This window comes from Plecotus auritus (assembly GCF_963455305.1).
Source record: "Plecotus auritus genome assembly, chromosome: 3".
NCBI lineage: Eukaryota > Metazoa > Chordata > Mammalia > Chiroptera > Vespertilionidae > Plecotus > Plecotus auritus.
Genome location: NC_137772.1, coordinates 204,281,316 through 204,532,181, shown reverse-complemented (window position 1 = coordinate 204,532,181; position 250,866 = coordinate 204,281,316). Strand labels below are relative to the sequence as shown.

Sequence of the window (250,866 nt, the reverse complement as noted above, 5' to 3'; positions counted from 1 at the left end):
AAATCTCTTCTCTCTTTTACTCCCTCCTTCCATTTCCCCATAGCACCTTTTATGGCATTCCTCATGTCTTTTGCATAAATAGTTGGTAAGGGAAATGACAATTTAAGCAATACTGGACTGGCCCAAAATAGATATTTTACTGCAAGTCAGTGAGCCTGAAAGTCCTCTCTTACATATGCCTATCTTAAGTGTTGAAGCAGTTTCAGAATTCAGTAGTCCTCTGTGGAAATGACAATGGATTCAATTAACAGGTTTTTGACTTCAGGGATATCACTGGATTGCAGATGAAGAGCCAGTCCTGGAAGAATAACTGAAAATACTTTCCTGTATTAAAAAAGTGAAAAGATGAAAGGAGAGGTAGCCAGACCTCAAAAACAAACTTGGACCTACTGTGCCTAACAAAGATCTCAGTTGCCTTCATCATCAACTATGCAAACAAATTTTGTTACTGATTTTTAAATATGCTGCTCCTTACCAATCTTTAATCATATAAACGATTTCATCTATTTGTTCATCCAACTATTTGTTTTTTTAAATAAGTATTTTATAGCCTAGTAGGTGTAGGTATCATGTAAAATCATGGAGATAGAATGGGCATTGATACATTTACATAGGCCAAAGATGATGGTATTTTGAACTAGGGTATTCATAAGGAGCTTGAAAAGAGGTTGACAGATGTATATCATATTTAAAAGGTAAAATTATAGTATACAATGAATATGTGAATGTGACTGATAAAGAAGAATGTGCTTTTCAACTTTCCTGGCTGGTCACTGAGTGAATTGTGTTGCCTTTAACTGATTGAGTAAAACAGGAAACAGGGTGGAACAGAAGGACAGGGTGGCAACTGAAGGTTGGAAAGATAAAGAGTCTAGTTTTAGAAAGTACTTGTGGGATATTCAAGTATTAATATTCACAGGGGTTTTATTTTCATCTAGAGTTTAGAGCAGTGTGGTCTAATAGAAATACTAGTAAATGTGAGCCTCCTATGTAACTACTTTTTCTAATAGCCACATTAAACAAACAAAAAGAGCACAGAGGTTGAGCATTGACCTATGAACCAGGAGGTCACGGTTTGATTCCCAGTCAGGTCACATGCCTGGGTTGTGGGCTCCGTCCCCCGTAGAGGGTGTGCAGGAGGCAGTCAGTCAATGATTCTCTCTCACTGACGTTTCTATTTCTTTCTCCTTCTTTCTTCCTCTCTGAAATCATTAAAAATATATTAAAAAACACACACCAGAAAGATGTCTTCTTTCAAAAAATGTCTAATTAGGTCCTTTGCCCATTTTTTGATTGGGTTGTTTATCTTCCTTTTGTTAAGTTATATGAGTTCCCTATAAATTTGGAGATTAAACCCTTACCAGAGATAACATTGGCAAAAATGTTCTCCCATGCAGGGATTTCTTGTTGTTTTGTTGATGGTTTCTTTCGCTGAGCAGAAGCTTTTTATTTTGATGTAGTCCCATTTGTTTATTTTCTCCGTAGTTTCCATTACCCTAGGAGCTGTATCGGTAAAGATATTGCTACAACGAATGTCTGCTCTTTTGCTGCCCATAGCTTCTTCTAGGATTTTTATGGTTTCCCGTCTTATGTTTAAGTCCTTTAGCCATTTTGAGTTTATTTTTGTGTATGGTATAAGTTGGTGATCTAGTTTCATTTTTTTGCATGCATCTGACCAATTTTCCCAACACCATTTATTGAAGAGACTATCCTGACTCCATTGTATGCTCTTGCCTCCTTTGTCAAATATTAATTGAGCATAATAGCTTGGGTCAATCTCTGGGTTCTCTGTTCTGTTCCATTGGTCTATATGTCTGCTCTTGTGCCAGTACCAGGCAGTTTTGAGAACAGTGGCTTTGTAGTATAGCTTGATATCTGCTATTGAGATCCCTCCAACTTTGTTCTTCTTTCTTAAGATTGCTGCAGCTATTCGGGGTCATTTTTTATTCCAGATGAATTTTTAGACGGTTTGTTCTAGGTCTTTGAAGTATGCCGTTGGTATTTTAATGGGGATTTCATTGAATCTATAGATTACTTTGGGTAGTATGGACATTTTAATGATGTTGATTCTACCAATCCATGAACACAGTATATTCTTTCATTTGTTTATGTCTTCCTCTATCTCTTTTTTTAGTGTCCTATAATTTTCTGAGTACAGGTCCTTTACCTTCTTGGTTAAATTTATTCCTAGGTATCTTTTTTTAAAATTTTTATTTTTTTCTTTATTGATTAAGGTATTACATATATGTCCTTATTGCCCTATTGCCCTTCCCCCCCCCCCCCCCCCCAATCATGCCCTCACCCCCTGATGTCTGTGTCCATTGGTTAGGCTTATATGCATGCATACAAGTCCTTTGGTTGATCTCTTCCCTTTACCCCCATACTACCCTACCTTCCCTCTGAGGTTTGGCGGTCTGATCGATGCTTCTCTGTCTCTGGATCTGTTTTTGTTAATCAGTTTATGTTGTTCATTAGATTCCACAAATGAGTGAGATCATGTGATATTTATCTTTCTCTGACAGACTTATTTAGCTTACCATAATGCTCTCCAGGTCCATCCATGCTGTTGCAAATGGTAGTATTTCTAGGTATCTTAATTTTTTTGTTGCAATGGTAAATGGGATTGTTTTTTAAGTTTCTCTTTCTGTGAGAATATAATGAACAACATAAATAGAACCAGAGTCATAGAGGCATTGAACAGATTGTCAAATCTATGAGGGAAGGCAACCAAAGAACTTGTATGCATGCATATGAGCATAACCAATGGACAAAGACGAGGGGGTGGTATGAGGGCATGTGCTGGGGGTTGGGAGCGGCCAGGGAGAGGTCAATGGGAGAAAAAGGAGACTTATGTAATACTTTAAGCAATAAAGAATTAAAAACACACACACACCAAAAAGACACAGATTAATTTTAATATTGTTTTACTTAGCTCAATATATCCAAAATATTATTTCAACATTTAATCATTATAAAAATGAATGAGATACTTTTCATATTTTTTGTACTAAGTCTTTGAAATCTGGTGTGGAGTCTATACTTACAACACATATCAATTTAGACTAGCCACATTTCAAGTGCCTAATCACCCAGGTAGCTACTGGTTATCATATTTGACACAGCAGGCTTAGAACAATGTTTCTCAAATTATAGGTCACCATTATAGTGGGTTATGTTATCATAATCACTGAATCATGACCAAGATTTTAAAAGATGAACTAGAATATAATAAAAGCGAAAATACAGTTTATCAAAAAGAATAAGTGAAAATATTGATTTGGGAAATATCTGTTTCACATAATTTTAGCAGAAACTGCTGGTTGCGCCCTACTACTCCTTCTCCAATTCTATTAATAATGGAACGTCTGAGTTTTAGCTGGCCACAACTGTCTTCATTGTTGTTCATTATATTCTCACAACTGTCTTTTATTTCTCTCTGGAAGTGGGCATGGCTAAGTTCTGGTGATTGGAGTCTGAGTGGAAGTGATGTATGCAACTTTCAGTTCATGACTTAAAAAAGGAAGGGTTATTCATAGCAGCACAATTTACAATACCTAAGATCAAGAAACAGCCCAAGTGACCATCAGTAGATGAGTGGATAAAAAAGCTGTGATACATTTACACCATGGAATACTATGTAGCAGTAAAAAAGAAGGGACCCTTATCTTTTGAGACAGCATGGATGGCCCTGGAGATTATTATGCTAAGCGAAATAAGCCAGAGCAAGACAAGTATCAGATGATCTCACTCATGTGGATGGAATCTAATGAACAAAATAAAGTCATGAACAAAATAGATCAAAAGACATAAACCATAGAACAGACTGATGAATCTCAGAGGGAAGTTGGGGGTGGGTGGGTAGATAGAAAGAGATTAACCAAATAATTTATATGCATATATACATAACCCGTGGACACAGACAATAGGGAGGTGAAGGCCTGGGGTGGGGGGTGGGGGGGGAGGGTGGGCTAGAAGGGGTCAATGAGGAAAAAGGAATACATTTATATAACTTTCAACAATAAAGGTAAATAATAAAAAAGGAAAGGTTAGATTTGGTGCTACTTCTTTCTTCTTTCCCACTGGGTGTAATGCAGACAGGATGATTGTAGTCAGAACTTCCACCGTAGGCCATAAGATGTGAGCCACATGACAAAAATGACAGAATAACAAGTAAGATACTCTTTCAGTCCCTGAATCATCTAGACTGGATTTTCACTTAAAAAAAAAAGGAGTTCTTTTATCTAAGCCATTGCATTTTGAGATCTCTTTGTTAAAGCAGCAGAACTTGTATTTTAACTAATATATTTTCTCTTTCTTTATCACTATTTCTATCTCAATTATCTCTATCCTTTGTAACTATGAGTATCCTAGATCACAATATAAAACATTTACATTGTGAAAATATGATTACAGTGTTATATTTATATTGTGAACTAATGAAAATGTACAAAAATTGCCGAAACTGGTTTGGCTCAGTGGATAGAGCGTCGGCCTGTGGACTGAAGGGTCCCAGGTTCGATTCCGGTCAAGGGCATGTACCTTGGTTGCGGGCACATCCCCAGTGGGTGGTGTGCAGGAGGCAGCTGATCGATGTTTCTCTCTCATTGATGTTTCTAGCTCTCTATCCCTCTCCCTTCCTCTCTGTAAAATATCAATAAAATATATTAAAAAAAAAGAAAATGTACAAAAATTATCGTAGGTTAAAATTAAAGCAATCTGAACACTACCAGTTTACAAGATTTAGCTTACTTATGTAGATTAAAGATTTATCAGCTCATTGGGAGAGCCGATGCCATTGAAACAGAGGATAATACCCAGGTAGGATATGTTGATGAAAAAAGAAAGAGCACAGGGCAGAGCCCAAGGAATACCACTGTCTAGGCGATGGGCAAGGGCACACAAATGGAACAAGAAGGGCCCTAGCTGGTTAGGCTCAGTGGATAGAGCGTCGGCCTGTGGACTGAAGGGTCCCAGGTTCAATTCTGGTCAAGGGCACATGCCTGGGTTGCGGGCTTGATCCCCAGTGGGGGACATGCAGGAGGCAGCCGATCGGTGATTCTCTCTCATCATTGATGTTTCTATCTCTCCCTCTCCCGTCCTCTCTGAAATCAATAAAGATATATTAAAAAAAGTGTCTATCATTCAAAAATAATGAAACAAGAAGGGAAAGAGAGAAAGGGAGAAGTAACTAGAATATCCCAAAGAAGGGACAATATTAAGAAAAAAATAGTCAAGAGAAGATTTTTACTGGTCAGAGTAATTGGGGCTTTAGACAAGACATTAAAATAAAAAAAAAGCATTTTAAAAGTTTGCATGATTTTATAATGTGTTAATTCAAAATATAACAGAATTTAATTTGTTTTTAACAAACTAGAAATAATTAAACACTTATTTGTAAGATTATTTACTTAAAGTAAGAGGGGGACAATGATAGCATTCATTTGGTGCCTTGTGACAAATTACAAAGATGATCTGTAAAGATGGTCTTGCTAAATCCTTAAATCTATTGCTAAATCTATTCATCTCAAATGCCACGGTGAAGTAAAATAATAGGTTGTGATTATTTTTCTGTTGCTGGATTTAGGAACAAGGAGAATATCAGAACCCAGCTATTTCAGTGTCTGGGTAAGGCAGAAGCTTGATTGCAGGTTGTGGAGTGAAAGGAACATAAGGCATTTGTCTGAAGGAGAAGAGAATAATAGGGATGTGAGCATGAGGGGGTTTTCTTTAAGAGGAGAGAGATTTGAGCAAGTTTAAATGAAATGTTGCTTCTATAAATGCTGACTGGGAGAAACAGATAAAAGGGCACAGGTTGAACATCGTACTGTGAGAGAGGACTCTGAGGATGCGGGAGGTGGCTGTATTAAAAAAGCGGATGGGGGCATTATACACAGGAGAAGCGGCACCACTTCAATATAATCATTGATACAGAGGAAATTTTATCTAAAGTGCTCCATTCAGCTCTCTCTTTCTCTCTCTCTGGAACATGCCCTCACCTTTCCTGCTTTTTCTTCCATGAGGCACAGTTTTATTTGCCTTTCTTCTTCTAAGCTACGAGGGCCCTTCTTTTGAACTCCATAACTTGTTTTCTGAACCCACGCAGCCCAGCTGGCTCACTTCTTCCACAGCTCATTTCTCCCATCTCTGTGACTTTCTAAACAAACTTTTGCTTGTAAAGTTAAAGAAAAAAGTGCCGTGTTCACTAAGATGAAACTTTATCTTCTTGGGAAGAGGGAAAACAAGCTTGACTGGATCAGTTTTCAGGACACCTAAGTCCTATTTCTGACTCAGCCTGGATAATAGCTCTGAGCCTGTTTCCTTGTAAAAAGATATGGGAGTAATAATACCTGTGCCATCTGTCACCTTCATGGGGTAGTTTTACACAAGAAGCTATCCATATGTAACAGTTTTAAACCTGTAAATCTTATTGTATCAGTGAAAGTTAATATTTATATTTTGAGTCTTAATGACTGAGGAAGAGGTCTGTTTCATAACTGCTCTGGGCTTTGGTATAAAATGGCATCCAAATAAAGAAAGTTAGATTTCTTAAGTAATAAGTTCTTGACAGGAAAAAGAGAGCACAACTTGGACAAGTTCTATAAAACTTTGAAGTATTTAGCAAAAAATTCATTAGAAAGCTGAGATAAAGGAGTAAAAGAGAAAAGAAAAAGAAAGACAGTTCATGGAAAATAAAGTAAGGGAATGAGAACCATGCCATTAAGAACAAAGGAGGATTTTGTGGGAATTGAGGAAAATTGGATCAGAATGTATATGGGCCTTAATAAAAATAGGAAAAAAATTTTCCTTGTACTGATGTAGTGCTTGGCAGAAATTGAATACATCTTCTCTAATGGTACGAATTGTTACACTGAATTCTCTTTGCCTGAGAAAAGAGAACGTTTAGACTAGTGTAGTTCCTAGTAATAATGATAATGAGGGACATTTCAGCTGGTTACATATATTTTATTTTTTATTATTTATTTATTTACTGATTTTAGAGAGAGGGGAAGAGATTGAGAGAGAAAGAGAGAGAGAAATATTGATTGCCTATATTATCTTTGCTGGTTATAAGATTTCATTAGGCAGGTAGCTTTTTTATGTTACCAGCTAGTTATAAGTTCCCTCCCTCCCTCCCTTCCCTCCCTCCATCCCTCCCATTCTCTCTCTCTCTCTCCCTTTCTTTCTCTCTCCCTTTCTTCCTTCCTTCCTTCCTTCCTTCCTTCTCTTATTTCATTTAAAGATGGTTGCAAGAAGCATGACTATTTAGTTGCTAAAAACTACATAGTCTGACACATTGTAGGCATTTAATAAATATTAATATTTATTAAATACAATAATATTAAAATCATTGTTAAATTGATGCAAATATATATTATTGTTGAAAGCTATTGCCTATTCATCACCATTGGTTGTTGATAAATTCATTAATTTATTCAGTAAACATTATAAATTCCATTGGTGACAATGTAAGCACAAATATATGGTCAATAGTATTTGAGAAGAGATGTACAAAAGAAAGTATTTTTAATTTTTTTCAAATATTTCTCTAAAAATAATACACATTTATCATAAAATACAAAGGCATAAAGACAATAGAAAACAAAACATGTTTCTACTCTATTTCCAGTTCATAAAAATTATTGTACATATTAATATATTTTAATTGGATAAACCACAAAGCAAAATGTATAGTATAATAAAATCACACTTTAAAAAAAATCCATCTTAAAATCTCAAGGGACCTTGAAGAGCCAAAACAATTTGGAAAAAAAAGAAGTTGAAGGATCACACTTCCTGTTTTCAAAACATTACAAAGCTATAGTAATCAGTGTGTTACTGGCATAAAAACAGATAAATAAATCAATGAAAAAGAATAGGAAGCCCAGGAACCAACCTTCATGTATATGATCAAATGATATTTTACAACAGTACCAAGACCACTCAATGAGGAAAAGACAGTCTCTTCAACAAGCGGTGTGGGGAAAGTGGATATCCACATGCAAAATAATCGCTATCTTACACCATATACAAAAGTTAACTCAATATGGACTGAAAAAAATAATAAATGTAAGACCTAAACCTATAAAAGACCATAAGAAAACATAGGGGAAAACTTAATGACATTGGATGTAGCAGTGATTTATTGGCTGTGACACCAAAAGCACAGGCAACAAAAACAAAATAGATAATTGGGCCTGCATCAAACTTAAAAACTTTTGTACGTCAAAGGACACAATCAACAGAGTGAAAGACAACCTATGGAATAGGACAATTTGCAAATCATTTATCTGATAAGGAGTTAATATATATAATATATAAAGAACTCCTACAACTCAACAAAAATTAAGTAACTAGAATTTTTTATGAACAAAGAACATGAGTAGATATTTCTCCCAAGATGATATATGAATGACCAATAAGCATGTTAAAAGACATTCAACAGCACTAGTCATCAGAGAAATGCAAATCAAAACCACAATGAGACACCATCTCACACCTGTCAGAATGGCTATCAATGATAAATCAACAAACAAGTGTTGACAGGAATGTGGAAGAAAGGGAACCCTAATACTCTGTAGGTGGGAATGTAAATTAGTACAACCACTATGGAAAACAGTGTGGAGTTTTCTCAAAAAATTAAAAATGAAATTACCTATGACCCAGTGATTCCACTTCTGGGTATATAATCAAAGAAATCCAAAATACTATTTCAAAACAATATATGCCACCCATGTTTATTGCAGCATTATTTAAACAGCCAAGATATGGAAGTGACCCAAGTGACCATCAATACATAAATAGTAAATACACACAATGGAATACTATTCAGCCATAAAAAAGAAGGAAATCTTATCTTTTGCAACAGCATGAATGAACCTGGAGGGCATTATGCTAAGTTAAATAAGTCAGACAGAGAAAGACATATACCACATGATTTCATTTACATATGGAATATAAAGAACAAAATAAACAAAATAAAAATAGACTCATAGATATAGAACACAAACTTGTGGTTGCCAGAGGAGAGTGGGGTTAAGGGACTGGGTTAAAAAGTGAAGGTATTAAGAAGTACAAATTGGTAGTTACAGAATAGTCAGAGATGTATACTACAGCATAGGGGACATAGTCAATAATATTGTAATAACTATGTGTGGAGCCAGGTGAGTACTTAAAATATTGGGGTGGGGGGGATACTCTCTAAAGTACATGATTATCTAACTGCTATGCTGTATACCTAAAACATTGAATATAAACTGTAATTGAAAGATAAAGTAATAAACTGGAAATAAATAGCAGAAGAGGACACACACAAAACACACACACACACACACACGCAATGAGATATCACCTCATGCACATTAGAATGGCTACTATAAAAAACTGGAAAAATTGGATCTCTGTACTATCAGTGGGATTGTTAAAAAAAGCAAACACTATGAAAAGCAATATGGCTATTCTTCAAAAAAGTAAAACTAAAACTACCACATGATCCTTACTTCTGGATATATATATATATATATCATATTAGAGATACATTTTCACATCAGCATAAGTATCTATATTAAGAGAGATGTATTTTTTCAGTAATCCTATCTAATAAAAGAGTAATATGCAAATTAACTATCACTCCAACACACAAGATGGCTGCCCCCATGTGGTTAAAGATAGCTGCCCCCATGTGGACACAAGATGGCCACCACAGATGGCCAGCAGGAGAGGGCAGTTGGGAGGGATCAGGCCTGCAAGGGAGGGCAGTTTGGGGTGATCAAACCTGCAGGGGAGGGCAGTTAGGGGTGACCAGGCCGGCAGAGGAGGGAAGTTGGAGGCAACTGGGCCTGCAGGGAAGGGCAGTTGGGAGGGACCGGGCCTGCAGGGGAGGGCAGTTAGGGGTGACCAGACCTGCAGGGGAGGGCAGTTAGGGGTGACCAGACCTGCAGGGGAGGGCAGTTAGGGGCAAACAGGCTGGCAGGAGAGCAGTTAGGCATCAATCAGTCTGGCAGGGGAATGGTTAGGGGGTGATCAGGCTGGCAGGCAGAAGGGGTTAGGGACAATCAGGAAGGCAGGCGAGCAGTTGGGAGCCAGCAGTCCTGGATTGTGAGAGGGATGTCCGACTGCCCATTTAGGCCCGATGGGATCAGGCCTAAACAGGCAGTCGGACATCCCTCAAGGGGTCCTAGATTGGAGAGGGTGCAGGCTGGGCTGAGGGACACCCCTCCCCTCCTGTGCATGAATTTCATGCACTGGGCCTCTAGTTATCTTATATATGTATTACAATTAATCAATGCTATTTCAATATTCAAATAGTGTGTTTGTTATTCTAGTTATTGCATCAATGCACATCCTTATCTTTGGTGAGTATTTTGTACTGTACATTATTAGAAGCAGAAATACTGGATCAAAAGGTTACTATTAAGATGAAAGTTTCACAAGGGAAAATATTTTGTTCACTGCTGCATTCCCAGTGCCTAGAATAGTACCTGATGTGTATTAGGTGCTTAATAAATACTTATTTAATGTTGAAAGAAAAATATATACAAATTTTCTAAATTTCCAAAATATAATTAAGGAGATATTAGCGGAGTAGACTATGGCAGATGCTGATCCTGGCTTAACTATCTACACAGCATTCATCTCCCTATTCATCTTTAAGGCATGGGTGGCTATTTGACCTAGTCTGGCCAGTGACATATAAATTGAAAACTTCTGGAAAACTTTTGCTTTCTTAATAAAAAGAGGAAGTTTGAGTGGACACACCACTGAATGTCCTTCTTCATTGTTCCTGCATGGGAAATGGATGTAATGCTTGAAGTTTTAATGGTCAACTTGAGATGACGAAATAACAAGCGGGAGGAAACATCTGCATGCTAAGCAAGTCCAAAAGATAGAAAGGGCCTTAGTCTCTGCCAGCATTATTGGGCAATAGCATCAACCTTGGAATGTCAACTTAAGCATGCCTTCCTTATTTGTTTAAGTAAATGTTAGCTGCTTTTCTGTTATTTATTGCCAGAAGGATTCTTAGCTGATACACAGACATCTGCAAAATATATTCTAAAGAGATAGCTGGGAGTGACCAAAGACATGGGGTTGTGAAACAACCTGGGGTGTTGCGTGATCTGCAAGCACAGAAGGAGTTCGGCTTGGCGGGGGCTTAGGGATAAGACTAGAAGAGAAAGATTTAGAACCTGGTGTGCTACAAGAAAGAATTTGGATTTTATTCTTTAGGCAATTATAGAGACAATGAGGTAAGTTAGGCATGGGAGAAACATGATCACTCTGGTAGGACTATGGCACAATATTGGAAAAGGGCAGTGTAGGAGGCAAGGAGACCATTCAGGAACCCATTTCAATGATCAGGTGAGAGAAATGAAGGCCTAAAGAAAGGCTGCAACAGTGGGGACAGGGAGAAAAATGTGGATTTGCAGTATAATGGGCATGACTTAATTACTTTAATATCAGTGGGCATATAAAAGAGAAGTTATATTACTGCATGTTATCACATCTAAGACACCATTGTTATAAAGGACACCATTATCTAATATGCCATTTAAAAGAAAACCCTCATCTAATTAAATTATGATACATTACTGATGGTCAAACACATCCTGATTAAAAAGATGTGAAAAGAGGTGTATCTTAGAAGCATTGAAAGCTGGTAATAACTAATCTTTCTAGGTACTGTATGTTTCGATTATTTTACTTAATATTTTAAAAAATTTATGAAATAGTTATGTACTTTTCCATTTTAGAGATGATAAATAGAGGATAACTCTAGGTTCCTCATTAGGGCAAATGCATGTATGACCTTGCTAATAACAGATGTAGAAAAGGTAGGAGGTAGTATTAGATATGTTGAATTTGAGCCCTCTGGAGGTAACCAGTGAAGCTCTTCTGTAGGGAGTTGGATATAAAGTTCACAAGTTAAGGGAAAAAAGAGATTGATTAACTGAGTATTTCATTTATTTAGTCAATATTTAATGGCCTGCTATGAATCAGGCTCTGCATTGGGTACTAGAGATAGTGTGACAAGCAAGCAGTCAAATGGAGAAGATGGGTATTATTTAGTCAGTCCACATCTATTTTAATGAATACTTTGTACTAGACAGTATTTTGTGGTTAACAAAAAACATGTATCTCTGCCATTGGGGAGTTCATATTCATTTGCATCAAAACTAAAGAATATGGCTGGTGAAAACATGTGAGCATGCTGACAGATTTAAGTTCATGACTGCGAACTTTGGTACAAACACAGTGTCTCCTTGCAGTACTACTGTATTGCTCAAGTAACTTCATTCTCCTGCTCTCCCACTTTTTATTATCTCTTCAATATTCCAAGTGACTTCCTTCGTGTATTCTTTCAGTCAATGACATTGCTTATTTCACTGTGAGAATTGAAGAAATCAGAAGTCAAAGTTCTGATCATCTTCCCCCAATACAAAAACTACCAGCTCCTTTGCATCAGTACCTGAGTACTCTATCTTCTCTTGAGTTATTCTGGATGGGCTGTCTGTGCATCTAAATCCAAACCATGACTTCAGTTTTGTACAGGACCTTATTCGTTTTTTGCACACTCAAAAACTTCACTACTAAAATTACTTACCTCATTCTACTGCACCATGAAATTTTTCCTGTTAATATCATTATTCTCATATAAATATATATTCCATCTGTGAAAAAAGCAAAATCCTTATCTATACATTTTCCTCAACCTACCACCTAATATTTTTGCTCCCTTTGTCACAATATTTGTCCAAACTTACTGCTATCACTTCTTATTTTTTTTAATTCCTTTATAAACCTACTCCCACAAGGCTTTATCTTCATCATTGGACCTAAACAGTTCTCTTTAAAAATATATTTTTTTGAATTTATTTCAGAGAGGAAGGGAGAAGAGAAAGAGATAGAAACATGCCTCCTGCATGCCTCCTGCATGCCTCCCACTGGGGTTTGAGCCCGCAACCAGGGCATGTGCCCTTGACCAGAATCGAACCCGGGACCCTTCAGTCAGAAAGCTGACTCTCTATTCACTGAGCCAAACCAACTAGGACTCTCTTTTTATTCTGTCTTTCAGAATTAACTGACATATTTGCTCACTCTATTCTTGAAATCCTTCTTGAAGGAATTTCTTCACTTTGGTTTCAAATACACCACACTTCTTTGATTTTCTGTCAATTATTTTCAGAATCTTTTGCTGACTATCTTCCTGACACTTAAACATTGCTGTGTCTCAAAGTTCAGTCCTCTGACTTCATCTCTTCTCAAGTCATACTCTCTCCTTACCCTGCTTTTTATTTTTAATAGCACATTTCATTATGTACATGACTATATAACATTATAAATAAGTCTGCACAATTATATGACAGAATATAGCATGTAATTATATATTATGTATATTTGCAATATATACAGTATATATACATATTAATGCCTAGAATAGCACCCAGTTGTTCATAGTAGGTGCTCAACAAATAAGTTGAAAGAACAAATGATTAAAATTGACGTATAAAAGAATACTGTGTGTTGACAAATAAGTGCTGATTTCTACCTTTAGTTTTTCAAAATGATTCCAATGTCCACAGAGTTGTCTTTCCCAGCACTGTGCTATTTGCAAAACTGATAAGCATTCCTTTTGTGTGTTTAGTCACTTGACAGAACATGTAGAACTGAAAAAGACTAAATATTAAGGATTTGACGTGTTCTGTTCTATTAGAGAACATTTTCCAAGTTAAACATATTTATTAAACTTCTAGGTATAATAATTTGATTGTAAATTAAGCAATGAACTCACTAACAAATATGTGGCTCACATTTCTCTAATTATTTTTCATGAAGATATCATGATTTCTTTAAATTCCTTGCTAATATCATGTTATAAAATGGCTACCTCTTCATCTATATTACCAGTAATTCATTTAATTGATTCTTTTCCTTTCCTTCCACTTACCCATTTACAACATTTATGCACTGAGCCTGCACTGAGTTCTAGATGAATAACTCTTCCGCCAAATACATGAGGTTCTTTCTTTGTAAACTGATGACGATGTAAAATCTTGATATACACAGAGCATTAACATTTGGGGCCGGGACATGACTTGAATAAACATTGCAGTCAGGGTGGCCCTGGTGGAGCGATTTCCCACAGCAAAGCACAACACCAATTACAATAATATCAATAGTGTTTTTGAGTACAGAGAAACAAGGAACTCAACATTCTTTTTAAAAACTGAATATAGCATCGACATTCAAACCTTGCAAAGGTAACACAAAGCAACTAATTTCACTTGTAAATACTGATAAAATCTTAAATGAAAAGTTAGTAAACATAATCCAGCAGCACATTAAAGAATTACCAATTTTAGCCCTAGCCAGTTTTGCTCAGTGGATAGAGTGTCGGCCTGTGGACGGAAGTGTCCCGGGTTCTATTCCCATCAAGGGCACGTAACTTGGTTGCAGGCTCCTCCCCAGTCAGGACCTGGTCGGTGCTTGTGTAATGGGCAACCAATCGATGTGTTTCTCTCACATCGATATTTCTCTGTCTTTCCCTCTCTCTCCCACTCTCTCTAAAAATCAATGGAAAAATATCCTCAGTTGAAGATAAAAAAATAAAAAATAAGAAAATTAAGAATTACCGATTTTACACCATGACTGAATTAATTTCATTTTCATAGATGTAGGAAGGTACTTGACAAAATTAAACATCTATTCTTCATAAAAATACCCAGTAAAAGAGTAACAAAGAGTAAGCAATAGTTTCATAACTATGTGTTTTACATGTACATACTAGTATATTCTTACCCTATAAGCTAGTGCCATGCTTAATAAGAAAGCATTATTTACAGTAAATCAGAAATAGGACAAGAAGGCTATCTTCACTACTCTTCAAGTTTGTTCTACAGGCTTTAGCCAATACAAATAAAATAAAATACAGATAGTAAGTATAAAGGGAAAAGGTAAAATGATCATTTGAAAATGAGATAATTTTATACCTTGAAAATATAAGAGAATCAACCAAGAAATCACTTTGTAAAATAGGAGAGTTTAGTAAGACAGCTCACTAAATATTTGCCAATATAAACAAAATCTACCTATCAAAACCCTAATTACCCACACACAATTACACAAATCATTTGACACAGCAATTACATAGTTAGGAATTCAGTCTATGGCCATATTAACACTCTTGTGAAAACATTATGTTCCAGGTCATTCATTTCAGTTGTTTGTGGTAGGATAGCCTGGAAACACTCAAATTTACAAAAACAGGGAGCTGGGTTAATAAATTATGGGGCATCCACACAATGTAATGCTATGAAGCTGTGGAAAAAAAAAAAAGAATATATATGCACTGATGTGGAAGCATGTCTAAGGTATACTATGTGAAAATAAAAAGTATGTTTATGTTACCTTTTATGTTAAGGTGAAAATAAGAATTAATAATAATATTTGTTGTGGAATCAACAAAGAAAGTTTAGAAAATTATATAAAACACTATTGGGGGGGGTGGTCAGCAAAAAGTGGGCAAATTAGAAACAAAAGTGAGAAGATGACTTTCATTGTGGATCTTCCTTTTTTAATTTATTTTTTTATTTTTTAAAAGGTATTTTTATTGATTTCAGAGAGGAAGGGAGAGAGAGATAGAAACATCAACGATGAGAGAGAATCATTGATCAGCTGCCTCCTGCATGCCCCCCACCGGAGATGAGCCCCCCGCAACCCTGGCATGTGTCCTTGCTGGAAGCAAACCTGGGACTCTTCGGTCTGTGGGCCAACGGCTCTATCCACTGAGCCAAACCAGCCAGGGCTCATTGTGTATTTTTCAATGTTCTGGTATTTGAGCCGTGTGACTGCTACCCATAAAAAATATAAATTAAAAATTTCAAGGAAAACACACTGACTTGTAAAGTTGGGTGAAAACAAGCTGACTTGTAAAGTTGGGTGAGTCCTGAAAATTTTTATTCACACTATCTGGAAAACATCATTAAATGCACAAAAACATGAATAAATCCACAACCAAAACACAAAATTGTGCAGATCTACAATGCCACTGTGTGTAAACAATAAACTCATTTCACAATCACTTGCACAATTACTTTGTATGAGGGGCTCTGTAATTCATGAAGATAAAGAGCCCAGAGAAAACGTAATCTATTGATCGACAGGTGAGTAACTAATGACATCACTGTGCTTCCAGCGCCTTGAAAGACTCAAACGTAGTGTTGAGAAGGGGTTACGGGACACCTGCATCTGACAGGGAGGAAGTTCCTGCGATGATACCCATGGCTTTGAATGTACCAGTAGAAGGAAGAGAAGTTATTCAGATGACAGAGTTGGAAGAGGAGAACACATAGATATGTGGAAAGGCATGGTCTCATTGATGCACTGTACATAGTCAAAAACAGATGTGAAGAGCAGAAAAGGAGGAGGTGGGAACAGACAGGGAGGCAGCGGCCAGAATGTAAGGATCTGGGGGCTAAGCGAAAAGCCTTTACTAAAGATTCTGAAATAGAGAAGTGACATGGCCAATTCTGTGCTTCATGTTGGTGACAATGTGGAAGACAGAGTAAGCACGTATACAGAAAAGGAAGTGATATTTGCATCCATCTTTCCAAATGCCCTGATGAGAATGAATCTTAGTTTCTATTAGAGCTTTCCTCACACTGGGGTTTGTAAAGCAAAATATTTTGGAAGATTGCTTTAGTCTTTGAAACTGATTACTCCTGATACGACCATGCCACTCTCCAACCCGTGACGTCTGGTTTGCCTGGCTGCTTCTATGCTGTACCAGTATTTGGACACAGGAATATTTGCCTTCACTGGGAGCTCTTTGACCCAGAGTCTGGGAGCTCTCTGACCCAGTACCTGGCTTACCTAACTATTTAACTCCGAGGTCCTGTCTTTTCCCCTGGGTGCAAGGATGGAGGGGACCCCAGGTGCCACTATCCTGGGTTCCACAAACCTCCGCACACCTCCTGGTTTGGGATTCTCCCTGCCAACTAGGCTTCTACACTCACTTTCCTGCGAAGGATTTCTTTTCATTCTTCTTCAGGAGAACCTAGAGTAATTTGCTCAAGGAGCCAGGCTTTCACAAAGTTATTTTTAAACAACTTCTGCTCCTAACCTTGAAAATTCTTAAGGCAAAATAACACAAGGGCCTGGCTACGCTTTTGAAAGAGGAAAGGAAAAATACCAGAGGATCAGAATCAGCATGGATCACATTCTTTCCAAATCCTTTCCATCAGTAAAAACAAAACACCAGTTAATGTTTCAGTCTACTATCCTTCCATGTTAGTCAAGGAAGAAAGCTTGGAAAACAAATCTGTCACTTATTTGGGGAAAAGAAAAGGGAGCATGTTTAGGTTTAGTTAAAATATAGTTAAGCAACTTTTCTTTTTCTTTTTTGAAAGAAAGAGAGAGAAAAAGATAAACGGAGGTGGAAGCTTGTTATCATTTTGGGAATTCTCATTCTCACATACATAGCTTCATAACCTCACATTGTTGATTAAAAACAGGCAGAAAATTCTGGCACTAGGCTCCCAGGTCATAATTTTCTGATGCAATAGTGGATAAAGTCACCCCCCTCCCTAATTTCTTCTTTGATAGTCATTACCTCACCCTGCGTGTATTCCTTCTGCTTGGGCAAGTAAAATTATGGTCCTAGAAATCCGGAATTTTAATCCCAGGATTCTCTAAAGAGCACTAGCATTAAGAGACAACTGTTTTTCTGGAAGCAGTGAGATACTGATAAAATGTTAATCTCTGTTTCCTGTTGTTCCAATTTCTTATGTGAAAAATGGACCAGCAACACTTAATCTCACGAGATAGGGATCAAAATGCATAGTGAGAAGTATGCATTATTTGAGGGAAGAAGCTAGTACACAGTTTATTCTTTTCTCGTTGGAAAACATGAAGGTGAAATTAAAAAGTGGCTTGGAGAGGGAGAGCATTTCTTAGACTTCTGGCTGACCTAGCCTCCTGTCCCTCCTCTTGTTTTTCCACTTAATGCCTATGATTGAGCAACCTCTTGTTTCTTACCAAATTCTTTCTCACATTCTAATTCGATTGCTTTTGGATCATATTTAATGATTTTATTCCAAGTTGTTGTTTTTTTAATGGGAAACACTGTGTCGTTTGATTCTGGTCTACAAGAAAGCGAAGGAGAGAGGTTTCTCATACTGCCGGCCTCAGGGAGCAGGGGATGTGTCATCCCCATCTGTGCTTGCTCACCCTTTTCACCCTGCCTGTGTTCATGCCATGATTAGATTGTATTCCATTAATTAAACACAAAAGTTATATGTCTCAGGTATATAATATGAGTGGTGTACTCATTCAGATATTACAAAACAACTGGAACTGCTTTATCTCTATTTATAAAGGATTCTTCCCTCTTTTTAAGAGTCCCTGGGTCCCACTACTCTAAGCCATTAAAACTCACAAATAGGCTTGATAGCTCAATTAATGGCTGTCCTCAAAGCTTCTGCAATCAAATCTGGCCATTTCGCCAGCATTAAGTATATAAATAAGCATACGCTCTATTGTTTCAGCCTCTTCTTTATCCTGATAAAATTCATTTTATCACTAAAAATTTTTCAGATTGCCTTCTATGTTTTGTTTCATCAATTGACACAATATAAAGACTCATAGTTGGGTAAAAACAGTAACTTATACAATACTAGAGGCCTGATGCATGAAATCTGTGCAAGGAACTTGGCCCCTGCAGCCCCGTGCCCCACCCACTGGTTGTTCCGGAAGGTCATTCCAGAAGGTCGTTTTGGAAGATCGTTCCGCCATCTGGTCTAATTAGCATATTAGCTCTTTATTATATAGGATATCTCTTATGTTTTCTTCTGGCTCCTTTAAAGTTTTTAAAGTTCAATTTTGGTGTACACCCAAATCTATGCCATTTTTTAATGTTTATTGATTTTAAAGAGAGACGAAGGGAGAGGGATAGAGGGATAGAAATATGGATGAGAGAGAAACATTCATCAGCTGCCTCCTGCATGCCCCCTATTGGGGATCAAGCCCACAACCTAGGCATGTGCCCTGACTGGGAATCAAATCAGTGACCTCCTGGTTCATGGGTCAACGCTCAACCACTGAGCCACACCAGCCAGGCCCAAATCCATGCTTTTGTGGCAATCATACATTCTGCATGATTCTATTTGTATGAAGCTTATAGATGGGAAAAATAATTTATGGCTATAAAAGTCAGAATATATTCATTACCCTGGGTGTTGAGATGAGTTTTGACTGAGAGTGGACATGTGAGAGTCTTTCTGGGATTCTGAAAATGTTTTCTAAGGTTTAATCATAAATGAAAGTTTATCAAGCTGGGCCCTCCATATTTGTGCACCGTATGGTATATAAGTTATGTCTTAATAAAATCAAAGTCCATAATAAACATTTTCATAAATAACTAGCTGTTTATATAATAAAGAAACCACATATACATTTTCAACAAGAATACAATGAATTGCCCTAACCGGTTTGGCTCAGTGGATAGAGCGTCAGCCTGTGGACTGAAGGGTCCCAGGTTCAATTCTGGTCAAGGGCATGTACCTGGGTTGCGAGCACATCCCCAGTAGGGGGCGTGCAGGAGGCAGCTAATCGATGTCTCTCTCATCAATGTTTCTAACTCTCTATCCCTCTCTCTTCCTCTCTGTAAAAAATCAATAAAATATATATATATATTTTAAAAAGAATACAATAAACTGCCTAGAAAGGAGTACAAGAAATGTGTATATTCTATATGAGAAAAGAACTTTAAAATAGCACTGAAGCACACACAAGAAGACTTGAAAAAATAAAAATCCTAATATATTAAAACCCAGGGTCATAACATCCAAAATGACTGAAGGCTCTACCCAGCACTGACTGCCGAGGGGGCTGCAGATCAGGCCCGAAGAGAGGCCCAGGAGAGAGAAGCAGGGTCTGATCCATAGCCTCCATGGCAGCTGTTGATCAGCCCTTGCCTCTCTTTCTCTTGGGGCTTGGCCAGCTGTCGCACCTCTCTTTCTCTCAGGCCTCCGCTGGGGCTGCTGATCAGCCCCACCTCTCTGATCAGGCCCATTGATAGGTCCTCAGATGCTGACTGGAATAGAATCCAATGAATCAGAACCAAATCTGGGTGAACTGTGATTAGCGAATGGCTGCCTAGGAGGCAGAGCTTTTGATGCTGACTGGCATAGAAACTGACCAATCAGAACCTAATCTGGGTGAACTGCAAAGGCAGAACCTAAGGTGGGGGGAGAGGAGGAGTTTTAAGGGCAACAGCTATTTGGTGTAAGGTGTAAGAAAGCGGTTTAATTTTTTAATGACTGGTTTGGCAGTATAGTGCATATGGCTGGCTGTCAGTCCAGATATAGGGATTATGTATTTTTGTCTGCCAAGAGCATCTCCTCCTGATGAAAAATGCTCCCACCCCCATTTAAGCAATCATATCCTATATAATCTATCTATACCACTAAAAGGGTAATACGCTAATTAGACCAGGTTGACTGGCCATCATCTGGACATCTGACTTCCTTCTGGACTAAGCCATGGTGATAGGGGCCAAGGCAGAGGCCATTAGTGGCGATCAGGCTGGCAGGGGAGGGCAGTTGGGGTGAGATCAGGCTGGCAGGGGAGGGCAGTTGGGGTTGAGATCAGGCCAGCAGGGGAGGGCAGTTAGGGGTGATCAGGCAGGCAGAGGCAGTTGGGGGTGAGATCAGGCTGGCAGGGGAGAGCAATTGGGGGCAAGATCAGGTCGGCAGGGGAGGGCAGTTAGGGGCGATCAGGCAGGCAGGCAGGTGAGTAGTTAGGAGCCAGCGGTCCCAGATTGCGTTCAGACATCCCCCAAGGGGTCCCTGATTGGAGTGGGTGCAGGCTGGGCTCAGGGAACCCCCACCCGTGCATGAATTTCATGCACTGGGCCACTAGTTAAAAATAAAACACAAAACACACCCTGTTCTTGGATAGGGAGGTCATCCTTAAAAAGCTGACAATTCTCCCTATGTTAATGAACACATTTGATGAGATTCCAATAAGATATTCAACTTTTGTGTTAAATAGAGAAGCTGATTTAGGTAGAAAATTAAATAAGGACATAGTTGAAAAACTCAGAAAAATATATGCAGTAAGTGGGAACTAGTTCTATAAGATAGCAAAACACACCATAAAGTCTTGATTATTGAAAGTGTAGTCCTGGCACATAAATACACAGAGAGACCAAAAAACAGACTAGAAATTACAGAAATGCCCACCAAAACATGTGTGAATATAGTATATGCTGCAGGGGGTGATAAATGTGTCCTTTCAAATTAGTGTGCCAAAGATAAACTGCTTAATGAAAGCTTCGGGGACAACTGGATAGATTTATATCTATACTTCACCTCTGTGTGGTATTGTATTATTTTTTCTTAATTATTTACTGTCGTTCCTGTAAGAGAGCTATATATTTCTTTACATTGCTATGTTTACTTCCTTGTGGGAAGAGTCACCCTGCCCCCATTCCACAATTGAAGTCAGGTTTGGTCCCATGACTTGCTTTAGCCAATAGAATTATAAATGGACATGATATACACCTTATCTGAGCTGAAGGTTACAGCCCTGGGCAAACTACGGCCCGCGGGCCGGATCCGGCTGTTCTATCCAGTTCTCTTGCTCTCCCCTCTGCTCCTTTACTTTGAATTTATATTAGTTCACACAAACACTCCATCCATGCTTTTGTTCCGGCCCTCCAGTCCAGTTTAAGAACCCACTGTGGCCCTCGAGTCAAAAAGTTTGCCCACCCCTGGTTTAGGAGCTATTGCTTGATTCAGCTATAACCTTTCTCTCCTTTCATTAGGATAGTTTATCATCAATGATACTTTAAGGTACAGTCTGTTATTATCCCCATTTCTTTGTGAAAAAGCTTAAGCAGAAAGTCTAAGTAGCTGCCCTAGTCATTCAGCTGGTGAGGTAAGGATGGAGTCAGGATTTGAATCTAGACAGTCTGTTCCAGTGTCTAGACTTTAACCTCTGCACAGTACTGCCTATCTCCAACACATTCTTTAACTTTAATTATTTTAGTCTCTTGTGAAGTCCATTTTTGTTGTCTTAGCTTAGTGACAAAGACAAATATTTCTTGTTTCCTCTCAAGAAATACTTATCCCTTCCTAGTTACTCATCAATACTTTTCTCCTCAGCTTCCTAGATGAGTGAATGATTTTTTTTCCTAAGGTTTCTCAGAACATAAATTATTTTCAGTTATTATCCAGTTGATTTTATATGTTAAATTCACAGTTGTAATATGAGCAGATATATTTCAAATCTGTACTCTTCACATTATTTAAAACAATATAACTCATTATGTAAACATGTTTGATGAATAAATGATGGAACAAATAACTTGATTAGAAATATATATTTATTCAACAAGCCTTTTTGATGTCTGTTTTACAGAGATAACCCGATTCCTTCTAAATACAAGTACAGGACAGGGAATCCAGCAAAAGATGTAGTCTAAATATGGTCCTCAAACATTTTCTTGCTCTGCATCTAGGTGAGAAAAGAAACATAAAAGAGTTGTAGGGTTTCTTCAGGAATATTCCTTCAGTTGAGTCTGAGCAGTGAGTGTGAGCTAAAGTTGGGGTCAGCAAACTTTCTCTGTGAAATGCTAGATGCTAAATATTTTGGGCTTTGCAAGCCAAATGGTTTACGTCATAACTACTTAACTCATAATAGCAGCCATAGAAAATAGATATGAGTGTGGATCAGTTCCAATAAAACTTCATTTATAAAAATGTGTTGGGTTAGATTAGGCAGGAGAATCATAATAGTTGGCCCTTGAAATGAAGGAAACCAATTAGCTGTGATGTGAAATGTTGTCTATTGTTCCTGGCTATCCTACAAAAAAACATAAATAAAACTTATTGACTTTTCTAATAATGGAATGAATATCTTAAACTGGAGAGCCCACCTACAGGGTAAGTACTCTTCTCCAGTATTCTCTTTGTGTGAGAATGTGCCACATAAATTGTCTCAGATCTAGGAAAAGACTTGTAAAGAATTTTAAATTTAGAACATTTAGGGAGCAAAGTTAATGGAGTATGATGTTGATCATGGCATGTGATTTCTTACCTGTGCTGCAGGGGGCAGTGTACTCAGCAATAGCGGACTCATCTAAAAAATATTAGATGAAAGGAGAAACAAAAAACATCTATGAACAAGAGGCCATATTGAGTCTATTTACTTTACTTTTGGTGAAAAGTATATCATATCAGGATTGTTAAAGCTCCATTCAAATAGACCAGAGTTGAACAGGATAGCTAACATATTTATACTGCCCCCAACCCCAGCTCTGGAGTGGAGGAGGGGGATTGAAGCCTGTTTAGATAGTAGCTATTCAAATTTTAAAGTCTTAGGAAGATGACCATTGTTGTTCTCTCTTTTTCTTGTAGCTCTTTCTTCCATGAACTCTCTGCTTCTACTCACTTTGTCCAGCTTGCTTCCTGAAACCCTTTTCTAAGATTATTGCTCTAGCCTAAAATGCTTCCTATTTCTGTTTACTTTATTGTTATTACTATTTTTTAGAGAAAGTGGAAGAGAGAGAGAAAGACAGAGAGAAATATAGATGTGAGGGAAACACATCAACAATTGGTTGCTTCTTGAATGCGCCCTGAAGGGGAAGAGCTGGCAACCACGGTACGTGTGTGCCCTTGGTGGGAACCGAACCCGGGACCCTTCAGTCCACAGGCCAATTTTCTACCCACTGAGCAAAACCGGCTAGGGCTCTACTTCTATTTACTTTAGAAGATGTACTCATACATTAGGATCCAACTCAAATCTGTTTTTTCCTGTTTGTCCATCTTAAGTACTAGTCATCTGTGCTGTTTTCACTTCCCCAATTTCTTATCTCTTAGCTTGGTAACACTCATTTATCATTAACTGTCTTTTCTGGTTACATTGTCTTTCATGTGTACTATGTTCTTTATGTCTCTAAACTATTTGAGAGCAGTCACCAAATATTATCTTTCTTTGTAAATTCTTAAGTTTCTGACTCAAGAAATATTAATTGATAAATTTGTTTGTAGGTGGTTTCTGCAGTATATAGCTTGGAGGAAAGGAACAAATAGATATAATATTGATTGAATGGTCTAAAACCAGGATCAATTGTCATCTATTTCTTGGTTTTGGGTTGAGACTATTTAATTGTCTCAGTTTTCTTTCACTTACGTGTCTCATAGTAATCATAGACTTTAACAATTGCTGGCTTTAGGTCTCTTACTGGGATGTCTTGCAGAACCATGAAAGAAAAGCTTAGTGTCTGAGCTGTCACCTAAAAGGAGAAGTGGGAGTAATAAAGAGGTTAGAAATCCTCTTCTCTCTTCTTTGAGTAAAATATATTCTTTATTGTTCTCTGACTCTTCTTCACCTGGGTCTTTTAGGTAAGCAAACGTTTGTGGATGTCAAGATGGGTTTAGAAGGCAACTTTGGGAACTCTTTACAATGAATAAAATCCCCCAGATATTCTCCTAAGCAACAGAGACAACCCATATGCTCTTGTAGTCCTCTGCAAGAAATTAACTGAGTCTATGTGAATGTGTTTTAAGATGCAGAGACTTGTACCACCTGTAATTATAATACAAAACTATTTTTTGTGTGGTTAGATAAAACATTCCCTTTGCTTTGCAGTTGACTTTGAAGATACTCATGAGATCTACATTTTATTATATATAGTGATATATTTATTAGAATATTAACACTATTATTAATCAACCACAGTGGTATATTTATTCTTTTTGGTAGGTTTTTAAAATAACATGCATGATAAACATTTATTCTGTTGATTTTTTTACTGGAAATCATAGAAATACTCACATTCCAATTGTAACATAATTAAAAAGAGAGCAGACATTCCACGGATTTAAAAGGAAATTTTCCTTTTATTCTCTTTAGAATAGAATAAGTTTCTGGAAGGGTGCTACTAATTATTGCTTTTCTCATATTACTTATCTTTTATTGATGAGACCCACTTAGAAAGTCAACCGATGTATATAGTCTCAGCTCAAATGCCAGAGCTCTCACCTGTTCCACATAAATGATGACATGGTTATTGCTCACTTCTGTCCTGCTCACGTGGCTAGATCTTTCAAGCTGAAGAAAATTAGAGAACTCAAAAAGTTAGACAATAGATATGAGAACACTGAGACCTAGAGCAGACTGTAGAAAGGGACAAATGTTTATTCTTTAAATAATGTGAAGGCTAGAATGCCTATGACTCATCTTCATGATTAAATAGTCAAGGTGCATTAGCTACACAAAAGCTGGATGAGGGGAAGGAATTACATTTGTAAATAGGCTTCAACGTTATCATGTCTTTACTGAAAAAAATCACTTGGATTTCTATCAAGAGAAGGAAGCCAGCTATTTTCAGGTCAGGATTTTCATTATCCTTCAATATTCAAGTAACATATTAGACTCTGGCATCTTTGCCGATTCAAGCTCACATTAATTTTATCATTGCTGAATTTTGTGTGTGCATATTAGTCAATTTGGTAGTTAGTCATAGTCTGTTTTTCTTGCTTGTCATTTTATTGTTTCATGCCCATGTGCTCTCAGTTCCTAACTGGACCATGAGTGGCCTAAGGATAAGATCTCCCCTTGTAGTCCTCTGGCATCACATAGGTCTCTTAGCTTAGAGCCAAATAAATAGTTACTGAATTTAATTTCATGAGTTTGGGGAAAAACATTTTTTGCGGCAGGATGATATGGATAGGGCTTTGATATTGGTATGGTCTCATTTAAAGATACATACCATCCTTTTGTATGGGATCTACTAGGCTTAAAATACACCTACCATTTTTACTGTTGGTTTTAAGGGAATAAAACCAGATACCATTTTCACATCAACAATCACCATATTGGAGACAGGGCGGCTCCCTCTGTAACTGCAGTGTCAGAGGAAAAAGGAGTTAGAATTTATTATGTGAAAGAAAGCCAGATTTCCTCCTTCAGGACCCACGAGAAGCCTGTCCATCTTCATGAAGTTTCCCCTAAGATTATGACCTACAGAAATCTGTGTTTCTGGACATGTGCGATATCAATGTTCAGAACCCTGTATATACATCAGATTTACAGCTTACTAAAATCATAGATGTTCAAGGCTCAGTCCCACACTATCAAAACAGAATCTTTGGGAATGGAGCTTGGTAATCTGCTTTTTTAACACATCTACAGGTTTTGGACATTCTACCGATACTACTCATTTGTTATTTAGTATATCTTACTTTAATATTTTCTAGCATGTTTCCAAAGAGCGGCTCCAAAATGTAAGGACAGATAGATTCTAATGCTTTATACTTCGATTAAATTTATGTTTAATAATTGGGTTGGTTGTCTGAAATATCATTTGTTTTATAATATTAATGTTGTTAGTATTAGATACAAAGCAGTGTAATTTGGGCTATGTTTTCTTAGGACTCCAGCAGAGTTTTTGATGGCTTATGATAAGGCAACATCTATATTTTATATGTAATAAACACTTTGTATTTAATATTAGCATTTATTACTTATTCATTTTATTAGAAAAAATAAGAATATAATTATTCAGAAGAGGTAAGAAAGATTTACTTCAACTTAAAGTAAAAATATTTGAAAAAAATAATTTATTTTTTGCAATGAGTTAAATAAAAATGTGTGTAAAAGATAACTAGGAATTGATTAGAACATTAAAAAATTCACACTTTTTTATTAAACATATTTACGACTTTGCTTTCAAATGCTTTTAAAGCATTATTAAAACTTTAAGACAAAACATTTACTAGAGAAAAAGATAATTTCATAATGATAGAAGACTAACTTCATTAGTATATATATTAATTTTAAATTTCATTTATCTACTAGCATAGCTTCCAAATATATTGATTATTGATGGTTCCAAGTAGCTTTTAGACTCAGGATTAGATGACTCAGTCAGAAGGTCTTACCTGACATCCACTGAGATCTGGAAGCTGGTATGGGCTTTGGGTCCATCACAAGTTTGGGGCAGAGTTTGTACCTCCAAAGCAAATGGGGAATCCTCCTTTTCTGGAAGGATATTATATTTCATGGATGTCTGTGGAACACCAAGGACACCGTCAGTTTTTCTTTTCCTGGGAAGCCTCACTTTTTCATCATTTAACTTCTCCAGATTTGCCCTTTCCTTGTCCAGGAAGCAAAGAGCAGAGCTTCCTTTTCAGTAGGAGAGTTTCAAGTTGACTTTTCCCAATATAATTCTAGAGTCTCACCTGAAGATACACACATCTTTGCCCAGTCACTGTTATGGTGTATTCCCCAGGCAGCTCTGGCAATGAGACCTGCTGCAGTAACAGGAGGTTGTTGCTATCCACTTGGAATTTTGTGGAAAAGGTTTGTGAATCACGAATGGTCACTTGTGCAGTTTTCTGAGTCCTGGTGAAAGTAGCTGCTCCATATTTAGACAGGGCATGGAGAGCTATCACTGTGTCCTGGAAGAGATGAGGGGAGAAACCACACCCAAAGAGTAAGTTTTTGATGGCTAGGATTTTCCTCAAAAGTCTGTGTTAGCTACCACAAGGGGGTGATGGCTTTCCTCCCCTAAAGTATACACCTGCTAATTGCTTTTTCTTTTTCTCTGCCTTTAAGGCATAATCAAAGTCATGTTACAGTTTCTCCAAATGAAATAAAAGGCTATTAATGCAAATTAGATTCACAATTTAATTTCACTTGTGTTGGTATTGTCCTAAGGGACTATTTCTATGTCTAGAAGTTGTGCCTTGCTCTTTCTCATCAATACTTCTCTTTTTTAATATCTTTCAAAGAATAGGTTTAAACTTAAAAAGTTGAGACAAATAAGTGACTGTCATTTACTAGACAGTAATTTAGTCCTGATAGAAGCATGACAAATTTGCTGAGAATAAAAAGTGTGGTATAAGACAAGTTGCACTTTCCCAAGTTTCTTTTCCTCTTTATATACTCTTCCCCCCAAGTCACTGCCTTATTGAATTTTATTTTTTAATCTTTATTATTGAAAGTATTACATATGTCCCCCTTTTCCCCCATTGAAGGCTTGTACCCGCCCCCTGCCCCCTGTCCCCCACCCCAGGCCTTCACTATCCGATTATCTGTGTCCATGAGTTATATATATAGTTATATATATATATATACATATATAACTAGAGGACCAATGCATGAAATTCTTGCAAGGGCCTTGGCCCTGGCCTCCTGCCTGCTACCACTACTGTGGCTGGGGCTTCTGCCACCTCTGCCTCGGCCACCACACTCTGCGTCTTTGTCTGGAAGGAAGGACGTCTGGAAGGACATCTGGTCTAATTAGCATATTATGTTTTTATTATTATGATATCCCTAAAAAACAAAAGTTTCATTATGTACATCCAAAATACTGAAAAATGTGTAAGAGGGGAAATCCAGATTATCTGGATGGTTAACACAGTCATTTTTGCACTCAATAATACATTTCCAAAAATGTGGTATGAAAAAAATAATTTAAGAACTTTAGCTTAAAAACAATCAATTTTAAGGGTGGGGGGTGGTGTAAGAAGACAGGTCTCAGGGAAGTTAGAAAGGAGTGGAGAGTCTGTGTTCCTTGGAGTGGTTAAATAGGACTTCTCATTCATTCTATGAAGATCAAAATGAGCTCTATGTGGTCACTTTTCTTTTAATCACACAATGTTCTGGTTCATCTTAGAGAATATCTTGCAGGATTAACACTGATTCTCAACCAGGGTTGATTTTGCCTTGTCTTAACTGTGAGTAGAATGCTACTGGCATCTAGTGGGGGAGAGACCAGGAGGCTGTTAAACATCTGTCAATGGCCAGGACAGCCCCTCACAATAATAATTATCTGGAACAAAATGTCAACAGTTTTGCTATTCAGAAACCCTATTCTATAGTGTGGCTATCAACCGATGTGTGCTAATGATATAATGTAGCTTTAGAGAGGAATGGTGCTTATGGTTAAGTAGCCAAATTGATGGGATAATGCAGGGCTTAGTGAAAATTGTTTGGGGGAATGACTTGGGTCCTTTTCCTTATTTCCCCACTGTTTTTAAATATCTCTTAATAATTCTTCCAAGATTTAATGATCCACCTTCTCTTTTCTTTGTAACTGTTCTGTTTTCACATTGGCCAACTGTCAAGTGAACCTGGAGGAGAAGACTATTTGGGAACCACAAACCTGGGTGGAGGAGAAGCCCCCATAGGAATTCTGTTGCTTTATGATCCACTTCACAATGTACGATGCAGAAGTCAGGTCCTCTAAGCTTGGGGCAGGCTGGGCAGTGAGGTGAGCCAGGAGCACATAGGATGTCATCTCCACCTCAGCAGAGGGAGCCTGGGGTTGGTAAAAATACCCTTCTGGTGCCCTGGTCTTTTGAGGTCGTTCCCAGTGGACGGTGTTGTCTTAAGGGTGAGAAAAAGAGAGAATTATAACTATTGGTAGACAATAAGTGAACATATATTCATATCATATGGAGTTGAAAATAATATAGAGATGAAGTAAGGACCTCTCTGTCATTTCCATGAGGAACTCAAGTTTAGTCCTCTGGGCCAAGACTGAGAATGTTGTTGGAGGAAGAAGCATAGTGCACACTTGTTAATCTCTTAAATGTTTTTTTTTTTTTTAATTGAAAGAGAAATGAGACAGAGAGAGTTTTCTTGCTGTTTGTGATATTTCCTGGGAATTGGAGTATGAATTGGATATAAAGCCTACATTTTACACTCCTCCAAAGAGAACATACAGATGGCCAATAAACATATGAAAAGATGCTCAACATCACTAAGCATCAGAGAAATGCAAATTAAAACCACAATGAGATATCAACTCATACCTGTTAGAATGGCTGTCATCAATAAATCAGTAAAGAAATATTGGCAAGGATGTGGAGAAAAGGGAACATTCATGCATTTTTGATGGGAAAGAAGATGGATGCAGCTACTTTAAAAAACAGTATGGAGAGTATGTACCCAAAGAAACCCAAAACTCTAATTCAAAACAATATATGCACTCCTATGTTCATTGCAGTGTTATTTACAGTAGCCACTATATGAAAGCAATCCAAATGCCCATCAATAAACAAGAGGATAAAAAAGCTGTGGTATACATTTGTACATAATGGAATATTACTCAGCCACAAAAAAGAATGCAATTTTACCATTTGTGGCAACATGGATGGACCTAGACAGTATTATGCTAAGTGAAATAGTCAGAGAAAGACAAATATTGTATGATTTTACTTATATGTGGAATCTAAAGAACGAAGTAAATGAACAAACAAAATTGAAACAGACTCATAGATACAGAGAACTGACTGATGTTTGCCAGATGAGAGGGAAGTTGGGTGGGGGGAGATGCTGAAAAAAGTGAAGGGATTAAGAACTACAAATTATTAATCACAAAATTGTCTTGGGGAAGTACAGTACAGCATAACGAATATAATCAATATTGTAATAACTATGTACGGTACCAGATGAATGCTTGAAATATCAAGGGGACCACTTTGTAAAGTATATGATTCTTTGACTACTATGCAGTACACCTAAACTAATATAAAATAATATTGAATATAAACTGTAATTGAAAAAAATGAAATCTACCGACTGAGCTCAGAAGACTTTTGTAATAATCTGGCAAAAAGAGATAAAAACACTTTGAAAATGTTATTGTACTTTCTTTAGTATGGCTTTTTGTTGTACCTTCTTTTCATCCAAGTATGTAGGTACTTATCCTATAAAATATATATTTGTTTAATATATTGCTTTCAGCAGGTAGGGATAAAATTTCATAATTTACCTGCAGCATTATGTATGGTATAACATATGCAATCCCAGAGAATATATTTTTATAAAAGGTGTTTTGACCTCACAACTTGGCTAAAGAATTACAGACAAAGCTTGTGGCTTTCAGCAGGAATATATTTTGCCTTATAGAATTTGTGTAAGTGGAAGGGGAACTTTTTTTTAACCATTTGCTCTCACCTTCTTTCACAGCTTCCTCATCCAGAGAGTTCAGTATTTCTCCCCTCCTATTTTGGTTTCCCGCTAGGGCAAAAGCATAGGCCAACAATGCCTTGGTGTAGCTATGGCTTCCACGGGGCCCCTCCTTTGCTGTATTCCAGGCAGATTCCAGGCAGGGTAGGGCCATTTGAACAACAGAGTTCTGTGAAGACAAAGAAGTGCTCATGTCAAACTAGGGTAAGTAGAGGATAGAACAAGTTCTGAGTTGGATATTGCTTGACACATGTCATTCATGGTATTCAGCCAGCCAAGTAGACAGCCAATATCCACTATATTTAAACTGAGAAACACTTTAAATTTCTTAACTTTATATTTCTCAAAAAATAAGGCCAGAGAACATGTGTTTTTAGGATTAGTTTTGGTACATAGTCCAAGGGCATTATTGGGCAAGTATAAATTGCCTTTAATGGAATTGACAAAAGAGCTCATCTAGCTGAGAAATGCCTCATCATTGAGCAAAATGAAAGCTGGACTTGGCTTTTAGTACAGTGGTGTTCCAGACATCAGGACTGTAGTTCGCATAGTAGGAAGTGGGACCGAGGTGAGTCTTACAGTGACTGGAAGACCACTCTCCAGAAGAGCAATAGTGATGTAGACAGAGAGGGTCACTTCGTCTTCTACTCCTCCCTGTAAATGAGAGAGAGAGAGAGAGAGAGAGAGAGAGAGAGAGAGAGAGAGAGAGAGAGAGAGAGAGAGAGAGAATATTTTGATTAATTGTACTTCTAAATTTTAGTATGTTTTCTGGTCTTTAATGCAAATGGTCTTCAGTAACTTCTCTATCAAGCAAAGTAACACCCTCATGCAAAGTGCCATTTCTTTTTTTCTTCTTTTTTTATAATTTTCAGGTTTATAACTCCTTCCTTGATGCCCTTTCACATTACTTAGGACTTCATCTTTGCAATTTTCCTGTGCCTTCTTTCTCCTATCACTCTTGGAACAATGTTAATATTGATGTATCATGAGGTTCAGCATAAGTACTCACAGTACTTCACCTTAATGGCATTGTTGAGCAGTGACCCAGAATTTATGAAGCAGCCATTCTCCTTCTGCCTCTGGGAGAGCCAGACCAGGGCTTGGGTAATATGTGCTTCATCAATGAAGATGTAGCTTTTAGCCTGGGCAAAGGTCTGCAGTACAAAGGCTGTGAGCCTGAAGGGTGAAGAAGAGCGGGGTTCTAAGACCATTTATTTTCATGCAGCACCTTAATGCTCTGTTTTGCACGCATAGACTCCCACTCTCCCCAATTCACCCCCACGAGAATCAAAGAGCTATTACTGAGAGTTTGGAAACTTTTTCTGTTAACCTGTTAGCTTCTTTCTATATATATATATATATATATATATATATATATATATATATATATATATTTTTTTTTTTTTTTTTTTTCTGACATGTTGTTAGATGCATTACCAAGGATTCTTGCTTCCAAAAGCATCACATTAGAGATTTAGGTTTCCCCTAGTTTTCTTGGGGTGGTTAAGATATTTGCTCTCACATTCTGGACTTTCTGTATTTATTTATTTCCATTGATTTATTACTTTATCTTCTGCAACTAATATTCTATTGGGTTGTCTTCTCTTACTGTTCTGTTTTAGTAAATATTTTTCTCTACATCATCCTGCCTCTGCACTACTTTTCAGGTCATTGACTTCCTCTTGTTTTCTTGTACGGTAATATTTAATTCAGATAGATAGATAGATAGATGATTAGATGAATGGATGATAGATGGACAGATGAATAGATGAATTGATGGATAGGTGGATAAATGAAGAGATGGATAAATAAAAAAATAAATGGATAAATAGATAGATGATAGATAGATAGATAGATAGATAGATAGATACAGAGGATCATCTAATAGAAGGTGGTAAAGTATGCACTGTGAGTAATTGCTGCCATTTTTCTAGCCTGTTTCTAGCATCTCAGCACTGTTCAACAATTTATGAGGGCAAATGAGAAGTTTATAATGGTTCCTTAGCAACATGAGAAAGAGAGGCTTGGTGTGTTGATATACAAATAATCAACTTCAAATGTTCTCAGTTTTGCCATTTATTAGTTATTTATACTAGAGATATTTATTCATCCATAATGAACATCATTTCCTCTGTAAAATGAAGCTAATAGCTCCCATTTCACAGGATTATTGTAAGAATTAAATAGGCGAATAGACAGAGTGGGGCAAAATGAGGTTTACAGTAGTGAGTATGCAAAACATAGTTTATTCTTATATTATTTATTAACTAGAGGCCCGGTGCATGAAATTTGTGCATGGAGGGGCGGGGGTTCCCCCAGCCCAGCCTGCACCCACTCCAATTGGGGACCCCTTGGGGGATGTCCGACCGCAGGTTTAGGCCCGATCCCTGTGGATCAGACACCCCTCTCACAATCTGGGACTACTGGCTCTTAACCACTCACCTGCCTGCCTGCCTGATTGCCCCTAACCCTTCTACCTGCCTGCCTGATTGCCCCTAACCTCTCTGTCTGCCTGCCTGATTGCCCCTAAATGCCTGACTGATTGCCCCTAACTGCCTCTGCCTTCCTGATCATCCCTAACTGCCCTCCCTTACCGGCCTGATCAAGCCCCCAACTGCTCTCCCCTGCCAGCCTGATTGAGCCCCCAACTGCCTCTGCCTGCCTGATCACCCCTAACTGCCCTCCCCTGCCATCCTGATCTCACCCCTAACTACCTTCCCCTGCCAGCCTGATTGCCCCTAACTGCCTCTGCCTGCTTGATTGCCCCTAACTGCCCTCCCCTGCCGGTCTGATCTCGCCCTCAACTGCCCTCCCCTGCTGGCCTGATCTCACCCCTAAATGCTCTCCCCTGCTGGCCTGATCACCCCTAACTGCCCTTCCCTGCCGGCCAACTTGGTTCTGATTAGTCAGTTTCTATGCCAGTCAGTTTCAAAAGCTCCGCCTCCTAGGCAGTCATTGGCTCCTCACAGTTGACCCAGATTTGGTTCCAATTGGTCAGTTTCAATGCCAGTCAGTGTCAAAAGCTCCACCTCCTAAGCAGCCATTGGCCCCTTACATTCACCCAGATTTGGTTCTGATTGGTCAGTTTCTATGCCAGTCAGTGTCTCTGGGCCTCTCAATGGGGCCTGATCAGAAAAGCAGGGCTAATCAGCAGCTCTGGTGGATGCCTGGAGAGGAATGGAGGCACTGCTGTTGGCCAGGCCGGGAGAGAAAGAGAGGCAAGTTCTGATCAATGGCTGCCACAGAGGCTACGGATCAGACCCTGCCTCTCTCTCTGCAGGCCTCTCTTTGGGCCTGATCTGCGGTCCCCTAGGCAGTCAGTGCTGGGTTGGGACACCGGCAGTGGCCCCAGTCAGTGCTGGGTCACCACGGCAACCCAGCACTGACTTCCGGTCTGGTCGAACCTTCGGTTGTAATGGTTGTTATGACCCTGGCTCTTTATTATATAGATTACTGTTTTATTTTCCATATGAACAACTGTAAACTACTTTTTGTCCCACCCTGTATGGACATGCTTTGAACTCATAGTTGAAAGTCAAAATGATTTTCTTTTCTTACCAAGTGTTGCCCTCGTTCCTGCCATACTGATCCCCAAAGGTGCTATAGGAACCGTCTTGATGTTTGTAGTTCAGCTGCCTCTGGTAACCTGGAATAAAAGATTCAACTAACTCAAGAAGTATTATAGAAAGGCAAGATATCTCTAGGTGCAGGCTGATGGTATCCAGACTCCCCTGACGTTTGATGGCCTCATGTATAGGATCTGTCATAGTTTTATGGCTATCATCCATATGTCAAAATGCAACATTGTATCAGATGGTGGGAAACTTTTCATTTCTACAAAAATCACCATATTATCTTGATCACTGTGATATAATGTCAGTGTAGTGGGGAAAATGCTCATTACTAGTAGAGTAACACAGTAAATTTTTCTTTGTCTCACTTACCACTGACAAGATAGGCAATGGCCTTAGACTTGATCTCTGAAGTCAACTGCTGGGTTTCATTCAGATAGTTCAAGACATAGATGTTAGGAGCAAAAAGGACCATGTTTTGTTCTCCACAGCCATAGGGCATCTGCAGGAGATTCTGTGTATTTTGCATAGCAGAACCTAGTATGTCACCTGGGGAATGTGAGATTAAATGTCAGAGTTATTTAAGTTCATATGTAGCCAACATTATTAAAGACAAATGATTTTCATATTGAAAGTCAGGTACTTTATCATTTGGACAAGGGAACATTTATATTTAGAAAAAGTGAGCCTTCCAGGATCCTATATAAATAGACACTATGAATAAGTTGATATTTAGAACACAAATCCTATCTAATAAAAGAGTAATATGCAAATTGACTGTCACTCCAACACACAAGATGGCTGCCCCCATGTGGATACATGATGGCCACCACAAGATGGCCAGCAGGGGAGGGCAGTTGGGAGGGACCAGTCCTGCAAGGGAGAACAGTTGGGGGCGATCAAGCCTGCAGGGGAGGGCAGTTAGGGGTGACCAGGCCTGCAGGGGAGGACAGTTAGGGGCAATCAGGCTGGCAGGGGAGTAGTTAGGCATTAATCAGGCTGGCAAGGGAGTGGTTAGGGGGTGATCAGGCTGGCAGGCAGAAGCAGTTAGGGGCAATCAGGAAGGCAGGCAGGCGAGCAGTTGGGAGCCAGCCGTCCTGGATTGTGAGAGGGATGTGGTAGGATCAGGCTTAAACAGGCAGTTGGACATCCCTCGAGGGGTCCCAGATTGGAGAGGGTGCAGGCTGGGCTGAGGGACAACCCCCCCCCCCCCCCCCCCGTGCTCAAATTTCATGCACCAGGCCTCTAGTATACAGATAAAGTGTATGGTGGCAGTTCTTTTGTCACAAGTTCTCTAGATGCACGATAACTCACCCAAAACTGAGAAAGATGCTCTGGCAGATTCTTTGACCACATTTGGTGGGAGCTTCAGGGATAATTGCTCAGATATTTCAGTACCTTTGGAAACAAACGATCTATATGAAAGGATGGCATCTGTTATAGTAGTATAATCTAGTGCTTAGTAGTGTGGTTTTAGAGCCATACTGCCTCCATGATACTGGCCCTGTCCCTTACTAGCTATGGTTCTTGAACAAATTACTTATCTCTTCCTAGTTTAACTTGCTTATGTGATGACTCAGTGAAACAATACATATAAAACGTGTGAATTAGAACAGCCTTGGTAACATCTTAAATCTCAATGCATGTGAACCATTATTATTATTGTTATCACATTTAGCAATAGCATTATTATGTCTCCTTGAGGAACCCTGTGTCCAAGGAATAAGAATCTTGACTTATGATGAGATTACCTTTAATACTCCAGCTTTTCTTGGCACTACACAACTTCCTGAGTCCCTTTCCCCTCTCGTTTTACCATCTTTTGTGTTGCTGTGTGCACAGTAGCTCTCTTAAAGAAGGCTAGGAGCTGATGAGGATCTAGAGTTTTCTGAATTAATTGTATAATTCTCTGATTTTGTTGGTCTCTAATGTTATGCCTTAAATTGGTCCTTCTTAAATGTTAAGAACAGTGTTTTATATACTATGAACATAGATCTAGTACTAATGTGCCAGTATAATTTACAAGCCACAACTGTTTTTTTAATGATATGGTAAAATCCTGATGCAAAGTGAAGTTCTTTTTTTCCTATGGAAAATAAGTTTTTAGTAAGATGAGCAGAAAGTGCCATATGCTTTATTATTAACTATTTCAGAGAATATTAAATGTGATTCAAACTTGTCATGACTCTGCTTTCTTTCTACATAGTTCTGTGGCACTCTAAGCTTTTGCATCCTGCCTCATTAATGAGCAGCCACTGGCTATGGAGACAAAGGCTGAAAGTGAATAAAGCAAGCCCTAGTAGTAGTCTTGCCTGTACCCACAAGCCGCATTAACCTGCTCTCTTGGGCTCAGAGTTCCTATTTGTAAAGTATGTATAAAAATACTTAGTATTATGCCAAATTGAATGGAACATTCTGAAAATTATGGGAGATAATATGTAAGAATATGCATTGTAACTTGAAATATATACCCTCTTGTGGCATTGTTCTCACAATGATTATGAAGATGGACTCTTACCTGAAGTACAGGCCATAGAATTGAAAGTCTTTTCTTGCTCAATACCTTCAGGCTTGGGTGAAAAGGAAAAAAAAAAAAAAAGGAAAAAAAAGGATAAGCATTGAGGTGACTAAAGGACAACCATAGATTGTTTACTTTGAAGGGTGGTGTTTACACTAAATGATGTTTAACATCCTACTTATTATCAAATTAGTGTAAATGTGTAAAACATTGAACAACAAGGGATATTGGCTGAGGAGAAAAGGAGGGATACTAAGGGCAGAGAGTCAAATGTAATATGTGAGAGAAATATATGAATCTTATAGGAGAGGTAGAGATCAGAAAAGGAAAAGGCTCCTAATAATGTTTTAAAAAAAAGCTATAAGCAATAAGTTAACAAGTTTATACAGCAAAAGTTCTCATAATATATTAGGGGCCTTGTGCACAAAATTCATGCACAGGGTGTGGGTGTGTGTCCCTCAGCCCAGCCTGCACCGTCTCCAATCTGGGACCCCTTGAGGGATGTCTGACTGCCCATTTAGGCCTGATCCCATGGTGGGATCAGGCTTAAACGGGCAGTCGGACATCCCTCTCACAATCCAGGACTGCTGGCTCCCAACTGCTTACCTGCCTGCCTGCCTGATTGCCCCTAACCACTTCTGCCTGCCAGCCTGATCAATGCCTAACTGCTCCCCTGCCAGCCCAATTGCCCCTAACTGCCCTCCCCTGCAGGTCCGGTCACCCCTAACTGCCCTCCCTTGCCAGCCTGGTTGCCCCTAACTGTCCTCCCCTGCAGGCCTGAGTCCCCCCAACTTCCCTCCCCTGCAGGCCTGATTGCCCCCACTGCCCTCCCCTGCAGGCCTGGGTCCCCCTCAACTGCCCTCCCCTGCTGGCCTGGTCTCTCCCAACTGCCCTCCCTTTCAGGCCTGGTCCCTCCCAATTGCCCAACCCTGCTGGCCATCTTGTGTCCACATGGGGGCGGCCATCTTGTGTGTTGGAGTGATGGTCAATTTGCATATTACCTCTTTATTATATAGGATGCTTTTAGGATAGGAAATTCCATTAGTCTTATGAGATTAATTCTGTATGATATTAATTATCCTTTGTTATCTCAAGAATCTCCATACTGTTTTTTATTGTTAGAGGCTCAGAAAAATATGTCAAAGTAATACAGACTAACTTACTTCCACCAATAGAGTTTTGATGACCGTGTCTTTTCTCCCAATCTCAGGGACCTCAGCAACCTTATTTCCACAAAGCTCTAGGGACTGCACTGCCTGGGCACTCACCGAGAAGTTCATATTCCCTAAAACAAAGAATGTAGGAAAAATGAGTATCCATCTTGACAGTAGTCCAAGCCATCCCTAATTGCTGAAAATGACTCTGTGCTCTGCAATCATCTCAAAAGGCTGCAAGAGGAAAGAAAGGTGAAAACAAAACAAAACAAAAAGCCCAAGGCTAATGTACACTGAGAAACCAATGCCCAAGTATAGTGATTGTGAGGCTCAGGTGTTGTGGAAATAGCAGTAGGGTACCATTGTGGATAGCAAAAAAAAAAAAAAAAAAAAAAAAAGAAGAAGAAAAAAGAGAATATGATGTAAGCAGTATTCAGGGATCCATTGTTGATTGGCAAACATTTGGGGCGGGGGAATGTCACTCACCCAGAGTTTTAGGAGTTATTGCCCAAGATAAGGTTTGCCGCTCATTTACACAGATGCAGTAGGATTCTTTCCCCTTTTCATTTTGGGCAGCCAGGAAGGCTGTAGAGGCTTGCAGTTGCACGCTGACCTATCACCCACAATTGGGGCATAGAGATAAATATTATCAGAATATGGAGAGACACTGAGTCACGGAATTGGGGCCACATGTGAGGTGCTGCACTCAATTGGGATTTGGAAAAAGACTATGACTTTCACATGTGCTTCGAGAAGCATGAAAATGGCAATGACACAAATCAAGACTGGTTATTAGGAGGAACTAGCATTTAGATTATACACTGAGTGGCCAGATTATTATGATCTCTGAACACATAATAATCTGGCCACTCAGTTTGTGTAGATATATATACATTAGAGGCTTGGTGCATGAATTCGTGCATGGGTGGGGTCCGGCCACCCTGGCCAGGGGTAGGGGACATGGGTGGTTGGCTGGCCTGCATGCTGGTCTAACTCCTGGTCGAGGGGACAATTTGCATTTTAGTCTTTTATTATAGAGGATATACACTGAATGGCCAGATTATTATGCATTCAGAGATCATAATAATCTGGCCACTCAGTGTATATCTGACATATGCAGATATTGCCTCTGGGAGCAGTACCTGTTGGTTCCTACCTGATGGTTCTTAATTCCTGTGTAGATTTTCTTCCTTCCTCCCCCTCTCCACTTCCTCTAACATATATTACATCTCTATTCTATATATGACATAGCAAATTTTGAAGGAGAGGATTCTGACCTAGAGGATATGGTGTTATAAAGGGGATAATCTCTACACTAAACTATGACATAATTTACAAGGAGATAAGCACTACAAGAAAAGTTAAAAGTACATATTGTGGGAGTTCAGAGATGAAGACTTGAAGAACAACACCAACAAAATTAAGAAAACCAAATTTTGTACCAGCACCAAGAATTTTCCCACCAAAGAGCCTATCTTGTGTCAGGATTTGGCAAGATTCAGGAAATAAAAAATAAAAAAAAGGATATATGGATTGGAGATCTGTGGTTTTAGTACCTGTAGCTAATATATCATTGTGTTATCTTTCCGATCATGTCTCATCTTGCTTAGCACTATTTATTTGCAGTGCTAGCAAATAATTCCAAGAATTATCCATAGTCTTGGAAGCAAGTCAGGAGCTGAATGACCAAAGTTCTATCTACCCTTTCAATTCACCCTCATTTTTCTTACCCGGATGCAATCGGGAAGGTAGTTTAGGACAGTAGCCTTGAGTGTGAAGGCCTCTCCGCGGATCACGGAGTAGGGCATTGTGAGTTCCACAAAGAAGGGCTGGAAGGCTCGGAGAGTGGTGGGAAGAGAGAAACCAAGTCCAGTGTCATTGGACAGGCAGAAGGCCCCTGCCTTCCACTCAGTGATGGTATCAGGGACTGTTACTCCTACTTCAGCCAAGCCTGATGAGCTGGTGAGGATGGCAATAGGAAGAACAGAGAGTAAGCAGGTGAAATGTCTTTTTTCAAGTGAGAATCAATATGTGTAAAGGGACTGTCAAGAATGAAATCCATTAAAGGGTTCATGTGCGAGTGCACATGTGGACACTAGATTATATACTGGGGACTGAGGTGGGAAAACAAAAGGGACTAAATGGTGTCTCTTTCCCTTATCTGCCTATGGCCACATCACACATGCATGTATTTTAAATAGAACTATGTGAATATGATTCAGTTTGGTCCATAAGCTGTCCTCACTATGGTTCAATCCCATAAAGCATATTTAAGATTCATGATTCAACAAATAAACCATCACACTTATGTAGCCTGATTTCTTTATGTCCAATCTTGTTTATGCAAGACTCCTTGGATGGAATTAGGCAGTATAGAAGTTGAATATTTTTAGCTTCCATGTCTATTTTCTGGAAGTCTTCGGAATAATCATTTTAGACTTGTTGCGCTGAGAGACAATTATAGTAGGAAGCCAATACAAGAAAAGTGTTTTTCTTAGGTCTTGCATAAAAGGGTAAGAGGTTAAGACAATTATTTAGAACTTTTCAAAAAGGTTATCTTCAAATTGAAAATGCTGGAGGAGTCACATTGCTTCACCCAGGACAAAAAGAGGAGAGAGATGTTACTTACTCCACCACGGCCAGCTCCCAGATCCAGGTCTCAGGGAAATAACTCCGCACCATTTCAGAGACTGGCTCTGGACTTGGCATATTATTTTCAGGTATTGCAGCAGGTGCACCAAGTTGAGGAATATACGAACTCCCTACAGCTCTTAAACCTAATAAAATAAGATAAAATAATAATCTAATTAAGGAAAAAGCATTCCTTTATTTCATGGTGCATGTGTAAGGCATAGGAGAGCAAATTTTCCATTTTCCTGCTCTGATTGTCTCCTGAGAGTTGTAGAACTTTGGCGATAACTTGTTGAGTCCACATTCTTTGAGCAGAAAGGAATGTTTTTTATAGGTAGAAATTCCATGTATGTGAATTGAGGCTGGAAGTACAAGATCAGTTGCAGATGATTTTATGGTTTGTAGGGGAAATGGCAGGTTTTCAAGGTCTGAGAGTACTGTTTCCTCCATAGAAAAACTGAGCAGAAAAGGTAAAACTCTCTTTAGATAACACGAGTGGTGGCTATATTGGAAATTGTTTGAATTACCACTGGAGTGAATAGAATTTAAGAATATCAATAAGGATATCTGTGTACTATATTGAAGCTTGTAAATTTATTGCTCTTTTGATAACAAGGCTATATTATTAGATTTTATTCTATTTATTTTATGGAAAGAAGAAATGAAGAATTCAAGATGCCAAAAGAGAGAAATTTCCATTTGGAATAGCTCTATGGTCGAGACAAAGAGAATATTACAAAAGGGAAAGGGTAGATAAGTTCTCACCTTAGAGCCTTTGAGAGGCAAAATAGTGTAATAGTTAAAAAACGTAAGTCTGCAGTCAAAGTACCTGATTCAATTCCCATTCCCCCATTTACTTATTGGCTGAGCTACTTAACTTTTCTGGGTTTAGTTTTTCCATTTCAAAAATGATGATAACCACAAAAAAGAAATGGTAATACGTGAGGTGATGGAGTGTTAGCTAATGCATCAGTGGTAATCGTTTCACAAAAACATATCAAATCAGCACATTGTACACCTTAAACTTACGCAATGTTATATGTTATTGATATCTCAATAAAGCCAGAAAAACAAAAAAGGAGAAAATGGTGATAAAAATACATCCCTACCTTAAAAGATTGCTATAAGAATTAAGGAAATCTATCTATCTATCATCTATCTTTATTCTATCTATCTATCTATCTATCTATCTATCTATCTATCTATCTATCATCATCTGTCTATTATCTAATCTATCTACCTTTCACCTCTCTCTTGAAACATAATAAGCACTCCATAGGTGTTTTACTGGAGTTGCTTTTTATGAATGCAACACTCTTCTAAATAGGCATTTAATTGGCTCTCTTTCTTTAAATCTTTGCTAAAATTTTACTCTCTTGGTAAGACATTCATTGGTCACCCTATTCTCTATTTAATTTCCCCCTTAGAATTTATCACCTTCTAATAAACTATGTAATTTACTTGCTTATTTTGTTTATACTCCCTTTATGCCCATTAAAATGTAACTTTTATACAATTGAAGATTTCTCTTCTCAGTATTTGTTATATATCCACAAAGTAGGTTAGTAAGTATTCAATCAAAATTTACTGAACACATGAATAATAATTTTCATATTTATAACTTAGTTCTTACCATTTCAGGCACTAATCATTTCTATCATTGCCCAACATGACTTTACTACCCTGTTTGGATTAACCTTCTGCCTCATTCTCTCTCTCTCTCTGAGGCTCTAGAGACAGTATTAAAGTTATTTTCTCCATATTTACCGTTTCCTGACATCAAACACGGAAGTTGCTCGGTGACATCCCAAACAGTCATGGGAATGAATGGATTTATGTTCTTCAAATTATTTTCAATAACTTTCACAAAATATTCCAGTTTTCTAGCTCTTCCATTGCTTCACATACCTGAGTAATTTATATCTACTTATTTCAATCTTCTTTGTGTATTCATCATATTTTAGAAGTTTTTTGTTTGTTTTGTTTTGTTAATCCTCACCTGAGGATATTTTTTTCTATTGATTTTTAGAGAGAGTGGAAGGGAGGGGAAAGACAGAGAGAAACATCGATTGGTTGCCTCCTCGCACATGCCCTGACCAGGGCTGGGGGCCAAACCTGTGCCCTTGACTAGAAATGGAACCTGGAACCCTTCAGTCCACAGGCCGATGCTCTATCCATTGAAGCAAACTGGCTAGGGCTAGAAGTTATTTTTTTCTGTTATATCATATGCCTGAAGTTCTTTTCTTATCAACTTCCAGAAAATTTCCTTCTGCCTCAAACTTTTATGGTTTAAGCTCAAACTTCTTTCTGTGTAATTTTCATGTTTATTTTCTTTTTCCTTAATCTCCCTCATTTATAAAGCATCTTAGTTACCTGACAAAATATTTCCCATCGCTAAGAAACTGTTTGGAATTGGTGCTATTTTTGAAGGTTATATTTGGAGGAAAACATGGTCCTTTCAAAGTGAGCTGACAGCCTTGTTTTCTTTATGATAGGGCCGGTTTATAGATAGATATTAATATCACATGGTTCAATGTGATAGGCTCAATGTCAAGGAACACAGAAAACAAATGTTAAACAGTCAATATTCTTAATTTGTTTTGGTACATAATATTTATTTTATTGGGATTTTGAAATGCCCTAGCGTGCCTTTAGTCACATTACTTCAATTTATATAATGAAGGATTTGAGGCTTAGAGAAAAGGCGTTACAGGTCCACTTCACGAATGGTACCTCAGATTCATAATCCCAAACTCAAAAGATGTTAATCTTTATTAGCAGACTAGTGGTCCAGTGCACGAAATTCGTGCATAGGGCGGGTGGTGGTGGTGGTGTCCCTCAGCCCGGCCTGTATTCTCTCCAATCTGGGACCTCTTGAAGGATATCCTACTGCCGGTTTATAGGGATTGGGCCTAAACCGGCAGTCGGACATCCCTCTTGCAATCCGGGACTGCTGGCTCCTAACCACTCACCTGCCTGCCTGCCTGCCTGCCTGCCTGATTGCCCCTAACCACTCTGCCTGCTGGCCTGCTCACCCCACAACTGCCCTCCGCCACCAGCCTGCTCACCCCCAAATGCCCCCCCTCGCCAGCCTGATCACCCCCAACTGCCCCCCCTGCTGGCCTGCTCACCCCCACTTTCCCTCCCCACTGGCCTGCTTGCCCCCAACTGCCCCCCTGCTGGCCTGCTCACTCCAAACTCCCCCCCCCCTGCTGTCCTGATCACCTCCAACTGACCCCCACTAATGGCCTGCTCACCCCCGACTGGCCCCCCTGCTGGTCTGCTTACCCCCAACGGCCCTGCCCCCTTCAACCTGATCACCCACAACTGCCCTCCCCTCTTAGCCTCTAACTGCTTCTACCTCAGCCCCGCCACCATGGCTTTGTCCAGAAGAATGTCCGGAAGGTCTCCTGGAAGGTCTCTCAGTCTAATTAGCATATTACCCTTTTATTAGTATAGATAGACATCAAGGGATATTTTGGAGAAAGGGATAGCCAGAATACCTTGAGAGAGGGATGAAAAAGGGTTAGATAATAGGCTACAAGTGTACCTGGGGATTGGACAGATGTTTTAAGGGGAAATTGAAGGTCCTAGAAAAGGGCTGCTTTATTTGATGTTTTATTCTGGTGTTTTCTGGCCCTGGATTATGAGATATTTCTGCAATGTTTACACTGTTGTTTTTTTCACCAGTGAGGCCTTTCTCTTCCTTTCTAGTCTTTCATATATAGCATATCTATGAATGTATTTTCAGATTCTATAATTAGAATTATTCTCTTTTCCCATTATAAATTTTGTCTTTCCTCTCTTATATACATTAGAATCTTGAATTTCATATGATTCTGCACCCTAAAGTATCTGACTCATCTAAACAAACAAACACTCCAGGCAGTTCAGGCCATGTCATTTACCAGCTAAATGATCTCAGCAAGAAGCATCTTATCAGAATCTTTGTTTCTCTATGTATAAATGAAATAGGGCTACATTATGTATCTCATTTTACCTTTTTCTTTTTTTACAAAGTAATATTGCTGGATGTGACACGAAAATAAAAGCAACTTTTTTTTTTTTTTTTTTTTTACCTCCATATGGTCTGGGCATTCCTTGAGGTCCAGCTAGTACAGGTGTGTGAATCATTGAACATGACCTCTGTTTTTGGATTTTAGAGTTGGTGAGCACCTTTAATCCCATACCCTGTAAAAATGATTAGACTGCATGAAATACTTTTTCCTTAGAATTAACTTATTAATTCCAATGCCCTTAACGTTATATTAATTCCATGGACATACACATACTCAAGAAATATAGAATGGTAAAATTACAGTACTTTATGATTTTTTAGAACTGTATAATTGAGCATCTTTTTCTAATAACTAAATATAACTAAAAATATCTCAATGAAATGTCAGGTTAAACAATTTCTTCAAATATATATATATATATATATATATATATATATATATATATATATATATATAAAGTTTTACTAACATTCAAACTTTCATAAGCTAGTACCTTAGTAAGTAGTAAGGAATTTACCTTTAAGAAGTTATACATATCTTCTTCATCATGAGTTACTGAGGGAATATAGAAGACTCTTCCACTAACATTAGGACTATAAAGACAGTTTGCTTGTTCTTCCTCCTCCTGGTCCAAATTTTCAGGGAAATAAGTGAGGTCCTTTACAGGTAGCAGATTATATACCTGTAACAGTGGAGAAATTGAAGACAGAACTCTTACTTGCTCTTGTTTTGAAATATACAGTAAACTGAGAAAAGTATGATAATTATCCCTTTCCTAAATATCTTCATGTTGTTGGTACCTTAGAGAGGTTAAAAATTTTGTGTTTTGAACAGTTTTTTTTTTTTTTAAGAATTTTACTTTATTTTCCCCATCACCATTTATCTCCATCTGTACCCTCTTCCACCTCCTTAACAGTGTTTTTTGTTCTAAAAATGTAAAATCTACTTAGGAAAATAGTTCCATGGAATAATAGAATCTTAAATTACCAAGGATTAATAAAAACTTTACTGTAAAGTTTAGAAATAAAACTAGACCAAATATGGGAAGGAGATCTAACTTGCTTCTGTGTTGGATGAATAGTCAATGCTCTGAGAAATTTAGGTAAGAATTATTGCCATCTATAAACTTCTATTTCTATTGAGCTTTGTTCTTGGATAGAACCACACAGGTACATCAATGACTACATATCATCTATAGGCAATAGAACACTGTCTACACAATTGTAAACACAGGTCACTTTTAGGAACAAGAAGGATGACAAAAAAAAGAGAACCCAGAACCTACAGGATGGAACTAAGAGGCCTGGATATTTATTCCTGGTCTAGAGTAAGACTGAGTCATACCCAATAACTTCCAACATTTGCTTGGCTGGATCTCAGAATTGCTATGAACCAGTAACTCCTGTGTGCCTCCTGCTCACCCCCGCTTTTAAAAAACAGGTATGCCCTTTGACAGATGATTGATGACAGTGTCCTTTGAAAGAAGATGTGGTACATATATACCAGTGGTCGGCAAACTGCGGCTCGTGAGCCACATGCGGCTCACGGGTCGCAGTTTGCCGCTCTGTTGACTAATGAGTTTGCTGACCACTGGGATAGGGGCTTAATCACAAGGAACAACAACAGCCTGTAATTATTGGAATCGAGAGTCTAGGTCAGTGGTCGGCAAAGTCATTAGTCAACAGAGTGGCAAACCGCAGCTCGTGAGTCGCATGTGGCTCGTGAGCTGCAGTTTGCCGACCACTGATATATATCATGGAATTCTACTTAGCCGTAAAAAACATGGAATGTTGCTATTTGTGACAACATGGATAGAGCTTGAGAGTATTATACTAAATGAAATAAATCAGGTGAAAAAGAACAAGAACTGTATGATTTCACTCATATATATATATATAATAAAAGCCTACTATGCAAATCGAATGAACAGTAGGAGGACCAGTGGAACGACCAGTCACTATGATGCACACTGACCACCAGGGGGCAGACGCTCAATGCAGGATCTGCCCCCAGTTTGCAGGCCCTAGGCCAGCCAAGGCGGGTGCCAGTGGGGGCCCCCTGATTGCCTCACCAGTCACCCACAGATTGGCCTTGATCACTGACCAGGCCTAGGGACCCTACCTGTGCACGAATTTTATGCACCAGGCCTCTAGTCTTAGATATAAAACAAATAGCAACAAATGAGCAAACAAAACAAACATACAAACAAACAGAAAAATCCAAGACTCATAGATACAGATAACAGAATCATGGTTACCAGAGGGAGGGAGGGTGGGAGGAGGAGGAAGAGGGTAAAGGGGTCAATCACAAGGTGACAAAAGGAGACTAGACTTTGGGTAGTGAGCACAAAATAGAGTATACAGATGCCACAGTATGAAGTTGTACACCTGAAATTTATATAACGTTATTAGCTAATGTTACCCCAATATATTTAATTTAAAAAGCAGGAAAAGAAAAAAAAAACACCTCAGGAGTGTCCATATGCCACTTTTCACCATTGTATGTTGGGTGTGGGGGGTAAATAACTTTGTACACTTTAGTTAAAGGTCGTTATAGCTAGAAAAACTGTACTTGAGGAACTATATCTAAGGAGTATCATATGCACCTAGAACGAAGTTAAATGATGTGGTTCAGTCTTTAAGCTGTTGCTATTTTGGAATGAGAATTTTAGGGAGAAAAGTGAGTATATTTTACATGTGGGAAGATCATGAATCACAGGGAGTCTGAGCGTAGACTGTGAAGAGAGCCTCCCAAATTGCCCCCCATAATCTCTGCCTTCTGATATTCATGCTTTTGTGTGATTTGATTCCTCCCATAACGAGTAGGGCTGACATCTATAACTAATAAGGTTTTGTGGAAATGATGGTTTATGAGTTCCAGGGCTAGATCATAAAAGATATTGCAGCTTTAGCTTCTCTCTTTTGAGTCACTTGTTTGAGGGAAATCAAGCTATGAGGACATTCAGGCAGTCCTATGGAGAAGTTTGTGTGGTGAGGAACTAAAGCTTCCTGACAATTGGAGGAGAAACACATCTTGGTAGTCGATTTTCCAACCTCAATCAAGTCTTCAGATAACTAAAGCCCTTCCAATATGCTGACTGCAATCTTATGAGCTCACAAGCTAGGGCCACTGAGTTAAGTCACTCTGGATTCCTAATCCATAGAAAGTGATAACAAATGTTTTAAGCCACTAAGTTTTGGGGACAATTGTTATGCATTAGGAGATAACTAACATATTAATCTTTGTTCTTGAGTAGAAGAGCCAAGTAAGCACACAAATGAGCATGTACTCTCTATATGAGCATGTATTCTCTATATGGGCATGTACTCTCTATATGGGCATGTACTCTCTATATGGGCATGTACTCTCTATATGAGCATGTACTCCCTATATGAGCATGTACTCCCTATATGAGCATGTACTCTCTATATGGGCATGTACTCCCGATATGGGCATGTACTCTCTATATGGGCATGTACTCTCTATAGGAGCATGTACTCTCTATATGGGCATGTACTCTCTATATGGGCATGTACTCTCTATATGGGCATGTACTCCCTATATGGGCATGTACTCTCTATATGGGCATGTACTCTCTATATGGGCATGTACTCTCTATAGGAGCATGTACTCTCTATATGGGCATGTACTCTCTATATGGGCATGTACTCTCTATATGAGCTCAACCAATGTTTTCCTGGCCGTTTTCAAAGCAAGTGAGCTTAAAGATTGTTATAACTTCAAGAACCCAAACCTTCCATTTTGTTCATAATTCTTTCCTACCTCCATAACACTCAAAGCTTTGTTATGCAACTGGAACGATTATTAAATTTACATGACTAACCCTAGCCAGTTTGGCTTAGTGGATAGAGCATCGGCCTGTGGACTGAAGGGTCCCAGTTTGATTCTGGTCAAGGGCCCATGCCCGGGTTGTGGGCTTGATCCCCAGTAGGCGGTGTGCAGGAGGCAGCCAATCAATGATTCTCTCTCATCATTGATGTTTCTATCTCTCTCTCCCTCTCCCTTCCGCTCTGAAATCAATAAAAATACTTTACAAAGTTATATGATTCAACAGAATAGGGTAGACATAAAATATTGAGGAGCAGAAGAAATTCCTTCAATACAAACTGGAAAAAAAAAGAGCTTAGAATAGATTACTGTAAATAGGGAATGTAAAAAAACAAGGCATGTCTCCAGAAAAAGTACCCAAAGAGAAAATTCCCTTGTTCAAGTTAACTCCTTAATGCCCTCTTCTAACTCAAATAGAGAAATATAGTCATTGTCTTCTGTGTAATAATTATTATGCTATGAGAAGATTTTTAAAAAATTTATTTATTTATTTATTTATTTATTTATTTATTTATTTATTTATTTTTGAGGAGATGTTTTGACCTATTAATGAAATACTAATTAAGGTTGAGAAGAATTTTGGTTATACTTTCCATTCTGAAGAATGTTAATTTTGTCGATTAAAAACAGGATCATGATCCTTGACATAGCTATCTCACAGTTTTAAAATTTTATACACACAACTGAAGTTTGAGAAGTAGAAACTAGAATAAAACCCCAAAGAAACTGCAATATTACTGATTTATCTTCCAACATTGATACTTAACAATACTTTCCAAACAGCAAGTTAATTGATCCTTTTAAATATTGGTGCCTGAGGCAATGAAAACTATAAAATTTGCCAGTGATAATTTTTTTACAATGATAAATCCAATAACATATCATTTAATTGAGTTATACTGAAAAATTCAAAATATGAGTAATGTAGTTCTATATATAGGTTAGAAAAGTAGTCTCTGAATTTTCCTTTTTTTGCTCATAGATTTCTCTTAAAAAACTCTATGTTTGAAAATATTTCCTCCTAATGCCAATTATTAACCAGTATTTCACCTTTTATTTTTCTGAGCCATGTAAACCTTTTATTATAGTCTCTCTCAAGTCACTGCTCTATAAGGATAAGGACTGTGATATGTTTACTGGTATTTCCCTAGCTCCTACAACAGACCCAGTACACCGTGTGCTGCTGCTGCTGCTGCTGACGATAACAGCAATAAATCAGCATGACACTCCAAATATTACCACCATGAAATATATGATTCTAGAAAAAAGGAGAGGCTTAAAATTTTAGTCTGTGAATCATCATTCCTGACAAAGGTGTGATAGGTCATGTTCTTTTTTTTAAATTGAAAATAATTTGTGAATCATTTATTACCACTTTTACAGTCCCCAAGTACTCTAGAGACATACATTGTTAGATCCATCAAAAGTTTCATGACATGTTTGTATTAATTTTATAAAATTAATTACTCCACTGAGCAAAAATGATTTAATTTGTTTTATTTTTGGCCCACAATGATTTTACTTAAATAACTTATTAATGTATTTTCTTTTTTTAGCGTGACCTATATAAGTATTACATCTTAACAAAACTTAGCTTTCAGTAAGGTTATTGTAAAGCATGAGTTAATGGGTTTAGGTTTGATTCCTTAGAGGAATGGGTGTTATGTCAAGGAGGAGGTTGCAGTTTGCAGGCAGTTTCAGAACGACGTCTCAGCTATGTCACTTCTGGGTAAGCTGGCACAAGTCCCTCAACTGTTACAAACCTAAGTGCTTTTTAAAAAAGTTCTTTTTAAAAAGTACATATTTTTATTGATTTCAGAGAGGAAGAGGGAGGGAGAGAGAAATAGAAACGTCAATGAGAGAGAATCATTGATTGGCAGCTTCCTGCAGCCTCCTACTGGGGACTGAGCCTGCAACCTGGGCATGTCCCCTTGACAGGAATTGAACCCGGATCCTTCAGTCTGTGGGCCAATGCTCTATCCACTGAGCAACACAGTCAAGGGCTACAAACCTTAGTTTTTACATCATAAAATAGGGCTGTTACTCTCTGGGATGCTGGAAAGAGTAAATGAGGAAATGTGTGAGAGAGCTTGAGAAACTATAAAATACTAGACAAATGGCAAATATTTTTATTATATTCTTGCGTTTTACTCTCAACAGGGCCTTCTCCTTGCTCTGAGTGCCTCATGCAGCCCTTTCTAACCCCTGAGGCTGAGGGGACTCACCGAGGACGGGGAGAGCTCGGCCTCAGGCCTCAGGAGGTGCACACTTCGGTCCACTGCACGGAGGGCACAGAGCGACTGAGGGGAAGCTGTGACTCGCAGGTGGGCGTGCGAGGCTGGAAGACTTAGTTCTGGGCTGAAGCTCAAATCCACCTGCGAGACATGAAGGAACAGTCATCCCGCACTTCTGTTTGTGTCATCCTGCAGAGACCACATTTCTGGGTCATCCTGACATTCAGCTTTAATGACCATGCTCGGAAGCATCACTCAGGAAGGAACCCCTTTTCTCATCCTGCCTTTGCTGTTGAAAGGCTGTGTTGCCCTAAGGAGACAATGGAGGGTCGTTAGGAATAGATGCCTTGCTTGAATGTTAGAGGCACATCATTACCTCTGATTCATAATAAAGTTTTTCTATTTGTTCTTCAAGTTTTTGAAGCTTTTGAGTCACAACATCTGATATACCTCACACAATTGAATCAGTGGAATGGGGCACCATGGATACAAAGTTAAGTGATGTTTTATGTGGAAGCAATTTTGTGGATTGGAAAATTATTGTGCTGGCTGGCTGGAAACTTTTGGACAACTCATTTTACTTTTCTGGATTCATTCCCCCGCCCCGGCCCCGCCCCGAGGTAAAATAGGCAGTACCGATGATACCATTTATTTGTGCTCTTGTGATTTTTTGCTAAAGACACTCACCTTGTTGGCCAGACAGTTTTCAATCTCAAAACTCTGCGAATCTCCAATAACTTCTCCATTTGGGAAAATGGTAAAGAGGAACAATCGTGCAGTGGGAGCAATGTCTGACTTCACAGGGAAGGCTAAGGAAAAGCTCCCCTTCACTGGGGCACGGAGGGAATGAGACAAAATGGTCACAGGTCAGGACGCTGTTACTAGGCCTAACTTAGACCTGTGCCTACGCATTCAATGGCTTAACCTCTTTAGTGCCATTCTAGTGAAGGGGTAAAAATCAAGAGGCTAATGTCTCCCTTCACAACTTCCATTGTAGAATAAGTTCAAGTTCCTTACATCCACGCTTATCTTTACCTGATTTTATACCTTAGTTATGCCTAAACGAACTTAAATCTGAATAGCTCAAAAGTATTCTGCTGATACATACATATTTAATTAAAGCCTGATGGACTCATTTAAAAATTAAGAATAAGACATTTATTTTGTGACGAATAGCAACCATTTCTTTTAGATTTCAGACAAGAGATGATTTTCCATTTAAAGATAGAGCTGTAATTTGTAAGATAAAATCATAGAGTTTAAAATTTTTTCAAATATATGCCTTTTTTTTTTGTTGTGACGAGAAGACAACAACATTTACCATTTTAACCATTTTTTAAGAATGCTTTAGTGGTGCTAAGTATATTCACATTGCTATGAAACAGATCTCCAGGTCTTTTTCATCTTGCAAATCGGAAACTCTATACCTATTTAACAACTCCCCTATTTCCCCTTTCCCGACTTCTTGGGGACCAGAAAGGCAGTACTATGGCATTCACGTTTTTGTATCATGGGGGAGATCAAGTTTCAGCTTATAATTCTAAAAAGAGCAAGCTTCCCTCTAAAATGAGGGAAATGTCAACCCTTATATTTGTTGTGTTGAGCTAACCATACAAGGTAAGAATAGATTGAAATATTATATAAAATGGAAAGAGAAGTTATGGTACACTTTTTTTTTTTTTTTTGGCAGAGGAAGTTTTGGAGGGAAAATAACCTCTTAGTAATGTTTTGACAGAGGAAGCTTTGGAAGGAAAATAACCTCTTAGTAATGTTTTGGCAGAGAAAGAAAGCTTTGGGAGGAAAGTGACCTATTAGTAATGAAAATTGTGAAGGCTTTGTTATTAAAAACCTGAATTCTGAATTTCAAACAGATTTTGAAATAGTTCCGAAATTAATCATTTGTATCCTGATATTAAAACACTATACAAAATAGCATATAAAAAAGAATTATATAAGTAAGCTAAACTTCAAAAGGTTGAGTTAGACAATTTTGAAACAAGTTGTTTTTTTAATCTAACACAGTGAAGAGTTTTCAGTAACTCTTTAGTGGAGAACAAATTGGCAATTAATAATGTAATGATGATGTGTGATTAAAACACTTTTATTCTAAATAATTGTGATTTAATTACTTATATAGAGAAATTCCTTTCAATCATTGCCTCAGTTACTTTCAATACATTTTTTTGTGATGTGTTCATTAAGTAAATAATTAATGGAGTCTTCTTTATATTACTAGTCAGAGATTATTTCTTTTATGAGTTACGCACAAATTAAAATATCAGAGAAAATCAGATAAGTAGTGTTTTTAGATACACCTATTTCTATAAGTGTTACATACTGCATTATTAAAAGAAAGTAGAAAAACAGGCAACAAGATGGATTGAAGGGGAACCTTGCAAGCAATAGGGTCCAGATCACTGTATTGATCTCTACTTAAATATTGCGGAAAATGATATTCAAAACTGCAGCATTCTTTAATGTTTGTTTCAAACAATTATTGAAAGTGCTGATTAATAGCTTATTTTAGATTAAATCTTCTTGAATATTGTTTTGATATTAAAAACAGCCTGGTAGGGAAAGAAACCATAAAAGTAAAGAAAAATCATAGACTTGGAACAAATCCTAAGCACTGTTAAGTTTAGCACTGGGGTTGTGTGGAGTTTTGTGAAATACTTGCCTTTGTTTAGATTAATTACAAGAATGTTCATGGGGCCCTAACCTGTTTGGCTCAGTGGATAGAGTGCCAGCCTGTGGTCTGAAGGGTCCCAGGCTCAATTCTGGTCAAGGGCATGTACCTTGGTTGTGGGCACATCCCCAGTAGGTGTGTGCAGGAGGCAGCTGATGGATGTTTCTCTCTCATCGATGTGTCTAACTCTCTATCCCTCTCCCTTCCTCTCTGTAAAAAAAAAAAAAAAAAAAAAAAAAAATCTATAAAATATATTTAAAAAAAAGAATATTCATGGGTTCTCTTTTCAGTGATTTAAACCTTGATATAGGTTTAATTAGAATAGAAAATAATACTGGTTTCCTTTCTCCTAACTTATTCGTGAAGTACACTCAAGTTCATGTGTGAAGTACTCAATTTCACGCCCCCAGCACAATATGCATCCTTATAAAGAGCATAGCTCAGAGACTGCACAAAAATTACCCCCCCGCCATGATACTTAACTCTCTTCTTTTTGCAATACTAAGATTAAAGATGATCAACGTACATTTGTTGTTAGGGTTAAAAATTGAAGGAAGCTTAGATTTTAAAAAGCTTTTATTTTAATGTCAGACAGAAAAGACTAACGTGGAAAAAAAAAAGTGTGCCGTAGCAGAGTGCCTCACACATAGCAGGTAAGCAAATTTATCTGTTGACTGTTGTTGAATCAAAAAATGCCAAAGAGTTATAAGGAGGATCTTTACTTTCTTTTTTTTTTCCCCCAATTTATTTTTTAATCCTCACCCGAGGATATTTTTCCATTGGTTTTTAGAGAGAGGGAAAGACAGAGAGAAACATCTATGTGAGAGAAACACATCGATTGGTTGCTTCCGGCACGCATCCCAACCAGAGCCTGGGCTGGGAGGGAGCCTGCAACTGAGGTACGTGCCCTTGACTGGAAACGAACCCGGGACACTTTGGTCTGCAGGCGGACACTCTATCCATGGAGCCAAACCCGCTAGGGCTTTTGTCCCCTTCTTAGTGTAAAGGGATAATGGGAATGATTTCCCCATTTGTGAACTGTCACAGAGTAAGGGTGGACGTGTTGGCAAGGAAATGGGGAGACTGATTGGAAGATACTCACTGTCTCCTGGCTCTACAGGCAGAGCACGTGTTCCTGATCTGACGATACCTCCCTTAGCCATGATCTGAAATTAAAAATCAGCAGAGAAAAGAACTTCTCTTGAGCCTGACACTGTTTTCAACACCTTATTCTCCACATAACCTATTTAAAAAAATATTGATTCCAGAGAGGAAGGGAGAGGGAGAGAGAGATAGAAACATCAATGATGAGAGAGCATCATTAATCAGCTGCCTCCTGCATATCCCCCACTGGGGATTGAGCCTGCAACCCCAGCATGTGCCCTGACTGGGAATTGAACCATGACCTCCTGGTCCATAGGTTGATGCTCAACCATGAACCACACCAGCTGGGCCACATAACCGACTTTGGATTGTTGAGTCTCTGCTACAGAGAATCAACCTCCTGAAAATCAAGAATCAAAGGAATCTGGATAAGAAAGCATGATAGTAGTGCACAAATACTTTTTACATTCCTGGCCCCATTCACCACTTCTGTCTACTGATAAACTCCAAATATATCTGTGGCTTTATTCTTACCAGGTAATAGAAAATGAGCTCCTTCAGTTCCCCAGTGGCCGGCACCTTGAGTATATAGTGTGCCCTGATAGTCTGTGTTTGGCCACAGGGCAGGGTACCAACCACAGGCTCCAGGTCAATGAAACTTCCACTTAAGGAGAAAACATGTCTTGCAACGTGCTGAGCAGCCTGGTGTTCTTCTTGTAGCCATGCAAAGCTAAAACACATGTCAACTTTCTCATGGTAGGCCTGATAAAACAGGAGCACAAAGAATCAATATCGTCTTGAAGTTCTTCACTTTAGCCTCCCACCAAAATGAAGTTACAATTTTGTGTCTTCTACTCTAAAATATATTTTGCATTTCTCTTGTTTTTGTTGACCGCCAACTAAACATATTGTCAATCTCTTAATTTGCACAGATTCAAAGAAAATACTCTACAGATTTATCTCCTTTGCCCTGATTCTGCCAACTCATTACTCATTTGACTCTTCTGCAGCTCCGATCCAGAGGAACCATAATGGTCCAGTTAAAATGCTAAAAATCTTTAATAGGAGTCTTTTTTAAAGTTGGTTTAATTAAAATCACATTATATATATTAACAAAATCTCTTATTACCCAGGGGTCTCAAAATAAATAATCCTCAGCAAATTAGCATCTATGCCTCTTATGATTATTGAGAGGGAGAGAGAGATCAATTTGTTGTTTCACTTTTTTAATGCATTCATTGACTGATTCTTGTATGTGCCCTGACTGGAGATCGAACCCACAACCTTGGTGTATCAGAATGATGCTCTAACCAACTGAGCTACCCAGCCAGGGCCTTATAGATTTTTTTTTTTATCCTCTTCATTAGGCAATATATAAATATGTGTGTGTATGTGTCTATCTAAGTAGACATGGGAAAACAACATAAAACAAATTACATGAATCCCCCATTGAAGAATTGATATTGTTCAGCAAAAAAATCCAGTAAGATATTTAGATAATACATAAAAATTTAAGAACAATTTTAAAATTTTTATTTTATTGTTGACAGTATTACAGATATCTCCCATCCCCCCTTCTCCTATCCCCTCCTTAAAAATAATTCTCAGGGACTTCTACAATATCTTTTCTAATGTCTTTATTATTTCCAATGAAATTTTTATATACCCAAGTTTATCCCCAAGTTGCACAGCTTCTTATTTCTCTCTCTTAAATACAGCCTGTGTCCTTCTTCACTTCTGAATAAATGACTGTTTTACTAAGGTTCTCTTTGTTCTCAGGTTTCTTTTTCTTTCATACTTACTCTAAGAAAAAGGATGTTAGCCGATATATTGGTAGTATCGATTGAAAACTGTGCAAGACCCTGCTCATTGGTAGTTGCATTGAAAAGATAATTGGCTTCCATTGCGGAGATGGAAACAAGTTTATTGGGAATGGGCACATTTTTTCCATCTACCAGGAGCACCTAAAGAAGAAAAGTAATTGTTAAGTTATGTGGGGAATACTGAGAGAAGGTAGAACTCATGGGAACAGACTGCTTTGCTCCCATGACTTAAAAACAAAACCCAAAGAGTAAGAAACAACTCTTTCATATTGATTACAAAACGGTTTCTTTCCATTTGGATCCTCATGTCTTTCTATCTCCTTGTTATAATTTGGATCCTCACTTAATTTTCATTTTTTTGAAACAAAGCTGCACAAGAATGTGTGGGGTTTTTTTTTTTAGAAAAATCCAGTAAGTATAAAACTGCTAAAATTAATTGTAAATATAAATAAAATCAATATTATTTATTTATTGTATTATCTTAAAGTATATACCCAAAATATGAAAATAATACAATAATAATAGTCATAAACTGCACACTATTATAATTCCAATATTTAAAGTTAAAATAACTTATTCACTTATTTTAAACAGAACAAGAAATATAAAGAAAGATATTGACAGCCATAAATTGAGAGTCATTTGTGAGAAACTCTCTTAAAATTCTAATGCTGGCTGGATAATGGCAAAAATATATTTATCCTATCTAATAAAAGAGTAATATGCAAATTGACCGTACCTCCGCTACACCCATAAGCCACGCCCACCAGCCAATCAGGAGCGAATATGCAAATAAACCCAACCAAGATGGCTGCGGCCACAGAGAGCAAGAGGGAGGCTTGAGTTTCCCTGGCAATGGAGGAAGCCAAGCTTTCCGCCTGCCCTTGCCAAGCCCAGGCCTCCACTCCAGGCTACAAAGTTTCAATGATAGAAGATAAATAAATCCAAACAGAAATGGCAGCAGCCACACAGCTGGAGAGAGTAGGAGGCTAGGGTTGCCCCTGGTGATGGAGGAAGCCAAGCTTTTGCAGCCCTGGCCTGCTTTGGCCTCCGCTTAAGGTTATAAAGTTTCAATTATAGAAGATAAATAAATCCCAACAGAAATGGCTGTGGCCACGGAGCAAGCAGAAGGCTTGGCTCCGCTCAAGGCTACAAAGTTTCAATTGTAGAAGATAAATAAATCCCAGATACCAGGTCCTCTGCTTAGGTCGTCAGGGGGCGTGGCTGGCCTGCAAACCACCACAGACCCCTCGCCCAGGCCACCGCATGCCCCAAGGGAACCCCTACCCTGATCCGGGACACCCTTCAGGACAAACCAGCTGGCCCCCACCCATGCACCAGGACTCTTATCTTATCTAATAAAAGAATAATATGCAGATTGACCATCACTCCAACACACAAGATGGCTGCCCCCATGTGGTCAAAGATCCTGCCCCCATGTGGACACAAGATGGCCACCACAAGAGGGCAGTTGGGAGGGACCAGGCCTGCAGGGGAGGGCAGTTAGGGGTGACCAGGCCTGCAGGAGAGGGCAGTTAGGGGTAACCAGGCCAGCAGAGGAGGGAAATTGGGGGTGACCGGGCCTGCAGTGAAGGGCAGCTGGGGAGGACCCAGGCCTGCAGGGGAGAGCAGTTGGGGGGTACCAGGCCTGCAGGGGAGGGCAGTTAGGGGTGACCAGGCCTGCAGGGGAGGGCAGTTAGGGGCAAACAGGCTGGCAGGGGAGCAGTTAGGCATCAATCAGGCTGGCAGGGGAGTGGTTAGGGGGTGATCAGGCTGGCAAGCAGAAGCAGTTAGGGGCAATCAGGCGAGCAGTTGGGAGCCAGCAGTCCTGGATTGTGAGAGGGATGTCCGACTGCCCGTTTAGGACCGATCCCACCAGGACCGATCCCACCAGGATCGGTCCTAAATGGGCAGTCGGACATCCCTTGAGGGGTCCCAGATTGGAGAGGGTGCAGGCTGGGCTGAGGGACACCCCCCGCCCTGTGCATGAATTTTGTGCACCAGGACTCTAGTTTATTATAAAATGGGTGGGATAAGGGGCTTGACATAATAACTAACTTATATTACATTAAACATCTTTTTTAGTTACATGTTCAAAAAAGAAACAGTACCTCTTATTCTCTTTATACCGTAGTGTATGTTTATGTATTTTATCAGTGATATTACAAAGGAAAGTATCTACTTTGGTTTTGTTTGATGACTTGGTCATATTAATTATTTGCTAATACTAACTAGGTTTGGACTACATCAGTATGTCCTTGACCTAGGAACAACTGGACACTTCATTTACCTCTAAATTACAATACACTCTACCTGACCAAAGAAGGGTATTCCTCGTCGAAAGTGTGAATCCACTTTCACAAACTTGAGGCTGGTTGCAACTTTTGTGATTATACTGGTCCCACTTCCAGTGAACTCTAGGTCTGAAAAATATGTAGAAAAAAGTAAGTATTCTTGGAAGTTACTTTGATTCGAAAATTTATTTCCACCCTAGCTGGTTTGGCTCAGTGGATAGAACGTCGACCTGTGAACTGAAAGATCTTGGGTTCGATTCCAATCAACAGCACATGCTCAGGTTGCGGATTCGACCCCCAGTAGGGGGCATGCAGGAGGCAGCCGATCAATGATTCTCTTTCATCATTGATGTTTCTATCTCTCTCTCCCTCTCCCTTCCTCTCTGAAATCAATAAAAATGTATTAAAAAATTCATTTCCTACATTTAGTTATGACTTTTATTTTGTTACGGGAAACAAATCAATATTTATTGCTTTATCTCCCAAATTAAGTTAATACTCAAACCTGTTCCATCTTCTCTGATCTTGGCTTCCACTTTAAGTTCCATTTCATAACCCGCATTTTTAAGTTGGAACAAGTTTGTGTTTACTTGTTGGGTGATGCAGCCATTGCTGTTGAGCTGAGAATACAAAAATTGCTAAATGTGACGCAGATTCAGACTGATAGTCACTAAATCTACTATTTTCTTTCTTGTATCAAGAATTTTTTGGGTTAAACATGTTAATTAACCTTTAGGAATTTAATATTCATATTTGATTTGTAATCTCTATGATTGGTCATCAAAATGAGAATTTTGTGGACTATTAATAGAAATTTCATCTTTGGTGGTGAATATTTGAGGATCAGCTTTTTCTGATGCCCTTTAGTAAAATGGGGTAGCTCAATGTGTATCAACAATGATAGTACACAGAGAGAACACTGTATACTAACCTGGTGACTGAATTCCTCACAGAACTCTTGCTTTGGACAATTAAAAGAATGAAATAATGTTCGGCACATGCGCACAGTTGCAAGTCCTGGCACAGGTTTCCCATAGGTGTATCTGTCACATAAGAAATAAATCAGGAACTGAAGAAAGGTATCTACATTTTCACTACCAGCCCAGCACAGAAATACTTAGTTATTTCTCTATATTTTAAATACAAGTGGAATAATTGATAAGTTTTTTTGGGGGGTCATTAGTTTTGCTTTTCTATTTGCAAATGCCTGCAATAAAACTTCAAGTAAAAAAATATAATCAGAGCAACCACTATGAAAAACAGTATGAAAATTCCTCAAAAAATTATAAATGGAGAGAGATTATTTCAGTGTTTAAAAATTTGTTTCTTTACTGCACCAAAAGGATCTATGCAAAACATTCAAAATATTTTCTTAAAACTGGCCAAAGGAGAGAGTAAATTAATTAATCAATGTACCATGAAGGAGCAATAGGCAAATGCAACAAGTGGGACATTTACAGGCCAATTGACCTGTTGTTTCCATAAGCTAACACCATGGGACAAAAGGAGGGTCTAGATATTTAAAAGTTTGAGCTATTTATAGATCTCCTATGGCTTCTTTAAAAATATTAGGAAAAAAACTGTGGGGGGAGGAATCAATGAAACAAAATTGGCAAAATTTTATAGTGTTTATAATAGGTGACAGGTACAAGCAGTTATATTTTACTATTCTGCCAACTTTTATATTCAATCAAAAATTTTCATGGTATTGCACTAAAAAAATTAAGATACCTAGGAATAAACTTAATTAAGGACATAAAAGACCTGTATTTGGGAAACTACATGACATTGAAAAAAGAGATAGAGGAAGACATAAACAAATGAAAGAATATACCGTGTTCATGGATTGGTAGAATCAACATCATTAAAATGTCCACACTACCCAAAGCAATCTACAGATTCAATGCAATCCCCATTAAAATACCACTGGCATATTTCAAAGACATAGAACAAACTCTCCAAAAATTTATCTGGAATGAAAAAAGACCCCTAATAGCCACAGCAATCCTGAGAAAGAACAAAGTTGGAGGGATCACAATACCAGATATAGAGCTATATTACCAAGCCACGGTTCTCAAAACTGCTTGGTACTGGCACAAGAACAGACATATAGACCAATGGAACAGAACAGAGAACCCAGAGATTGACCCACGTCATTATGCTCAATTAATATTTGACAAAGGAGGCAAGAACATACAATGGAGTCAAAACAGTCTCTTTAACAAATGGTGCTGGGAAATTTGGTCAGATACATGCAAAAAAAAAAAAAAATGAAACTAGATCACCCACTTACACCATACACAAAAACAAACTCAAAATGGCTAAACAACTTGAATATAAGACCGGAAATCATAAAAATTCTACAAGATTCCATAGGCAGCAAAATTGCAGACATATGTCATATCAATATCTTTACAGATACAGCTCCTAGAGCAATGGAAGCCAAAGAGAAAATAAACAAATAGGACTACATCAAAATAAAAAGCTTCTGCACAGCAAAAGAAACCATCAACAAAACAACAAGAAAGCCCACTGTATGGGAGAACATATTTGCCAATGATATTGCCGATAAGGGTTTTATCTCCAAAATTTACAGAGAACTCATACAACTTAACAAAAGGAAGATAAACGATCCAATCAAAAACTGGGCAAAGGATCTAAATAGACACTTTTTGAGAGAGGACATACAGAAGGCCCAGAAACATATGAAAACGTGCTCAAAGTCACTAATCATCTGAGAGATGCAAATCAAAACAACAATGAGATACCATCTCACACACCTGTCAGAATGGCTATCATCAACAAATCAACAAATGACAAGTGCTGGTAAGGATGTGGAGAAAAAGGAACCCTCGTGCACTGCTGGTGAAAATGCAGCCTGGTGCAGCCACTGTGGAAGACAGTATGGAGTTTCTAGAAAAAGTTAAAAATGGAACTCCCATTTGACCCAGTAACCCTACTTCTAGGACTATATTCCAAGAAACCAAAAACACCAATCATAAAGGATATATGCACCCCTATGTTCATAGCAGCACAATTTACAATAGCTAAGATTTGGAAACAGCCTAAGAGTGCCCATCAGCAGATGAGTGGATTAAAAAACAGTGGTACATCTACACAATGGAATACTATGTCACTATAAAAAAGAAGGAACTTTTACTATTTGCAACAGCATGGATGGAACTGGAGAGCATTATGCTAAGTGAAATAAGCCAGTCGGAGAAAGATAAATATCACATTATCTCACTCATATGTGGGATATAATGATCAACATAATTTGATGAACAAGAATAGATTCAGAGACAAATGGTAGGGAAGGGGGTGTTAGAGAGCAACCAAAGGACTTGTATGCATGCATATTAGCATAACAATTGGTCACAGACACTGGGGCAATGGGGGTTTGCCAGGGGTGGGAATGGCTGGGGGGGAGGAGGTCAATTGGGGGAAAAAGGAGACATATGTAAAACTTTAGACAATAAAAGAAAAATTAAAAAAAAATTCATGGTAGAGAGTTGGTTAAAAAAAAAAAAAAGGTACACATGAGTCATAATAACCAAAAGCAATGTATAAAGACATTTTCAGGAAATTCTGAGATATTTTTAGGAAAATCAAGGATACTCGAGTGTAAACTCAAAATTAGTACGGAATAATTACTTTTTATTTTATTAAGTGTGACAATGGCATCATGATTGTATAGAAAAATGTCACTAATTTTTAGAGGTCTATACTGTTGTAGCTGGGTGAAAATGTCATGATTTTTGTAATTTATCCTGAAATGTTAGAGAAAAAAAAAGCAGCAAACATGGAAATCTGTTACTTATTAAATCATGATTGTGTCTACATTCTTTGGTGCATTTGAAAAATTTCTACACTCGTTGGTGCATTTGAAATATTTAATAATAAAAATAAAGAGAGGTCACTGAGATAAATTTTTAAGAGTGCCAAGGAAAATTAATTTATAATTGTGTACTAGCTAAATAATCACTCAAAACTGAGGCAAAATATGAAATTTCAGACAAAAACCATTTAACTCACATTCCACATACTGATATGTTTACTTTTTCATCCAGGATACTGATTATCTTTGGGACTTGAACTTTGACCTCAAACTTGGGAACCACTGTTGATAGAGATAAATACAAAGAGGGAAGCTGGTAAATAATTAGTGGAAATACAAATATTTTCATGTGTGTAATTTTTCCCACAAAAATAACCTGAAAAGTTACATTCATTTTTACATCTGTCAACTTCAAGACGATTAGGTTTAGTAATTCATGCAAAAATCTGACTTTGTGACCACAACAGATCTCAGTGATGTTCACAAATGATGATGGTTCCACTGAAATAAGAATTTTGATACTTGACAAAGTGTAACTTGCTACTGTAAATCACCAAGCTCTTATAAACAAGAATAATGTTCATAATTCACAGAATAATGATGGCCTTAGAAAAAGATATAGCTGATTCTACTCCAAGTTTAACATACCTATGGGAAAATCAAAGGATCTAACTGAGTTCACACTGTGAACCAGAAAGTTATGATCCCTTCATTTTTCATAATCCATACCAAATTCCTCCACGGTGAAGGGGTGCTGTATATTTCCGCCTGATTCCTTCTCTACCACCACCTTGTAGGAGCCCTGAATCGGCTCTGATGAGAGGGGAAAGGCTAACTGTTTGAGGCCACTCTCTAACGTGACATTCTGCCATTGTCCAATTCGATTCCTTTTTGGGTTCTAGAAGTAAGAAAGGAGCATGGGAATAATTATTTAGTCATGATAGCCCTTGACAAAACACATGACTTTCAGGGCAGCAATTGGCATTACCTTCAGGAAAGGCAAACAAAGAAGAAAAATGAACCACAATAAACCTGACATCTGAGAATAGGAAAATTTAGATCTGAAAGTTTTTTTTTGTTTGTTTTTTTAACAGCAGTTCATCTGTCTGGAATAGTATCAGAATTTCCTCTTCCTTAAATGCACTGACTTCCTTGTAAGATATTCTTTCTGATGCTTACCTCAAGGTATACCAGTGGAATCTATATGAAAAAATGAAAGAAGAGATGTGATTAGAATTTCACCAAGGCTATGATTTCAGATTTATGGTTAAACAGCTTACTAAGGAAAAATAATATTTGTAGTAAGATATATCAAAATTTAACTAGAAACATAAAAGAAGTGGAATTGCTTAGGGAAATCAGTAAATAGTTCTAAGAAAAGCATAATAACATATTTCTACAAAAATCATCATGTCATTTCTTTGAAAAATATTATTGTTGAATAATACTTGTTAATACTTATTAAGTTATTGATATTATTTACCAATATTATTTAGGCACTAAAATCCTCCTAGTGAAGACTATGACTATACTATTACTTACATAAATTAAAAATGGATGTTAATAAAGTTATATGTCATTATGATTTAGACTTAACAGGAAGAAAATGCCCAGAATTATTTGGTTAAAATAAACCAAGAATATTTCTTCTAATTTCAAGATTATCTAATATCTACCTTTTAAAAATAGCCTTGTTTCTTTGCCTTCATATTGAAAGCTAGTTGAAGGAAGGGACACACAATGAACATAAATGAAGATTTTATATATAATGGATAGTATACGATATATGTATAAAAATTATAAAATATGTTATCATATATAATAAAATTATATATTTTACTAGTGACCTGGTACACGGATTTGTGCACATTGAAAGGAAATTAATTAGAAGGTGGCCGGCGGGGTGGGACTGGGCGAGACGGGCTGGACATGCCCTGGAGCCAACCTTCCATGGTCCCTCACCAGCCAGCTGCACCTGGGGTGGTGTCATGGCTCGAAAGGTGTCTGTGGAGTGAGTGGGGTCCCTCCAGCAGGTGGGGTCCCTTGACCTGGCCTGCAGGGATTGGGCCAAAACCAGCTCTCCGACATCCCCCAAGGGGTCTTGGAGTGCAAGAGGGCACTCTGCAAAGTTGCTGTTGTAAAGGGTGTGGAACGCAAACGCTAGTGTACAGTAAACCAGATTCGAGCTGACAGTGCCCCAGCAACAACATAACCCATGGCCGAAGGTGGAATTGGGCTCCCTTCTCTCTGGTTTTGAGGTGCATCACCCAAGAACCACCACTGCCAAGTCACTGCAGCTTGCAGCTCCTGTGTTGAGCATCTGCCCCCTGATGGTCAGTGCATGTCATAGCAACCGGTCGGATGGAGGGAAGGACAGTTAAGATATTAGCCATATATATATATATATATTATATATACATATATCTAGAAGAAGTGAAACTCTTTGGTGCTTTAATTAATCATGCACTCCTTCAACGTATGGGCATGGATAATACATAACTTTTTATTGTACCTGTTCATTATACTTAATGTAGTGTTTTGAGAGCAATGAATGTAGCTGACTATTTCCAGACTGATTTATTATTGTTATAGGAGAAAGAGCTTCCTCATTTCTTATTCCTCAATTATGCCTTGTATAAGACTCTAGATTTGTAGTAAAGCTGGAATCTAGGTTCCCAAAGGAATAGCTTTCATTTCACTTTTCCTGGATCTTCCCACCCCACCTTGGATGAGTGCTCTCATCCCACCACCCACCACCCACCCAAACTAGAGGTATTGAGATACTTACCAGTTCATTTAGGGGGTGAAAATTTTCATCCACTGAGACAATGCGGAATTGTACTGAAAAAGAAATTCTATGGTAAGTCTCAGACATGATAAAGCAGGTAATTTAGATAATAACACAGGAGACTAAGAGATCAAGATAATGGTGACTATGGCGGGAAACCTGCTGAAGAGGTGGAATTTCCCTACATACCTGTCTGTCCTGGTTTATACATGGGTTTGTCTGTCTGGACAAAGACCAGGCTTTGCTCATTCTTTACCAGCACTTTGCTCCTCTTCCTGAAGTCTTGTGTTGGTCCCTTTATGTGGACAGTGAAGAAAGCCACCTCTGAAGAGGATGAGATTTTTGGGAGCTAAAGAACAAAGATACCACTGAGGAACAGCACAGTCTTCTCCCTTTGAATCCTTCAACCATTACTATTTTCTGTCTCTCATTCAGCTTCACAAAGGGCTTGGTAAGTATGAATATTTCTCCAGGTATAAGAGTGAAGATACTAATATAAGATATAGGGGAGCGATATCAGTAAGAACAGCCATCAGTGGAACCCAAATTCCCATATAGCTCATCTGGAACTCTATTAGTTAAATTGTACTCTTTGTAACAGAGTATATGTTTTCTGAAGGAATGGAGAGAAGCATCTCTGAAAGAGTATGGGAGACTATAGGAGCTAAGTATCCCAAGCTGAGCATCCTCCCAGAGGTACTGGGTATTTGCTTGGAGTACTTTGAAGCATTTACACATTCCAGGGACAAAGACAAGTAACATCCCACCATGAGAGAAAAATTCTGCATGCTGTCCTGTTATGAGGTATTTGTACAATCTGTTTCTAGGCATTGTCTAACTCTGGCCTGAAAGAGATGGTTATATAACAAAGCTAAAAGAACCTCCAAATCATACAATTTCTGTGGCTAATCCATTTATTTTTTACTAGAGGCCTGGTGCACGATATTCATGCACAGGGGGTGTCCCTCAGCCCGGCCTGCACCCTTTCCAATCTGGGATCCCTCTCACAATCCAGGACCACTGGCTCCTAACCACCCACCTGCCTGCCTGCCTAATGCCCCCAAATGCCCTCCTCTGTCAGCCTGGTTGCCCCCAATGGCCCTCCCCTGCCAGCCTGGTTGCCCCCAACTGCCCTCTCCTGCTGGCCTGATCATCCCTAATCCCCTGCCAGCCTTATCTGGCCCCTAACTGTCTCTGCCTCGGCCCCCACCACCATGGCTTTGTCTGGAAGGAAGTTAGACGTCCGGAAGATGGCTGGTTGACCCGGTCTAATGAGCATATTACCCTTTTATTAGTATAGATTTTTTTAGGAAGTACATTGAACTTTGGCAAGTAGAAAAATATTTCTCCCTTACTCTGGTGAAAAAATTCTTGCTTTTTTCCTCAATAGCTAAAAACTCATTGCCTTGATTCTTTCTGAAATCCTCACTAACATTCTAAAGTCATTCTTTGGGATTGAACCCTAGTTCTCCATTACCATGGAGATATAATGTATCAAACAGGGATGGGCAGCTAGTACTCACAGTGAAGGAGACACAGCGGAATAAGTCCTTCTCTGCCACGAGGTCAGTGAAGAGTCTCCTGTTCTCCCTGGGAGACTCCAAGGAAGCACTTACAGTCACTGTCTCATTCAGGTGGCTCAGAAGGAGGCAGCCTTTCTCAGGGGTCCCAGTGTGGAGCAGGGAGGGGACCAGCACCATATACTGTCTGGGAGGGGAAGAAGGCTAAATCAAAGAAAAATCAGAGGATAGCAAGTATTTTCAACCATCATTTTTTTCCATAACAATATGTACTTATTGCTACAATCAGTTCTATACAGTCTTCTCCATCTTATTAGCATAAGAATGATACCTTTTACTCACCAGTAGTGCCTCAGAAGTTGACTGTGAAGATATTTCAATTTTATAGACATTCTTTGTTTTAATATGCCTTAATATATAAATTCTTGAATATATACTCATAAAAGTACACATATATAATAAATTTGGGTGATTACTCACTTTATAAAACAGTTTCCGTTAAAATTTGTCCAAGTAAACATCACTTGTGCATGAACACTATGACTGGATTTACACAGATTCAACTGAAAGAACTTCAGGGAACATATATCTATTACATAAAATAATACATAAAAATGTGAATCCTCAAAATTTTAAGGATTCCATGCTTGTAGGTTTAAGTCATTTATTTATAGAGTACCATTACAATTAAGAAAAACAGAATGATTTTTATATTGTTTTATTGCCCTTTCCCTTCTACCACCAACATGATCACTTATCCTTAAAAAAATACCAGGGGCATTTGACATAGGAAACACAATTTTATTACGTTACAAAGTCAATAGGTGGGAGACTAGGAATAGATAATACAGGAGGATTAGTTGTTGAATCTGGAAGTCAAGGGAAGTCTCCACGTGGTCTGCTCTGGAGGAGCAGTCTTTCTGTATATGTTTTAAGTTTTTTCTTGGCAAAATTATGTGCCACAAATCTTTAGAGCCACTCTTAAATCATTAAAACCTCAAATTATTTGTTGCATAAGTGCTAATGTTTTGTTCTAAAGCAAAGAGGCTCAAAGCAGTTAAATAAACTACCCAGGGTCATTCAGATGGTACCTCTCATCTAATCCCTTTCTTGCATTTGGATGTCTCTGATCTACTGAACATTTGCTCTTTTAAAGATGTAATAGCCTTAAAAAAAAAAAAAAAGATGTTATAGCCTTCCACCAGGCTTATTGCATCAGTCGCAGTAAAAACAACCATATGGGAACAGGCAGTGGCAGTGCCCATTTGTACACATCTTTCTCCTATTCTAAATTGTGTCTCGAGCTCTTTCCATCCAACTCAAGAAGAACAAATTAGGGGCAAACGTCTAGGCCAAGCATGTCAAACACAAAGGCTAACACGGGCCAAATAAACAAGGTTTAAGTTTAGGTAGGCCACAAAATAACAAAAGCTTCAATTTTCATAAAAACGCAGGTTTATTTCATTAGAGACATGCTGAATACAAAGGGCTGAAATAAATGAGTAATTGTTAACATAAAATAATAGAACATTTTAATAAAAATTAATATTTTTTCTTGAACATAAACTTACCAGACACTGAATAACTGCACAAATTAATAAGCATAATGCAAATAAACCTATTTTTCTTGTTCTCTGAAAGTGAAATATTTCCTGTTGCACACACCAAACAAGTTAGTACAAGACTAATGACGTGGCCATCGGCTGCTAAAATATTTGCTGCTAGTGTTAGTGGAGAGAAATGGTGTGCCTGCACATAAGGTGCATAAGGGAAATGAATGCAACACGATTATAGTAATCAGTCATTAGCGAACGTTGCAGTTTGTTATTAAAAATTATGTATAACAGGATACTGTAAAATTAAGTTATGAAATTTTTATTAAAATGTTTCTTACATACCGTTATATTGGCTGGTCCACAAAAATATTCATTGTGGGCTGCATGTGGCCTGAGGGCCATGAGTTTGACATGCTTATTCTAGGCTGATCAGATTGAAATATTTCTCTGAAAATTTTATTATTTACCCCAAACTTCTAGTCAAATTTATTATTTGTTAGTAACTCCAGACTATGGTTAGGAAACAGAAGATAAATTTTATCTGAGTGACCCATATATTGGTCTATTGCTTATCTCCTTCCTCTCCCCAGATTGAATTGTAATATTATTCTCTGGACTCTGCTTACAGAAAAGACTTGAAGACTAAAGTCATGCCTACTTTAATCCATCATTTCCAAAGGCTTTACTTTCTCTCTATATTTTAAAAACACTTTATTGAGGTTTGATTGACACACAAAAAGCTGAACATATTTAGTATATACTATTTCATTAGTATGTAGTTAAGTATATAACTGTGAAGTCATCAGCACAATCTTTGCTATAAACATATACATCATTTCCAAAAGTTTCCCTCCTCTTCAATTATTATTATCATTATTGTTATTATTATTGTAAGGGAACACAACATAAGATCTACCCTCTTAGCAATTTTTAGTATGCAGTACAGTATTAATTATAGGCTCTATAAAAATTATCATTTTTTTACCCCATCCACTTTTTCTACCTAGTTTTTTGATATTAATAGGAAAGACATCATCAGGCTGTTATAATTTTATTCCATATACTACTTTTATTCTTAGCCAAATTGAGATTACAATTTAAAAAATTAGTTCCATGCATATTTGATATTTCAAGCAACTATTTCACAAAGGTTTGGTTAGCATTCCTTCGACAAATATTGAAATTGGGACCCATCAAGGTTGAGTAATTTCTCTGAGATTTCACTTGTACTGAGCAAATAAAACGTTGTAATGTATTACTTAATCATGAATGTTTGCATTTTAAATATTTGCCTTGGTAGGGGTGATTAAATTTTGCACATATTAAACTGGTGACCTCTTTTTTTAGTCCCCCCCACCATACCCTCTTCCACCTCTACCTCCCTGCCCCCACTATCACCACACTGTTGTCCATGTCCATTTGTTCTTTTAAATTTCTCTTTTTCATTTTCCTCTGTAACCTCTATCTCTCTAGGCAATAGCTCTTATTTATCACATCTAGGGCTAATGATGGAGGGTTAAGGTGAAGTTTGCTGTATACTGAGGAGAAAATACTTCTTCTGTTATGACAACTAGGCCATGAGGCTTGTTCTTTGTTAAATGCTGGGAAAGATGTAAAGTAATGGTTTTCAATGGGCAGAATAGTTCTCTGTTGCGTGGGACTGAAAACACAGATTGCTTAACATTTCAACCCCAATAAATGCCACTTGCTTCTTCTATTCAGCCTGTACTCAGAAAACTGAACAGCCCTCGCATATTTCCAAAAGCTCTGTGAGTGGAATGCAATAATGCAATGCAAGACAGTACGATCCACAGTTGTAAATCACCCCTACTGGTTACTGGGAAATTGTGCGTTGAAGAAGCCCGAACAAGGTAGGAACTTGAGTTTGTCAGATTCTGATTTTTTGCTTCTATACATTGGCCTGCAGAGGACCAACTGTGTTAAGTGGATAAAAGTAACACTCAGGGCAGAAGATCCCTTCATCTCTCTCCCCATTTAGTGCTCTGGAGGCTTCTCTGTATCAATCTGGGATGTAGCTACATCAGAGTTATCTATAGTACAGTGTGGGAGGCAAGGGAAGGTTAGAAGCTGAACTTTCCAGGACCCTTCAGTTGCCTATATGTCGTATTGGATCCAAGGATTTCATAGCTCTCTAGAAGGAACGTAAAGGCAGCTGGTGGAGGCCATTGAGGCCAGAGGTCTCAAATGGGTTACTGGCAAAGGTGATCCTGCAGCACAGGCTGTGTTGGAACAACAGACAAAGAACAGGAGGCAGAATGACGTCAAAAGTTGGGAGTTCTATGTGATAAGAAAGAGCTAAGTGAATCAGAGTCAGCTAGAGAGAATTTCTGGGACTTCTTGATAAAGGGACCAAACTGAGAGAAACCAGATGGCCAAAGACTCAAATGAATGTTAGCAGGTAAGGATAATCCAGATTGATATTGGCCAAGAAGACAAAGAACTCAGAGACCAAGGGCCCTGACCCTTCTTCTCCACCAGTAAGTAATAGCGATCACATTCTTCTGGACACTGCCTTGGAGAGGACCTGAGAAGTGGAAGAGAAGTCTTACAGTTTTTGGACTTCACCAACTTTATAACTGAAGAGAGTTAAAATTACTTTGCATTGATTATTTACTGAGGGTTCTTGATGAAGAATCAATAAATTATTGAAAAATAAAGGAACTATATTTTCTCTATGCATGTGATCTACAATGTGAGCTAAATTGCAACCCACTATACACATTAAATATTTGTATAGTTAATGCTTTCTATCCAAAAGAATGAGTCTGTGAAGGTATACTCTCAGGTTTCAGTTTATAATGAAAACATGCCTCCTAGTGATGACATTGTGTAGATGACTATTATTTTAAGAGTACAGAATAAACAAAAGGAAAAATATATTGACCATTTATGATTACTCTCTTATGATTAGAGGATATTTCAAGGAATGGAAAGGTAGCATTTAATAGGAAAGACAAAGCAAAGATATAAAGGAGAGACTAAAACAGCCGTGGGCAAACTACGGCCCGCAGGCCGGATCTGGCTGTTCTATCCGGTTCTCTTGCTCTCCCCTCCGCTCCTTTACTTTGAATTTATATTAGTTCACACAAACACTCCATCCATGCTTTTGTTCCGGCCCTCCGGTCCAGTTTAAGAACCCATTGTGGCCCTCGAGTCAAAAAGTTTGCCCACCCCTGGACTAAAAGAACAGACTTGAGGAAAAGACTTTGAGTGAGACTTACGGTTCTGCAGAGTTTGAGGCATTGGTAGAAAACAGGACAAGGAGAAGTAGTGTGAAACCTGAATGAGGAAGTCTGTCTTTCCCCATGATGAGGGAAAAATCTCAGGGATGTATTGTGCCTAACTCCCTGCCTTCAGCCTGGTCAAATTTACCAGGCTTTATATGGCTGCTATTTTGCAAGGCCCACTCCGAAGATTCCAAATAGATCTCAGAGTTGGACACAGATTCCCTAAAAGGGTGGTTGCTCTCAGTGATTGCCTCATTACTCTCAAGGCTGATTATTTGTTTTCCAAGGGAAAAAAGAGAGTAGTTTTTTTTTTTTTTTTTTTTTTTTTTTTTTTTTTTTAAATGCCTGGTTCTTTTTTTTTTCTTTTCATAGTGAAAAATAGAACAGTGAAAGAAAAAATCAGTATGGTGCTAGAATAGGTCTGCAGGAAGTGTTTTTTATTTATAACATCTATATATATAAAAAGCCAGGAACCATAACCACCATAACGACCATAACAACCGGTTGCTATGATGCCCACTGTGGCCAGTGAACTGGCCCAATTAGGGGGTGGGGCTGTCTGGCCAACCTTGAGGCCCCTTCCCCTGCCTGCCTGCCTGCCTGCCTGCCTGCCCCTGATTGGACTCTCCCCTGATCAAGAGCAGGTCTACAGCCAAACGCCCCCTCCCTTCCCCTGGGCCAGCCCTGTGCCCGATCAGCCTGCCCCACCACGATAAACCCGCAGCCCCCCCCCCCAGCTGCCCCATCCCTGATTGCACCTCCCCCACCTCAATAGGAGGCGAAGCTGGGTGGCCAACCTCCTGCAGCCCCTCCCCACAGCTAGCTATTCCCCTGATGGGCCCCCACCACCCTGATCAGCCTGCAGCCCCTCCCCTTGGCTGGCCCAGCCCTTGATCGTCCCCCCAACCCCAATAGGGGGCAGGGCCAGCCCGCCAATCTCCCTCCTGCAGCCTCTCTCCCCACCTGGCCTCACCCCAGATCGGCTCCCTCATCCCATCAGGGGCAGGACTGGCCGGCCAACCACCCATGACCCCTCCTCCAGGCCCCTGGCCCCCGATCGGCACCCCCTACCCCATTCAGGGGTGGGGCCGGCCAGCCCACCACCCACAGCCCCTCCCTATGGCCAGCTCCACCCCCAATAAGCCTCCCCAACCCCAATTAAGGGCGGGGCCCGCCAGCCAATTGCCCAAGGCCCCTTCCCCCAGCTGGCCTGGCCCCAATCAGGCCTGATTGGGGTGGGCAGGCCAGCCAACCTCCCACCATCTCCTCCTTCCAACAGGCCCAGCCCCAATCTGCCCTGATTGGGGCAGGGCCGGCCGGAACCCACCTGTGCACAAATTCGTGCACTGGGCCTCTAGTTGAATCTGAAAAACATACACCACACAATACAACTTTTTCCATAGCTGGCAATTTTTTATTTAAATGTAATTAATACTACATAAAAGTCACCATTTTAAAGTGTACAGCTAGGTTATTTTTAGTATTTTCACCGTGTTATATAACCACCATCACTATCTAATTATTTGTGTCTGGTTTCTTTCACTTAGCATTATATCTTGAAGGTCCACCTATGTTGTTGCATGTATCAGTATTTCTTTATACAGGTGACAATTATTTCATAGTAGGAATGTACCATATTTTGTTTATTCATCAATTGATAACACATTTGGGTTGTTTTCACTTTTTGCTATAATGAATAATTCTGCTATGAACAGTTGCATAAAATTTTTTGTGTGAATACATTTTCAATTTTCTTGGGTACAGAAAAAGGAGTGGAATTGCTGGGTCACATGGGAACTCTTTTTTAAAATATATATTTATTATTGATTTCAGAGAGGAAGGGAAAGGGAGGCAGAAACATCAATGATGAGAAAGAATCATTAATTAACCCACATTGGGGATTGAGCCTGCAACCTGGGCATGTGCCCTGATTGGGAATCGAACCATGACCTCCTGGTTCATAGGTCAATGCTCAACCATTGATCCATGCCAGCCAGACTCACATGGGAACTCTTGTATAAAATTTTGAGGACCTGCTAAACGGTTTTCCCCAGGAGCTGCAGATTTTTTACATTGCCACCTGTAATATTGAGGGCTTCTATTTTTTTTCCACATTTTTGCCAACACTTGCCATTCTCTGTTATTTTGTTTGTTTTATTATGTTAATTTTAGTAGGTATGAAGTGGTGTCTCATTGTGGTTTTGAGTTTGCATTTCCTTCATTAATGATGTTGAGCATATTTTTATGAGCTTATTAGCCATTCTTATATCTTCTTTAGAGAGATTTCTGTTCAATTCCTTCACCATATTTTAATCCAGTTGTTTGTTTTCTTATTGTTGAGTTGTAAGAACTTTTCATATGTTCTGGGTACTAGATATGTATTAGATATATGGTTTGCAAATATTCCCTCCTCATGTGGCTTGTTTTTCTCTATTGATAGTATTCTTTGATGCACCAACTTTTTAAATTTTGATAAAGTAAAAGTTTTACCAATGGACCCTCAATTTTATTTTATTTATTTATTTATTTATTTTTAATTACAATTTTATTTTATTTATTTTTTTTTTGCTTTTTTTTGCAGATTTTTTGTAAATAAATCTTTATTCAGATTATTACAATTATTTCTCCTTTTTCCCCCCATAGCTCCCCTCCACCCATTTCCCACCCCACCTTCTGCCCTTACCTCCCCCCCACTGTCCTCATCCATAGGTGTATGATTTTTGTCCATTCTCTTCATGAACCCCCCATACCCCTTTCCCCCTGAGAATTATCAGTCCACTCCCTTTCTATGCCCCTGATTCTATTATATTCACCAGATTATTCTGTTCCTCAGGTTTTTAATTCACTTGATTTTTAGGTTCGCTTATTGATAGATATGTATTTGTTGTTCATAATTTTTCTCTTTACTTTTTTCTTCTTCCTCTTCTTTAAGAATACCTTTCAGCATTTCATATAATACTGGTTTGGTGGTGATGAACTCCTTCAGCTTTTTCTTATCTGTGAAGCTCTTTATCTGCCCTTCAATTCTGAATGATAGCTTTGCTGGGTAGAGTAATCTTGGTTGTAGGTTCTTGCTATTCATCACATTGAAAATTTCTTGCCACTCCCGTCTGGCCTGCATAGTTTCTGTTGAGAAGTCAGCTGACAGTCGTATGGGTGCTCCCTTGTAGGTAATTAACTGTTTTTCTCTTGCTGCTTTTAATATTGTCTCTTTGTCTTTTGCTCTTGGCATTTTAATTATGATGTGTCTTGGTGTGGTCCTCTTTGGATTCCTTTTGTTTGGGGTTCTGTGGGCTTCCTGGACTTGTAAGTCTATTTCTTTCACCAGGTGGGGGAAGTTTTCGGTCATTATTTCTTCAAATAGGTTTTCAGTATCTTTCTCTCTCTCTTCTTCTGGCACCACCATAATTCTGATGTTGGTACGCTTGAAGTTGTCCCAGAGTCTTCTTACATTATCTTCAACTTTTTGGATTTTTTTTTTTGCTTTTTGCTTTTTCGGTTGAGTGTTTTTTGCTTCTTTGTATTTCAATTCTTTGACTTGATTCTTGTGTTCCTCTATTCTGTTTCTGGGTCTCTGTATAATATTTTTTATTTCAGTCAGTGTATGTTTAATTTCTAGTTGGTCCTTTTTCATATCTTCGAGGGTCTCGTTATATTTATCGGACTTTTCTAGGATATTCTTAAAAAGCCTTATAACCGTGGTTTTGAATTCTATATCCAGTCATTTGTTTTCCTCCATTTCTTTCGTTTGTGATCTGATTCTTTGACCTTGCATTTTCACTGATTCCCTGAGTTGGTAAGGTAGATATTTGTGCTAGGTTTCCAATATGGCCCAGTGGGTCTGCTTCCCCAGTTAACCTGAGGTGGACACTCTTGGTGCACCCCTTTGTGGACTGTGTGTACAGCCTTGTTGTAATTAAGTCTTTATTGTTGTTGGTATCACTGGGAAGAATTGACCTCCAGGCCAGTTGGCTGTAAGGATCAGCTGTGTCTATGCTGGGAGAAGTTCGGAGCTGGAGACAGCCTTATAGGATTAGACTTGCCAAATTGCAATAGCCTCTGTGCTCAGCTTGGATGGGGTGGAGTCTCAGTCTTGGCTTCCTGTCAGCCTTGCCCTTGCGCGCATGTGCGCTTTCAGTCCTCCGCCTTCCCCAGCTCGAGTCTCCGCCTGAGAGTCCAGACTCCCCCCACAAGAGCGTGGGTCCCCAGGGGCTCGCCTGGAACTGGGGTTCACTGCAGTCAGAACTGGGGCTCAGTGCAGTCAGGATCCTCTGACTCCCTTCCTCTAGGGAAAGCCTGTGGCAACCTCCGCAGCCTTTGTGCGCACTGGCCCACGTGCGCCTTCAGACTTCTGCCTTTCCCAGCTCGAGTCTCCGCCCGAGAGTCCAGACTCCCCCCACAAGAGCGTGGGTCCCCAGGGGTTCGCCCGGAACTGGGGTTCAGTGCAGTCAGAACTGGGGTTCAGTGCGGTCGGAGGCTTCCTTCCCCCTTCCGCCAGAGAAAGTCAGCCAGGCTCTCAGCCGCCCTTCCTCTCTGCGCGCACAAAGCCCCTTTGCCGTACCTCCAATTCTCTGTGAGCTATTCTCTTTCCTTCTAGTTGTAGAATTTTCACTCAGCCAGCTTTCCTGTGGTTCTGGATGGTGTCCGTTCTGTCTTTTAGTTGTAGTTTTGAAATTGTTGTGCGAGGCAGCAGTTTAGGTGCTTACCTATGCCGCCATCTTGGTTTCTCTGTCTCAATTTTATTTTATTGATCTATATGTTTACTCTTTTGCCAGTGCCTTACTGTCTCTATGGCTGTAATTTTGTAGGAAGTTTTGAAATAAGGAAGTGTGAATCTTCTTTCTTTGTCCTGCTTTTTCAATATTGTTTTGGCCATTCTTGGCTCCTTGCAACTCCAAATGAATTTTAAGATGAATTTGTCCATTTTTGAAAGAAAAGGTAAAATAAGTTGTAAGGTTTTTAAGTGTAAACCAATATCCCATATAAAAGCTTCTGGACCCAAATGAGTTATGTGGTCTTAGTGGTTGCTCAATACTGAAGTCTCAAGATTTGCAGACAAACTCAAGGAGGTAAATAGCTAATTAACCCTCCTATGCACCTATGGAAATAATTAGTCCAAACCTAATTAGACTACCATCTTCTGTTTTAAAAAATAAGAATAATCTTTGGAGAGAAGACTATTGTGAATATGTTTTCAACTTTCTTGGGTATATAAGTTTTCTGAGAGAAGACTATCAGGAAAATTATCAGGAACTTAGAAAAAAAGCAAAAGAATTGGAGCACATTCTTTTAATTAATACAACTTCGGGGCAAGGGCTACTTAAGGAGTATCTGAGAATAGACTTAGTTCATTTCATTATTTATTACAAATGAAAGTTTCCAGACTAAATGACATTACTTTTGATTTTTGTCAGGAATATATGCAAATAAAAATAATTTCTGTCCAGTGGAACAGATAACACCAAAGATTTTATTACATATTTTATGTTATTTAATTTTACACTTAACCCATCATTCTTATCCTAACAGTTTTTTTTGGATGCTCTTTGAAATGGTTATTTCATTAATTAATAGGTTAAATTAAAAATATTTGATGTGTATTCATTTTAAGTTTGCCTGGCAATATAAATTTTCACACATATGTGTACCTAGCACAGTTAATACTATCCATCTTTGAGTCCCACTATGAACTACACAATATTTTATAGAAAACGTGATCTTTAGCCCTGGCTGGATAGCTCAGTTGGTTAGAGTGTTGTCCTGATATGCCAAGGTTGTGGGTTTGATCTCTGATCAAGGCATATACAGGAAGCAACCAATGAATGCATAAATAAGTGGAACAACAAAATGACCTCTATCTCTCTTTCTCTCTCTCTCCCTCCCCCATCTCTCCCTTCCTCTTTCTATCTAAAATCATAAAAAAGTCATCTTTTACTCTAAAATATTTGACAAAGACATTCCCTTTTGTGTTCCATTTTTTTTAAATGCCTGGTACGAAGAGGAAATTTATTTTTACCTTCAGCTACTCAGTTCCAGTGAAGAGATAATTTGGGGCCAAGTGTTACTCAAGTGTAATGATGATGAAAGTATTTTGCATGGTTTTTGTATTAACAGACTTTGAGTATCAATGGTCATTTACTGGACTTGACAAGTTTAATTTTTATCGGATTAAGTACACCTTACATTGGCACAGATTTTCTCAGGCAAAACTTTGTTCAACAATAACTTGAATCCTTGAAGAACTTTTGCCTTTGGTGCCTTGAATATTCTTAATTTTAATGCCATTTTGTTAATCCCGATTCTTAAATTCTAAAAGAAAAATAACTGAGAATATTAAATAAAAATCATAAAGATATTCTCACATTCCCTTATATTTTTAAAATGACTAAGAAGAATGGTCTTCAATAATATTTCTGCTTTATATTAAAGACTAATCACACATTTCTTGAGGGCATGTACAGGATGGATTAAAATCTACAAATCAACCTTTTCACCCAAACACGCATTGAACTCCAACAACAGTAATGACTCATGGATTTTTAAATTTTTATTATGAATTATTCCATTTTTCTTATAACCACAGGAGAAATGAACAAGAAAACTCTTCCTAGAGAACTTGAATAACAAGAAGAGTTTCATTTGTTTTTTGAGAAAAGCTATAAAGATGGCTGAGGGCTAGAAGTGAAAAATGAACCCATATCTCAGATGTTATTTGTTTGTTTGTTTGTTTTTAGCTTTGGGACAAGACATTTTCATTGTTGGATAAAACAGTGAAAAAAATGTCATTGCTTTCTCCTTCCTTCGCCAATCACTTGGGACCTTCTCATTTTTTTGTTCTGATTTAAAAGACAAAGAAGAATGAACTAAGTCAGTGGTCGGCAAACTCATTAGTCAACAGAGCCAAATATCAACAGTACAACGATTGAAATTTCTTTTGAGAGCCAAATTTTTTAAACTTAAACTTCTTCTAACGCCACTTCTTCAAAATAGACTTGCCCAGGACGTGGTATTTTGTGTATGAGCCACACTCAAGGGTCCAGAAAGCCGCATGTGGCTCGCGAGCCGCAGTTTGCCGACCACGGAACTAAGTAAATTGGGCCAATGAATGAAAATATGTTATTTTAATTGGATATTATAGAAATTGTCATAACAAACTGGGTGACTTAAAACAAGCGAAACTATTTTTTCATAGTTCTGGAGGCCACAGGTCAGAAATCAAGGTATTGGCAGGGCCATGCTCTGGGAAATCAGTTCTCTGCCTTTCCCTTGACTTCTTTTGTTACCAGCAATCCTTGGAGCTCCTGTCTCTGCCTCCACCACCACAGAGCATTCTTCCTGTGTGTCTGACTTTGTTTTTCTTTTGCATGTGCCTGCCTTTGAATGTCTTTTTCCTCTTGTATGGAACAACAGTAATATTGGATAAAGGATCAATCCTACTTCAGTATGACCTCATCTTAACTTACATCTTAAGTGCATCTGCAGAGACTGGAGTAATACAAAGGTTCGGACTTCAACATATCTTTTGGGGGAACACAATTCAACCCATAACAGAGATAATTTGTTTTACTCTTTTATTTTAAAAATATATTTTTATTGATTTCAGAGAGGAAGGGAGAGGGAGAGATAGATAGAAATATCAATGATGAGAGAGAATCATTGATTGGTTGCCTCCTGCATGTCCCCTACTGGGGACTGAGCCTGCAACCCAGGCCTGTACCCTGACTGGGATTCAAACTGTGATCTCCTGGTTCGTAGTTCTGAAGGCCACAAGTCAGAAATCAAGGTATTGGCAGGGCCATGCTCTGGGAAATCTGTTGCTCAACCACTGAGCCACGCCGGTCGGGCTGTTTTACCCTTTTGATAACTGCTGACAGCTAGTTAGAGGCAATGATTTTCCTCTTAGAGCTCAATTAATGTGTAAAATGTACTTTTAAATATGTTTTGCTTAAAGTCTTAATAAATAACTAAAATTCCTTTTCCCCTTATTTATCTGACTTTGCAAAATTATGCAAATCTTTTCCATAGAGTATTTGTGAAACATTAAGCAATAAGTCAAGTTTCAATGAAAATGTTCTTCCTAGTAGCTCATTTTCTGTACTAGTGTATGCTAATACCTTTGTATTACTCCATTTCTCCTCTATCTACTGTACCTGTGGGAATATGCTGACTCAGGCACCAATCTATTTAATCACTCCTTTGTTTTACTGAGTGCCTACCACATTCCCAGCACTATGTGAATGAGCAGGCTGCAGACATGATTAAGACACAGGTTTGGAGAGACGATTTGAAGATGGAGGCGAAGGTAAAGGCCTGTACTCTCCGCCTCCCATAACCACATCAAAATTACAACTAAAATACAGAACAACCAACATCCAGAACCACCAGAAAGCTGGCTGAATGGAAGTCCTACACCTAGAGAAGTAAAGAAGAAAGCACACTGAGACTGGTAAGAAGTGTGGAGGCACAGAATGGGCTGGTCCAGCATCCACGTGAGCCCCTTTTATAATTGGAGGGAGATCGCCTTTGTGGAGGCTGCCAGAGGAGCAAGGGGTCCTAGCTCCACTCCAGACCCTCAGCCCAGGATCCCAGAGCTGGGAAAAGTAGTCCTTACAGGCAGTATGAAATATGGGCTGTAAAAACCAGTGAGGAGTGGGACTCAGTGACACAGAGGCTGCTGGAGACTCAGCTCCTCCTCTTAATAGGCCAGCACCATGAACTGAACTTACAAGGTGCTGCTTCTTCTGAGCTCCAGCAGTAGGGTGAAGCTTTGGGAGACACAGACACATACGAGGAGGAACTGGAATGTCTGGTATCTGGGCAGGAACTCAGGGGCGGCTTTCTCCCAGACAAAGGTGCTCGCAGGGATCATTGTTCCTATGTTGGGATGTCCCTGGTCGCAGAGCTGACTGGCAGCCATTTCTGTTTTCTCCACCCTGATGATTCCCTAAGACCCTGCCTCATCCAATTTACAACCCACCCAAGGGGTTTTGCATATGAATGGCCTGTTCTTGCTGCAGCTGGGTCAGGGAGCCCCAAACCTGTCAATAAAAGGCCCAAAGACCCAGCACCAGCACCAGCCTGCCTTGCTTCACAGCTGGGCCTCATCTCGGCACTTGCAAACCCGATACAAAGAGGAGGAATCTGTAGATCTCTCTGTAGTTCCTACTGGGTGGCCCCAGGCAGTGGCTGATTTTGCACGTCCTTGGAGACCCAAGAGCCAGTGTACCAGTGGTCAGTGCCAGACCATACCAGATTACAACTTTACACATCCATAAGCGACACACTCAAGAGTCAGACTTAGTGAGCACCAAAGCCCCACTGAAGCAAGTCCTGCTCCATAGGGATGTCTCCTGAACAGTAGCTCTCCCACTGTAGTCAGAGCTGGTTCTCACAGCCAATTGGCCTGGAGGTCAATTCCTCCCAGTGACACCAATAGCAATCAAGTCTCAACTACAACAAGACTGTGCTCACAGCCCACAAAGGGGTACACCTAGAACTCCAAGCTCAGGTGACTGGGGATGCTGAGCCACTGGGCCCTATAGAACACCTACTACACAAGGCCACTCTACCAACTCAAGGAGACATAACAGCTCTACTCAATACATAGAAGCAAACACAGGGAAGCAGCCAAAATGCAGAGACAAAGAAACATGTCACAAATGAAAGAAATGGAAGAAAGCAAACTACTAGATATAGAGTTCAAAACCAAAGTTATCAGGTTACTCAAGAATCTTCTAGAAACCTCCAAAAAAAAAAAAAAAATGGAAAAGGACCAGTCAGAAATTAAGCATACACTAATTGAAATAAAGAATAATATACAGGAATTCAACACTAGAATAGAGGATTCTGAGAATCAAATCAACGATTTGAAATATGAGGAAGCAAAAAACACCCAACCAGAAGAGCAAAAAGAAAAAAGAATCCAAAAATATGAAGATAGTATAAGGAGCTTCTGGAACAACTTCAAGTGTATTTGCATTATGGGGGTGCCAGAAGAAGAGAGAGAGCAAAATACTGAAAACCTATTTGAAGAAATAATGACCGAAAACTTCCCCCACCTGGTGAAAGAAATAGACTTACAAGTCCAGGAAGCCCACAGAACCCCAAACAAAAGGAATCCAAAGAGGACCACACCAAGACACATCATAATTAAAATGCCAAGAGCAAAAGACAAAGAGAGAGTCTTAAAAGCAGCAAGAGAAAAACAGTTAGTTACCTACAAGGGAATGCCCATACGACTGTCAGCTGATTTCTCAACAGAAACTATGCAGGCCAGAGGAAGTGGCAAAAAATATTCAAAGTGATGAATAGCAAGGACCTACAACCAAGATTACTCTACCCAGCAAAGCTATCATTCAGAATTGAAGGTCAGATAAAGAACTTCACAGATAAGAAAAAGCTAAAGGAGTTTATCACCACCAAACCAGTATTATATGAACTTTTGAAGGATATTATTCAGGAAGAGGAAAAAAGCCCTAGCTGGTTTGGCTCAATGGATAGAGCGTTGGCCTGGGGACTGAAGGGTCCCAGGTTCGATTCTGTCCAAGGGCACATGCCTGGGTTGTGGGCTCAATCCCCAGTAGGGGGCATGCAGGAGACAGCCAATCAATGATTCTCTCTCATCATTGATGTTTCTATCTCCCTCTCCCTCTCCCTTCCTCTCTAAAATAAATAAAATACATTAAAAAAAAAGAAGAGGAAAAAGAAGAAGGTCAAAATTATGAACAATAAAATGACAATAAATACATATCTATAACAATTGAATCTAAAAATTAAAATAAATGAATAAGAAATCTAATGAACAGAATAAATTGGTGAATAAAATAGAATCAAAGGCATGGAAATGGAACAGACTGATGATTCTCAGAGGGAAGGGGGTTAGAGGGGGCAGTAAGAGATTAAATAAAGATCTTATATGCATATATGCATTATCTATGGACACAGACAATAGGGTGGCGAAGGCCTCGGGCAAGGCGGAACCGGGTGGAGGGGAGCAATGGTGGGAAAAAAGAGAGACATCTATAATAATCTCAACAATAAAGATAATAATAATAATAAAAGACACAGGTTTGGGCCTGGCCAGTGTTGCTCAGTTGTTGAGTGTCAACCTGTGAACCAGGAGGTCATAGTTTGATTCCCTGTCAGGGCACATGCCCGGGTTGTGGGCTTGATCCCCTGTGGGGTCTGTGCAGAAGACAGCCAATCAATGATTATCTCTCATCATTGATGTTTTTATCTCTCCCTCTCTGAAATCAATAAAAATATATTTTAGAAAAAGACAAAAAAAAAAAAAGACACAGATTTGGTTTTCAAAGAAATTTGAGTCTATAAATTAGAGGAAAATAAGCAATTTTTAAGAATGTGGAATAATGTATGTTGGAAGAGAAATATTTGAGCTAAAAAATTGGATGTAGCCTGAAGAAGAGAGCGCAGTTCTGCGCAAATGGGCTATGTATCTGGAGGTCATCAGAAACTTGCTTTCTTCTTCCCATCACTGCCTAGAAAATAAACTCTCATAATGTGAATCTGAAATATTCTCTAGCTAAAATTTTTCAATGGTTCCTATCAACAAATAAGAAATATTGTTTTGTTCTTTCATTATCTTGTAATTTTATTTTTGTCCAGCTCTTTATACTTTTTCCATGTATACATTATTTTATGCTTTTAACTTATCTTATTATGTATGTCCATAAAGTTAATCTTTAATTTTGACTTGTAGTTCGGTTCATATTCAGAAATTACGTCAGAATTAGAATTCACTTCATGTGAATTGAATAAATAAAGATAAAATATGGCTAAGTAGGGATGGCTAAATACTGTAAAGTACTGACATGCATAATCATTATAAATTCATTCACATTCAATGCTGTACTAAGTACCCAATATGACTATGGAGATAGTTAACTTGATAAATGGATTTCAAAGTTTTATTTGGAATAAGTAATGAGCTTAGTAGTACAAAGAAAACATGAAAACAGAGAAACAAGGAGTTTATGAAAGACTAGACCATCTAGCTAATTAATGGGATAGAATAAATCACTCAGAAACAAGCCTTAGAATGTATGATAACTTAGTGTGTGATAAAGGAGGCACTTTTTATTAGCAGAGAAATATATAATTGGTCAATAAATGAAACTGGGACTATCAGAAAGCTGCATGAGAAGAAAAGCCCTTCCTTCCTTCCTTCCTTCCTTCCTTCCTTCCTTCCTTCCTTCCTTCCTTCCTTCCTTTCTCCTTCCTTCCTTCCTTCCTTCCTTCCTTCCTTCCTTCCTTCCTTCCTTCCTTCCTTCCTTTCTTTCTCCTTCCTTCCTTCCTTCCTTCCTTCCTTCCTTCCTTCCTTCCTTCCTTCCTTCCTTCCTTCCTTTCTTTCTTTCTTTCTTTCTTTCTTTCTTTCTTTCTTTCTTTCTTTCTTTCTTTCTTTGTCTTTCTTTCCTTCTTTCTTTTGTTTATTTTTTATTGTTGACTTTATTACAAATGTCCCCTATTCCCTCCTCTCTCACCCAAGAAAGTCCATTTTGATACTCACTTATCACCCAACAGACAACAAATAATTTGAGATGGAATTAAATGTAAAAACTTGAATCAGGCCTTTTCTTTTCCTATAGTCAAGATTTCATCACCACAAAGATGTCTTTAATGCTATCCCTTTATAGTCACACCCTTCTCCCTTGCTCTATCATTCATAAGCCTGGAAATTACTATTTTTTTCATTTCTGAAATATTGTCATTTCAAAAATGCTATATAAAAGGAATTATATAGTATGACCCTTTGAAATTTGCTTTAATTTCACTTAGCAAAAGTTTTTGAGATTCACCCAAGTTGTGTATATCAGTAGTTTGCTCCCTTTTATTGCTGAGTAGTATTTCGTGATATGAATGTACATACCACAGTTAGTTCAATCATTCACCTATTGATCGACATTTTAGTTGTTTCAATGCTTAGAAAATTGTGTTTTTCCTACCTTCCTGTGGGTTACTTGACCATTTTTTGCAACTCCATTTTATCTGAAGTGTTTTTGAATGCACTTCTTTGTATAATATTTTAGTGTTTTTAAAAACACTGTGGGGAATAGGAACATATTTCAGAAGGGAAATATAACATTGATAAAGAACAAAAGAAAAAATAGAGTTGTAAATGTCATAAATTTATTCAACATACAAATTTTATCTATTTCCAATTTCTATTCATTCTTTCCCCCACTATCTTTTCTCCTGATAAGTCTTTGTTCTTCGTTTTTGGAGAATCTCATTTGATAAGACCCGTATGTTTCCATTTTCAAGCATTTCCATGTTCAGATTCTACACAGTAAAAGGAAAGGTAGAAATATTAGGGAAATTCTGTGTTCTACTAAAAGAATAATTGTTCACATTTTATTTATAAAGAATATATATTTAAACTTAATATATTTTAATTATTTTTTGTGATAGAGCTGTTTTAGTTTTTTCTTTTTATATTTTAAAGTGGAGAATTGAAGGTCTCCCAGCAAGTGTTCTACTGTCAAAGATGAACCCTGTCAACTTCTAGAGGAAGGTCTTGTAGATCGCATCTCTCACGCTGTGCTGTATGGATATTTACAGTGAAAAGTTTCCTAGTCTAAGTTTAGAAACACTTAGGAAGGTCACAGGTGATAAATGTATTACCACTAGGTATGGAACCTAAAGTAAATATTAGCTTACTTGTTTTTTATATGCAGCATATTAATGAATTCATCTTCAAACAAGTTATCCCAGACACCAGTAATTATACTTCACGTGAATTATTCTACTGAGAAATTCTATAATACATTTGAAATACTTTAATTCATAAATGTTGCCCCAGAGAGTTTTACAATTTGATAAAGAGATATTCAAGAATCAGCATTGTGCAGACAACAGATATTTATTTTCTTTATGTTGGCATTAGATATCTGTTTCTACTTTACCAGCACTGCATGGAGCACTGTACTCTTCAATGGTGAACTCCTCTGAAACACAAACATGATGAGACAGGGAGAGTGAAGACATTCAGCACCAGGCAGATGAGCAGTGAATTGTAAATAAACTGTATAATGTAAGCTAAGAAAGGAAGTATAAAAATAATTATGGAGCCAATAAAAGTGACTTCCTTCTGTACTAAGCCATTTGGGACTGGGGTGGAAGAGTGAAGGAGAGAATATTGGGCTTGGATACAGAATGGAGGGGCAGGTTTCACAGACGGAAGACAGTTTCTACCTCTATAGAGCACTGCACAGCCTCTTTCACAGCTGTGTCTTTCTCATTGGAGTTGTACCTTCCTCGCTGAACCTTCCCTTAAACTAAGAAGGAGTAAAGTTTTTGTTTGTGTGCTTTTGCCAGAGGCTATTTTTTCACTGATTTTATTTTATTTTATTTTTAGAGAGAGTAGAAGGGAGGAGGAGAGACAGAGAGAAAGAAACATCGATTGATTGCCTCCCACACGGACCCCAACCAGACCAGGGCTGGGGATTAAGCCTGCAACGGAGGTACATGCTCTTGATTGGAATCGAGATCAATTTATAAGAATGATTCTAAGACTTGTTTAGGGGTCAGGTGAGAGGTATAGGAGCATGATTATCTGGTGGCCATAAACTCACTTTTTCTTCCAGTAACAAATTGTGGGGTTTCCTAGGTTAGTCTTTCTTCCCCCCGAAGTTCAGCATGTCTGAATCCCACTCACCTGTCTCATAATAATCATAGGCTTTTACTGAAGCTGGTTTTAAATTATCTACTTGGATGTCTTGTTCCACCGAGAAGGAGAAACTCAAGGCTTCTTTGGTTAGCTGGAGAGACAGAAAAACCGAATTAAAATGGAAGATTAACTTAGTTACTAATCATCATTCTCTCTTCTTAAGATAGTATGCTATCCATTTGTAAGAAAACTCACAGAAAGAAGGAGACATTTAGGGACTTGCGTAACACACTCAGTGACATTAAAGAGGCAATTCTATGGACAGTCAAATGCAGTAAACTGAGCATTGCTGACCAGTCCTGGATTCATTTTCCTATGTAGTTATTTTCTTCTCTCTCACCTGTGTATGTGAAAAGCACCATCTGGAATCTGTACTGCTTTGTGGGGACCCCTGGCACTTCTCCCAGATCTAGCGGAGTCACAGAGAATCTTACCTCCTCGAAGTAAATCAGGACATGGTTGGTGCTCACTTCAGTCCTTTGAATCTGAGGCCTTTCTTGGAGCTGTTGACCAGGAGGATAAGACAGAGATATGGGATGAAGAAATTTCAGGCTGAGAGCAGTTTTCAGATATTTATAATCTAAATGGTTACTCAGAAACATCTAACTGATAATTTTGAATTCTTCAGAATATCTATATATATAAAAATCCAGTGACCAGAACGACTGGTTGCTATGACACCCACTGGGACCAGCAAACTGGCTAACCTCCCGCAGCCCCTCCGCCTGGCTGACCCCGCCCCTGATTGCCTCCTCTTACCCCAATAGGGGGCAGGACTAGCCGGCCTACCACCCACAGCCCCTCCCCACAGCCAGCCCTGCCCCCAATCAGCCCCCATCACCCCGATTGGCCATCGGCCTCTCCCCTTGGCTTTCCCAGCCCCCAATTGCCTCCCAACCCCATTCAGGGGAGGGGCTTGCCGGCCAATCGCCCTAGGCCGCTTCCCCCAGCTGGCTTGGCCCTGATCAGGCCCCGATCGGGGTTGGGCCAGCCAGATACCACCGTGCACGAATTTGTGCACTGGGCCTCTAGTATAATATTTTACATATATCACATATTCAAGGTGGGCAAATGTGGGTTTACAGTTGTTCATATGGAAAATAATACAATAATTAATAAATAATACAAGGATAAACTCTATTTTGTGTACTTACAATTGTAAGCCTACTTTTGCCGTACTCTATATGCATATACATATATATAAGATATAGGGTGTCCTCAAAAATGTATGCACACACTTTGAATAAATTATAAAGGCAGTGTTTATTAAAATACATTTCATTTTCAATTGAGTTATCAGCTGTTAAAGTGTGTATACATTTTTTTGGACATCCTGTATATCCTCCCTTTTTCTTTTTAGGTATAGTTGGAAGATAATTCAACACCATTCCATGTCCCCCTAGATGTCTCAGGCCTTGTTGGAACATTATTAACCATAGTATTTATTAAACATGCTTTTACTTGAGACCATATAACAATGATACCCACTATTAAAATGATGGAAACACTAGAGAAGCAAGTTTGAGGGAGTAAACTTCTTGAAAATGGAATCAATGAAAGAAAATTGATGAGCATAAAGGCAACATTTATCATGACTCTGCTATCTGTAAGGGACTTAGAGTTTACCTTTTTCACTGATGGTTTCACAGGTATGAAGCCGGACACCATCTTTACATCCACAATGACCATGTTGGAGCTGGGTCGTTCTCCAATATAACTATGAAGTCAAGTCATAGGGACAAGGCATTCAAACAAATTCTTTGGAATTTATTCATGATAGAAATCTTCCCTTCTCCTGCCCTGGCTGGTGTGGCTCAGTTGGTTGGAGCATTGTCTTGTATACTGAAAGGTCTCGGGTTCGAATTCCTGGTCAAGACACATACCTAGGTTGTAGGTTTAATCCCTGGTTGGGGCACATACCGGAGGCAACTGATCAATGTATCTCTCTCACATCAATGTTTCTCTCTCTCTCTCTCTCTCTCTCTCTCATCAATGGAAACATCCTTGGGTAAGGATAAGAGAGAGAGAGAGAGAGAAACACACAGAGAGAGAAACAGAGAGAGAGAGAAAGGAAGAAAAAGAAAGAAAGATAAAGAAAGAAAGGAAAAGGAAGGAAGGAAGGAAGGAAGGAAGGAAGGAAGGAAGGAAGGAAGAAGTCTTCCCTTCTCTTTTATTTCTAGTGTTCTCTATTTCTATCAGCCATTCTGCTGCTCCATCTACTCTATTTGCTTCTGTTATGGTTGTTTGGAAAACCCATCTTTATGAAATTGCACTCTGCAGATATGGCAACATTATATTCTCAATGTTTAAAACTTTTCAGTAAGAGTGAAGAATACTTGTTAGTAAATATTGCAAGAATTCTACCTTCATTGTGTGTGACTTGGGTAATGGCATTCCCCCACACAAGAAAATCCATTTTGTCATATTCTACAAAAATTGTGGTAGTGATTTAGGATTTACCTAATGTTGATGTGAATCTGGAATTTCCTGTGAGCAGCTGCTCCATTACAATTCTTGGGAAGAGTATCAACATTCAGAGTGAAGGGAACTTTCCCTTCTTTCTTGGGCAGGATGTTATATCTCAGAGATGTCTAAAACAAATAGAAAAAAATCCTTTAATTTTTCACTCAAATAGTCTATTTCTTCTAGGTGATTCATACCTCCCCTTACCACACATTTCTTTTTCCATTTTGAAATTCAAATATAATTATTGAGACTTTCCCCCCCATTTATAGCATCCCCCAAACCCTGGCAGTCTCACCTGGAGATACACACATCCTGACCCTGACACTGTTGTGCTGTACTCCCCTGGAATCTCTGGCAATGCAACCTCCTGCAGCAATAGGCGATTGGCATCGTCTACTTGAAATTCTTCCGAGAAGGTCTGTGAAGACTTGACGGTGACTGTAGCTGCTTTCTCCCTTTTAGTGAAAGTCGCTGCTCCATATTTGGAGAGGGCTTGAAGAGCTACCACCGTATCCTGAAAAATATGGGTGCAGAAATCACAGGAGAGAAAGGTAATAAAATCATACTAGATGTAAACCATATAAACATGTCTCTCTCTCAGAGTTATATATTTATAAACACAGTTCATTAACTGAATTTCAATTCAGCTCAGGCATGGTTATTAATCATGAGCTATTATAGATACTTTGGGGGAATTGAAGAAGAAGTTTCCTCATTCAAGTAGCTTACAATATACACATGGAAAGAAGACTCAAATATTTGACATAAAGCAGAGGCTATTTCAAAAATTTATAAATTTATATAAAAACTAATAGCCCTGCACACGAATCCGTGCGCCAGTAGCTCTCTGCCACCCTCCTGTAGCTCTCTGCCCGCTGCCCCACCCTCCTATAGGCCCCCATAGCTTGCTGCCCTGTCCCCTCCTGTAGCTTTTCACTCCACTTGGAGTTTGCTGCCCCACCCTCCTGCAGATCCGTGATCTGGTCTTTATGTGGTTGGTTGTTAAGCCTCAAGGCATAATGGCTAATTAGTATATTCCTCTCTTATTATATAGCATATTTGTTATAAAAATTCAGAGAAAGTTGAAGAAATTAGAGCTAAAATAGTAGAGTAGAAGGTGAAAAATATGGTTATCTCGGAATAATGAGAAAAGTTTATATAAACAGAAGAGAGGCATCAGGGAGTATCAGGTGTGAGAAATGTTGTAACTGATGACACAGAAAAGGGAGTGAGCCAATGCCAGAAAAAGTGAAGGGATCAGTCTAACTAGATGGAAATATTCATGTTTACTGGGGAGAGGAAATATTTTGGGTAAAATATTACCTAATTTTAGTCTTTGGATGAAAAATATTTATGTTATCAGGAAAGTAATCTTATAAAAACACTGCTTTAGGAAGATTAACTACTTTACAGGAGAAAAGATCTGGGACTTTAAACAGAGCAATAATCCACATATGAAATAATGAGGCTGGAACCTTTGTGGTGGAGGAAGGAAGGAAGTACGGATTAGAAACACTATTCAATGATTCAACTCGTAGAATATGATTGTGTCTCCCTCTGTATTCGTATATTTATTTTTCTTCCTAGAGTTTCTCCACAGACCTGAGTGGAGGAGAAGCCCCCAGTGGGGTTTTGTTGCTTGGTGATCCATTTCACAATACGTGAAGCTACAGACAGGTCTTCTGAAGATGGGGCAGGCTGGGCGGTAAGATAAGCAAGGAGCAAGTAGGATGTCATCTCCACTTCAGCAGAAGGAGCCCGGGGTTGGTAAGAGAATGCCTCAGCTTCCTGAAGTTTCCCAGGACGTTGCCAGTGGATTGAGTCCCCTTTGAAATGGAAAAAGACACAATTGTAAGCTCAGAGAATGGTTTCGAAACCTAATTCATGACATCATTATAATTAGAGCTCTTGAATCGACATAAGTGAAGAAAAAGTATTAAGTAAACAACAATCCAGCAAATCTTTGCCAAGAAAGTAAAGAAAGGTCCCATGTGTCTTTCTGTTTATTACATACTTGTACGATATTAGAAGATGGGCTGTATAGAGTTAACAATATGTGAATTGGTTAAATAATTCATGTTACCTAGAGAATTTGTTTTTGGTTAATGATATTCTTATTATCATAATAAAATAACATAAGATAACATAACATGTATAGTGTGGCATGATAGGTATGCGTTCAATCGGTCCTCTTTCTTCTTCACTGGTGATTTTTGGAAGTAAATTTTGCAGAAGCAGCTCTTACCTTCTTTCACAGCCTCTTTGTCCAGTGATTGAAGCAGCTCACTTCGCTTGGCCTGGTTTCCTGCTAGGGCAAAGGCATAGGCCAATAATGCCTTGGTATAGACAAGACTTCCTTGGGCTTCTGAAGTGGATTCCCATGCCCTTTCCAAGCAGAATAGAGCATTGCGGACCACTGGGTGCTATAAAGAAGAAGAAAGTAGATCTTAACACAGTGAGGACGGATCACGAGGATTCTCGTGTTTTCTGTTCTCAGGCTTGTGGCCAATCACTTATCTGGCCACTGGGTAAAGCTAGCAATAAAACTACTGGTCCACAATGTGTTAAGATAGCAGGACCAGGTTAATGCACTGTCCCCAGGCTAATAATTCCCGATTAAAACCCCCAAGATGCCTGTACAGCCTCATAGATCAACCAGAGAATAATTTCCTCTACAGCTTCCAAAAGGATGTAGTCCTTTATGTTCCAGAGAAATATACTGAATTTAAATAACACAAAAACTACAACTCATTTCTTTAGAGTCTCATGACTTTTTTTTCTTACATTTGTGAGAAGCAGGTACAAGGAATGTGCTAGTACATACAGTGACAGGCAGTGGCATCTCCAGCAGAGCAATGGTGATGTAGGCAGAGAGCGTCACCTCATCATCTACTCCACCCTGTAAGGATCAGAGGCAGAGATACTAAAACACTCCAATATTCATCAGCCAGAGTTGGCTAAGCCTACATTTCCCTGTGGGCATCTTAACTAAAAAGCATCTTTTCTTGAGTAATAGAATTGATTTTCCTCTTTCTTCCTCCACCCTAAAAATCTTGAATCTGTCCCAAATCCCTTTCCCTCACTTTTAGTAATATATTGGGTTTTTTTTTTTTGCACACTATTTTCATTCAATAAAAAACTGCTAATTTGTTGCTAGATATCAAAAGCTTTAGAGTCTACCATCCTCCCTCAAAGCTATGTCACCAGGTCTTGAGGAAATCAATAGGAGCATCATTGCTCTGATATAGCACCATCTTTAGGAACCAGAAAAATGTTCGAGGTATCACCTTAATAGCGTTGTTTAGCAGTGATCCAGAGCGCTGGAAACAGCCATTGTCCTTTTGCTTCTGTGAGAGCCAGGTGAGGGAATTCATGATGTGTGAGTCCTCCACGAAGATGTGTGACCGGGCTTGAGAAAAGGCCTTCAGCACAAATGCAGTGAGCCTGTCCAGCAAAGAAGAAACCGAGACATGAGGACAAGCTCACTTTGTTCACTGCTTCCGGACACGGATGTTCATAACTCAGTGAAGGAAATTACTGGGGGGAATTGGTGGGGAAATGGTACTAGAATACTGACTATTCTCTTCTTTGTCCAACAAATATGAGTCTCTTCTGTAATTCTGTCAATTTTATTGGTTTCTCCAGAGTTTATACTTTTCACTTTTTTTCTCATGAAATGTTTGTTGCAGTCTCCAGACTTCCCACTACCCAAAATTCCATTTTCTTTTTTAAAAATATATTTTTATTGATTTCAGGGAGGAAGGGAGAGGGGGAGAGAGGTGGAAACATCAATGATGAGAGAAAATCATTAATTGGCTGCCTCCTGCACACCCCACATCAAGGATCGAGACCATGACCTGGGCATGTGCCCTGACTGGGAATCGAACTGTGACCTGGTTCATAGGTTGGTGCCCAACCACTGAGCCACACTGTCTTGGCAGAAAACTTCCATTTTCTGAATGCTTTTACTACATCACAATCTCCTTCTGTGCTTTCCAGGCTCCCTGTTGTTATTGTATGATGTAGAAGCTTCTTCCTTGATCATTTCACATTATGACACTTTCTGCCTTATATTTCCATTTTGGGGCAACATTTTCTTATTTTATTGCTCTCTACAGTGCTATCAGAGCAGGTAAGCTTTCACAATGGTGAGATCACCCAGTGTGATGACACACATATGGGTTTTTAAAGCATAACAGATTTCCATAAAAGAACTCCAAGTATCAGAGAATATTATTTCCATAATTCTGAAATATTATGGTCTACAAAGAGCATATGGAAATAATTATCTTACCAAGTGTTTCCATGACTTGTACCACCACGATCCCCAAAGGTACTGTATGAACCATCGTTGTGCTTATAATTCAACTGTCGTTGGTACCCTGAAGAAGAAGTTTGCATAGACTTATGAAATAGCAGAGACATTGGAGAACTAATCAGTCTTTTCCTCAAAACTCATTGAGCAGTCATAGAAAAACTGCTATTTTATTAAGATACTAGAAGCCTGGTGCATGAAATTTGTGCACTGTAGGGGGGCCCTCAGCCTGGCGTGCGCCCTTGGCAGTCCGGGAGCCCTCGGTGGATGTGCAGTCGGACATCCTTAGAGCTGCCACAGAGACAGGAGCGGCTCCCACCACTGCCACTGCACTCACTGAGCGGTGCTCCCCCTGTGGGAGTGCACTGACCACCAGAGGGCAGCTCCTGCATTGAGCGTCTGCCTCCTGGTGGTCAGTGCACATCATAGCGACCGGTCATTCCCCACTTTGGTCAATTTGCATATTAGCCTTTTATTATATAGGATCTCTAAGACTTGATGATGCTATTGAATTTTCTGATTGTATAGTGGGACATTTTATTGGATATCACAGCAGAATAATTATTAAATCTTAACCAAAGGGATGCTGATTTGAATTCACTGAAGGATATATTTAGGGACTCAATTAAAGTTTCTCCTATTGGGGGTAATCTCTTACCACTGATGAGATGGCTGATGGCTTTGGACTTGATATTTTCTGTCAGCTGTCGTGTCTCATTCAGATAGTTCAAAACATAGATGTTAGGGACAAAAAGCACCATATTCTGCTCTCCACAACCATAGGGCATCTGGAGAAGATTCTGAAGATTTTGCATGGCAGAGCCTAGTATATCACCTGGGGAATGAAAGATATAGAAAAATCAGAGGAACTTGGAGTTGGTTTACTTTGGGATAGGAAGATAGAAACTAGCTAAGTGAGAGGTCAACTCACTTATGGAGGTTAGGACAAGAAAGCATAGGAGATGCAAAAAGTAGGAAAAGTAAAGTAAATGGTTCAAGGATGGGGAAAAAAACACAAGGAAAAAACTGAATGGCATGTCTGGTAAAAACCAACTATATTCAAATATATTAGGAAGCATCACTACCTAGTCAATCCTTTGAAGATGAGGACACAGAGAGGTGACCCTTCTTACTTTCTAGAGTATATCCAAATATATCATAACATCTATTCAAACCCTTTTCTGATGAATACACAATGCAATCCTTAGCTTAGTGCTCTTTCTCTCAATCCAGTGACTAGAGTCAGTGATCTCATTACCATGGACGGTGAGACCCTATGCACTGGAATTGTAGTGGTAGACATCTGCTTCCTTTGGGCTGGGAGACTCACCCAAAACTGAATACGTTGCTCTGGCAGATCCTTCAACCACGTTTGGAGGAACTTTTAGTGACAACTTTTCAGGTACTCCAGTTTCTAATGAAAAAAGACAAATACATACACTGAGTGGCCAGATTATTATGATCTCTGAACGCATAATAATCTGGCCACTCAGTGTGTATATATATATTAGAGGCCCGGTGCATGCATTAGTGCATGGATGGGGTCCGGCCAGCCTGGCCAGGGGGAGGGGACATGGGCGGTTGGCCGGCCTGCCTGCTGGTCGAACTCCTGGTTGAGGGGACAATTTGCATATTAGCCTTTTATTATATAGGATATACACTGAGTGGCCAGATTATTATGCATTCAGAGATCATAATAATCTGGCCACTCTGTGTATAAGGGAGGGGGGAAAAATGAGAGAAATGTTCTATTTTTGTTTGAATATTTTTTCTCTATGTGATGAAGATTCAACTTCTCATTTCTCTTGGTTCTTATATAATTTCCTCGATGCAATCCAAGTTTCTTCTAAAGCAATGAGTCATCTCATAGTATAGTTCCTATTAATCATACCTATTGGTGCTACATTTCTATAGATTTTCTATGTGCATACCTTATGATATACTTATTTCCTTCTCTTCATTGTTTATGTTAATTTCTAATATCATTAGATTTTTTAAAAATCACATTTATTCTACAAATATATGTAAAGTGTGTGCTATGTATAGCTTCTGTTTTAAGTGCAATGATATAGTAATTTTCAAAACAGATTTCCTGACTTCCTGGAATTTTCATTTTTATGAGAGTAATAAAATAACAAATCAATATTTAGAATAATAAGTGTTAAGTTTTATAGAGAAAATTAATGCAGAGTGAGTGTTTAAATGGGAAAGCTAATAAGAAAAGGCCAGTCAGGAAGTCCAGGCTGGGGGGAGGAGGCTCTCCACTAAAAAGCTCATTGATAAAACAATCATAGGTGACTTGAGACTTTAAGTAAGTCAGGGAGTAAGACTGATAGATATCTGGGGAAGAGACTTCTAGGAAAAAGGAACAAAAAGTGAAAAGACTCCAGAGATTAGAGCATGCTGAATGTGCTCCAAGAACAGATTATCCCTAAAGTTCTTAAAATGATTGTTTAAATAAAAAACATGAATACACTTAAGCTATTAGTTGAATAACAAATAGTATTGATGCCACAGGGATATTTCAGAATTTTGAAAAAGGAGAGAAGTTCGGGAAACACAGTTTTGTATGGAAGAAATCCTGTCCCACAGTCATCAGCTTTTGTCTTTATTACTAGCCAATATCTTTTAGGTCTTTTAACTTCTTTACATCTTCAGTAGGAAAAGGCTGTTCTTTATCAAATATCCTTAGGTTTGTACGTGGGAAAGTATACAATTTTTTTTCCTCCTAGAAGACAACATGCCTCAAGGGTCATTTTATAACCATATACTTTGGCAAGTGGCGAAATGAGAATTTTGTGTATTTTTGATACTTACCTGGTGCACAGAGGAGTGTGTTGAAAGTTTCCTCCTTTTCTATTCCTTCAGGCTTTATATTGAAAGAAAGAATAAAACATAAAGTGACACTGAATGTAGAAGAGAAAAATCAGTCACTCTTATGTAGAGTAAAAATTTGAATTGTGGATACATCCATATTTGGGGGATTAAATGTCACCGTCACATACGTATTAGACAATAAGGTCTCTGAGAAAGTATACCTGCATACCTCAACCAATAAGGGCTTGATTACAGTGTCCTTCTGTCCAAACATTGGGACTTGAGGCACCTCGTTGCCGCATAATTCCTGAGACTGTAGGACTTCTGCAGTCGCTGTGAAATTCACCTTCCCTGAGGAATAAGATTCTTAAAGAGTTAATACAGTGATTCTATATTTAATGTTTATTTTCCTCTTTTTTAATTTCCTCAATATATGTAATCATTTTCTTTCAATCAATCATTGTTAGAGGAGAAAAACACACATATATTTGGGTCAGAGAGGAAAGCAAATCATTACCACTCACCCAGTGACTTGAGGGTCACAGCCCAGGACACAGTTTTCCGCCCATTTCCACAGATGCAGTGAGATCCTTCATTCTTCTCTACTGGAACAGCCAAGAAGGCAGGAGAGTCCTCCAGCTCCATGCTAACCTGTCCCCCATATCCACCCACAAGTTGGAGAAAGAACACAGGCAGAGGGTCAGTAACAGGGGACTGGAGCTTAAAGGGACAATGCACACTAATTGAGAGGCTTTGAGAAATTGTTCAAACAGGGTACATCCTGTCAAACACTTCGTAGTTTAAATGTTTGCAATAAAGGAATTGAAAAACTGACATGAATTAGGATAAGTGGCCACACAAGGAAGAAATATTTTCCTTGGAGTGAAAAAATAAAGTAGTCAGATGGAAATGATATCTGAAATTAAGACTACACAGATAATATAGAGTCCCAGATGAATACAACCTTACCAGCTTGGACCTGTCAGGTAGTTTTGCTCTTAGTACCCATTCCACTCCAAAATTAAGTTGCATCATAGGCAATTACGATTTGCAAGAATTCCTAGGACACCTAGGTAGTGAATGGTGATTGTGTCCCTTCCTTCTAATTTTGCTCACCTGTAGAGAAGTGCCCTTACCCGAATGCAGTGGGACAAATAGCTGAATACAGTGGCTTTGAGTGTAAAGGCTTCTCCTCGCACCACAGAGTAAGGGAGAGTGAGTTCTAGGAAGAAGGGCTGGAAGACTTGAAGAGAGATGATGGGGGAGAGGCCAAGTCCTGTTGTTCCAGACAAGCAGAGTGCACTGGCCTTCCACTTCGTGATTGTATCAGGGACCTTGATTGCCAGCTCACTGCTACCTGATGAACTAATGAAAAGAAGAAGAGGAAGAGAGTGAGTCCCCCCCCTCTTCCCCCGCTCTTTTTCTTTTTTTTGGCATAGATCATAGCTGATCCTACAGCATGGTAACTTAGCAGCCTAGTGTGGCAAATGTTAAACTTTATATAAAGTTTGTCACTATTAATGAAATCTCTGAAAGTTTTTCTTTTCTTTTAGGGGAGAGACTCGCTTCCTGTTTTCTATTATTTTAAGTACCTCAAGACTAAATTAGAAAAAAAGTTGCATTGTTTCCCTATAAGAGAAATTAACTCTGAATCTAAATATTTACCAGAAAGGAGTGGAACAGAGCTGAAAGGATCAGGATCACAGGATAACAGCAGAATCATAGAGGAGAATTCAAATCTCCTAAACTAAGTTCCAAGCAACACACCACTTACTCGAGTGGCACCAAGTCCCAGATCCAGGTCTCAGGGAAGTAATTCCGGACTGTCTCTTTCACTCCCTCAGCTGGAAGGTCTTCTCTCTTCAGTGCAGATCTAAATGCTGAGCCTTGTAGACCCCCTATGAAAAGACAACATTCAGAGCTCAAAGTGAACCTCATTTTTATCATTAACTTTTTATAGTTGCCTTATTTATCCAGAAAAATAAGATCAGTTGCTCAGTGAATGTTTATTATTGGAACAATTAAACCTACCAGCTTGTTATTTATATATAGGAAGGCTAATTCTTTCACTTCTTCAATCTAGAGGTATATACATTTTTCTCTAGAAATGAAAACAAATGTAGCTCTTCTTAAGCTGATTATTCAAGTGGTGGAGAGAAGAATAAAGAGTAATTTAATAGACAAAGTAGTGCTTTTATACTGAAGTGGTGATCATGTGTTTTCCTTTTGCGGTGAGACTCAAACTAGAGCTATGGATAGTAGCTACTCCAAAAGGATTTTAGGAATGATTTTTTACTTAACAGTGACTGAGATATGGAAAAATTAAAAATAAGATATAAACAGTATGTATTTTGTCAACAGAGACTCAATAAAGGACAGAAAATGAGCATTATATTGACCAGAAAAGACTTTTCCAAAGTAGACTTTAAGGTGATCATTGAAGGATGAGAAAAAGGAGAATGGAGAAGGCATTTCAAGGAAATGTCTATCCATCCAAGAAGACACAAAAAGATTGGAAGGGATGCTCCAAAGCACTTATTCCTCTGGAGTAGCATGTCTATTTGGGGGGTTTGTTTAACATAGCTGAGTATACAGTAGGTATAGTTATATAATAAAATATCATGAAGATTAGGACAAATAAATTAGATCTGTTAAGGCAGAAGTTAGCTTGATTTAAAAATGTTACTCCAGAGATCAAAATATATATAAAGATAATATGTATAATATCTATAATAATAAAAGTGTAATATGCTAATTATACTCTGGATGTCCTTCTGGACGACCTTCCGGATGAAGCCAGGGCTGCAAGGGAAGCCCGGGTCCCGGGTGCCAGAGGGAAGCTGGTGCCGGCAGCCAGGGGAAGGAAGGCCTACTCTTGCATGAATTTCGTGCATCAGGCCTCTAGTATAAATATAAGTATATATGATACATATATATATATAAAATACAGTTGGACATGCTCTTTTAAAACCTTAAGTACAACAATTTTATGAATCTGGAAGTAGTGACTATGTATGAGAAATAAGCAATGTTTTATTTTATTTTATTAATTTTATCTTTTTAAAATAATTATTTATTTTTGAAAATATTACATATGCATATGTCCCCTTTCCCCCCCCCCCCATTGACCCCCTCCAGCCCATCCCTGCCCCCAGCCCCAGGCCCTCACTGCCCCATTGTCAGTGTCCATGGGCCATGCATATATGCATACAAGGTCCTTGGTTGATTACCTCCCACCCACCCTCCCCTGCCTTCCCTCTGAGATTCCACATTCTGTTCCATGCTTCCATGTCTCTGGATCCACTCTGTTCATCACTTTATTTTGTTACTTAGATTCCACATATGACTGAGATCATGTGATACTTGTCTTTTTCTGACTGACTTATTTCACTTAGCATGATACTCTCCAGGTACCTCCATGCTGTCTCAAAGGGTAGAGATTCTTCTTTTTTACTGTTGCATAGTATTCCATGCTACAAATGTATCACAGCTTTATTATCCACTCATTTACTGATGGGCACTTCAGCTGTTTCCAGATCTTAGCTGTTATAAATTGTACTGCTAGGAACATAAGGGTGCATACATTCTTTCTGATTGGTGTTTTGGGTTTCTTAGGAGAAATAAGTAATGTTTAAGGATGATATGCCTTTCATAGTAGTTGGGACAGATTGAAGTGAAGCAAGACTGGAGGAAAGGAAGGTAAATTAGTGTGGCTTTTAAGTAATAATTTGGTTATGAAATAACAAGGGACAGGACTAAGGTGGTGTAACTAAAAGTTAAATAATGAATAAGTGACAAGTACTAAATGCAAAATTTGGAGAGAGAGAGAGAGAGAGAGAGAGAGAGAGAGAGAGAGAGAGGAACAATTGCTTTACAAATCCTTTATGTTGGGGAAAAAATGTTAATTGAAGAAAATTTACCAAGAAAGTTGCTGCAGTCACAACATTTGATACTTAGAAAAATAGCTTTTTATCCCAACCCAATCTAGCGAAGTATTACTTTTCTTTTTTGTTATTCTATTTTTCTATTATTTTATGTGATCCTAGCAGAGAACTCTCACCTGGAGGTGCTGCACTGTCCATAGATGATCCTAGATAATACTGAAGCAGCTGACAGAAATGTGGCTTGTGGATTTTTGAGTTGGTAAAAATATTTAATCCTACAGACTAGGAGAAAATAAATTATTAGAGCATATTGGCAATCTAATCTTGAGACTTTCATTATTATTATACACTAGAGGCCCGTTGCACAAAATTCATGCATGGGGGTGGGGGGTCCCCTCACACAGGCTGCACCCTCTCACAATCCGGGACTGCTGGCTCCTAACTGCTCACCTGCCTGCCTACCTGATAGCCCCTAACTGCCCCCCATCAACCTGATCACCCTTAACTGCCCCTGCCTGCCTGCCTGATTGCCCCCAACTGCCCTCCCCCCCCCAAGCCTGGTCACCCCTAACTGCCTCCCCACTGGCCTGGTCACCCCTCATTGCCCCCCTCTGCTGGCCTGGTTGCCCCTCACTGCCCCCCCTGCTGGCCTTGTCGCCTCATGCAGCCTGCTGTTCAGTTTTTTGGTCTTCCCTCACTAACTCCCCTGCCGGCCTGGTCGCCCCACGCAGCCTGCTGTTTGGTTGTTACTGTGAGGGTGTCCCAACCAATTTGCATATTACCTTTTTATTAGTATAGATCAGGGGTGGGCAAACTTTTTGACTCGAGGGCCACAATGGGTTCTTAAACTGGACTGGAGGGCCGGAACAAAAGCATGGATGGAGTGTTTGTGTGAACTAATATAAATTCAAAGTAAAGGAGCGGAGGGGAGAGCAAGAGAACCCTCCGCTCTTTCAGCTCCGCGGGCCAGATAGAATAGCCAAATGGGCCGGATCCGGCCTGCGGGCCGTAGTTTGCCCATGGCTGGTATAGATACAGATCATAGGATCATGAAAATAACACACAATAGAGAAGAGAGCTATTTTATAAATATGAACATGGAGTCACAGAAAGTATAGTTTATCCAGTTAGTGAATAGAAATTGGGATTAGAACCCACTTCTTCTGACTCTTATTTCTGAATTTTGTCTGTGTATGCTGGTGCCTTTTAAATTATTTTTTAATCCAGGAAACTAAGTACTTTAGCCTTGGATGTTCTCTTTCCTTCCTCCCCTCAGAAAACAAATATAACACATATACATATATAGCATATATATGTATATATATCTACACTAATAAAAGAGAAACATGCAAATTGACTGTCCCTCTGCTACACCTACCAGCCAATCAGGAGTGACTATGGAAATTAACCCAACAAAGATGGCGGTGGCCATTGAGCTGGAGCAAGCAGGAGGCTTGGGTTATCCCTGGTGATGGAGGAAGCCAAGCTTCCCACCTGCCCTGGCCACCGCTGAAGGAAGCACTGGGGAAAAAAAAAAAGAGGGGCTGGGAGCCTGGGTCGCTGGGGGTGTGTGGCCAGCTTGAAAATGGCCCTCAGCCCCTTACCAGGCTGGCCACACCCCCACGGGGTGAGGGTTCCTGCTGGAGGGCTTGGCCAGCCTACAAACAGCCATCAGCCCCTCACCCAGGCTGGCCAGGCACCCTATCGGGACCCCTTACCCTGAAGGGGCATGGCCAGACTGAAAATGGTCCTCAGCCCCTTACCCAGGCTGGCCATGCCCCCATGGAGTAAGAGTCCCCACTGGGAGGTGTGGCCAGCCTGCAAACAGCCATCAGCCCCTCACCCAGGCTGGCCAGGCACCCCAGCAGGGACCTCCACCCTGAAGGGGGTGTGGCCAGCTTGAAAACAGCCCTCAGCCCCTCACCTAGGCTGGCCATGCCCCCCCAGCAGGGACCCTCACCCCATGGGGGCATGGCCGGCCTGCAAACCACCACAGGCCCCTTGCCCAGGGCACCCCACACCACAAGGGAACCCCCACCCTAATCTGGGACACCCTTCAGGGCAAACCAGCTGGCCCCCACCTGTGCAACAGGCCTCTGTCTATACTAATAAAAGGGTAATATGCTAATTAGACTGGGAGACCTTCCAGGAGACCTTCCAGATGTTCTTCTGAATAAAGCCATGGTGGCGAGGCTGAGGTAGAGGCGGTTAGAGGCCAAAAGGGAAGGCAGTTGTGGGTGATCAGGCCAGGATGGGACAGCAGTTGTGGGTGATCAGGCTGGTGGGAGGGGTCATTGGGGGTGATCAGGCTGGCAGGGGGGGGGCAGTTGGGGGTGAGCAGACCAGCAGGGGGGCCAGTTGGGGGCAAGCAGGCCAGTGGGGAGGGAAGGTGGGGGCAAGCAGGCCAGCAGGGGGGGCAGTTGGGGGTGATCAGGCTGGTGTGGGGGGGCATTTGGGGATGAGCAGACCGGTAGGCAGAGTGGTTAGGGGCAATCAAGCAGGCAGGCAGGTGAGCGGTTAGGAGCCAGCAGTACCAGATTGCAAGAGAGATGTCCGACTGCTGGTTTAGGCCCGATCCCTGTAAACCAGCAGTAGGACATCCTTCGAGGGGTCCCAGATTGGAGAGGGTGCAGGCCGGGCAGAGGGATACCCCCTCCCCCATGCATGAATTTCATGTACCAGGACACTAGTGTATATATATATATATATATATATATATATATATATATATACACACACACACACACACACACACACAAACATACATACTCATACATACATATATCAGAGAGTAATTTTTTTTTCATTTGAAATTATAGGATTGAAGATTTTTTTCATAGTTTTAGTAAATTTTGCTTTGTTTATGTTTTATTGGAAAATATCCTTTCCCCTGAATAGTTCTGCTCAATCAATCCTTTTTGTGATATATTTTTCCTCTTTTCTTTCTCTGTTTTTTTTTTTTTTTTTTTTTTTTACTACCTTGAATCTCTGCATCCAAAACATACATGCAGATGCCTGCAGTAACTTGATTCCTAGAGCCCACCTGCTCCCAACTTCCTCTTCCTTCAACAGCAGCCAGAGTTAAACACTACTTGCTGTCCTATCTCAGAGTACATGGGACACTGTGGGACTCTGAGCACAGTGGCCAATGCTGGTAGCAATATGAATAGGAAGAAAGAAATAAGAAATAAATGTTTAGGTGAGAAAGGTAAAGAGATTAAGCAAAAAAAAAAAAAAAAAAAAAGACTTATGGACACAGACAACAGTATGGTAATTGCCAGAGGGAAGGGAGGATGTGGGGAGCTAGAAGAAGGTAAAAGGAGGGATAAATGGTGATGGAAGGAGACTTGCCTTGGGCTAGTAAACACACAGTACAATATACAGATGATATAATATTGTAGAATTGAATACCTGAAATCTATATAATTTTATTAATCAATGTCTCTCCAATAAATTCAGTTTAAAAAAATCAACCAACCAAACAAAAAAGAAATAAATGTTTAAAGATGAAACAGTGAACTAATCAGCCTAGAGTCCTTTTAATCCATCCAATCCTTCAGAGTCATGGATTTATGACTCTGAAGGTTCCAGAAGGGGGAGATTTAAATTATTCTCTGCTAGGCTGCAGACCTCTATTGGAAGATGACATATGTTTTCCTCAAGGTATAATGAGAATTCTTTTCCTTTGGGATAGTGACCAAATTTAGTCTCACAACCTGGATAAACTCCCTTTTCATAACTCTACCTAATTATAATGAATCTCAAAGATACACCTTTTATCTGACACACCTAAAGCATGCTGACATCTCTATCCCAAGTATTGTAACTATTTTCTTCATGAAAATCTACTTTCAGTTTCCTGAAATTGTACTGCCCCAAGGGAGATGGCTCAAGTTTTGTACTTTGGGTATTCAGTCATCCAACATGTATTTATTATACAAATGACAACTATAATGGCTGCCAACGAGGTACTCACCTTTCCAGGGGTGTCAGAGGCAGTACAGAAAATATTTTTTTCACATATTATCATTTCTGAGAATCACTGAGAGGGGCATATGACAGTGGTAACTAGCTTTGGGGTCAACTTAATTAAAGTTGTGGTCCCTAAAAGTCTACCACTTGCTATTTCAAATGTCAGAGAAATTCATGATTAAATATCTGTATGTATACAAAGTTAGCTATGGGCCTGAGGTTTTCATGTTTTTCTGTTAATCATAGCTTTGTTTGGGGACAGGAGCAAGGGCAGGATCAGATTCTAGAGCTTAGAAGTCCATTTGTTCTCCAGTTTACAAGGACTTAGAGGTCAATTCTGGTTATGTTTTTAGGAAGAATTACCTCAAAGATACTGTAAATATCATCATCACCCAGGATCTGCTTTGGTGTGTAAATGATTCCGTTGTGAGTTATGTCTTCTGCAATTACGCATCCTTCAATGTCTTCATTCATGAAACCATCATCTTGAACATTAAAGTCTTTCTTTACTGGTAACAAATTATAGACCTGCAAAATTGAGAAAAGAAAGGAAAAACTCTTGGTTTTTGTTTTCTTATTTTAAGTGTGATAATGTTCAATCTGGAATTTAAAATCTCATAGTGTTTTAACACTCCCATCTCAACATTATAAAAACCAATACAGGGAATCATAGAGAGATACTAAAGGTTAGGGACCCTAAACCTCTTGTTGTGCATAAGAAATTAACATAGAAAGAAATCAAATTAATTGATCAAAGTCTCAGCTCCCATTTTGGTTGTGTAACAATAAAAGCCAAGTCACCTGTCTCCCAGCCCAAATGCCTACTTTTAAAAGGAAGCAGAAAATGTGGCTAGTATAAAGAAGTGTAACAAGAGAACAAAAGCCCACTATAACCCCATCACTCTGTATGAGGATGACCTCTGTAAATACTAGATTTACTTCCTTTTTCCTTTTTATATGATTTTTTACCAAGATAAAAACATTTTTTACTCTACTATTTTAAGGCCACGTTTAGCTTAAGAAAAAATTAGGTGCAGTTTTTTCTCTGGAATACATCAATTCAAGTTCATCTTTGCCCCCAAAAAAGCCACCTGCACAGTCACATAGTGCTGGGGACATTAAAGACACTCTGGACTCCACGCAGACCTCCTAATCCAGTTTCTGTCATTTCTTATCTGAACTACAATAACCTCATAACTGTCTCCATTCTTTTATTCTTGTTCTCATACTTTCAGCAGCAAACAGGTTCTTCTTAATAGATAAATCTAAACGGTCACTCTGCTGCTTAAAACTTCTCAGTGATTTACTATTGCACTTAATGTCAACTCCAAATTCCACTCCAAGTTAACAGAGTTCATTTTCCTTACTTTCCATTCCACCTATGGCCTCTAACATCCTCTTCTGTCACAACTACATATTTATCCTTTTATTTTTGTGTGTGTTAATCCTCACCTAAGGATATTTTCCCATTGAATTTTTAGGGAGAATTCCAATTGATTTTTAGAAAAAGAGAAACATTCATGTGAGAAACACATCGATTGGTTGTCTCCTGCACTCACCTGACCAGGGCTCCGACCTGGGAGGAGCCTGCAACCAAGATACGTGCCCTTGACCGGAATTGAATCCGGGACCCTTTGGTTCGCAGGCTGACACTTTACCCACTGAGCCAAAGCGGCTAGGACACCTTATCCTTTTTTAGAGCACTCCAGACTTACACTTATTCTGACCTCACACCTTCAGGCATTCTGCTTTCATTCATTGCAATGCCTGCCCCTGTCCCTCCATTATCTGACAATCTAAGAAGGCAGCTCTAATCACTCTAACAAAAATTGTTCAACTTGCCCCTCCCCCCAAAAAAATTGTTCAACCCTTTTTTCTCTTTATCTCAATTTTCTTGTTATTTATTTGTTTGTTTGTTTGTTTTAAGACATCACAAGACTATAAGTCCAAAATGGTCCAAGATCGCATCTGATTATTCACCATTAGAACTATTTCTAGAGTAGTAGCCATCCTATAATCAAGATGTCACCAATATTTGTTAAATAAATAAATGGTCCATGAAGGCTGTAAACTATAGGACCCTTTTGAAAGTACTTTATTATGACAGACATCTTTAAAAGATAAGTTTGAGTGGAAACTCTCTTTTGTCCATAATTAAAACCAGTGAGTAAGTACCTGGATTTTAAAGAAAGCTTAAAAATCTGGCATTTTGCACACTACCTTGAAATGTAGTGCAATTGAAGTGGCACTGATTGAAATTTGGTTCAAATCCCACCTTTAAAATATAATTTTGGCATATTCTTTCTATAGTTGCTTAGTCTATTTTAGCTGTGCTTTTTCACTCATAAAATTGAGGTTATAGTACCCACCTTAAGAATTATTATTCAACTAGAGGCCTGGTGCACGAAATTCATGAACTTAAGCGGGGGCGGGGGGGGGGGTCCTCAGCCTGGCCTGCGTCTTCTCGCAGTCCAGGATCCCTCACGCCTTACTGCCCTCCTGCTCGCTGCTCCTTAGTGCTGCTGTGGAGGCGGGAGAGGCTCCTGCCACCGCCGCTGCGCTTGCTAGCCGTGAGCCCGGCTTCTGGTTGAGCTGCGCTCCCCCTGTGGGAGCACACTGACCACCAGGGGGCAGCTCCTGCATTGAGCGTCTGCCCCCTGGTGGTCAATGTGCATCATAGCGACTGGTCATTCTGGTCATTCCGCCATAATGGTTGCTTAGGCTTTTATTATATAGATTATTCATTTGTTAAAATGTGTTAAGCATCTTTTTAAAAAATATATCTTAATTGATTTCAGAGAGGAAGGGAGAAGATAAGAGAGAGATAGAAATGTCAATGATGAGAGAGAATCATTGATTGGCTGTCTCCTGCATGATCAGAGATCAAGTCCACAACCCTGGCATATGCCCTGACTGGGAATTGAACCAGGAATAGAACTGTGACCTCCCTGGTTCATAGGTAGATGCTCAACTACTAAGCCATTGAGGCCAGGTGAGCATGTTTTATATATAAGGTACTGTGCTAGGCACAGGGAATGTTGTGGTGAGCGAGATTGTTCCTTCACTGAGAATCTATATATATAAAAGCCTAAGTGACTGTTATGACTCAATGACCAGAACGACCAGGTGACCTGTCATCATGATGTGCACTGACCACCAGGGGCCAGACGCTCAACACAGGAGTTGCCCCCTGGTGGTCAGTGAGCTCCCACAGCCAACCTCCTGTGATCCCTCCCCCTGGCCGGCTGGCCCTCCTACCGGTCAGCCAACCTCCTGCAGTTCCTTCCCACTGCTGCCTGCCCCTCCCCCCCCCACAATAGGCCTCAATCACCGGCCAGCCTGAGGGACCCCACCCGTGCATGAATTCATGCACCTGGCCTCTAGTCCTATCTAATAAAAGAGTAATATGCAAATTGACCATACCTCTGCTATGCCCACAAGCCACACCCACAAACCACGACCACCAGCCAATCAGGAGCGAATATACAAATAAGCCCAACCAAGATGGCTACGGCCACAGAGAGCAGGAGGGAGGCTTGGGTTTCATTGGCAATGGAGGAAGCCAAGCTTTCCGCCTGCCCTTGCCGGCCTAGGCCTCCACTCAAGGCTACAAAGTTTCAATGATAGAAGATACATAAATCCAAACAGAAACGGCGGCAGCCAAGGAGCTGGAAAGAGCAGGAGGCTAGGGTTGCCCGCGGCGATGGAGGAAGCCAAGCTTCTGCAGCCCTGGCTGGCCCCTCTGCTTAAGGCTACAAAGTTTCAATTATAGAAGATACATAAATCCCAACAGAAAAGGCTTTCTTCATGGAGCAAGCAGAAGGCTTGGCTCCACTCCAGGCTACAAAGTTTCAATTGTAGAAGATAAATAAACCCCAGATACTAGGGCCTCTGCTTGGGTCGCCAGGGGGCGTGGCTGGCTTGCAAACCACCACAGGCCCCTCGCCCAGGCTGCCCCATGCCCCAAGGGAACCCCTACCCTGATCCAGGACACCCTTCAGGGCAAACCAGCTGACCCCCACCCATGCACCAGGCCTCTATCCTATCTAATAAAAAAGTAATATGCAGATTGACCATCACTCCAACACACAAGATGGCTGCCCCCATGTGGTCAAAGATCCTGCCCCCATGTGGACACAAGATGGCCACCACAAGATGGCCAGCAAGGGAGGGCAGTTGGGAGGGACCAGGCCTGTAAGGGAGGGCAGTTGGGGGCGATCAAGCCTGCAGGGGATGGCAGTTAGGGGTGACCAAGCCGGCAGAGGAGGGAAGTTGGGGGCAACCAGGCCTGCAGGGAAAGGCAGTTGGGAGGGACCCAGGCCTGCAGGGGAGGGCAGTTGGGGGGGACCAAGCCTGCAGGGGAGGGCAGTTAGGGGAAAACAGGCTGGCAGGGGAGCAGTTAGGCATCAATCAGGCTGGCAGGGGAGTGGTTAGGGGGTGATCAGGCTGGCAGGCAGAAGCGGTTAGGGGCAATCAGGAAAGCAGGCAGGTGAGCAGTTGGGAGCCAGCAGTCCTGGATTGTGAGAGGGATGTCCGACTGCCCGTTTAGGGCAGTCGGACATCCCTTGAGGGGTCCCAGATTGGAGAGAGTGCAGGCTGGGCTGAGGGACACCCCCCCTGCACGAATTTCGTGCACCGTGCCTCTAGTATATTATAACAGAGAATGAAATGAGATGATAAATGAGCACTTTGGGCAATGCCTTTCTTGGAACCGAACTGAATTTCAACTCATACATAACAATACATTATGCCTGACATGCTGAAGAACTTATCCTTTGTAATTATAATTTCCAACTTCCAAATATGGTCTCTTCATATGTGCATTTTCTAATATTCAAGACTGAAATAGGACTCACTGACTGAGGCGAGAGCTCAGCTTCAGGCTTCATTAGCAGCATACTCTGGTCTACTGCACGGAGGGCACAGAGGGACTGAGGAGTGGCTGTGACCTTCAGGTTGGTGCCTGAGGCTGGCAGGCTCTTGGCTGAGGAGAAGCTCAAATTTACCTGTCAAGAGAATATGATTATAGCAGCAAATTTTTTATTATAATCTCAAAAATCTCCTCTACCCCAAGCCAGGCCTTGTTCCCTCTACACCTCCTTTCCCTTCATCTATTTTTAGAGCAGGAGTAAGAGGTGAATCCACCTAGAAATGACAAGTGAACCATCTCTGGAATAAACTGAAAATGTGGTTCCAGTTACTTCATATTTCCCACTCCTTATCTAACTGGTGAAATATAAATTGGTTTCGATCACAGTAAGATAGACTCCTGAAGGGGAACGAGAACACATGTGCTGACAAAGTTATATACCTGTTGTAGCTGACCTCTCTCCATGGAGTGTTTTTGTGATGAAGGTGTATATTTTGCATGGCACTAGAGAAGAAATCATTTTACCTCTGAGACCAGCCAACCCAAGTCTCTTCTGTTTGGCAGTCTTAGTTATGTGATATTCTAAAGATGTGTAGTAAATTTTATTGGGATCAGAGGTGTATTGAGTCTTAAAAATTAAACATTTAATATGCCTCCTGAGTTAATTGGTTGAGAACATTCAAAGAACTGTGAATAAAGAATAAAAACTACAAAATAATGGAAAATTATGCACATTTTTTCAGAGATTTGATTCTGCTTTGGCCAGTAGCAATTCATTGGTAAGTGAAGCTATTGGGTCCTTATGTTTGTGTAAACACTTCTTGAGTAAAATATGAGTTTTATCTTATAGTCCAAAACATAAAATAAAATAATATAGAATTAAGTTACTGTAGTAGCATCAAGTAACCTAGGTTCTTGAATTGAAAGCTGATTTGGATTGGAATGAAAAGTCAGTATGTTTAGAAAAATAATATTTGACTTGGATTGCTGAATTTAACTGTAGTAATTCTGTTACTCTATCTTGTGAATTCATGTAATGGTTTGGATTTACGTATTATGATACGTATATGAAAAAAATAAGTAATTGATTTTTCCTCTAGATGTTGCAGTAGTCATCTCTACAGTTCAATATACTATAAAAATACTGCTTATGAAGAACTCTATTTTAAATGTTTGTTTTTATTTGTATAAAATTTAATTTCATATCAAGTCAGTTATTTGGAATTATAATAAACTGAAAATACTTTTAGCTAAGAAGTGAATATATTAGAAAACATAAATTGCTTTACTGATCTGAGAACCAAATAAAACTTTAAGCCATATTTTGGGAGTCTGTACCTATTTATATTAAGCAATGTTATCCTCAATGAATAATTAGATCCAGTTAAGAATGACAGGCAATTTAAACTGCTACATAGTATTTAATGTATATGCTAAATCTGTTATTTATTTATTTATTACTTATTTATTTTTAATCTGTTATTTTTAAAGTAAGAAAGAGGTATATGAATTTTGACTAGAAAACAGTTTTTCTTTACCTCAACAACAATTGAAAAATATTTAAAGTATATTGGTTTAAAGGAAGACATGTCTCAATCTGACCTGGATCTTTCCTCACAGCCCTCTCTTATAATATTTTTTTTTGTGGAAAATAAAAATTGTCAACTTCAAAATACTGCATAAATCTTCAACTATAATTATTACTTTTCATAACTGATCTCCTTGTCTGATCAATGATAAGTTAAAAGATATTTGACCTAAGGCCCATGGAGGTTTGCTTCTCTATGGGTCTTATGGCATTGCACAGGAATATTCATATGTTTTGCACCACAGAGAGATCACTGCTAGAATGAGTAAAGGTGTTGAAAGCTGTAGCATAACACGGCCATTCTTAGGCCCAACAAACTGCTATCTGTCCATAAATGAGCAACAAGGGCATTGAAGTTCAAAGCAGGAATTTCTTCTGGTTCATGTAAAACACACAGGACATCCAAACAGGCCAGGAACTATGCCTTGGGACACCTGTGCTTCTTTAATAGCATTCATTAGTAAGGTTGAATTAAAAATGGATATCAGAATCCACTGTGCATTTTTCTTAGATCATTGTATAATAAGACATGGATAACTTAAATATAGTTCTCATTACAAGGGAAGTTCACTTGCTATAGATGCGTACTGTTTTAACCTCCAGAAGACCAATGTTAAAGGGTTCTTCTAGGCATATTTTAAAAAAGATATTATTAGAGTGCTCAGGCTATGTTTCTCAAAGCGGGATACACACATATAGCCCTGTTCTGTATTAGCAAACTAAATTTAAACTCTCAAAAGTTACTGGTTTCTGTAGTTGTACATGGAGGTGCATCAGAGGGGCATGATGGGATAAAATTGAAACATCCTTGTGAAACATTATTTTTAATTGAAAAATATTGGAACAAAACCATTCAAAAATGAAAACTATTAAAGGTTCATAATGGAATAGGTTCTGAATTTCACATAAATTTTAAGATAAAACCAGAGACAAAAAGTTGTGTTTATGGCAGTCTGCTTTGGATTCCTCCACTAGACCTCTCAGGGTATGGCATCACTCTTTGCCTCCAGGGACCTATGGAGGCAAGTTTTAGGAGCACTATCTGCAGTATTTTAATGCACATATGTTCTTATTTTCCATGTTTCCAGAAGGGAGTTGGATAAAAGGAAAGGACTTAAACAAAACACCTACCTTATTGGCAAAACAGTTTTCAATCTTGAGTTTCTGTGTATCGGCGACAATTTCTCCATTTGGTAAAACAGTAAAAATAAGCACCTGGGCAGTAGGAGCAATGTCTGATTCCACTCGAAAGGAGAAGGAAAATACCCCCTTCGCTGGAGAATAAAGAAGTCCAAAAAACAGATTAAGAAGAGGGAAGAGGTCTCAATTTTACAAAGAAGAGATTCTCAAATAATTTTGCTTATCCATATTTGGAGTATACTGAAGTAAGAAAAAACTTGCATTTATAGCATTATGCATATAATAGTGTTCAATGAATATATGCTGAACTAATGATATTTTTTCATTGAAGATTTAGATTACTTTGCTCCTTTCCTCTGTTTAAGTAAATAAAAGCCATTTAGAGCATGTCTTAAATTTTAAATTAAACAAGATGCATTAAGAAAGAAGTCCAGAGAGTAGAACGTCTAGAAATCTTTAATTATTTCTATCTGTGGTCCAAATCAGTGCAATTCTTGTCATATGCCTGGGGACAATTCAGAGAATGCAACTTAGTCACTACCCCCAAACCATTTACAAAAGAGCACAGACATAGGTACAAATAATCACATATAAAACAAACCGTGCCTCTGATTTTTATAAAAGAATTCTCTGTATTTATCTTAGTAGTTGCTTTCTGTGTGAATTGCATAGCACTTATATAATGTGCCTGCTTAATTTTCTCATAAATGTTCTAAGTTTGATCTTTGTAGTACAAAATTCTTTAAAAAATATAGCCTTCCCGTATCTATAAAATATTTGAAGGCAGCTTGTGGTGAAAATACACAAAAACAGTATGATCAATATAAATTTGAAACAATAATACTGAAACTGTATAAAGGTGGATTTCTGGAGCAGGATTAGACATAGGTAGGAATTAACTTTACCAACAAAATGGTTATACACTAGAGTACTTAAATTTAGCATTGAGTTTTCTACAAGTCAAAAACAAATGAAAAACAACCATTTACATAGTTATCGTCAAATGAAATGAAGTATATTTTTTCTTAGAGAGACACTTTCTTCTCACTCCACCCCTCTAGGTACTTAATCCAGATACAATTTAACTCTATTACAAGAACTAATTTTGAAGAAATGGCTTTATAAGGCTCTTTGGTTTTTGATAGGCTGTTAGCAACAACCTTCATAGTACATGTGAATATTTGTAGGATGCATTTAAAGCAGTATTTTGAGGAAAATGCATAGCACCAACAACTATATTAGAAAAGAAGAAAGGTCTCATATATAGTAAGAGGGGCTTTGCAGACGTGATTAAGTCAAGGACCATGAGATGGGAAGATTATACTGGGTTATCCAGGTGGGCCCCGGGTAATCACAATGATGTTTAAAAGAGAAAGGAAGGAATTAGGAACGAGAAATGCTTTTTTCTTTTCTTTTTTATGAAATATTTTATATTTTATATAATCTTTTATTTTTCAATTACAGTTGACATATGACACTATATTAGTTTCAGGTGTATAATCCAGTGATTACACATTATATTATTTTATACATCCTGATAAATCTAGTATACATATCTTTACGGCACTGGTAATTCATTATGATCTAATTTCCCATTCTAATAAATGTTCACTTTTAAACCTTAAAAAAAACACACACACACAGAGAAAAGCAGGAATGTAAGAGAGATTTGAAGATGGTGTGCCACTGTCATTGAAGATAGAAGAAGGGCCCATGAATTAAGGAATTCAGGAGTTCTTTAGAAGCTGGAAAGGCAAGGAAACAGATAATTACCTAGAACTCCAGACTAAAGTAGTCCTGTTGACACCTTAATTATTAGCCCAGTGTAAATAATAGATTTGCATGGTTTTAAGGCAAAAAGTGGATGGTAGTCTATGACAGAAGCAATAGGAAACTAATACAAAAATATACAGAGTGAAATTTTTCTTTGGTGAATTTCTACATTTTCAATTATTGTCTGCATTTTTAAAACCATTATAAAATGAATATATTTTATTTTAGAAATAAAATTTAATATGTAAAAATACTATTAAAAGGAGAAAAAATACTAAATGAACTAAACTAAACCTCTATGGCATCCTTTTATATCAGCTTTTTCATTTTTGGTTGACAGAAGGTTGTTGATAATTTTCTCTAATGTAAAAATAATTCATTCTTGCTAAAATGCTCAAGATTTGACAATATGAGAGAAAAAAATAGGAAATCCTGATAATACTTACTGTCCCCTTGTTCAATGGACAACACATGGATTCCTGATTGGGAGATGCTTCCTCTTGCTTTAATCTAAAAACAGAGGAAATTACATTTATTATTATTTTAGAGCATATATATTAAACTTAAACGTATTTGTAATATATAAGAAACAATAATCTCACTACTCCAACCCAGAAGTTATTTTGGATCATCAAGTTTTTCTTCTAATACTTTCCTATGTGTATAGTTATGCACTTTAAGTAAGAAACATACTTTTACAAAGTTCTTGTATTTTACTTAATATTTACTTTCTATCATGAATATTAATATTTCAAATTTTCATATTTTTAACAAATATTTTAAGATCTATTACATGCAAAACAACCTCTAATGAAGGCAGAGATAAAATATATGTAAATATTCTCTATAGTCTCTATTGAAAAAGCACACAAACTAAATGTATTGACACTCTCTGTGACAAGTATTGAACTAAATAGTTTCGGGATTTTATTTAATTTGCACAGTAACCTTATGAAGTTGTTATAAATATCAACTTAAGTATTAGCATAAGATGACTGACATTTCTCTTTACAGATGAAATTAGGTAAATTGTCCAAGGTCACATAATTAGGAAGCAATAAAACTAAGATTCTAACTTAATGGCATTTTAAAAAACTTTTTCATAGAATTTTAGAGTATTATTTATAGTTAATGTTTGTATACAGAATTTCCTACACATACATTTTTTTCTTCTAACCATGACTTACTTGGGTAACTACTAGCTTTGAATATTTTTAATTTTGAGACATAAACAGGTATTTTAGCCTCAAAAATATCATATCCTATCTAATAAAAGAATAATATGCAAATTGACTGTCACTCCAACACACAAGATGGCTGCCCCCATGTGGTCAAAGATCCTGCCCCCATGTGGACACAAGATGGCCACCACAAGATGGCCAGCAGGGGAGGGCAGTTGAGAGGGATCAGGCCTGTAAGGGAGGGCAGTTGGGGACGATCAAGCCTGCAGGGGAGGGCAGTTAGTGGTGACCAGGCCGGCAGAGGTGGGAAGTTGGGGGTGACCGGGCCTGCAGGGAAGGGCAGTTGGGGGGGACCCAGGCCTGCAGGGGAGAGCAGTTGGGGGGGACCAGGCCTGCAGGGGAGGGCAATTAGGCGTGACCAGGCCTGCAGGGGAGGGCAGTTAGGGGTGACCAGGCTGGTAGGGAAAGGCAGTTAGGGGAAAACAGGCTAGCAGGGGAGCAGTTAGGCATCAGGCTGGCAGGGGAGTGGTTAGGGGGTGATCAGGCTGGTAGGCAGAAGCAGTTAGGCACAATCAGGAAGGCAGGCAGGCGAGCAGTTGGGAGCCAGCAGTCCTGGATTGTGAGAGGGATGTCCGACTGCCCGTTTAGGCCCAATCCCGGTGGGCAGTCGAATATCCCTCGAGGGGTCCCAGATTGGAGAGGGTACAGGCTGGGCTGAGGAACACTCTCCCCTCCACCCCCCGTGCACAAATTTCATGCACCGGGCCTCTAGTCAATTTATAATATGCTTGTGAATGTAGTTTTTGCCTGAAATTGTACCAGTCATAAACTCTGTAAATTATTAGAACCTTTATAAATATAAAATGATACTGCTTTGTTATTTTAATTTTCAGGTCTCCAATTAATGTCAAAATTAAGTATTTTTTTAGAATATTGCTTAACATTTTTATATTGATATCTCATAATGGCATTAGTTAGATAGAAACCCAATCTTTTGGGGCTCTAAACAATTAGAGCTACAATGGCTTTTAGTCTTACCAAATAGTAGAAGTTTAACTCCTTTTCATCTTTCAGAATGTGTCCATTCAGGATGTAGTGTGCCTGGATCTCTTGGGTTTTCCCACAGGCTATGGTATCAGCAACAGTTTCAAGGTGAATATAACTCTTGCTTGGGGAAAAAATATGTCTTACAGTGTGCTGTGCTTGTGGATGAATTTCTCTAAGCCACCAGTTATCAAAGCAGTTGCTATGCTGTTTGTAAGTGACCTAATGGAAGGAATAAAGGTCTTAAATAGGCTATTTGTTACTAATATATATTACACATTTGTTAGTCATTCTTTATAATTTACTGAAGATTTTATGTGAATTACACTTACTTTGTTCTATTATAGGCTGATTCTCCAAATAAAGCATAATCTATGGATGATTTTCCCTTAAGTTTATTTTAGGTTATACTGTACTGATTTAATACATATTATTCACACATGATCAAGACCAACTACTTTTTCTTCATATCCTTATGGCTATAAATTGCACAAGAACATTTGATTATTCAACACAAAACAAAAATTGTGTTATACCAAAGAAACCAAGAAAAACGTAATCTATACTAATAAAAGGGTAATATGCTAATTAGACCAGATGTCTTCTGGACATCATTCCGGATGTCCTTCCTGACAAAGCTGGGGCCCGGGGGAAGCCAGCCCAGGTCCCAGGTACCTGTGGGCGGCCCGGGAGAAGCCAGCTGGGTTCCTGGGTGCCTGCGGGCAGCAGGAGGAGGGAAGCTGGTGCTGGCAGCCAGGGAAAGGAAGGCCTATTTTTGCATGAATTTTCGTGCATCGGGCCTCTAGTTTATTATAAAATTGTAAAAATATTGAAATTTTCAAGGGAATATCAAGATAATCTAATAAATGTCTCCTGAAACTATATTATGTTATAAACAGTTAATTTAAAGTAGAAGTTTTCTGACAAAGAATTTTTTGTTTCTTATAATTTAAGTCTCTACATTGTTTGCTTTCTATTTTACTCTTTATTACCTTTTATCCCTACAGTCATGTGCTTACCATATATTCTTAAACTATGTGGCTTTAGTGACTTCTATCTTCAGTTCCAGATGCCCCTTTCCACTTACCTTAACTATAATCATAGAATTTGTGAGGTTGGTGGTATCAATGGAAATGTTCGCCAAACCATGCTCATTAGTAGTAAAGTGGGAATATTCCATTAGACCCAAATGGACAGCTAGAGTTTTATTGGGGATTGGCTGATCCTTCTCATCAGTTAGAAGAACCTAGAAATATGAAAATGACAGCTGGTTTCAAGTGTTATATAGCCATAACATCTTCCATTCTTTGTCGTGTTCACTCTTGACATCTTGGTCATTGTCATTTACTGAAGATTTTTAATAATCTTCCAAAAGATAATCTTTTTTGAAGATTATTAAAGGATCTAAAAATAAGATTTGCTTTCTGGTTTCTAAGTTATTTTCCTTTCTGATATTTCAATTTAGATAACTCATGAGCATTCGTTTGAAAATATCTCAAAGTGGACTCATGACGTTACCTCTCTAAATTTTCTCCATGTCCGGTGTTCCCTATCTTAGCATATAATGCTTCCATCCATTGCATAGTTTATGCAAGAATATTGAGGGCTTTTTATTTTTCTCTTTTTCTCTTTATGCCTGTATCTAACCCATTGGCAAAGGCTATCTCTTCTGTAAAACATACTTTATTGCTGTTTACTTATTTCTGAATTCATTACTACCATTCCAGTTAAAACCACAATATTTTTCCCATCTGGTTTCCACTAGCTTTCTATTTAATCTTATGAAGTCCACCCTCTTGTTTCTTCATCCTTGCTTCAAAGCATTTTCTATACTGACTCAACTAAACTAATCATGTTATTCTTAAAACCACCAGTAATTTCTCAATTCAAAATTCTAAACATATACTAAAAGGTCCTTTAAGGTCTGTTCTAGCTTACCTACAGCCACTCAGTCAATCCAGTTATACCTTCTATCTGAGCCAGTCACACTGGCTATCCTCTTAGTTCTTTGCTCTTGAAAAGCTTTTCCATACCTAGAGCTTTAGACATTCTCCCATTGTTCTTAAATTTATGGCATTGTTATAGTCATCTTTCAAGTCTTCAGTTTTCTCGTGCTTTTCTACCAACCTGAAATAACCTTGTCTAATCATATCTATATATTATTATTTACAATTTGATATGAAATACTGGAATAAATGAAAATAACATAAAATTTATAATATGCCACTAAGATGAGGAAGTTGGTTATATACTGTCAATTCAAAGATTAGTACTATAAAACAAAACTGGAATTGCTTATATGAAAGAAAAAACCATGCCCAGAAACCTTAAATTTCTTATATGAAAGAAAATTGATAGATTACTAAATTGGATATTGGGCCTAAAATTTACCAATATTGAGTCTTGAAACTGAAAAACTTAAAAAAACTATCAATAATTTGAAAAATTTAATAATTTAGATGAAAGACTATTTTTTCTGTAAAAGATTATATTGCAAAATCATCCTATATAATAAAAGCCTAATATGCTAAGTGTCCAACCATTCATTTGACCATTTGACCAGTTGCTCTGACGCACACTGACCACCAGGGGGCAGATGCTTCGACAGGTAGGTTAGCTTGCTGCTAGGGTCTGGCTGATTGGGACTGGGCCAGACAGGCCAGGCATGCCCTGGAGCCCTCCCGTGGTCCATCCCCTGACCCGATCATGCACCACTGGGGTCCCTCAGCCTGGCCTGCACTCTCTTGCAATCCGGGACCCCTTGGGGGATGTCGGAGAGCTGGTTTCAGCCCGATTGCCGCAGGTCAGGCTGAGGGACCCCACCAGTGCACAAATCTGTGCAATTTATTTACTAGTAGCCCTGCGCATGAATCTGTGCACCAGTAGCTCACCAGTAGCTCGCTGCTGCCTTCCAGTAGCTCTCTGCCCGCTGCCCTGCCCTCCTGTAGCTCCCCCCGGCCCCCTCGCCCCCTCAACCCCCCTCATAACTTGCTGGCCTGTTGTTTATAAAGAAGCAATCAAAGAATATGCAGCCAAACTACTAAAAAAAAAAAAAAAAAAAAGAATTACGGAGGTGTGTTAGGAAGCTAATTAATAAAAATGCTTTATTTTTCTGGATTTTGTATGACATTTGCTTTTTAAAGTTGTGATTTGATATAATTTATTTTCTTACTATCCTATATAATAAAGATGTAATATGCAAATGGTTATTACACCCTGAAGCGTAATGACCGACTGTGTAACGACTGGATCACGGATCAGCAGGAGGGTGGGGCAGCGAGCTACAAGTGGGCTGCAGAGAACTACAGGAGGGGGCAGGGCAGCAAGTTATGAGGGGGGATGAGGGGGCAAGGGGGGGAGCTACAGGAGGGCGGGGCAGCGGGCAGAGAGCTACTGGAAGGCAGCAGCGAGCTACTGGTGAGCTACTGGTGCATGGATTCATGTGCAGGATTACTAGTAAGTAAATATTCATTTTCATAATAAATTTTGATTTTGTGAATAAAAACTTATTAAAAGCCATATCTCCTAAATTATGATTATATTGAAAAGATATTTTACCTGCCCAAAGATAGGGATCCCAGGTCTATAATATGAATCCATTTTTGTAAATACCAGTTTGCTTAAGGTATTTGTGATTTCACATGATCCATGCCCAGTTAATTCCAGCCCTGAAAAAAAAAAAAAGTGCAGTTGAACAGTTCTATGTAGTCAACTTACCTCCTACCTTCATCCCAGCTTCACTCCATCATAACAAAATACCATCCATATCCTTTTTTCTTATTCTTTCCAGAGTTTCTCACACTTAGAAAATACAAGTAATTTGACATCAACTCCACCTTAATATAAAAAAATTATTGGCATCCATAATTCTCCAATTCCTCTGGCTTCACAAGTACTCTACTTGTTTCACTTTTGTTCTTAAGTTTTTTCAACCTCTGTGATTCTGTCTCTTTTATATCCCTGCCCTCGCCCACAACTTTTTGCATAAAACATAATTCTTCACATTGGCTTAAAAATATCCTTAAATTTCTTACACAAACAACATCTCCAGCAAGATCCTTCTTTTCACTCAAAAGCCTATCCAAGGTATAACCAACACCTGTTGTTTTTCCACTCAATCTGTATTTTGTCTTCAACAACTAAAGTACAACTTTACTAAAATCTAAAATATCCCCTATTTACTTCCAATATGGCAGTCTCATTTCAGACTTAATATAATAAATCTCAGAAGTAATTAATACATAATAATTATAAATAGAATTCTTCCAGTGACTTCTAAGAAATAGTATTTTTATTTTTTCCTCTATCTTTCTGACATCTAATTTTATTATGCTGACTTATTTGTATTATCTTTTAACTGCATAGTATTCTCCCTTATTTGTGGGGATATGTTTCAAGACCCCCTGTGGATGCCTGCAGCCACAAATAGTACCCAACCCTATATATACTGTTTTTCCCATGCATATTTACCTATGATAAAGTTTAATTTATAAATTATGTAAAATTTATGAATTATTTATGTCTGAAAATTTCCATTTAATATTTTTGGACCACGATTGACCATGGGTAACTTAAAGTGTACTTGTTTCTTTCGTGGGGCCCTCCTTGTTCACATCTAGCCTCAATTTAGCAATACTAAATGAGCTCACTTTCAGAACAATTGGATTTACTCTTAGGAGGATATAAACACAATTATAATGGTTCCAGATTTACATTTCTTGTCTTGATTTTGCTCTGGCTTTCTTCTTAAATTATGTACTGAGTGAATCCACTTCCATTTTGATATTCCAAATTATAATACATTATCTTGCACACATTCTCATCACCATAGTTCTTTCCTATCTGCTCCTTATTTTGGTTAATGCCGTTTCAATTTTCTAGGACCCAAATTTGTAATCATTGGGGTTATCTTTGAATAATGTTCTGATATTAGAGACCCGGTGCATGAAATTTGTGCACAGGGGTCGGTGTCCCTCAGCCCGGCCTGTGCCCTCTCACAATCTGGGACCCCTCAGGGGATATCCGATTGCTGGTTTAGGTCCAATCCCAGCCTGGCCTGTGGGGATCTGGCCTAAACCAACAGTCAGACATCCCCCGAGGGATGTAGCAGTGTGCCAAGAGGCAGGTGGCCAGAGTGGAGCCCCAACCGGGGCCAGGCGCCACGCAGCTCGCGCTCATCCTGGCCTGCTGCCGCCACTCAGTAGTGCTGCTGTGGAGTCAGGAGAGGCTCCTGCTGCCGCAGCTGCCCTTGACAGCCGCGAGCCCGGCTTCTGGCTGAGCGGTGCTCCCCCTGTGGGAGTGCACTGACCACCAGGGGGCAGCTCCTGCATTGAGCATCTGCCCCCTGGTGGTTAGTGTGCATCATAGCGACTGTTCGACTGGTTGTTCTATCATAATGGTCGCTAAGGCTTTGATATATATATATATATATATATATATATATATATATATATATATATAGAGAGAGAGAGAGAGAGAGAGAGAGAGAGAGAGAGAGATTGCGTTATAACACATTTTTCATCTAGCCTGGCTTATTCATGTTGGTTAGAATTATCTTTTAAAAATACCCACTTATTTAGGTCATTCTCCTGACATATATTTTAAGTTATCCAATGCTTTTCATAATAAAGTCTAACTTCTTTAGTATATGATCTATTTTTCTACACACGTTAGCACCAACCTACATTTTCAGGTTCTTCTGAGACCAAACACATTTGTGTTATGCTTACCATGCTTTCAGCACTCATCACTATCTTTCAAAATATTATTCATTCTATACAAATCAGCTCAAATGAGTTTTCTTTGGCTTTGGGTTAGAATTATTTCTCTTCATACTCATTTATCCCTTATATTTTGCATTTCTGATAGTAATTTTATTATGGTTATACATCTATACACACATACATATGTACATATAGATATACGTAATTTCTTTTAAGGTTTCTAATTACTTGCAGGCAGGGATCATGCTATTTTCATTGACCCAGAAACAATAAAGTGTTTTACATGGAATGGGATTTTGATAAATGTATTAAAATTAATAATTTGATGAATTGATATTTTAAAATAATACAAACCTGTTCCCTCTTCTCTGACCTTGGCTTCCACTTTTAATTTCATGTCATACCCTCTTAGTCTCAGCTGAAATAATTTAGTCTTGACGAGTTGTGTGAAACAGCCTTTACTGTCTGCCTGAAGACAAAGAAAGATAATTCCTGGGTTCTCTGATTTTCTATCAAAAGAGTCAGTTATCAACCTATGAAAATTATTTGTTGGCTATAGAAGAACATTTTACAAATGTTATGACCATCTTTTAGTTGCTGACCCTTTCTCAATCCCCAAAATGACATAATATCTCTTCATTAATCATTAATTGAGTTACTCTTGCCAATCTTTGTCTTCTTCCCTGTCTCTAAAGCCTATCCATTTTTGTTATATTAATTTTTTTAGTGTGTCCAAATGTGCTACAGTATTTTGTAATTTCTTTTTTTGCGTATATTGTTCTTTAAATGATAACATTCTTTCTTTCATTCTTAGAAGAACAGCAGTCATTACTCTTCTAAATTCAACCCTGAAATAACATCCAGGCACCCTCTGTACCTACCTCCACCTAAATATCGGCTAAGGATTGTATTTTCTTAACTATACTGTCTCAATGTCTCAGACATTAATAAAAACAAATATATTAATCAAATAGATGAATTATTATAGTATAGTCATGCATCACTTAACGATGGGGATACATTCACAGAAATGTATCTTTAGGTAGCTGTGCAAACATTGAGTGGAGTGTACTGAAACGAACCTATATGGCACAGCCTACTACGCGCCTAGGCTATATGGGATTGCCCATTGCTCCTAGGCTACATGCCTGTACAGCATGTTCCTGTGCAAAACAACACGAGGGTAAATCAAGCACACGAGAAGATGATGTAATCAAGAGAGACACAGTAAACATGACCTGTATGAGGCTGCTGCTGGCATGGCATAGCATATTGTTTTACAACTGTTTTCTTTATAAGTAGAAAGGGTACACTCTAAAATAACAATAAAGAGTACAGTAATCTATTTTAGAGACATGGAAGCATGCAACAGACTAAAGATCCTCAGAGGGAAGGGGGGATAAGATAATTAATATGTACATATGCATAACCAATGGACACAAACAATAGTGGGATGAAGGCTTGGGGAGGGGAACAGGAGTGGGGAGGAGGGGGAGTCCATGAGGAGAAAGGGGATATCTTTAATACTTTCAACAATAAAGATAAATTAAAAAAAGAATAATATGGGAAAAAAGTAGTAAATACATACCAGCAACATAGTCATTTATTATCAAGTATTCTGTACTATATCTAACTGTATGTGCTATTATACTTTTATACGACTGGCAGCATTAGGGTTGTTTACACCAGCATCAACACAAACACATGGGTAATGTGTTCCGCTGTGACATTAGGGAGAGAAGTGGACCAACCCTCTTACTGACTGAAACATCATTATGCAGCACATGACTGTAATCAGATTTCCAAACTAAATATTGGGAGCCATGTTTTAATAAAGATTTGTTTTTATTTTTGTACTTACATAAAATATTTATTGCACAATAACCTTTACTTATGTTTAACTATATATAGAGGTCATGGCTCACTTGAAAATAAAAACTAATCTTAGTCTTTCTGGTATATTAAAGATTTTGACTGCTAGATTTATCTCATGCTTATCTAGCCAAGTTTGAATACTTCCACATCTTTTTATGCCCATATAACCATATGTTGATTGCAGTTGGAAGAAAATTACAAAACTAGACAAATAAATCTCACTTTAAATCCATGAGCCCAACCCTCGAGCGGGCTCCTAATGTTGCCATGCAATTATATGATATTTCCCTTCATAAGTTTTCAAGGTGACTATTTCAAACACTGCTCTCTATTATAATATATTCAGAATGCAACGTTCTATTGTTTTCTCCATTGTATTATAATCCAGGAGAAAACAAGATCTGATTTCAATATCCTGGGGAGAGTGGTTTCCATATACCTGTTGACTGAATTCTTCACAGATACTTTGTGAGTGTCTTCCATGGCAGGTGGAAGAGAATCGTATATATTTTCTGCATACATTAATTGTCACCAGACCAGGGACAGGCTTTCCATATGTGTATCTATAATGATAAAGCAGTCATGTAAAAATATTTAATATAAATAACTCTTGTTTTTCCTCATGATCTATCCACCTTGTTCATCTAGAGCAATTATATTTCCTCCTATAGGATTTGTACTTTAAAAGCACTTATTCTAAAACTATGTCATAATTATTTAAGTAAACATATATGTATAAATCCAGGAGAAAAATACTTACTGAATCTTTTGAAACACCTCCAAATGGAAAATTAACAATGTGTTATTTCTCAGATCATTCCTTCCCCTCAGTTGAGGTTTTCTTATAAGCCTATTTTATATCTGCCTTTTTCTGCTGCCAGACTATCTAGGTTATGACTCCAGCTTTGGAAACACCTCCTAATTGTTATGTATTTTAAGAGGATAAAAGAGAAGTTAAAGTGGAAAGCACTAGCTCTACAGCAAAAATGTTATAAAAGAAGAATAGCATGATGACTTAGTCTGGTTCTGCCAAATCTGATGCTATGGTCTGAATGTTTGTGTTCCCCTAAATTTATATGTGGAAATCCTAATCCACAAAAAGGATAGTATTAGGGTATAAGGACTTTGGGAGGTGCTTAAATGGTGAGGTGGGAGTCTTCGTGAGTGAGATTAGTGCTTTTATAAAAGAAGCTCCAAAGAGATCCCTTGTCCCTTCCACCAGGTGAGGACATGGCCAGAAGGCACCAGCTATGAACCAAAAAGAGGACCTTCACCAGAACGCGGCTATGCTGTCACTTTGATCCTGGATTTCCCAGTCTCTAGAACTGTGAGCAATACATTTCTGTTGTTTATAAGCTACCCAATCTGTAGTATTTTGGTACGGCAGCCTGAATGGGCTAAGCTAAGACATGATGTGAAGTCAAACTTAGTTTATTGTTTCTCAAAGTATGCTTTATGGACCACCTACATTGAAGCTACCTGAGATATATATTGAGATTCAGAGTCTTAAATCTCTCCTCAGATTTATGTTTAGAATTTCTAGAGGTGAGGCCAAGAAATCTACATTTTTAACTAAGCACCTCCATAGATTCTGATGCACACAAGTTTGGAATCTATTGCATTAGCCTAAACTGTGAGGAAGGGGAGATTTGGCCTCAATGTCCCCAAACGTCTCTTTTTAAAAATAACTTTTTTTTTCCTCCGAATTTCACAAGTGCTAATAAAGTAATAAATTATTTACTAAATTTCAATCACTTTGTTGAATCTTTAAGTCTGAATAAAAAGGTGTTCCCTCTGATGGACAAATTTAAGGGATTGAAGGTGGTAAGAAGATTAAAAAAAACATGTTCCTCATTCTGTTTTCAAAAGCAAGAGGTATCGTGTCTCCTTAGTGCATGTGGAGGATGCTCTACTCCCTGAAAGGCAATCATAAAAGTAATACTATAACATGTATTTTGATTTCTACATTATATATCCAGCATTTAAGACAAAGGATCAGCTTACCTTCCAACTCTTCATAGTTTAAGAAATTTGGAGCAATAAAAAGTAGGGATAATAGGACATAGAATAATTCAGAAGTTATGAGCATGAGCTCCAGAGTTAAATAGCCTGGGGTCAGTTTAGCACAGTGTCTGGGATATATAAATGCTTCATGAAGCTAGATTTTTTTTTTAAATTGTAGGGATAATAGAGAATATTGATGATGAGTTCAGAGTCTGAAGCCAGACTGTTGGATTTAAATTCCAGTCTGCCATTTACTACCTGTGGAAACTTGAGCAAGTTTCTTTTTTTATACTTTATGTGTTATAGTTTTCTTATTTGTAAATTAATTATAACTATCCCCATCTCATAGGGTTCATATAAGACTAAAAAATGTTAATAAGTGTAAGTGGTTTAAATCATTGTCTGGCACATTGTAAGTGCTCAGGAAAAGATTTTATTATTAGTAGTAAAAGTGTCATGTGCTACCTCTCCTGCTCCCTAATCAGGGCTCAGGCAAGTTGGAGAGAGAGTCATTCCTTCTCTAGTTAAAATACTTCAAAATCCAGTAACAGTTATTTGCAACACAAATAAAGTAGGAAAATAGAAATGAGATGAAAACGAAACTCACAGGCCACATGCAGATACCACAAATGTTTCATCTAGAAAACCGATAGTCTTGGGCATTTCCACTTGGACCTCAAATTTGGGCAAAACTGTTGTCAATAGAAGAACAAAAGAGATGAGAGTGGGCAGGAGATCTTGCAAGTATTAGTAATAACTCTATTACAGAATCTTATAGCAGGATCACATGAAATGATTTCAATTACAATTTGCAGCATCAGGGACACCACTGAGAAAGGAGATGTTGTGCACAACCATGGGCAATTTGTACCATCTTAACTTGGTGAAGCCAGTACTACATTTTCTAGAATCTCCTTGTCTGAATCTCGAATGATGGAGATTAAAAAAAAAAAAAGAAAGAAAGAAAAGAATGCAGCACCCTAAAATCATCATGGTTAGATGTAGTAACAGGTACAATAAGGCCAGTAGGTTCCAATTTGTTCTTATTCTTTCCCTCTGTGTCCAGCTTTTCTTCCCAACTGCTAGCCTTGCTGACTAACACAGGCCCTAGACCAGGGGTGGGCAAACTTTTTGACTCGAGGGCCACAATGAGTTCTTACACTGGACTGGAGGGCCGGAACAAAAGCATGGATGGAGTGTTTGTGTGAACTAATATAAATTCAAAGTAAAGGAGCGGAGGGGAGAGCAAGAGAACCCTCTGCTCTTTCGGCTCCGCGGGCCAGATAGAACAGCTGAACGGGCCGTAGTTTGCCCACAGCTGCCCTAGACCTACTACCAGACACTTGGTGGGGGCCCACTGGGGGCTGGGCAGGCTGGGGGGAGCGGCTGCAGGTGGTTGGCCAGCAGCCCTACCCCTGATCGGGGTGGGGGAGCCAATCTGGGGTGGGCCTGGCTGGGGGGAAGAGCTGCAGGAGGTTGGCTGGCTGGCCCTGCCCCCTATTGGGGTGGGGGGGCTATCAGGGGCGGGGCCAGCTGGGGGGAGGAGCCATGGGGTGTTGGTGGGACACCCCATCCTTGATTGGGGTGGGAGAGGCCAATCAGGGGCTTTGGGAGGTTGGCCAGCTGGCCCCACCCCCCGGTCAGGCCGGTTCGCTGGCTGCAGTGGGCATCATAGTGACCGGTCATTCTGGTTGTTACGGCATTATGGTTGCTGGCTTTTTATATATATAGATAAATTTTCTTTCATGGTCCACTCTGGCAGCTGAAGGTGGCCTTGCCAGTCTGATATATTTGTCCCTTCCATTGCTTCAGGAGAACTGGTTAGTAATTTCCTCTGCTCTATCAACTTTTGCTGGACACTTACTTTTCTGGCCCCTCCCCCAATTGTATAAGGTTAGTTATTCAGATAATAAATCCATCTTCAATAATTCTCATGGAAGCTATGGTGAGTTTTGGAAATCATGTTTTTGCTATAGATTTCCTCATTCATGGTATATATTTAATTTACATTAAAAAATCTACATAACTGATAACGAATAAGATGGCTTCAATGTCTGATTATTATAATTTAGTGGAGGTATAGTTTATAGACAGCCAGGAGATAATCATAGGAAATACCTTTAGTTATAAGATATAGATCAACAGATGCATATAGGTAACCTAATGTTTTGATTAACAGTATAAGTTTGAATAGGGTCAAATGAACCTATTAAAATCTCTCTTGCCTCTTATTGGATCTGTGGATTTTGGTAAATTATTAACTTTTCTAGAACTGATATGGAGATAATTGATATACTCACTTATAAAATAGTATTGTCCCCATAGGCTGTTGTGAAGTTTAATTGAGATAATGCATGAAAGTGCTTAGCAAATATTTAAGTAAATAAAAAAGCGTGTTAATTTTCAACTATTATATGCTAGATTTTTGTTTGTCATCTATGTGCATAAAGTAGCCAATCTTAAATACTCTAATGTTGTAAATATCTTTGATATGTGCAGAATTCTTACCATATTCATTCACCTCAAAGGAGTGCTCTATTTTCCCCCCTGACTCCTTCTGCACCAGGACCTTGTAGGCACCCAGAGTGGGCTCCTCTGAGAGTGGGAAAGAGAGCTGGCTGAGTCCCCCTTGCAATCTGAGATTTTGCCATTGGAAAATTCGATTCCTCTTGGGATTCTATAGATAAAAACATCATGAATTCATAGAAACAATTAAAATATATACTTTTGAGTAGGGAGACATTGGGGAAGGTGACATTGAGAGTTGGATAATAGATGCTTGATAAATTGGCACCAAAAGTATTAGTAAAGTTTTCTAAGAATTCTAGATTGAGAAAAGGGCAACACATTTACCAGCAACAAAATATTATAGATTACAATACATCTTTTTGGGATTAGGCATATTTATTGTGGGTAGAAATACTAGAAGAGTCACTAAATTGCATCATCACAGGGAATTTTGTTCTTCCATTTACATCTCATCCACTCTCCAAAAGATTTAAGATAAACTAGAAAAACAGTATTTACTTAGCTTTGATGAAATGCTAGTGGGGAATGAGGAGGTGGAGAGAGGCAATTTAATACAACTTGTAGTAAGTTCTCATCCCAAATAAGACACACGGTATATTACCTACCTCAATATAAACTGCCGGGAACTGAAAAGAAATAATAATATGAGTGTGAGATAGAGTTTAGAAAGAGAAAACCATAATATCAGCATTGATAGAGTATCTGGGTCAGTGAGTCTGTATATTTCTTATCCAATCAAGGAATTTTGCCTCAGTTTGGTTCACAGCACTTAATACATTTAGTTTGGGACATACATTTTTTATGAAGCCTAAGAAACTATGCCTTTCCCTTTATGAAATAACTAGAGTACCAGTGCATGAATTTGTGCACCTGTGGGGTCCAGCTGGCCTGCCCAAATGGGGACTGCACCCCGATCAGGGTGGGGGGCCTACAGGGGCAGAGCCGGTCGGGACAAGGGGCCGAGGGTGGTTTGCCCACCAGCCTCACCCCTGATTGGGGTGGGAGGCCCGTTTGGGGGTGGGCTGGCTGGGGCGAAGAGCTGCATTCATTCTGGTCATTCTGCCATTTTGTCACTGAGCTTTTATTATGTAGGATGTACAATTGAGGAAATTTACACTTAGGTTTAAAAAGGTCTGAATAGTAAGTTTATTTTGCAGATGATATTTATCTTAAGAAATTATCTTTTTTTCTAAGACAGAATTCAAATGCAGTTAGTTTTTCTTTGTTCAATAAAAATAATGGGTATATTTAAGAAGATCATTTAAACATCATTTAATTTACCTTAAGAATGTAATTGATGAACTGATTTCTTTATTCTCCAGCAGTGGTACCCTTATGAAATCTTTCTGTGGTAGATTTAAGTATCTCATATTGGTCTCAGGTTCCCCACAAGAACAGGCTTTAACTTTTTGCCTGTTTCTCCCAACCTCACCCATCGTTATGAGACTCACCATTTCATTCAAAGGGTGAAAATTGACATCCACAGAGACAATGCGGAATTTCACTGAAAGAGAGATTTTTTCCCCCCATGAAACACTCCAATGGGAATCCAGAGTGGTAATACAGATTACAACATGACAGGACTTCCATGACAGCAGAATAAAGTAATAAAGAGTCCCCCACAACACTGCCCCTTAAAGTTGCCTTGCTCATTTGTTTCCTTATACCTGTTTGTCCAGGTTTGTAGATGGGTTTGTCTGTCTGGACAAAGACAAGGCTCTCTACTTTTAATATGTGCATTGGCTTCCTCTTTATGAACTCCTGGGTTGGCCCTTTCACCTGCACAGTAATGAATGCTGAGGAAGTTGGCAACTCTGGAATCTGCAAAACAGAAATATGAGTTGAAGAATCTGCCCAGACTGACCCACTTCTGAATGTCTCAGCCTTTATGATATTGTAATTTTTCTGGTGAGTCTCATGAGAACTAGTAGGGGATATGGTCAAGGGTTATTTCCTCTGTTTTATAGATTATTATGTTTGTGTAACATGACACTAACAACTCAATGATTTAATTAAAGCGAAAATGTCACTGAAATAAAACAAACTTCAACCAGTAATGATAGTGAAGGAAATAACATGGCTGAATTTTCACAGCAATTATATGCTATCATTTGTAGTAGGCCAGTGTGATTAACTAAATATTTAACATCTTAAATAATAGAAGTTTACTAGGACAATACATTAACCCTTAGCCATCTGTGAGATCGTAGATAAGTCACTTAACTTTATGAATCTTAGTGTTTATATCTGTGATGGCATGAACACGGTCTTAGAAGTTTAAGAACAAACAAAATCTTTCCTATAACTATGTTAGCTTTCATATATTGCATTAGATCTGTTTGTAAATATTATCTAAGCACATTAAATAGAAATGTCATGTTTATAATCTAATTTGAAATTTACTCTGCACTTCTTGTTTTTTCTTCATTATGCTCTTTTATTGTTGGGGGTCAGAACGCAAGGCATCAACTAATACGTGCTTTCATTAACAATATCCCTTATTCCAAAGAGTGATACTGACAATGAAGGGGCTGCAGTAAAAGGAGTCCTTCTCTGCCACCAGGTCTGTAAGGAGGGCCTTGCTGTGCGTTCCATACTCCAGAATTACATTAAGTGTCACTGTCTCATTCAGGTGATTGAGCATGACACAGGCCTTCTCAGGAACCCCCGTGTACAGCTGTGATGGGACCACCACCAGGTACTGCCTGTAGAGAAGAAGAATCTGGATCAACCATGGAGAGATTCAAAAGAAATCATTATTGTGGCTGTTTCCTAGATCATCTTTGTTATTGTCACCAATCATAACAAAGCCAGATTTTGTCAGGAGTGTAAAGGATTGTATTCTTCAAAAGCCAACCTAAAAGATCTTAGAAACTCCTCAACTCAACTAACTACACATTAATATTCTTCTCTTATAAAAATATTCACCCTTGTAATATTTCTAAACCTGTTCATAAACTGGATAAGTATTCCATGAGTTATTATGTAATTTGGATAGAAATAATTTTCAACTTTAAGAATAGATGAAGAAAATGTCATTATATATAATGAAATAGCAGTCAGCCTTATAAAAAGAAGAATATCCTGCCATTTGCAATAACATGGATGGACACGATGCTAAGTGAAATAAGCCAGACCGAGAAAGATAATACTGCATGGTATCACTTATATGTGGAATCTAAAAAAAAAAAAAAAAAAGAAATCAAATTCATAGAAACAGAGAATAGAAAAGTGGTTGTCAGGGGTGAGATTGGGGGGAATAGAGAGATGTTGGTAAAAGGGTACACAGTTTCAGTTATAAGATGATTTAGGCCTGAGGATCTAATATATAACAAAGTGACTATAGTTGATAACACTCTATTGTATAACTGAAACTTGCTAAGAGAGAAGTACTTAATGATCTCACACAAAAAAGAGTAAATCTCTAAGAAATGGATGTGTTAATTAACTCAATGAGGGAAATCCTTTCACAATATATACATAGATCAAATCATCACACTGGATACTATAATTTTTTGTCAATTGTTTCTCAATAAAGCTGAAAAATATTTTTATTTTCTTTAGCAACAACAACATGTGATTAATCAAATAATCATCACTGAAAGCATTAAGAACCTGTCTTTAAGTAATCTTGTGTTTCATATGGAAGAAATCACAAAATGTCATTGTTCCAGGAAATACTAAAAAGATACCATTTAACACACAGGCAGGAGTTGAAATGCTTTTTACTACTGTTTTAGAAGCAACGTTACCTCTTTTCTCTCTTTCATTCTCTGGTGATGAAAGAAAAGCCTTGCCATGCTAGCCTAGTCACCAAACACATTTCCACCTACACCCAGAAGACAAATCTCTCTCTCTCTTGTGGCTATTTGCTTATCAATTATAAGCACCCAAACACTCTTCACTTTACAAAGCTCTGCTTGCCCATGCCTTTTCTCCTTCAACAGTGTCCTTGTCTATCTGGAAAATTTCTATTTTTTTTGTAAGACTAACCTTGAAAGCAATTTTCTCTGTGCAGACTTTGGTGACAGGTCCCATAAGGAGTTTAAGTTTCCTTTGTACATATTCTCACAGAATCCTGTGATACCTTCTTCTGGTTTTGCACTGCATTTCATTCTGTGCACCAACTCTCTTTCATGAGCCAGTAAAGAATTTACCTTTTATATGTGTGTGTATGTGTGTTCAGAATTCTATGTTCTTTATATTTTATGAATGCTGTAGAAATCTATATTCTTTAATTTTTACTTTTTTATTTTAGAATTTTATATTTTTACTAGAGGCCTGGTGCATGAAATTTGTGCATGGGGCCGGGGGAGGGTCTCCTCAGCCCAGTCTGCACCCTCTCCAAACCGGGACCCCTCGGGGGATGTCCGACTGCCAGTCTCACAATCCTGGATCGCTGTCACCTAACCACTCACCTGCCTGCCTGCCTGATCACCCCTAACTGCCTCCTCCCCTGCCAATCTGATCACCCCTAACTACCTCTGCCTGCCAGCCTGATTGCCCCCAACTGCCCCCCCGCCCTGCTGCCCTGGTTGTCCCCAACTGCCTCCCCTGCTGGCCTGGTTGCCCCATGCAGCCTGCTGCTCAGTCATTTGGTCACCCCTCACTAAATCCCCTGCCGGCCTGGTTGCCCCATGCAGCCTGTTCAGTCGTCCATTCAGTTGCGATGGTCACTTAGGCTTTTATATAGATAGACTAGAGGCCCATTGCATGAATTCTGGCTGGCCCAGCCCCAATTGGGGCAGATTGGGGCTGGGCCTGTTGGGAGGAGTAGATGAGCGGAGGTTGGCCAGCCAGCCTGACTCGACTGGGGCCTGATCAAGGCTGGGCTGGCTGGGAGAAGGGGCTGCGGGTGATTGGCTGGCGGGCCCTGGCTCTGATTGAGGTTGGGGGGCCTATTAGGGGTGGGGCCAGCCATGGGGAGGAGCTGTGAGCAGTGGGTTGTCCGGCCCTGCCCCTGAATAGGGTGAGGGGTGCCAATCAGGGGCCGGTGGCCTAGGGGAAGGGCCATGGTGGTTGGCCGGCTGACCCTGCCCCTGATTGGGGTGGGGGTGCTGATCTGGGAAGGGGCCGGGTGGGGGAGGGGCTGCAGGAGGTTGGCCGGCTGGGCCCACCCCCTATTTGGGTGGAGGGGTGATCAGGAGTGGGGCAGCCAGGGGGAGGAGCTACAGGAGGTTGGCCACCCAGCCCCGCCCCCTATTGGGGTGTGGGGTGCCATCAGGGGTGGGCTGGCCCGGGGGAGGGGCTGCGGGCCAATCATGGTGGGGCAGGCTGATCGGGGCCGGGCTGGCTGGGGGGGAGGAGGGGGCATTTGGCTGGCCCTGCTCTTGATCCAGGTGGGAGAGTCTGATCAGTGGCAGGCTGGTGGGGTCAGGGGCGCGAGGTTGGCTGACGGGCCCCACTCCCTGATCCAGCCAGTTCGGTGGCCACAGTGGGTGTCATAGCGACCAGTCGTTATGGTAGTTATGGCCGTTATGGTCGCTGGCTTTTTATATATATAGATTTGGTGAATGTTTCATAAATGTCACTGCCCTATGTCTGAGTTTTCTAGAATTGGAGTATGCTTCTTTCCATGTGAACAATAACAACTTTAAAAATTTTTTATTGTATTTATTGGGTTGGCTGACATTGGTTAATAAAATTATATAGGTTACAAGTGTACAATTCTGTAACACACCATTTGTATATTGTATTATGTGCTCACTACCCCAAGTCAAGTGTTCTTTCATCACCGTTTATGCTCCCTTTACCCTCTTCTACCTCTTCTCCTCCTTTATTCTCTGGAAATCACCTTACTGTTGTCTGTGTCTATGAGATTTTTTTTTTCTTAATCTATTCACCTTTTCATCCAGCCCCCCAATCCTCATTTCTTCTGGCAGCTGTCAGTCTGTTCTCTGTATCTATGAGTCTCTTTCTATTTTGTTTGTTTATTTTGCTCATTAGATTCCACATGTAAGTGAAATGCAACAACAACTTAATAACTAATTCTTCCAAGCCCTTTGGACAATAGATTATTTCACAGGGAATCAGAAAATAAATAAAAAGATAGACATCAAGAAGCAGATAACACAATGGGAAAGAGGAGGACAATAAACTTTTCTGGAAATGTCGCTTACGGTTTTGAAGTAGCTGAAGCATCTCTGGGAAGGAACAGAAAGAGCAGAATCAAGACTGGACTGGGCAGCTGACTTCCCTTCATGGTGTGGAGAGGAAAAGGAAATGAGAGTCTGAGCCCTTGATCCCTTGAACTCTGCTCTTGTTCCCGAATCGCTGTTTTTTATTTTACCTGATGGGCAGTGAAAGTACACTGCTAACCATTTATTTTTGTAACATATTAACTACTTCCCGTATAAAAAAATCAATTCCAGACAATTTCCACAACTATCCGTGTTCTTTTATCTACTTTTTCAAATTTCCTAAGAACTTCAAAGATAGTGCTTTGAGGCTACACTGGCTCTGGTTATTAATCAGTACTTTAAATATTTTTAAGAAAAAACAAAATAAATTACATAATTTGATGAAATCAATCAATATTCTTGATTTCTTTTTCCTTTTCATATATTTTTTTATTTTTTACTTTATTTTTATTGTTGACACTATTACAGATGTCCTTATTCCCTCCCTGTCTTCCCCACTTCTCGCCTTGGCTCAACTCCACTGAGCCCCTCCCCCTCCTTCCCTCTGGCCATCACCACACTGTTGTCTGTGTCTGTGGGTTATGCATGTATGTTTTTTGGCTAATCTCCTCACCTTCTTTTATCCAGTGCCCGCCTTCCCTCCTCTGGTGGTTTTCAGTCTGTTGTTCCATGGATCCATGACTCTGTTTCTATTTTGTTTATCAGTTTATTGTGTTCATTAGATTTCACATACAAGTGAGATCATATGGTATTTGTCTTTCTCTGATTTGCTTATTTCACTTAGCATAATACTCTCCAGGTTCATCCATGCTGTCGCAAAAGGTAGCATTTTCTTCTTTTTTATGGCCACGTAATATTTCATTGTGTGATAATGGGTTAATTTCCAGAATATATAAAGAACTTATACAACACAACAGCAGGAAGACAAACAATCCAATTAAAAAATTAGCAAAGGACTGAGTAGACACTTCTCTTTTCTTTTAAAAAAGAACTATTCATGTAAATACATATCTAAAATCCCTTCTTCATAGTCCAGGGAACATCACTTATATCCCAAAGCTTCATCTTATATAGTTCTTTAAGGAAACAAAGAAAATTTATCACAGGGTTTAAAAAAATCAGTTTGAAGATAATCTTTCTATTATTCAAAAGATTAACTTTGCTTTTTATAGCTATCCTTATATTTTTTTGTTTACAAAGAAAATGATAATTCATTTGGATATAACAACCCATGTAACATATATTTATTGTTTCTTAATTAATTTAACATCTAGAATATAAAGCCAATTAACTTATATTATTCTTTAAGAAAAATGACCTTTATTTGATGAACACTCTAATTTAAGCTTGAGAAATATAAAAATATTTTGTCAATAGTGATTCATCGCCTTGTTGATGTGAGTATAGGTTTATTGTTTTTGTACAGCTCTAGAAAAATGTTGACACCATTTGCACACAAGAAAAGTTTTAAGGCTTAATAAAAATATAGATGAGCAATTTCTTGATGCAGCTTAAAGGCTGAGAATAGGATGCTAAAATGAATGAATCTTCCAAATACCAGCAGTCCCCGATGTATAGAGTACACTTTAAACACACTCCTAAAGCCTCAGTGAGGGAAAGATGAGTAGAAAAATAAAACAGGGAGTTTTATCATTGTTGCCCAGCGTTCAGATTGTCCTCATTCCCCCAGGCCTCTCTTCCCATCTCTGCTTTCCCCATTCACACGCCAGAAATCTCTGCCTGGACTTGAGAGCTCTTCCTCTATTGGGCTGACAGTGAGGGTGCAGGTGAAGTCACAGGGCCAGCACTACAATGTCAGAGCTCTTGACAACCCAATTTGGGATTTACAAATTATTTTCTTGTCTATTGAAAAGCAAACATAGTTATAAGTAGTAGTTCACTTCTACCATTAGAACATTGCAGTGTAAGTTAAAGCAGTTAGTGTGTTTGGGCTTAAAAGCTAACCCCCACTGTGACGTATTTTAATGGGGAAAATGCTCTGAATTCCATACAACTTTCTCACAAACGACCATTTTGAAGGATGGAAACAGGAAGTACTTGATAGAGTCCCAAGGAATGATTGTTCTTTGGCTCCAATGTCAGCAGGGCAGTTGGAAGGGGAAAACTGTCTGGTTGACAAGGTCACCTGTAGACCCCCTCACTATGCCATAGGAGAAACTTTTGCCTCACATATTAAAGCAACACAACTTTGTCAGCCCATTATCTTTGCTGGCAAAAATAGCATGGAGTTGGCCCCAGTTGCGACTTTGCTGCCAAACTACTTAATCTCGTGGCCTGAGGTCTCAAAGTCTCTTCTGGAAACTGTGAATGTGACCCAGAGGTTCTGCAAAGTTATAAAAGGCGGCCTAAGCAAACTTTTCTTTCTCTTAGGTGTACCTGAGCAACAGACTTTTTTTCTAGAAAGGTGTCAGAAACACGCCAGTGTAAATAGTCACTTTTTATATAAAGCTGGTATTTTAGTATGGCTTTGTATTTATTTTATTGTTAATCCTCACCTGAGGATATTTTTCCATTGATTTTTTTAAAAATATATTTTATTGATTTTTTACAGAGAGGAAGGAAGAGGGATAGATAGTCAGAAACATCGATGAGAGAGAAACATCGATCAGCTGCCTCTTGCACACCTCCTACTGGGGATGTGCCCGCAACCAAGTTACATGCCCTTGACCGGAATCGAACCTGGGACCTTTCAGTCCGCAGGCTGACGCTCTATCCACTGAGCCAATCCGGTTTGGCTTTCCATTGATTTTTTAGAGAGAGTGGAAGAAAGAGGGAAAGACAGAGAGAAACATTGATGTGAGAGAAACACATCGATTGGTTGCCTCCTGCACAAGCCCCGATCAGGACCAGGGCCAGGGAGGAGCCTGCAACTGAGGTACATGCCCTTGAACAGAATCAAATCAGGTACCCTTTGGTCCACAGGCTAATGCTCTATCCGCTGAGGCAAACCAGCTAGTGCTAGAATGGCTCTTTAGATATTATTAAGTAATTCAAAGCTAAGAACTCAAGGTTCTCAAGCAGCTCTTCTTCCCACCAACAGAAATAAAACTTATGAAGGATTTAAATAACTCCATGACCTGGATATATTTGGATAGAGTCTTAAAGTTTGCAGAAGTCAGTGGATCTTGTTGATAGGAAGACTATAGCCTGTGAAGGGAGCTGTCCACATTCTTGGTGAAGAGCAAAGGCCTCAGGAGAAAAAAAGAAAACAATTCACAAAAACACCAGCTTGTGAAGAGACAAAACCCAGTCCCTTGTGAATGAAAGGCAAGATCCTTATGTAAGATCTGGCCAAGGTTTTGGATGGAAGCAATGGGGCACCTCTGGGTTCCCAATCTTCCCATAAAGCATAAGACTGAGAACAACTTTTTGTTTTTTCTGTTGACAGCTTCCAAGGAAAAGCAAGATGTTTCAAGAAAAGACTACAGAACGATACAGTGGGGCTGAAGTAAAAAGGAAGCACTGGGGGTTAGTAGCATAGTCCCAGGAAGGGAAACCATATCCGCCAAAGGCAAATGGCATTAGGATGTGAGGAGGTGGTTGATCCAGAGATCCCTCCCCGCCCCTGCCTCCTCACCCCACTTAGTGTTTAGGCTTATGCCTTGCTCCACTATCCCACAGCAATGGATAGGTTGTTTTGGGTTTTCCTTCAAAGGCTTTAAACTCTGCTACTATAGTGTTAATGATTCCTACATATCCAATTAGCCCCTTGATGGCTGACCCAAGAAGGACCTGAAGGATCACTCTTCATCAAGCATCCCCAAGTGAAATTGTTTTCATTCCCATTTCTATTTTCTCCAGTTTCTTCCTGCTCACTTTTCTCAATCTGAATTCATTACATTGATAGTAGTGTTAGGTTAAGCAAAGGACAGACTTTGAGTATCACTTTTCAGTCGTAAGTGATAAGCTCAGAAAAAATAAAAATAATTTTATTATGATAAAATGCCCTTGGATTACCTTCTCAAACATGAACATAAATTCACTCAGTCCATCCGCCAGTCAATTTGTGACTCTCTAAGCAATTCCCCCCTCATTTTTGATAATCTTTTACTGAAACATTTCTGTGTGTTTTTGTTGTGTTTTGGTTTTTATTTTTGTTTTCTTGAACTCACATGAAATTCTCTTCAATTTAGTCTCTTTCTCTACTCCTCATCAACTCTGACTTTCTCCGGATGTTGGGGATTCCATATTTTCTGTATGTCATAATGTCTAAAAACTTGAATTTAGTATTGACAATACTATATAGTTTGCTACCAAATGAAGTCCTGTGTTTTTTAGGATGGAAATTATGAATAAAGTACTGAAAGAAAAGAAAGTCATAGACTCAAATGTGAAATCACAGCATTTAATGGGTAATAAGGAAATAAAATCGGAGAAGTCATAACAGGTTACAGACTATGAATGGTTTTCTTTTAGGTTGATTCAGAAGGATAAGTTTGTTCAAAGCGAATAGCTTTCCACCTGGGATTTAAAAACATATGTAAATATAAATAAATATATAAACATACAAACATACCTATATACACACACAAATACACTCACATACACATTTAACATATACATGACTATGTATAAATATATGTGCATGCATATATAATGACCTATCAACTTATAAAACAAAAAATGAGATTTTTTTTTTAAATGAGAGATTTGTAAAAGGCATATACATAGCTATACATTCTTTCAAGCTATTTTAAAGAAATTAATAAAATCTTAATGACTATGAGAATACTCATCTAACATCCAAACCTCCATAAATACCAGAGACCTCATTGTTCTATCTTTAGGTTTTCATTTGCTTACCAGATGTGTTTTCAATGGTTTATGACATATTCAATTTCCTTACCTTTTCCTGTGCTTTGTTTTCTCAAAGGGAAACTGAAACACTGTTGACATTGTAAAAAACGATGGCATACTCATCTGGAAAATAAAGAAAAAATTCATCCTTATTAGATCTCCAACTTGCTATAATCAGTTAAGTCAGACAATTGTAGATACATTAGGTCTAATCTTTTCAGTAATTTTTCAAGAGAGTCAATCACTTCTGTTTTTGAAATCCAAAAATATCTTATTAAAATTTAAGGCACTTGCCCTAGCCAGGTGGCTCAGTTGGTTGGAGCATCATCCCTTATAACAAAAGGTTGCAGGTTCCATTCCTGGTCAGGGCACATACTTAGGTTGTGGGTTTGATCTCAGGTTGGGGAATGTACTGGAGGCAACTGATCGATGTTTTTCTCTCACATCATTGCTTCTCTCTCTCTCTCTCTCTCTCTCTCTCTCTCTCTCTCAATCTCAATAACTAGAAATATATCTTCCAGTGAAGACTTAAAAAAAAGTTTAAGGCACTTGATGAAATATATTCTATTAGTAAATGACAGAGCCAGAATTCAAATACTTCCCGACAAACTTTGTCTGACATTCAACAAGGAACTGATATCACCAACAATCCAGGGAAATTTCGGATGGTCTCTCCGACACCTTAGTAATTGGTTTGGAACCTAATCTACCAACATTTTCCTATAATATTTCAGAATATTGCCCATTTCCCTTCTCAAATTGAGATTCATAAAGGTAGCATAAAATGGTAAGTCTTGCCAGTAACAACAACAACAGAAAGGAGTTGACACTTAGCATAGTTTATATATCAAGTTATAGGGATGCTCTTGCACATTGTATCTAAAGGATTCTCGGTTTGAAAAACTCTGGTAATTGGAAACTGGCCCACTCAGTAGATATATCAGGAAGTAAAAAAGAAAAATCAGTATAAAACCATTTATTGTACAGTCTTTGTAGACTGAAGGTGATTCTGGAAAATTTGGTAGCTCAGGTTTTGTTAGATTTAGATATTATGTTCAATAGCTTCAGGGCGTGGTTGTTGCTTGCCTACCTTTTTCATAATAATCGTAGACCATCACTGGGGCTGGCTGAATGTTGGACACGAGGTTGCTTTGCTCAACAGAGTAAGTGAAACTCTTTGCTGTACCAGAAACCTATAAAGACACAAATTACAAATACATCAGAGTATATCTGGAAACAAAATCACTGAGAAAATATCTCCAAAAGTTCATGATCTACCCAATGAAATAAATCCAGGGTACTAATATCTTACATAATTTTATGTAATGACTTAATCTTAAATAATTAGGTAACATTAAATTGTATATAAATTTAAGTTCCATTGATTATATGGAGGTGCAAGAAATTTAGTTGAAAGCAGTAATGCAGGGATTCATGTGAATGGCAATGATATACACATAGAATGATTCTAGAACGCATGTCACCTTCACTGGAGTTCAAGTCAAAACTATAAAAGAATTATACATCTACTCTGTAACCAGACTATTTTAGATGCCATGAGGAGTGAAAAACAGGGAAATGTTGCTTCTAAACTTGAGAATTACCTAGTCAGGCAGTCAAGACACATGAAATAACATTAGAGTTAACAGGGGTAAGGTGACCACTGGGATAGAAGACCACTGATAATTTTTAATGTCCCATATTTTTTTGAGAAACCCTGTCATGTGTATCTACAAGAAATAGACTCATCCAATTACCCTCAGAAGAAAAAGAAAAGAACAAACCCTGGGAAAAATTATTGCTCAACTTACATTTTCCAAGTAGAAAAGAACATGGTCATTCTTGACTTTAGTCTTCAGCACTTGGCCATTGTTTTCAAGCTTTGAAGAAATTGTCAGGGAAGGATGGGGAATAAATATTAAAAAGTATTATTCTGGTATTGAATACTTCATAATTTTTATTTAACTAATTGTCAGGAATCTGTATTATGGAATGTTCCCTTGTGCCATTATGTTTACATAAGCATAGTAGAATTAAAGTAAGAAATGGATTATAAGCTATGAAAAATAATGTCTGCTAATTGCTCTAAGTTAACAACACCACCCCTCCACTGTTATAGCAAAAATGAAAACGTGAACTATGAATAAATTTGTTTAAATGAAGAATTCCATAGCTTAGTTTTGCTAACCAGTTATTTCTTCTACACACTATTGCTTTTCCTGTGCTGAAAGATTGGACTTCTGTTATTTACCTCCTCCGTGGATGACATGACTGGAGTAAATCCTGAGAGCATTTTTACATCAACAAGGACCATTTTGGAGATGCTGCGCATTCCAATGTATCTGAAATTTAAAACAAAGCACAGTGTAGACATCAGTTCAGAAAAGTGACTTATTTTGTGGTAAGGGTTGTGGGTACAAACATACTAATTAGCCATAGGTCTGGAGGAAAGGTACAGCTGAAGAAAAAACACCTGATGAAAGTCATTCTTTTTATTTATTGATTTAATTTTTAAAAATATGTCTTTACTGATTTTAGAGAGAGAGGAAGGGAAAGGGATAGAGAGATAGAAATATCGATGAGAGAAACATCAATCGGCTGCCTCCTGCATGCCCCTACTGGGGATCTAGTTCACAACCTGGGCATGTGCCCCTATTGGTTCATGGGTCAGTGCTCAACCACTGAGCAACACTGTCTGGGCAAGAAAGTCACTCCTAAACATCTTAGAATAGGCATAACTAGAATGATAATGGATGAGACGAGACAAAGCAACATAAGTTGGAGTAAATAATGAATTATTTGAAACTAGAATCTACCTAAACCCTGCTTTTAAGATTACCTGAAGTCTCAAAGACATAACTTATAAACAAAGCTTGTAAATTGATATTACATATACTGATAGTAGCCTTAGATTTGCCAAAACTTAAAGAAAATCTTTGTTTAAAAAGTGAGGTATTGGTAGAATCATAGACATGTCCCTAACAGATCTAGGCTATGTCCTTAACACTGGAAAGGATTGTGTTAATGAAGTTAAGAGTTCTACAATGTATTTAGTTCTTATTTTAGCTCTGGTGTTCATGATATTATCATTTGGAAATCCTAAGAAAATCCTCCAAACTAATTTTTTTCAGTGTTTCTTCACATATTAACTGTTAAAACTCTTTGGTGTCTACATTTTATATTTTAAGATACTTATTTTGCTTTCCTACTCTGAAAAATAAAAATCTGAAATTTTACTCTGTACAGTTACAAAATAGCATTTGTAGGTTTTGTCGTCTAGGCCTCCCTGTGCTTGTTTTTAGGTGGAAAATAGTATCTCTATTGTCCAAAACTGACAGCATTTTCATACAAAAAAAAAAAAAAAAAAGGAAGCATTGTTGTAGTATTGGTGTGTCAGAAGCTTGCAAATTTCAGTTGCACATAATAGAAGTTATATTTGCATAATTCTAGCTCTGATTTAGTTTAAGATGTACTAAATTGTGGTGTCTAGACAAAAAGCCATAAAGTAACTATGCTATAGAAATTATGCACCAACAAGTAAAATCATCATTGGTTACTATTGTTCATATTTTGTTATGTTGCTCCTGTCTAAAATAATTATTTATATATCTATTACCCTCTCTCTAACCTGGGAGTTGATATTAAAATGGACACTTACTGGATGGTTACTGTCAGCTCAAAATTACTCTGGAATCCATCTGAACAGTTTTTCTTTGCCATTTCCAAGGAAAGGAAAAATCCAGATTCCTTCTTAGACGGTAGCACATAATACCTAAGGGTAGTCTAGGAAAGGTAACAAATCATTAAAAAAAAAAATCCATCTACTTTTTCTGTAGTAAAACCTGAAGGACTTATTGTTTCTCTTATTTCCATGATTAATGTACTTTATTTTATGTCTCTACTTATCAGCAAATACGGCTAAATGTAATTGTTTAGTTTGCAGAATACACAAGAAGCTTTAACAACATAATTTAATAAAAATAACAGAATAATTTTTAACGGTGACATTCCTCAAGAAACTTCCCAGTTACCCAGTTATCCTTAAGATTAAATACCTCTTCATAAAATAACCTGCATTTTCAGATATTGAGTAGAGCATATCAATGAGAGAATGAGTAGAAATAATGATGGAATTATGTAAAATGGTAAAATAGCACTTCATATATAACTGAACTGGTAGCCTGATCTTTTTACTGGCAACATTCATCTCCCTTTCAGGTAGACTTCCATTACCTGAAAAAATGCAAAGCCTTCTCCTTCTACATCTACTGTGTATTGTCCATATGCTTTTGTTAGTTCTGAACGTTGGACTAGTAAGCGGTTGTCATCGTTAACCTGGAAAGTCTCACTGGATTCTTCGTTGCTAACAGTGACAGCATTTTGACCATTAGAGAACGTTAGCTTCATGTAACGGGTTACGGCAAGAAGACAGACAGCAGTGTCCTGTATGGAAGAGTACAAGCAATATTACCAGCTCCATTATGCTGCAGTTTTAGTTATCATTTGACAGTGACATTTAAATCAGTCCATGGAAACATTCCCAAGACAGGTCAATCTCTCTATATAAAAGCCCAATATGCAAATTGTCCCCACAGGAGTTTGAACGGGAGACTGATCGCTCACTATGACGTGTGCTGACCACCAGGGGGTTGTGCAAAACAAAGGAAGGCCCCGGCCGGCAGCCGGAAGGCCCCAATTGGCCCTGATCGCTGGCCAGGCCTAGGGACCCTACCCATGCATGATTCCGTGCACTGGGCCTCTAATAGAACAATAAGAAGCAATATCCTAAAGGACAGGATATTTGCCTGTGCTAGTTGCTACCATTTAAATTGATTTTCTTCTAAAATCTTAATCAGATTTTATTTTTCTAAAGGATTATATAAAGTACAATCTCTGCTTTTGTAAGTAGTGCCAAACACTTTCTGAAAAATCAAGATGTTATGTAATTAAGCTGCCTTGGACAATTCTTATACCCAACTATCTTCATAGAGAGAAGTCTGAACCTCAGAACATGACTGTATTTGGAGATAGCTGTTAGGAGATTCACAAACATGGTTTTAGTCAGAAGCTAAGACTGAAAAAAAGTAAAGTAAAGAAGGAAGTGAAGATTTTCCCTGTGGGAATAAACCTGCATTTCTTTGCATTTAAAATTATTTTTTCCTGTAAAGGAAAGACATACTAGTATGTAATTATTTTTCATAACTATTTTTTCTGTTATTCACTCATTTCATCTGTTTTTCCCAAAGTGCAGACAACAGAAATAAAGAAAAATACTTATTCTTGGTTGATATGTACTTTAACCATAATATCATCAGCTATCTAACTTATCATCAAGACTCTGGTGTTTGTGACAACAATCTCTTCTAGAGTTACATTTTATTTTTACTGTGTAAATGGAGATTTAGATCAGGCAAAATTCCTTGAAAAGGAACCTCATTTTATTAATATGTACATAAATAATTTCTAGTAGAGTCCCTGATACACAAGAAGTGATAAATCATTGTTAACTGACTATAATAGGATTTATAACAGCAAATATCCTTTATCTTTGCAGGTATTTTCTATGACTATCTTTGCTGTCAAATATTGTTATTAATACCAGACTAACATCAATTACCTGGGTGGAAGAGAAGCCTCCTTGGGAATTCATTTGTTGAGCAACCCACTGCACAATCTGACTAGCATAGGTGAGGTCAGGAACTTTTTGGGAAATGATGGCCAACAGCACATAGCAAGTCTTCTCAGTGTCGGCAGAAGGTGCCGGAGGAATAAAGGATTTGGGTGCTTCCGTCTTGGATTTCTTAGCTTTTTCCCAGTATATTACATTATCTGAGAAAAAGAAAGAATTTTAACACAGTCCCTAAAAAGAGAACTGATTGCACATAAGAATGATGCAAATTCCATTCTTGGTCTCTGTTCTGGACTGAATTTTATCCCTCAAAATTCACATGTTCAAGTCCTAAATGCCAGAACTTCAGAACGTGACTCTATTTGGAGACAGGGCCTTCAAAGAGGTAATTAAGTTAAAACAAGGCCATTAGGGTGTGCCCTAATCCAATCTACTTAGTGTCCTTAGAAGAGGAAATTTGGATACATGAAAGGGACACCAGGGATAATGCACACAGAAAAACCCCCACAGTGTGAACATGGAGAAAGAAGATGATTATCTACAAACCAAGAATATGGCTTCAGAAGAAACCAAACCTGTTGACACCTTGATCTTGGAATTCTATCATCTAGAACCATCCTATATAATAAAAAAGCTAATTTGCAAATTGTCCCCCAGGAGTTTAACCGATTAGGAGTTCGACCGCTTGCTATGACATGTGCTTACCACAAGGGGGCGGTGTGGAATGAAGGAAGGCCCCGGCCAGCAGCTGGCAGCCGGGGAAAGGAAGGCCCCGATTGGCCCTGATTGCCGGCCAGGCCTAGGGACCCTACCCGTACACGAATTTCGTGCACCAGGCCTCTAGTGAAAAAATAAACTTCTGTTATTTAAACCATTTAGTTTATGGAATTTTTATATGGCAGCCTTATGAAATGAATATAGCAACTTCCTAAGGTCAAAAGTGGTATGTGATTAAGTTTTACAAGCAATTTTTATTTCTATGGTATGGTCACTACGCTTGATTTCCTTTATTTCACTCATTTAAGAAGAAACTAGCAGAAAATATAAAGTGTTCTTTAAAGACAAAGGGCCATTTGGAAATTCCATAAGGGAAATAGAAATATATGAATCAAGAGAGTGTTCCTATGCTCAAAGTCACTAACCATCTGAGAGATGCAAATCAAAATGACAATGCGGTACCCTCTCACACCTGTCAGAATGGCTGTCATCAACAAATCAACAAATGACAAGTGCTGGCGAGGATGTGAAGAAAAAGGAACCCTCGTGCACTGCTGGTGGGAATGCAGACTGGTGCAACCACTGTGAACAGTATAAAGTTTCCTCAAAAAACTAAAAATGGAGCTCCCATTTGACCCAGTGATCCCACTTCTAGGACTACTAGTACATCCCAAGAAACTAGAAACACCAGTCAGAAAGGATATATGCACCCCTATGTTCATAGCAGCACAATTCACCATAGCTAAGATTTGGAAACAGATGAGTGGATTAAAAAACTGTAGTACAACTACACCATGGAATACTATGCTGTGGTAAAAAAGAAGGAATTCTTATGGTTTGCAACAGCATGGATGGAACTGGAGAGCATTATGCTAAGCAAAACACGCTATCAGAGAAAGATAAATATCACATGATCTCACTCATTTATGAAATATAATGAACAACATAAACTGATGAACAAAAACAGATCCAGAGACAGAGAAGCATCGGTCAGACCATCAAACCTCAGAGGGAAGGTAGGGGAGGGTGGGGGTAAAGGGAAGAGATCAACCAAACGCCTTGTATATATGCATATAAGCCTAACAATTGGACACAGACACCAGTGGGATGAGGGCATGAGTGGGGGCAAAGGGGGGATAAGGACACATATGTAATACCTTAATCAGTAAAGAAAAAAAAAGAAAACAGAAAAAAAAGTGTTCCTATATGAATGCTAAGGATGTTTCATCACTTTATTCCCAAGGTCCTCTCTATTAGCAAAAGTAAATAATTACTTTCTTTGGTAGCAGACTGATCCAGGATCCGGAGTAAAGATTCCACCTGCTCCTCTTTCCCAGCTAATGCAAAAACATAAGCTAGCATTGCATGGTTACAGCCATTGGTGACACCATTTGCCAATGCCTCCTCCAGGAAAAAGAGCCCATGTCGCAGAGCAGGAAACTGGTCATGTAGAAAAACAACGTATTTTAAAATTACACACCAACACTTCATAATCTTGCTGAAAAAACTAATCACACTTTACACCTTAGATTATGTATCCTTAAAATGTATTTTATATACAAACCTGTTCATATGTATGCATATGTATTTTTCATTATAAGTATCAATAAAATTAATTTTAGATGGATTACTAGTGTGTGAGAAATAAAATTTAAATAATCTTAAAATGCTGGTTTCTATATCTGATCAGTCATATTTTAGTTAATAATATAAATTTATTACATGTGGCTAAGAATACACATTTACTTTTAGACTTAAGATGTGTTATTCGAATACCTAAAATAGAAGCTTATATTTCTAAAGATGGTTTTTGAGATAGACAATGATCCTGAAAGTTCCTAGTATCTTTTTTCAGGAACAGAGTGTGCAATCAGATAACTTAACCTTTGGATTGGGAGGCAGCCAAGATGAACAACACTTACGTTGAAATGTTTACACATTGAAATGGTTAGAGAAACAGAACCTAGGTTATGGTTATACTTAGTGCATGGGTTCTTAATCTAAAATTCATGGCTGAACTTCAGAAGATCTGTAAATACTGAAAACAGAATGAAAACCTCCTGTGTGTGTACATATACTAGTGTATATTCTCCCTAGGGAAAATCTCAAGAGTGTTCATCAAAGATTTCTATGAATGAAAAATAGCTTGAGTAACATCAACTCAAAGAGAGGTAATAAATGAAATGTTCTTTTGATGTTTCATCTGGTGTAAGAATTTCAAATCACTCTTATTTCACAGTCTATTCAATATGCATTCAGCTGACTGAAACGAAAAGATGATGGGAATCCTTACAGTAAAATTGAGCCCAGCTTCAAGGAATGTTCCAACAATATATGCAGTGAGTAAAATGTCCTCCTCCTCCACCTCTTCTTCTTCTTCCTAAACACAAAGGAACAATGAGTCATACAGGATGGTAGAGCACAAAAGAATAGCTATCCTTCTGAAGTGAGACAAGGTATAAAAGAAGCACTGAAAACAATTACCATTATTCATAAACCTGAAAATGTGTAATTTTTAAATTAAGTTGTTAATAACTATGCTATTTGAATAAAAATTCATTAAGATCCAATGTAATAATGAAATAAAACATACAATTAATCTCAAGTATACTTAATGACATATATAATTGTATTTTTGTGGCCGGGTATTAAGCATGAATTACAAGCAATTTATATGAAGAGCTGTATTTTACTTTATTTGGTATTAATTTGAAAAAGCAAACAATTTCTCATGGGATACAACAGAAAGTTGCTGTGAAGCTTCCTAAACATCCCTGGAAAAGTATCCTAGGTGGTAACAATGATCAGGTCTCATGGATTTTTGCGGCATAAAATTAGAAAAACATTTATAAGTTATGTAGTTTGCAAACTGTGCATAAAATTACCCTGGGGAACTTATGAAATAAACCAGTATTCACACAAGAGATTCTGATTCAAAAAGTCAGGAATACAGAATAGGGAAATGAATTTTAATGGGTGTTCTAGTGATACTGATGCAAATAACATTCATAAGGCATTTGGGGTCCACTGATCTAATATTAAATTCTTGTTTTATTTATTTAAGCAAAAAGGTGACTTCTCTCTTCTACATAAATAAAAAAGACACTTCTGAGGAGCTCAGTTATTAAGGTGTAAATAACTGAAGATGTCTGGCACTAAAATAAGATGTGGGGACCCAAAGCACACACTTAAGCTGTAGCAGGTTGTATCACCATTCCTCTGCAGTGCAGGTTTTTATTTTTCTCCTTGCTTCTTTCTCTGACCCAATTCAAAATGCACACACACACAGAGTTATGGAAAAAGGATTGGGTAAGATCAGACAAACTGATGGAGTGACCTGTAATGAAGCCATTAAGAAGAAATGTGGGGATGTTTTAGAAGAGAACATGAAAAATTCTGATTTTCCACATAGGAACAAGTGCTATTCTCTATCAGGGGCCTCCTACTGTGAGGAGTAAGTTTGAAATAATTCGAAGACATTTTTCCATACTACATAATCGTAAAGCAATGTGAAAACAATTCACATTAAAATGAAATACCATTCAGAGCTGCTATTCACCTATATTTTGAAGTGGATTAGCTTTACATTCCAAAAATCCAAAAATAGAAGTGGTGATTATGAAGAAGACACAAAAGAAAAGCCCAGGACATCCCAGAGGCTATCAGGGTATGATAAAGATCATGATCAGGGATTTACAGAGGGAAATACAAATATTAGGTGAATCAAGGACACAGAGGGTGGGATGGAGGTGGGCAGTAGTCTACAAGGGAAAACAGGAGGGAGAATGCTAGTGATTTACCTAAAGATGGACAGAAAAGGGAAGGAGTGATTATTGTCAAAGACATACATCATCTCATCTGTGTTTTGACTTAGGGCAAGCTAGGCCTTCATGCTTTGACCTGAGAAAGTATTGGAAGAGTGCTTCATTGAAACCATGTAATTTACTAGATACTCCGCCTAAATTTTTTTGTCACCCATGAATAGGAATGAATTACTTACTCCAGGCCCCCTCCTTTAATATATCTTCTGGCTCCAAACTTATGAAGGTTTCCTCTCTAAGTTCTTTTTCTCTCCCCATCCTTCTCTTTCTAGTTTATATCTTAAAATAGATTGGTTCTATGGAAGGGCTAAAGACAGTAAGGCAAATAATAGATTCATGAGGAGCTATATCTAGCAGTGATGCTGCTGACTAATACACCACAGGCCTATGACTTCAGCAGACTCAGAAAAGGTAATATTCACAAGAAAAAATATTCATGTTCCAGGTTAGTTAGGCCAGAGGCAGGGAAGGTAGACAAAACAAAGGAGCAAGGAAAACATACTACTGTAAATCTCTCACCTCCCAGGCATTGTGGAAAATCTTGCCATCACTTTTAAAGCCACCATTGCTTTCCTGTTTGCTCGAAAGCCAGATGAAGGTCTGTTGTTGAACTTGTTCATCAATGAAAACATATTTCTTCATTCTCTCAAATGTCTTAAAGGTAAGGGCACTGAGCCTGTAATGCATAATGCCAGTTAGACAAAAGTTAGACTAAGAAAGGAATAATGTTAGCTACTCCACAGATTCATCAGCATTGTCCCCTTTGGGTAATGGGTGCATCCAATTTGGCTAATGTTGACTAATGAGTATGGATAGTGGCTCTTTCCTTTGGGGCAATAAAATGTTTTGAATAGCAATATGTGAAAATAAGAGTAGGTAATTTCCAACGTGTTTATACACAGAGTTCTAGATATATAGTTCATTAGATTATCCTTATGTGGTGAGACAGTGGGTGTAACTAGATGCTTCGGGGACATCTAGTTTTACCCTCCTGAATAAACACGGGATTCTGAGAAATGCAGACTAAGTTGTGGCATTTTCCATGGAGTTAACAAGCTATGGAAGTAGAGGGGCTCTCATTAAATTTGCCATGAGACTCTAGGTATACTGCATTAGAACTGGAATAAACCAACTATTTTAGTATTATCTGATTCACCTCTGTAAATTCACTTTGAAACCCACTTTGCTTTTATATTTCCACTGACCTCAACTGCTCTCATTCTCTCATAAGCCCTCCTCAGATCATTTCTACATTATTTAAAATAAATTTTTCATGTCTCACCATATGCTTCCTTTCTGATTCCTCTGCCAAAACATGCTATATGAGCCATCAATGTTCTTGAAAGACAGCTGCTGTTGATAGCCTAAAATACAACATTGCAGGAAATTGTTTTTTAATATAAGAAAGTTAGAAGAAAAAGAATGATGTAGTAAATGAGCCTTGTGTTTTGGTGTTAGATAGACATAAATTACTAGATGATCATTTCAATTTAACTTCTGAAACTCAGGTTCTCTATCTATATTGAGAAAAAATAACTTCTACCTTGTCAGGGTTTAATGATGCTATGTGACAGTCTATAATAATAAAAGTGTAATATGCTAATTAGACCAGACAGCCAAACAACCTTTCGGACGTATTTCTGGATGAAGCCGCAGCAGCGGGGGCCAAGGCAGAGGCAGTTAGGAGTGAACAGGCAAGCAGGCAAGCAGTTAGGGGCGATCAGGCAGGCAGGCAGAGGTGGTTAGGGGTGATTAGGCAGGCAGGTGAGCAGTTAGGGGTGATTAGGCAGGCAGGCAAGTGGTTAGGGGCAATCAGGCAGGCAGGCAGAGGCTATTAGGGGTGATCAGCCAGGCAGGCAGAGTGGTTAGGGGCGATCAAGTAGGCAGGCAGGCGAGTTGTTAGGAGCCAGCAGTCCCGGATTGCAAGAAGGATGTCTGACTGCTGGTTTAGGCCCAATCCCTGTGGGATTGCAGGAGGGTGCAGGCCGGGCTGAGGGACCCTTCCCCCCAACCTCCATGCACGAATTTCGTGCACTGGGCCTCTAGTATAGTTATAACAGTAAAATAATAAAATCATCAAAAAAGAGATATTACATGTGACTGAGCCTAGCTCAATAATAGGCATTTACAAAATTTCATTAAGGTTATTTTGTTTGTGTTATCTTTCTGAAAAGAAAACCCAAATAAATAATACCTCTGACCTTTCCTTGACACCACATTTTTACAAGGTTTATGTATTTTTTCTGCACATACATTCAATTACTTCATTGCAATGAAACACAATTGAAAGAGACATATAGAACTTGATAAATGAACCATTTCTAGCTACCATAACAGCAGCAACAGTGACACACAAAATAGCTTGGCAAAATATTAAGCACTAAAAAAACCTGAACTCATACTTTGAAATGCTGCAGATTTAAATCGTAAAACTAAATGACCACACAGGTATTAAAGTCTAAAAAATCTCAAATATACCCAAAACAAAACAAACAAATGGAAATATAGTTCAAACTCAGAATATACCTCAGTTCAGATCCACTTTCCCCCCATGGGACTACCTCATAATAACAGCTTTTTGACATCTTGGTATCAGGAACAACTGATTACATCTATTATGGGCAGAAATTACTTGAACCTTCTCACCGTTAGATAAGAAAGAGAAAGCCTTAGATTTAACTTCCTCTGTCAATTGTTGTGTAGATTGCAGGTAGTCAAGGACATAAGTATCAGACGCTAGCAGGGCAATATTCTGCTCTCCACCCCCACTGGGCATTTGCAGAAGATCCTCAAGATTCTGCATCGCAAGTCCTAGAACATCCCCTAAAAATAGGAAAAGCAGAAAGTTAGTATCACTTAAAGTTGGCATCTGAGCATTAATAAGTACAGATTAAAGAGGCATAGTGAAAGTAGAAAATATTTAAAAATTGAGTCTAAAAGGTGGGAACAAGGAAAATTTTCATGAAGTAATTTTGAAAAGGAGACAGATATGAAGGGTAAAATTAATGGGGTTTCTGGTATGAAAATTGTTTCTGAAAAATCTCACTACCAGAGAAGAGAAAGTTAAAAAATTGTATTTGCTTGCTACTTTGTTTTTTGAGAAATTGACCCTATGAACTATAAACTGTAATCCATTCCTTTCCCCCAAAATGTTAATGTTAATGATAGATAAACAAGTTTTACTTTTGTAAAACAGATTTCTCCTATTACTGGGGATATTTCCAGCATTTAAAACAAGCAAAGATATTCTGATTCTCCAAAGGGGAATTTAATATTTCATATTAATATAATACAACTCTTTGTTTTCTAAACACCAATTACCATCCACCAGAACAAATGTTTCCTAGGGACACAGATTTGAAAATGATGATATAATTCCTTCAGATCCTCATATAAAAACAAGTTTAGAGGATAATCCTCAACAATAATTCTTCTCCAATGGATAGCATAAGAAAAATATCTCCATCCTGTTATTTTAAGTAATTTTAAAAGACCACCTCAATCAAGACTTTTCAAATCGTTGTGAAACACAAAATTTAACCAACTTACCCACAACAGTGATAAAGGCCCTGGCTGATCCTTCTACCACATTATCTGGCAAATCCAAAACTACTGGCATGGAGACATTAGTGCCTGGAAAGAAAATATCAATAAAATAAACAATGTGATGGCTTCCTTTCATAAACAATAGAAAAAGTCTTGGGGGACAAACATATTATAAAATATATTCCTTTTAAAAAATTTACAAGTTGCTTGTTAGAAGACATAAATTGAGGTTTTGATCTAGTTTAGAGTAACAATACATTCAGAAAATGGTATATGCATTTGTATGTTAGATAATGGCCATTAGTCTCCATTAGTTTAGTGCCTATACAACTTAAGTATAAAAAAATGTCAAAAACTGCTGACTATGACATATAAAATAGCACACACAATAGGTAAAGAGATGCCTATTAGTCATTAAAATCATACCATTATCAATCAGATAAAACAGTACTGTGAGGCCATTAAACAAGCAATTGAGGGGCAGTGATTGTTTCATCCCAAGAGTACAAAAGCAAAGGTTACATTATGTGTAATTTGGGCATAATCTTGATTTACTACTGTCCAACAATTTGTCACAATCATATGACAAGAGGAGCAGAAAATATATAAAAGAGGAAAAATAGTTGGAGGCAGACCAATGAGTTGGGTGAACTAAAACTAAACTAAACTAAAATAAAACACCCTAAATACTATAGTTTTTTAATGGCAAAAATTATACCATAAAGTTAGGAAGTGAAAAAAATAGTCCCCCATTAGGTAATTGGAATGAAATCTCTGGGGTACTCAACATGACAAGTGTTGATAAATTTTCATTAGGACTAAGTCTACCACCTAAAAGATCCTCTTACCTGTTGTACGGATAAAGAAACTTTGAGTCATTTCTTTTTCAATACCTTCGGGCTGTCAAAGAGTAAACAAAAACAAGCACAAAGTAATGAGTCTGGATGATCTTTCCATGAAGGAAAAGTAATCGAGCATCAACTTACATAGGCATGGCTGGACGTGTTTGCCCTTGGGAGTAGACCCATTCACTGTCCCCTTCTGTTTATATCTGGAAGTCACTGTACATTACCAACATCCATTTTAGGCCCTGTACTCCCATATTTTGGATAAAGATAACTTTGTTGTCATTTTGGAACATGACAGATGCTGATACTGTTCAGCATCTCCAATAGACAAAGTTTTTTGCGGGTGAGGATGATGGAAACTACATAGGATTGTAAAGCAAGTAGATTTGCCTTGGATTGGAGTCAATTGAAAAGGGGAAGGGAATAAAAATAAGTGTACAGGAAACATCGTGAGTTAGGAGCACATAAAAAATCATCAAGCTTGTTTTAAGTGATGTTTTACTATTCTGGGTCAGATGACATGGCCTATGTCAAAAGTAACTATGGTCAATGAAGTCTCTTCAAAGGGAATGTCTTTTAATATTTAACCTATTAGATACTATTTCTCACCTGGAAGAGCTTGATAGTTTTGCATGTACATACCTCTACCAACAAACTTTTGACCACAGTATCTTCCCAGTTTAGATTTTGCTGCTCATCTCCATTTGGGCAAGCACTACTTTGTCTGGACTCAGCAACTACCGTGATATTCACTTTACCTGGAAAACATTCCCAAACATACATTAGATTGACCATTGGACCCTTCTATGATGGGAAATGATAGAGAGTTTGTGAACTACAATTTCAAATTGGAGGAACTGAATTCTATCACATTTAAGCTTAGACTAAAATACATTCTCCTTTCTCCTGACAGAAAATAATCTGGTATATTCTGTTTTACCTGTTTCAAGATTCCTTATATTAAATAGGCAATTCATTTAATTAATTAGAACTTGATAAATTTTAAGGAAAAATAATAGTTCTGCAAAGCCCATGAGAAGATTCCTTGATATTGTTTATGTTATAGATGACAATATAGGGACATAACATCAGATAACCAGGGTTCCTAACTTATCCTGAGATCAAATAAACAAAAACAGGAAAATATGACATTGTGGAAAGGGCATTGGATTTAAATCAAGTGCTAGCAATCAACCTATATTCTTTTAACCCCCTGTAATATCAAGGTCACATAATCTCCAGTTTCCTTAATTGTAAAAAATCAGAGGATTGAGAAATAGAATTCTTTTGATTTAATATTACCTATTTGCCTATACACCAATATGTATAACCCAGCCGTGGGCAAACTACAGCCCGCGGGCCGGATCCGACCCATTCGGCTGTTCTATCTGGCCCCGCGGAGCCGAAAGAGCGGAGGGTTCTCTTGCTCTCCCCTCCGCTCCTTCACCAGCAGCAGTGTTAACATGGCAACGTCGGGAAACACGGCCGCAGCTCCTTCTTCTGAGTGGGCGGAATTATATCCGCCCATTCAGTAGAAGGAACAACCTCTCAGTCTTCCAGAGGCTCCTTGTAATGCCCACGGACGCGTCCCCCGACATCACCCTGGGAATGCGTAGACACGTGATCGTGGTAATGTAGGGAGACACGCCCCTGGAGAGCACAGTATCAGAGCATTAGCTAAAAAGGAGACCAACAACACTGTTCCCACTGAAGTTGATGTTTTAAAGACCAAAAACCTTTCAACCCAGTCTACATTGCCATCTACATCTACGTCCTGGGCATAATTTGGAAGTTGCACTAAAGAAAATGTTTAATTTACTGTTTACACATTTTGTTCTTTTCTATTTGTTTTAGTTTTAAATTATTTTATTATATTTAAGTTTAATTTGAAAGGCTTTGTACCTTTCCTTTGTTAGGCAATTTTATTTTGCCTTTGCCATCTTCAATATAAGGTATGTTATTGTGCTATGATTCCTCCATTTTTTGAAGTTTCAAATTATAATAATTAGTGTTTACATTCTTCTTGTTAAAATGTTTGAAATCAATAAAACTATTGAAATAATTAAAAAAAAAAGACCGTACCCTTTTATGTAATGATGTTTACTTTGAATTTATATTAGTTCACACAAACACTCCATCCATGCTTTTGTTCCAGCCCTCCGGTCCAGTTTAAGAACCCATTGTTGCCCTCGAGTCAAAAAGTTTGCCCACCCCTGGTATAATCAACATACTGTTCTTGTTTATTGTTGTATTTTGTTTCTTTTTAAGAAAGCCTTTGATACTTCCCTCTTAGAACTGTTTCCCCCATTTAATGCCATAAAACCATACAAGTTAGTACAGTATTCTAACTCAATTGTCAGGGTAAAATTTTTGAAGACTTTGTGTAGTTAGAAAAATTGAGAAACAAAGTCTAAAAGGGAAAGTAGTTTTAGGCAGATAAATATCACAGGTGAACTAAAACGATCTCATAAAAGTACTGGAAGGAGATTTGACTTGTGGTGGTGAGCACACAATACAGTATACAGACGATGTATTATAGAATTGTACACCTGAAACCTATATAATATTTCTAACCAATGTCACTTTAACAAATGATACAATTTTTAACCTTTTAAAATATATTTTTATTGATTTCAGAGAGGAAGGGAGAGGGAAAGATAGAAATATCAACGATAAGAGAGAATCATTGATTGGCTGCCTCCTGCATTTGATTCTCGGTCAGGGCACATGCCTGGGTTGCAGTTCAAATTGAGCTGCAACCCAGGCATGTGCCCTGACCGGGAATCAAAACATGACCTCCTGGTTTATAGGTCAACACTCAACCACTGAGCCACACCAGCCGGGCACCTTAATAAATTTTTTTTTAATATATATTTTATTGATTTTTTACAGAGAGGAAGGGAGAGGGACAGATAGTTAGAAACATCGATGAGAGAGAAACATTGATCAGCTGCCTCCTGCACACCTCCTACTGGGGATGTGCCCGCAACCAAGGTACATGCCCTTGACCGGAATCGAACCTGGGACCTTTCAGTCTGCAGGCTGACGCTCTATCCACTGAGCCAAACCGGTTAGGGCCACCTTAATAAATTTTAAAAACTCAGAGAAATAATACAATAAATATGGGACATGAAATAAAGAAAATTTTGATGACACTTAATTTTTTAAATTAGTGATAATGACAATCATGCATCTACCACATCTACCATTCTTTGTTTATTAGAATCCTTTTAACTTTTCCCTTCCCTTATATTTTCAAGAAGGTACTTGCAAATTTATATTTCTATGTTGCAGGTAATATATACACCGAGACAATGCTTTTCAGTGTTTGATCTCCATCTAAGTATTCAGGGTTTTTGGTGTCTCATGATATCCATAATAATAAAAGCATAATAGGCTAATTAGACTGGATGTCCTTCCAGACGACCTTCCGTGTGAAGCCGGGCTGTAACAGAAGCCCGGGTCCCAGGTGCCAGAGGAAAGCCGGTGCTGGCAGCTGGGGGAAGGAAGGCCTACTCTTGCATGAATTTCATGCAGCGGGCCTCTGGTATTTAATAAATTTGCAAATCCTGACAATTGTAATTGAGGAGCAATTTTTGTATAAATGACATGGGTTCATGTTGATAGGTGAGGAAGGAATAAGTGAGAAGTGAAGGAATTGGTCAGCATTAATAAAAATATGGCCTTCATTTGGGATAACATATATAGATTTTATAGGTCATGGAAATTAGCATTTCTATTGTATTTTGATCACATTATGCTTTTATACAAAGGAAGGGTGGTTTTCCTTTACTCAAACATTAGCAACCAGAAATTAGCTAATAAAAATAAGACTTTTTAATTGAGAATTTTAAAAAAGTAGGATTAAAAATGTGATGGAGAAAATCATTTTTATAGACAATTTAAGAAAAATAGTGTCAATAAAAATGGGCTGGTTTTCCACCAGAGATTGGCATAGGTACATAGCTGCTTACCCAACTTCTTAGGTATAAGAGTCCAGACATATGTTTTTCTTTCTCCAGCTTGAATAACCTCACTGCCATTGTTTTCAGGGGTGCTGATATTTGCCTCAAAATTCTCAGATTCTTCCAGTTGAACAGAAATCTAAAAAAAAAAAAGTCATGGCATTGAGGGTGGCATGCTGAAATGCTTTGCTATTATTATTCCTCTTCCCAATTTGAGAAAATTCTGCTTTACCTATTTTAAGTTATCAGAGATAAAACATACCAAATGACTCTTCTTATACAAAGATAAATAAGCCAGGACACATATCATTATGAATTGACATTCTCAAAGCAGTATTTAAATCATTGCTGTGAATGAAAGCAGTTGTTTTCGTCTGAGGACTATGGAAACAAGTCTTATTACCTTATAGTACCATTTTGCATTGGAGAATGAAAAGAATGTGGCCATATTCCAAGAAAATATTAAGTACCTTTTTTGCCCTTGTTAGATTTGGTCTCCAGAGCAAAGGGAACAAACTTACCTCAGCACATGTATTCAAGTAGCTGAAGACATTGACAATCACATCAGATTCTTCATTTCGAATGACTGAGAAGGGTAGAGTCATTTCAACAAAGAAAGGTTGGGAGGCTTCCAGAGCAATTGTTGATGAAATGCCAAACCCTGAATCACCATTCACACAGAAACCATTTGCCTCCCATCGAGTTATAGTATCAGGGATGAGGAATGAAACATTTGCTGAACCTGAGGAACTACAAGGACAGATTATTAGCAAAATGAAATTTTTGTCTAAACTGGGACCTAAAAAATCAGTCCAGAGCAAGCAAAAATAAATAAATAAATAAATAAGCAAATAAGCAAATAAATAAATAAATAAATAAATAAATAAATAAATAAATAATTAAGTAAGCATTAACAAAGAGTTACAAATGAGTTATGGTGTTTAAATAAGCCTTGAGAGCTGTATTTCTATGAACTTTAACCTTAAGAAGTCACATTCCTTTAAACAAGGAATTATTCTTTTTTCTTTATTAAATTGAGGCATGTTACATCTATATGAATGAAAGTAATAAATGAGAAAAATGCCAAAGAAAAAAAAATTTAGTCAGTTCATACAAATGAATGGTATTACATAATTTTACAGATGTGGTACTGCTTTATATACCCAGAAATAATGTTTAATAAATAATAACAAAAAGAAAATAGAAAGAAAGACACATCAGAAAGAGAATTGTTGAAAGCTCACTCGACACTGACGAGGTCCCATATCCATGTCTCTGGAAAGTTCGTTCTTACTGTTTCTGTTATCGCCCATTCTACAAGGCCTAAGTCCTCATTCGCGACTTCACCAGGTAAAAGAAAAGAGAAATGCTTTATTTTGGAAGAATGAAAATACGTGTTTCAATGACACACACCTATAAGCTACAACTTTAACTATATATGCTCAGTGTGAAGCAGTGTAAGAATTTGCTCCTGAGGTTCATCCTATCTAATAAAGAGGGAATATGCTAATTGACCATCACACCCTCTCAGAGATGACAGTGCCCACAGCCAATAAGGAGGGAATATGCTAATTGACTGTCACACCCTCAAAGATGGCGGTGCCCACAGTCACAAGATGGCGGCGCCCAGTCCCCTCAGCCCCACCAGGGTGGCAGGTGCACGGCACGGCCGGGTGCACCCCTAGGCGGGTCTGACTGCTCTGTGTGTCTGCCTCCAGAGTCCCCCAGTCCCCTCAGCCCCCCAGCCACCCAGGGCCGGCCTGAGGCGCAGGCAAGCCTCGGATGGTGGCTGCCCAGCCGCCCAGGGCTGTCTGAGGCTCAAGTAACCAGGACTGGCTGAGACTTGCACTGCTGCCAGTGGCAGCAGCAGAGGTGTGATGGGGGCGTCGCCTTCCCCTGATCACCAGGTCGCCTCCCACCCCTGAGGGCTCCCGAACTATGAGAGAGGGCAGGCCGGGCTGAGGGATCCCCCCTCCAGTGCATGAATTTTCATGCACCGGGCCTCTAGTTGTCAATAAACATATATCTCATCTAGGTATCAGCATTTTGATGCTCATATCTCTCCCATTATTAACAACAAATAGTCAGCCTACATTGTTCCTCCACAGCTAAGTTTAGAAAAAGTTATGTCTAGTCACTGAATCCAGTTTCTCATCTGACACCCTCGTGTTGGCCAGAAAGCAGTCTGGTAGCTGCCAATTCTGCTAGGCTAACATGACTTTCACTAAAGCTTCTAATGACATTAATATTATTAACTCTGTACTTGCTTGGTCTCTAGGTTATTTGACATTCTTGATCACCATGTCCTTTTCAAGAGTCACTAGTTAACTTCCATAATACCAGCTCCTTCTAGTTGACTTCTCATCTCTTTTGCCATTTTTGTTTGAGGATGTAATCTTCTTGTCCTTGATTTCTTCCTAAGAGCTCTGTTTCAGGTCTTCTTTTTCCTACTGTGCACTGTGTCCGCATAGATGTTCTCACACATAGCTTTGTTACTGTGCACTGTGTCCGCATAGATATTCTCACACACAGCTTCGTTACTGTGCCCTGTGTCCGCATAGATATTCTCACACATAGCTTCGTTACTGTGCACTGTGTCCGCATAGATATTCTCACACATAGCTTCGTTACTGTGCACTGTGTCCGCATAGATATTCTCACACACAGCTTCGTTACTGTGCACTGTGTCCGCATAGATGTTCTCACACACAGCTTCGTTACTGTGCACTGTGTCTGCATAGATATTCTCACACATAGTTTCGTTACTGTGCACTGTGTCCGCATAGATATTCTCACACACAGCTTCGTTACAATACTTATGCTGAGGTATCCTACTCTGTCTCCCACCTGGACCTCTCTTCTGAGCTCCATGTTGTGTATGCAACACCCTTGTGCACATTTCTTTTGGATGCTTTACAGGCATTTCAAATTAAACTGTCCAAAAAGTAATCTCATTATATCTCCCCTGCTTTTCTCCAGTATTTCCCATCTCCATGACTGGTACCAAAATAAATCTACCCACTTACCCAAATCAGAAATTTAAGAATTGTCTTTGGCCCTCGCCCCCTACATCCTGCATTTCTTATCATAACCAACCAAATGAAAATAGCCTTTTTAAATTAATAGTCCAATCACCACTGTCTCTCAACTCTATTACTAGCTTTTATAACATTTCATACAGACACAAGTTCCAATCCCTTTTTCCACAGAGCAGAGATCTTTTGAAAACACATATTAGATTGTCTGCTTAAAACTTGTCAGTAGTGTATTACTGCATTAGAACTAATTCCAAATTCTTTAAATGCCCTACAAGATCTTCATGATCTATCTGTCTATGCCCTTTGCTTTAGCTATCTTGACTCTTGCCTTTGAACCACATCTTCTGCCATTGTTGGAGTGCTTTTAATTTCCTACTTTATTTTTCATACAACTTCTTTCAGGCCTTAGTATAAATGTAACTTTTTCCAGAAGGACATAATAGGTCCTTGAGAAATTTAGGTAATTTCTATTGACCTTATTTCCATTTAATGTACCCTTCCCAGGTTTTTGGAATTACCTGTTTCACTGTAAGGCTTCCCTGTTAGACTAAAGGTTCCAGGAAAGCAGAGATTAAACCATTGCTTTTACAGTATGTAACTAAATTTCTGACCCCAATAAATATTTGTTGAGTGAACTAATAAATGAACAGCTAAAGAAAATGAATGACTTTGGGTTTCAGTCCATTTTAGTCAAAGATACTGAAAAGTTTAGATGTGTCTGATAAAGCTCCGTTAATATGGTTTAATCTAGTAGCCGAAAAGTAGACAGTTTCAACCTCTTGACCAGGACTTCAAAATGGTTTCAACTTCTGGACTTTATAGGGCCTATTGAACTCAGCGAGTCTATCCTTGTATAACGTTGTCAGGACTTTCATTTTTCTCAAGTGGTGTTTCTGATATCCATCTTCAGGATCAACCCCACTTAAATTACTGGACTAATCCTCAATGGTAGGCTAGAGGGATTTAAAAGATGTTAAGTGTTTTCAGATCTGGAATACAACTTTGATTTAGGTTCTATTCTGATGACCTTGTTTCATTTTGCTTCCCTGATGAAATTTCTGCATTGGAAGATCTACCTAATTACCTTATTCATCTAAGACCAGTGGTTGGCAAACTCATTAGTCAACAGAACCAAATATCAACAGTACAATGATTGAAATTTCTTTTGAGAGCCGAAAACTGACTTCTGTGCATGGACCACAGAGTTTCAATCGCACTGTATGTGCACGCCCGCAAGTGTTATTTTGTGGAAGAGCCACACTCAAGGGGTCAAACAACGGCATGTGGCTCGCGCGCCGCAGTTTGCCGACCACTGATCTAAGACTATGACTGAGTTTTGTGCTTCCAGTTCTTCCAGTGGTAAATGGAACTAGTTTTTGAACACACTGCTCTGATGCCATCTGTTTGGTTATCTGAGAATCAAAATATCCTCTGCCTTGAATTCTGTGAATTATGGTCTATACATATAAGGACATAAAGCCCCATAAGGACCCCTCATTCTCCTGTATCACACTCACTTATAATGACTGTCCTTCCATATCACCACACATTACCTGCTCCTATACGCTTCTGATATTATGTTCTACCAATAAAAATAAACTTCCTCTCATGTTTGAAGCCAGTTCTTCCTTTTAGCCCAAACCATTCCCATCCTGCATTATTTTGCCTATTTTGCAGGATGTCTAATTGTAGCAAAAAACGGCGTAATTCACATGTAAAATACTATTTTTTATAGTTTTATCCAAAATACTCCTTTGACCATCTCCCAAACACAGAATTCTAGATTACTTACATGCAATTTTAGGTGGGGCACTGTACATCGGTTCATATATGTGTCCCATTAGCAATGAACCCCTGGGGAATGGCCTCCACTCTACTGAACATATTTCTGGCTTCCGATAATGGAGGTTGGTAAAGGCTTTCAGACCCATGGCCTTCAAATAAACAAATAACAAAAGAAAAGTTGTGCATTTCCTTCACACAAGACCTAATACAGGTCTATCAGTTACATTATAGTGCTAAATATACAGATTTCCTCTCCTAGCAAGGGTCTGGGAGGTTAGAAATTAAATCACTTGTATTTGAAGTATGAAAAATATCTAATTTGAATGAAAAATGATAGTCAGTCTTATTTATCCACCACTCATTATGTGCTAGGATTTTGCTAAGTATTTAACATAATTTTTCATTTAATTTTAAGGGAAAAATACAAACAGCACTACTATGATCCTAATTAATACCAAACATATACACACTCAAACACACACATATACAATGTATAGTTAGTAATTTGGAGATCTGGGACTTAAACTAAAGTCGTCTAATTCTATGCCCTTTTTCCTTTATATCTGTGACTTCAATGATAAAGATTCTTTCATGGAGGTCTCAGGATATCTAATTGGTAGCCCAGACAGTATTCTAGACTCTTTATTTGACTATTTCTGCATACGGTTTACCACAACAAATTGAAGACTATCTCATTACTTCCAACATGAGGTTTTATAATTTTAGCTGCCACTTAATTTATTTTCAACAAAAGAATCAACAGAAATGAATGTCTCTTTTTTGTAAGACAATTTTTGAGTGTTCTTTGAGCAGATTACTGATCTCTATCTCAAAGAATAAGAAAAAATTACATAAATAATAAAACATAGATATCAGTATGAGCATTAAAATTGAGATAGAATAAATAAAAAAATTTAAATGTCCTTACCCTGATAATATCATAGGTGTCTCCATCTCCATAGTTGCTTACAGGTATGTAATACAAACCATTGTAGAACATATCCTTCTGAGGAATGCAAGGGTCTTGCTTGCCATCGTCAAGGTTGAGACCATGATAGAAATAACCATAGAGTTCTATGTTTGGAAGCAGGTTATACACCTGTGGAAAAAAATCATATGGTTTTCAATGATTTTAAGCACTCATTTTATTTTTATAAAATTGGAAAATTTGTGCCATAACCATTTATTGTGGTTTTGTTTTTTAAAAAAATATTGAATCTATTTAATCCAACACTTTTGAGTCAACTCATTTTTCCACCAATTATCAAGAACTGGAAAAAATGAATTCCAACAAAACTGCTGTAAGATAAAAGAGAAATAAAATCTAAATTATTAGGAGCTCAAGAAAAAAATAGACTGAAAGAAAAAGTTAAAAAGTAGCATAGAAAAAAAGAGAATAAAAATGAGAGAAAGAAAGAATTAAAACAGGTCATAGGCAAAGTGGTTGAATTGGAAAGCAGGTAGAGATGAAGCATATTTATAAAGTTTTACTAGAAGGAGGAAAAGAAACAATGGAAAAATTAAAATTTAGAATTATAATTCAAGACAAATCCTGGAAATAAAAGATCTATGTTTATACATTGTATGGGTCACTGTGTATTTAGGAAAATTTCCCCCAAACAATAAATTCTGACAGGTGTTTTACTAAAACTATCAAATTTAAAATATAAAGAAAAAAAGTCCTCAAGACCCTCAGGCAAAAAAGATTAAATAACTTACAAGGACAGATGAATTAGACTTATGTCAGAAGTCTCAAAAGCAATATTCAAAGCAAGGCAATAGGGGAGTGGCATTTTTAAGATACTTAAAGAAAGCAGAAACCTAGAACTTAATATACAGATAACCTGCCCTTCTCATAACAAAACTTTAGTAAAACACTTTTACATTGGAAAAATTATACAGTTTATGTCTTGATTCATGGTTATTAGATATTGTCATTAATTAATTTTTATAGATTTACATTTAAAACTAGATTTACTATAGTGTTGAAGGCAAAATACAAAATTGCATTTTTCAATGAGATCTTATTTGTAAAACACATATGCCTCTTTCAAGGAGCACTCCTATACTTTTCCCTTCCCCCTCTTCTTCCACTCAGGTGAGTTATCTTTGCCTTTCCCTTTCCTAAGCTCCAAGGGCCCTTCTTTTGCTTCTGTAACTTGTTTTCTAAGCATTCACTGCTCAGCTGGCTTACTTTTACATCTGTTACTTTCGAAATAAACTTTCACTTATACTAATAATTTGAATAAAATAAATAAAAATTACAACAAAAATGTACATATGTCTAACTTTTACAATTAATAGTGATTTTTTAAAGGTTTTCTTTTTCATCCTTTTATTTTGCACATTTTCTACAATACACTGGTGCTGCAGTCTGAATGTTTGTGTCTTCTCAAGTTTCATATGTTGAAATCCTAATGCCCAATGTGATGGTATTAGGAGGTGGGACCTTTAGGAGGTGATTAGGTCATGAGGGCAGAGCCCTCAAGAATGATATTAATGCCCTCATAAAAGGTCCCCAAGAAATAGCCCTTGTTCCTTCCATCAAGACACAAGGAGAAGTCTGCCACCAGGAAGAGACTGCACCTGACTGCTCGCATCCGGATCTCAGACTGAAATATCTGTGATTTATAAGCTACCCAGTCTGTGGTAGCCCAAATGCTACAGCAGCCCAAGTGGATTAGGACAATAGGTATAATTTTAATAATACATTTTTGAAATGATTAAATTAATTTTAAACATGATCATAAATTTCCAAAACAAACAAACAGAATTGAAATAGACTCAAAGATACAGAGAACAGACTGATAGATGCCAGAGGGGAGTGGGTTTGAGGGGCTGGTGAAAAAGGTGAAGGGATTAAAAAATACAAGTTGGTAGTTACAAAACAGTCACAGGGATGTAAACTACAGCATAAGAAATATAGTAAAAAATATTGTAATAGCTATGTATGGTGCCAGGTGGTACTAGAAATAATGGGAGGACCACTTTTTAAAGCATATGACTCTTACCACTATGCTATACACCTGAAACTAAAACAAAATAATATTAAAGGTAAGGTATAATAAAAAATAAAATTAAAAAATTTCCATATTTATATATACTTGTGTTAAAAATAAAGGGAAAATATCCAACAGTTAACTGAAACAAATTGGTGTGAAATTCTGGGATTGCTAGTCTGAAAATGCTTATGAAAATATAAAATGAATCAATAGATTATAACTTTAAATTGTAGCCAAGCATATCTTTTGTTGTTGTTGTTAATCCTCACCTGATGATATTTTTCTATTGATTTTTAGAAAGAGTGGAAGGGAGGGTGAGAGACACAGAGAGAGAAATATTGATGTGAGAAAGACACATCGATTGGTTGCCTCGAATCCTGACCAGGGCTGGGGATCAAGCCTGCAAGCTAGGTATGAGCGTCCATTGACTGGAATCAAACCCGGGACTCTTCTGTCCTGGGATGGATGCTCTATCCACTGAGCCAAATCCGCTACAAGCCAAGCATATCTTTCAACACAGAGATTTAACTCTAGGTTTCCACATACATATAATTACATCTATTACTTTTTTCAAAATCACATTGTTATATGATCCCTTCCCTGTTACAACTATCGACTGCATTCTGTATTGTTATAAGTGCTGGGTCTGATGAGAGAAATAATTAAGTATATAATCCATGAAGGAATAAAGGAAGAGAATATTTGATATTTCAACATGTTCCATCTCAAAAATATCATCTGAAGGGTTAGACTTGCAGGAGTCCAGATAAAAATTGGGAAGTCAGAGAGCTTACACTTTCAGCTGACAGCTCTTGTTCTGATTTCAGTAGAAGAACGCTTTTATCCACAGCCCGGAGTGCGCAGAAGGAGTCAGGGGCTGCTTCTAGATAGAGGGTGGTGTTGGAGCCAGGGAGTCCCTGCTCCTCAGAGAACTTGATGCTAACCTGAAGGAGAGGAAGAAAAGAATGAGAGTAAGATCAATTCATATGAATAAAATTTGAATATTCTCATTTTTTTTCCAAATACACCTTTATAGATTTCTGTACCTATATTTTTCCTGCCTACTACCTCTCTCACTTCCCCTCCAGGGACATCCTCCCATCATCTCAGGATTGGCATTGCTGCCAAAATTTATTCATTCTGTTTGGCGATTCTATTATCCTCTAATAATTTAATTACACCAACATTTATTGTGAGAATACCTTGTAAAGTTTATAGGAGTGAGATGACAGGGAGAAAAGTGCTCACCTCTCTCACTCAGGACCAGCAAGAAATAGAAAAAAACATCACCTTGTTTTTAAAGCACTTCTCAACCTGGAATTTGACAGTGTCAGCCACAATTTCCCCACTGGGGTGAAGGGTGTAGACAAGCATGACGGCCACAGGAGCCAGATCAGCGCTGATGTTGATCGGAAATGAGAACTGTCCATTCCAGGCTGTGTAAACAGGAGATGTCATCAACGGATGCAATGCCAAAGGATTCCTGGCTCACTGGGTACACTTACATAAAAGGGCATGGCTTATGGATAGAAAGAGCAAATTGGGCTTTACTTTAAAGACAAATGAATTAAATAATGGAAACTCTATATACAAATATGAACACTGCAAAACTGAGTCAATAATGGTATTTAGGTTTCAGGCATCACTTTTCTATAATCTGTACTAATAAAAGGGTAATATGTTAATTAGACTGGACGTCTTCCTGACGTCCTTCCAGACAAAGCCACAGTAGCGGGGCTGAAACAGAGGCAGTTAGGGGCCATCAGGTCGGCAGGAGAGAGCAGTTAGGGGATCAGGCCAGCAGGGGAGAGAAGTTAGGGGGATCAGGGAGGCAGGCAGAGTGGTTAGGGCAGGCAGGCAGGCGAGTGGTTAGGAGCTAGCTGTTCCAGTTTGTGAGAGGGATGTCCTAAACCGGTAGTCAGACATCCCCCGAGGGGTCCCAGATTGGAGAGGGTGCAGGCCAGGCTGAGGGACCCCCCCCACCCCCCCGCTCTGCACAAATTTCATGCACTGGGCCTCTAGTGTACTTAATAACCTGGCAATAATAGAAACTGGCTGGAATCTCTTTCATCAAAATATTTAGTAAGTTAACTAATATTTAGTAAGTTAACTAACTATTGCCCTCCACTCACAAATTGTAATGTTAAGCACTCTTCTAACTTAACCTTTTGATTCTAGCACTATAACATTTTCTTAAAAAATAAAGAAAAATGAAGGTGGAGTACATATTTAAAACATACTAATGTATTGTAAACACCTTTGTCTCTGATTTCCGTTTGTCCACTGAGCAAGATAGCCCCTTTTGCCATCACCTGTGAAGCAAAAAGAAAACACAATATCTGAAATCATATTATTTAATATATCATAAAATTATTAAATAATGAACAATCTAGTGTTAATTCTGAAATTATGAACAATCTAGTGATGTATCTGTAAGATAGCATATTTTCCATGAACAAATAGTAAAAATGGACTTTGCAAAACTTGGAAAAGAACAGAGAAAGTCACTACAATTTATTGAGAATATATTATGTGCTAGAAACCTGTTAAATAGTATGCAGTGCACTGAGTAAGGGTTGCATAAAGCTCTGAAATTGTCCATCTTGCCTGGCTTTGAATAAGCCAAGTCATTTAAATTCCTTGCCTCTGTTATTTTATTGGTAAAATTGAGCTACTCAGAAGGTTGATTAATGAGTTAACACACGTAAAGCCCTCATAACAGTGTCTGACACAAACTACTGGCCCTAGGAGATGTCTCATTATTTCCAATTACAAATATACAGCCGAGGCAGCTAAGGCTTAGGAAGTTTAAACAATCTGTCCAATATCAACTAGCTTGCATGAAAACTAGGAGAAGGTGGAGGATTTTAATTAGGAGTCGTAATTTCCAAGTCCGTAGCTTTTCACCTTTCAATATGCCTTCTAGAGACAAAATGAATAAATATGGGGACAGAACAAAAAGGGCTAATTTCTTTTAATATTTACCAAAATCAGCTTTCCACTTAGTCTCTGGTATCTGCCTAATATTTTACTCTCACAAAGGGACATAAATACTTACTTGATGTGCGTTATAATTAAATTCTTAAAATAGCAGACTCAGAAGAGTAAGTTTTCAACCTTAGGGAAATTGCCTGAATCTTTTTATGTGTTTATTTATTTGTTTCTGTGTTTGTTTTTAATGGTGCCAAGAACATTCACCAGCAAAGTGAGGTTGGGTTGGCCTCCTCAGACTGGCATGCATGACTGATAGACAAGTTCTAAACTGTACCATGCTAAGCAGACAGACAAAATCCAAGAATCCACCAGCCAGGACTTACCAAATAAAAGAAGTTTATATTTGACTCTTCCCGGTATGCTTCACTGTTTAGGGAGTAATGCACAGTAACAATCTTTTGTTGATTGCATCGAAGCTGCTTTGGTTCAGGAACAATCTTTAGGAAGCTGTTGGTTTGGGAGTAAAAGCGTGAAACTGATATTTGGGCATCCAAATACTCAGGCGTCAACCAGCTGGGAACATAGCAGTTCTTAGGGTGAACAAATGTGGCCTAATGAGATAAAAGCAAGCAAAGGATCTTAGAGCTGTCTTTCAAGGACAGTAATTACTACAGAATGAAAGCTTCTAATCCCTTCAAGGCAGAGAGAAACCTCAGCTTGTGGCTGACTTTAAACATTAAGTTATTAAAATTTAAAATAATATAAGCACTTTCCTCTTTTTTTGTACACAAAACATGGCCATAATTGTATGCTGTTTCATTAGGCTTACAATGAAGTATTTATTTGTACTTTGTAATTGAAATCATAGATGAGCCTTAAGGTCCTGTGTCTTTCAGTTACACTTAAACATTGATAAATTGTTTAATGGTAAAATTCTGTTTAAGAAGCAGAAAAAGAGAAATCATAGTATTAAGACTCCTAATCTATGCATAAAATGATCAAAGGAAAAGAGTCAAATACTTTTCATGAGCTATTTCTAGTTTCTCAGAGGAAAATAAGTTGTTATAGAATCCTATATAATAAAAGCCTAATATGCTAAGTGTCTGACCATTCATTTGACCGTTTGACCAACCTTTTGACCAGTTGCTATGATACGCACTGACCACCAGGGGGGAGATGCTCCGACCAGTAGGTTAGCTTGCTGCTGGGGTCTGGCCGATAGGGACTGGGAGAGATGGGCTGGACATGCCCTGGAGCCCTCCCAAGGTCCCTCCCTGGCTGGCCGGCCCCAATTGGGACTGGGCGACTGGGCGAGACCAGCCGGACACACCCTGCATGACTCCGTGTACTGGGCTTCTAGTTTATAATAATTATGGGCTATTATTATCTCATACTCTTGAATAAGTATTCTCGTGTATTATCTAATGAACAAGCAAATATATAAAATATCCTAAATTTTGAAACCCTGTTAAAATACATTTTCAATATAAGTTATCTTTTAAGAGATTCCTAACATTCAAAATTCCTAACATTGGAATGCTCTGTGGGGTCTCATCTACTCTTTGATGTCTTACTTTCAGGATGAACTCCGGATCAAATATATCTGAAGTGTCAATGGATAACTGAGCTTCACCATTCTCGTCTGTGGTGTAATTTCCTATAAATTTGTGATTGAGCTCCAATTGCAATAGCTTGTTCACCATCGGGACATTATTAGGACCAGAAAATTTAAGCTGTACAAAAAAAAAAAAAAAAAAAAAAAAGAGAGAGAGAGAGAGAGAGAGAGAGAAGCATTGATTTTTAAAATTCAAAATGTCACATCTCTACTGAGAAGAAATTTTCTATTCATAAATGTAATCATTTATGGTAATTTTCCATTAAGTAAATATATAATATGACAGATGTTCTATTAAGTAAATATATAATATGAAAACAGCTATACTTTTATCTATCACTTTCTTTTAGCCTAGGACTTTTTCCAGTATGTCAGATATAGTTATGCTGCAATGTGTTATGAAAGTAGGAAAAACATGTCCAGAAAATTTCAAAGGGCAATCTATGATCCAAGAAAGTGAAATAAGAACATATATATTTTTAGTCAAACCTACTGTGCCAAAAAAAGGAAGTCCTCTTCTATAGAAAGGGTCCGTGTTCTCAAAGTTCACTGTCCCAAGAAATGAAGTGATGGAAATAGAAGCTTTTTCACTGATCTGCACACCTATAACAAATGAAAAATAGTGTTAAGGAAGATGAATCATTTGATGTGCAATCTTATGAATTTCCCCTAACTTTTGCACTTGCATTGTTCCCAGTTGTATTAGATCAGAGACTGATAAACTTCTCTTGTAAAGGATCTGACAGTAATTATTTTAAGCTTTTGGACTACATGGTCTCTGTCACAACTACTCAACTTTGTTGTAGCTCTTAAGCAAGGCAAACAAATGTGATACTGTTCCAAGTCGAGTGTAGCATTTACATAATACTTTTATTTTAATTATTATTAGAAAAATCTTATTCAAAAACAACCCTCAGGTTGACCTATTAGCAAATGTACTCCATTTTACTCTATTGAGCAATTAATGATCTGTAGTTGGTGAGTGTTACTAACTCAATAAACTTCTTTCTAGTAAGCTGCATATGTCCTCAAGTTGCCAATAAAATATAGCCATTACCTGTCCCAGTTTCTGTCACAGTTACAGTGATATGAAACAACATGAAAAATCCAGAACGGGAAAGTTGGAAGACCTTTGTATTTACAATTTGAGAAACACAACCATTTTCCAACTGAAAAATAAAGAGAAGATACAAAGAAAAAGTTAGGGATCCAAAAGTCTTTAAAGAATATGGAATTTCAGCACAGATACTTATCTCCCTCCACCACCCAATGGCTCCATCTCACAGACTTGTTGAAATGACCACAGAATTACAAAAGATGGGAGGGGGAGGTAGTTTTCATCACCAATTAAAACAAAGTAAGGAGATATTGCATATTTTACAGATGTCAGGGTTATTCTTCTGGAAACAATGTGGATGGGAACAAGTTAAAAAATAATCTGGTGAACTAAATAGGAACAGAGGGATGGATGCATGGAACAGAGAGACAGATCTCAGAGGGGAATGGGGTAGAGGGGGGACTGGATAAAAGAAGGTGAACAATTAGCCAAAGAACATATACTCATAGCCTATGGACACTGACAATAGTGTGGTGAAGGCTGGTGGGGCGGAGGGAGGGAGTGGGGGAGAGTGGGTGGGGAGGGGGGGAGAGGGGTGAGTGAAGGTGGGCAAAGAGGAGGAAAATGGGGGACATTTGTAATAGTGTCAACAATAAAACATTTTGAAAAGGTAGACATGGAACTGAATGATATTTTAAAAAATGAATTTCAAATCTAAAGTAATAAATGCAGATACTCTGAATTGCAGATGTTTTCAAATGACCTTTCTTTCATAAGAACAATTCTAGGTTGCATGGGGAATACTATGAAGGATTCATTTATTTAAAGGGTAATTAATGATTCTCCAAAGAAAGATCAGGGAGGTCACCTAGACAAAATACACTGAGAGGCCAGATTATTATGAACTCTGAACGCATAATAATCTGGCCACTCAGTTTATAACATAAGGGAGCCAATAACAGCTTTCAATTCTAAAAATGTATTATTCCATAGGTGGGTAACAATTTACATAGCCTAGAGAATAAGAGACTATTGTTAAACATTGTATTTTCTTCCTCATTCTTTACCTTACCTACCTGCAACCTCCGTTATTCACAAGATGAAAAGTGTTATATCCCTTTTGTAAATGAAATCAAAGAAAGAATAATAATAAATTGAACTTTTTTAAAAATAAAGATTATGATCTGTACCTGTACAATAAATTGTTCACATATTTCATTGTTGTCTCTTTCACAATTCCCAGAGGAAAAATATTCTCTGCACACTTTGATTTGAGCTTTTCCTTGCACAGGTTGGCCAAAAGTGTACCTAGGAGGAGAAGATGTATTGGTAATTATTGATGAACAAAACCATGGTAATATTTTATGGTCTTCTTCAGAAATTACATATGAAATCTCTAAACTATGAGTACTTCAATGACCAAATTTTATTAGGAATTCTCATCTCTTGGTGATATCATCACCACAGAATTTAGGTTAAATTAGGTATTTGATCAGGCAGCAGGATTCAGCTGCTTTTTAAATCAAATTCAAGCTAATGTAGACTCTAAAATTTCAGTGAATAGGATTTAATGATTAAATTTAGTTTTTAAAATTATATTTTAATCTGATAGAAATATAAAAATTGTTTGCATCACTTCTTTTCTTTAGCAGAAAATATATATGTAAACTAAATATGCTTTGACCAAAAGTATAGTGTCTTTATGGGGTAGGGTTATATACATATCTCATTTTCTTCTAAAACACACAAAAAACATCAATACAAGTTCTTTAAAAGTTTAACCAAAGGCAAATACAGTTAATTTGAATTTTTTTGTTTTGTTTTGTTTTGTTAGTTGAGAATTAGGTCCACTAAGATTCAGAAACACAGATAACATATGTGAAATTAGCATATGGCAAAACTCAATGTAATAAAATTGATCAATTAGAATATATTTTTCTAACTGTTGGATCTAGTATATATCCAGTGTGTACATTACGATATCTTATTCATTTTTCTCGGGGACCCTGAGAGATAGGTATATTATCTCATTTTATAGATTAGTATACTGAGATCAAGTAACACTTCTCCACATTATAACTGATGGGATTAAAATTCAAACTCAGATCTTCCTCACTCCACAGTCCGTTTTCTTTCCATTCCACTAATTTATTTCTCCCTGTTTAAAAATTCTTAATGCTTCTGAGATTTTGACTCAATTCAAATCATTAAAATCCTCTGTCAGGCCCTGTCAGCATGACTCAGTGGTTGAACATCAATCTATGAACCAGGAGGATTCAAGTCTGTGGTCAGCACATGTCCAGGTTGCAGGCTCGTTCCCCAGTGTGGAACTTGCAGGAGGCAGCCAATCAATGATTCTCTTCCATCATTGATATTTTTCTCTCTCTCTCTCTCTTTCTCTCCATTACACTCTGAAATCAATAAAAACTATTTTAAAAAATCCTCTGTCAGCTCTAAATATTAGTTACATGTGAGAAGCAAGGCTAAGTTATACCTGAAATATCTTATTTCTTTTATTTATGAAGTACAATTCTTATTGTAGGACTAGTGGCCTGGTGCATGGATTTGTGCTCATTGAAAGGAAATTAATTAGAAGAAATAACAACATGATATAACAACAACAAAGACATAATATTAAAACAACAAAAACATGATATAAAAACAACATTGATAAAAACAATGACTGATAAATTGATTAAACTTATCCTAATATCTCCCTGTATACCACATTAAGAGTGAAAACACTTTCAGAGTGCTTGACTAATTTCCCTTGTGATGAAGTATTTACAACTTTAACTTTAACGTCACACACTCTTTGAACTCTAGAAAAAGCAACATATAACTGGCCATGTCTGAAAACCGGTTCATGTAGGAATATTCCTACTCTGTCTAGATTGGCACCAGTGAAAGCTTTATACAGTACGTATTGAGCATGCACAAGTCAACGTTTATTTTTAAATTGCCAGTGCGCATCGTATGTACTGGTGGGCTGGCCGGCCAGCCGGTCGGACAATGGATGGTTGGTCACTTAGCCTTTTATATATATACTAGTGGCCCATTGCACGAAATCCGTGCATGGAGGGGGAATTCCCTCAGCCCAGCCTGTACCCTTTCCAATTGGGGACCCCTTGGGGGATGTCTGACTGCCTTTTTCGGCCCGATCCCTGTGGGAATCCCAGAAACTGATTCACTAATGTTAACTTCTAGACATAGCCTGCCCTGAAATAACCTTGTAGCTCGCACAGCTCCTGTCTCAATTGCCTGGTTCTGTTGCAGGATATTATTATTGCTGATACTAAAGTACTATTTAATGTCAAATCTAAGTAGAATATAACATTAAAGAAGTTTCAAGATGTTCCAATCCCATATCAATATTTAGCTTATCAAGTCTTTTATGTAGGTGATACTTGATAAATATTTTGGTTCTTCTGGTATGTGTTATTAACATGCCATTGGGCAGATAAATTATAGTTGTTAACCCCACTGACAATTTTGGTTTTGTGTAGGGTTTTTAAGTGAAGCCAGCTTAGGTTCCTGGATTTCTTCAAGCTTAAGTTGATTATCCTGTTATCTTTTAACACAGTCTATGATCCCTTATATATTACATTTATGAAATTCTGGTATATGTTCAGCTACTCTTTTGAAACTCAAAAAGTATTATGTTTCTTTTTCTAGAGTCCAATGAACATTTTAAATAATATAAAAAAACTAAAAACTTTTTTCAAGATACTTTGTGGCATCCATGAGCACTACCCTAACTTGTTTATTAGATAGCCCTTTACCTAATGTATCTTTAATATACTGCTTAAAATATTCAAAGGCAAGTAATTTGCACGCCTTCAATTAAACAGTGTTTAAATATGTGGAAATATTAATATTTTAAATTTTGTTACATAAAGTACAACAGAGATTTTGGTTAAGAGAGTAGTTCTGAAGTCAGATAACATAGGTCTAAATCCAAGTTCTGCCATCAAAAAAAGCTCCATTAATGTTGATAAGTTATTTCAATTCTCTGTGACATAATCTTTCAATATAAAATAAAAATGAGAATAGCATCTATCTCATAGCATAGTGGTAAGAATATAATATATGCAATGCTTAGCACAGTAATTGGCACTCACTAAATATTAGCTATTTTTAATTATTTTTTAGAAATTAGAAAAAATATAATACACTTTAAAAAAAGGTAAATATCATTGGAAATAATTTTCCAAAAATAAAATAAAAATTTCTCACATCACATAGAAATATTTTTTACATTAAAATTATTCAAATTAACTCAAACAAATTTATAAAGTGCCTTCTTTTTCACCAAGACATTTCAAAAGTTTATGTTCTTTTTTTTGAAAAAATGAAAACTCCCAAGATAATGAAGATTCAATGAGACAGGCACTGTTGGAATTGTACATTGGCACAACATATTTAGAGAGCATTATGGCAATCAAAAGACTAGAAGAATGTTAGACATTTCATTTTGGTAATTCCAATTCTTGAAATCTTTCTTAAGTAATTTTTAATTCAGAAGCTACTTCTTATACACTTACTGGTATACACAAAGACATATGCTATAATATTATTTATTACTAGTAGCCTTACACACTAATCCATGCACTAATCTGCGGGGCCTGGCTGCTCCAAGTCCACTACCCAGAGGCTCTCCACGGCCCAGAGGTCCATCCGTGGCCGGGTGCAGAATGCTTGCCTTGTGGCCGTAGCTGCCCGCTCTCAGCAGCTGCCCCCTGGCACTGGAGATTCCAGCGGGGCTGAGAGGACTGGGCGCTGCCATCTTGTGTCTATGGGCGCTGCCATCTTGTGGCTATGGGCGCTACCATCTTTGTGATGGAGTGATGGTTAATTTGCATATTACCTTTTTATTAAATAGGATTAGAAAAACCAAATGGAACAGCCTACATGTTATATAATAAAAGTGATTAAGTAAATTTGATATAACCATAGAGACTAGAATGCATGAAAATATTGGCATATATGGGAACATGTTTCTTAATTATAGTGGGTAGAAACATATGATTGCAATTATAGAAACTTCATGAAAGATTAGAGAAAAATAAATTCCAGTATTAATGGCATCAGTAGAATTAATTATAGATAATTTCTTATGTTTTTCTTCATATTTTTAAAATCTCTTATAATGGCAATTCATTACTTGTCTGATAATTTTAACATAAGCATACAAATAATTAAAGTTACATGGTTAATTTCATTTCTCCTTCTCTCTGAGCCTTGAATTGACATGTGATGTCAAATCTCCTGAATAAATACTTACTTAGCACATGCATCCACTTGGAATTCCTCATCTGAAATAGTTACTGTTTGTGGTACATTGACCTTTACTTCAAACTTAGGCAACACTGGAAATAAAGAGAAATGTAGATCAGCCCCTACAAATACTGAAGAGCAAAACTTATTACAATTATGTAGCTAAGTATGCTTCTATGCACCATATTTTCCTTTGTGTACATATAGACCATGTTTCAATTGTCCCAAATTCTGTGTTGCACCAGTAAGTGATGGTGTCTCATTAATGATTAATTATTTCCCTTTCCTTTCTCTTCTCTATTCTCATAACTTTACATTTTATTTGTTGTAATACTTCCCAGAAGATTGCGTAGATTTTATAAAATGAGATATTTCCTAGGAAGTAAAGGCAAGGGTCAGAAAAAAGGATGAAGGCAAAGTGTGAGGAGCAAGAAAGATGACAAAGCAGAAAAGGCCAAGAAAGGAAGATGGGAGAACACCAAATAAAGCCTCACCTACTTTTCCTAATTCTAACATAAAAGTTACTTTGTCAAGTCCTCTGAAAGGTTCATCTATATAGAACAATTATAAGTAGCAATTTGTTACCATATCTATCAACAGTAAATGGGTGTGTCAGCGTCTTTCCTGATGCCCTTTTCACAACGATAGAGTATTCGCCAAACATTGGTTCTGAAATCAATCTGAATGAGAGTTGGGTAATATTTTGAAAAGGAGCCACATTTTCCCATTGAAAAATCCCATTGTTTTGAGGATCCTAGAAAATAAAGAAGAAATAAAAACAGAGGTCATATAAGAGTTTTATCCTTCTACATGTGGGTACTTTCTGTAATTATGGGAAGTAAAGAAAGCTCTATCATTTTATTGAACTAGAGGCCTGGTGCATGAATTTGTGCACAAATGGGGTCCCTTGGCCTAGCCAGCGATCGAGGTCTATTGGGGGGCCAGCTGGCCAGGGGGAGGGACCCCAGGAGGTTGGCTGGTGGGCCCCCCAATTGGGGCCTATAAGAGGACTGGCTGGCAGGGGGGAGGGACTGAGGGAAGGTGGCTGTGGGAGTGCACTGACCGCCAGGGGGCAGCTCCTGCATTGAGCGTCTGCCCCCTGGTGGTCAGTGTGTGTTATAGCAACTGGTCAACTGGTCATTCCGGTCATTCTGGTCATTCGGTCTTAACAGTTGCTTAGGCATATATATATATATATATATATATATATATATATATATATATATATATCTCAAATTGTAAAAATAACATAATTTCCTCAGATCTTCAAATTCAGCCTTATAGTATATCTTGTAAGCCCCAAAAAGATAATGAACAAAATCTATAATTAATGCTTTTGATTTTGATCTTTCTGAACCAGAGTTGCATAGTTAAAGAACTTAAAACTCAGTGTGCAAGCTTCAGAGTGGTGCTCTCTCAAATACAGTGACAAACAGCAATAGATGCACAGGAGATACTTAACTTTACAAACACCTGTAAACATGTTGGTTGGTTTGTAAGTAAGTTGGTCATGAATTCCACACTGCATACAACAGCTGTTAAATAGAAGTTCTACAACAAGAAAGGATTGATAATGCCATCCTTTCTCTTTTATTTGCCTTTAGCCTATTGCAGCTTATGTGAGCTTGGCTTAATACATTTATTGATATCACCCAATTGTGATTAAAGAAACCCTGGTGAAAAGATTTCTACAAAGAAACAAAAACATTATTCTCTGCTTACTTTTTCTTTCCTCTACACTAAAGTCTAGAAAATTAAATTAATTTTCCAGACTTCCTTTTAAGAAGGATTGCCCATGTGACTCAGTGATGGCAAATTAAATGTAAGTGTCAGTCACTGGGTAAAAATTATTTCTAAGAAAATCAGATTCAGCTGGCATTGAAAATAAGACAAGACATTGAGGATGGTAAAGAAGCAGAAGAAGCCTAGGTCCTCGGTAACATTATGCTGTTACTGTCCTAACACTGAAGTGCCTAGACTCAGACATATAGCTCATGTAGACAATACATTTTTTACTCATTTAAACTAATGTGAATTAAGCTTTCTATGGAACACAATACTAGCTGAATTAGGCTGTGAAGATAATATTCTTCATAGATAATTAATCATGCAGAAAAAATAAAGATGGCTGACCTGATATTTATCCTACTAGAAAGATGACCTATTTTTCACTCAGGTAACAAAGTCAAAAACATTCAAGTTAAAAAGACTATTTGAAGTATGTATTTACACACATAATCATATATATAAAAGCCTAAGTGACCATTACGATCGAACGACCGGCCAGTAGCTATGACACACACTAACCCAGACCTTGCTGCTGGGGTCTTGACAGCCCCAAATCTGGTTCACTTGCTCCCTGGACCCAGACAGGAGGGAGGAGGGAGCCTGATTCCTTGTTGAATCGGTCATTGGTTAGCTTGCTGCTGGGGCCCTGACAGCCCCGTATCTGGTTCACCTGCACCCCAGAACCAGACAGGAGGGAAGAGGGAGATTGATTCCTCATGGAATTGGCCACTGGTTAGCTTGTTGCTGGGGCCAACTTTCCACGGTTCTTCCCCCTGGCAGGCCCGCCCCTCCCATGGCCCCCATCACTGGCCAGGCCAAGGGACCCCACCCGTGAACAAATTTGTGCACTGGGCCTCTAGTCAATAATAATACACTTAGATCTCAGTGTACTAACCTTCATAATTAGTTAATAATAATGGTACATATAGTTTATGTAGAAATTCAAATATATATGTTTGAGTTGATTGTTATTTACTGATAGGCATAAGACTTCAAATACATTTAGATACCACACTGCACAATATTAAAGATCTGAATTAGTAGAAAGAGACTCCATTAACTATTTCCTGAAAACCAAAATTCTATTATAATAATAAAATCACCTTCTTAGCTAATTTCTAAATTTGTAGATGTATATGTTTTCTATTTCCTTAAAATAAGATATGGCTAAATTAAGATTGAGAAGGGCCAGCAGCCAAAATTAAGCAATTTTAAACATAAACCTCCTTTAAAAAGAGCTCAATCTTTTTTTTGAAAACCTGTTACTGCACTTGCCACACAGACTACACTAAAAGTGACAGTCCTTTGTTTAGTTCTTCCTCTGATGTCTTATGTTGTGTATATAAAGATTTTCTCCTCCGCTATTTCAGTTATCTTAACTTGTAACTATGTATAATGAAAACTAGACACAAATCACTATTTATCTGAATATTTAAAATAATGGAAATGAAAAAAAACAAATTTCTTACCTGAAGTGTGATTAAAGGATACTACAAGAGGGAAAAAAAAGTAGGTTAATATTATAATAGTGCACTGTTTTTTTTTGGCCACATATTGCATTTATAAAGATTATTTGACTTAATTTAAGTATTGAGACTTCACTCTCATTCTCCCAGAGGTCTAAAGGTTTCATGCAACCCATCCTTACATGATGAAAAGTCTTAAGGAAGTATAAATTAACCCATGATAAAGGAAAGTTTTATGCTTAAATTTGAGTTTAGCAATGAAACTATACCTATAAAGTTCTCTGTTAGAATCTATTTTCATACTTATGAAAAACTTCCTGACGACACTTTCTATAGCAATAGATTTGTTTAACTTGCTTAAATTTCAGTGTATCATTAGAAATTATTGAACTCACCAACTCCTCAACAGGTTTGAACTTGGTATTCAGAGTCACAATGCGAACTTGAACTAAAAGAAAACCGGGGGGGGGGGGGGGGGGGGGCGGGAAGCAAAATTTTTTCTTGTTATTTATCTCCTAGGTATAATTGTTTACAAATAGACATGAAAATAAATTGCTTTCCTATCATAGAATACTGCCCTCCCTTCTCCCCTAACTCTGATTTGATCCTTTGTGTTCCATTTGGAAAGATCTCTTATTGCACAATTGTAATTCCTCTGCTGATGACGCTGGTTGCTACTAAAGCTGACACTAGCTACTGCCACCACCGGAATTTGTGGCAGAATGAGTCATAGAAGGACAAATGTGAAATATGTATGGTAGGCGTTAAACATAATTTTTCTGGAAAAAAATGTATTGATGTTAACAAACATTACAGTATATTAATTTGAGCAAAATTCTAGAAAACCATCTTAGCTATTTTTTTACACATGCCTGTCCATCATAGCATTTTAATAACTCCACAGAGAGAATATAATGCAGCCAAAAAAAATCTCACGATATAAATTCTGTTTCAATTCTTTTATTTCTTTAAATTTCACCAATATAAATTTTGTTTCAATTATTTATTTCTTTTCAATAAATCAAACAAAATATATAGATGCTCTCATTTAACCCTCTATTTTACATCTCTAAGATCAGAATTTGCTTGGCAAAGGCCAATAAATCATTAACAAAGTCAAGACAAAACCAAATTCTTTTGCGTCCTTGGTTAGTGTTCTTTATGCTATCTTCTACTTACAATAATAAAGAAAATAGAAGGGCTTTGTTTTGGTTTTCAGATTTATGATTACTTCTACTGAAATGAATAATAATAATAGTGATTATAAATATCATTTATGGAGTCTTTACTATGTCCTAGGTACTGATTTACATTGACAATCTGATTTTATTCTCACAATATTTGTATAAGTGAGATATTTTGATTATCTTCATTCTACAGATTTAAAAAGTTGAGTCTAAATAGAGATTTAACTTGCGTACCCAACTGGTAAATTACACAGCAACAATTCAAACCAAATAATTTTGTTCCACATCCCATGCTTGTAACCATTGTTTTATGTATGCCTGTCACTAGAATTTGTACAAAGTAAAAGTGATATGCAAAATTTTAAGAAGCAAAGCATTCAATTACTGGAGCTTGAGGGAACTATTTTGTAACTGACCTACTCAACCAGTAAAAATTCTAGAGATCCATGATTCTATAACATTAAGGGTAAATTTAAGACTAAAATTCCCATGTTTGGGTTGCCCTAAATTTGAAGAATGTGTTCATAAGGTCAAGGATACAAAGGAAACATGAATATTGACTTACCTTCCTCTCCAGGTTTGTAGATGGGTTTATCTGTCTGCACGAAGGTCACTGTCTCTTCTGAAACGAGTGCTACGGACCTCCTCTCAAAGATTTCAAGAGTCTCACCCTTAGCCAACAATGTCACAAAAGCTAACTGTTCGGAGGACTTTTGAGAAACCTGTTTATGTTAAAGAACAGAGAATGGGACCATTATTTGTAGACATTAAGAAGGTGAACAATGTCTTAATTTGGGTTCTCAGTCTGAGAGCATTTTAAGCTCATTATTTCTTAATGAGAGACTGTGATTACTTGTTTTAATTTCTTTTATTTTTAGTACGAAAACAGTTTTTAATAAACTTCTTTTTATGTCTTCTTGCCTTCTATTTTTTTTTGTTGCCCCGAATTCCAATTCTGCTTCCCTTTACCTAGATTCTGTTTTCTCCTATTGTTGAACAGCTCTATCAAAAAGCAGTAATTACGTTTAATCACTCCATGTAATAGAAAATGGTAATATCTCCCACATTTTTTGCCGATGTTAATTTTCATTTTGTTTCTTGCCTCAGAAATTCTCTTGTTTTATTCCCTAGCTTCCATAAGTCACCTGAAATCCAGATTTGTTATCCCTCTAAAACAAAATTTTAAATAATAATTTCATGTTCCCATCCAAAGTTCTGAAATGGAAAATTCAGTGGCTCACCTGGAAATCTGCACAGGCATAGAAGTTCTCCTCCTCCACAGGCTGGTCAAAAATAGTGACATTGACTTCATCATACTCTAGGACAATACTCAAGGATACAGACTCATTAAGGTTTAAAAGGTGGAGACAGGCTTTTTCTGTAGAGTGACTCTGAATCACAGAGGAGACCCATAGAATATACTGCCTAGGTAGGAGAAATGCAGAACACGCATAAAAGGCAACGTTAGCTTATTGAAATGGTCCTGAAACATACGCATTTTTTCATTGCAATGAATGTTAAGTATACAGAGAGAGGTATCTTAAAAATATGTCAATTCCCTTTATACACTTGTTTAAAAATTTATAAGGCAAACCAGCACTCAGTCTCAGATGTGGTAAAGTATCAAATGCTAACTCAGAACAGGTTTAATGGGGTCTCTTTGCTAGTACTTTAATATGAATAGAGAGTATAATATTCCCTTACGGTTCTGAAGCCACAGCAACAGTAAAATGAAGCCAAAGTGTGCTCAGAAGCAGGCTGAGCACCATTTTATCCCAATGCCTGAACAATAGAGAGTTCACTATAACTATTATCTCTGTCTCTTTGTCTCTCTTTTTCTCTTATTAGAAGGCAGCTGCCTCAACTCTCCACTGTCGTTCCTTCCTTCTACTCTGCCTCTCTCTGTAGAGGGTTGCTTTTATAGCCACACAATGAAGGATCAATTACTTTTTTGGAGCAAGTATCATAAGAACCATCAATCACACTTAGATCACCTTTCCCATTATTTTCCAGGGGGTTGTTACTTAATATACGACTTCCTTCTTAAATTCACTGACGCTGCTGTTTTTGGAATTAGCTATAGAGGCTGGACAGGAAGAAAGCGAAAAACAAAGAAAGCAGTTGTGTGACACTTAGGAGTTCATTAGTTTAATTTAGTACCTTGCTCACAGGGCTGTCCACAGTATCAAAAGCATTAATTTGTAGGAATTAGCACATGAAAGAAAACTGCCCCTCTAAGGAGCTGTGGTTAGGACAATTCCCGAAAGGTAAAATTTCCAGGCTTCTGAGAGAAGTTGCATATCTGATGTTGCCAAAACCCAGATACAAATAGATATCTCAATGCAGGCTCATTTTACAGATAATTAAAACTATTAAGTCATTCTTTTATAATTTCATATTACTGAATACAGCATTTAAAATGTTGCTATGCATTCAACATTTACTATGATTTTCTTTTTTTTACAATTTTCAATATCCTTTTGTACCTTAAATATAAGAAAAAAAAAGAAAGAAAATGTGTTGAATTTTTGTGCTTGCATACACACATACTAGTCACTTTTGGTAGAAAAGAAAAAGATTTCACATAATTTTGAGTGTAAGCCATTTCTACCGGGAAAATGAGCCATACCAAAGGAACTGGCAAACTCTTGACGGAGTCTCCAGTGTGATAATTCTCCTTTCATCATGTTTTCTTTAGCACCCTTTCTAGTTCAAATATAGATGGAGTTATTACATTAGGTAACAGGAGACAAGAACTGGTGTCAGTCTTTTAGAAATAGGCTTGCAACAGCCCTAGCTGCTTTGGCTCAGTGGATAGAGCATCAGCCTGTGGACTGAAGGGTCCTGGGTTTGATTCCAGTCAAGGGCGCATGCCTGGGTTGCAGGCTTGATCCCCAGTAGGGGGCCTGCAGGAGTCAGCTGATCAATGATTCTCTCTCATCATTGATGTTTCTCTCTCTCTCTCTTTCTCTCTCTCTCTGTCTCTCTCCCTTCCTCTCTGAAATCAATAATATATATATATATATATATATATATATATATATATATATATATATATATATATATATAGGCTTGCAACAGTACAACAGCAAATACAAAGGGAAAAAGGACATAACCAAGACATAACCAATTATAACAGACTAGTAGCCCTGTGCACGAATCTGTGTGCCAATAGCTCTCTGCAGGGCCTGGATGCTCCGCGCCTGCTGCCCAGAGGCCCATCTGCGGCTGGGCAGGGAATGCTTGCCTTGTCGCCGGGCGATGACGCAAGTGTTCCGCACCCCAGCCTGGCCAGAGGCCCATCCGTGGCAACGAAGCAAGCATTCCGCCAGGCTGCTCATGCTGCCTGCTCTCAGCGGCCGCCCCCCCGGGACTGGGGGACTCTGGCAGGGCTGAGAGGACTGGGCACTGCCATCTTGTGGCTATGGGCGCCACCACCTTTGTGACAGTGATGGTTCATTTGCATATTACCCTTTTATTAGATAAGATGAGAGCTGTAATGGAAGGTAAAATTCAAGCAACCATGAGACCTAGGGAATGTGACCACAAGGGCTCCTTGATGACCACATTTCACATTCCAGTGCAGAACTGTGTTCATGACAACTCTGATGATGTTGTTCACTCAGTTGAATTAAAACATGGCTCCCTTTCCCATTCCTATTCAGGACTTTTGTTTTTTTCTCCTGCCTTTCCTCTAAAGTTGCTAATCCTCAATTGTTGACCTGCCTTACCAGTTTTAAGATTTACTTTCTTTCCACTGGATCGTCAAGCTGTGAGCTCTGTTTTTGACCAATACCTTGAACCACTCTCTGCATTCCACCCTCCATACTTATAAGATACATTAAGTCACTAGCTTCCAAAACAATGGAAGTTAACAACTTTCATTCATCAGCATTCAAGATAAGCAGCACCACACGGCAGATTATTTATAAATCAAAGCAACTGATTCTTTATTCTCAATGCTGAAAAAATATAAAGTAATGAAACTTCTCTAAAATAGTTTTATTTTCCAAATGTATTTTTTTTTTTACTGAGTAAATGACTCAATTTATCTTATCTGGTCAACATGGTCCTGAGATTATTGGACTTTTATTCCAGAAATTCAGATATGAATCCAACAAGATCTAGTGACTGTTTTTTTGTTTGTTTGTTTTTTAGCAACAGTGTTAGTTTCTAGAGATAACAAGATGAATAAGACACAGTTCTCTAAAAGAGCTTACCTTCTAGTAGAGAGAGAAAGAAAGAAAAGGGGAAAGGGCGAGAGGAAGAAGAAAAGCAAGGAAAAAAGGAAAGGAGGGAAGAAGTATGGAAGGAGGAAAGAGGAAGAATGACAATAAAGCAAGGGGGAACATGTTGAAGAGGGAGGCTGCTTGCTGAGTACTTAGTAATTAACAGGCAATATGCTATATGTTGATATTGACAGTATCCCATTTAATCTTCATGAAATACAGTTTTAAATTTATTATTTATTCTCATTTTACAAATAAGGAAAATAAAGCACCAGAAAAAGTCATTAATTTTCATAGGTCACTCAGACAGTAAGTGATTGGGAAGAATTTCCTTTAACAACTATAAATTAAGTGAGATTAAAGGATATTTTCATAGGTAAGAATATGATAGGACATGGGTTAATATACTATCTTCTAATTTCTCAGTATGTTTCTACTGAGGAAAGGGATATATAATAGAAAACAGATATTACATCATTGTCACTTGACAGACTTAATACTATTTACGTTATTGGTGTTTCCTACTATGGAAATACTTCTATTCACATATTCATTTAGTATATATTTATTTTTTTTAATATATTTTATTGATTTTTTTTTACAGAGAGGAAGGGAGAGGGATAGAGAGTTAGAAACATCGATGAGAGAGAAACATTGATCAGCTGCCTCCTGAACACCCCCCACTGGGGATGGGCCCGCAACCAAGGTACATGCCCTTGACCGGAATTGAACCTGGGACCCTTCAGTCCGCAGGCTGACGCTCTATCCACTGAGCCAAACCGGTTAAGGCTAGTATATATTTATTGATTATCTACTATCTGCTAGAATTATGGTATATGGTTGGGATGAAGAGATGAATATAAGTTATTGGAGCTATTCTATCAGGAAAGGCAAATTCTAAATACCTAATTGAAAAATTAATTATTTCACTACAATTGTGGCAAGTGTTGCAGAGGAAAATAAACTATAGGGCATCATGAGAATGTACGTTGGGAAGGACTTAGTATTGAACCAGGTTCTGAGGATAAACAGATGAGTAAGACTTCTTCTTTTCTTAGAATAGTTCACTGTTCGCCCAGCAGGATATGTAAGCATAAATTGCAATGCCATGTGATACAAACACTGTTCTATGGGAACTATGAGCAATGCTCAAGGGAATCACATTAAAAAGATATATGTGAAAGCTGGAAAAGAGTGAAATATGGAGGTTTGAGTTGGAAATAGTAACACGATTATGACTTTTTCAGGTAGAGTAGAAACTGAAGAAATTATTACTGAAGTAACAGCTTTTTGAAAAGAACTATGATTATAATCAAATATCGGGTATGTTTTTAAAATAATAGTAGGTTCAGTTTTGAAGAGCAATGAGTATAATAACTCTGTACTTCATAGAAAACAGAAATGAATGAGAGTAAAATAGCAGTAAGAGAAGTATGAGTTTGCTCAAAGACTATCCTAGGTTACAGAGGTAAGAGCAATATTAAATAACATATATTTACTCTAATGCTAGAACTTGAGGTGGTTTTGATATGTGATGACGAAGGGAAAGAGGGTGAGATCGACACTGATATTGAATGCTGTTGCAATTAGACAAGAGAGAGAAGACAAAATGAACATATAGATGGAGTGATGATTTAAGTTTAGCATGTTAAGTGTGGAGTTACTGCAATACAACAGAAATATGATACCAGATAGACAGATGAAATAAAAATCTGCTGCTCTGGAAAAAGTTGAAAATGTGGATAAAGATTTGGAATCATTACATCACATGTATGTTGCTTAATATTACAGACATTGCTAACATTATATGGCAAAAACATTTACAAAGGGAAAGAAGATCACCAATGGTAATGGAAAGACTGGTAAAGATCTGGCTGGCTACTCTGCAACGCCAGCTGGGTGCTATTCATCAGGCATGGGACAATATTGGTTTATTTTCCTACCATCACTGAGTTGAATCTGAGGCAATGCCTGGGAGTGTCATTTTGACATTATATCTTTTACAAATTCTTGAAATAATGGGGATACATTTTCTTGATTTTTTTCCAGCTGCATAATGATAGTCCATTGTAAGTTTCAGAAATTTGAAATCTATTTCATAGTTCCTGAGAACATCTTGAACTTCTAGTTCACCTTTATAAAGTGTTTAAGCAAACACTACAAATAAGAGTATTGCCCAAGATTAGTAATGTATAGGCTGTCAACTATGTTTTAAACTAAACTAAACTATACTAAGCTGTCCAGTTCCTGATGTTGTAATCCATTAAAAGGGCAATCACCTTTTCCTTATAAAGGAACAACTAGCTTGACAAGTGAAATCACCCGTCTTGTTCTCAGATCTTTATCTCCCTCAACACTGATTGATTGTTAGAATTGCCAAGAAATGTCTAATCACACAATAGTAACCTGTGGATGAGTGACCAAAAAAAAAAAAAAAAAAAAAAAGAAAAAAAAAAAAAGAAAAAAAAAAAGAAAAGGGAAAAACAGGTGGATAATGAAGGGCAAACTAAATACTTATGATGTGACTGGGTTTAAAGAGCCACTTATTATTATTATTATTTTTAATGGGCAAAGTTCAATACTGTTAAAGATAGGATTTTATCCTAAGTCACTTAAGTTCAGTTTTTATATTTAATTTTGCCTAAGTGACCACCACCAACCCTAAATACTATTACTTCATCCAAACAGACAAATAAAGAGACAAATGTCAAATGGAGTCTTACCAAATGTTACCACCGATATGGTACTTCAGGCATCTTTAGTTTTATAACTTTTTTCTTTATTAGAGAAAATATTAAAGTCCTGGGATGAGGGATGGATAAGGTAAAGAAAGGATGTGTAATAATGATAAAGAATGGATAAGGTAAAGAAAGGATTTGTAATAATGATAAAAATGTGATATGTAGTTCATATCATAATTATGTAGTTCATCACTGAAACCACCATTTGCCTAGGAATTGCTGCTTCCATCCTTGGACTTCAACTAATATTATCCATTCAACACAGAGGTTTATTTATTGGCTAAACAATATTAATTGGATGTGTTTTAGAATTTGCCATTCAATAGAAATAAAAAAAATTATATATAGTTCATTTTCTTCAAGAATAGGGTGATATAATTGCTGAGATAAACCCCAAATCAACTTCAAACCATGTAAATGCAATAATAGAAAAAGAAACATTTTTAGAAAGTTTTCTACCTGGAGAATGGCAGAACCAAAGAGAATTGCACCAAAGAGGTGTCACTTGAGAATATTCAAGTTTTTATTTTGTTAATATATCAAACTCAGGAGCCTAAACCAGTGTTGTACTCCATACCTAGGACTATTATTACACTTTAACTTGAATAGGGTAGATGATGTGGCAATAAATGAAATTTGGAAGAGGTTACTAAGCTGTGGGGCCAAAAAAAAGGCTTAATTTGGAACCTGGACATTAAGTATGAGTGATGAGGTATTGTCTAATGGTGGGGCAAAGGTATAATGGATCCCCAGGATCATTGGCTCCTAATCACTCACCTGCCTGCCTGCCTGGTCGCCCCTAACTGCCCCCCCTCTCTGTTGGCCTGATCGCCCCTCACTGCCTCTGCATGCTGGCCTGATTGCCCCTCACTGCCTCTGCATGCTGGCCTGATTGCCCCTAACTGCCCTCCCTGCCAGCCAGATCACCCCCAACTGCCCCCTTCCTGCCAGCCTGGTCGCTCCTAACTGCCCCCACTGCTGGCCTGGCCACCCCTAACTGCACCCGATGCCGGCCTGGTCGCCCCCACCTTTCCTCCCATCAGCCTAGTTGCCCCTCACTGCTGCCCTGCTATCCTAATCACCCCCAACTGCCCCCTGCTGACCTAATCACCTCTTACTGCCCCCCCACACCAGCCTGGTCACCTCTTACTGCCTCCCTGCTGGCCTGGTTGCCCCCAACTGCCCCCCTCCCCCGCCAGCCTGGTCGTCCAACACAGCCTGCTGTTCAGTCATTTGGTCATCCCTCACTAATCCCCCTGCCGGCCTGGTCACCCCTCACGGGCCTCCCACCAGCCTGGTCACCTCACGCAGCCTGCTGTTCAGTTGTTTGGTCGTCCCTCACTAACCCCCTTACTGGCCTGGTTGCCTCACGCAGCCTGCTTGTTCAGTCATTTGGTCATCCCTAACTAACTGCCCTGCCGGCCTGGTCATCCCACACAGCCTGCTTGTTCAGTCATTTGGTTGTCCCTCACTAACCCCCTGCCAGCCTGGTCAGAGGCAGCCATTTTGTGAGGGTGTGATGGTCAATTTGCATATTACCTCTCAGGTATATGCATTAGTACTCAGGTACTAATGATTGACAGGACAAAGGGACAAAGAATGCTATACCTACTGGTCATCTTGTGATGGATGATTGTTTATAATTAATACTATCACCTGTTTGATATTTATCTCAGTTGTCATGCCATTCAGATCATCACCAACAAAAATATTTATGGCTACTGTTTAAGAAATATAGACAATCATAAACTAGAAGGCTCTGGTGTGTCAGCTAAGGACAGTGAGGTTGGTTAAAGATCACAACATGAAAACTTAAAGGCATCTGGGTCATAGACATGGGGTAGGTTTTGTTCACAGCCAAATCTATAAAGGTATGATTTTCACCAGCTCCCCAGAATAAAAGGGATAAAAGTTAGCTAATCTGTGATTCTGGATTCTCTAAACCAGTGGAACTTTCTCTCCTGTCAACTCCTGGATTGATAAAACAAATTACGATGGGACTTCTGTGAAGTTGAAGGGAAGTGCTGGAGGTTATATCCTTATTTTCTCGTGCATCTTTTCCTTTACTTGATAAATGAAAAGATAGTAATATAAAAGTGAAATAATCTTAACTGAATGGGTCTGACCTACTTCACTGTGACCATTTGAACAATCCTCAAACTACCTTGAGTAACCCTTCTGGTTTGGACACCTAACTCACTGTGATTACCATTTTGATATTTAAAATAATATTTTTATATATGACTCATGCCTTATTATTTTATGTAACTTTACAACTCAGTCTTTCTGCCACTTTCTAATATCACAGTGGCACAGTGATGATGCATTTAATGGACATATATTGTGTTGCTATGGCCTGAGTCATATTTTCAAAAATACTTTTTCACAGCTTATTTTGCCTGGGGCCAGTCCACATTTCCTTATAACTCTGATTTTGTGTCTCTGATGATAAATATCATGCATTTTAATTTGAATTGCTGTTATGACACTCATGGAACAAGGTATGACATAATTCAAGAATCTGGTTCAATTGCCATTCTCTAATAAATTCATTCATAGGTGATCATGAACTTTCAGGGATCCCTCCAAGGCATCCAAATTGCTAACTGTATATAACACATGGGAGTTCATCATTTCCCTCTTGTTTTGGACTCCTGTCAATGCCTACTACCTATTACTTGAAAAGGCCTCCAGGCAAGATATGAAAAGCAGGATAATTTGTTTAAAAGAGTTTGTCATTCATTTAACAAATAATTACTGGACACTTACTACCTGCCAAACCTTAAAAAAGGCACTAGGAATTCAACAATTAATTAATAAGGTATATGTGATGCCTACTCTAAGAGATTTACAACCTAATGGGAGAGAAATTTTCAAAACCAGTTGTAATATACTGTGATAACTGTCTTGATGGGAGCAGTAGAATAGGTGCCTACCACAGACCTAAGCAGCAGGGACAGCTTAGGGACTCCTTGAAAGTGTGATACCTCTTTGTTGGAGTAAGCCATAGGTCCCAAATGAAGTTAAAAATGTTCTACAACTTAGAAGTAAGAAATAATCTGTCAAGTAAAAGGATTTAGCGTGACCAGAGCAGCTAGAATGCAGAACAAGATATAGGATGTAGTGAAATTGAGGCAGCAAGCAAACTGAAGTGTCAAATCACGAAGCCATTTTGCTTTTATTTTTGCTTATCAGAAAAAAAAAGATTTAGAAGGAAAAACATGAAAACAACATTTATTAAACTTTTATTACATGCCAGACACTGTGCCAGCTACTTTCATGTACATTTTCTTCTGCAAATGGAGCCTGGAAAAAGAGCGGTAATGAGGAATGCATTGGATTAAATGGTAACCAATTCAGACTCATGTAGCTTCAACTATGTGTCAAAGTCCCTAGCTGGAGTCATAAAATCCAGGAAAGAAGACACTGCTGTCCTTCCTAAGAGCTGCTGTCTTATCAATACAGAAATTTCTTTACTCCTTTGATCTCCTAGATCAGGGTTCCTCAATCTTTTTTAAAAAATTATATTTTTATTGATTTCAGAGAGGAAGAGAGAGAGAGAGAGAGAGAGAGAAACATCAATGATAAGAGAGAATAATTGATCGGCCACCTCCTGCACATTGGGGATCAAGCCTACAACCCGGGCATGTGACCTGACCAAGAATTAAACTGTGACCTGCTGGTTCATAGGTCGATTCTCAATCCCTGAGCCACACCAGCCAGGCTGAGTTTCTCAATATTGGTATTACTGACATTTGGGGCTGGATAACTCTTTGTTGTGTTAACTGTCCTGTGTGTTGTAGGATGTTTAGCAGAATCCTTAACCTCTTCTCACTAGATGCCAGTAGTACCTCTCACAGTTATGACTACCAAAAATATCTCCAGAAATGGCCAGTTGAGAACAACTAGAGTAATGCTTCTCAAATGATGTGAGGATATCAAAGAATAAGGTATTGGTGTTGTTGACAAAGTATGCATTAGTCCTTGGGGAAATAAGGAAACCTTACTACAAATTAGGTTCTTCATTTTGAGTTTACATTCTTCTCACATGTTTGATACCAAATGTCCTTTCTTTTATAGAGTAATGGTAAAAATAAATGGTTCTACTTTTTAATTTTTAATTCCTTCCTTTGCAAAATAAAAAATAAGCCATCTTTTGTCAATTTTCTAACTTTTATTTTATTTTATTGATCTATGAAATCCATAATATATTCTGTAAAGAAAAGTTAATGACCACCTCATTAAAAAAGAAATATTCTTATAGCATCGAGGAAGAAATATATCTGGGCTAATTCTGACTAAGTAGGAAATAGAAAAGTTTGTCTTAGAACCACATACATTCCATTTTTATCCCTTCTTGAAGAACCTCCTTCTGTCATTATAATTTATTTTAATAATAATGATGAAAGTGCTAGCTAATCTGGGTTATGGGTATTATAACGTAAAGTGAGTGTGTTAAAAAATGCTTCAAGGCCAAAAGAAAGGTCTCTTTAGTAGCAGAATTTTAGGCACAGGCAATTGTGGAGATATTAGGGGCAGGGAATCTAGCTTAAATTATACTAATTTTGCTGCTAAGATTAGTCCTATAAAGTAATATAATTTCCACAGAAATTTAAAAAACTCAGTACACCTGCATACTGAGGAGGAAACAGAATAAAGTAATATTTCTTTATAATACTTAAAATTATGCTTTTGCAAGTTACAAGCACTCTTTTAATAGTTTTCAATAGAGATTTGAAACAATATTCATAAGGCATGATACTCTTTTAAGATACTAATATGTTCCAGGGCGTTATAGAAGATGGGATAATATAATTCATCTGTGTGAAGCAAGAACAGTGACTGGATTTCCAAGTCCTGTGGGTGAATCTATCCCCCAAGATCTGTGATATTGTAGAGCTTTTCGCAAAGCACCAAAATACTGTTTCTGGCTAGTCTGTAGTCTCACATGTTTCCATATTCCTGAGTCTTATGTTTGGTTACTTATCCTTCCCTTCCATGCACAAAGATCTGCTACTCCCTTCATTGCCAACATACACAGTCGCTTTATTCTTCTCAAGGCATTTATGCCTTGAATTTGGCAACAAATAGAAGTGTACTAAGAAGGTATTAGAGGAAGAAGAGTGTGGCAGGGGATGCATTAGCAAAAGAAAATAAAGGATTGATGTTAGACCAGGACATCTTGGGGTGGAAGAGAGGGTAAGGCAAGTGTTTTATCATGTAGATTGTGGCTTCTTCTTATGGGCAATGGAGAGGGCCTACATGACAGTTTATCTCATTGGTGTTGACTAGAAAATTCCAGACTGGTTGATTGAAATTATATTTCTGCAAAGAGTTGAAACTGCAGTTAAAATCAGATATTAAATCTAAGTTTGGTATCATGGGCTTTTAGCACAAGTGGCACTATTTTGAGTCTATGGTTTCTTTTTAACAGCTCTTGCATTTACAGACTGATTAATCTTGGACATGTTGAAACCTCTTGGAAACGGATTTTCTCATCTGAAAAATTAGAAAAATAATAGTACCAATTTTATAGCGTTTTTATGAGGATTAAATGTGTTTTGTGAGGATTAAAAGTATTGAGAACAATCCTTGGCACTTAGTAAAAACAATAAATCTTAGGACATAATGGGTGAAGTAAAACATTGGATGTAAGCAAATTAAAACTTTTTGACCTGGCCTCATGTTTGCTTTTGTGGAATGTGGCCATTGTAAAGTACATAGTCTCTATGATTCCCCTTTGTTTATACATCTTATCTCTGTGATTAGAATCAATTGTTTAGGAAAGCAGTGGCCATTTGGTTGGTTCCGAGGCAGTGATTTGCATTGTTCCAGGAAGAATAATCAGTTTCTTGCTATGACTGGACTCTCTCCAATTGGTCTGGAATTGTGCAAATTAGTCCAACAATATTTGATTAATTTAGTCCAACACAAACATGGGAAAATTGCTTCCTGAACAACTCCATCCACCAGGACTGAAAAAAAAATTCAAATGTAACTGAGCTCTCATAAAACCAGGCATTTTCACTTATAAACTTAAGATTATATGAATAAGAAAGCACTTATTCAGGATTAGACAATTTTCTAAAGTCAACAAATCATTAGGTTTGCTGTTGAAAGCCTTTTAAAGATCCAAATAGTGTGTTTCCTTTTGTCCATTGACCTGTGATAGTTTCCAGGTATTATAAAGAAGTAAAGAGATGATTTTCCAGTCTATATCACATGTCAAATGAAAAAGAAATGAAGTATATTAATTGTAAAATCTTTATTATTCTAGAAATCCCTGACCAAGAATAATGTGCTCTTAAAAAAAATCACGATATTGAAGAAACAACACAACTATACAAATTAATTCCTTTGAAAGCAAAACTTCTGGTGGCTCAGCTAAGCAAGTCACTCTGTATTACTGGTGAATTCTTTCACTTTTCCAAGTTTTATCCTATTACATCAATAAAATTGAGAACATCACATATGACTTCACTCCACATCTCTCACAAATTTTCAAATATATTTCAATCCATTTTTCTCAACTTCTTTCTCATGTCAGAAGATTAAGTGTCCCTTCTGTATTTAAGATCCATTATTCCACCTGTATTTTAGATTCCACTTTGTCCATGTCTTTGAAATCTTACTTTTTAAACAATTGGTTCATGTCTGAAACAAGCTAATATTTTGAATCAACTAGTTTTTGCCTCATTATACCTGTAAGAATACCTAGTCTTGATAATGTTTTTGCAATACGCAATTGAATAAATAAGTTAGCCTGAATAGATAAAACTACTTCCTTTTTCAATACTTAAGCCAACTCACAATTACTTTCCCCTATATTGCAATACACTAGACTATTGATTTTAGCCTAACTGATGAATATTATCAAGATTAAATCTGAGAGTTGTGGGGCTGAGCAGAAGTAGAAGACCTTACATGGAGCCAGTGTAACTGATGAAGGTCAAGATTCTAAATAAGTAAAGGGTGCCTCTTTGAAGTTGTGGAGAACTGGCACTCTTTGCTGTATATAAATTTCATTTACATAGTTTTAGAATAAGATACATTTTGTAGTTAGAACTTGTTTTTATTTTTCAAGCCCTAATAAACAAAGTTTAAACTCAATAAAATTCAGTAACAAAAGCAAATGAGTTTTTTTTAATATCTATTTTTTTATTGATTTCAGAGAGGAAGGGAGAGGAAGAGAGAGTTAGAAACATCAATGATGAGAGAGAATCATTGATTGGCTCCCTCCCGCACAACCCCTACTGGGAATTGAGCCCTCAACCCAGGCATGTGCCCTTGACCAGAATTGAACCTGGGACCTTTCAGTCTATAGGCCAACACTACATCCACTGAGCCAAACCAGCCAAGGAAAGCAAATGAATTTTTTTAAAACAAGTTTGTTGTACTTCAGACCAAGTGGACTTCTTTCAATGTCTCAAATAGAAAGTTCTTTCTCACCAGAAGTCTTTTACCCATGATTTTTAATTTATTTTCATAATGTATCTGGATTTAAAAATATAAATTCATTATTTTAGAACAATATTATCTCTTACTGGGAAGAAATACTTCTGACAGAGCCTATTAAGGCTTAAGAACACTAATACCTATAAATCTCAGAGGACTATGTATTTACTATGCTTTGATCATAAGAATTTGTGCCTCCCCTATTCTCTTCAGATTATATTAAATTTTAAAAATTATTGAAGAGTGTCAAATATGTTACAAGGACTGACTAGAATGCTTGAAGCACAGAGATGAGTACAAAATGATTCTAGCCCAGATTAGCTTGAAATATGCATCATTGTGCTCTTTGTAATTGCAGTTACATAATTTTGTTCTCTTATTGTTGCAATTCCCATTATGCAGGGTGTGACAAAAGTAGATTTACAGTTGTGAGTATGTGAAACAGTTTACTCTTTATTAACTATTGTATTATTTTCCATATAAACAACTGTAAGCCTACTTTTGCCCCACCCAGTATAATTGAAGTATAGATCTCTAAGCAGTGTTGGCTTAATAGATGTTATTCTAATCAAATTGGATTTCATATTAAATAAATTTCTCTAAACTTGTCCTTGCATACATGTTCCCTAGTCCAAATCAACAAATTATAAACCCCTACATCTAGAAGTGATCAATCTAAGGCATTGTGGTACATGGACAGGTTCCATAAATTTATCTTGGTTTTTATTTGTACTCCTGTCCCCAATATGCATCAGTAAATATATTTTTTCTTGAGAGTTTGTATGTGTTATACCAGAGGCATGGACATGTGAGTCCCCAAAGGTCCAGATAACAGCTTCCAATTCAGTGGAATTCTTAATCATATTAATGCAAATATATTTCTTCCCTGAGTTCTAAAACATCTGTATCAGAAAGGTCCATTGTCTGAGTGGGGAAAAGAAGTGTTTTACAATAGCCACTGCCAAATCCACAACTTGGCTCCCAGAGAGTCATATATTTCCATCTCCTCAAGAAAGAAGAACAAGCCCTTCAATATAACTCATTCTTAAACCTCCTTGCAACAATCCCCCAGAAGGTCTTGTTCTAAATTTATAATCATCTTGCAACAGATTTAAGGTTCATAGAGTGGTATGAATCTTTACCTCAGGCCATTTGGTGGACTTTTTTAATACGTTGGTAATTACCCAAGAAATAAGTTAGAAAATTCCATTTCTAGATTACCTTACAGTCAGGGAGCAGATAAATGATATAGGTTCTATCAAATACGTGCACTGTTATGAGACTTGGAATCAGAAGTAAGTGAAATGAAGAGGCAGTGGAGGAAAGGAGTATGAGTGGCAATTTCTAGCTCATTGAGGATAAAATAAGCAGGATGCTTTTTTGCTTCTAGTCCAATGTGTTTGTTCCATAAATCTAAGAGACAAAGGTGGGGATTCTGATCATTGCTAGTTACATCAGTTTTAACCACCCCATTGGGAAATGGATAAACAACCAGGAGATGAATTTAGGCTCTGTTAGGCCTAACTATGAAGCTAACTTGCATCAAAACTCCAGTTCTTGATAGTCAAAATCCTCCTCTCTCAGGTATTACCAGCATGGTAATATAAAATATTTTTATATTTTCCTGAGCTCATGTATTTTATAAACTATTCAGGTTGTATATCTTTGGGAAAACTAGGAAGAAGTTCATAGGTATGGATTATCCACCCAGCTAAGGTGGAAAGCAATGAAAATTATGTAGATATTTATAGATAAACTAGAAGCCCACTGCACGAAATGTGTGCATGGGGCAGGGGGTCCCTCAGCCCTGCCTGCATCCTCTCCAATCCGGGACCCCTTTGGGGATGTCCGACTGCCTCTCGCAATCTGGGACTGCTGGCTCCTAACCACTCGCCTGCTTGCCTGCCTGATCACCCCTAGCCCCTCTGCCTGCCTGCCTGATCTCCCCTAACCACCTCTGCCTGCCTGATTGCCCCTAACTGCTCTCCTACCAGCCTGATAGCCCCTAATTGCTCCCTTGCTGGCCTGATCACTCCTAACTGCCTCTGCCTTGCCTCGCACCTAGGACCCAGGATTCCCTCCTCTGGCCGATCGCAGGCACCTGGGACCCAAGCTTCCATCCCTCTGTCCAGACACAGTCACCCAGGACCCGGGCCAGCTTTGCCCAGGCCGGCTGTAGCTGTAGGGGGCCGTAGGGGACCGTGTGCGGGTGGCTTTGCCCATGCTGCAGCCACAGGTGCCCTGGACCCCAGGGTGGGTGGCTTGTCCCTCTCCCGGGCTGCAGTCTGTCTGGTCCCCACTCCTCTCTTGCGAACTCATTTATGCCTGGCTGGTCCCCATTTCTCTCTCCCCAGTGTTGAGTGTCTGAACAGTTATGGCGTGAGGGCATGAGGGCGTGAAGACCATTTGCATGTTAGCTCTTTATTATATAGGATTTCAGCAATCTATATCACACATTGGTGAAAAAGATAATCTCTTGTTCACCATTTACGAAGCACCCATTGAGAGCAAGCATTTGGGGACCACATTTCCACTGCTTATTGTACAGTACTGAGCTGACTACTTTCAAGAGTTCTAGGAAAGTCAAAAAGAAATGACAAGCCCAGGACTCTAAATTAACCCTTCACATTCAGACTTCTGTAACAGAATTAATTCCTAAATTATTGATGAATGTAATGAATTACCTTCTCTCTATGCACTCAGAACGGTACTTTGTATGTGCCATTCTTGCAAATACTGAGAAAATAGTCATGTAATTCTTTCTCTGTGGGACTTAATTCTCTCATATTACCCAGTTGAGAAAAGTTGCTCTAAAGTTTTGGCTAAAGATATGCACTGAAGACGATGTCTCCAAGATGGCAACGTAGGAGACTCCTAAAATTCCCTCCTCCCATGGATGCACCAAGAATATAGTTACACATGAATCAATTTTCTTTGGGAGAAATCCAAATTCTACTGAGTAACTCCTACACATAATATAGAGAATTATCAACATTGATGAACATGGTGATTAATATAAATGATTAAACATTTCTGGTTCATTGCTTTTAAAAAACATGAATTTATACACATGATAATTAACATGATTTGTCTCTTCATTAAGGACATTTTAAAAGCTTATTAAGATAGGAAATTCAATAAATATAGACATTGTGCTATATTATAAATATAACATTATTATATTATAATTAATATCGACACTGTTACATTTAATATGCTATATTTCTATAATTGTCTCCTAATCTGTGTCCTTGCCTCTGACTTTGCTACCATAGTTATTTGTCCACACAGAAACCAAACTGATCCCCTAAAACTAAAATGAAGCCAGATCATGTTCTTACTCTTCTTTAAACCCCATAATGGCATTCCATTTCCCACAGAAGAAAAACTAATGTCCTAACAATAGCCTACAGGTACTATTACATGATCTGACCTTGTTATCTCACTGTGCCTTCATTTATTCAGCTCCAGCCATTTTCACCTTCTTGCTGTTCCTACTTGTGTTACCAGCCATACTTTTGTTTTTCATAGGCCTTTTCCTTCTCTCTAGGTCCTTTTCTCTTTCACCACAATATTCTATTGTCTCATTTATCTCCTTGATATTCTATTGACTAATTCTCTCACCCCCTTTAAGCCTTTGCTCATTATGTATGTCTAATTTTGACCATCTTATTTAATAGCAGTCTAGTCACCACCATCCCTCACATTTTTCACACTTTCTTACTTTTTTTCTTCCTTTAGTATTTATTACCCTTGACAACGTTCACTTAGTTTTATTGTTTACCATTAATCTGACCATTAGAAAATGTAAACTTTATAAGGTCTGGGATCCTTCTGTATTCTGTTCACTGATGTATTCCAAGTGACAAAAATACTGGCAGGCATTGTAGCTCAATCAGTATTTCTTCAATGAATAATTGACCCTGAACTTTAATGTACCACAAGTATAGACTAATAATATCTAAAGAAATGTTTTTAAATATATGTAAAACATATAGAAACAAAACTATGATGGAAGGTTTGCCATACCACACTCTATTTGCTGGGTTCACTTAACTAGAGATTCACTAGGATATAACAGACTACAATACAAATAATAGAGTGGATTTATGAGCTATTTAAATTATGTACTTCAGAGAACATATTTCTTTTTCAAAAACCACAAAATACAGGGTTAATTATTTTGTCATGGTTTTAGAAATTATTAAACATTTTAAACAAAAAAACCCTTCAATACTTGAAAGAAAGGAAATCACTCCTAAATAATTCTTGAACTTAAAAGAATTTCAAATAACTATAGAGTATATGTAATAAATGATATTACCAACATTGCAGATCCAAATGTATGAGATGTGGCCAAAGTCCTACCCAGAAAGAATGTCATTGTCTTGAATGCTCTTATTTTTTATGACAAAAATTAAATTTATATTTGTCATTTATTCAAGATCACACAATTCAGATGGCTGGATTCCATTTATTGAATCCATTTATTTTTCCATTGATTAAGCCATATGACACTCTTGTTTAGAAAAGCCTTTTAGAAAAAAAAAAAAAAACCACAACTAATCATCCACCTGTCAGAGCTTCTATCTCATCTCTGATGTGAACATAAAAAATAAAAATAAATTTGCTGATATTTAAAATTACGTAGTATTTGCACCAACACTAAGAGATAAGATTTCATAAATTGATGCATTTTGTTGACAACAAATATGATAATCACTTCAAGAACCTCTTAACACCAGGGAATTCTTTATTTTTTTGTTTTATGAGAACAAACATAATAAATGGTTATAATGAAGCATCATTAGTAATAACTACCTCATGATTTGAAGTTAAAGATGGAGAGTGTAAAAATACTGTTCCAGTGATGAATAGGTGTACAACAAATTACCCCAAAACATAGTGGCTTGAAACAACTGCAATAATTTTATTATCTCTACATGCTCTGAGGGGGGTGACAGGACCCAACCAGCTGCTTCTTTATTAGCGTTTCTAGTGCAATTGCTCTCACAGAGTGACTGGGTCTGCAGTCATTGCACAGCCTTCCTCACTTACATATTTAGCAGTTGAGGATGGCTGTCCCTGGAACTTCAGCTGGGACTGTTGTCCAGAACACCTACAAATAGTCTTCTTGGCCTTGGTTGCTGAGTTCTAAAAGTAAGCTTACCAAGAGCTTCTCAATGTAGGCAGAAGCTGCACTGAGCTGTACAACCTAGCTTTGAATGTCACATTTGGTGAAATAGTTAAAACCAAATCACAGACCCTTCTGCTCAATGGAAAATGTCAAAGAATTTTGGGGCCACATTTTATTTTATTTTATTTATTTTTTTTTTTCAAATTTTTATTAAGGTATTATATGTGTACATATCTTATCATTGCCCCCGACCCCCACCCCACTCCCATATATGCCCTCACCCCTCAATGTTTTGCATCCGTTGGTTACTCTTATATACATGCATATAAGTCCTTCAGTTGATCTCTTATTTCCCCCACCTCTCCCTAACCTTACCACTGTAATTTGACAGTCTGTTTGATGCTTTACTGCCTCTGTAACTATCTTTTTGTTCATCAGTTTATAATGTTTTTCATTATCCCCAAATGAGTGGGATCATGTGGTATTTTTCTTTCATTGACTGGCTTATTTCACTTAGCATAATGTTCTCTAATTCCATCCAAGTGCCTACAAATGGTAGTAATTCCTTCTTTTTTACGGCAGCATAGTATTCCATTGTGTAGATGTACCATAGTTTTCTGATCCAGTCATCTGCTGATGGGCATTTAGGCTGTTTCCAAATCTTAGCTATTGTAAATTGTGCTGCTATGAACATAGGGGTGCATATATCCTTTCTGATTGGTGTTTCTGGTTTCTTAGGATATATTCCTAGGAGTGGGATTACTGGGTCAAATGGGAGTTCCATTTTCAGTTTTTTGAGGAAACTCCATACTGTTCTCCACAGTGGCTGCACCAGTCTGCATTCCCACCAGCAGTGCACGAGGGTTCCTTTTTCTCCGCATCCTCGCCAACACTTGTCGTTTGTTGATTTGTTGATGATAGCCATTCTGACAGGTGTGAGATGGTATCGCATTGTTGTTTTGATTTGCATCTCTCGGATAATTAGTGACTTTGAGCATGTTTTCATGTGTCTCTTGGCCTTCCTTCTGTCTTCTTTCGAAAAGCTTCTATTTAGGTCCGTTGCCCATTTTTTTATTGGATCATTTATCTTCCTTTTATTAAGTTGTATAAGCTGCCTGTAGATGTTGGAAATTAAACCTTTATCAGTGATATCATTTGCAAATATGTTCTCCCATACAGTGGGGTTTCTTGTTGTTTTGTTGATGGTTTCTTTTGCTGTGCAAAAGCTTTTTATTTTGATGTAGTCCCATTTGTTTATTTTCTGTTTGGCTTCCATTACCCTAGGGGCAGTATCACTGAAAAAGTTCTTTTGGCATATGTCTGAGATTTTGCTGCCTGTGGATTCCTCTAGTATTTTTATGGTTTCCCGTCTTATATTTAAGTCCTGTACCCATTTTGAGTTTATTTTTGTGTATGGTGTAAGTTGGTGATCTAGTTTCATTTTTTTGCATGTATCTGTCCAATTTTCCCAACACCATTTATTAAAGAGACTGTCTTGACTCCATTGTATGCTCATGCCTCCTTTGTCAAATATTAAATGCGCATATTGGTTTGGGTCGATATCTGGATTCTCTATTCTGTTCCATTGATCTATATGTCTGTTCTTGTGCCAGTACCAGGCTGTTTAGATGACAGTGGCTTTGTAATACAGCTTGAAATCTGGTATTGAGATCCCTCCTACTTTATTCTTCTTTCTCAGGATTGCTGTGGCTATTCGGGGTCTTTTTTTATTCCAGATGAATTTTTGGAGAGTTCTTTCTAGGTCTGTGAAATACGCCGTTGGTATTTTAATGGGGAGTGCATTGAATCTATAGATTGCTTTGGGTAGTATGGACATTTTAATGATGTTGATTCTACCAATCCATGAACATGGTATGTTCTTCCATCTGTTTACATCTTCCTCTATCTCTTTTTTCAGTGTCCTGTAGTTTTCCGCATATAGGTCTTTTACCTCCTTGGTTAGGTTTATTCCTAAGTATCTTAATTTTTTTGGTGCGATGGAAAATGGGATTGCTTTTTTAGTCTCTCTTTCTGTAAGTTCATTGTTGGTGTATAGAAATGCCATAGATTTCTTGGTGTTAATTTTGTATCCTGCTACATTGCCGAATTCATTTATTAAGTCTGTTAGTTTTTTGATGGAGTCTTTCGGGTTTTTTATGTACAATATCATGTCATCTGCAAATAAGGACAGCTTTACTTCTTCTTTTCCAATTTGGATGCCTTTTATTTCTTCTTCTTGTCTAATTGCAGTGGCTAATACTTCCAGTACTATGTCAAACAGGAGTGGTGAGTGGGCATCCCTGTCTTGTTCCTGTTCTTAGGGGAAATGGTTTTAGTTTTTGCCCATTGAGTATGATGTTAGCTGTGGGTTTATCATATATAGCTTTTATGATGTTGAGGTATGATCCTTCTATTCCCACCTTGTTGAGAGTTTTTATCAAGAAAGGGTGTTGGATTTTGTCAAATGCTTTTTCTGCATCAATTGATATGACTATGTGATTTTTATCTCTCAATTTGTTTATGTGATGTATCACATTTATTGATTTGCGGATATTGAACCATCCTTGCATTCCTGGGATAAATCCTACTTGGTCATGGTGTATGATCTTTCTGATGTACTGCTGGATCCTATTTGCTAGAATTTTATTGAGGATTTTGGCATCTACATTCATGAGGGATATTGGCCTGTAATTCTCCTTCATTGTGTTGTCTTTATCTGGTTTTGGTATTAGGGTGATGCTGGCTTCATAGAAGGAGCTGGGAAGTGTTCCTTCCTCTTGAATTTTTTGGAATAGTCTGAGGAGGATAGGTTTTAGTTCTTCCTTGAATGTTTGGTAGAACTCTCCTGTGAAGCCGTCTGGCCCCGGGCTTTTGTTTGCCGGAAGCTCTTTGATGACTGCTTCAATTTCTTCCATAGTTACTGGCATGTTGAGCTGTTTAGATTCTTCCTGATTGAGTTTTGGAAGGTTATATTTTTCTAGGAATATGTCCATTTCCTCCAGGTTGTCCAGTTTGTTGGAATAGAGTTGTTCGTAGTATTTTTTAACGATCCTTTGTATTTCGGCGGGATCTGTTGTTATTTCACCTCTTTCATTTCTGATCTTGTTTATTTGGGTCCTCTCCCTTTGCTTCTTGGTGAGCCTGGCAAGAGGTTCATCAATCTTGTTTATCCTTTCAAAGAACCAGCTCTTGGTTTTGTTTATCTTTTGTATTGTTTCTTTGGTCTCTATGTCGTTTATCTGTGCTCTGATCTTTATTATTTCCTTCCTTCTGCTTACACTGGGCTTTTCTTGTTGCTCTTTTTCTAACTCTTTGAGTTGTTGGGTTAGGTAATTTATTAACCCTGTTTCTTGTTTTTTGCAGTAGGCTTGTAGAGCTATGAACTTCCCTCTCAAGACTGCTTTCGCTGTGTCCCATAGATTTTGGATTGTAGTGTTTTCATTGTCATTTGTTGTCATGATGTTTTTTATTTCTTCTTTGATCTCTCTGGTAACCCAGTCATGGTTTAATAGCATGCTGTTTAGTCTCCATGTGTTTGATTTCTTTGGGTTGTTTTTATTGTAGTTGATTTCCAGTTTTATGCCACTGTGGTCTGAGAAGATGCTTGATATGATTTCTATCTTCTTGAATTTGAAGAGACTTTGCCTATGTCCCAACATATGGTCTATCTTTGAAAATGACCCATGTGCGCTTGAGAAGAATGTATATTCTGTGGCTTTGGGGTGAAATGTTCTGAAGATGTCAATTAATTCCATCTGGTCTAGTGAGTCATTTAGGATTGATGTTTCTTTGCTGATGTTTTGTTTAGAGGATTTGTCCAATGGTGATAGTGGGGTATTAAAGTCTCCTACTATGATTGTGTTGCTGTCAATGTCTCCCTTAATATCCTCCAGGAGTTTTTTTATGTATTTGGGTGCTCCTGTATTGGGTGCATATATGTTTACCAGAGTTATTTCTTCTTGTTGGATTGCTCCCTTTAGTATTATGAAATGGCCTTCCTTATCTCTTGTTATGTCCTTCAGTTTGAGATCTAATTTGTCAGAAATAAGTATTGCTACCCCAGCTTTTTTTCAGTTCCATTTGCCTGGAAAACCTTTTTCCATCCCTTCACCCTCAGTCTGTGTGCGTCTTTTTTTCTGAGGTGGGTTTCTTGTAGACAGCAGATATATGGGTCGTGTTTTCTTATCCAATCTGTTACCCTATGTCTTTTGATTGGGGCATTTAATCCATTTACATTTAAAGTTATTATTGATAGGTACTTATTTGTCGCCATTCCTATTCTTTACCCCTGTGTTACTTCTTCGCTTCCTGTTTCTTTCTTTCTTTTTTTTTTTTTTTTTTACAGTAGACCCTTTAGCATTTCTTGCATTGCTGGTTTGGTGGTAATAAATTCCCTTAGTCCTTTTTTGTCTGTGAAGCTCCTGATTTCACCTTCAATTTTGATTGACAGCCTTGCTGGGTACAGTATTCTTGGATTCAGCCCCTTCCTTTGCATGACTTTGTATATTTCATTCCATTCCCTTCTGGCCTGATGAGTTTCTGTTGAGAAATCAGTTGCTAGTCTGATGGGGGTTCCTTTGTATGTAACTTTCTGTCTCTCTCTTGCTGCTTTTAAGATTCTTACTTTGTCGTTGGTGTTTGCCAATTTAATTATAATGTGCCTTGGCGTCGGTCTTTTGGGGTTCATTTTGCTTGGGACTCTGTGAGCTTCTTGGATTTGTGTGGGTTTTTTCTTCCCTATATCTGGGAAATTTTCTGTCATTATTTCTTCAAAGAGGTTTTCTATTCCTTGCTCAGCTTCCTTTCCTTCTGGAACCCCTATTATGCGGATGTTGTTTTGTTTCGTGTTGTCCCAAAGTTCCCTTAGACTCTCCTCCTGCCTTTTAATTTTTTTTTCTAGAAGTTGCTTTTCTTGGGTATTTTTTTCCATCTTGTCTTCTAGCTCACTGATGCGGTCCTCTGCTTCTTCTAGTCTACTCTTGAAGCTTTCTATTGAGTTCTTTACAGCAGCGATGTCATTTTTCATTTCTTCTTGGTTCTTCTTCATTTCCTCTTGGTTCTTGCTCATATTGTCGAATTTGTCTTCCATTCTTTTCAGCCACCTTATGACCATTTCTCTGAATTCTTTTTCTGTAAGGTTGCTTGCCTCCATTTCGTTTACTTCCTTTTCTGGTGATGCCTGCTTTTCTTTCATATGCGGGCTGCTTCTTTGTCTCCCCATGGTCTCTCTTCTCTGGGTGTCTGGTTATGTAGTTCTCTCTCTCCTGGGTTGATTTAAAGGCACAAAATACAGCACTACCAGGTACAACTCACAAGGCACTGAACAGGAATGTATTCACGATATTAATAACCTCCAATAAAGGTGACCACCAGAGAAAGGCAAATTAGGTGATAGGAGAGAAAGAAGAAGAGGAAAAAAGAAAGAAAGAAAGAAAAAAAGAAAAAAGGAGTGTGAAAATGAAATTGGGAAAAGGGAAAGTAAAGAGAAAAAAAAAAGTAAGAGAGACAAGTAAGTGACTAAGAGAGAAAGGGGAACAGACTATATATATTGGGGATAAAACTCCAATAGAACAATCACTAATCCCAGCAAATGCCAGCAACAAGTGCCTGGGGATTAATACAAACTACAACACCAACTAATATGGATTGAGGCAAGGGAAAGCTGAAGCACAAAACAAACAAAAAAATAAACAAAAGAAGAATAAGCAAAACAATTTCACAAAAACAGCATAAAAATTGGATATAATCTACATTCAAGCAAACAACAACAAAAGGACAGAGAGAAGGACAAGTTTATGGATAGCTCAGACAGCGAAGGGAGAGGTGTATGTGGACTTGGAGCAGGGGATTAGAGATTAGATATGTAAGTAGGGTGAAATTTTAACAAGGGGTAAACAGAAAGAATAGGGAAAATCTAAAGCAGTAAAAGGGTAAGACAAACAGGACACTGAAAAGGGGGAGGTTAGGAAGAGAGTGATGGCCTAAAGGTAGAGTTGAGATAGAGTAAAACGATGCTAAAGGAAAGATAAAAAATAGAATGTAGAACCCTAATCCCAAAATAAAATGAAGAGAAAATAAAATGACACTTTAAAAAAAAAAAAGATAAAATAGCAGTAGTAATAATACGGATTGAAAATAAAAATGTAATCATTAAAAAGGTAAAATCAAGTGATGAAAAAAGAAAAAAAAGTTTCTTGCTTAAAAGATGCAAAAAATGAAAATAAAAAAAAAAATAAAAAAATAAAAGGTAAAAATAAAATGTGAAGTAGTGAAGGTCATTCACTTCCTCTGTTTTTCTGTTTGGCACGCCTGTTTCTCAGTCCAGACAGTATTGCAGTTCCCTGCGATCCACTGCTCTTCGGTGTTGTAAGCCAGTCCTGATTTTAAGCAGGCGGTGTGTCTTAATTTCTCGTATTCCTTTATTTTTGATTACGCAAGAGTCAATTTGTGATTCAGCCCCTGGGTGGCAGTGTTTCTGGATTGACTTCCGGGTCTATCTATGGCCTCTCTAGGCAGTGTTAGAGCCTTCTTTCCCTGTGGCACTGCCACCGGCCTGTGGGCGTGGTCTGCCTCACAGCTGACTCTCTGATGGTCACTCCCCGCTCCGATCCCCAGGTTCCAGAAAAACAACTTTCCCCTGCAGTCTCCCAGGGTGTCCCCAACTGGGTGATCCTATGTATTGGGCTTAGTAATCAGAAGCAAGGATTTGAAGAGGAAAAAGCCCAAGTGTGCGAACTCCAGGACTGCGAGTAAACCCAGGCACAAAGGGAGCGCACGGGCTGCGCGTAAGTCTGGACAGCCTGAAATTCTTAGGGTGTCCCTGCACTTCAGATCAAAATGGGTTGCTTTTTAGAGTGCCCTTCTCTTAGCAGCTCTGAGGACCCCTTTCCACAATCACAGATCACGCCAGCCCCTACAGCCACGGATTTTTCTAGGCACAGACTTCCCTGGTCCTCCAGCTCCCGCAAAACGCGCGTTCCTCTCTCCCGCCGGGACCAGAGACCTCACCTTATCCCAGGCGAAATCTGACCTTTCCGTGGTGGAGTGTAGAGCTCCTCTGAACCCGTGTGCTTGCGCCAGTTGGGGAGCGTTGTTCTGGGGCTCGCAGCTGTTCCTGGGGTGCCGCAGTTGTGGATTCTCAGGCTTCAGATAAGCTCCACTTTCCGGATCAAGATGGCGCAGACTCCGCGTCCAAGCCCGCAGCTCCGGGAGGGGACCCAGCCGCAGTTGGTGCTGCCAGGTCTGGGGAACCCCGTTCAGCAGTCCCCCACCTCCTTCTGGAATTCAGCTGTCTCCCAACCAGCCAACAAACACTCCTTGTGCGTCCCTCAGCTGTTCTTTCTTTCTGCTCCGGGACAAGGCTCGGAACACGTCTGTCTATTCCGCCGCCATTATTCCCTCTTGGGGCCACATTTTAAAATTGACATTGATATTATGAAAAAACAATCAGATCTGAATCTGTAATACAGTACATTCTATAATAAAATTGGCCTAGATTCTTCAATGAATGAATGCCATGGGAGAAAAAAAAAGAGTAGATGATAAAGAATAATGAGGAGCATTTTTTATTAAAGAAACCAAAGTGATGTTAAAAATGTGATAGAAGGCCCAAAATGGAGTCGCTTGTGCTAAGCTCCATATCACCAAAGAATTTCAGCTCTTCCAGAAATGGAATCTTAAAGCAGTCAATCAGGAATCACCTGGTTAGCGCTAGTTAGGTAATCTGTTTGATAAACCCCTGTGATCCTAGACGAACGTGCCTTATTAAACATTCTTTTTTTGCCTAGTACAACATCCTTGTTTCTGCTCCCTTCTGCCTATAAAAGTCTTTTCATTTCTGTACAGCTCCTTGAGCTCCTTTTTATGTGCTAGATTAAATGCTGCTCAATTTGAATCTGTTTTTGGTCAAAGAAACTCTTAAAGTTTTTAATTACCATTTAGCAGTGACAATAATCAAAATGTGAAGTCTAAGCCTGGATTAGATTCTAGATTAAGAACATAAGGGTTTATAAAGATATTTTAGGAAAATTTGAGTATATTTGAATTTGAAATTTTGAATTATTTTTGTTTTTTTAGATTTATTTATGTGTGCAACTTACTTTCAAAGCATTCAGAGAATAAAAGGCAATAGAATGCAAGAGAGATTGGTAAAGTATATGTGAAAAAGTTGTAACAACTTTGGAAGAAGATACTCTAGGTAAGGAAAATACTGGTTTTATTGAACTTTTGATAAACATGAAACTTTCCCTTTAAAAATTGCACTTTTACCATTGCAGTTGTGCATTATAGTCACAAGGGGGCAATAAGACTTACTTTTATATAAGAACACCTTACTGTCAAAGGAGAATCCAGAAAAAAAAAAGTATTTCTTAACCTAACATTCTCAAATGCTGGCTTTAGGAGGAGAAATGTGTAAAAATCTCAGAAAACAAGAAACCCTGGAAAAAAGGAACAGACACTATACTTGAGAAGCTCAATATTCAAATAGACACGCTGGAAAGTGGAGGAAACACTGAAACAGGATGAAGCCGCAAGGATTGATCATTTTGGAGAAATCTATGTTTTAGACCTGGCTCTTTTGATGCCTAATTCTGAGACCTTACCTAGGCAACCCGCACGTGTAAAATGAGCAAATTGGACTTGGGAATCTTTGGCTTTCTTTCCAGTGGTAAAAAGAACAGGTTCTCTTTTAGGTTCAACCTGAACATGGTAACCCTCTAATAATGTACATCCTGAGTCTTAGTCCTCTGAGACAATACACTAGGAGGATATTACTGATAAACTCAATTGCCATTCTGTTGCTGTGATAGGTTCCTATGGAGAAGGAAATGAAATTATCAGCATTTATGATAGCATGTTTGAGCAATATTTTGACAATCTTCTTGAAAGAAAAAATCATTTAATATTTTTACTAATTGATCCATATGATGCCTAAGGGATAATGTTTCATTACACTCCCACCTGACAGATGTATGGGATTAAATAGCCTTCAGAATGTACTGGATTTCCTGAAAATAGGAAGGAAAGAATATAGTTCTATGGAAGGAGCCAGGGGACCACAGGAAGACAGGCAATTTTGTGTCAGAGAATCACGGGGTAAGGTTATTTAAAAAGGGAGGTTATTTGGAAGCTACTTTGACTTCCTTTTTCCTGAAAAACAACTTCCAAACTCACTTTCCCATTTTCTTTCATTGAAATGGAACAATAGCTACTCAGAAGTAGCCTGTGAGTGATGAGACAGAAACACAGTCTCCACTGCTCAGAAAGCTCTCGTCCACTTCCTCCACACAATCAAACCACTCTCACATTACGTTTGCTGCTTAACGCCTATTCATTTCAAATCCATCTCAGGCTTTACTTCCTCAGGTAAACCCTTGCTGACCCTCTAGAGAAAGCACTTTGAGTGGAAAGAACTATCTGTTTTATTTCACAAGAGTCAAATATAGTAACAGGCCTGTGATTGCTCAATGAATGGCTGACTTGAAATATCCTTCTTACAATAGATTGTTTGTGCCTGTGTTTTTATGTCACAGAAAGGAATAACATAAACCTATAATTGCAAAGAAAATTTCTTTTCTAATTAAATAACGACCACGAACATTTTCAGTCATGTATTCAAGTTCTCACCAGTTCATTCATATCCTGGACCGTGGCCATTGCCGTATATTTCTCTTTACAGTGTTCTACACTTCAGCCACGTTTCATCTTTCTTAGAAACCGTTAGCATGCTTCTTCGTAACGCTTCCTCTGTGGTGGACAGATTTGAGCTCTAGAGACCTCTCTGGGGGGACAATGAAAAGGTAATGAGGAGACTGTCAGTGTGGTGTGCTTTGAGCAGAACTGTGAAGAACGCTGCATACTTTCCTGGGGCCCTTCAACACTGTTCCTTCAGTGTGCTCCTTCCCAGCTCCCAGTTCCCACTTTGAAACTCTTCTCCTGCCCTGCCTCTGTTGTCCTCTACCTGGCCCACCTTTCTCACCAATGTCACTGGTCTCCAGTTTTTCTCCATCACTAGCCAGTCCATCCAACTCACTTGTAAGCTAGAGAACAAAATAAATGCAACAAACTAGGATTAGACTCACAGACAGCGAAGTTCTCAGAGAGGAGTGGGGTTGGGAGGCTGGGTAAAATAGGTGAAGGGATTAAGCAAACAAACAAAAAAAACGAAACCTCATAGACAACAGTATCATGATTAGCAGAAGGAAAGGGGGGAGGGGGGAAGGGCAGTTAAAAAAGGACAAAACGGGGGATAAAGGGTAACCAAAAGAGACTTGGCTTTGGGTGGAGAATATACAATACAATATACAAATGATGTATTATAGAATTGTACACTTGAAACCTACATAATTTTAGTAATCAATGCCACACCCCAATACATTCAATAAAAATTAACAAAACAAAACAATCAAACTCACTTGTCTAATGCCCTATTCCCTAAGAGCATGGCTCTCTGGCAAGAATAAACCAATCAATTGTTTTAAGCTAATCCGTCATTCAGGGTCTGCCGGTCAGCCCTGGCAATTGCTGTCTATAATTCCCCTCTTCACTTTCCTCCTGTTCTCTCTTGAACCCATTTGTTTAGATGTCTTTCTATTGTTGCTCTACCACTTCATCAAAACTGCTCCGGTCAAAGTCAACAGTGACCTCCATGTCATTGAAATCCAGTGCCAGTGTCTCTGCCTCCCTTGCCCAGATGCACCCAGCCTCGCCCCCACTTCTGGGAGGGGGTCCAGAGGAGGTGGGACCAGGTCCCCAGCTCCTGGTTGGAAAATGATTCAGGGTGGGGAAAAGCCTTATGGCTCCTAATGAGTTCCTGGGAGCCCAGCCTGCCTGCGCGGCTAGGGAGATGTAGGGGTGCCATACAGAGAAACCATCACTTCCTCCCTATACAAGTTTCAGGTTGAGAGCTGAACCAGAAGCGTGCAGACACCAAAAAGGACCAGTGGGAGGAGAAGCCGCAGGAGAGTGGGTGCAGGGCCCTGCAGGACAATGGACTATTAAGACCAGCAGGGACAGGATGTCCCCACCTACCCACCCATCCCTCCTTACTGACGTCGTCTCACGCTGTGCACCTTCTCCCCTGCCACCTGCCGCCTACACACACACACACACACACACACACACACACACACACACACAGAAAAAAAACTAAGCCGGTGCACCACTTCCTCCAGCTGAGACCAAACATGGGCTGGCAATGTCGGGTCACAGTTGTTGCTGGCCTTCATTCTTTACACATTCTTATAGTCTACTTGCTGTACACAAGCACACTTCGGCCCAGTGTGTTAACCTACTGTTGCCCCCTCTTCCCCCCCATATGTTGTTTCTTCCCCTGACGATTCTGTAAAATCCTCTACATTCATCACAGAACAGAAAACAAAACATAAAGACAATGACCTCTCTACTGGGAATAGTATCAAGTCTTCTGCTCTTCTCCTGGCAGTAATACCTACATGGACTTGTTGACTTTCCTGTTGCACGATATCATCAAATCTTTCAAGCTACACAGTTGATCGCAGCGGTTGTAAAGAATCTCGTTATCTTTCAGTTAAATAATCCAGTTGGGATGTTGGAAGTGGAAGGGGTAATTTAAAAGTAAATTCTGGATGAAAAAGAACCCTACACATATAACAGGGAAAACCACAAGGCATGATCAATTTACGAAAACCTGGAAGTCCTGCATTTGGATGGGTTGAGGTAGCATTGCCTCAGTCCAGAGGGGGGCACCTTTTGTAATTCTTCACCTCAGCCCAGATGCCTTTAAATAAAAGCCGCCTGGCCTCCCGCCACCCTCCCAGGGGGTGCTTTTCTCATGCCTACACTAGGTATGACATGGTTAGCAGCAGTCTTGGCTCAGCCCCTCAAAGTTCCCAGGGGTTGTTGATCTCTGAGTTAAATTCTCTCCAGTCATATCTGGAAAGACAGCTTCGAACTCTGGGGCCCCTGGGGCTTACTTTGGGAGGCGCACAAAAAGGCTGAACCTCAAAACTCGAGCAGGAGATGGTTGATTATGAAATGTCAGCCTCTTAGGACTGGGAGGGCTCCTCTGACTTTCCTCAGAAGGTAAGTGATTTTGCCAAGAGCACCAGCAGATAGGCCTCTGGGCTCTTCCATGATGTAGGAACCAGGCTGCTTGGTGGAGATCTTTGACTCTCTGCTTATTACCTCTGTGACCCTGGGTAAGCTCCTCACCTTCTTGGACCTCAGTTGTATCTTCTGTAAAATGGGGTGTGGGTTATGTGTAGCTGTTATCTACTGATAGTTTCCTTTTACTCGGAGGCTTGTCTGAAACATCCATAACAAGTTAGAGGTCATAGTTTGTGCCTTCAATGAAGAAGGACCATCTCAGAACCTGATAGCAAAGGACTCCAGGCACCTCAAACTTCCTAGTCCAAAGAATAGACCCTTGGGGATAGACTTCAATGGCTTTGTTGGGACGATGTTCAGACCTTTCCAGGGTGCTAACTGCGGTTTTCAGAACTCTTTTTAGTTGAGAAATGGGCAATTTCATGAGACTGGTAACCCAAGACCCAGTGAAATAAAAATTACTGACATAAGTGAATGAACTGATGAGGTAAATTGTACTGTGGTTGTTTGAAATACTGTTGATGCTGTTTTAATTGTTTGATCATCTGGACCTAAAAGGAAGCCGTTCTCTTTCTTCTTAAGCTGTCTATAACTGTTAACAATTTAATAGATTATCAGTCTCAAGAACCTCTCTACTGAACAAAACCTCTTAATAATATGGGGCCAGAATAATGATGCAATAAACATTAGCAAAGCATGATGCCAAATATTACAAAACCTAGATATTATGAAAGAGAAAAAAAAAATAAAGCTATTTTCAGCTTTTCCCAAAGAAGCAGGAGCTATCTGCTAGTGCTCCTTTAATACTTCTAATAAAGTAAGCCTTGTCTGACTTTTATGAAGTTCAATGTAATTTCCAAACCGTGTATTTCAAACTGCCATCAGATCCACCGAAAATGACACACAGGCCATTGCTTCTAATGCTCACGTAGGAAAACTCCTATTGGTCACTAAGGAACTTGTTTAACTCTATCCTATGTTACTATAGTTGTAGAAGTTTATTCCATTTTCTGACATATGTACTTTAAAATTTAATTTATGGTACCATTCTGGTCTTTCTTCAAGTCATATGTATTGCAGGGCATTTTTAACAAGAGTTTGGAAAGAAATTACTTTTCATTGGAAATCTCTGTCGCTTTTAGACCTGTGCTGCTATTTGATTTAAAGGTGTCTACATGATCTCAGTAAAAGGTTTAGAAATGACCACACTTCTAGCATTGCTCCCCTATTTTTAGGTTCTCTTTAAACACTATCATCATATCCAATCTTGCTTCACCTGGATCATAACCTCTACACCACTGGCAAACACACACACTAAAGAGGGCTATTGTTTGAAACTGCTTTAAAATGCTTTGAGTTATATGTGGCTCATTGTTAAAAAAATTAGATGGAATTCCTTTTCTTCCACATCTGGAAGAAAACTGTCATCTTTATTCTAGACCAACACTACCTAATCAACTTTTGGAAATGATGGGATTATTTTATATCAGTGCACCCGAAATTATAGCCATTAACCACTTGTGGCTATTGAGCACTTGAAATGTGGCTAGATCTTTTATTTTATTTTATTGTAATTGATTATAATTTCAGTAGTCACCATGGGATTAATGGCTAGTATATTGGATAGCAGCTCTATGTATGGTTGAGATTTGGGCATTAAAGCATTTAGAGAAGAATTTTTCACTGTCAATGTTTTTGTCAGGAGTGGAGTGGCAAAAATCAAGAAATAGCTCAGAAAAAGCTCATGGTTACTTCTTCTGAAAAAGTGGTACATTTACTGATCATAAATATGTTTTTTGTTATGCTTACACAAATTAACACCTGAACAAGGGTTGATGTCAAAAGCTCTGTGCTTGTGGTCAATCAGAAGACATTGTGTTAGAGAAGTAGTAGACAGACAGTGAAAGAATAGTGACTCAACAACAGTTTTAATTAGGGGGAAACTATAATAAAAAGTGTAACTGATGGTTACAAGGATGGGCTTTGGAGATTAACAGGTAATCTCCATTATTAGCTGTGTAATATTAGCAACTTACACAAATTCTTTGAGATTCATTTATTTTACTACTAAAGTGGGAATAGTAATAATAGTTCCATAACATTTAGGGTACATAGTGAAATGCCTGGGATAAAATAAACACTCTCTATGTGTAACTTTTCATATAATTAACTCTTCCCTGCACATCTAAAGCTTGAAATTATACAAATTCAGAAAGATGTGAATATTGCAAAAGAGCACCTCTGGTAACAGAAAAAAAACTTTAATTATGGATAAACATATAGATCTTCAATCTTCCTAAATCCACAAGAAAGAAATAATTTGAAGAAAAAAAAAAAAAAAGAAATAATGTGTGTTCATTTACAGATGCCTGTGAATATAAATTGGTACCACTGGGAGGCAGCATAGAACATTAGACTAAACAGGACTTTGGTACAGAAACAGATTTGGGTACAAGTCCTAGCTATATTATTCAGTAATTCTGTGACTGAACAAATCATGTAATGATTTCAAATTGAGTATCAAGTAGGAATAATAATGTATATCTTGCCTACATCACATTAGAGCTGTGAGAATCATTTAAGAATTGTGTTAAAGCATCTTTAATATATTACAGAGAAGGTCTTCATTCTCCAATCATTTATTCACAGAATCATTGTAGTTATGAGGTTGTATATGAGAAAAATAACTGTTAAAAGCAATAGAAGCACAGTTATTCACTGATAATTATGAAATCGGCTCCCACTCACCTTACTTTCCGACCTGGTATTAGCCTCTATCTCTCTCAAGACATCAAGGACATTGTAAACTATTTTTACCAGCTGTCAGATGCTAAAATTTAATAATATAGTGCAAATATAATGTACTATGTAAACTAAAATTGCTTTCAACATATTTAGGATTTTATGAGAACCATAAAAGTAATAGAGATTTGTTTAGTCACAAGCAAAGTCACCAACAAATAGGAGAACATCAGAGTTGTAACAAGTTAATGATTTAAATGTAAAAAAATGGACAGGTTACACTAAGAAGATTGATAGATGTGTCAAAGGAAAAAGAATTAAAGAATGAAGTATTTTTTTTAGATCAACCGAACATATTTAATACAAAAACCTTTTAATATACAAACTGTAATCACCAACAGAATCCACGTAACAGCGAAGGGATGGGGAATATGGCAGAGTATGGCAGGGGACGGTGGTTTTCAGGGTCTCTACCGTTTCCCATGCCTGTAATCATGCTGTAGCCTGTGAGAACATAAGGTCTTAGTAGAGGGCAAAGGCAACCAGAGGTCCTGATGCCAAAACAGACAGAGCCTGGTTGGCTGCTCCAACAGTGGCAGCCTCCAGGGAAATCCAGATCCAGTTAGGAAGTAACAAGAAGGTGGTTGTGACTGAGAGGAGAATCAACCATTATTCCTCAGCATCCAGCTGATCACACCTTTGCGAACAGAGTTTTCCAGGGGCTGCTGGATTGAAAAGACCTAAACATTGTTTTGGGAAAAGGACAGAAATTGTGACTGAGTCTACCTTCTAACTCAGATTCCTTGTGACTCCAGAAAGCTGGGTGGATCTACTCAAATGTTTGGGAAGGGAAATGACAGAGCCTTTAGCTCTACAGGGCTGGAACCATTGACCAAGAAAGCCTCACGGAAGGCCAGGGAGGTCTGTGGGAAGACCTCTGGCTCAATGTTACTTATATGGGAGCGTGGTGACATATTGGCTTATGTGTGGAATAGAAAGGACACAAGTTAGAGAATTAACTAAAGTACCTGCTTTTTATAGGCCTGGGCAGTAAAGGTGAGATAATCTTTCTGGGCTGAGGTTGGGAGAGACCCGAGGTCCATTCTTTCCTCAGGGATAAGTTTGATAGGCCTGAATATAGTTGATGGCCCCAAAGTCTTCCAGATGGCCCCCAGAGGACTCTCTGGGAGGCCTAACTGCCCCCTCCAGATGTGTTGGGAGAATGGCCATAATCCTAGCTGGGCCCAGGTAGGGCCTGGAGTCCCCCAGTTAAGACCTCAGTTAGATGCAGTCCATGGAGTTCTTAGGGAGGAGTCCAGGGATGCAGCCAGGGAGCCCCAAGCCCTTGACCGGGGTACAGTTGATGGGGAGGCTGCAGCTTAGGGCAGGGTCCTGGTTCTCTATGGCCTCCAGCTTGTCCGTGTTGTTGTCCCAGTTGATGTGGAAACGGGTCACTCGGGGATTCAAGGCCAAGAAATTCCGTTGGAGCTGAGAGAAGTCTGGCTTTGGGGGGTGGGTTCTCCCCCAACTCTGGGTCGGGGTACTCATTGTTGACGTAGTAGCCCACATGGATGAACTCCTACCCATGGTAGGTGCAAGTGATGAGGACCACGGTCACACCAATGGCGTCGCTCTCAGGGATGAGGGATGGGTTGGGAGCATCGGCCTGAAAGACGAACATGTGTCTCCCTGCTGGGATAGGGCCAACCAGCACTGAGTCTAGGATTGGATCAAACTCCTCACTCTCAGCTGAGTCAGCATAAATTATCTTCCTCTCTAAGTCGTCCGCCAGAGCCTCATTGCACTCGAAGCTGATCTCGAACCGGAAAGTACTGTGGAAAGGGCTCGGATTCTCCTGCACCAGCACGTTCAGCACCAATACCTTGGCCATCGCCTCGCTGGCCCGAGACTGAAGCCGAGGCTGTGTCCGAGCCCACATCTGGATCCTGTAGGATCAGCGGGACAGCGTTGCCCACGGAGCCTACCGCCGTCTCTGTCCGCAGACTCAAGAATGAAGTATTAAGAGAGACTCTTGGTAGAACTAAAATCTGTTTGTTTTTTAAATGACGTTATATGATCATGGTATAAAACTCAAATGAGTTTTGTGCAGCTATAAAATTTTGCTGAAAAGTAATGGTTCTCAAACAATCTCAACATTTGATTCTTTCTCCACTTTTATGAATTACTGCATACACACAATTGTAGCTTAAATTTTAATTATACTCAACTCCCCTCTCCCCCACTTATTATGCAATGTTGGTCCTTCTTTTAGGCCAGTTTATGTAAGTGGCCTTTTTCTGGTACCATTTATATTTGTACATTAAGAATCTCTAATACATATTAAGCTGATTTATTTAAGAAATAATAAAATCAGATTTGGAAATTGCTAAAATAATTTCACAAGTAGGTACATACCTTATTTTTCCACTCTGTGCCTTTTTATCAACTGTGCCTCCTCCTACATTTACCACAATTCTGAATATATAGTTAAAAGCTAATAATAATAATAAAGTAAAAAATTTTAAAAATAACATGTCAAAATATAAAAAATGTTAAAGAATAACAAAAGTCAGGAAAATTATAATAAAATTCAGAATATATGTGTATATAGTAACTTCTTTCACACAATATAATGTTTGGAGATTAAATTTTGTTGCACCATATAGCTATATAGATCATTAATTTTTAATTACTACAATAGCAATTAAATGTATTTTTTATTGGATGAACATTTGATGTATTTCATGTTGTTTGGGGCTTTAAAGAAAATAGCTACAATGAACATTCTTTTCATATACCCTGGTGAATATAATCACAAGTCCTTCACTAGTTTCTATAGGAAAAACACCTAAGAACAGAATTTCTTGTTCCTTGGGAATGCTTCTCTTCTATTTTATTAGATAACTAGAGGCCCGGTGCATGAAATTCGTGCACGGGGGGTGGGGTGTCCCTCAGCCCAGCCTGCACCCTCTCCAAACTGGGACCACTTAAGGGATGTCCGACTGCCCGTTTAAGCCCAAAATGGGCAGTTGGACATCCCTCTCACAATCCAGGACTGCTGGCTCCCAACTGCCCTCCCCTTCAGGCCTGGTTCCCCCCAACTGCCCTCCCCTTCAGGCCTGGTCCCCCCCAACTGCCCTCCCCTGCAGACCTGGGTCCCCCCCAACTGCCCTCCTCTGTAGGCCTGGTACCCCCCAACTGCCCTCCCCTGCAGGCCTGGTCCCCCTCAACTGCCCTCCCCTGCAGGCCTGGTCCCCCCCAACTGCCCTCCACTGCAAACCTGGGTCCCCCCCAACTGCCCTCCCCTTCAGGCCTGGTCCCCCCCAACTGCCCTCCCCTGCAGACCTGGGTCCCCCCCAACTGCCCTCCCCTGCAGACCTGGGTAACCCCCAACTGCCCTCCCCTTCAGGCCCGGTCCTCCCCAACTGCCCTACCCTGCAGACCTGGGTCCCCCCCAACTGCCCTCCCCTTCAGGCCTGGTCCTCCACAACTGCCCTCCCCTGCAGGCCTGGTCCCCCCCAACTGCCCTCCCCTGCAGACCTGGGTCCCCCCCAACTGCCCTCCCCTTCAGGCCTGGTCCTCCCCAACTGCCCTCCCCTGCAGGCCTGGTCCCCCCCAACTGCCCTCCCCTGCAGGCCTGGTCCCCCCCAACTGCCCTCCCCTGCAGGCCTGGTACCCCCCAACTGCCCTCCCCTGCTGACCTGGTCTCCCTCAACTGCCCTCCACTGCTGGTCCGGTCACCCCTAACTGCCCTCCCTGCTAGCCTGGTTGCCCATAACTGCCTTCCCTTGCTGGCCTGGTCTCCCCCAACTGCCCTCCTCTGCTGGCCTGGTCACCCCCAATTGCCCTCCCCTGCAGGCCTGGGTCCCCCCAACTGCCCTCCACTGCAGGCCTGGTCCCCCCCAAACTGCCCTCCCTTGCAGGCCTGTTCCCCCACAACTGCCTTCCCTTGCTGGCCTGGTCTCCCCCAACTGCCCTTCCCCGCAGGCCTGGCCCTTCCTAACTGCCCTCCCCTGTAGTCCTGGTTCCCCCCAATTGCCCTTCCCTGCTTACCTGGTCTCCCCTAACTGCCCTCCTCTGCCAGCCCGGTCACCCCTAACTGCTCTCCCTGCTTGCCTGATTGCCCACAACTGCCCTCCCTTGCAGGCCTGGTACCCCCAACTACCCTCTTCTATAGGCCCGGTCACCCCTAACTCCCCACCCTGCTGGCCTGATTGCCCACAACTGCTCTCCCCTGCAGGCCTAGTCCTCCCCAACTGCCCTACCCTGCAGGCCTGGTCTCCCCCAACTGCCCTCCCCTGCAGGCCTGGTACCCCCCAAATGCCCTTCCTTGCTGGCCTGGTCTCCCCCAACTGCCCTCCTCTGCTGGCCTGGTACCCCCTAACTTTCCACATGCCCTCCTCTGCAGGCCATCTTGTGGCGGCCATCTTGTGGCAGCCATCTTGTGTCCACATGGGGGCAGCCATCTTTGACCACATGGGAGCGGTCATTTTGTGTCTTGGTGTTACGGTCAATTTGCATATTACTCTTTTATTAGATAGGACTAGAGGCCTGGTACACAAAATCGTGCATGGGTGTGGTCCCTAGGCCCGGCTGGCGATTGAAGTGTGAGCGTCTGGCATGGAAGGGCAAGTCCCAGCTGACCTCTGGGCCCTGGGCAGCACCTGGGCCCCTGGGCCCCTGCATGTCCCCCTCCGCCTGAGTCACGGTGCCCAAGTCCCCACGCAGAGATGCAGTGAGTGCAGCTGGACGCTGCAGGCCAGGGCGCAGCATGGGCCTGCACAGGAGCCGGGTGGGCAGCACTCTCTCGGCCGGCCTCGCAGACCTGCTCCTGCGTGAACCCATGGGGAGTCCGACTGGCTCCTGTGGTTCCTGCGGCTGCAGCCTGGCTCACCTGAAGAGGCCACGTAGGTGCAGGGCGGGCTTCTTGCGGGCACCCAGCACCTGAGCATGGGGGCTTCCCTGGTGCGTGAGCCTTGGCATCCTGGGGGAGGGTAGCAAGGGAAGTGAGAGTGAGCTTGGCAGACACCCCACATTCTTACCACACCTCCGTCCCTGTCACCCCCACCCCCAGGTAGCCAGTGAGAGGTCACAGCCTCCCACCCTCAGTTCCCCATCCCATCTGTGGGGCAATAGGTTGGGGCTGGACTCCCCGCCCCCCACCTCCCACCACTGCTACTGGTCGCTGTCTGCAGGGCAATCAGTTGGGGCTGGGCCCCCCTGCCCAGCTCTCTCAGTGCCTGGGAGCCGTCTGCAGGGCAATCAGCAGGGTGATCGGGCCCCCCACTTGCACCCGCCTTGACCTGGCACAGCCCACTCACCTGCTCCACCATCCCGCTGTGGTCCTGCTCTCGTCGGGGCCCATTGGGGCGGCAGCGCCTGCACTGCCGCCTGCTGCCAGTGCCGCATTGCTGATGCCTGCCATGTTCCGTGCCACCTACTGGTGGTCAACGCACATCATAGCGAGCGGTCGAACTCTATTGAACTCCAGGTCAAAAAATTTGCATATTAGGCTTTTATTCTATAGGATAGTAAACATTTTCAAAATGGTGTCCATTTCCACCTGTGAAGGGTCATTTTTTGCTGTTGTTTCACAATCTTTTAGATATTTCCTAATGTTAGAATGTGCTAAATTTTACCAATCTAATTATATTTCTGGGTGGTTAAAATTCACTTTTTTTTCCTGATTATGACCGAGAATGATCAGCTTTTCATATGTGTACTAGTTATTTGGATATATTTTATTGTGAAAATCTTCTCATTTTTTTGCCCATTTTTGCTTGTGGATAGTCTATATCCTATGTTTTATTGGTGTTTTGGTGTGTTGTTGTTTTTTTTAATGTATGTGGGTGCTAGTCCATTATCTTTTATAAGTGTTGCAAGTACATTTTTGTCATTTTGCACCTATATTCACCAGGGATATTGGCCTATAGTTTTCTCTTTTTGTGGTGTCCTTATGTGGTTTTGATACCAGAGTAATGCTGGCCTCATAAAACAAGTTTGGGAAGTTTTTTTTGTTTTGTTTTGTTTTTTTTTGGGATAGCTTGAGAAGAATTGGCATTGATTCTTCTTTAAGTATTTGGTGCAACACTTCAGGTGTACATCATCAACTGCATCGTCCTTAGTGAATGTTGTGGGGGTTCATGATGGCTGAAAGGCTGTTGCATTCCTTAGTGGCATCTCCAGGTCTAGTAGCTAGGAACCAGGGCAAGCAGTAGTTGTGGCTGTGGCCAATGCTATGCACACTTGGTTGCAGGGGTCATCTGCAGGTCCCTATGCAGGGGCAGGAGCCAGTTGCAGACACATACATAGTGGTGGAAGCCAGAGCCAGCAGCAAGAGCTGGGGCCAGCTGCAGGGACACTGGCAGCTGCAGGAGCCCTGGCTGTTGGCAGGCATTGCTAGGTTTTAGAGCAGGTGCGTAGAAGTGGAGGCCGGTGTTGGAACTCAGGCTGGGGGCATGCCAGTACACAGCTGGAGGAGTCAGTGACAGGAACCAAATCAGATCTGGGCCTACGAGCAGCTGTGAGGGCCTTGCCTGTGGAGGCTGTGCACTTGCACAGCTGCAGGATCTTGCCATGAGTGCACATAGGTAGGTGGAAGCCAGCGATGGGCGTCAGGGCAGTGGAGTTCAGGTGCACATCTGGAGGGGTTAGCCCTGAGTGTACATGCATTGGTAGGAGGCAGCCCTGGGGGTCTGGGCTGGTGTTGGCTGCCTGTGCTGGTCCTGAGCTTTAGCAGGGTCAGAAATGGGGCGAGGGAGCCAGGAAGCATTCAGGCGAGAGTCTGTGCACATGAATACCTGCTGGACAAAAGAAACAAAACAGTGAAATCGGTAGTGGGTTTGCGGTGGCTGAGCTGAACCTTGTTTTTTTTCAGTGGCAAACGTTCCTGGAGTTCTCTTCGGAGGAGGTCATGGGGAACGCAGTCACTTCTGCTCTGTGGCTGATACCAGTAGCCCCTGCCACTAGTTTCTGCCACTAGAGTCTTCCTTGTTCCTGCTTGGCCATCTCAATAGCTCTCAGATTAGCTGGTCTCTGGTTAGGGTGAAACTGAAGGAGGTCGCTCACCCCACTCTTTGCTTCCCAGGGAGGGGAACTCTTTCTAGCTGGGGAGTTCCCTTTTGGTGCTGAGTAATGCCAGCCTGCAGGATGTGATGATGCAACCAAATGAAGCTGTTATTCCCATTTCTTTCAGTCATTTGATTCCCTCCCCCTTCCCTCCTCCCCGCCCCCCCACCTCCCCCCCCCCCCCCCCCCGCAACACACACTGCTTTACTGAAGTTTCTTAAGTGGACCCAGATCTCTCCCAGTGCTGTTTTGTTAGTGGATAGTTATCTAATTGGGTTTCTTTTGCCACCATTACGGTGACCAGGTCTCTGCTTTCTTACTATCTATGAATTGAGGGCCTTTCCTAGCTTTTAGTAACTGCTGCATTCCTTGGCTTATGGTTCCCTTTATCCATCTTCAATGCCAGAAAAGGGTGGGTTGAATTCTTTGAATCTTTTTCACATTCCATCCTTTCTGACATCTTCTTTCACTTTGAAGGACTTAAGTGCTTCTTCAGTAATATGTATTAGGAGGATATTCTTCTGGTTGAACCAAATTCACAGTAGGTCATTCAAAAGGTGATTATTCACACAACACTTGCTGGTAAAATTTCTTGTGGGATAAAGGGAAATTAAGTAAATACTTTTAGGTGGTCTAGAATGGATATCTTTGGAAAAGGAATTTTAAGAAATGATATAACCACACGTTTAAGGTTCAGGCTCTGTGTCAGACTGCACGAATCCAAATTCTAGTCCCAATGCTACATTAAATAACTTGTTCTCTCTGCTGCTCAGTTTCCTCATCTATAAAATGGGGATAATAGTCCTCATAGAGTGGTTTGAATGGTTAAAGGAAATAATACGTGTGCCTTTAATATTGCAAATACTCTATACAATTTTCAAATTTCTTATTATTTAAATAAATAATGTAAATCATAAAAATACTTATTTTTATTATTTCTAAATAGGTGAATAGCTAGCACATCCTTTTCATTTCCTGGCTCCAATCATAAGTGTGTTTGTGTAAACAAACTGCACTCTGATCAGTGGGTTTTATTGACCCCCATTGTGTCTTTGTTTTATTTTCTACATATTTTTTAAAAGTTCCATTTGTCAAGCATTCTGCTAGGACAGGTGATGGAATTCCAACAATGAAAAAGAAACTACCCTTGATACTTACACAGGTAACTCCAATACGCATACTGTAAGTACAAGGACATAAAATTCATAGTTACTACATGATCCTGAGTTCAACCAGGACTTTTTACTCTGCTCTTTCAATTATCACAAATTCTATTGCAATAATAGTGATATCGTTTCATTTTTTTTTTTTAGGCAACTATCATTTTCTTCACTTATTTGCCATGTTCTGCCCTCTATGTGCCCCTACTCCCCCCCAGCCCCTTGGAGAACAATCTCTTCAAGTAAGCATACTGTTAAAAGGTCTCCTTTAGTTCCAAACCTTCTCTTTTCTACATCAGTTCTTCTGAGAATATACCCAGCTCTCAGTAAGTTTGCTGCTTCATGTCTGTTTACATGCATGTTGGTCTAAATTATTATTTTATCCTGAAAAATTCTAAGCACTTGAGGAAAGCACAGGATATATATGATAAAATTGTAGGTAAACCACAGACAACAAGAGATGCCATGAAATGCCATTGTCATTGCGGAGAGGAAATAAGGTGTGCCAGTAAAGGAAGAGGCTGTGGTTGTCCTTCCACAGCTGCTTGTCTCTGATATAGAAAAACTATCTAGACATTTGCACGCAGTGTGTCCTACGCACCAAGAATATTTACAACTTATATCTCTACGTGTTTTCTCTACTGTCACAGAAGATATAATATCTTTGCTCCTATTGATTTGTATTTTTACTTTCTTTTAATGTCTTTATCTGCCTTCAGTATTAACTGCTGGTTTCATAGAATGAGCTATGAAATATTCTCTCTGTTTCTATTTCTTTTAAGAGATTGTAGAGGTTAGCTATTATATCTTTCTTACATTTTTGTAGAATTCACAAGTGAAACCATTTGTCCTTGTTTTTGTTTTTCATTTTGTAAGGCTATTAATTACTGATTTAATTACTTTAAGAGAGGTGGGCTATTCAATTTATCTATTTCTCCTTTGTGAGTTTTGATAATTTGTGTATTTCCAGGAAGTGGCTTATTTTATCTATCAAATTTGTGGGAGTAAAGTTATCTGTGGTATTCCTATGCTGCCTCTTTAATGCCAATGAACCATTTATATCTGATATTGGTAATTTCTCTTTTCTCTCTTTTTTCTTAGCCTGACTAGAGCTTGATAAATTTTATTACTATTTTCAACAGATGTCATGAATGTCTAGTTAGACAACCCTAAAGTATGAAAATAAATAAATCTTGGAAATAAAAAGTGTGTACAGAAAATTTATAGATACAAAGTTAACATACAAAAATTATTTACATTTGTATATAGTACCAGCAAAGAACAATTAGAATTTAACATTTAAAATATCATTTATAACAACACCAAAAAAATCAAAATAGGTATAAACCTAGCAAAATACATACAGAATCTATATTTGGAAAATTATAAAACATTGACAAAAATAAAATTAAAAAATTTTAGATCAATGGAGAGATACTCCATGTTTTAGATAGGAAGATTCACTATTATAAGATGCTAATTCTTTCCAGCTTCATCTGTGGACTGTAATCCAAAACAAATCTCTTCAGACTACTTTGTAGGTACTGATAAACTGGTTCTAAAAATATAGAAAGTCAAAGGCTCTACACCAGCGACCGCATGCTGAGGAAAAACAAAGTTGGAGGACTCACTGCCTGATTTTAAGACTTACTCAAAAAAAGCCAGTCTGAAAAAAATTATATTTTGTATAATTTCATTTACGTGACATCTAGATAAGAAAAAAACTGTAGGGAAGGTAAACATTATCAGAATTTGAGATTAGGGTTGAAAGTGAAGCAAAGGGAACATTTTTAGGGCAGCAAACCCATTCTGTATAATACTATAATGGTGGATTCGTGACATTATGCTTTAGTCAAAACCCATAGAACTTCATGGCAGAAAGACTGAACCTTAATGTATGCAAATAAAAATAATTTTGGAAGCTGTGGACCCACAGTGTGGAAAATGAAAACTTCCAGAAGAATCTGAAATATATTGTAAATGCATAGAATGGCCTCCCTGAAGGGTGTGGGAATGAAGTTTGATGATCTAAGCAACCTTGAAAACGAGTAGTCTTAACTTTTAAGACTAATGACAAAGGGAAGTGTACATAAGCACTGTAGTTGGTAATTTTTCACAATGTGTGGAATAGCAATTCTGAAACCACTAAATATGTATACTGGAATTGAACAAGTAAGTGAATGAATAGTGATGGTAGTAGACATGTTTCTCACCCTTGGAGTGGGAGGTTATAGAAATGCAAGGGAGGAGACTAGCATGATCCATGTTGTAATGTATAGGGGTAGGCAAAAGTATGTTTACAGTTGTTCTTATAAGAAAAAAAAAGCAAGTTAAATCACCAGCCATCATTACCTAAAGGATAAATCATAGGTACTCACAACCATAAACCTAATTTTTCCCACTCTTGTATTAGAGTTGTAGACAATAATATGAACTCATGGAGCCAACTAAAAGCATTTCCAATGGCCAAAGTTGGAACAATGTGAGAAATTAAATGAATAAAATCGTATTGAATTATAACTCAAAAGATAAAACAAATATGAATGAGTTTTTAGTGAAAAAAATTTTAAATAAATAAGTGGGAGACTAGATAAATGTCACCTGAAGAATTCTAAATAATTATGTAGATACTTTGTCCTCAAAGAAGTGGAACATAACTCTTGACTTGAGTGTGAGCTATAAATCTTGACTTCCTTTCAAAGAGTACAGTATGGAAATAAGGATAAGAGTAACTTTACAGTAAATAAACCTGAAAAATGCTACCATAGTCAAGTGATTGAAGTTAACATCATATCATCCGTGATAAGCCATGGTGATATTATGTACCCTTCATAAGATGTTATAAGAATGGCAATTTATCTCTGTCTTCTTCCACTGAAAAGCTATAACCTAATGATAATGATGAGAAAACCATTAAACTACTACAATTTGGGAACAGTCCACAAAATATCTGACCAACATTCCTCAAATATTTAAAAAATAATCAAATACAAGGAGCGAGAAACTGTCACAGCCAAGAGTTTCCTAAAAAGACCTGAGAACTAAATGATTTGTGATATCCTAAATGGGAACTTTTTAAAAAATTTAATAAATCTTTATTGTTCAGATTATTGCAATTGTTCCTCTTTTTCCCCCCACATAGCTCCCCTCCACCCGGTTCCCACCCCACCCTCTGCCCTTACCTCCCCCTCACTGTCTTCATCCATAGGTGTACACTTTTTGTCCAATCTCTTCCTGCACCTCCCACACCCCTTTCCCCCCGAGAATTGTCAGTCCACTCCATTTCTATGCCCCTGATTCTATTATATTCACCAGTTTATTCTGTTCATCAGATTTTTTATTCACTTGATTTTTAGATTCACTTGTTGATAGACATGTATTTGTTGTTCATAATTTTTATCTTTACCTTTTTCTTCTTCTTCTTCCTCTTCTTAAAGAATACCTTTCAGCATGTCATATAATACTGGTTTGGTGGTGCTGAAAACTCCTTTAGGATTTTCTTATCTGTGAAGCTCTTTATCTGCCCTTCAATTCTGAATGATAGCTTTGCTTGGTAGAGTAATCTTGGTTGTAGGTTCTTGCTATTAATCACTTTGAATATTTCTTGCCACTCCCGTCTGGCCTGCATAGTTTCTGTTGAGAAATCAGCTGACAATCGTATGGGTGCTCCCTTGTAGGTAATTACTGTTTTTCTCTTGCTGCTTTTAATATTCTCTCTTTGTCTTTTACTCTTGGCATTTTAATTATGATGTGTCTTGGTGTGGTCCTCTTTGGATTCCTCTTGTTTGGAGTTCTCTGCGCTTCCTGGACTTGTAAGTCTATTTCTTTCACCAGGTGGGGGAAGTTTTCAGTCATTATTTCTTCAAATAGGTTTTCAGTATCTTGCTCTCTCTCTTCTTCTGGCACCCCCATAATTCTGATGTTGGTATGCTTGAGGTTGTCCCAGAGGCTCCTTACACTATCTTCAAATTTTTGGATTCTTTTTTCTTTTCCGGTTGAGTGTTTTTTGCTTCTTTGTATTTCAATTTTTTTTACTTGATTCTTGTGGTCCTCTAGTCTGCTGTTAGGTCTCTGTATAATATTTTTTTTTATTTCAGTCAGTGTATGTTTAATTTCTAGTTGGTCCTTTTTCATATCTTCGAGGGTCTCACTAAATTTATTGGCCTTTTTCTAGGAAATTCTTGAAAAACATTTTAACTATGGTTTTGAACTTTATATCCAGTCGTTTCTTTTCTTCCATTTCTTTCATTTGTGATCTGTTTCTTTGTCCCTGTATTTTCGCTGCTTCCCTGAGTTGATAGAGTAGCTTTGCGTGGTAGGTGTCCTCTAGGGCACAGTGGCTCAGCCTCCCCAGTTACCTGAGGTGGACACTCTGGGTGCACCCCTTTGTGGACTGTGTGCTCAGCCTTGTTGTAGTTAAGTCTGATTGTTGTTGGTATCACTGGGAGGAATTGACCTTCATGCCAATTGGCTGTGAGGATCAGCTGTGTCTACACTGGGAAAACTTCTGTGCTGGAGACACGCTTATGAGATAAGACTTGCAAAATTGCAAAAGCCTCTGTGCTCAGCTTGGATGGGGCAGAGTTTCAGGGTGGAGCAGACAGCCTTGGTTTCCCGTCAGCCCTGCCCTATGAGGCCCCTGGGTCTCAGTGTCCCTCGGTAATTGCTGCAAGCACCTCTGAGAGAAAGCTGCCCTAGAGTTTCGCCCACTGCCAGACAGTCCAGTTTCTCCCCAAATGAGTCGGGGTTCCCAGAAACTTGCCTGGAACTGGAGTTCAGCGCAGTCGGGAGCTTCTGTCTCCCTCCCGCTTTAGAAAGCCAGCCGCGCACTCAGCCGCTGGTGCACACAGCCACCCGTCCTCTCCACGTGCGAGTCTCCGTACCTCAGCCTTTTGCAGCTCCTCTGAGTCTCAATGTGCTTTTCTCTTTTCTTCTAGTTGTAGAATTTCCACTCAGCCAGCTTTCCTGTGGTTCTGGATGGTGTCCGTTTTGTCTTTTAGTTGTAGTGTTGATATTGTTGTGGGAGGCAGCAGTTTAGGTGTTTACCTATGCCGCCATCTTGGTTTCTCTCCCCTAAATAGGAACTTTGAATAGAAAAAAAGGCATTAGGTAAAAACTAAGAAAAAACTATTAGGTAAAGAGTGAATACAAAGTAAATAGACTTTAGTTAATAATAATGTATCAATGTCAATTTTTGACAAATGTACCAAACACTAGGGGAAGTTGGGTGTGGCTAAATGGAAACTCTGATATTTAGATTTATAAATAACTTCACAATTAATTTATAAATCTAAAATTACCATAAAGTAAAAGTTATTTAAAGAAAGAAGTTTCTGCTTTTTTGTGTCTGGACTTGGGAGTTGGTCCTGTGTTCTTGAAACAGTGGCGCTCAGTGTAATGAAGCTGTTACAAGAAGATGCTAAGATGCAAAGAAAAATCCCAAAATATATGGGAGAATATTTGCTGGAAAATTAATGGGCTAAAACCTGACAATCTTGCCAGCATCCTGGGGGTTGATCAATACTAAGGAAGCTGTGGATGTCACTGGCTGTCAGATTCATTTTGAATGAGGAGTTGCTCTCTGCCTGTTGAAAGAGGCCAGTTTGCTGTGACATTTATAAGCTGTAATGATTTCTGTCTAGTGTTACAAGATTTACTTGCCTGTTGTATGGAAAACTGGTGATCAGGAAAAGCTCTTCATTTTATGGGCATGGAAAGAACACATGCAGATCAAGGTTATCTGGAGTATTTTTTAGTCATGTCACATTGTCCTGGAGACTCACAACCTGTTAACTAGTAGATTTCATCCTAGCTTCGTTTCTAGGAATGCATGTCAAACAAAGTATTTATAATGAATTCCCCCCCCCCCTCCCCTCAGTTAAGGAGCCTTGAAATCAAATAATTGGATGAATGTCTTATCTTTGGTCAAGTGTTTAATAGTAAAATGTGTAATTAGGGCTGAGTGAAAGGTAAACAAAAAAAAAAAAAAAAAAAAAGAAAGATGTTTTCCCTTACCCTTTAACCACATCCTTTGTAATTTTACATATAGGTTTAGGGTTTGTTCAGTGCCACAGTTCTTATGCAGGAACTCTGCTTTTGATTAGGTGATATCTCTCTTTCCTTTGAATTCAAAGATGGATTATTCTATTTATAGGATGTTTGGACAGGAGCAAAACACAGAGCAATCAACGATTCAGAAGCCAAGGAAACATCCCTATCATTGCCAACACAAGTGGACATGCAAAGGTAGGAACCCATAACTCTCCATTAGACCACAGATTATAGAGCTAGGATGCTTTATGGTTCTTTTAATCCTAGGTTTTTAATGAGAACGTTTAAGAATTCAAACTAGAGTCTATTCAGAAAATTTGTTATCTTATTTTGAAATAACATGTTTACATAGATGTAGCTGCACTAAAGTGCATGGTTTGCTATCTCTGTAACGCATCTAGCACAGTTCCTGGCATATAGTTATATGTTTATAAATACTATTAAATGGAATGTAATAGATCAGATTTGACTTGACCTGTGTTGAAGATTGTGAAGGTGTTTAATGCTTATTTTATTGAAGCAAAATATTTAATTAGAAAGATTATCATCCTATTTTTGTTTTATGAATTGATGTAAATATACAACTTTATTTCAAACAACATTTGGGAAGATGGCTACAATATTCAATTTTTCTTATGTTTCTCCATTAGACATTCATTTTTACTATTATTCAATTATTTTGGTACTACTTATATTTCACCTTTCTGTGGCTTAACCCCACTGAATATTATCTGTGTAATCTAATCAAGATATAAATGAAGGTAAATGAAAAATTTTAGTAGAAATGGTTTGACTAACCAATTGATCAGCTAATATCCACCCATTTGGTTGTTGTACAAGTGGTACAGAAGTGTTAACATAAGAAGAATATTTTTTTAAATAAAGTATATTGACTTTTTATTTAAAATCAATAAATCTTATTCATTAAAGATAATTAAATATGTGTTCATGTCAAGGAAATTTAAGTAAAGATTGTAGATTTCTTCCCCAACCTTCAGACAATGTATAGCCTCAGAATTTTCATTTCTAGGAAACATTTTCAAGTTCATTTTAAATGTCAGAATATCTCAGGAAGAAAAATTAATCATTACAGATTATCCTGAATGTCCAAAGTGGCATCAGACTGCTCTGAGACTGATCAGCATTGCACTGCTTATTCTCATTACTACAGTGATAGGACTAATTATTTGGGGTAAGTAAATTGAAAGCTATACATTCAACTATAGAGAGCAACACGTTTTCTTTGGTATTTACCTTTATTTCTCTAACTTTTTCAGACTAATTTTTCACATTTGCCTGGTGATTTCTTTCATCATTATTTTAGTTATGTTGGTAATAAATGCCACAGTTGATTATTTTATTAATAATTACTAGTTTTTTCCCTATATATATAGGAGGCCATAAAACTAATTTATAAAATCTATTACGCTCCTAACTTTACTTAATTGGTAAATATTGTGGGCTTGACAGTCATAAATGTATGAACTGAAAGTTTTTTTTTTCTTTTTTAAAAAATATGTTTTTATCTATTTTTAGAGCAAGAAGAAGGGCAAGAAATAGAGAGATAGGAACATTGATCAGAGAGAAACATCACTGATCAGCTGCAGCCTACATACCCTGATGGGGGATTAAGACCAAAACCCAGGCATGTGCCCTGACTGGGAATTGAACCAGTGATCTCCTGGTTCCTGGGTCAATGTACAACCACTAATCTACACAAGCTAGGCTGAATTTTTATATTTTGGTAAAATTACTTAGTTCTATGAAAGATGATTTTGGCCCCTTTAAAATTTTTTTTGATGTTTTTTGACCTTTTGGCTACGAGCAAGTGTAAAAAAATTTTTTGACTCTACAAGTGATTTAATTTTTAAAGTTTTGACAGACTATATCAGCTGCTTGAAAATTTAAGACCAAGTGAAATTTAATATCTGTTCCTACAAGGGTCAGTCTGGGAGCATTCAGTGCAGGTGATCAAGGAGACTGTATCACAAGGTCCCACAGGACACCTACCACATAAAGTCATCCAACCAAGACTGGAAGTCATTGCATATCTACCTAACACATAGAAACAAACACAAAGAGGCAGCTGAAATAGGAAGCCAAAGAAACATGCCACACATGAAAGGGCAGGAGAAATCTCTAGAAAAGGAGCTTAGTGAAATGGAAACAAGCAAATGATCAGATATAGAGTTCAAATGAATGATTAAAGGATGCTTAACGAACTTATTGACAACTAAAAGGAACTTTGAGAACTACAACAACATGAAAAAGAGCATAGAAACTATAAAAAGAACTGATCAGAAATGAAGACTACAATATCTGAAATGAGAAATACATCAGAAGGAATAAATAGTAGGTTAGATTAAGCAGAGAACTGAATCAGCGATTTGGAAGACAAGGTAGAAAAAAACACCCAAAGCAGTAAAAAAAATAATTAAGAAAAAATGACAATAGCTTAAGGAACATTTGTGACAACATGAGCTAAATGAACATCTGCATCATAGGGGTATCAGAAGAAGAAGAGAGTGAGCAAGGAATTGAGAACCTATTTGAAGAAATAATGACAGAAAACTTCCCTAACCTGATGAAGGAAAATGACACACAAGTTCAGGAAGTGCAGAGTTTTAAACAAGATGAATCCAAAGAGGCCCACACCAAGATATATCATAATTAAAATGGCAAAGGCTAAAGACAAAGAGAGGATCTTAAAAGCAACAGAAGAATGGCAGTTAGTTACCTATAAGAGAGCTGACATAAGACTGTCAGCTGATTACTCAGCAGAAACAATTCAGGCCAGAAGGTATTGACATAAAATATTCAAAATCTGAAAATTGAGGACCTATAACCAAGACTACTTTACCCAGCAAGACTATCATTTAAAACTGAAGGAGAAATAAAGAGATTCCAAGACAAGAAAAGCTTAAGAAGTTTGTTGCCATTGAACAAGCATTATAAGAAATATTAAAGGGTCTGCTTGAAGAAGAAGAGGAGGAGGAGAAGGAGAAAAAGGAGGAGGAGGAGGAGGAAGAGAAGGAGGAGGAGCAGTAGGAGGAGGAGGAGGAGGAGGAGGAGGAGGAGGAGGAGGAGGAGGAACTGGCAATAAATCTATACCTTTCAATAATCACTTTAAATGTAAACAGCTTAAGTGTTCCAATCATAGTGCTTAGGTGAGTGGAATGAGTAAGAAATAAGACCTACACATGGTGTCTACAAGAAACACCTCAGAATGAAGGATACACACAGACTAAAAGAAAAGGGATGGAAAAGATATCTCATGCAAATGTAAATGAAAATCTTGATCGACATAAAGAGAGAGATATGGACAGTAATACAGTCATAATAGGGGACTTGAACATCCCAATGACATCAATAGATAGATCTTCCAGACAGGAAAAAACAACAACAACGAAACAACAAGGAAACAGCAGCTTTAAATGACATGCTAGATCAGATGTATTTAATTGATATCTTCAGAGTATTTTATGCCAAACCAGCAGAATGTACGTTCTTTTCAAGTACACATGAAACATTTTATAGTATAGACCACCTCCTTGTACTACCTCCTTATACTACCTCCTTATACCATATATAATAAATTCAAAATGGATTAAAGACTTAAATGCTAGACTCGAAAACATAAAAATCCTAGAAGAAAACATAGGCAGTAAAATCTCAGACATTTCTAGTAGCAATATTTTTTTTCTAATATATCTCCTTGGGCAAGGGAAATGAAAGAAAAAATAAACAAATGGGACTTCATTAAACTAAAATGTTTTTGCACAGCAAAAGAAATCATCAACAAAAATGAAAAGTTAACCTACTGAATAGGGAAACATATTCACCAATGATACATCTCATAAGGGGTTAATATCCAAAATTTACAAAGAACTTAATACAACTCAATACCCAAACAAAACAAATAATCCATTGAAAAATGGGCTAAGCTGCCTGCCTGCTCTCTTTTTATGAGTCTGTCTCTATTTTGCTTGGTAGTTCAGTTTGCTCATTAAATTCTGCATATTAGTAAAACCATATGGCACTTGTCTTTTCATAACTGGCTTATTTCACTTATCATAATAATGTTCTACAGGCAGAAAGCTCTAGTGAGGGTGGGGGTGTGGGGGCATAGGGGGATTGAGCAAAAAAGAAAAAAAGTGAAAGAGAAATCATGGACATGGACAACAGTGGGGTGATTGTGCAGGGAGGCTGGGGAGATGGAGAGGGTGTGGAAGTGGAAGAGGGCACAGAGGGGGTAAATTGTGATGGAAAAATTTTTAAAAGTTAAAAAATTAGCAAAGAACCTAAATAAACACTTCTCTCAAGAGGAGATACGACATTTGAAAAGATGCTCAACATCACTAATCATCAGAGAAATGCAAATTAAAACCACAATGAAACATCACCCCTACCTGTCAGAATGACTATTATCAATAAATCAACAAACAAGTGTGGGTGAGGATGTTGAGAAAAGGAAACCCTCATGCACTGTTGGTGGGAGTGCAGATTGGTGCAACCACTGTGGAAAGCAGAATGGAGTTACCTAAAAAAGTTAAAAATGGAACTGCCTTATGACCCAGTGATCCCACTTCTGGGAATATATCTGAAGAAATTTGAAAAACTTATTTGAAAGAATAAATGCACCCTTATGTTCATTGCAGCATCCTATATAATAAAAGGTAATATGCAAATTATCCATCACAAAGATGGTGTCGTCCATAGCCACAAGATGGCAGCGCTCAGTCCCCTCAGCCCCACCGGAGTCCCCCAGTCCTGGGGGCGGGGGCGGGGGGCAGCCACTGAGAGTGGGCAGCGTGAGCAGCCTGGTGGAATGCTTGCTTGGTCGCTACAGCAACAAGGCAAGCATTCCGCACCCGGCCGCGGATGGGCTCCTGTCAGTACTCACTCAATTTACCTGACTGAGTGCTGACAGGAGCATGTCATCCCTGTGACTTACTCATTTTAATTGGAAGGAAAGAGATGTGCAAGCTAGCAGTGCTGGAGGCCCAAGGAGACGCACAGAACTCCACTTGGGGAAATCTGGAAGACACGGCTCATGCAGGCACAGCCACTCTGGGCACTTCACAAATGAGTGGGGTGTTTTCTTCTCGTTCCTGCTACACCGAGCATGCAGATGCCAGAACCAAGTCTGTATAATAGATAAAACCGAAGGGCCTCTGGGCCTCAGAGAGCCTTTCTTTGGGCAGCGGGTGCTGAGCAGCCAGGCCCCGCAGAGAGCTACTGGCACACGGATTTGTGCACAGGGCTACTAGTTATTTATAATAGCTAAGGGAAGCAACCCAAGTGCCCATCAGTAGATAAGTGGATTAAAATGTGGTGGTACATTTACATAGTGGACTACTACTCAGCTGTAAAAAAAAGGAAATCTTACCACTTGGGGCAGCATGGATGGACCTGGATAGTATTATGCTAAGTGAAATAAGCCAGTCAGGGAAGGACAAATACCTTATGAATTCACTTATCTGTAGAATCTAATGAGCAAAATAAACTAACAAAATAGAAACACTCATAAATACAGAGAACAAACTGACCGCTGTCAGAAGGGAAGGAGTGGGGAGGCTAGTGATAAAGGTGAATGCATTAAGCAAAAAATAAAAGCAAAAATAAAACCCCTCATAGACCGACGAAGTATAGTGATTATCAGACGGAAAAGGGTGTGAGGAGGTAGGATAATGTAAAGGGGGAATAAATGGTGATGGAAGAAACTTGACTTGGGTGGTGAACACACAATACAATCAATCTACGTATATAAAAGCCTAAGCAACCATTATGATGGAACAACTGGAACAACTGGAACGACCGGTTGCTACGATGAGCACTGACCACCAGGGGGGGCAGATGCTCAACACAGGAGCTGCCCCCAGCCTGCAGCCCTGATCGCCAATGAGGCTTGCCAGCCAACCTCCTGGTTCCTCCCCCCAGCTGGTAGGCCCCGATTGCCTGATCAGGGCCAGGCCCTGGGCTGAGACGGGTAACTGGGGTTGAACATGGGCGGTGAGGGAAGGAGGAGGGGAGAGGCAGGGAGACAGGGAACCGGCCAGACCTAGGGACTCCACCTGTGCAGAAATTTTGTGCATCGGGCCTCTAGTATACAGATACTGTGTTATAGAATTGTACCCCCTGAAACTTACATAATTTTATTAACCAATGTCACCCTAAATTCAATTAAAAAATATATTTTTCTAAGATGAGATCTACTGAATAAGAGCTATGGATAATTATATCTGTTATTGTTTCTAGTTGTTGTGACTTTATGCATGTTAGGGGTTGGGATGCACATTTTATATTCATTTTCTTTCAGTCTTACAACAAGTCTGTTTGCTAAGCATTCCCCCTTTTATATATGAAAGTACTGAGAAACAGAGAGGCTTCGCAATTAGTTCAAGATCACAAAGAATTCTAACCTATCATAGCAAACAGATGCAAATTTAAATATATTTTAATTTTATTTAGAAAATTTGTTTTATTTTTTTGTTTCTACTTACTTTTTTACAAGTGGAAATTTATCTCTAAAGGATCAATCCTTTGTTAAATTAGAGGGTTGAAAGACTATAAACAAACTTCCTTTCAACCAGAAGTTTATGCAATCACTTGTAGTTTCATTTTAATGGATAATTAAAAGCCACAGTCTTATAATTATAGAAATTTAATTAGTGTCATTCTTTTTCTTATTTCTTAGTATGCCACCCAAACTTATGTTCCTTCAGTGATAACCACAACGTGGAGATGTTTGTTAGTGAAAATGGAACCAGAGAATGCAATTGTATAAATACTTTTCCCAGGAAACAATCAGGTAATACAAATTTCACAAGTAAGTGATTTTATTTCATTATATTGTAGGGGAGAAAAAACTTTCCCTCTACCCTCTAAAGTTAGAACTCAGGGCACTGTGAATTAAACTGACAAAGGAACAATTAACAGGAGAAAAATGTTTGTTTATGTGCATACTGGAACTAACAAAAGCAGTAGCTAGCTCAAAATGCTTGAAGTTAAAGGCTTATATACCTAATTTAGGAGAGGAAAAGGAGGGGAAGAAATGACTTGTATGGGCAAAGCTTCTTTCTTTAGGAAAGGCAAGTGTTTTTTTTAGAAGTACAAACTGCAGAAAGTTTGTGACAGTGTCTGTTAGTGATGGTGAAACTAGTCTTCCCCTTTTCTTCATGACTATAAAACTCCCCAGAGAGGGGACTTACTGTGGGTTTCCTCTCAGTCTTTTTCCTGAGAATAAATCACCCCAAAGATGAAATTTATGGCACCCTCATTTCTCAGAATTTTCTGCTTTTAGTCAGGTCAGAGTAACTCAGAGGAACATCTGCTGAATCTCAAGTGTCTTTAGTTTAAAATAATTCTTATAACAAAATAAAATATTTTTGTCTGGTGTATTCAGATACCATTCAATATATTTTTAAAATTTCTTTATTGATTAAGGTATTACATATGTGTCCTCATTCCTCCATTAACTCCCAACACCCACCCCCCTCACTCATGCCCTCACCCCCCTGGTGTTCATGTCCACTGGTTAGGCTTATATGCATGCATATAAGTCCTTTGGTTGATCTCCCATTCAATATTTTGAAGATGATTTTTTTACTTCAATCTTTCCCTCCCATTCTGCTTCCTGTAAATCTGCTCAGGTTTACTACTTAGAGACTATGCTTACTGCTGACTTGCTTACCTTATTGTTGCTAAAACTCTTCTCAAATACCACTGTCTCCAATAGCCAACTTGCCCCTACTTCAAGTATGTAATCCCCTTGGTAACAAACTGGCTATCTCTTCCCATTTTCCAAATTTTCAATTTACTTATTTGACTTTATATACTTATGAGATTTATGCACTTGGGGGGGGGTGGGGAGAGGAGCGGTAGCTGGTCCCTCAGTCCGGTCTGTGCCTTCTAGCATATGGGAGCCCTTGGGGGATATCCAACTGACAGCTTAGGCCAGCTTCCTGCCAAGAGTGGGCCTAAGCTGGCAGTCAGACATCCTTAGTGCTGCTGTGGAGGTGGGAGAGGCTCCTGCCGCTACACTTGCCAGTCCTGAGCCCAGCTCAGGGCTTCTGGCTGAGCGGCGCTCACCTGGAGAGAGTGCACTGACCACCAGGGGGCAGCTCCTGCATTGAGCGTCTGCCTCCTGGTGGTCAGTGCACGTCATAGCAACTGGTAGTTCCGCCATTTGGTCAATTTGCATATTAACCTTTCATTATATAGGATTAGATGTATACAAAATATTTATTTTACTGACAAGATGACAAGAAATTTGAGAAAAATTTTCTGCTCTCAAGAATCTCATGATCAATGTGTGGGATTGTGAGGATAGTTATATGGCACTGTACCTACAGTTTGAACTGATACAATCTTTTCTAACAGAGGTCTAGAGTAGCTTCCTGCAAGAGGTATTATTTATATGATTTAATGTAAAGTAATCTAAATAGTGTATTAAATCAAGCTCACAAATACAGTAAAGGCTAGAATGTAATAGCTGCATGAAAATTTAAGATGAAATAAATTTTTCAGGATATTGTGCATAGAAATTTAAGGAACAAGTTCATTGTCTTTTATCATTGGAGATGATTTGGTGAAAAATGTGAGATGCATTGGCCTACAATAGTTTTGTTGATAAGATTGCCCTTTACTCCCCAAGGACATTATACTAGTACTTAAAGTGCTTACTTTTTTATCCATTAGGTGCCACATCTATACTATAGTGATTACTGTTTTTGTACTTATTATTTGTTTTAATATGCAATTAAGATGTTTTAGGTCATTCTTTAAAAATTACAATGTCAAAAGATTTAATTGTAAGGTCTTTGGAGATCACTACATCTCATGAAGAAGGGACTTGCAAGGAGCTATCTGTTCATTCTCCAGGCTTCAGCTAGCAGGATCTTTCTAAAATGCAGATCAGTGGCCAGGGCATTCCTGTGGTTAAAACCCTATAATTACTTTCTGTAGTCCTTAGAATAAAGTCGAAGCACATTACCATATTCTACAATGTCCTCTGAGTCCTGACCTCCTACAATAGCAGTCTACTTTCTCACAACACAGAGCTTTCCTTTGTACTAGCAAAACAAACCTCTATAAAGTAATGAGGCAGCATACTCTCTCAACTTTGAATCATTATTCATGCTGATCAAGTCCATCTCTCTCTTTTTAAAATAAATCTTTATTGTTGAAAGTATTATATATGTCCCTTTTTTCTCCCATTGGCCTATCCCCTCTCCGCCCCCTGCCCCAAGCCTTCACCACCCATTGTCTGTGTCCTTGGGGTATGCCTATACCCATATGAGTTTATTGGTTGATCTTTCTCCCCTTCCACCCTCCCCTGCCTTCCCTCTGAGGTTTGACAGTCTGATGTTTCTATGTCTCTGGGTCTATTTTTGTTCATCAGTTTATGTTCATCATTAGATTGCACGTATGAGTGAGATCATGTGATATTTATCTTTCTCTGACTGGCTTATTTTACTTAGCATAATGCTCTCCAGGTCCACACTTGCTGTTGCAAATGGTAAGAATTCTTTCTTTTTTACAGCAGCATAATATTCCATTGTATAGATGTACCATAGTCTTTTAACCCACTCATCTGCTGGTGGGCACTTAGGCTGTTTTCAAATCTTAGCTATTGTAAATTGTGTTGCTATCAGAAAGTACATCTTTTTTGAATATTTATTTCTCCATTTCATCTTCTTACCTGCTGAACTCTTCTAACACACACACACACACACACACACACACACACAGTTCAGATTCTACATGCTAATATAATATGATAAAAATCATAATGAAATCATGGTTGACTTTATTTGCACCCCAAACTATAAATGTTTGCACAGTCTAAATACAAAGTCTAAATACGCTATTTAGATTACTTTCCATCAAATCTAAAAATATTTCCAGTCCTTATGTTAAGTTTGGGTAATTAACAAATGTATTCTCATTAACTATCAATGGCTATAAGAGTGATAGAATACAATACATAGGCTCCATCCCTAGTAGGGAGTGTGCAGGAGGCAGCCAATTGATGATGTCTCTGTCTCTTCAATGTTTATGTCTCTCTATCCCATTCCCTTCCTCTCTTTCTAAAATAAGTAAAAACATATTTTAAAAACAATATAAAATATAACTAATGTGCATGTTTATGGTTACCCACGTTTATGGTTACCCTTAAGACTTTTTTTGTTTGTTTTTTTTAGTATTCACATCACATCTCTTTAATAGGTCAACAAAGTACTTCCTTATTGTGCTAATTCTCATATTCCTCCCCATACATGTACTCTTCTAGGCTTTTCAGGACCATTTGGAGGCCTTCTCTTGGTTGCGGGGGGGGGGGGGGGGGTGTCCCCCAGCACTGTGGCACTCAAGAATTATTTATTGACGCCAGGCTGGTGTGGCTCAGTGGTTAAGCGACGAACCCATGAACCAAGAGGTCACTGGTTTAATTCCTGTTCAGGGCACATGCCCGGGTTTCAGGCTTAATCCCCAGTAGTTAATTTTCAATAGTTTAATTTATTTTCTTTGTACCGTACTGGCAGAAGCCTGGACTTCTCTATTGCTGTGGTATGTGACTTTCAGGCAAGTAAGAAAAAAAAAAAAGAGTGAAGTGAATAATTGATGCTTTACTGTAGAGGCTAAGCTACCATCACAAAGGGCATATCATGGTAAATGTCTGAATAAGAGTGAGGCGTTAAAATTATTTATTTCTGTCAATAATTTATGATACTGAATTTCAGCAAAACTAAAATTTTTCTCTAGCTTTGGTCTTCAGTGTCTTGTTGGATATTTTTCCTGGCCAATGCAGTTAAAGCCTAGTTTATTAATACACTATTTTAATGAGCACATTGTTGTGATTACTTATAAAATAAAATGCCTTAGGAAAAGGGTTGTAAAGAATCAAGATGATTTGCTGATTCAAAACATAAACTTAGTATTGATGTTTTCCTGAAATAATATAACTTCTCATACTGTCTCCCAAAGAGCTCCCATAGTCTTTAAAGGTAATTACTAACTTTTCTATACAGTATCTAATATTTTTATTTTCATGTTAATATAAGAATATCAGGTAAGTGTTTATACAAATTTGTGGATATTTTAAAACGAATATGCAATATTTAAGATATAAAAATTTAAATAGAATACAATCAATACTTATGTACCTACTAGAGGCCCGGTGTATGAAATTCGTGCTGGGGCGGGGTCCCTCAGCCTGGCCTGCACCCTCTCGCAATCCCGGACCCTTTGGACATCCCTCTCACAATCCGGGATGCTGCATGCACCAGTGACCATATTTTCATACAGGTGAAAGGCATCTTTCTGTTGTATGGGCAGCTATATTTTTTTGCCCTGATTATGAAAAGTAGTACATAACATGATCCTTCTGAGGCAGTAGTACCCTTTTCCCCATCTTATGGGTGGAAAAACTGAAGCAGAGAGAAGTTAAGTAATTGGCTTTGTCACACAGTTATAAGTGTCAGACTCAGGGCTGACCACAAAATGTGCAAGCCAGAGTCCATGCATGTCATCGCTGCATCATCCTGTTTTTTCAGTGTCAGAGTAGCCTTGCCAGGTTTTAACTTTTAAATCTAAGAGACTGTTCCCAATATATAGGAATGCATGTTCATCCCCATGTAGAAGAAACAGGAAGTGGACAGTTTGGAGGTTCTTCTGATGAATTAGGATTAAGAAGCCACAGATCTCTTTTTCAAACATTGCAGAAGCCACCTTCCTTGTTTAACTTTGTGTGGAATGTAGCAGTTTATAAGCTATGACATAGTCACAGGCAATCCGGGACCCCTCGGGGAATGTCCTGTGGGTTTAGAGGTTAGAAAAAAAACCTTGTGAGGGAAAAAAAAAACACAAGACAAAACAGAGGCCACTCCAGTGAGGGTGGGTTCTGAGGAGCTAGGGTTAACTTTCTGCGTGAAGATTCGCCAGGCCAGGGAAGAGGGGAGGAAGGAGTGTGTGTGTGTGTGTGTGTGTGTGTGTGTGTGTGTGTGTGTGTGTGTGTGAGAGAGAGAGAGAGAGAGAGAGACACCCCCCAAAGGCTCCAGACTCTTATTCTAAAGCACAAAACTTTGCTTTTCCCACATTTATTACATGTCTAAACACAAACCATCGTGTACTTCAAGCAACATGTATTAGGGAAGGAGAATGCGGCCTTAAAGCAAAGGGTGGGGGTGTCAGAAGTGAGTAACTCCTTTCGTCACCCCCCACCCCCACCCCCAGCTAAACGTCGAGGGTCTGCCTCATCCACATTTATCTCTTGGCTGTGGGAGGTCAGCGAGCGCAGCATTATCCTGGGAGGGGAAGGTCACGGGACTGCACCCTTGGTATTCTCCCCAAGTTTCATTTCCTCCTCCTCCCGGGTCGCTGTCCACCCCACCACTGACCCAGGTAACGGGGTCGGAGGTCTGCAGCTGGACGCCTCCAGGCGGAGAGCCCGCTGGGGGCCGGGTGGTCCAGCTCCGAGGCCCCTGCGCCCACCCACCCCCGCCAGCAGCGGCGCGGGCTGTTCCGCCCTGCGGGGTGCCCGATCCATCCGACTGGGTGCGGGAGAGATTGGGCGGCTCTGCTAGCGCCTTTGAATTGCGCGTTGCTGCGGGGCAGGGGTGGGGGTGGGGGTGGGGGAAGAAAAGCCTCCCCAGAAAGAGGGTTTTCAAAAGCCTCCAGGAAGCCACCGACAGTTACACAGCGCAGCTGGGCTCAGTGAGAGCCAGCCCGTCTTCCCTCTTGCACCTGCCCGTCTGCGCCCCGCGGGGGGTCCAGGGGGTCTCCCAGACCCTCTCCACCCTCCCACCCACGTGGCCCACACCTCGGGACAGGGTGCTGCTGTGCGGGGACTGCTTCTATGTACTCCTTGACCCCTGCAGCATCCCAGACTCCCGGACCCCAGGCCTCACTCGCAGCACTTCGGAGACCCTGGACGTCTCTCCCTCAGTCCCAAGGCGCTGCTCCAGGCCACCTCCCAGCTGCGGCCAACACTCAGACCCCCAAGGCGAGCGGCCCTGCGGGTCCGCCCTCCTGTCCCTCCTCCGCTCACCATGCCCGGGCACTGGCACAGCCCCGTGGGCCACGCAGTTTAGCGAACACGTGCCCAGCGTCAAGAATGGTTCCAGTGCCTTTGCCTGAAGGCAAGCGGGCGCGGCCTCCCTCTGGGAACTCTGTCCTGGGGCGCTGCCTTCCACCTCTAAATTCAGATCTCATGTAATTCGCACCAAAGAAATCCCGCTCCCCCAGGAAGAGACCCACTGACGAGACTCCCGAGGCAGTGCGGGCACGCCTTCTCTGCACTGGTGCACAGAATGTCATGTTTGCAAACAGTGTGCAAGCCCGCTGCGCTGCAGGGCTCAAGGGGGAGACACGTGCAGCCACCAAAACAGTGGTTCCTTTCTTTTCTCCTTTGCTTACAGAGAGATTCCAATCCTATCCCTAACCCCCATGTAGCCATGCTCCCCAAACCCCCTCTCATGCCCCTTCTCCCCGACACTGGCCCTCCAACGTCCTGGCTGCTTCTGCCAGCTCCGAGCGGGGCTGCGCTCTAAGTTCATAGGTTTGAATAGTTAAGAAAAAACAACAACAGACTGACATTGGGCTTACATGGAACCTGTCCATGGTAACGGCTTGCTCTACAGGAGCGCCTGTAGCACCCACGTTTTTGAGACCCTTGCAATCTGGGACCCCTTGGGATGTCTGACTGCAGGTTTAGGCCCAATCCGGGAGGTTGGGGGTTGGGGAGGATTGGGAATAAACCGGCAGCTGGACATCCCCCAGGGATCTGGCAGTGCGCCAAGCCACAGACGGCCAGGGAGGAGCCAGAACCAGGCTGGGTGCCGGCAGCTCAGGTTCTGGCTGAGCAGCGCTCCCTCTGTGGGAGTGCACTGTCTATCAGGGGGCAGCTCCTGTGTTAAGTATCTGCCCCCTGGTGGTCAGTGTGCATCATAGAGACTGGTTGACCGGTCATTCTGGTCGTTCCGGTCATTCGCGGTGCTTTTATATATATAGATTATTCAGCTTAAAATATAAAACAATCATTAGTTCAGTTGAAACCTGTTTGTACTCATTTCTGAGTATAGATTTATTTTAATACCTATTCCACATTTTCCCTTTTTACAGAGATCAGTCTGGTGGCTACTGAGGCATATAGATAGTGGGGTCATGTTGAACAATTTGTTTTACAAATTCGCTAATACAGTGTGTTATGCAACACACTCTTCTGCACTTAAAAAGGACTCTGAAAATGACTTTCTTTTTCCACAGTAGTTTTCTTCTAATGCCATTCAAACTCTCTCTTTTACTTTAAATTTCCCTATGTCCACCACTTATTAGTTATATAACTTTGAGTAAGTCACTCAACCTTTAATTTCCCAGTTTATATTTAACTTAACTTAACCGTGGTATCTTTATTTACAAAATGAGGAACATGGAGTTAATCATTTCATGGATTTTGTAAGTTTTTTTATAGGAAATAAACATTTTATGTATTCATGTACATAAAAATTCAGAGAATTACTTGATGTAGTAATAACTCAATAAATAATAGCTGAATATTTCTTGCATGTATCTCTTCTAAAGACTATTAATCAGTAGAGAGGGAGTTTATTTCTTAAAAATGGGACAAATAGTTAACTTTAAGAAAACAGTTTACAAAATTAGTGCAAAAACTGTTTTTTTATATTCACACCTTGTTTTCATTCCTACTTCTTCTTATGTTTTCATTTCAGGAAGCCCTAGACTAAACTTATGCCCTAATGACTGGGTGCAGGAGAAAGGGAAATGCTATAACTTTTTTAAAACTTTTAATTCATGGACTGATAGCCAACAATTCTGTTTAAGAATGAAATCACAACTCTTGATGATCCAAGACAAGGCTGAACTGGTAAGAGCTAATTTACTATGAGTGAAAAAATATACTATGGAAGAGAAAAAAAATGAAAACTGGGAGAACCAGGTACATTTTAGAATCCAGGAATTATAGAAGAATAGTTATAGCCATTTATTGAATTCCTGTCATATGGCAGAAACTATGGTAGACAGATTACAAATGTTACATAACTTAGTGCTCACAGTAACCTATGACATAAGTGACGGTATTTTCCTCATTTTCATAAGAATCTGCAGAACTTGACAGTTTTTATAAACTTGTCTATTTCACTCCCTAAGTAAATCACAAAGCTAACATATCCATGCCATCCTTCTTGGGAGAAAGGTAGGATCCCTTTGTGGTACTCATCAAAAGCATTACAAATATTTGGCAATATCCTAATATGTTGGGTAGGAAATAGAGGGCTCTTTGGTTTCATTTATGTGAAGTTCATCATAAGCCTCAGTTTTCTACAAGACTGCACATTGGTGGACAGAGCAATCCACGTATAGCTCTTGCTCCTTTTAACAGACTTGTTCATTCCTCATTTTTGCTTCGCATCCTCTTTGCACCTTTTCATCAGTTGCTGTTTATATCACCCACCATCCTCATGAATTCCATTAAGCAGTGCATGCTTTCACATAAAGTCACATCTTTTGAATTTCTTTCTACATTGATTTCCTTGCCTACACATGCAGAAAACATCTTTAACTTTCTTAAGATTTTCCACCTTTTAAAGATGGAAAAAAGTAGAAGAGGCTATTTTAATAGGTGTTCTCACTTAAATTCCTCTGTATCCCTTTTCACAGGCTTTCATACAAAATAGTATACAAGATGGAATCTACTTTTGGATTGGATTGAACATTACATATCCACAAAAGACATGGACCTGGCTGGATGGCACCCCATTAAATCCACAGTTGTGAGTGTCTGACGTTTGAATACCATTGGGAAATATAAAAGCTCAGCAGCCAATCCCTACTGGGGGCTTTCGAAAACTCTAGATAGACAACTGGTTCCTATAGATTGCAGACTTTAATATTTGTTCATGTGTGTGTGTAGGAAATTTTCCTTAGAGAAATGAAGGCTTCTAAGCTAATTTATTTTCATATTTGCATTTTCTTTTAGTTTACCTATAACACTAGAGGTATAAATAGAAATTGTAGTCAATATACAATTGTCTACATTTAAATTCTTATGAAATGTTTCTCAAAGGTTATAGAATAATCCTCATTTTTATTAGAAGGATTCTAATAATTAAAAATTCTAAGGAATAAGATATTAGAATTCAATAATCAAATGGCATTTGGAAACCAGTCTTTTCTATTCACATTTTTATTCCACATAGTATTTCTATTTACAAATGACCATTTTGGGTTGGAAAAGTATTTCAAGCAATTTCCTCATTGAATAAGTCTTTGTTTACTGTGCATTTCTTGTCTGAATATTACAATGTCTTAGACATCCAGCTTGGGAAATAGTACATTCTTTCTAAGAAGAGAGAAAACACACAAAATACACACAATTGTGCTTTCAGCAGAGTGAGGACAACGTGCCTTTTCCTCTACAGATGTGAAGTCAAGAGCAAGGATGAAGACAATGCCTGTGCTGTGATAACAAAGAAGGGTGTTTTTTCTGAAACATGTCAAACTTATAGTTACCATATTTGTCAAAATGTGATTTATTCAGATGATGACATCTAAATTGATCACAGGTATGCTTCCCATTAAAAAATTTTCACAGATATTCTTTATTTACGCATTTTTGTAAAAACACTTTGTTTCTACAAAAAACTTTTGGTGATATTGATGATACTGGTGTCAATTTGTGTCACTATAAGTACAGGCAATCAGCCTCAACTGAGTACTTGGTTCTACCTGGTCACTCAAACTGTATTTCCATAGTCATCTCCCATTCATGATAGTGGCTGTTTCAGACAGAAATTATTCTTTTATCTCCTCAATGATTCTCTCCCTGCATCTCTTAGTCACCATTAACAGAGGAGTTTATTTTTTTTTGCTCATTTTTTTTTTTAAGAGAAGACATTAGATGATATATTCCTGAACTTTCTGCCATTGAGTCTACATATTTGTCTGCATCTTAATACTTTTTCTTCTTCTCCTGTCTCCAATAAAGCAGTATTCCTCTTTCTGTCTAAATAAAATCTACAAGTCAAAATCACATCCCTCTTAATTTTTTCAAGAACATCCCTTTGTTGACTACCTCCTCTCTAATCTCTCGTTCTTGTTTCCTTTTCTATCAGCAACTACAAGAAAACTTTCCCTCAACCACAGGTGGTTTCTAGTTTCTGCCCATGTGTTTTACCACCTCTTGTAAGTCAAACTTCCTAAAAATGGTGATGTGTCCTTTTCCCTCTTCCTACCTTACACTTCAAGTTCTAAAATTTGGCTTCTGCTTTTCCTACTGTTTCACCAAAGTGCTCTCACCATGTCACCAATGACTCTCTTCTGGTTAAATATAATGAGAACCTCTTAACTTTCACTTTAACTATCAAGTTTGCTCACTGTTGACCTGTGTTTTCATCTAGAAATATTCGCTAACCTCAGGATCTATTACACACGACTCTCTTGAATGTCTACCTACTTCTCCAGCCATTCTTCCTCAGTCTTTTCTGTTGTGTCTCTTTCCTCTTCTGTTCCTGAGTTTGTGTGGATCCTCTATCACACACAATTCTTGTCTGAACTCATCCACTCCATAATTTTAATTGCCATCAATTTATTGATAACTCCCAAGCCCTCATTTCTAGCCTGGATCTTATTACAGTGGATTACCTATTGGGCATCTTTATTTGAACATCTCAGAGCCCCTCAGTCTCCACTAACTTAACGGCAGGAACAGTCTAAGCCAGAGTCCTTGCAGTCAACCATGACTTCTTCCATTTTCTTTCACCCTCACTATTCAAACACAATTTAATCCTTTCAATTTTACTACATAAATATTTCTGAAATTCACCCTCCTATTTTCATACCCACCCTATAGATTACTGCAATAATCTTTTCGTTTGCTTCTAGTTTTGCCTGCCAAAGTCCATTCTGTGCATTGTGACAGTGACTCTCTAATCCTCAAATCCGTGGCTTTTTCTTAAACCTTTCTTCGTCTCCTACCAGACCCTTTGTGTCTTGGCTCCTCTTCATGTTTCCCCCCTTTCATGTATGTAATGATGCAGACACACTAAACTGTTCAGTTCCTTTAAATGTGTCTTGCTTTCTCAGGCCTCTCATTATTGTTTGACACAGTTTAACGAACTTTATTTTTTTCCTTTATTACTCACCTTTTTAACTTTTTATTTTTCAGGGGCCGATTAAATGTCATTTAGAGGAATATACTTCCTTGACCATTCTCCACTCTGACTACAATATATGGAGTTGGTATATATTTTCCTAGCTCCCTGTACTGATCTAATCTAATCATCTAGTACCTTCTTTTTTTGGCTATTGTTTACTAAATTGTTTCTTAATTACCTGTAAGCTATGTAAGGTCAATAATCCTTATCATTGTTTAGAATAATGATGTATAATGATAAATAAGCACCTTTTATGTTATTGAGTATGTATTTGTAATATGTTCTATGAGTTCCAGAGCCCGACTTTTAGTAGTTATGCAGATCTTTCTGTAGTGTAGATAAGTGTAACCTACACATTGAGAAGTAAACCACTCTATTTAAATAAATAAATAAATAAAGGTCAGTGTTAGGTTTATATGCTTTAATAAATATAATTTTCCTGGTTTGCTGTTTGTTTTTAACCTAGAACCTACATTGAGACTTGGAGCAGAGACATAGCTGCATTAATGTTTGCTAATTAAATATAAGTTTACCAATGGGAAACCTACTTTAAAGCCTTAGATCCACTAAGAGTAAAACTTAAATGATATAGCAACATTTTAAAAAATATATTTTTTCAAATACATTTGTGTGAACAGAAGTAATTATAGTTTATAGGAAATGAAATAGAGAACCTTCAACTCACTTTAAAAAATTAAATACAGAATTATGTTTATTTAGTATATGTACTATTTTGTTAAGGTGGACATTTACAAAATGTGGAAAAATGATTGAAGAAAAGTTACAATTGAAAGAGAAGAAAAAATAATAGAAGATTAAAAGATCTGAAGACCTCGAATATTCAAAGCCAAGTTATCAATGTTCTTTGAAACACTTAAGCATTTAAATAATTAAATATTAAAACATTTAAAAACAGTTTAAAAATTAATTTGGCTTCATTTATTCCTTTTTTATTTTTATTTGAGAATTATTCATAAAAAATATTTTCCTTTAAATTTAAAAATTGAGTTTGCACATAAAGAAATGTTTACAAGCAAACACCTGATATTAAAATTCTAAAAACTACTGTGAATTTAATTAGCCATGAATAATAAAAATCAAAGCTTGTCTTATTATTTCCATTATATATCTATATATTTTTGATACATCAGATTGTCTGAATCATAACAACCAAAGTTATTTTTAGATGACACAGTTCTCCAAATAAATATTTTTAATTATACAGTAATCCTACTTGTTGAGAAGGGAGCATATTAAATAATGTAAATTAGAAGATTTTTAGTGGAAAAAGCTTCAGGAATAAATGAGACAATTATAATTTATGGCACTTCAAAAGTTTTTATCTTTAAAGTTTAGAATTCTTTTGGAATGAATGTGTGTTTATGTGCTTATGTGCTTGTTTTGCAAGTGGGGAAAATTGTGGTTTCAGTAGGTAAGGGCTTCAAATGAGACCACTTCCCACTTCCCACTTAGACTCCCATTATAGCTGTCATATCTGCCTCTCTCCCCCAAAAAAGGGAAAACAGCTTAGATTCCTTTGCTCCTGAAGTCTTTTATGTCATTTTCTGCTCCTGTTGGTCTTGGTTCTTTTACCTTCTTTGAAAAGTTTTATACTATGTTCACTATTTTTCAGCTTATCTGACACATTACCTCTAACAAACAAAAAAAAAGATCTAATGTTAGGTAGGTTAAAAGTGTGAAAATAAGAAAATGACAAGCTATATGTGCACACTTGCCACTCCCAACACGTTTCTCTCTGTCAGTATGTTAGCATGGTAAGGTGCATCGTATCTAATGATACCCTTTTCAGTGTCGGTTGTTGATTTCCTAAGCAGCCAGTTCGGCAGCGTGAATGAACGTGTTTGAACATCCCTGGCAAAGGAGCTTGAACTCTCCACACTACTTTTCTTCTTTACTGTTATGTGGGCTCCCTTTCTGCCATTGCTATTATTTTCCTACTGAATTTCTTCGTTTATTCCCAGAAAATAGTTTTATTATTTCCCAAAAGACAAGCAAATTGTGTTTATTTTAACAGTTAAAATGTACATAGGATGATAGGTCAACTCAAGGGTGTAAGTCTGAAGTGCATGTTGGGTATTGCTTTGGCCAAAACCAAAAGCAGAACTTCAGAAAGATAAAAGAATCAATCAACAAGCCCTTAACAGTAAATTGTTCATAAAGATTACATTGCTATTCTGGAACTGTGTGTCCATAGATACCTTATATCAATTGATTTAGCATTTCCATTTCTAAGTAAGCATCTCTTAAGTAAAATGAAGTATCTATATTTAATCTCAAAATAACAAGATTATGTTCCTGATATCTTTTTTCCTCATTTATACCCAATTGTTTTGAACACTTCGGCTTTTCTACTAATCACTATAAAAATTAGCATGATACTTTCATACTTTATTTATACTTAGTATATATGCATACATCTCATCTAATAAAAGAGTAATATGCAAATTGACCGTCACTCCAAGACACAAGATGGCCACCCCCATGTGGTCAAAGATGGCTGCCCCCATGTGGACACAAGATGGCTGCCACAAGATAGCTGGCAGGGGAGGGCAGTTGTGGGCAGTTGGGGGTGACTAGGCTGGCAGAGGAGGGCAGTTGGGGGAGACCAGACTGGCAGGGGAGGGCAGTTAGGGGTGACCAGGCCAGCAGGGGAGGGCAGTTAGGGGCAATCGGGCTGGCAGGGGAGCAGTTAGGTGTCAATCAGACTGGCAGTGGAGTAGTTAGGGGGTGATCAGGCTGGCAGTGGAGTATTTAGGGGGTGATCAGGCTGGCAGGCAGAAGCGGTTAGGGGCAATCAGGCAGAAGCAGGCGAGCGGTTGGGAGCCAACAGTCCTGGATTGTGAGAGGGATGTCCGACTGTCTGTTTAGGCCCGATCCTGGTGAGCCTAAATGGGCAGTCAGACATCCCTCGAGGGGTCCCAGATTGGAGATGGTGCAGGCTGGGCTGAGGGACACCCCCCCATGCACAAATTTTGTGCACCGGGCCTCTAGTATATATATATTTACACTTAAAACTAAGTGCACATCCTATATAATAAAAGGGTAATATGCAAATCGACCGAACGGTGGAATGACTGGTCGCTATGATGCACACTGACCACCAGGGGGCAGACACTCAACTCAGGAGCTGTCTCCTGGTGGTGAGTGCACTTCCACAAGGGGAGCGCTGCTCAGCCACAAGCCGAGCTGACAGCTGGCGAGCACAGCGGCCCGCTTCCATGGCCTGCCCCATGGCAGGGCTAAGGATGTCTGACTGCAGCTTAGGGAGCGGGCCTAAACAGTCAGTTGGACATCCCCTGAGGGCTCCTGGACTGTGAGAGGGTGCAGGCCAGGCTAAGGGACTTCCTCCCCTGCAGTGCATGATTGTCGTGCACCGGGCCTCTAGTATATATATAATACTTAAAAGTATAACAAAAATTTTATTCAAGTATAAAAAGTTTTAAATCTTAAAGTTGTCTTTCCAGAATTTTAGAGATATGCACTTCTAGGCATAATTATCTATTATTATCCCACAACAGAGATATGAGTATATTTGTGATTTTATTGGGAAAAAAAACCACTACACCAAAACATCAATTGATTTTAAACTAACAACTTTATTTTAGTATTAATTAATAAACTCGAGACAGACACTTTAAAATCTATGTTATCTATAATAATAAAAGCATAATATGCTAATTAGGCCAG

The 250,866-nt window shown here is 38.6% G+C and overlaps 3 protein-coding genes and 1 pseudogene across 6 annotated transcripts; 1 reads left to right on the top strand and 3 right to left on the bottom strand.

Annotated features, from left to right (window-relative positions):
* Nucleotides 1-22,364: 22,364 nt before the first annotated feature.
* LOC308245372 (pregnancy zone protein-like) lies at nucleotides 22,365-72,016 on the bottom strand. Of its 3 annotated transcripts, none has more exons than XM_080662516.1 (36): nucleotides 71,810-72,016; nucleotides 67,015-67,198; nucleotides 65,681-65,840; nucleotides 65,492-65,544; nucleotides 63,883-63,903; nucleotides 63,433-63,601; nucleotides 62,901-62,985; nucleotides 59,797-59,908; nucleotides 59,371-59,485; nucleotides 58,885-58,994; nucleotides 56,551-56,712; nucleotides 55,283-55,510; nucleotides 54,747-54,810; nucleotides 51,646-51,788; nucleotides 50,950-51,099; nucleotides 45,393-45,557; nucleotides 44,936-45,047; nucleotides 40,855-41,002; nucleotides 39,956-40,184; nucleotides 38,712-38,838; nucleotides 38,235-38,356; nucleotides 37,072-37,123; nucleotides 35,868-35,951; nucleotides 34,926-35,102; nucleotides 34,540-34,627; nucleotides 32,001-32,157; nucleotides 31,561-31,635; nucleotides 30,970-31,150; nucleotides 29,171-29,394; nucleotides 27,243-27,461; nucleotides 26,943-27,070; nucleotides 25,814-25,904; nucleotides 25,042-25,110; nucleotides 24,190-24,292; nucleotides 23,095-23,136; nucleotides 22,365-22,512 (listed from the first exon to the last, which is right to left on the bottom strand). In XM_080662516.1, exons 1-36 carry the CDS (start codon nucleotides 71,893-71,895, stop codon nucleotides 22,490-22,492), a joined length of 4,458 nt encoding a protein of 1,485 aa, XP_080518642.1. In that variant the 5' UTR covers nucleotides 71,896-72,016; the 3' UTR covers nucleotides 22,365-22,489. The 3 variants fall into 3 exon arrangements, 2 of the variants coding, with proteins under 2 accessions (XP_080518642.1, XP_080518643.1); XM_080662517.1 differs by having other exon boundaries at nucleotides 67,015-67,215; nucleotides 71,810-71,941; XR_013960279.1 differs by lacking the exon at nucleotides 25,814-25,904.
* Nucleotides 72,017-84,939: 12,923 nt separating this feature from the next.
* LOC308244314 (uncharacterized protein) lies at nucleotides 84,940-182,084 on the bottom strand (the record flags this gene model as incomplete). The annotated part of the gene is made up of 72 exons (XM_080660250.1): nucleotides 84,940-85,114; nucleotides 85,738-85,779; nucleotides 86,490-86,592; nucleotides 86,936-87,004; nucleotides 88,128-88,218; nucleotides 88,962-89,092; nucleotides 89,263-89,481; nucleotides 90,570-90,793; nucleotides 91,213-91,390; nucleotides 91,792-91,866; nucleotides 92,255-92,411; nucleotides 93,262-93,349; nucleotides 93,941-94,117; nucleotides 94,613-94,696; nucleotides 96,100-96,151; nucleotides 96,329-96,450; nucleotides 96,624-96,750; nucleotides 97,236-97,464; nucleotides 97,874-97,997; nucleotides 100,160-100,265; nucleotides 104,319-104,483; nucleotides 108,812-108,961; nucleotides 111,545-111,687; nucleotides 113,773-113,836; nucleotides 115,546-115,773; nucleotides 116,639-116,797; nucleotides 119,110-119,219; nucleotides 121,629-121,743; nucleotides 123,589-123,712; nucleotides 125,761-125,845; nucleotides 127,662-127,830; nucleotides 128,288-128,308; nucleotides 129,134-129,186; nucleotides 129,350-129,503; nucleotides 130,204-130,387; nucleotides 133,802-133,955; nucleotides 137,537-137,669; nucleotides 138,723-138,763; nucleotides 139,731-139,833; nucleotides 140,452-140,520; nucleotides 140,892-140,982; nucleotides 142,299-142,423; nucleotides 142,874-143,083; nucleotides 144,258-144,469; nucleotides 146,261-146,426; nucleotides 147,280-147,366; nucleotides 149,327-149,483; nucleotides 150,090-150,171; nucleotides 151,454-151,630; nucleotides 152,357-152,440; nucleotides 153,202-153,253; nucleotides 153,844-153,959; nucleotides 157,176-157,305; nucleotides 157,688-157,916; nucleotides 158,411-158,516; nucleotides 161,997-162,138; nucleotides 162,918-163,088; nucleotides 165,786-165,935; nucleotides 166,282-166,427; nucleotides 167,249-167,303; nucleotides 168,309-168,536; nucleotides 169,500-169,658; nucleotides 170,034-170,143; nucleotides 170,598-170,709; nucleotides 171,788-171,905; nucleotides 175,882-175,966; nucleotides 176,460-176,628; nucleotides 179,132-179,152; nucleotides 179,524-179,576; nucleotides 180,881-181,037; nucleotides 181,557-181,740; nucleotides 182,020-182,084. 72 exons carry the CDS (start codon nucleotides 182,082-182,084, stop codon nucleotides 85,092-85,094), a joined length of 8,994 nt encoding a protein of 2,997 aa, XP_080516376.1. The 3' UTR covers nucleotides 84,940-85,091.
* A 33,903-nt stretch (nucleotides 182,085-215,987) lies between these two features.
* On the bottom strand, nucleotides 215,988-216,597 carry LOC308245611 (histone chaperone ASF1B-like; annotated as a pseudogene). Its single transcript has one exon. The product of its transcript is annotated as a histone chaperone ASF1B-like (transcript).
* An 8,455-nt stretch (nucleotides 216,598-225,052) lies between these two features.
* Nucleotides 225,053-245,557, top strand: LOC308244313 (killer cell lectin-like receptor subfamily F member 1; the record flags this gene model as incomplete). The annotated part of the gene is made up of 7 exons (XM_080660249.1): nucleotides 225,053-225,106; nucleotides 229,039-229,180; nucleotides 230,079-230,177; nucleotides 235,683-235,814; nucleotides 243,715-243,869; nucleotides 244,664-244,776; nucleotides 245,425-245,557. 7 exons carry the CDS (start codon nucleotides 225,053-225,055, stop codon nucleotides 245,555-245,557), a joined length of 828 nt encoding a protein of 275 aa, XP_080516375.1.
* Nucleotides 245,558-250,866: the final 5,309 nt, after the last annotated feature.

Bases quoted from the DNA above. Each gene is read 5' to 3' on its own strand.
- LOC308245372 (XM_080662516.1), bottom strand. From the start codon at position 71,895: ATGGGGAAAGACAGACTTCCTCATTCAGGTTTCACACTACTTCTCCTT. The intron at 65,545-65,680 runs GTATGTAGGGAA...TTTCTTTTTCAG, and splicing joins GTATAAACCAGGACAGACAG to TACAATTCCGCATTGTCTCA. The intron at 40,185-40,854 runs GTAAGTAACATC...CATCCTCACCAG, and splicing joins TGGGAGCTGGCCGTGGTGGA to CTCATCAGGCTTGGCTGAAG.